The sequence below is a fragment of the Melitaea cinxia genome, chromosome 11 (genome assembly GCF_905220565.1).
Source record: "Melitaea cinxia chromosome 11, ilMelCinx1.1, whole genome shotgun sequence".
NCBI lineage: Eukaryota > Metazoa > Arthropoda > Insecta > Lepidoptera > Nymphalidae > Melitaea > Melitaea cinxia.
This window is the reverse complement of record NC_059404.1, coordinates 4,314,901-4,603,258: the sequence shown is the minus strand read 5'-3', so window position 1 is coordinate 4,603,258 and position 288,358 is coordinate 4,314,901. Positions and strand designations below refer to the sequence as shown.

The window sequence follows — 288,358 nt, the reverse complement described above, 5'->3', positions numbered from 1 at the left end:
TGCCTCCTGCCGTGCCTCGCTCCACCCGAGGCTCAGGCTCGTCTCAGGAGACAAAACTTAATTTGCTTCCAATACACTGTTCGTATGGCCGAACTTGGCTTTATACTAATTGAAGGCAAGTTTAAAAAGTAAGTAAACAGAGAAAAATTAGTCACTCAGATTCAAAACATTCGTACAAACTTAACCTTTTTTTTATTGTATTAGTATTAGTTGTGATTTATAAAAGTACTCTAAGAATTAGATTTTGTTATCTGAAAAAATAATAAGCTTAGAATAAATTCATCTTTCTTATATTCCTCCATTCATATCCACAGTATGTGGTTCGAATTGCCTAGATCTCAATCTCAAGATTGATAATTATGTTAGTGAGTTGTTTTGAAAAATCTATTGATATTAGCCTTGCATGTTTTGTGCCATTAATAAATTGTGAATTTTACATTTAGTTTATATTCATTATACTATTGAATTGGTGTAACAATTGTTAGTAAAGCCATAAATAAAATAAAATCAAATGTGTAATGAAGCGTAAGACACTTCCTGTAACAAACATTGGTAACGTAACGGAAACGCGTTCGAGCAAATGTTTATTTACTTGTTCAAACGCCCAATGTTCAGGATCTACCACTCATTATTAACAATTAATTTCAATTACCCTTTGAGTCGATCTAATCAAATAATATAAAAAGAAATGATTCTCAAACGTTATTGCTGGTGTCCATTGATCAATCAATAACTTCAAACTTCTAATCGAATCTAAGTGCATACTTTTGAATATCATTGCGTATCACACTTTAAGTAGAATCTTAAACAATATAAATTAATCAATGGATAACTACTAGCTGAACCGGAAAATATTTATTTTTTCGTGAATATATTTTCTTTTTGGTTTTAAAAAAATATCCAATTTATATAGTCGTTTGGAAGTTATGTTTGTACATACATTTGAGTAATTCATTTTTATTTTTAAAGATTTTAAAATTGTAAATTGTTTAATCGCGTTTTATTGTATACAATAAACTTGTCAAATTTCATATAATAACAATTTCCCGCGAACCGCTAGACCGTTACGCTCTATTACAGATCTCTGAGGGCGGTCCACTTAAAACTTTCTCTTTTACACCAATTAAATGGTCTCAGAGTAATTTTAACTTATTTCATACACGCACGTACATAGTTCACCGCTGACTGCTTTCCCATGGGCAACAAGAGTATCAACTATTACGTGCTCAAGCTAGTTTATATGTGAAGTAGACGAGTTGACGTTTATAGCTTTTTTCACTCCTATGAGTTATAGCGTTATGCTGTAAAGCCTATGTCATGACTAGTCGATAAAGATTTTTAAATTTGACAAAGTTATTAAAATTATTCTTCTTTATTTGATAGTATCGGGAAAAAAAATTATTTTTCATTTTTTATGTATAAAATCCCTTAATTGATTTCTCTTTCTGAATTAAATTGAAATGCATTTTCGAATAAATTAAACAAAAGAAAATTAATATTCTAAGATTACCAAAAACGATTATCAAATCCTTAAAAATTAAAAACATAACTAAATAAGCAAATTTAATAAGATTTTTTTTAGACTTCGTCACTTGAGCAAAACATTCTCTAAAAAATAACGTTTAAATAAAAATCGTAGAAAATAAGTTTTTAAATTTAGATAAAAATTTTACATATTTTACGAATGCGTACTTTAGGTTTTTACTTTGAAGTATTTTTAAGACACGTAAATGCTGTTTATGAAGAAACGAAGGAAAATTTAATTTTACGACTCACACTAAATCACTAAGTAAAAAAAAACCTTCGAAAACTTTATACAACAGTACTTAAAAAATTCTTTCATAGTAATATCATATTTACAATCACGAGCACGAAAGAAAAATAACAACCGAGATGATCTCTAGACCTTTTATAAATAAATAATGTAAAGTAAAATTACAATTGCGTTTAAATACAATCAGAGAATAAGCAAAGGCAATTGCAGATAGCATGTGCAATGCTTTTAGGCCTTATTGATATAGATTTGCTTGGCTATTTATATCTATATCGTCAGACGATAGTGACGGTAACGCTATAAATGTTCCTATAATGCATCCTTCCCCGTAAGTTATATAAACATGTGGGATGTTCTTCAATAATATTATTATTAATAATTGGCTTAGTAATTGTATTATACTATATGTACAATAAGAAAAAAGCATAATAATAAAATTAAATTAAAGGTTGATACAATCAAATTATTTATTTATTTATTTATGATGAAGACTCAAAAATTGTCGCAGTATAAATAGCGGCAGTGTGAATTTATATCAAAAAATAAATAATAAATAAAACGAAAAAGAATGCCTTATCTACAAATTGGTAGGCTTATATTGTAACACTTATATATGTATATTACTCTGTATAATTGTTATAATGAGTGAAATTCACTTAAACATTAGAAATCTGTATAAATTTATTTTGCTTGCAAACGAAAAAAAAAACCAACTTTAATTACATGGACCAGTAATACATTGCAGGTAGACAACATGATAAGTACCAACTTTTGATTTAAAAAAAATCATCGTAATCGCTACATCAAGTAAAAAGTTATGAGGTATAAATAAAAGGAAGGTCGACGAAAAAAATTGTCAAGTACGTACGCATTATTAGAACTAACTCAAAAGTCACTGCTTAGATCTCGATAAAAAAAAACTTTCAACTTATCAGAGGGTCAAAGTGAGCAATAGGGAGTCATTACTGAGTTGCGTAACTTACATCTATCCCTAAACTATGCTGCTTCCGACGTCTCGATGTAATGACGCGGGAAATGATACCTAACGTGCATGTTATAAACCTTAATGCCTATACCGTGAATGTTAATACCGTACGTGCGTACCTAATTTTATCATTATTGTTTTAATTTAAATTCTTCACAGGCCTCTTTGTTATTTCAAATTAGATTACACAAGGAATTTAAACATATATTCGCTGTAACATTTGCTTTTAAATTAAATTTTAACCAACTCAGCTTAAGTTACTTTTGCAACATTTTGATTTCATATATGTGTGTATTTATTGGCATCCATCATCCATTATTTGGCATCCGCCAACCCGCAGTGGAGCAGTGTTGTGAATTAAGCTTCAATCCTTCTCCCACATAGAGAAATAGGATTATGCCCAGCAGTGGAACTCAACAAAAGCCCATATAATGTTAAACGATAACATTTTATCAAGATGGTACCTAACTTTGACCCTAATCTTAAGTTTTTCCTTAGGAAAGGATCCTTGCTTCTATTGATAATTACTTTTCCTACAGTTTTCAGGAAGCTAGTTTTCCTGCCAGCAACTATTAAAATTTTTATTTACATACAAATTTAATAAAAAGATTACTGTCAAGTACAACGTCAATACAATAACTTCATGTCAGATATTTAAAATGTTATATAGCGTAAAAATTTCCGCTTTTCATATAGATTTTAAAAGCGTATTTTAGTCGGCAGTGACGTATGCGGCTTAATATCCGGAAGGCGTATGACACTTCCGCCGTTTCGGCGAAATGCTGCGAAGCGGCGGCTTCATTGCACCACGGTTTAAAAAGCATATAAAACTTGTATAACGTTTGTTTAAAACATTTTATAAACTTATTAGAAATACGATTTAATTGAATTTCATGATCAACGATATGTAATATGGTCCTTAAGAATCGACATAGACACGCGGTTCAAAAAAACGAGTGTGCTTTAGACCACTCGACTGAAGTAAAACTTTTACGCTTCAGCCTGTAATTTCCCACTACTGGGCATGGGCCTCTTTCATCGTATAGGAGAAGAATCAGAGCTTAATCCACCACGCTGCTCCAATGCGGGTTGGCGGATAATGCCATAAGCCATAAAGTAAAACTTACGAAACGTAAATCTTCTATCGTTCTCTTCTCTTTCTATCTTCACTAACTTAGTCTCCCTCTCAAGGTCCGTTCGCCTCGCCCGATCACACTTTTCGTAACGCCCTCGTCACGAATTCACCAGCTTACTCCCCAAGTCAAGAGTGCGTAAAGAAGTTTTACTTAAAAAAGTAATGACGCTAAGAGTTACGCTGAAAGTGACGCTTTGTATACAAGCAATTTCTCTACTGATACGAATAACAAGCGTCAATGGCAATTTATGTTTTGATTTTAAAGATTTATGATTTCAATTAATGATAGTTTCATATAGTTAAAAGATAATTTTAATTTTTAAATATCAAGGTAATCGCTCCTAAGAAGTAAACTCCGATTGCGAGTCGAGGCAGTTACAGGCACTTTTGTAGATGTGAATAGTAAACTATCGGAAAACAGTTCCCCGCATGATAATGTAAAATACAATTTTAATCTGTTTACATAAAAAAATTAAGTTACATGTTGGCAGTTGTAGTAAAAATATTATGTGAATATATGTATTTTGATTCTCAACTTTACGTCAATTTATGCTATTTTCTTTTTAACCGATTTCTAAAAAACGAGGAGGTTCTCAATTCGATTGTATTTTTTTTATGTGTGTTACTTCAGAACTTTTGACTGGGTTCACCGATTTTGACATAATTTTTTTTAATCGAAAGAAGGTGTGTGTCATTTGGTCCCATTTAAATTAATTTGAGATCTAACAACTACTTTTTGAGTCATATTTAATAATGCGTTTTTATATCTACTATTTTTTCATCAACCTACGTTCTATACCGCATAACTTTTGACTGTGTACCGATTTTGGTGATTTTTAATTTAATCGAAAGCTGATGTTTATCATGTAGTTACATTTAAATTTTATCAAGATCTGATTACAACTTTTTGAGTAATCTTTGATAACGCGTATTTACTTGACTATTTTTTCGTCTACCTACGTTGTATTACTTGTCTATGTAATTGAAGTCAGTTTTTTTTCGTTTGCGAGCAAATACAATTATGTACTGGAGTGAAGACTACGTATTGGCAAACGCAGTATGTGATGTCTTCTGGCCCGTTAGACCGACAATCTACGTAAGACTTTCGGTAGAGGCTGAATGGGGATTGCGAAAAAGCGGGATGCTTAGTGCGTAATTGGGGAGGGCTATGTCCACCAGTGGACTGCGATAAGCTGAAGATGTATATACTTTACAATCTATATATTTTAATAAATATATTTATAATGACTTTTTGTTTTTGCATATAGTAAATAAGTCAATTGTTAAATTTATCCAGCACACAAAGTAATTATTAATTTCACGAAGAAGTAAGTCCCCAAGACCTGTGTATCCTTGATACAAGATCTCCACGACACAAATCATTGATACTTGACAATTGAAATAAATAGTGCGTGAAAAATTCTTACAAGCAAGCCTATACAAGGTCTGTCAAAAAATAAACTTTCCCTATAAAAATTGGATAAAACGTTATTGACCATTGATTTTATTTCCAGTGATCCTAGTCACTGCACCCAAGGACTGTAACACTTTTATTTGTTTTGATTTAGATGATGGAAAGTGAACTTACGTTTATAAGTATTCACATAATTAATAGAAACAAGAAATAAGTAAAACTAATCTCAGGCTCCTTTTATATAAATGACTAGCTGTTCTCGCTACTTCGCTCGAGTTTCGCGAGACCCTCATTATGTTTTTAACGGCGTGATCTTGATCCCGTAGGAATTGTGGGATAAAAAATATACGTTGCCATGTGACATATGTTTGATTATTTCATATGTATCTGGGCAATAAGCACTTGCGTGCGGTAAATGCGTAAACCCTGATTTCGGGAAAGTTCGGTGATAAAAAGTTGCCTATATGTTGCTAAACAACTTCCTCTCCTTCTGTAAAAGTCCCATAAAAATTGGATCAGCCCTTACGGAGATTTATCCCAAACAAACAGAAAGACACACAGATGATAGATATAGATATGAGAATCGTTGTTAGTTTTTTGGTATCACGACGTAAACAACTATATGCACTTGAAAAAGCAATTATTTTGAAATCACAGACAGACACTTCAATTTAATTCATATAAACATAATATATACAGAATACATACTCGTCTATGTATATATTTATTTATTTTCATCGTGAAAAATTAAATATATAATATGACAACTTCTACTCCCACCCACCCCATACGTAAGACGCGATTACTCCGTCTAGTAAGAATGATGAATGTACGAATATGTAAGAGTTCTTCATACATTGGTTATGTTATACAGTTAAACAGTTATTCAATTTAAAGTGAAACGTTCACAATCGCATCAAAGACAAGCTTTTGAATACATTCCCTAATGTTTCCACAAGACATGTCAAGCGTGGACTGTTTAATTATCTCAATTGAAGTGCAGCGAACCAATATTAGACCGAGTTTGTGTAAAGGTGTGATCTCACAACTATGTATACCCAAACAATGTGGAAAAAATAATCATATCTATGCAGTACACAAATATTAAAAAATATATATATATAAGGCTTATAAAAATCCGTGAGTGGATTGGATCCGTCTTTGGATTTTTTTTATCTAGTCTTTTAAATCCTAATTATGAACATAGCCTGCTTTCAACAGATAAAAGAGTTTGAACTTTGTACACCACGCTTGTTCACTGCGGGATGGCGGATATATTCCATACTAAGAGTAACAAACGCTATCAGGTGTCCATGATAACAACCGCGTCCGACAGCTTAACGTGCTCTCCTAGGTACGGTGGTGACCCAAAAGGACAGTAATAGTAAGTAATAAATAAATAACAATAAATCCGCTCGCCCGTATAATGTAAATGAGGTCGAATTACGTCGGTGTGTATGATAAGCGGATAATAGTGTCAAAGCGTGACCAAATATTAATTATGAATCTGTTGTATCTGTACATCTGTGTGTATTGTATTGTAAGTGACATCCACTGAAATTGTTTCGCAAAACATTATTGTTTACAGTAAATGTGAATAGTATTTGAACCGACACAAGTATAATAGTATTGTACGTTATGAAACAAAGGTATGCGTAACATAAATAATGAAAAAAAATGTAAGTTATTTTGTTTGAAAAAAAAATATTAACGTTTAATAGACACAAAAAAGCAGTCAAGTATTTTGTGATTACTATGTAAAGAATTTTCTTTTAATTATTTGTGTATTTTTTAAGTTTTAGTTCACAAATATGTATTTACTATATACACTAGGTCCTTCATAATTATCTAAAATACTAGTTTGAGTAAAAAAAGTGTAACAAATCGACATTTAAATGAAACGCCAAATTCAGACTTTATGAAAAAAAATATAATAACTAGCTGTGCCCGCGACTTCGTCCGAGTGGAATTAAAAAAAAAGTTATTGTTTAGTCCGCAGAGTTATAAATTAAATAATTTTCTAAAATGAAAGTAGCCAGAGTTACTCCTTACTACATCAGCTATCCAGTGAAAGTCTCTTCAAAATCGGTCCAGCCAGTTTCAGAGATTAGCCGATAAAATAACAGACAGGCGGACAGAAAAAAATTGCAAAAAATGTTATTTTGGTATATATACCGTGTAGACATCCATATGCGTATAGCAAAAAGCAGTTATTTTAATATTACAAACAGACACTCCAATTTTATTTATTTGTATAGATAATTTTAGTAAAAAAAAATCATACAGGACTAGGCTCTCATTTAAGTTACAAATTATGAACCAATAATGTTTATGATAAAATAATACTATGTATAAACATTACTTTATATCGCTGTGTCCGCGACTTCGTGCGTGCGTGGAATTTAACAAAAAAGTAATTGTTCAGTTCGCAGAATTATAAAATAAAAATAAAAATCTTAAATGAAAGTAGCCTAAGCTACTCCTTATTGCATCAGCAACCTGACAGTGAAAGTCCCGTGAAAATCGGTCCAGTTGTTTCAGAGATTAGCCGGAACAAACAGACTGACAGACGGACAAAAATTGTAAAAAAATGATATTTTAGTGTATGTACACACCAATTTTATTTATTTGTATATATTTTAAAACAATATAAATGACAACATATCGAATTAATAGGATTTATTTACTACCTTAAGCACAGGTGATCGCGTGTATGTCAAATGTATTTAAAACTAGCCGACCCGTGCCCACTTTGTTCGGCGTTAATTATTGCTTTTGTGATGCAAATATAATTATAGTAAAGTTTTCATCTTGCTCGCATTTCTCCGACTTGATTTACATATACTATTATTTTTCATTGATTGTTTTCTTCAATAACAATAAAATATAGCTTATATCACTCCTGAATAGTGTAGCTTTCTGTTAGTGAAAGAATTTTCATGATCGGATCAGTATTTGCGAAGATCACCCGCTACAAACAAACAAAGTTTTTACCTCTTAATATTAGTATAGATACATTTTTCAATCAACAACAAAGATGCATAAATCTATTTAAAAGGATAAAAATGTAGAAAAAAAAGCATAATACGATTTCCGTTACAAGGGAACATTGTATTAGAAATTGTAGCCTTTATGATACCGTGTTGCTTATAGAGGATTCTAAGACGCTTTCTTGGTTTGTTAGTCTCGACGAAAAAGGATTGCTACTCAGATCTGCCGTAAAAAGATTTATCACAGATAGCGTCTTTGTATTCTTAAACCTATGATGTTATCTTGATAAAGCGTGACGAAAGAAAACGTGTACATACTTTTTTAATGTTATGTTATATTTTCTACCTTAAGAACAGACGAGCGTGTGTGTGCTCTATATATATATATATATATATATATATATATATATATATATATATATATATATATATATATAGAGCACACACACACACATATATATATATATATATATATATATATATATATATATATATATATATATATATATATATATATATATATATATATAAAGAAAATATCGTATTTATTTTAGTGCATCTAGTAGATCCAACTACAGATATACTTTTGGTTTCGGAGCGTTTTGAAAACAATTTATATCAATTACTTATTAATTATTAACTATCTTAATTTAAATTAAAAAAAAATGAAAGACATGTAACCGATTTGGTGACTTTAATGTCTCTGCTTAACTACTACAGTCTTGGGCCCAGCGGATGTCAGGGGGGGCCGACCAGACGCTGAGTTTGCGTCTCTTGCTTATTTCTATGAATCTTATACATTGTAACGTATCCTATGTTCTACCTAATCTAGAGCGGATGGACGAGTCGTAATTATAACTACATTGTGATTATTTATGGCGGATTGTCTGGAACACATAGCTACCTAGCTATAACACCGACTACTGTACATCACAATTTGTAATTTTCATAAACATCCCATCACTCACTTCAGCCTATCGCAGTCCACTGCTGGACATAGGACTGCTGGAAAATGGCGTGAACTCATGTGTTTTGCTGCATAGTCACTACGCTTGGCTGGCGGGTTGGTGAGCGCAGGGCTGGCAAGCCAGCTGACAGCAAGACACATGAGTTCGTGCTATTTTGGCGTGAACTTTTGGAGGCCTGTGTCCAGCAGTGCACTGTGAAAGGCTGAAATGATAGTGATGAGTTCTAAGGTGGTACTGGAACTGTGTTTATCCTTTAGTCGCCTCTTACGACACCCACGGGAAGAGAGGCAGTGGTTATATTCTTTACTGCCGTAATCACAAAGCAAAAAAAACATCACACGTTCGTGTTAAATATAAATAAATGAAATAAACAAATACTAACACAATGGATTCAAACTCCGGTTAAAACCGCCAAATTTTAAAAAACTAATTTATATTTAAGAAAAACTCATTTCGTGCTGAACGATGAAGTAAACTGTCGTGTGAAGACAGGCGTGTTTTGGAAGGTATTTTGTCAAACAGAAAGCGGATTATGCTTGAGATTTGGATGGCGGGTGAGATGTTTACGTTGTTAGTGTACAGGTTAAATATATTAATTAAAAATAATTTTAATATCAAGAGTATTAGGTGCAGTTATATATTTTATAGATTAATGAATCTATATGAATAAAAATTAATCCCAGAAATGTAATTACGTGCTTAACTTCCGAATAATTGCTCCAATTTGGATAATTCTTTTTATTTGTGTTCGTTAGTCTCATGACATTTTTTATAGTATAGAAATTTTTAAACTTTTAACGTATTTACTATTTTAAAAAAAAAACTTATAGCAGTACTTAGTTTTCCGGGTCAGCTAGTGTTTTATTATTAATAATAAATATTACACACGTAATTATTCTTGAATATTTAAATTTTCTACTCGATAAATTAAAGCAACGTGGTTATAACGGTAAATTGGCTTACGACTTACGCACAGAATTAATTACATTCGATCAAACAGTCTTGATCCCTCATATATAATCCCGAAAGCTGTACCTAATTGGTTATAATACCAAATTATTTAAGCAGAAAATACTTACAAATTCTACATACAAATTACTTCCTACTTCCTTATTCAAATAAGAAACATGTTGTTGACAAAACCCCATTTTCCATATTGTCAATGAATTCCATTTTGAAGAGTCTAATACAAGGGGTTTGAACAAATTCTGTTATATTATTAATACGATTAAGACTCATATTTCTGACTACATTCAAATCAATTGTAATTTATAATGAATTGCATCAATATCATATCATATTTTTATTACATTTTCTTTTTGCTGCTTGAAAGCAATATTATTTAGCTATGGTCTTCTGTAAGATTGAGGTACTTTCCAAATCGTTGTACTCTAGACTTAAAGCAGGATATTTCCTGCTGTACACTACGTCAGTTAAATAATAAAGTCGTATTAAACTATATATTATAGTCTAAAAGTTGAAAACATCATTATGATGTAGGTACATTATAAAACGGGTAATTTCTTATGTTTCTTGTTGATCATTTTAAGCTCCCAATATTTCGGCTCCATTGCTATATTTATATTCAACATAAAACAAAAAATATTCCATTTGAAATACATATATTCCAACACATAATTTATATTTATTCCGAAGTTGTTTTAGATGCGGAACAAACTTCAATAGAACTGGCACACATTCATATTTAACTAGAGGTTTCCTCCGTCCTTTTGACTTCAGCCGCCTTGACATTTATGGCTACAATCCCGCTGACCGACTTCCAAAAAAGGAAGAGGTTCTCAATTCGATTGCATTTTTTTAATGTATTTATTACCGATTATGATTTAAAAAATTATAGAAAGGTGGTGCGTGTCATGTGGTCCCACTTAAATTTTATTGAAATCTAACAAGTACTTTTAGAATTATATCTAATAATGCATATTTATCTAATATATAAAATTCTCGTGTCGCGGTGTTTGTATTTAAACTCCTCCGAAACGGCTCGACCGATTCTCAAGAAATTTTGTGTGCATATTGGGTAGGTCTGAGAATCGAACAGCATCTAATTTTTATCCCCCTAAATGTTAAGGGTAATCCCCCCCATTTTTTTTAGATAAATTATTTATTTTTTATTTTATTATGATTTGGGGTTGAAAAATACATACAACCCAAAATTTTCACCCTTCTACCAGCAACCCCTATTTTTAAATAGCGTTTAGCGGCAAGACAACGTTTGCCGAGTCAGCTAGTTTGACTATATTTTTGTCGACCTACGTGTATTATACAACACAACTGTACAACTTTTCACTAGGTATACCGATTTTGATGATTCTTGTTTTATTCGAAAGCTGATACTTGTCTTATAGTCCTATTTAATCGAGATTTGATCGCAATATTTTGAGCAATCTTTTATAACGCGTATTTACTTGACTATTTTTTCGTCTTGATGATGTAATTGAAGTTGTTTTTTTTTTCGTTTGTTAGAAACACAATTATGTCAAAACGAGATGCTCAATCGCTAATTTTTCTTCTATACAATACTGATTCAAAAAACTATTATCAACTATATATTGTAGTCATTGTAGTATTGTAAAAAAAAGAATTTTTCTCTAAATTCTAATATTCACAAAGATTATGTATAGCAAACAAACCTATCTTGATTCTTTCCAAAAAGTAGATTTTTTTTCTTTAGTTGGTTTAATGACCTTTGGTGGCGCGAAACGTGAAAATTATATTGCTGAAATTATTTAGAAATTTAAACAGTTTACTTACATGAATACTATTATAATGTCAATAGACGTGATAAATTATGAGGGAGACGAGACTCATTTTAGGACTACGTATGGAGGGAACCGTACCCAGGGAAGGGTAAAAAATTTAGTAAAAGAAAAGGTCGGGAACCAAAAGTGTCGTATAGATAATTGTAAACATTGTATAGTTTCATGTTAAAAGGGCCTGAGTTACAAGTTCAGTACTTATCAGACCGGATTCATCAAAATTTCTTTTTATTAAGTTGTTACTTTCCAATTGCGTAAGATTAAACGACTATAGTGAAGGTATCAATGAAAAACATGAATTTCGAGTATTTCAAGGTAGTAACATAAAGAAACAAATATTATAATTTTTAATTTAAATGTTTGAATATAGTGATTAAAAAAGGATTATATTGAAGATTTTTTTCCTTTGTTATTGCTAGTATATCGTTTGTATAAATAAATAAAACAAATATTTCTGTGTTTTTACAGGTTTATTTAAAAGAAAACTACAAATAATCGAGCAGAAATTTGCCAGTAAAAATTTTAATGCTTCTAAGTTCACCAGGTCAGGTAGTATGTGATATAAGTATGCAACTAACTGCAAAATTTAAAGTTTTATAAACCTGATAGGAACTCATAATAACGCTTCAACCTGTAATATCCCACTGCTGGGCATAGGCCACTTTCCCCATGTTGGAGAAGGATCAGAGCTTAATCCACCAACAATAACACAACAAACAAAAACAAAACTGCTCCAATGAGGATTGACTCATAATAACATTAATGTTTAAATTAAATATCTTGTTGAGTTTCGTATAGATTCTACTATAACCGAGAAAATAATCAATGCCGTAAAAGTTAAAGACTGATAAAAGTATCACAAGCTTTCACTTAAACAACTTCCGATTTGGTTACAATTATAAAATACAAAGTCAAATTGATAAATCCATTTCAAATTATAAACATCAAAGGCGATATCAAATATATTTATTTATACATTCGATTTAATAAAAAAAAATATTTAGAATTGTACATTTATTACGAAGCTCTAAGCTTCAAAATGAAAATGTTCAAAATGTCACACAACCAACTTAAAAATGAATAACTATATAACCCTAGAGCCCAGGAAGACCAGACGATTGTCAATTCATAAAGCGTATTTTTTAATTTAATCATATTCATTTATAATTAATCATATATTAATAATTCATATATTTAATCGTAATATAAAAATAAAGAGATATATAATTTTTTGCAAGTTTTTAAGATATGTACGGCATACGCGCCTCTAATACCACAACCACAGCGGTGTCATTCTCTTTACATAATTGTATATTCTCGCAAAATTAAAAAAAAATTAACTTGAGTATTTTATTATTTAAAAAAGTATTTTGTTAATGATTGATGATTGACATATAAATACCTAAACATATAATGAGAGTATGGACTAAGAATAGAAATTAATGACTGAGGTAGGGCACAGCAGGCCTGCTCAAAATATGGTTTCAAGCAGTGTTGTGTTCCTTTCGGTGACCAAGGCTCCTGGGGGGAATTGTGGCTAGGGTCGACAACGCGCTTGCAATGCTTCTGGTGCTGTAGGCGTCTATAAAAGCTACGGTAATCACTTACCATCAGGTGAGCCGTACGCCTGTTTGCCGACCTAGTAGTATAAAAAATAATGAGTAACGAAATTAAACGCAAATAAAAAATATCTATTCTTTTTTAAATTTTAAGTATATAAACGATAATATTCACAGAATCCAGGAATACATTTAATACTTTGTAAGTTCTTGAAATACGTAAACAAGGTATCGAATGAATTATCTCGGTTTGTTTACAGTCTTGTTAGATCCAATGCCTTGACAAATATGTGGAGATCAAAGCCAGTGTAACCAAACACTAATCGTTGGGAGTCGTGTTACAGGACTGTATCTGTTTGTTTAATTATTGTGTATAGTTTATATAAGTTACATAATTGTGTATTGCTTTTCAATGTTTATAAGAATTTCTGTAATATTTTAACATTGTTTAAAATTATTTTTTCCTACAAAAGTCAGTAGTTATATATTATAACTAGCTGTGCCCGCGACATCGTCCCGTCCCGTTAAATCGGTCCAGCCGTTTCAGAGATTAGCTAGAACAAACAGACAGACAGAGAAAAATTGTAAAAAATATTATTTTTGTGTATGTACAGTGTATACATATACAGTGTATACAGTGTATACATCCTTAGGTATTTAGTTAAAAGCGGTCATTTTAATATTACAAACATACACTACAATTTTATTTATTTGTATAGAAACAAAGTACAAAGAAAAGTTTATTGAAAATGTTGCAACGATAGCTGCATCCATATTTATCAATTTTCTATGAAATAAAAAATTGTTAGATGTCTAAATAAATTCTGCTTAAAATCTCAAAAGTGCTATGCAAAGTCAAAACAATACAAAAAATTGGTTGAGTATTGGAACCAAAAGCTTAACATTTGAGTCAATATTATTATATTTCTATAAAGAACAACAAATAATTACATGCATAATTAAATTTAGCTTTTAATCTTAGTTCAAGAGCTAAAATCTTAAAGGTGTAACAAAGAACTAATTGAACGATAAAAATTGTCGCATATTTTAACAAAAAATATGTACAAAATATAATATGAAATAAAAACATCCTAATTTCTATATCGCAACTATCGGCAGCTCTCTACGCTAGATATGGTCATCATCGTAGCGTTTCCTTTCGTTTCTCGTCGACGTTAGTTGAGCGAAATCGCGATCAAACATAGGTATTGTTGTATTGTGTTTGTTTTCTTGCACGATTTCATCAAATATAAAAACTCGCAATTGAACTTTGTATTTTAAATATCGTTATCAATTACACACATTTTTACATCTTTATATTTCCAGAATAAAATTGATATTCATTTATTTATATAATTGAATAATTTAATAATTAGACAAAATACTATGTAATGAGTAGTGTTATATATTTGTGAATATTACAATTCTTTAAAATAATAAATTATTCGTTGGGGTCGTAACCCATAGTCGTTTAGACAAAATTGTGCCGTACACAATGGATATACAAGTATGTCCTAAAACAATTTAGTTGTACTACGGAAGTTAGTAGTAATACTTATCTTAAAATTAATGTTCATAGGGAAAACAAAACTCTCTTGTTAGAGTAGAAGTTTTTCCCTATTACTATGGCAATTCAAACACTTATACGCGATGATTTAAGCCTATGGTTATGACGTATAGGATACGTGTCCAGGATTTGAAATTTGATGGGTAATTTCTGTGATGACACCGTCCTAAAATCTTTGCCAATATTAGAACGATGGACTTCTAGGACCTGATGAGTATATTACGCGAAATTTATATTTTAAATACTTTTTCTTGCTTCCTAAAGGGTACTTTATGCATAAAGTTGCGAAAATAAAAATAATCAACGCGAGTTATTAAACCCAGCTAGTGCTTTAGCACTTCTTAAGGTAGTTTTTGCCACTCGTACAGTTTATTTTACGAATTGCAGTCAAAATGTGAAACTTTAATATTTAAAGCAATTCATCGGCTACAACAGTTTTTTAACTAAGCACTTCGTCAAAAACGTAGCAAAAATTATAAAGACCACAAAAATGTTTTCTAGAAAATAATAATTGCTAAATATAATATAAAAACAAAAAAGGCTTAGCGTATGACTTAACAATCTCTTTTCTATGATTAAGTCATGTAAGTTATTTCTATTTTATTATGTAAGCATAATAAAGTGTAATATTTTAACGTCGAATACTATAACATTAACTAGTTTATAGGCGTCGTTAGTCACTACTAACTACAAACTTGACACTAATAGTAAATTGATTGTTATTACTTAACTGTATTGAACATAGGTAAACAAGAAGAAATTATTTTTTAATATATGATTAGAAACATTTTTTATGTAATATATTAATGTATTTTATAAATGTTTTTAATTAGTAAATAGAATATTTAACTAGAATAAATCATACAAACTAGAATTATCGCCCTTATCCCATGTAGGGTCGGCACAACATTTTTCCTCTTCCATACCTCTGTATTATTGGTAACTTCAGCGCTTACTCCTTTATTTCTCATATCCTCACTCACACAATATATCCATCGGTTTTTTGGCTTGCCGATCGCTCTTCATCCTTCGACATTCATCCCTAACCTTCTTTTATCAATAAAGCATTCATCCCTCTTCATTACATGCCCATACCACGCTAACCTACTGCTCCTTATTTTCTTCGACACGGGTGCTACTTTCAAATTTCCCCTTATATACTCATTTCTAATCTTGAATATAATGTGAAAATATTTCCATTAAAAATTCACTATCAATAATATATTCAATTAATAAGTTTAAAATAAATTTCATTGAATATTGCCAAAAATTATTGTGTTCACTTAAATGTGTTACACGTAGATCTAGTTATAACTAAATCACTAAAGATTAACTTTATAATCTGATTTTAGGGAAAATTTTCTGATGATTAAGTCTAAGATTTTATATTCGTCTACTTTTTTTTCCTATTCTAATAATAAATAAAAATTAAAATTTAAGTCATAATTTTAAACACTGCTATCAATTTTATTTTCTAATTTTAATTTTATTTCCTATAGGTGTTACGTAGCTAATATTCGACCGGAAACCGGATAATAAAAAGTAAGACCGGTTCAAACGGATATCCGTTACATCTCTAGATTACCTATTTGATAATGTACATTTAAATAAACAAATATGTAGACTAAATATTAATATAGCTTAAAACCTTGGAGCGGAACAATAAATCTAATCAATTACTTACACATTTAGAAACTTCTGACTAGAAATTATTAATTTAATTATTTGCTTTTGTGAAAAGAAAAACATTTCGTATGCTTTTAATAATACCAACTTAATAAAAATGTTATTGTATTGCTGTTTTATAATACTTTGTTATTAATTCAGACTGTTAATTGATTATTATTAAGTGACTTTAGCCCTCCATTAGTTTAGACGTTGTCATTAAATGGGGCTAAAAATCTAAAGAAAACTCAGTTCCAAGCTGTAGTAAAGGACAGTTGTTCTAACATTAATTTTTGAAATAAATAAGTTAAAAACAATGTAATTATACTTCAGTGCAGACAAATTTATCAATTTAAATTAATTTTAACTTTGTTGAATATTGTATAAAAACAATGAATTTTCAATTTTAAAATCATATAAATTCCATTTCTAGTCCATGCTAGAAAGCTCTCAAAGAGAATAGTTAATCCTGGGCACTTCAAGATGTATTTGTTAGGTCTCTTCAAACTAGAATGTTAATATTATAAGTAGTCAAGATCTACGTAAAGTCTAGAAACAACATTTTAAGGGCCTCTTATTATAGCGCGCAATATGAAGAATGTTAAATAAACAATTCGTTCTAAAACAGACTAGTTTGGCTTTAAATTGAATATACCGACAAATAAATATAAGATAATTAAATAACTGTAAAATGACGATTCAAAAGTGCTTAAGTCGATTGAAATAAAAAGATTTTTAATTTTAATTATTTTGATTTTATTTATCATTCTTTTTACAATAACACAGCAGATTCTAGTTCCGTAAATCAATTTTGTTAGGTTATTATTATAATTATAATTCCTTCCTTCCGTTTTCCCGTCTAGATTTAATCATTTTTAATTTCAATGCTTTAGTTACAATAAGCAGTCCATACGTAGAGTACAATTATATAAACGATCAAGGTTTTGCTACTATTTTGAAGTATTTTTAACACAAATGTAATAAATAATAATAGTCATCCACATCAGTCCAGATTCTTTTTTTAGTTTAAACTTTCCTTAACATTCGTCTCAATGAATACAGTGTTGCTTATAATTAGAGCAACTATTATCTAGTCATAAAACAACTATATTAGTATCTTATTGAATAATTGTTTTATTGTATGCTCTGTTAACCACCTTTATTTTAAATAAGTCAATTACGCACAGGCAAAAAAATAGCAAAAATTAAAATATTTCTACTTATTTTTAACGAGATAAAACATATGATGACACACATTAACCCAAGTAACAATATTCTATAGATTAATATCATTAAGATCATTTACCAACTTACGTTTATCGCTAGTACTGTTATATTCTCTAAAACAGTTAGAGAAGACATTCCGTACTCATACCTGGACTCATCAACGCGTAATTATAAGAAAGGTGAATTACCGTTGCTTCTAAGAAAATGGCAATCCTTCCATTCAAGATTACTTGAACTCAAAAAGTCGACGCGGCACCGTTAAGCGACCTTCAGTACTGTTATGCTACATTCTTAACAGCCAATGCGGAGATCAGTTACAAATTAACACGTACTATACTTGAAGGCTTTTTTTCGATTCGCATCATGCCTAAGTACCTACATGTTATAGTATTTTATATTTACAACTGTTTCAAAGATTTAGTTTAGATGATGCTAGATTTTAACGATTACATACATTTTTAGTGCAGTGGCGAAAAAAATTCCTTAGGTAATAAGTTTAAATATAACTAATATACTTCGAGATTAGCATATTAAAAATAAACAGTTCGGTTTTATCGTACAAGAAATGATTCAGCTCAGCCCAGCCTATTGCAGTACACTGCTGGACATAGGCCTCCCCAAGTTCGCGCCAGACATCCCGGTTTTCCGCAATCCTCATCCAGCCTACACAGGCAATCTTACGTAGATAGAAACGATTATTAGATTAATTTTAAAGTATCTATAAATAAAATGTGTGAATAAAAATAAATAATTGACAATGCCAAGGTTAACGTAATTATCAAATTCTCACATGTCAAAAAAATCTCCATCCTACACACACTAGTACAATTCAATGTCGATTTAAGAATGTCATGCGTCGTATGTTTGAATCAGATAATGAAAAAAAAACTTTTTGGTCTTTGAGGTCAGTCCTAAACAAACTGTAATAGAGAGTTTTATTCAATAAGCTTAACCTACTTAATAAAAAAAAAAAAAACATTTCTATTACCATACATACCAACTCGCGATCATCAATACGAGTAAAAAAAAGATAAATCATGTGTCAAAATCAACCTAGTAAGTGAAATTTAACATACAAAATATGTATGACAGCAAAAAATTGTATGCAAAATGTTGTTAACTAGTGACCATTGAGTGGCTCGATTGTAATTCAGGCTAGTGTAATAACGGTGTAACAGAAACTATTGTTACACTTTATAATGCTCGTTTTATTTACACCAATTTTTTACTGTTCTTTTTTTGTTTAACTTCCGTCAATCGCTTAACTTTGAATTATTAAGGACTTTTTTATTCAAGGTAACTTCTGCCGTACAAACAAGTCAGAACAAAAGCTATATTGTGTGAAAATCACGTAAATGTGCTTTTCTTTTACTAACTTTTCTTCTTTTAGAAATGTACGGATCGTACTTTGTCTAAACCTTATAAAAATTGTCATTTAGGTTTACGCAACAATCTCTTTTACTTCAAAATACCTCAAACGTATAATTTTTTGTTATACCTGTTCACTTTAGGACAGTAAACGGGATATTTTGTGATCGAACTACATGTAATACAATAACTGATAATGTCTGAAAAAAATTTCCTGGTCTAATTAGAAATTCCGTATCATCATCAGAGAAACTGATGTCTAAAAATCTTACTCAACACTTACAATTATACGCGACTTACGCTCTTGACCATGGCGTCCACGATGTCGCTGAAATATCAAGAATTAAAAATAACAGTAGCGGTAAATCCTTTATAAATGAATATGACAATAGTGACCATAAAAGCTTAAAAACGTAAATTGGCGAACGTAATATCGCGGCAAAACTAACGCGCTAATTAATAAAAATAATTTTTAACAAAAAAAAACCGACTTCAAAAAGGAAACTAAAAAGTGAAAAATAAATTTACTTAGTACAAAGTAATTCGTATTTTGATTTAGTTAATCAGAAATGATTAAATAAATATTTTATAATTTTGAAGTCGGTGTCAAGTAAAACAATAACTCCTCTAGTATCTACTCATAAGTTGTATTCAGTTTTCTTTCATTAGTTGTTTCATTAACTATTAGGTTGAATACTGTTATTATTCTGTTATTGTTTTGACATATCTAATAATATTTTTTGTACTTGTTTATTGTGTGTGTGTTGTTTATATTTGTTATTGTAGCCAGGTTGTTGTAGTATTTACTTACGAAATTTCTCATCAATAGAAACGAATTAAGTTCAAACAGCAGGTAATTGCTATAAGTCGTTGAAGAGTACCCTCGACTATCTTTTGTCTCCATCATCAGACTGAAATGGCACTTATAACTCATATATATGCAAAGTTCTCATCAATAGAAACGAATTAAGTTCAAACAGCAGGTAATTGCTATAAATCGTTAAAGAGTTCCCTCGACTAACTTTTGTCTCCATCATCAGACTGTAATGGCACTTATAACTCATACAGGTACAAAGTTCTCATCAATAGAAACGAATTAAGTTCAAAAAGAAGGTAATTGCTACAAATTGTTGAAGAGTTCCCTCGACTATCTTTCTTCTCCATCATCAGATCGACTCCAGACCTTTATTAAATAGTAGTGCTTTATAGTACTTAATGAAAAAATGATTAAATTTACTAGTCACCCTTACGATTTTTGAAAGTTTCCCTCGATTTCTCTGGGATCCCATCATCAGATCCTGGTTTCCTTATCATGGTACCAAACTATGAATATCTCCTTTCCAACAAAAAAAGAATTATCAAAATCGGTTCATAAACGAAGAAGTTATCTCCGAACATACATAAAATATATATATATACGGTCGAATTGAGTAACCTTCTCCTTTTTTGAAGTCGGTTAATAAAAGACAATTAATGTAAAGGTACTTATTGTATTCTCTTTTGTTTTCTAATGTTTACGCGACTTTTACTCATTATAATGAAACAACTTTAAAATGAAAGGCCGGCCATCTAAAAATCTTAATAAACCGCGATAAAATTCGAAATACTTGTTTCATATCTCTTTTTAACCGACTTCCAAAAAAGGAGGAGGTTCTCAATTCGACTGTATTTTTTAACCGACTTCCAAAAAAGGAGGAGGTTCTCAATTCGACTGTATTTTTTTTTTTTTTTTTTTTTTTTTTTTTTTTTTTTTTTTTATGTATGTTACATCAGAACTTTTGCCCGCGTGGACCGATTTCGACAAATTTTGTTTTAATCGAAAGGTGGTGTGTGCCAATTGGTCCCATTTAAATTTATTTGAGATCTAACAACTACTTTTCGAGTTATATCTAATAATGTGTTTTTACTTGACGCTTTTTTGTCGACCTACGTTGTATTATACCGCATAACTTTCTACTGGATGTACCGATTTTGATAATTCTTTTTTTGTTGGAAAGGGGATATCTCTAGTTTGGTACCGTGATAAGGAAACTAGGATCTGATGAAGGAATCCCAGAGGAATCAAGGGAAACTCTCGAAAATCGCTAATAACTTTTTACTGGGTGTACCGATTTTGATAATTTTTAATTTAATCGAAAGCTGATGTTTATCATGTGGTCACATATAAATTTCATCGAGATCTGATAACTACTTTTTGAGTAATCTTTAATAACGCGTAGTTGCTTGACTATTTTTTCGTCGATCTACGTTGTATTACTTGTCGATGTAATTGAAGTCGGTTTTTTTTTTCGTTTGCGAGCAAACATAATTTTTTTTTTTTTTTTTTTTTTAATGTATGTTACATCAGAACTTTTTCCCGTGTGGACCGATTTCGACAAATTTTCTTTTAATCGAAAGGTGGTGTGTGCCAATTGGTCCCATTTAAATTTATTTGAGAACTAACAACTACTTTTCGAGTTATATCTAATAATGTGTTTTTACTTGACGCTTTTTTCGTCGACCTACGTTGTATTATACCGCATTACTTTCTACTGGATATACCGATTTTGATAATTCTTTTTTTGTTGAAAAGGGGATATTCCTAGTTTGGTATCGTGATAAGGAAACTAGGATCTGATGATGGGATCCTAGAGGAATCGAGGGAAACTCTCGAAAATCCGTAATAACTTTTTACTGGGTGTACCGATTTTGATAATTTTTAATTTAATCGAAAGCTGATGTTTATCATGTGGTCACATATAAATTTTATCGAGATCTGATAACTACTTTTTGAGTAATCTTTGATAACGCGTAGTTGCTTGACTATTTTTTCGTCGATCTACGTTGTATTACTTGTCGATGTAATTGAAGTCGGTTTTTTTTCGTTTGCGAGCAAACACAATTATGTCTTATCTCCTCTCATGTTGGATTTAAAAAAGCAGCAGTAAACATAACTACTGGTGAAACCACGCAAGACGTACTAACAGAGTAACTTAACTAGAGTAACCCTCTTCAACAAGTAAGGAGCTCGATATACCAAATGCGGTACATCGTAATATACACCAGCTGGCAACTAATTCTGCGAAGTTCCATCGCGACTTGCATCCACTTACGTCGCGTTTATGGAATATTATTACATAGTTATCCAAATAGATTTGAAATTACCGTCGCTTTAAAAAGTAAAGTTAAATCTTATCAACCTGACATGTATTGAAATGTAATACAGGTAAAATAACAAAAAACGTCTTAGGACAATTTATCTTCTGCAATATTCCAGGTACGCGATAGTAGTATCGAGGTTTCCTTTGATAAACCCCTTTCGATCTATCCGGGCACAGGCCTGTAGGTTGAGTCTCTTTCGGGATCCTTGTGTTTTGGCCGAGTGGGCTAAGAAGCTGATATAGTGATATAGATCCTTATAAATATCATTTATTTATATTGTGTGGGTCACGTCCGAATAAAAACCATACGGTGCACGATAGTCTTACGACTTAGCCAAATTGTCTCACTTGCCATACAATGCACTGCGCCGCAATGCTTTGAATGTGTAAACCTCCTAGGCAATACAATTGAACAAACAAAGTCAGTTTATGTTACCGGTTAGCACCGTAAGAACCACTGCCAGATATCACGTGCCCCGGTTGAGCAACTATAAACTACTTGTATACTATTCCAACAAAGAAGAAGAGCAATATCACGCTCCGAAAATATATTAATATCCAAGTATAAATTGTTCATAAATATATTTTATACAAAACATTATAACAAATTAATTGACAAATGACAATGCCAATGGCATAGCTACATATACATATACCTATCCAATATTATACCAGTTAGAGTGCAGAAATCTATGAAAGATTTTTTAAATATTTTAGTAATAATACCTTCATCTAATCATGTTATGAATTATTGTAATTATGTTAATGCAAGTATACTCAACTAGCCACGATAACTCGTACAGATTATCTCGACCCAGCTAGACAATATCACGCACTCGTATGTCGACCTCATTCTGACTAAACTTATACGAGTACTCTCTTATTTATATTCTTTGTTAAAAATGCGAACGAATTACTTTTCATTTTAATTTATGTTTAACTACAAAAAAGTAGGAGGCTCTCAATTCGATTATATTTTTAATATTTTTTTTTTTTTATTGTACTGTGGTGTACTGGTTTTGATGATTCTTTTTTGCGGTCCCATTTTAACTTGATCAAGATCTTACCTTTTGACTTTTTAAGCTATCGCCCTAATAAATGCGTATACAATTAACACAGCTATTTCGACTGCCTACGTTTTACTACTTGACGATGTAAATAAATCAAAGTCATTTGCGAACACAATTATATTTACACAGTTATAAGTTTTTTTTTTTTAAACACAATATAATTATGTACTTACCATTATTAAAACCACTATTATTACCATTTAAATTGTATCAATAGTAGCAAAATTTTAAGAGGTTTTGGTTTAAATTCAAATTGTTTACGTACAAATAAGTATGTTAAGCTCTGCCACGTAGAATCTTATGGTAACTGTAACACTATAGAAAGATCACATACCTTATTTAATCAATTCGATTCGTCATTAATCCAATGACTTTCCAACCACGTGTCAATGCATTAAAAATTATCCAATTAAAAACTCGCTAAATCAATGTCAACGTTATACCTTGACTGGCTTACGCTTAAAATACACTTCATTTAAGAGTAAACTTAATACATTAGCACATTACAGTGTGTGTATGTGTGTGTGTGTGCGCGCGCGCATACATATAGACAGTGCATTGAAGTTATGATTATAAAATTCTTTTTGCGGTTATACACATGTCCTTCGCCATGAAAGTACATCATACCCACCCAGCTTAAGTTAACAGTAAATAAGTACTATAGTCTGTATTAATAGCATCATAACAGTTCAAATGCGATAACACGGTATGCTTTTGCAATTACTTCTGAAGAAATTACTAGATCTTTAAAAACGCCATTATAATACAAGGTAATGCGACTATAAATAACGAACTCGTTCCTTACCGCAAGTTAACACAACGTTGTTAGTTTAACTCGACATACCCTACGAATTTACTCGCAGTAGATTTAAATAACTACGTTCAAGATTGGTTGGCGTTTGTCGATTACTGGTTTATTTTTTTATTTTTATTTTTTTAATCTATTTTGAGCATATGGCAATTTAATATAAAACTTGCAATAATAATCTTGTTATGACGATATAAAAGTCAATATCAAAGCCTACGTGGATATAGATCAGATAAAGCAATTTTTTTTTAGGTATAGATTTCAATATTGTACATAAGAACTTAAGGGTTAGGTAAAATTAGCTACGCGTATATGTTGCAATAGCAACTGAAATATTACATAAATGTCTGCTATTCAAATACAATATAAACACAAATAAAGTACAATTATTGCGGAAAAAAATAGCAATTCAACTGGATAATAAGCAAACAAAAGTCCAATCGAATGCCCTAAATGTCATAATGATTCAACTACAGAACTAAAATGTTTTGTTGATTGACGTCATTTACTATAAGGGTTAGGCGTTTAAGCCACGTATTCATTACTTCAACGGGTACTTCAACCCGTTGACTGCAACATATCAAAAGCTTATAGGAAAATGATTGTAGCCACCATTTTCTCTTTTATTATATCAATCGCTTTACTTGATGTGTTAGGGAAATGTCAAGTACGAAATAAGTATTTATTGTAAGAATGCTTTTAACAAGATGTTACTATAACTGTATTACGCATTTTCGATATTTCTTTTCGGATTTATAGCTCAAACCGTCGGATTTACAGCTTTGACCGAAATGTTTACCCACAGCATTTTGTTGGCTTTTTATTGGCAATTTGTTACCTTGCGTATCTTTGGGGCTTCGTAACGTCTCACCGAATTGTACTCTTGACATTTCTTTGAATTTCGATTGTAAATACCTTTAAATCTTATTTAATACGATAGATTCAAAACAATAAATACATAGCAAACAAACGATATTCATGTTGCACTTGTTTATGTAATTACACAATTGTTTCATTAGTTTTTAAGTTATATATAAATAAATTAATCGAGGTGGAATATTGTTATACGTATAATTTTAATTACCGTTATTTACTTATAATAATATAATAATATATACAAAAAATATTTAAACAATAAAATAATATATTATTTAAATATTTTTGTAACATATTTTACCGTACCTCATTTTAAATAAAAATTGAAATTTCTATCGAATCATTGAAAATAATTAATCAGCTTAAAACATTACTTGTATTCAAATACGAGTATAGTAATAAAATATGTAGGTATTACAGTATTATTTTTGTATGAACTAGATTGTATGTGAAATATATGCTCTGCTACCTCATCTACCAGTAAAAGAAGTAAAAGAAAAAAGGGTCAATAGTTCCCTAAAAAACTAAAAACACAAATAAAGTGAATAAAAACAAATATTTTTCTCCTTATAACAACTGTAGAATCCCAAAGAAAATACTTGTCCATAAATTATTGAATTTTATAATAACAAAAAGGTAAAGGTTAGTGACATAAAGTATAGATTACTGAAAACTAAAGTTTTTTTTGTCTTTTGAATATTAAGCGTCAGTAGATATTGGCGAGGAATTTATCAGAATTGTTAAAATAATACATTTGTTTAAATCCACCAGATTAACAAAACAATTAAAAGTAGCTCAACTTAGAGTTTTCTTGATTGCTAAGCCTCGAAATTTTAAACTATGCTTAAACTTTCTTAATGTTTAACTTACTAAATTTATAGTAATTGGCACTCTGTTAAATACGAAAATAAAAACTCAAACTCAAGTTAGTAAGTACAGCTGATAAATTTTACTATATAGTAAGATTTCGAGTTCTCTAATTTTCTCGGTCTATTAAATCTTTAATTATAAATTCTTGTATTAATTACAATAAAATAATTTTAAATAATTTAAATACACATAAGTGAAACTTTTACTCATTTAAAAAATACATTGTGTTCATCTCATTGTTCTCTAAACCTTGACATAATTTAAATACTTATATTGTAAAATATTTCAATGTCGGTCAAGTAAGTTATTAATTATATTATTCTATTATTTAGCTTAAATATCAACTTCCTGTGATATAATATTAAATAACTGATTAATCTGATTAATTGATAAGTAATGATAAGTTTTAGTAACATACTAATTAAAAAGAAACTTGTTATTTATAAACAAATAATTGTTTCGCAAATTTTAGCATGAATTCATTTGAAACGTTGTAAAAGAGTTGATTTTGACGCAAGAATATATTTAAACACTAGCTGACCTGGCAAACTTCGTATCGCCTTATTTTTTTTTAATATAATAATTACATATATCAAAACAAAATATACCCTATCTTTCAAGTTGGATCAAACTGCACACGGTGTGCAAATTTGATTAAAATCGGTTAAGTAGTTTAAGAGTTCATCGCGGACAAACATTGTGACACGAGATTTATATATATTAAGATATCACCTATGACAACCACGGTTGATATATCAAGGGTGCCCAACTGAGAACAAAATTTTGAACACTTACAAACCAGGAAAAAAAAAACAAAATATGTTTTAAAATTTGCGCTAAAATTTAAAGCTCAATTTTTTTCATTTTTTACAGAATAGAGCCTACGACGCCTTTTGACATAAATCTGGACTCTAGAGTACCTTTACTTATAAGACCTATCAGAACTTAATACAGTGCAGGGCTGAAGACACACGAAAGTTGTCCAATAGGTATTTTCATAACGTAATCACTATATTTTAACGTATACATGGATTGTCGGAAATTCCAACCCTGTGAATATAAGTTGGACATGAAAGCTTAGGTATAATTCCGGTATTTTTGAAGTTTTAAGTATGAAATTTGTTTTTAGGTTTTTAATTAGAGGTAAAACACGCGTTTTACGTTTTATGAAATCTCATCCGTAATGAATTTAAGTGGATTATGAAAGTTTATTTGGGAGTTTGTCAGTATTGAAGTTGATCATTTATAAACTCTTGCGCTATAATTCAGACTACCGATTTTGAAATGAATTATCCATAAAGGCTAGTTATTATTTGATGATTTTGTTTTAGTTTTAGTTTCTTTTATAACAACTAAAATAAATATATAGTTTGTCTTAAATCGCATTTATATTTCAGTATTAAGCATTTAACCATTAAAATAAGTGCATATGTATCTTTCTTAGGCGTCGTTAAAGTAGTCTACTATTACCTTCATTTTCGAAACGGAAAATTAATAAAAACAAATTTTGTTTAAAAAAAGTTTTTTGGTGACAATTTCAACCTATCACAAACTTGTGCCATAAATTAATATAAGTATAAAAATATTCCCCCATAATATTCATTTTTTATATAAGCCGACATGGCTTCTCTTCATTAATTCAAATTATAATAACAATCCACCTTGGATTTTCACCGTTCAGTATGGATTCTAAATTTTTTATGTTACCCAAACTATAGCATAAATTGTCTGTTTTTAATAGTATCTATATTGTTGAAATCGTGATTGAAATAAATTCATTAATTCGTCATTGTAATATAGTGAATAACATATAATATATACATGTAAAATTTCGTAGCACGATACGATTTACACGATTCAGCCTGTAATATCCCACTACTGGACATAGACCTCTTTCTCCGTGTAGGAGAAGCATGAGTTTGATATCACTCAATAGCATAATTCTAAAAATCAATTCAACATACTTAATGGATTCAATAAATATCTATCGCTGCGTATTTTACACGATTTGAAATCTCACGATATCTGCATGGTAGGTGGATTTACGCTGACATTGATAAAATAAGGCTGGCTGAGGCCGGTGAGATATCTGCACTCGCGTCGGAAATAAAATTCGTGAAGAATACGTAATACTGAAGAATCGCTGCAATTCTTACAGAATAATTTTCATTATTTATTTAAAAATGTACTTCTATAACTTAACTTTATGACTACGATCTTCAAATTAGTATTCAACCGTTCGCTTAAATTTAATGGATTACAACACAAAAGTATACCCAATACAATTTCTAAAAAATGATGCTAAGATAGCTTTTACTCAAAATTAAATACTAGAATTAGACAGTTATATATTTTGGCAAGAGTGTATGTAGAACTTCTCTAGTAGGTTCCTTATTTTTTCTTTTATCTATAAAGTGAAACCAATTATTAAATATAATAATTTCGTGACACAAGTCTGAGTATTATATGTACTAGTTATTATATATTATGCATTTTAAAAATACATATAGAATATCAATAACCGTTTGTCAATACGAATACTTATGTAGGAGACATAACGTAATACTCATATGGCGTAACGTTTTAATAATAAGTTTGGAAAAATAATTTCTAAATACACTTATATAAAATAATTATTTTTGTAACTAAAAAACATTTTTTTACTTGTATATAATCTACCATTATCAATTATCAGCAACGTAACCCCATCCCAAACCGATTACAAAAAAGTTGGACACGCTTAACCAGTTATTTCATTATCGCTAACTTACATTAACTTAAAAAAACAACGAGTGTTGAATGGACGCATAGCATGTACCGCTGCAACTGACTGTAACTATTTCACTGCTGAACAAAGCTCTCTTCTATAAAAATTAAAAGGAGTGTTGAAGCATCTCTTATTCATTAATTTAGGTTCGTGGCATCGAATAGCACCAAAACGGAATGATGATTTCGCCAATGTCACATATAATGGAGAAGACACGAAGACGTAAAATGGGTACGGTCGAGATTACAATGTTGATAGAATTTTTACGGACCTTATTAATATTAGAGAAGCATCTCACAACTGATCTTCTTCTTGATATTTCATAACGGAGATACATTAATTGAATCGTAATTAAATTTGTACATAAAGAAAATTCAAAAGTAGGTAATTGACCTGCACCTTTATGTATGGAAGATCTAGACAATTCGTATAACACTGTTCTACACCACTTACTGCGTTCTCGCTAACAAACCGGCAGACATTTGTAAATGCATCGTTTCGTGACAAACATGATATAGCGTGATAAAACTATTTGGTAAACTACGTTACGCTATTGTTCTATGGAAATAAGATAATGACAAAAAGTAATGCTAATTTACGACGAATTGCCTGCTTTTTTTATAAAATTGAAATAAAACATCGTGACATTACAATATTGATTTCATATAAGTCTAAAATATCTACAATGCGCAAAATAAAACTAAAATTATGTTAAGCTTGTTTATTTAAATGAATAAAAATCAAACTTGCAGTTTTCACACAATCAAAAAAAAATTCAATTCAAATTCAAATTACACGAACAACTTTCATCACATAATTGTACGATACACTAAGAGTAAAATCTTAAGCCGGTCATAGAACAAATTTAAATCTAAATAAAAATTCCTTGCTCACACACAAGGTACACTTTTCGCGAGGTATCGTTATATTTGCCGAGCAGCGTAGGCTTCGTCTGTAAGCCTGTTTACTTCGCCAACAGTGCTTAGTCGCCTTTCTTATTTCTTTTCTGTTTATTCAACGATAAACCTTCTTTGAAATATACACCGAGCTAATTATGTGTACTTTACACGTTTTACATGATTGCCGAGAGAAATTATTATCGGTATACACTTTAAAAGTAACTGAAAAGAAATGACTAGGAATAAACAAACACAGTTACGTTATGTTAATAACTTTCAAACTTAACAAATTATATGTACACCAGAGTGTATATACTTAATATATATTCAAATATATAATACACTCAAGTGTTATGTTGTGTAAGGTGTGGATATTGTCATAATTAAATAAAATCACAAGTAATGAAAGTCTTTAATCCCAAAAGCCATTTTATAACGTTGACAATGTAAGAATTTGTCAAAATAATGAATGCAACACACGAAAGTAAAAATTTATTTAAACTGAGTATGTCAATTTATTACATTATTATAAGGTATTTGAGTTTAAAAAATAATGTTCATAACGAATCATACATACGTATCTGATACATCAGCAGACGTTTACAAATTGGAAATGTTCAGAAACTTTAGCAATCTCATAACGAAAACTCCGACGAAATTTCTTGATAAGCGATTTATAATCATTTCGGAAACTCAATTCTCCTAAGGTATTAACTATAATCTTAAAATAAAATGAGAAAGAAAATTCGGTAGGTTTCCTTTAAGAAATTTTGAAGGAAAATAATAGAGCAATTCAATGAATAATTTCCTTTTACGGTATTCGGATGAAAAATAAGCAAATGAATATCTCGATAGGTACTTCGAATAATGATGTAATTTGGAATCAAAAGGTCCCATACATTAATTATACGAAGCGGATTTGAATACTTATTTAAACGCTCCCTACTAAAAATCATTCTATAATGATTTGCATTTAAAAGACTTTAATATTGGGTCTTATTAATGAGATATATTTCCGCATAACATATCAGATTAACGATATGCATGCATGCATAAGTTATATCATAATAACATATTTTTTATGATAACATGCATAATAATAAACACATAGTTAATGAAATGACATCGACACGCTTAATTTTTCTTTACACATTATTCAAATGTTAATCTTATCCTACAGGCGTCTTTGTTTTATTTGCCTACAGATCAACAATCCTGTGATTACTCAGTAAAGCTAGGTAGGGGTACGATGATCCGGGACGAGGTGGCGAACGCTAGCGCGACCCCATCTCGCCCCACCCAGGCGTACCAATGCTCATACGTGGTGGTTTTTTAGTCAGTACGAGTCTGACATAACCCTCTGGCGCCTCCGCGCCCGGGTTATCCATCATTACGTAAAAAAAGGGAGTACGATGCTAGTTCATTTGTTTCTTTTCTTGTTTTTTTTCTGTACAATTTTAATTATTTTTTCAGGTATAGCGTAGGCAAAGTCAGAGCGTTACAATAAATTTTGATAAACAATGTCGCTAATTATAATTTTATTGAGCTAGGGCATAGCAGGAAACATCCTGCTCAAAATCTGGAGCAACCTGACCGAGGAAGTACCTCGACCATAGAGAAGATCAGAGCTCAATAGTACTGCTTTCAAGTAGTATTGTTTTGGTGTGTAAAGTGACCAGAGCTCCTGAGGAACGTCGAGGGTAAGGTAGGCAACTCGCTTGCAATACTTTTGGTGTTGTAGACAACTATAACTTACGGCAATCGCTTACCATCAAGTGAGCCATGCTCTTATTTGCCGACCTAATTGAATAAAAAGAATCAAGATATTACAGACAACTTATTAAATTTAGCTACAGCTATCAACAGGCATAAAAAATCAGTTAATAATATTTGTAAGACAAATGTAATAAGCGACATTGATGTAAATTAATAAATTATAATAATAATTAAATACTTGAATCAAAATCACTAGACCGTTGAGATATGCCATATTTTTTTTTATTAAATAAATAAAAATTACTTGAGCTTTCAAGGATTATTTAATGATAAAAATAAAAATATGTATTTATATATATACACAAAAGAAATTTAACAAACATCTAAAAATAGGAAGCTGTGGTAGTGAACCCTTTGAGGTACGGACGTATGTTACATTTCGTTGCATATGCGTAATTTTTGCAGATTCTAAGCGAATTGTAAAAAATCTCTTATTAATTAATTGGATTTTATAGCAAACAATATTGTTCAAAGTATTTTTATTAGTTATAACGGAAGTAGGTGTACAGTTTTATTACTATTATAATTATAATTATTTATGGAATATAAATTAGTAGAAAAATAGTAGAAATACGTTATTTTACGTAATTTTAATCACAAATTTTTATTACTTTTTTTAATTTTGAAACAATTTATGAAATTTTGTGAAATATATGAGATAAATTTAATCAAATTTTATAAAATATATTTGATTACAACTTTTATATAATTAAATATTTCACGCTACTATTCATAATTTATATTTTACAAGGTCTGGACAGTCCTCCCGTGACCATTGTTGTTGTAAAATATCCGAAACGTCGGGCATTTAAAAAACTTAATAAACCGCAAAAAAGTTTTTTCATTATAATAAGTAAAATTCGCGTAAACGTTGGAAAAAAATAAAGTCTGTAAGGCATTCATATAAGTTCAAGTATAAATACCACATGATACCTTCACCTACTAATCTCTAAGGAAATGTATAATTTTAAAAAACACTTCTGAAAATAATAAACATTTAAGTACTACAATTATTTATTTATTTTTATGGTTATTAGTTTTTTTTTTTAAGTGATTTAATTGTGTTAAAATAATGTATTAACTATAATATGTATGTGTTACAGTCAGAACTCTTAACCAGTCAAAAGTACTATTGACTAGCGAAATCAGTCAAAAGTACTTTTGACTGGACAAGTTGGTCAAAAGTGGTTTTGACTGAAAATTATTGGTTATTAGTACTTTTGACTGCAAATTCGCGGTTAAAAATACTTTTGACTGACGCTCTCCGTCAAAAGTATTTTTAACTGCAAAAAAGCGTCAGTCAAAAGCACTACTAACTCGTTAGATGTGAATAAATTTAGTCAAATGATCCTGATAAACCATAATAAATTTATGCCCACGATCTTCTTGCGACTGCATGTCAATCAGATCGACTTGGCAGCGGCTGTTCATTTCAGTGTGCAGGATCGGTTTCTAAGCCTGACCCATCCTTTTCTTGCTTTTCTTCCTTTGGCATACTTCACACATTGATAAATATATATTAATCATTTCTTTTGTAATATTAGCGTACTTTTTGCCGTTTCATTCTTAAGTCTATCGCGACCACCATGCCCTATAGAAATATGAGCAGCGTCAATAATGTCGTAGATTTCCTCAGCCGGCGAAAATATTTGACAGGTTCTGTGTTTGTAACTAATTTTTTTATACCACAAACTTCAATGTGTTAAAGCGTTGTAGTCTACTGTACTGTAATGGTGTTTCCTTTTCATTAAATTTCGCGTTTTCCACAGCCATTGCAAACTTTTTAAATTTTTCTTTTGTCATCACATTTAAATGAATATCTTTCATATCTTCCATCGCTAAAATTCTTTGCAAAAAGCCTTCTTTCTTTTCGTAGTCACTCATTTTTGTTCTAATATTAGCACGTTCTCCACTAATAATGAGTAATATAAAAGTTTATATGTGCGTTTGTCGTTATTTTTATCGACCACCTTAACTTTTTAAGAGTTTTGACTGATACAACCAGTCAAAACCACTTTTGACGGAATCATTTAGTCAAAAGTACTTTTAACCAGCTCCATTGGGCAAAAGTACTTTTAACTGTTATTTTAGTCAAAAGTGTTATTGACTAAAGAAAACGGTCAAAAGTACTTCTGACTGATTTTGCTAGTCAATAGTGCTTTTGACTGGTTAAGAGTTTTGACTGCAACATATGCATTAAACTTTGACTGATTCTTTGGCGCAGTTGGCAGTGATCATACTTTCTACTCCAACGTGGGTTTAATTCCCGCGCCGAGTCAGTGTGTGATATTTATTTGTTTATACATTTACGATATGATATGATTGATTGCTTGTAATTGTACATTTACAACATAAAATGTATATGGATTAGATATCACCTTAATATTAAGTTGCCTTAAATAGATAGATATATAATGAACTAAATCTTCCCCTAAAAAGTATCCTTTATCAGACATTTTCACACTCTAAACTTTATTAAAATAATTTTCTATAATAATATAATAACTATTTGATTGGTGATATGTTCTTTATATTGTTAATTAAATACTAGACATACTTACGAATAATATTGCAACTGTAACTCATTATATTTAAATAACAAAAGGAATGAAATTTTTGTATATTTAATTAACTTTTTACAACCCTTAAATAGATAATATTAAAGGTTTTCTTCAGTTGTGCTCTTCACGAATGCTTTTCTAATTTCATTCAATTTTAATTTAATTTCAAATTCTAATATAAATAATCTAATAAATCAAAGAAACTCACTCATTACTACCGCATTAATAAAGCCCTTGAAACACATTTAAGGCGACTTTTTACCGGCAATACGTTCATAACAAAATCTTAGTCAAGCTCAGTTATCGAGGTCGACGCCTACGTAACTCTCTGTAAGAAGCTGCTCGAATAAACTTGTCCTTAATTGGCGGACTTGTCTATATATCGATGCCTAGATTATTATAATAGGTTGGTGTAGTATTTTTAATTAAAGTAAAACTTTAAAATTTAGCGAATTCGGTAATTAGGTACCGTTGGATTCACCCATTTTGGCGGACAAAAAAAACAATGAAAAGTGGCGGGAAACTGTTTTTTAGTTTTTGATTTCAATTTTAAAATGTCGCCCTATGCATGGTATCAAAACCAACCAGTTACAAACAATACATACAAAGACATTGTATGGCAAATTTTTAGTAAAAAATACAAAAAGACGTTCCCGAACAGATATTTTTTTTATAAATAATATATAATACTATTTTAAAATTATAATTACGATTATTTTGTCTATATGCCAATCAACACGTCTTGCCATGTTTATTTGTGCAGATATTTCTAAGTAGGCCACGTCCATTTGTGTGACAGTTTTTTCCCAAACGATCGGAGTTCTTTTATATTATTTGACTTTTTTTTAACTGTAGTAACTCAAAAAATGTGACAGATTTTAAAAATTATTTCATTATATTTAATGGGAGAAAACGTCACAGCCAGACTCGTATTACCAACACAAGGGAAGTCGCCGACAGAAAGCTAATATCAGGAAATGTAGAACTCTAATTGTTTTGCTGTAATTTTAGATCAGTTTTTTTTTTAATATGCAAAAAAAATTAATAGTAAACTAAACTCAACAAAATATTAAAATTATAATTTTATATTCAAACTTGATATCTATTGTCAAAAATTAAAAAGTAATACAAATTGAAAATGTGGATAGTAAAATCTCTTTTAATTTAAGTGGAATAAAACGAGAGCACACAAATAAAGTAGACCCAGTTTCTTTAGCTTGATAGTGAGTACTGTTCAGAGTGATCGATGTAATGGAATAAAAAATGTAATTTATAAAATATAACTTTCACAGACGCGCTTATATGAAAGTATGGTAACTCCAGCTAGCAGAGACGTATCTAAGAAGTTATATTATATATACTACGTATATAAGAAGTTATATAATATAGTAATTTTTTTTTTTGTTATGTCAAAACAGTTTTTCATTTTTATTTTATCAAATGTTTTAACCTCAATAAATTTTAACCTGGCATATAATTAAGAGGACAAATTGACCGTATGCAAAAGGTCTAGGATTCTAATCTGAACTTTGAAAATTAATGCCTTTACTAGTAATCTAATCAAAAATTTACTTCACTTAAGAAGATCACACACATTCATGCCTTAAGAGGAATTCTCATGACGTGGCGCTGTATATTCTTGGCATGTTCTAGGCCCAATAATTCTACTTTATACAACATACAGGCACATATTGTACAATAGAAAAAACTTTTTAACACTACCTCTGGCTAAAATTAGTCTATATAAAAAAAATGAAACTTAGTAAATTAGAAAAATTTTAAAAACATTTTTTCCCACGAACCATTTCCAACTATTCCGAACACTTCACAAAGTTCCAAAAGTTTTCAAGTGGTGCGAAAGTATTTCCGTTTTAGCGCATCACTTCATAAGGGCTAACCCACGCGATTCTATCCATGTTTAACTTTATTACTAGACTTTAACCTTCGTTAACCTCTATCGATAACATTTCTAACGGAGTCATATAAGTAACAACAAATAGAAAATATTATTGCAAATCAAACTTGATATTAGCATGGTTAAATCCCGGTTTCTATATTCAAAAATCGATTCGTTTTACTTACGAACGTACAACTTCGAGCTCTGAATATTTTTAATCGAACTTCTGCAAATGTGTGTGGAACCACCATAAACAATTATTTTTAAGTCTTCCTACTCTTTCTTTATTAGAATTGTTATAGTCTAGTAGCCGACCCGAAAATCTACGTGTATCTTATTTTTTGATAATATGTTATTTTATTTTTCTTTTAATTTTCTTATAATCTTGTCCGAACATTAACGAAAACAAAAATAATAATAACCCAATTTGTTGCAATCGTTCAAAAGTTATGCATTTACATACATTTCGGCCATTCATTTTTATTTATACAAATATTATTCATTTATTTTACGGACTAGACGTTGACGCATGAAACAACGTCGAGACACGCTAACTTAAATAGATTCTCTTATTAATTAATAAAGTCATTGTAGCGTAAACAACTAGCAACAACTTCGTTGATATTAATTAATAAATAATTATGTAGCGAAAATGATTCCTTATACTGCCAATTATGTTTTATTAAATACATTATTTAAATCAGACATAATACATATTAATTTTAACTGGATTAGTACTAATATTTTATTGAAATGATAAAATTAAGTTGTAAATTCGTGTATAAACGATGTACAAATGCAGACGTATAATAAGGTAGGTACTGTTATAAACTAATCCTTAGAGAAAGAGGCCTATGCTCAGCAATTGGATTTCACAGGTTGAATGCGAATGCGAAGTATAAATTTAAGCCTATAATTTACATCAATATAAAGATTCAAATGCTAAACTTTGAAATGATTTAGGTACCTATAAAGTAACAAACTATTCGAAAATGTTAATAAAGATATGTAATGTATTAAATATCAATCAAAATATTTTAACTCTTTTATCAAAATATTAAATGCATGTGTAAAGGTATTAGGTTTAACCCCTATTTTATTTAAACCAAAAATTATAATTAAAAAAGTAGTTTATTATTATTATTTTTTTTTATTTATATCACCAGGTTGGCAAACAAGCATACGGCTCACCTGATGGTAAGAGATTACCGTAGCTTATAGACGCCTACAATACCAGAAGTATCGAAAGCGCGTTGCCGACCCAATCCCCAATCCCCCCCAGGAGCTCTGGTCACCTTACTCACCAACAGGAACACAATACTGCTTGAAAACAGTATTATTTAGCTGTGGTGTTCTGTAAGGTCGAGGTACTACCCTAGTCGGGCTGCTCCATATTTTGAGTAGGAAATTCCTGCTGTACCCTACCTCAGTTAAATATGGGATTGTTAGTCCTACAATTAAGTTTTACAATATATTGTATGAAAGTAAGTGTCACAGTAATTACTCGGCAAGGAAATGACAATATATTATCAAACTATCTTTAAAATATAGAAAGTAGTTACTTTCACGTATTTGTTCGTAGGCAATAATCATTTCCTGAGCTGATAGCTGCCTATTACGCGATAAAAGTATTTAAGCCCGCATAGTCAAAAGTGCTTGTAACGCAAAACTGTTTATCATTCGAGAGCAATGAACTCAATTAGTGTAATTTTTATACTAAAATAAAATTTAATATTTTTACCACAGTGGTGGCAAACAAACGTACGGTGGCTCTTCTTTTGTCCTTACAAAGGTACTTTTGATAATCTTTAGTCAAAAATTGGCTAATAAAGCTGGGTATTAACAGTTTTTGTTGTTTCATATATATAAAAAATTAAGCAATGAAATAAATTTGTTGAGGTTATTTGTAATTGAATCTCGAAAATGTATGGTAATACTAGTTTCTTACCAGATCCAAAATTTGCTATATTTCATTACATAGTATAAATTAAAGTCCCTGTCTATATACTTAGATCTTCAAAACTCTGCAACGGATTTTGGTGCGGTTTTCTTCAGTAAATAGAGTGATTCCAAAGGAAGGTTTATATGTATGATACATGCATAACATAGTAGAGGAACTCTGATAGTTTTAGAGGTTTCTAATGTGATGTAAATAAACATTTTTTTGCGCATATATTATATATCATATTTATTTTATTTTATATTTATATATAATAGAATACCTTATGACAAAGAACTGACAAATCCTAATTTATGTTCGAAACGGATCACGCGTAGCTTCATAGGTAATTCAAATAAAATACAAATGTACTGTGTGGCTACGGCAGTGCTGTGTGGCTACGGCACTAAAGAATTTAGCCACCCCCTCTCTTCCCGTGGGTGTCGTAAGAGGCGACTAAAGGATAACAAGGTTCCACAACCACCTTGGAACTTAAGAAGCCGACCGATGGCGGGATAACCATCCAACTGCTGGCTTTGAAACACACAGGCCGAAGACGGGCAGCAGCGTCTTCGGTGCGACAAAGCCAGTACTGCGGTCACCAACCCGCCTGCCCAGCGTGGTGACTATGAGCAAAACACATGAGTTCACGTTATTTTTGGCGTCAACTTGTGGAGGCCTATGTCCAGCAGTGGACTGTATAGGCTGTAATGATTGATTGATGATTGACAAATGTACAAGTTAGTGTTTATTTTATTGATTTTATATGTATGAGATATATACACTATATACACTATTTGCCTAAAACTCTAGAATATAAATAATTGTATAAAAGTACCTCAAATAATTCCTCTAAGTAGAAATAATCTTTAATTAATCTAATTTACTCCAAACGAATGGTTTTTGTGAGCCTAACAAAGAAAATTCAGGCGCATTGTTCTAATACGCTTTTGTACACTTAAAAAAACTCATTTGAAAAAACGATAAAACTTTTTTTACATAATACAAAATGCGTGCTTTTATTCCTTTATTCTGGTATTTTACAGTTTACCATTTTCAGTTACTTAACAGCCTGGATGGCTTTTTATTTTCCTACGTATTTGTATGTAATTGTGTACGTGTACTTCTATAATTCATATTATTTTTATCATTCTCTATAATATTAAGGTTGTGACAAATTTCAGCATACCCATTAAACTCATCATAATTGTACGTGGAAATAAAGTACAAAGACCATAGTATTTATAATAAAAAATATATATTTTGAAAGACTTTTCAACATAATAGTTGTTTAAACATTAGTATAATATTGTATTAGTATTAAAATAGAGATTTAACATATGTATATTTATATAATAAAATCAATGAAACAATAATTGTGTTTGCAGGCAAACGAAAAAAAGCCGACTTCAATTATATCGTTTCCTTATCATGGTACCAAACTAGGAATATGTATCTCATTTCCAACAAAAAAAGAACTATCAAAATTGGTTCATAAAAGATGAAGTTATCCCCGAACATACATAAAAAAAATATAAATAAATACGGTCGAATTGAGTAACCTCCTCCTTTTTTGAAGTCGGTTAAAAAATTATATATAAAGTTGCAGAAACAATATATAATTAATATAATCCAATATTTATTTTTTATTAAACAATGAACAATTAAATAAATAAAAACATTACAGCAGACGAAATACACCGACATATATACGAGATTTTCCGATCTACTTCGCAAAAAGCTCCGGTACTTAGCGAGATTGTTTTGTATATCTTTAGAGCTCTTAATTTGATGAGCGGAATATGAAAATAGCATTACAGCGTTGCTTTTCTGCAAACATTTTACGTATACACGTAATATAATCAATCATACATGAAAATATTGTACATTTGCTTTATATCTTTTCGTTATTTTCGATTTTAATTCGACTTTTCTGGCCAGTGGTGTATATGCAATCTTTTTGGTTCTAAAAATAGAAAACGGATACAAAATATACGCAGTCAAGTATATTATTTATATTATATGAGAAGCTGATTTTAATAATCCTGGTGGACGAATGAATTGCTAATTTTGTATACTGGTTGGTGTTTATAAATCAATATTCAAATAAATTTAACCTATACCGATATAGTTCAAAACTTTGTTTTTTAATTACATTTCAAGTTATTATTCTTTCAATCATATTTCTTGGACGATGTTTAGGATAATAATAATTGAATGCATAAATAAACAGTGTTGCCAATTTTGATATAAAAATATAAAAAAATCATGGCACTATTCTATATATATGAATACGTAGCAGAATGCTATTTTTTTTTTTTTAATTCATCATTGCAGCCTATACTGTCCACTGCTGGACATAGGCCTCCACAAGTTTACGCCAAAAATAACGTGAACTCATGTGTTTTGCCCATAGTCACCACGCTGGGCAGGCGGGTTGGTGACCGCAGTACTGGCTTTGTCGCACCGAAGACGCTGCTGCCCGTCTTCGGCCTGTGTATTTCAAAGCCAGCAGTTAGATGGTTATCCCGCCACCGGTCGGCTTTTTAAGTTCCAAGGTGGTAGTGAAACTGTGATATCCCTTAGTCGCCTCTTACGACACCCACGGGAAGAGAGGGGGTGGCTAAATTCTTTAGTACCGTAGCCACACAGCACAACTTTTTTTAGAAGTGTCCTATTTAGTAAGCACCCTGTCAACACGTAATTCACAATTTTGCGCATTTATCACCCACTTTCATAACAAATTAGCTTACTGAGATTTATAAAACTCCATTTACTATTTATTTCACTACAAACAAATATCAATTTATCATTTAAACACATGGAAACTATTGAAATACGAATATTGAGAGTAAAGATAGTTAATATGTTTAATAAGTCATTTCAATATCTTTTTTTATACGGCAAAGAGGGATGTGGTCATTATTTGTTTTTGTTGTTGTATTCCTACGAGCTTTCTGGGTCGTTTTGCTTAAACGTAATAACTCGGTCCGACTTATATATTTACATTTTATAAGTATGTATTATACGCAACGTAAAATAGTAATTCGTGACTATTGGAATTTGTTTCTTTAGAAAAAAAAACCTTTTCTATTACGGATAAGTTAGTTGAAATATTAATTCTTCGTAGGATTGATCCATATAATTAAAATATTCTAATTTATGTTCGAAACGGATCACGCGTAGCTTCATAGGTAATTCAAATAAAATACAAATGTACTGTGTGGCTACGGCAGTGCTGTGTGGCTACGGCACTAAAGAATTTAGCCACCCCCTCTCTTCCCGTGGGTGTCGTAAGAGGCGACTAAGGGATAACAAGGTTCCACAACCACCTTGGAACTTAAGAAGCCGACCGATGGCGGGATAACCATCCAACTGCTGGCTTTGAAACACACAGGCCGAAGACGGGCAGCAGCGTCTTCGGTGCGACAAAGCCAGTACTGCGGTCACCAACCCGCCTGCCCAGCGTGGTGACTATGAGCAAAACACATGAGTTCACGTTATTTTTGGCGTCAACTTGTGGAGGCCTATGTCCAGCAGTGGACTGTATAGGCTGTAATGATTGATTGATGATTGACAAATGTACAAGTTAGTGTTTATTTTATTGATTTTATATGTATGAGATATATACACTATATACACTATTTGCCTAAAACTCTAGAATATAAATAATTGTATAAAAGTACCTCAAATAATTCCTCTAAGTAGAAATAATCTTTAATTAATCTAATTTACTCCAAACGAATGGTTTTTGTGAGCCTAACAAAGAAAATTCAGGCGCATTGTTCTAATACGCTTTTGTACACTTAAAAAAACTCATTTGAAAAAACGATAAAACTTTTTTTACATAATACAAAATGCGTGCTTTTATTCCTTTATTCTGGTATTTTACAGTTTACCATTTTCAGTTACTTAACAGCCTGGATGGCTTTTTATTTTCCTACGTATTTGTATGTAATTGTGTACGTGTACTTCTATAATTCATATTATTTTTATCATTCTCTATAATATTAAGGTTGTGACAAATTTCAGCATACCCATTAAACTCATCATAATTGTACGTGGAAATAAAGTACAAAGACCATAGTATTTATAATAAAAAATATATATTTTGAAAGACTTTTCAACATAATAGTTGTTTAAACATTAGTATAATATTGTATTAGTATTAAAATAGAGATTTAACATATGTATATTTATATAATAAAATCAATGAAACAATAATTGTGTTTGCAGGCAAACGAAAAAAAGCCGACTTCAATTATATCGTTTCCTTATCATGGTACCAAACTAGGAATATGTATCTCATTTCCAACAAAAAAAGAACTATCAAAATTGGTTCATAAAAGATGAAGTTATCCCCGAACATACATAAAAAAAATATAAATAAATACGGTCGAATTGAGTAACCTCCTCCTTTTTTGAAGTCGGTTAAAAAATTATATATAAAGTTGCAGAAACAATATATAATTAATATAATCCAATATTTATTTTTTATTAAACAATGAACAATTAAATAAATAAAAACATTACAGCAGACGAAATACACCGACATATATACGAGATTTTCCGATCTACTTCGCAAAAAGCTCCGGTACTTAGCGAGATTGTTTTGTATATCTTTAGAGCTCTTAATTTGATGAGCGGAATATGAAAATAGCATTACAGCGTTGCTTTTCTGCAAACATTTTACGTATACACGTAATATAATCAATCATACATGAAAATATTGTACATTTGCTTTATATCTTTTCGTTATTTTCGATTTTAATTCGACTTTTCTGGCCAGTGGTGTATATGCAATCTTTTTGGTTCTAAAAATAGAAAACGGATACAAAATATACGCAGTCAAGTATATTATTTATATTATATGAGAAGCTGATTTTATTAATCCTGGTGGACGAATGAATTGCTAATTTTGTATACTGGTTGGTGTTTATAAATCAATATTCAAATAAATTTAACCTATACCGATATAGTTCAAAACTTTGTTTTTTAATTACATTTCAAGTTATTATTCTTTCAATCATATTTCTTGGACGATGTTTAGGATAATAATAATTGAATGCATAAATAAACAGTGTTGCCAATTTTGATATAAAAATATAAAAAAATCATGGCACTATTCTATATATATGAATACGTAGCAGAATGCTATTTTTTTTTTTAATTCATCATTGCAGCCTATACTGTCCACTGCTGGACATAGGCCTCCACAAGTTTACGCCAAAAATAACGTGAACTCATGTGTTTTGCCCATAGTCACCACGCTGGGCAGGCGGGTTGGTGACCGCAGTACTGGCTTTGTCGCACCGAAGACGCTGCTGCCCGTCTTCGGCCTGTGTATTTCAAAGCCAGCAGTTAGATGGTTATCCCGCCACCGGTCGGCTTTTTAAGTTCCAAGGTGGTAGTGAAACTGTGATATCCCTTAGTCGCCTCTTACGACACCCACGGGAAGAGAGGGGGTGGCTAAATTCTTTAGTACCGTAGCCACACAGTACATAAGTATATAAAGTAGTATTTATACTCTTTTGTTTATTATTATAAACATATAGTCTTTGACAACTGAACCTTTAAATGTTCAAAGTTATAATTTGAATTAATTACTCGTATTGTCGAATTTTGACTACGGGGCGACCACTAGTAAACTTAAAAATACTAGTTGTCATCAATACTCATGTAAATATTATAAATGACAATTTTAGGTTCTCTCAAATATTATTTGCGTCATCCATTCTGTATTCAGCCAACCTTCATTAATGCAAATAAAACCATAAATCTAATTAATCGTTAATTATCCTTAATTTAATATAGTTTAAATCAAGAAAACTGACTAACTCATTTCAAAACTACCAAGTTATAAGTAAGAGCGCAGTTACTTCGAACTTTTAAGCCAGTCTACACTAACAGGTATTTTAAAGTTATTTACAATTTTAGCATCTTACCTCCGTCATATAAGCCGACTAACTTTTAGTCTGCGAGTCTTGTATATTTTAGTATGTTATTTTTATTGAAAAAGTTTCTCATATAACGTTAGCAGTAACTATAAATTCTACTTTAATTTCATTAATTTTGTGAATATATCACTATGTTGAATTAATACGCCTTTTTTTAAAAGGTTGTAGTATAAGGATTTGTATCAAAATGTAAAAAGCTACAAAACCAAACTGTGACGTTAACTTAAATAAAAAAGCAGTACATATTGACTTTAGTATATGATGCTTATGTAGGCTTAGACATTTCTTCCACGTTGTATCTTTCGTCGTATAAATTTAAAACTACATGTAAGAAAATTTTGCACCGAAATATGTTGTCAATCATATACTATCTGCTCAAAAGGTTAATGACCGCGTGTAACGGGATATTTTCTATTATTTCGGGGTATCAAATTCAAATTAAAAAACCTGTCTTACATAAAATGTAAAAAAATTAAAAATAAATAAATCTTAATATATATAAATCTCGTGTCACAATGTTTGTCCTCAATGGACTCCTAAACTACTTAACCGATTTTAGTCAAATTTGCACACCGTGTGCAGTTTGATCCAACTTAAAAGATAGGCTATATTTTATTTTGATATATTATGTTATTATTATATTTCAGAAAAAAATAAGGTGATACGAAGTTCGCCAGGTCAGCTAGTATATTAATAAATGTTTTAATTTTTGGATATCTTACAAAATGGTATGAAACCTAAAATCTTTATATAAGTATAGATAACCATATCTCAGAATTATTATGTATAAAATACTTTCCTGAAAATATATGAATACGCATTAGGATGAGGATAAACAGCGTTTTGCACTTTGATATCCAGAAATAAACATTATTTCGCTCTTAAATTAAAAGTTTATTTTTGAATTACGTGAAAATATGTTGATCTCAAAACTAACATAGGTATATTTGTTTTTAAACATTTACAAATGAGATATATTTAGATTATAGATTTTTTTATAAATTATTTATGGTCTATGCGAATTCTTGGTTTATAAAATAAAGTATGTATAGATAAATATATATATAAGCAACAATTCATTTCCTTGTTAATATCTATAAATTATTCTGTGATTATCTATAATTAGGAAAAGATAGCATCCACCAGCCCGCCTGCCCAGCGCTAGCGTGGTGACTATGAGCAAAACTATATATATGGGATGCCTATGTCCAGCAATGAGCTGTGATAGGCTGATATGATGATGATGATGAGGAAACGATAGATATTGTAACTTTTTTTTTGTTTTGAATATCAATTACTATCTTATGTTGGTAATGCAAAAACTAAAATCTTAAAAATTAACTTAAATGACAGTTGTAGTAGATAATGGACCGAATTTTAGTTAAAAAAAAAATTGGCATATACCACAAAAAACTAACGAAAAATGTAAACTGTATATATCACTCGTAACTTGGATTAGAACTGCAGTACCATACGTCATCCCAATTTCGGAATCCCTTGCAACGGATAAGACATATGTCAATCTGCAAGCCGCCAGCTGCCACTTAGTGACGTCACTCGTAAGCGTACGGCTTAACGCGTTCTAAGCACTAAACGTCAGTTAGATGGTTTTAGTTTAACACCATTGATTTATTTGCAAAATTACTTAGATACCTATTGTCTGCTATCCGTTTAGTTTTAACCTTAGAAGATGATATGATATGATTTTATTAATGGTACGACAATATGGTAAATTTTTAAAAACCTGTTCTAGTTTTTTTTTCTACTTTAGCTCTTATTTTGGAATAAATATTTTAATTATATGGATCAATCCTACGAAGAATTAATATTTCAACTAACTTATCCGTAATAGAAAAGGTTTTTTTTTCTAAAGAAACAAATTCCAATAGTCACGAATTACTATTTTACGTTGCGTATAATACATACTTATAAAATGTAAATATATAAGTCGGACCGAGTTATTACGTTTAAGCAAAACGACCCAGAAAGCTCGTAGGAATACAACAACAAAAACAAATAATGACCACATCCCTCTTTGCCGTATAAAAAAAGATATTGAAATGACTTATTAAACATATTAACTATCTTTACTCTCAATATTCGTATTTCAATAGTTTCCATGTGTTTAAATGATAAATTGATATTTGTTTGTAGTGAAATAAATAGTAAATGGAGTTTTATAAATCTCAGTAAGCTAATTTGTTATGAAAGTGGGTGATAAATGCGCAAAATTGTGAATTACGTGTTGACAGGGTGCTTACTAAATAGGACACTTCTAAAAAAAGTTGTGCTGTGTGGCTACGGCACTAAAGAATTTAGCCACCCCCTCTCTTCCCGTGGGTGTCGTAAGAGGCGACTAAGGGATAACAAGGTTCCACAACCACCTTGGAACTTAAGAAGCCGACCGATGGCGGGATAACCATCCAACTGCTGGCTTTGAAATACACAGGCCGAAGACGGGCAGCAGCGTCTTCGGTGCGACAAAGCCAGTACTGTGGTCACCAACCCGCCTGCCCAGCGTGGTGACTATGGGCAAAACACATGAGTTCACGTTATTTTTGGCGTATACTTGTGGAGGCCTATGTCCAGCAGTGGACTGTATAGGCTGTAATGATGATGTAATGATGAAAAAAAGTGGACTATAGATACGAAGACGTAACTAAATGCAAACGTAATATTTGTGTTAGTTATGCGGAGTATCCTTCTTTTGTAAATTTAATCATTAAATTATCCTAAAAAGATCTTAAAAATCATATCACAAATAACTAACACAAAACCTCCTCTTTTTTAGTCGGATAAACAGCGAACTAAATCAAAACGAACAATGTTTATATTGTATTTACAAGTAGAGTATTTAAAATATGTCAATCATTTGATTCATTATAAAATACGAGAATAAAACTATTCTAAAACCAAGCATTGGCCGGGTTTAAATATACGAAAACTTAATCCTATTAGGAAAAAAGATAATTATCGATACACATTAGGTATTCCGAAATGTGCCTGCAGATGAAGATCGTATGTTGCAACATTTCTTTGTATGTGAGATCGTTAGTTAATTTAGCACACCAAAACGCTTATAAAGTTAAATGGCACTGTGATGCGGCAAATTTGCGGTGCAGATGTTAATTTAAAACGAAGAAATATTGCGGAAATTTCTTAAATATTTGGTTACATTCGGTAGTCTAGCTAGTGGAGCGTCGAACTAACCTTATGAATAACTTATAGATTTTTTAATAGTAAAAGATTTTTGCCTTTAGGCTGTAATAAAACAGCAATTTAGATTAAAATGTACTTCATATCATAGAGACTTTTCTAATATTCATATCTGTCAGCGTTTGTTAAATAATTTTAATAAAATGAAATAATAAATTTGGATGCTAATGAAATTTTGCGATTTCGACATGTTTCTTATAATTTAACACTCACACGTATTTATTTACGTATGCTGTTTTCAGCTAAAACATATTATAATAAGATGTCGCTACGGCAATGCAGTTGTCGTTTAACTTTTTATCAACTTAAAAAGTTTTACAATCTCACGCTACTGTAGAATTATCGCAATTTGCACGCAGTATACACGCTTTCACTATAGTTTGTATTATACAATAGATTTTGCGGACAAAACACCGTACGGAATTCAAACGCAGTGCGCGTTAGTGCTAAGGACAACCAAGCACTTATTATTCGTGAGCTATCTCGTGTGATTGGGTAATCGTACAAACTTGAACTCTGTATGTGACCAACATTCGCGCGCATTTTATAAATGTATTTCATGTTTGTGTAATATTTGTACAAAAATATTGTAAAGTATTCAAGAAATTTTTTACAATTTCAACATTAAAATGAACGAGAAAAAACACGTTTCTAAATTATAATTTGATGAATAAATACGCCTTATATCTACTTAACTGTAATATCAACAACCGATAATAGAATAGCACATTGTTGTTAATTGTAAAATTTACAGTTTTTTAACTATTTTCAAACAATTACTAAACTAAATCACAATAGGTACTTACAAGTGTACAAATCTTACAAAACAAAATATGAAAATGGTGTTTAGTAATTTCACAGTGAAAGTAGTTGAAGGGTCAAACTGGTATTAAAAGTGGTACTTAACATCTCAGATAGCTCATCTTAACTGCCTTGTTTGTCATAACTCTGCCTCTGTTGAAATGACGACATAATTATAATTAGACTCATTTAGATGTAATCTTTCATTTGTCACGCTTAAAGTTCCTTTGAAGAAAAGTTATTTATGTTGAAGACTTTAATGTTTATATACAAATGTATTTGTATTTACTATTTTTCTGAGACATTAAAATCATAGCCTGATGTCGTACATAAGAGATGTTTCGATCACGATTCAGCTTGTAACATCCTACTAATGGACGTCTTTTTAGAAGAAAGAAATGCTTGTACAAATACAAAAACCCATCCCGATAGGGAATCGAACCTACAAACCGTCAATGTTTTAGGCGACTACACACATCAATACACCAGACCGGTTGTTTGAAATATTGGTTGAAGAGGTTTTTGTGAAAAATGAATTTTGGGAATCTTTATGAGAGCTATATTTAAATAAAAATAATTATTTGTATAACTTTTGTCTGTCTAAGTGTCTATCTATATTTTGGGTCTGGAATCAAGTGAAATCAACTACAAAAATACAGTAAACATACAGTTTAAACAGTTGTGAATAAGAAGGTCACTTAAAAGTTAATTAAATTAAACGAAGTGTATAAAAATTGTCTGCTTCAATTGAGATCTTAAATCTCAAATAATTAATATCTGACAGTATACAAAAAAAAGTTTTCATTTGAACTGTGACCTTTTTAGAGTATGATGAACTCATATAAAAAATAATAGGTATTATATTTTAATAAATATAATCGAAACTAAAAAATGTATTTTTAATTATCTACAAAATAATGTAATAATCTTCATTTCCTACACCGAATAAAGTTCATAAAAAGTCTTATTCCTAATCCCAAATATTTTGTGAGAGTTTCTGATAAAAAAAAATCGGTGATTTATAAAAATGTCGTTCAACCATTATAGTCCACGAATGAAGCTGACGTTGAAGAATCGAAGGAACTACGCTCGGATGTAACTTTACAGGCACAAAGGATTCTGTATTTTGATATATATATACATTACATTATCCGGGAAAAAATTATTTATTTACTCGGATTTAGTATTTTGGAATAATATCGTCGTCTTTGTATTCATCGATAGCTCAATTGACGATCGCTCTGGTGTAATGATGCGTGTGCCGTGTCGACAGCACCTAAACACCGACGGTCGTGGGTTCGTTTCCCTCTCGGTGTGGTTGTCTAGTTGTTTGTCATTGTGGGTTTTCCCACCGTGCCTCGAAGAGCACGTTAACCGGTTTGTCCCTGTTGTTATCACATATATTACCTGTTATTATCACATATAGGTATACACCTGATAGCAATCGTTACTCATAGTACGGAATATATCCGCCACCCCGCAGTGGAGCAGCGTTGTGAATTAAGCTCTGATCCTCCTCCTACATGGGGAAAGAGTTCTATACCCAGTAGTCGGATATTTAGGTTAACCTATTTCAAAATTAATTAACAGTAAACAATGTAATTATTGAAAGAAAAAAAATTGTCTTAGCAAAAACTAAAGTTAATATTTCTAATCCCATGTTAAAGAATTTTTATTTGAAATATTCATAGTAACTTCAATTAGATTTAATTAAAACGATTGAACAGTTTAACTAGGAAATTCGACAATTCCTAAATGCACTGAAAGATTTACTACGAAATATTTTTTTTAATAACGAACAGTTTTAGAGAACATCGAAATTCTAAATAATATAAAGGTTCACCTCGATTACACTTTATTATTTTTTACTATTATTATACAGTAAAACGAGTTGTACAACTGTGTTAAATTTCCAATTGAAATCGATTATAATTACTGACATAATAGACCGTGTCAGACAAGCAGAATACACTTTAATACCTTTTACAAAATGTTTTTAGAAACATAAACCTTGAGATTGTCTAATACTGTTTCAACCTGTCTTTACCTGTATCTTAACATATGTGTTTGTATAAAAATAAATCGCCGAAGTGTATGTACACCTCTTATTAACTTTCAAAAACATGCGCTAAAAATTCACGATGAAATATATGGAAAAATTTTAACTGAGGTAGGGCACAGCAGGAATTTCCTGCTTAAAATCTGGAGAAGCCCGACTGGGGTAGTGGGACAGTACCTCGACCTTACAGAAGATCACAGCAAAATAATACTGTTTTCAAGCAGTATTGTGTTCCTGTTGGTGAGTAAGGTGACCAGAGCTCCTGGGGGGATTGGAGATTGGGTCAGTAACGTGCTTGCGATGCTTCTGGTGTTGCAGGCGTCTACAAGCTACGGTAATCGCTTACCATCAGGTGATCCGTGCGCTTGTTTGCCTACCTAGTAACATAAAAAAAAAATATGGCGGTACAAATTTCGGGGCAGCTAGTATTCCAAAAATATAAGTGATGAAATTACTGCATTTTATTTTTCTTGAAAAATATTGTAATTCTTCATTTTATTATTCATCTGTCAGTCAGTTCAGCCTATTGCAGTCCACCGCTATACATAGGCCTCCTCACGTTCGCGCCAGACATCCCGGTTTTCCGCAATCCTCATCCCCAGCCTACACCGGCAGTCTTACGTAGATCATCGGTCCAGCGGGCCAGAGGTTCTTATTTATTATTCATCTAAACGAATAATTTAAAATAAATTTAAGAAGTAAGATTATATTGATGATTTATAGTCAAACGTTCTTCAAATGACCTACCTTGATAAACAGGTCCAGGCAACAAAAATTAAAATGGAAATAATTGACAAACAAAATATCTATGCAACTTTATACGAGTAGCAGTCACAAAATATTGTTTATTAATATCATATTGTCATCAGTAATATATTTTTATTTTGTAATTAGATTACTTTATTAATATTTTGTAAAAACTAGATAAAATATAGAGACTCCCTGCAGTGCACAAATATTTAAATTAAAATAATAATCACCCACAAATAAAAAATCGAATAAATACACCTTATCGAATAGAAATCAGCTACATGAATGAGTTGAAAATAGTTTGGCGTACGCGCCGAAGTCATGCTCTCATAAATTAGAAAATAGAGTGATTATATTTTTATCCCAGTTTAACCGTGAGGTATTTGGTTTAAATTACAAATACTTTAATTAATTTTTTAACGAAATTAACTACAACATCTAATATGTATTTTAGTATTTTTGTAATTTTTAAATATACAAAACAGATATTTTTCAAAGCGTCTTACATACATACTTAAAGAAAAAACAATTTGACATAATGATAAAGTGTATAAGTTTGTTAAAAAATAATGTAACGCAAAAGTAATACTTTTCATAATTACAGTTCTGCGTAAGCATATTTTAATACTTAAATTAATTATGTGGGCTGGTAGACTTTTCTAAAGTATGACTATATTAATCTCTAAAATATGAGTCAATAAGAAAAATAATAATAAAGAAGAAGTGACTTATCGACTTAGAAATCAGCATACAAGCAATAGCCTATAAAGCAAATGAATTTACATACGTTTAAAAGAAAATCATGTAATAACAATATTATATTACGTGTACTCACGTATACAGGTGTCACAGGCGTAATATTTCAAACTTTCGTCCAAGAAAACTTATCACATTACACTTTTACTCGCTTTCAAGTGAAAATGTGTGTGACAAAGTGTACTGTAACTAAGTTTGAATAATATTAAATAAAATCTATAGACGTTTGAATACAACAACGAAATCTTCGTTATGGTTGAATTACAACAATGGTTTGCTTAACAACGTATGTACGAGATAATCTGTGAAGATTGAATACTTCGTAACAAATAGAAAAGTAATTTTTGTAATCCTATATTATTGGAGCAATTTATTATTCGTTTGAAATCTTATTTATCTGTTCTTCTGTACCAAAAGTAAGAATGGTAAACACCTTTGTTTATCGTGCTTGCTTTTATTTTAGTACATTACATTGTTCTTTAAGTAATATCAAAAATTAAAAAAAATTGCTTAATGCTACCTTAATAAACAATGTGCTTAATTATGTTACAAAATCAATCAGGTTTCTATTCATCATCATCATCATCATCATCATCATCATCATCATCATCATCATCATCATCATCATCATCATCATCATCATTACAGCCTATACAGTCCACTGCTGGACATAGGCCTCCACAAGTTTACGCCAAAAATAACGTGAACTCATGTGTTTTGCCCATGGTCACCACGCTGGGCAGGCGGGTTGGTGACCGCAGTACTGGCTTTGTCGCACCGAAGACGCTGCTGCCCGTCTTCGGCCTGTGTATTTCAAAGACAGCAGTTGGATGGTTATCCCGCCACCGGTCGGCTTCCCAAGTTCCAAGGTTTCTATTAAAAGAAGCAATTTCAAAAAAGTATGACATTATAAGATGAAAATAATAAATTTCAGTCTGAAATAGGTACTTAAAAATTAAACCTACTAATTTATTTAAAAGCAATTACAGTATTGAAAATGAATAGTTATTATTGAATCATTAATAAATTAATGTATCCTCGTTAAATTGTAGGGTTTAAAACAAATAACGTCTTGAATAATGTATTAACCAATTATCAGTTATTAATTGAAATTTGTACCATTGTATGTTGATTAAAATTTTGCTGTAAATCCAATAGTTGGTTTGACGAAGTCAAAAATACACAAAAAATTACATATTACCATAATACAAGAAACAAATATGAGTTATAATATTTTAAATTGCATGAAACCTCTTAACTTTAACCTTAAAATAGAAGCGCTAAAAAATTAAAAGACAACTCTATGGCACTTTGCCTACACCGATATCAAGAGGAATAGTCCATTTTTATTCCGAAAATGTGAATTTTAATTCAACGAAGAAATTTACCAGTTCTAACCAACATTTTAGGCATCTATAAAATTTATCCGAACTAGATATTTGAGATTAGTCATGATATTTCTATGTGCTATAAAAATAAAATGGGTTTAAATAGTTTAAAAAAAATTAAATTAATTAAACACACTGTATATAGTGGCACTCTAAGTATATCGTTGTATATAAACCTAGTTCATACTTTCAGATATTATCAGATGAGAATCATTTTAAATGTCAAATGTACATTTATTACGACACGAATTCCTTAATCGTGAGTTTCAAACATTAAAAAGTCAAGTTCAGCACAACATACTTAAAAATTTTTCTGTACACTTATATTTTTAAAACGAATTTACATATTTTTATCGTTATGTTGTAATGTTTAATATATAGTTGAAATGTTTATTATATAAGATTATTAAATCAAAGTTGTTTTTTTTTTTTATTATTAAATAGTTTTTTTTTTATGTCACTAGGTCGGCAAACAAGCGTACGGCTCACCTGATGGTAAGCGATTACCGTAGCTTATAGACACCTGCAACACCAGAAGCATCGCAAGCGCGTTGCCGAACCAATCCCCAATCCCCCCAGGAGCTCTGGTCACCTTACTCACCAACAGGAACACAATACTGCTTGAAAACAGTATTATTTCGCTGTGATCTTCCGTAAGATCGAGGTACTACCCCAGTCGGGCTGCTTCATATTTTGAGCAGGAAATTCCTGCTGTGCCCTATCTCAGTGAGAGTAAACCGTATCCATACATAATCAAATAATTCTGTTTGTTTTCAAACAAAAATAAACTACTTCGATTTATATCGACACATAATAAAATAAGAACATCTTCAACATAGTCGAAATCAATTACAAACGCATTATTTAGGAATACTCAAAAACTACTCAACAACTCTCCCTCTAATTTCAATGAGCCCACATGAGAAGCACCAGCTTTCTAACATAAAAGGAATTATCCAATTCCATTCCCTCTGTAAAATTCAAAATAAAACTTCAATCGTTTCAATTGATTGGCTTACATGGCTGTTGAATTGAGAACTTCCTCATTTTCGAAGCTGATTAAAAAAGATGTATAAAGAATATAATGCATTTTTATTCAATATTATTTAAGATTATCATTTTACGGATAGTATTCAGCCTCATTGCTTTGTAAATACGTAACGATTGTGACGAAACGATGCTGTAACTTTACTTTTAAAATAAAAACGACGATTGATTTCCTACGGTTTTTGTTACTTATATCTAACTCGTAATTATTTGTATATTATATAATTAGAAAACGAAATTTAATTTATAATTGCTTTTCTTGTCTTTTTACTATTTATTGACATAATATACACATATATTTTTATTGATTTTTTCAAATTTCTATAAGTATCAAAATAAAGTACTTATACAGCCAAACGTAAGTTGTATAAAGGTTATTTTTTACATTGAGATTAAGCTTAGCAAAATTAAGGTAAGGTAATTATGGTATTAGGCAATAAAACAGATGTTTATTTGTTTCTCATAATCTCTAAATTATGATAGTAATATCATGCTAACAAACGTCAGCTTATGTAACGGTAACTTGGAGAAATCAACGACTAAAATAAGATTCTCTCAATAATCTTCGGTACTGATTTTGAATAGTCTAGTGTGATATTATTGTATTTTAAGTGTTTATAAAAATAAATCGCAGAAAATTTTATGTAAGCGTAGAACTTCCGAAGGAGTGCACCAAATCGGGTACTTTTTTGGTGTGTTTGTTATCATCAGGAGAAGGTTTGTGTAAAATGGGGTCTATAAGGGATTTCCCCTAGGTCAACAAAAAAATTTTAGGTTAATAAATTAAAAAAAAAACATCAACGAAAAAAGATATAGCAGTACAATAATCAAAAACATAATTTTTTAAATAATTATTAGTAATTCATCACTTCAACCTATCGCAGTCCACTGCTGGACATAGGCCTCCCCAAATTCGCGCCAGACATCCCGGTCTTCCGCAATCCTCATCCAGCCTACACCGGCAATCTTACGTAGATCGTCAGTCCAACGGGCCGAAGGACGTCCCACACTGCGTTTGCCAAGACGCGGTCTCCACTCTAGGACCCATCAACTCCAACGGTTATTGCCATATTTAAAATGTTCTATGACTTTATTCAAACTATACACACCATTTGCTATTACTTTTAATAAATAGAATTTAAAAATAAGTATTAGTTGTCAGAAAATTATTGAGATAAGATTATAAACGTATCCAATGCGTTACATCTAAAATCAAAACTTTCACCAATGTTAATCAGCGATAGAATTTTATTAATGTCAAAAATGTCTGTAATTACTTTAGTATGCAAGTATGTCTATAATCACTTATCTCCACTTGTTGTCCTTACTGATTAATATTTTTTAGCTATTAATGTGTAACTTAAATTATTACTTCACGATAGAGAAATGTTCATCCAAACTACACTGTAGTATTGTATATCATCGCATTCAAAATAAGTATCTTTTTGTATACGTTTTTGTATTTTAAGGTTGGCGGATATATTTCCTAGTAACAGTAACGACTGCTATCAGGTATTTATGATAACAACCAGGACCGACAGCTTAACGCGCTCTCCAAGGCACGGTGGGGGGACCCACAAGGATAGACATCCAAACCGCAAAGAAATATTTGTACAAATATAAATATCTATCCCGAGCGGGAATCGAACCCACAAACCGTCGGTGTTTTAGGCGACTATACTCGCACCATTACATTAGCACGGTTGTTGTTTTTAATTATTTATTTGTATTCAATTTTTATTTTATTTATACCTATATCATATCGACTGTACAATGAAACAACTTTTTCGGATTTTATCTCGGTTTATTAAGTTTTTTAGATGCCCGACGTTTCGGATACTTTACAGCAACCATGGTCTCGGGAGGAGGGGAGGACCTTAGAAAACAATATATTTATTTATTAATACTTTATTGCACAATACATTAAAAAATTGTACAAAAGGCGGGCTTACTGCAAAAACATTCTCTACCAGCCAACCCTAGGACGTACAAGAGTAGTTTGTAGGTGTGCAAAATCGAGTATTAGTAAAATTCACATTAAGAAGAAAAAAAGGGAGGAAATATAAGGTAACGTTAGTGACAATTGTTATATTATGCACATTATATATCGAGTGTAACTAGAAATACGAATGAAAACTGTTATCTACTTTTAATTATTTTAAGAATGAAACCTAAGGCGTTAGAAAAAATATTAGACTGCGTTGAATCACAAAAATCTACATTTGAAACAAAAAAAAAAAGTGTTTTACTTCAAATCAAACTTTTTCATTTTACAAAAATGATAAATTATTATAAACTCTAAACTAAATGCTGTGTAGAAATTCTTAATTTACACAAATAGTACTCATTTTCCTTTCTATTCGGTGAGTATCTAACAACACAACAGGCGTCGGTGTTGTGTTGTTTCCTTAACTCAGTAGGCCACGTTCAAATAGCTGTGATGCAATTTGTAAATAGTCTGGTACAGTTACATGTTTGCTAGTCTGCTATTTTGAAGTGTTTTTAGGAGTTGGATTCATTTAAAATGCACGCTGCATATTTTTTATTTATCTTTTTTTATTTATACTAGTTCGTACCAGTGTCTGTGTATTCGTTCTTTATACGTACCAATTCTTTGTGTGTAAAAAAATGTCTCTCAAAATAGGCATCGGCCCGTTATAATTTTATTAGATACCTAGTTGTCTTGATAATACATATACGATATTAATAATAAAATGGACGTACTACTATAATTTGAAATTACGATATGATTTTGCGTACTTAAAAATAAAAAAATATATATAAACAAGAGACAAAGAAATGTTTTTAAATAACAGGAAAAGATTTTCATTGTTATTAAAATTAATCAGGAATTTAATTAAATATCGCAGTACAAACACTTTGAAGATTAAAACTAATTACATTCGGAAAAAATGAACAAAAGTTCAACTTTATTGTTGTAAGAGCCTTGACTACTACATTTCTGCGTGTATTTGTATTTTTAAATTTATAATTGTTGTCCATTATGTTGATTTCTTCCATTTAGGCGAAGTTAAAATTATGTTACTGAAAGATAATTATTTAGTTTTTTTTGTCATAGCTCATATGCGTTATTTTAAGTGTCATTTAGAAATATCTTTGCTTGAAAAGGAAGTTTATTTATTTATTTATTTACAGACACATCAACAGCATTACAAACATTACAATACAATGATCTACTCGTATACTCCACGATATTAAGATAGTATGCACGCCAGCTATAGGTATGTACATCTTAATTAAATTTGATCTTTATACAATCAAAAATGGGAAAAAAATCCAAAAAAATTGATGTGAGTTCAAGTTACATACTCTCGTACAGTAGGTAATATAGGGAAAAATTCAGAAATATAATGTAAAATAAAAACTATAACAATAAACTTAACAAGTATGCAGGTTATGCAGAGGGTAATGAACAGAAATGTGCAATAAGTTTTTTTCGAATGGTGGAGACTGAATCATTAAAAATATCTATATCTGATATTGACGCGGTGAGTCGGTTGTACTCAGAACATAATCGCGGTATTGGAGCACCTTTGAGAATGTTAGTCCTACATGCAGGAACGTATAGTAGCCTAGTGATGCGATGTCGTGGATATTTTTGGGGGACGCTCAGCTTTATGTGTTTAAGTAAGTCCGCGCAATCTATATAACCTAACAAGATCTTTTTAAGGAAGATAATGTCGAGCAGAATTCCGCGGTTATAAAGTGATGCCATGCCAAATTGTTTTAGCCGCAGATCATAAGTGTCTTTATGGTATATACCAGAACTGTGAAATGCCATGTGCCTCGTAAAAGATCTTTGAATGCTTTCAATACGCTGTGAGTGAGTTGTATATTGTGGGTTCCAGACCACAGACGCAAATTCAAGCCTGCTTCGCACTAGTGAGTTAAACAAAATTATTTTTGTTTCTTGGTCTAGAAATCCTTTTGTATTCCTTTTAAGGAAGCCTAGCATTCTGGAAGCCTGGTTAACCACGGTATCAACATTTTCCTTGAATTTTAGCTTACTATCCATTATCAAGTTCACAAAGAAAAGAATCTGACACAGCGTAATTACGGACCCAAGGGACAAATCAACTTCTATCCCGTTAGAAACGCATTGGTAAATGATTAGCCATTAATACTTGCTACAGAGCGATGTCCATAGACAGAGGTAATCATTTATCTTGAGATGGCCGATTTACTCGTATAATATATTTAATCTAACGATAAGCTCATCTTCTGCTCATAGTAACGAGATTTTTTCCAAAGATTTATTAAAATATTTTTAATAAATTTACGACGATTTTCGCATTCGCGTAACTTTCTTCTATCCTATAGGTATGGATACTAGTTATTCATAGTTTCTAAATATAACCCAATAAGAATCCTAAAAAATTCAGAATACGTACAAAGATAAAATGAGTTGTGATATTTTATTTTTTTATTAAAACCATGTAAGTACTGTCATATTGTATGTACTACTGTATGTTATACTACAAAAATAATAATACTTTTTACTTGTACATTATTAGGAGAAACCACCAAAAAATAATAGTTACATTAAAAGATGTAAAAATCTCATCGCTAAAAGAATTATCTTTTACAGTCAACCTTTATGTTCTATACATCAGTCATAAAAAGTATAAATACCTAGCAACTAAACAAATAAAATAGATTATGTAACCAGAATAGGTACAGTAATAGCATTATTATAAGAAAGTAAAAAAATTCAAAATTCAAGATGTATATATAATTATTTAAAGTAAATTGTATATAATTCAACTACATATCTCAACCAGCTTTAAATTAAAACAAATATACTCCGCGAAGCAGCTCTGCATCAGTCCGTCTTAACATTTATTCATATAGATAAGAGCGCACTAAAAAGGTAAAATATTTTAACTTGCCTTTGACGCTCCGAACATCCGACTGGCAAAGCTTTTGGTATCCACAAACACTTCGTTGAAGCACTTAAGCCACTACGTACGAACTTTGAAGAAAAATCCGCAACATTTCACGTATTATTATTATCACAAATTATTTCACTATATAATCGATATCAACAAAGTCGCGCGTGTATTTCAAATAGCACTGTTTACAATTGTTTATGTCACTTGAACACAAAATTATGGTTTGAAAATAGCAGTGCGGAATGTCGAAGCGCGCGCGCAGTTGAGCGTGTGAGGGCAGAGACCTAAGAACGTAAGTCCGCCACTTGCGCCAGCCGCGACGTGAGTACCGTTGTTCTGAGAGTGGGAGTGAGGTCGAGATACAGGCTTCTATATTTTTAACTTATTTAATTTCAATCTTATGAGTATGATGGCACGTAGCGCTCAAAACCTCAAGAGCATTCAATGCTATTCTACAACATTCCACTACAGAATATTTTTTTATTCATATTTAGTTCAGATATATTGTTCCGAAAATTAATTTAGCAACTTAATTAGTGTTACTTCAACTGATGACATTATTGTGTATAGACACAATATTAAACTACTGTGTACTATAATAATAACATATTCAAATTATTAAAATCTAATAATATTTTTTTTAATCTACTCCTATATTTTAATAAATGCGTACATTATTTACGTGATTGTGAAGCAATTATGTCAGAGAAGAAATCAGAAAAAAGGAGGAGGTTACTCAATTCGACCGTATATGTTTTTTTTAATGTATGTTCGGGGATAACTCCGTCGTTTATGAACCGATTTTGATAATTCTTTTTTTGTTGGAAAGGAGATATCTCTAGTTTGGTACCATGATAAGAAAACCAGGATCTGATGATGGGATCCCAGAGAAATCGAGGGAAACCCTCGAAAATCCGCATAACTTTTTACTGGGTGCACCGATTTTAATGATTTTTAATTTAATCGAAAGCCAATGTTTATCATGTGGTCACATGTAAATTTCATCGAGATTTGATTACAACTTTTGGAGTAATCTTTGATAATGCGTATTTACTTGACTATTTTTTCGTCTACCTACGAGTACGTTGTATTACTTGTCGATATAATTGAAGTCGGTTTTTCTTCGTTTGCCTGTAAACACAATTATCACATTTATAGGACAACAATACCGCCACTAGATTACAGAATGGCAACTGTCTTCGTCACCATCTTTATGCTCTTCCGTTACTTTAACAAATAACAATTACAGTAAGAACATTAAAATCTTATAAAATTACAATCAATACAATCTCATAAAATTATAAGAAGCATAAATCATAACAGTATTTATTTGGTAACTACCCTGCAAGACAGATACTAAAGATGAAGACTGACTAATCGTAAAATAAGAGTAATATCAATACAAAATCCAATATTTTAATAATTGTCAGAATTACAAATTTATAGGCCAACAAATATTTTTATATATAATATAAGCTGTGTGGCTACGGCATTAAATAATATAGCCACCTTCTCTCTTCCCGTGGATGTCGTAAGAGGCGACTAAGGGATAACACAGTTCCACTACCACCTTGTAACTTATAAAGCCAACCGATGGCGGGATAACCATCCAACTGCTGGCTTTGAAATTCTCAGGCTGAAGACGGGCAGCAGCATCTTCGGTGCGATAAAGCGAACCCTGCGGTCGCCAACCCGCCTACCCAGCGTGGTGACTATGGGCAACACACATGAGTTCATGCCATTTTTGGCGCGAACTTGTGGAGGTATATGTCCAGCAATGGACTGCAATAGGCTGAAATGATGATGATTATGATTATTATTTTTTTTAACTATAATGGCAACAGTGTTAATAAAGACGTTGTTTTATTTACTAACGATAAACCTTAATAATTACAATAACACAGTTAAGCAAGAACAAATTGCTTAATAACATTTTTAACTACTTTATCTTATGTCATCTTTACGTTCTCACCACTTTATTTTGAAACCGTATTTTTCATTTTATTCCTTCTTATACAATACTGAATAATTGAATATCAAACAAATATATATTTCGCTGGTATGGGCACACAGAAGTCATATTGAATGATGTATACATCATTGAGTGTAATAGCACTTTCATTATTGTCATCTTTTTCCCACCTTCATGAAACGAAAGAGTCATATAGAGCTATTCGTGTAAATTCCTTCCAGCACTTAGTAGTCCACGGACAACAGACGAGTCGTGAGAAAATAACCACTAGTATTCATCCATGCGCAAACGTTATAATTAATAATAAGACTTCTACAGCAAACTTGTTACTAACAAAAAGTCCGTGGCCGTTTTTATATAGAAGTTATTAAACGATGTAAGGAATTATAGAAACGTATTTGCGAAGGTTATCGGCCTATCTTATGATATTCTGCGTCATTTTTAGAAGGACTCAACATTCTTTAGAATTCTCTAACGAATTGATATAAAAATTTAATATTTTTAACCGACTTCCAAAAAAGGAGGAGGTTCTCAATTCGACTGTATTTTTTTTTAATGTATGTTACATCAGAACTTTTGACCGGGTGGAGCGATTTCGACAAATTTTCTTTTAATCGAAAGGTGGTGTGTGCCAATCGGTCCCATTTAAATTTATTTGAGATCTAACAACTACTTTTCGAGCTATATCTAATAATGCGTTTTTACTTGACGCTTTTTTCGTCGACCTACGTTGTATTATACCACATAACTTTCTACTGGATGTACCGATTTTGATAATTCTTTTTTTGTTGGAAAGGAGATATTCCAAGTTTAGTACCATGATAAGGGAACCAGGATCTGATGATGGGGTCCCAGAGAAATTGATGGAAATTCTTGAAAATCCGCAATAACTTTTTACTGGGTGTACCGATTTTGATAATTCTTTTTTTGTTGGAAAGAAGATATCCCTAGTTTGGTACCATAATAAGGAAACCAGGATCTGATGATGGAATCCCAGAGAAATCGAGGGAACTTCTTGAAAATCCGCAATAACTTTTTACTGGGTGTACCGATTTTAATAATTTTTAATTTAATCGAAAGCTGATGTTTGTCATATGGTCACATATAAATTTTATTGAGATCTGATAACTACTTTTTGAGTAATCTTTGATAACGCGCAGTTACTTGACTATTTTTTCGTCCATTCTACATTGTACTACTCGTCGATGTAATTGAAGTCGGTTTTTTTTCGTTTGCGAGCAAACACAATTATTTTATTTACTTTTTGTTGTATAAATACCTATTTATTGAAAATTTCTGTATTAAAAATAAATGTCAATTGCCAACTTCTTCCATAGTATTTGTACTAAACTAAGTTCAATTTTGTAATATTAATAGTACATTAGTAGCCAAGGGCTGTAAGGCATCAATTGCAGCCCGAGATATTTAGACGCACGAGCGCAGCGAGGGCGCCTATAGTTCGAGGGTGCAATTGATGCTTACACCTGAGCTAACTATTCTTCTTTACATCTCGATTGTGAGGTAAGTAAAAAAAACCGGCATTACAAGAATAAAACATTTTATCATTAAATTTTTTTAATAAGATCGAAATTGAGCTTCGCCGTTCGATATTTAAAATTGATGACTATTATACTCACATGAAGACAAGGCTGAATAGCAAAGCGACCTCTTTGGTCATTGGGCTGAATTCATGATGTCTGTTGCCATTATGATGGTTAGATGTACGCTAACTTTTTGAAAGAAAGAAGTGTTTTTTTGAATCTCTTACCGCCCTAGGGCTTTTCTAGCTACATTATTACCCTAGAGCGCTAATTAGTCACCTACAAGCCCCATTTTGAGGTAATAAGAACCTACTTACCGAACATGAGAGATGTAAAAAGAATTTATATTAAAATGCTTGAAAAAATATTACAAGCTACAGATTGTCTAAATAAAAACTAAAAAACTTTTTAATTTTTATTTAGATTTCTTTTGATTTGCATTAATTCTATGATAATTCCAGCTATCTTCATATAAATTCTTTCGAATTAGTACCTAATATTTTTGCAAGGAAAATCGCTACAACTATTTTACTTGCCTAAAATGGGATCGCTGACAATCGACTGCATTGCATATTTTACGTCATTCTTAAACGTCATAAATAATAAAAAAATCGGGATTTATAAATTCTGAAAGTTGTTATCACACTTTAACATTTATAACTATTCCATATCACTATACTCTTTATTGCACTTTAAAACATATACATAATTACATTTAAAATTACAATTTTTATTACAAAAGAAGTTGGCAAGGGCGAGCTTATCTCTAAAAGAAATCTCTACCAGCCCACTCACGGTGGTGAGAAATGGTGTTGCCGCGGGGCGCAGTAGTGTCAGAGAAAAAAAAGGCAGTAAAGATATTGTGCAATACATACACCTCAAATTCACATAAAAAATATACAATAGAAGGAAAGAGCGCATTTTCTATAAGATATATTCGATAAAATATTTACCTTCAGTTCGCATATAGAGAAAATCTACTTATAACACAAAAAAGGTACATAGGTGCAATAGATACAAACATATAATAGATAGTCTTTGAGAGGAATGTGGCGTCTTTCAGCGAACATTATTTTGCCATCTCCCACCTTTAACAGAAAATATTTTTGAGGTATCTTAATTTTGTTAAACTGTATTTTTTCGTCATTTAATCTTCACCCGTACCAAAAACCCAATAATTTACTGGATGTAAAAACTAGCTTATTGAATCAGTTTAAAAATATGTACCTACTTGTTTACAGTGACATACAAGTTTTCTCTGACTCTCAATGCTCTACAATTTTTAATATAATCAGTTACCTGTACTTTTTGTGTTATTCGCTTGTCTTCAATGTTTAAGTAAATAAGAACATAGAATGTGAATACAATGAAATTAAAGAAATAAGTAAGCGGTGTTTATTTTATATTTACTGCATAATTGTGTTTATGTTTTATATCTTCATGTAATATATATATATATATATATATATATATATATATATGATGAGATTTACAGTAATGATTCACTATAAACCGATTTTGTGAACAGTAAAGTACTAGAGTTATACCACATTTAATTAATATTCATTATCGAAAATTTATCGTAATATATTACACATTTACGCCCAAATTTACGAGAAAACAATTAGTAACTTGAGCTGGTGAAATGATAATGACTATTAATTACTCAACGTATTTATCACAGCTATTAATTTCAACTATCAAATATAACGTATAAACCATCTAGCTTAATAAGTTTACTACGTTCTAATTCGAACATTACTAAGTTTATAAATCATATTAGTTAGCGTATCGGTCACATCACTGGCCGTTACGCTGGCGGTCGCGGGTTCGATCCCCGCTCACCACAGACATTTGTATTGGCCATATAGATACTGTCATTGTTTAGGTGTTTGTGCTAGTGTATTCTGTTTCCGGACCCCCGACAAAGGAAAAAATCCTACTGGAGCCGTTGAGTATGAAGCATTTTTATTTTATATCAAGGATCATAAACATTAGTATTTGGCGCACTTAATTCATTAGCGGAATATAATAAGTTGAGGAAAAAATCTTTTCGTATTTTCCAGTAAAAAGTTACTATAAAATCTTTATTGTTGTTTTCTTTGTAGCTGGCTGGTTTTGATACCATAAAAAGGTGACATTTTAAAAATGAAAATAAAAAGTAAAAACAGTTTCCCGCCACTTTTCATTTGTTTTTAACTTTTTTTTTTAATTTAATATAAAAAAGCTCGATATATAGGTGCCACATGAACTCACTGAAATAAACCTACTGGAATGTGTATTTGCGATTCTCCCTAAAGACGTAATGATATTGTACCATTTTTAAAGAGATTGATCACTGGTGACGAAAATTGATTACCTTTAATGAGAATGTACGAAAAAAATCATTAAAAAAATATACAGGTAAAAATTGGTCAAGCTGTGTAGGCTATTGCAAAACCTGGGTTGACACGCAATTAAGTGATGAGTATGGTTTCAAGGGCATCATTCATTATGAACCTTTACCGCCGGGAAAAACTATCGATGCGAATTTGTACTGTCAACATCTGATGAGAGTTAAGAAGCCAGAGTTACGTCACATACGTCTTTAGCCCCTATCTATATTAGGACTATCAAAACTACTTGTCGTGGTTTTTAATGAGAAGTCAAAATTCGTATAGTAACGGAATCCTGTCACTATCTACGAGATGGTGGCAAGCTATCGAACAAAATAGTACATATACATTAAAATTAATGTCAATAAATTTCGTAAAATTATACCTTAAATTTCTATACAAAATACGAAAAAACTTCTTTCCAACCTAATAAATTAAAAACAAAATAAAAATAAAATTGTATTTTTACCATATTTTAAAATGAGAAATTGAAAATGTTTAAGATGTTATAAGTGAGTAATAAAGTCTGCTAAAATGTTTTTAATTTTATAGAAAAATATTCAAAAGTAAATACTAAGTAATTTTCCTTGAAGTAATATTTTTGTGTTATGAATTTTTGATACACACTAATTTATAAAGAAAAAGACCAGACCGAAACGCCTAGGCAAATAACTTGTTTCATTGGCACCAGCAGCATGGCATTGGCAGCTTATAATATATTCAGAATTTTTTGAAAATAATGAAGTTTTTTACAATTTCATTCATTACTTTTCGATTCTATTAACAAAACATGAGTTCAGAGTCCAAAATCATCTTTGACACTAGATAAATTATAAAAAATGACACATTAATAGGTTTAACTCTTTATTTTTAATTGATACCAAAACGTTTAAATCGCGACAGTATTTTAGGTGCTATCAGACAGTATTATTATTAGTTACGTCGTTTTGACCCCCTAATACAGTCATATCAGTAGTAAAGTGTACTAATCAATATCACATAAATAAGCAACGGATACATTAAACAAAGCTATCGGGAAAAGCTGCTTTAGTGATACAAATTACTAGTAACATCATTGAATTTCACATTCCAGTTTTAAGAACTGGCTTCACCTTTTAAAGACATCGTCAACATGAACGAGGGCCGACGTTTTTACTATGAAAGCGGTACTGCAAGGGTCCATTTCCTTTAAAGTTTTTCATTGCTAGAAAGTGAAATTCGCTAAGCAGTGATTAAAACATTATTTAAGAGCTAATTATTTTCACTTAACGATCTTTCGGTCCAAGACCATGAAAATGGCGCTAAAGTTGGCCATTGACGATCAGTTTTTCGCGTCAGTTTAACTGATTAGTTTTTGGCGTCAGTTAAACTGATCAGTTTTTCGCGTCAGTTGAAATATTTCCCCACTGACTGGCGTCACTCCGGCTCTTCAGTTTTCGACTGACTGGGATTTTTTAAGGACGTGTAGGTACTACCTATTTTGGTTGAGAAAAAAAATGGATTCTGATTCCGAAGAAGATACAGTAATTCTTAAAGCGGCTACTGCTTGTTGCCATATACTGGTCTACAGTGGTCCATAATTCTATATGAACAGCTTTTATTATTAGTTGTAGCTCATCTCTAATAAGTATGACAATGGTCAATAGATCATGCATGGTGTCGTTAACGCCATTAATTATAAATTTATTTATTTATTTCTAAGTATTATTTATATGTATTTATAAAAAATTATATATCTATATCAGCCGGCAGTTACCTATAGCACAAGCATTACATTAAAAATAACACATAACAGTCCGTTCTGCAGTGTTCAAGTTTATCGCGGACAGACAGACGTTGTGGGTATACTTGTTCATAATGTGTTACGATACTGTTTATAATTTATTAAAAAAAGGTATTGGAAAATTTTATTAAAAGTAGGCTCATATATTTTTAAGTCTACAAGACTTACTATTAAAATACAAAATACATATTTAAATATTAGTACCTGGGTGACCGAGCTTAGCTCGGTATTTTTAGTAAATCGTGTTTTTTTTGGAAATCATATTTAAATACGAATTACAGAATAATAAAATATGAATAATATTTTTACCGACATAATAATAAAACTATGAACTAGCTATTTAATTAAAAAATAACGAGTGCAATTAGAAAAAAAAAGAAAAAATTATAATCGATCTGGGAATTTGAGGATTTGAGCCGTGGTATTTTCGGTCGATCGCGACCGGTCGATTTCTCACCTGACTATTACAACTTTATGACATTTGCGAAATTTACCTTTGTATTCTAACGATATTGTAGCCATTTTTCCATTGCCTAAAAACAGGGATAAAACGACATTTTCTAAAAATGAACTCTAGCTAGATTTATTTATCTCCCCCGAAATCCCCTATATACTAAATTTCATGAAAATCGTTGGAACCGTTTCCGAGATTCAGATTTTATATGTATACAAGAATTGCTCGTTTAATAGTCGAAATAGTAATCATCATATCAAGAATTTCGCTCTGGCGGGTACATCGTTCCATAGGTTAATTGGCTAGAGCGCCGACACGGTCAGTCGGAGACGCGGGTTCGAATCCCGTTGGAGCGGTCAATTTTTGATATGATATTCAAAAATGTTTAGAATTCCTAATGTGTGGGTACACAAAAATAAAATCGTACATATTAAAAATAGCATGGTGTCGTCTCCTGTCAAAGATTTTCATTGTAATATGAAACTTTGAATAGTTACGGGTCTCTGTAAAGAACTCACTATAGACGGCGCCACGGTTCGCTTAAACCGAAAATAGAAATCATCATATCAAGAATTTCGCTCTGGCGGGTACATCGTTCCATAGCTTAATTGGCTAGAGCCCCGACACGGTCAGTCGGAGACGCGGGTTCGAATCCCGCTGGAGCGGTCAATTTTTGATATGATATTCAAAAATCGTTTAATAGTATTGGATTTTATGCGTTTCAAGAGTGAAAAAAATTAAATTATAAAATGACTATTGAACCAGAGTCACTCACAAACAGTGCTTTCATGCACTCACCATTAAGCTAGTAAGCTACCTATAATATCGATGTTCGAAGTAAGGATAGGTAAACGGTTTAAGTACATTGAAGTTAGTAGGTACCTACTTTTTTACCTATATTTTATACCTATTGTTTATTTGATCGCATCGCTTCAGCCTGTAATATCACACCGCTAGGCATAGGACTATTTCTCCATGTAGGAGAAGGATCAGAGCTTAATCCACCACGCTGCTCCAATGCTGGTTGGCGGATATGTTCACTATTATGAGTAACGATCGCCATCAAGTGTACATGCTAACAACTGGGACCAACGGCTTAACGTGCTCTCTGACTCACGGTGGGGAGACCCACAAGAACTGCACAACCACCCATACCACGGCAAACATCGGTATGGCCAATACAAATGTTTGTCATGTACGAGTATCGAACCACCAGTGCAACAGCCACAAACCAGTTCTGTGACCGATGCTCCTGCGCGTTGCCATTCGATCACTTAACCCTAAAATAATATAATTTAATATATTATTGGAGTTATCAGGGAAGTGGGCATAAGGTGCTAATCAAAATACCAATTGTAAATTCATTCATGCATTCATTCAAATCTATTGTAGCGTAAATATGTCAATTAAACACTACATGTAAAGATGCCAAAAGAAGATCTAATATAAGATTGAAACGTCGCATGAATTTACAATCGGTATTTTGATTGGCACCTTATTTCCACTTTTATTTTATTTATTTATTCAAGTAAACTACATTTGCATAGAATATTTGCTAGTGAGACCCAAACTAAGCTACGCTCGTATCTTGGGCCGCAATAATAGCTACAGGTTACCACGGAAGTAGACGCATGCAGGATAAATTTTGTTAAGTAAGTGGATTAAACATACATAAAAGTACAAGTAAAAGAAAGGAATATAAATATCTTAAAGGTAACTAAAATATATCAGAACATAGCAATAATATCCGTCCCAGCACTATGGTATAATCCCAGACGTTAAACATTCAGTCTCGGTGTAATCCAGGCCTAATAGAAAATTAGTCAATTTGGTTTTAGCTCTGAACATGGTGCAGTCCCTGAGAGAGCATTTGGATGATACGTTATTGTATATGAATGGATGATTATAAGAGGGGAATCTTTTGGCGAATGAAGTTTTAATGTATGGTAGAGGTATCTTATGGGAGCGTTTAGACTTACTATCACCATACAGTAGAGAGTTTCTGATTGTTTTAAGTGAGCTTAGACAGACATGGAGAATAAATAATTGCCTTACTCGCAGAACTCTTGCCTCTATGTACAGATCGTTGGTAGAGTAACGATAGGATTTCATTAATATCACTTTTAGTAATGCTCGCTGAGCTCTTTCCAGTACGATTAATGATGTCGGGGCCGCTGCGCCCCACACAACAATACAATACAATATCTTATAAATGATTGGCATAAGGCAAAATAAACCGTTCTTAAAGTCTTCCAACTAGCAGAGTTTCTCAGTAGTCGCATAATGCCAATCAGTTTCCTCACTCTATCTGCGGTGAGGTTTGTGTGAGGACGAAATGTGAAGCGTTCATCCAAGATCACTCCGAGATATTTAACACTTTCAGTGCGATTAAGAACTACACAGTTACATAGTAAATTATATGGTGTATGAGAGTGCAAATAAACGAGGATAAGGTTCTTAGATTCAGAAGCAGCTGTTTTACAGAAGCAGGTGTAGTTGATTTTGTCAGCATTTAGTGTGAGCAGGTTTCTTTCCAGCCAGTTTCTTATTTTAATCATTCCTCTTTCAGCGCAGCTTGTGACACTTTCCCAATTCTGGGCGTAAAAAAAGACAACGGTGTCGTCGGCATAACAAAGAAGTTCTGTTGATGGAATGCATAGGTGTTGTATGTCGTTCATATATATAAGGAAAAGAGTGGGCCCCAATATACTGCCCTGAGGTACTCCGAAATTTACTGGAAGCTCCTTACTCCCAAAAAAGACCCTGTATTTGAACTACTTGTTGCCGTCGTGAGAGATAGCTTCTCAACCAATCCAAGGTGACACCTCGTGTCCCTATATTTTCAAGTTTTCGCAGGAGGATCGGTATGGAAACAGTGTCGAACGCTTTTGCAAGATCGAGAAAGACTACCATACAGCTAAGTCCGCTGTCAAGATGAGATGAGATGGAATCAGTAAGTAATTCAATAGCACCTTTAGTACATTTTTTCCTCCTAAAACCAAATTGCATATCTGACAATAGATTGTTAGATTCCAGAAAGTTGACTAGTCTCTTGTTAACAATTTTTTCAAGAATTTTAACTCCAATAATATATACAACGAATGGACTTAACGACAATGTTTGCATGGAACGTCGAAGAGGTATCGGTAAAATATTGTTATTTAGTGGCGTTATCGGTATCGCTATAATTCTATTTACAGGTAAAACTTAACATTAAAAAGGGTATAATAATAATAATAATAAGCGTTTATTTCAGACGTTTACATCCATAGTTTATTAGTGTGTTAGTTACAATATTTACTTATAATCTATGTTAGTTAGTGTTAGTAGGATGATAATAAAATAAAATAAAATAATCATTTTAGTTGGCCTGTCATTGTTTCTATCCAGTATTTTTGAATAGAACAATCAGGGCGAGCCATGATTGTCCTCAGAATGCTGTTGTTGCTGGCCCTCATGCGCCGCAGCAGAGACGATGCTTTTTTACGCATAATCGCATGAAATCCATCGACCCGTGCATCCGCGAACATTCCTGAAGCGCTGCAAAACCGCGGTAGCCGCAACAGCACTCTGAAGGCATTATTATACTGAACACGTAGTGCGCTGTAGGCTCGACGCGCGTAGCTCACCCACAGACCACCCGAGTAAAAGGACTGACAAAAAGCCCGGAATAGGGTAATTTTGACACCCGCAGTACCACGTGCGAACCTGCGTGCGAGTTCAATTCGTACGTTTATCAGCAAGTCTTTCGTTGAAATATCTAAAGTTCGTGAAAAAACAGAATTGTCAAATATATACTATTATTGATATTATACTGTTTATTAATGATTTTTAGTGTATTATTTATTTAAAAATATTTATTTATTTATTTTATAAGGAACAAAAAAATTTTAGGGGGAATCCTTAGTAATTGTGGAGATTTTAGGGGTTTTTGATTGGGGCACACTACACTGGGGCAACACTGTCATAGCCTCATATTCATAGTCTGTAGTCGAATCCGATTAATGAGCATAAATGAAATTGTCAACAATTACAATACCAAAACATGAAACGGTATTTTCATGTTTTATACTTTTATGATTCTAATTACCTAAGTTATCAAAAGTAAAATATATTGTATGTTTTTCATTATTCTTAAAGTTATGGTTGATAATCAACTAATAAAAAAGCTTACATTATAATAGCTTTCATGTCTATCTGACGATATGGTAATATAAGTAAAACAGTGATAAGGTTTACCTGGAAACATAAAATAATAAAATCGAAAACGATAGTATTATAAATTGTAATTAATATATAACACAACTACGAAAATGTCGGCCTTATTGACGGCAGATTGGTTTCAACTAGATTCCTACTACAGGTTGGTTTCATTGTTAATCGCAATAATTAATTACATCTTTCTCCGTAGAATTTTCAACTAATTCATATCTATCTTTCCCTATAACTCTACTAAAGCCATGAGCTGTAACTAAGTTATGAGTTACAAAACTGTATTAATATTTTGTCTAATATAGTACAATTCTTAATCAATGCTAAATATTTTAGGAAATTTGATCTCTACAATATGATCTGGTCAATGGATGAAGGTTTAGGCAATATGATCGTAAGCGGAGCACCCTACGGTGGACCGATAGCTGTTGTAAGAGATAGGAAACAATTTGTTCGCATCATGTCAAATGCTAAACCAGTCATTACAATTTATAACTGTGTGGGAAATACTATATCTAAAATTTTGGTAAGTTAATTTTGGTAATTGCCAAAAAGAAATCTTTTGTAATTTAAATCACAACATATATAAATATAGCTGACCCACCGAACTTTGTACTGCTATACATGTACAATTTTTTGTGAATATAGTTATTTTTTAAATTTTCCTTTATACAAACCTTTTCTGACAGTAAAGAACATAAATTATTGTATTAATATTGTAGTGTAGTGTGTATCCCGTTTGAGTATTTTGTGAATAATAAAAAATAGTTGCATTATATATATCAGCGATTAATTTTTATTTATATACATAATATACATTTATCTGTTGGGAAGTATGTTAACATGTGATATAATATGTTGAGACACGCAAACTTAAATAGATTTTCTTATTAAATAACTTATAGATAGGTCTGTAAATAATGTTTCATAAAAAGTAAATGATTGATAAATTCCAATTAAGTCATTATACTTTAACATTGTCAATAGTAAAATATATAATTGTAAATTATAAGTCTATGTGCTATTATAATTTTAGTGGAATAGTGGTGTGCTTGTCCACATGGGGTGGTCTGATGGTGAACAACTTCTGTGCGTGCAAGAAAGTGGAGATGTTCTTATTTATGATATGTTTGGTGCCTATCAGAAGACATTTAGTATGGGGCAAGAAGTTAGAGATACAAAGGTAATTAATTATTTTATTTTACTTTAAGAGAACTCATCAATATACAAGTTTTAATTTAAAATTAAATTACCATAACAAAAACTCTTTCACTGAAAAATAATCACATAGCTGATTTTGACTAAAATATATATGTCAATAAATTTTTGAAAATTGCAAGAAATGTTTAAAAATTATGTAAAAAAAGTAGAAAGGATTTATTTACTGAACACTACAAGGACTTACTATCTCATCATAGGACTTATAGCTCATCTATTGTTATTGATTAATAAAATGTAAACACTTGCAACTGAATTTATAAAAAAAAAGTGATACTTTTTCAGGTGTGCAAAGCTCAGTTATTTTCAAACTCCTATGGAATTGGTCTCGCCGTCATGACTACAACCAACCGTATGTTCCTAGTGAGCAATGTCTCCGAACCGAAAATAAGGACTGTGCCAGATGTACCAAGTAAGAATTATATTTTATCACGAGAATAATAACCACACCGTACGTAAATTCTATGCAAATTTTGATATAAAAGCCTGTTTTAATCCTGGTCTTCATTAGTTAGATTTTGTATCATAAAATGGACCAATATTTCAAGCAAAATAACTATAAATTTTGCCCGATATAATATGATGAGGATAAATATAAACCATTAAAAATAAAACATTTTCTCAACTTGGTGATATCAAAAATATTCATGTGATTAAATTAATGAGTTATTTATCAGCATAAAAAAGTTACTGATAATGGTATAAATATATTTCTAACCATTATCACAAACAATACATTTTATATACTATTTTTTTTTTTTATTCTACCACCACCACTAATATATAATTACACCATTTAAATTCGTATTTTCCAGGAGCCAATGAACCAATAGCATCTTGGTGTGTTCTTAGTTCCGGTTTGAGATCTTCAGCAGTTATAGGATTCCTTGTTTGTAGAGACAAAGAAATTTATAGATGTCAACTTGGCGAATCAAGACCCATTCTTATGGTAAGTCTAGTCCAATATTTAACAGATTTTTAACATAAATAATGATTTTTTTAGTGTTTTGTTTGTTGTATGCTTAATTGTTCTTATTAGTGCACCAAATGATTTGTATTTTTACAGAATAGATCATTTTGACACAATTGATTGTCTAGATTTATTAATAATGTTTGCAGCGCCCTGAAATAACAAGTGCATATACCCAAATACTAACAATAGTACCGTCACAAAATGGACTTCATATTGCTCTATTCACTGATTCTGGAATGTTATGGCTCGGATCATCAGACTTTAAAACGAAGTACTGTGAAATTGATACAGGATATATCAAACAACCTAAAGAGTTACTATGGTGAGCTTTACATGTTTAATATTATTTTTTAATCTAAACTGATAAAATATATGTTTATTGTCATGTACTAACCATATCTTTAATCCTATGTTCCATTAAAAGGTGTGGATCAAAAGCAATAATCGGGCACTGGGATGATACAATGTGTATCTATGGCTTTAATGGTACCACAATAACATATCCATATGATGGACCATTCCATCTGATATCAGAGATAGATTGCGTTCGGATTATATCAGAAATGACACATGAACTGATACAAAAAGTGCCAGATGTAGTGGAGAAAATATTCAGAATTAATAGTACTGCTCCAGGATCATATTTAGTTGAAGCTTCAAAACAATTTCAAGTGAGTATCTTATTACAGTTACTATATTTCCCAATATTTCGAAGAAACTTACCTAACCAAAATTTAAGCAGTTTAAAATTTATGAATATAGGTTTTAAGAAAATGTTGGCTATTAGTCACTATTTTCTTAAAACTTCAAAAGCCTGTTTAAATATGTGTATCATAAAATGTACATCTTGCCCGCAGAAGCGCAGCCACCGCGCTGACGAGTACATCCGCCTCGTGAAGCCGGACCTGGCGAGCGCCGTGCAGGACTGCATTGACGCGGCCGCCTTCGAGTTCAACACCGACGTGCAGAAGATGCTGGCGCGCGCCGCGCAGTTCGGCAAGGGCTTCCTCAGCGACACCGTGCTCACCGAGCACTACGTGCGCACGTGCCGCTGGCTGCGCGTGCTCAACGCCGTGCGCGACCCGCGCGTCGCCATCCCGCTCACCTCCCTGCAGTATCCTTTGTGATGTGACATCTAACTGCTCACTGCTCACACTCACTCACCGAGCACTACGTGCGCACGTGCCGCTGGCTGCGCGTGCTCAACGCCGTGCGCGACCCGCGCGTCGCCATCCCGCTCACCTCCCTGCAGTATCCTTTGTGATGTGACATCTAACTGCTCACTGCTCACACTCACTCACCGAGCACTACGTGCGCACGTGCCGCTGGCTGCGCGTGCTCAACGCCGTGCGCGACCCGCGCGTCGCCATCCCGCTCACCTCCCTGCAGTATCCTTTGTGATGTGACATCTAACTGCTCACTGCTCACACTCACTCACCGAGCACTACGTGCGCACGTGCCGCTGGCTGCGCGTGCTCAACGCCGTGCGCGACCCGCGCGTCGCCATCCCGCTCACCTCCCTGCAGTATCCTTTGTGATGTGACATCTAACTGCTCACTGCTCACACTCACTCACCGAGCACTACGTGCGCACGTGCCGCTGGCTGCGCGTGCTCAACGCCGTGCGCGACCCGCACGTCGCCATCCCGCTCACCTCCCTGCAGCATCCTTTGTGATGTGACATCTAACTGCTCACTGCTCACACTTACTCACCGAGCTTACGTGCGCACGTGCCGCTGGCTGCGCGTGCTCAACGCCGTGCGCGACCCGCACGTCGCCATCCCGCTCACCTCCCTGCAGTATCCTTTGTGATGTGACATCTAACTGCTCACTGCTCACTCACCGAGCACTACGTGCGCACGTGCAGTTAATCTCATTTCTAACTCTAAGCATAGCTCATTACATAGCATGTTAAGTGATTTTAAATTTTTAATCTGGTATCAGCGTCCGTTTCCACGTTTTAGTACCATAATTATGCTAACAGAGAGCATGACGCATTACTCGATGACTTTCTTTTAGCATTGCTGAATCTTCGAAGTGAAAACTCGCTAAAACGAGAAATTCTCAAACTTTTTTTTACAGTTCCTTTTGTTACATATTAAATAATTTATATATTAAAAGTTATATTTTACCGTTTTAATTCCTTAACACATTAAAAGAGTTCAAAATTTAGGCGAAAGGATCTTACTAGATAGATTGATATGGCGCCGCTTACACTGTCTAGCTGGTCATATCGCTTCCTATCTACAGCTGAAAGATGGGCAAACGAGAGTATTGTCACATTGGGCCTGTTATAAGGTAACCTCACCTATTTCACCTACGTAACTATGAATGCCCCTTGATAGCTGCAGTAATTAATTATAAATATTACACTGTACAAAATGATGGTCACAATGTTGCAACATGTTGATGATTTAAATAATAATAATAATCGTTATAGTAATTCATTACGATAAGTATTATAAAGGTTTTGTTTTATTTATTAAGGGTACTAAAAATTGAATTTCCACATAAACTCAAGAATTATCATCAACTATGTTGCTTAGTAAAAGTTAAATTTTCAGTTTCTCTTTATTTCAGGTAACACAGCCTCACCTAGACAACGAAAGTGCCGCTCGAGAAATAGGCGAAAAGCTACGAAACATTCCTGGCATTTCGTACTCCACTATTGCTATGAAAGCTGCGGAAAAAGGAAGAAAAACATTAGCCATTAAGGTGAGTCCGTAACTTTGACAAAGTATTGAAAAGCAAGAGGAGACGATTTTCTAAACTAATCAAATCCAGTTTTTCATAATTCGACCTGGGTACCCACTTTTGAATTAGGAACAACTTTAAATATTTTTTTGGGAAGCAATGTTATGTAAGACCAGATTTGAAATGATTTAAGTTGATTCCAATCCTCATCTCATATCTAAACAATTTTGTTTGTTTGAAGATGACCACTTATTCTACTATTTCTTTTCTTATTGAATATTGCAGATATTAGAATATGAAACGCGTAGTAAACTGCAAGTACCTTTGCTGTTGGCTCTCGGAGAAGGTCCTACTGCCCTTTTGAAAGCTACAGCGAGTGGAGACACAGATTTGGTCTACATCGTCCTTTTACATTTAAAGGAAAAGATGGGAAAACATGAGTTTGAAGTAAGTTAGGTGAACAGAACTTTGAACTGGTTAAACCGATTTCTATAATTTGTGGCGTGGCCGCACTTGTCTTGTGGTCACATATAAATTTGATTGAGATCCGACGACTACTTTTTGAGCAATCTTTGAAAACGCGTATTTACATGACTATTTTTTCGTCTACCTACGTCATATTATTTGTTGATGTAATTGAAGTCGGTTTTTTTTTTCATTTGCAAGCAAACACAATTATATTGTACATTTACAGTCTAAATAGTCAATTTCGATATTTATTTTAAAACCTAGGTTATTAATATTGTTTTATACAAACGAAAGCTCTCCTACCTCCCCAGCTAACAATCCGGAGCTTCCCACTAGCGCACGCGCTGTACATCAAGTACTGCGCGACTCACAACCGCGAGGCGCTGAGGCAGGTGTACGTGCAGGAGGACGACTTCGCAGGGCAGGCCGCCTCGCACGTGCGCGAGGCGCTGGAGCTCAGCGAGCCCGGCGCCAGGGAGGCCTCGCTGCTGTCCGCGCGCGAGTGCCACCGCAAGGGCCGCAACGAGCTAGGTGAGTGTGTGCGAGCGTGCGTGTGTGCGTGCGTGCGTTCGTGCGTGCGTGCGTGCGTGCGTGCGTGCGTGCGTGCGTGCGTGCGTGCGTGCGTGCGTGCGTGCGTGCGTGCGTGCGTGCGTGCGTGCGTGCGTGCGTGGGTGCGTGCGTGCGTGCGTGCGTGCGTGCGTGCGTGCGTGCGTGCGTGCGTGCGTGCGTGCGTGCGTGCGTGCGTGCGTGTGTGTGTGTGTGTGTGTGTGTTTGTGTTTTACGTGCGTGCGTGCTTATTATCTTTTCAAATGAAACTTCTTTAGTCGCATGAGGGTAATTTTTTTACGGGTGAAACGGCAACGTTTTTGTCGATTGCGCTGGAACGGAAATCTAAAGCTTTAAATTTTTATAACTATAAATGAGACTTAAAAATTAGTTTGCCAAAGAAGCTTCACTTCTGACGTGTACTTTGTACGCACGCACTTTTTTTATATAACTAGGTCGGTAAACAAGCGTACGGCTCACCTGATTGTTACCGTAGTTTATATTTTATGGTAAGCGATTACCGTACCTTATGGACAACTGTAACACTGGAAGCATCGCAAGCGCGCTACCGATCCTATCCCCAATTCCCCGAGAGCTATGGTCACCTTACTCACCAACGGGAACACAACGCTGCTTGAAAACAGTATCATTTAGCTGTGATCTTCTGTAAGGTCGAGGTACTACCCCAGTTGGTCTGCTCCATATTTTGAGCAGGAAATTTCCTAGCGTGCCCTAACTCAGTTGTAATATTGAACCGAATCCAGAAGCTGACAGAAAAAAAATAATTTAGTCTAACTACTCATTTACCGAGTATATGGATATATAATATATTATTTTTATGAAATTGACACAATCATTTTGATTTATTTGTATTTAAATATATAAAAATAAATATTTTTAATTTTTTAAGGTGTATCTATATGTGAAGAAGCGAGAAAATTATGCAAACAACAGTCAAGTCTACAAGAAACATATGGCGAGAGCTTCGTCGGTCTCTCGTTACATGACACCGTTAAGAAACTTTTAAAACAAGGGGAAATAAAATTTGCTGATAAACTAAGATCTGAATACAAGATGCCTGACAAAAGGTATAAACTTTTTCTAGTGACTAAAACAGTGTCAACACTTGTGACTGCTACTAACAATATACTTTTGAGTACCGCAAAACTCTGAAAATATGCCACCAGTTTTGAAAAGATAATATATATAGTAAAAACGTAATGCTTTTTGTACCAACAAATCTAAATAAAATAATTAAAAAATCACGATTAAATTTTTCTAGTATGTAGTTAATGTCTTAATGACATACTGTTGTTTTTGTAGTACATATTATCTAATGTTACATACATGATTTTTATTAAAAACTTACTACCTAGCATATTATATAGTTATGTAAACAACTTATAAACTTGTCACTTTCTTTATGGTCATTTGTATAAAATCATAAGAAGAAGAAAGAAAGAAAGAACTATAATGTGTGGATGGATAAAGATGTACAAAAGGCTGTGCAAGAAAAGAAGAAAGCGTGGTTGGATTGGTTAGCGACAAAAGCTAACCAAAAAGTTCAAAAGGCAATGGATGACGAGATAAAGGAAGCAAGAACAAAGTATTAAAGATTGAAATTAGCGACGAAAGAAGTTGTGTCTAGAAAGAAAGAAGAACGAAAGGATGATTTTGATAGAAGGCTCACTGAAGATTTTCAGTCAAACATCAAGTTTTTCTGGAAATCCATCAAAACAGCCAGAGAGGAGAAACTTCTACCTCAGAACTGAGTACAATCAGGAGTCAAGATGGTAGCATTATAAAAGGAGAATAATGTGTGTTAAAGAGGATGGAAAGAGTATTTTGAAAGTTTGTTCGAAAGAGAGAAAGTGCAGGTACAACATACGGCACCTTCCATGGAAGCGAGTATAAATGTTGATGAAAGTGAGATAAGCATGGATGAAATAGTGAAAGCGTTGAAAAGTATGAAATTAGGTAAGGCTGCAGGGTATGACAGGATTACCGTCGAAATACTAAAGGCTGGACATGGCATAGTGGCTAGCCAGCTCTACCGCTATTTCAATTTGTGCTGGCGAAACGGGCAAGTACCGGGAGACTGGTGCAAAGCCGTAATCGTCCCATTGTACAAAGGAAAAGGATCACGGCAGCACTGCAGGAATTACCGCGGTGTTAGCCTCCTCAGCGTCGTCGGTAAATTGTATGCAAAAGTGTTGATTGAGAGGGTTGTGAATGAAACAGACGATAAAGTATGGTATATACAAGCGGGTTTAGAAAGGGAATGGAATGTATGGATCAGGTCTTTTCTTTGCGATGCATAGCCGAAAAGTGTTTGGCCAAAAACAAAAAAGTCTATTGCGCGTTCGTAGATTTAGAAAAGGCCTATGATAGAGTGATGAGACATGAATTGTGGTCAGTATTGTCCGTGAATGGTGTGAGCAGTGTCCTCATACGAGCATTGCAATCTCTTTATAGGGATTCTAGTGCTTTTGTGAGGATAAATGGGGCATACACTGAATCGTTTAATGTCGAAAAAGGTGTTAGACAGGGATGTGTAGCGTCACCGTGGCTGTTTAATCTGTTCACGGATAATTGTGTGACAGAATTAAAAGAGAATGAAAATGGGTTGAAAATGAATGAGTCACTCGTCAAATGTCTTCTCTATGCTGATGATCAAGTATTACTTGCGTCTTCGCCCGAGGAGTTCCAGGAGATGGTAACTGATATGAGTGGATCTTTTGTAAGAAAGGGAATGAAGATGAATGTAAAGAAGACGAAAGTGATGGTGTTTGAAAGAGATGAGGCAGTGACAGACTACAATATCGTGATTGGAGATGAACAAATTGAACAGGTGAATGAGTTTGTGTATCTGGGTTCAAGTTTACAAGAGATGGAAAGTGTGAAAGTGATATTGAAAGAAGAGTGAATGCAGGAAACAGGATTAATGGAGCTTTGCACTCATTTATGAGCAGTCGGAAGGCGTCTAACAAGGCTCGTTTGGCTGTGCATGAGGGGGTGATGGTTCCGACACTCAAGTACAGAAGTGAAAGTTGGGTATGGCAGAAGAAACAAAAGCAGAATAAATGCAATTGAGATCAGAGCGTTGAGAAGTATGATAGGAGTTAAACTGAGTGACGGGATAAGAAATGGTGAAATAAGGAAATGTTGTGGTCTGAAAGAAAATGTAGTGACAAAAATTGAGAAAGGTATGCTCAGATGGTTTGGTCATGTCGAGAGAATGAGTGAAGAACCATTGACGAAAAAAGTGTACAAGGCGAGTGTGGATGTTGTGATGGAGGTTTGGAAGGGGTAGACTTAGGCAAACGTTCCGAGACCAAATAAGGGACGTCTTGAAAAAAGGCCAGGTCAAGAGTACCCTAAACCGAAGAGCATGTATGAAGGGAATAATGAAAGTGGACGAAGCGAAAGAAGTATGTAAGGATCGTAGCAAGTGGAAATAAGTGGTCTCTGCCTACCCCTACAGGAAAGAGGCGTGATTATATGTATGTATGTATGTATAAAATCATTAAGTGTGCCGCAAGGAAAAAAGATTACTAAAAACTGCTTTATACAATAAATTACTGGCCTATACAGATAATTAAAAATATAATAATATTTTTATTTTCAAAGGTACTGGTGGCTACGAATCCTCACTTTAGCAGAAAGAGACGAATGGGCGCAGTTAGAAGTATTTTCTAAATCGAAAAAATCTCCAGTTGGCTACGAGCCTTTTGTAGACGCTTGTCTCAAATATGGCAAGAACGACGAAGCTTTGAAATATTTACCAAAATGTCGAGACGATATCAAAGTTAAATACTACGTTAAAGCTGAGTAAGTAAACATTATTTTAATCAAACGATGGTAACACCAGATGTTTAATTGTCATCATTTTATTGATAATTTAAAGTGACCACTATATACTGATTTATAATTGTTTATTTTGTGGAAATTTCTTTCAAATCTGCATTTTCAGTAGATGTGCACTGAATTTTAAGAACAGCTGAAAATTAATGCCTAAATAATTAAAAAGATACTTAGTTGAAAAACTAGTTTTCGTAATCACAATATAATTTCATCATTTAACCATCAAAGATTACAGTTTGTAGTAAAACAATTAACTTTTTCTAAATATTTAAATAATAAATTAGTATTACCTTTCAGATTTTATGAAGAAGCTGCTCAAGTGGCTTTCGAACAAAAGGATGAGAGTGCATTATTTTTCGTCCAAAATAAATGTCCAGTACGGGAGTCCACTAAACACGCTAAAATTAAGGCACTTGTGGAACAATTGTCCACCAAAAAATAATTGTTTATTATTTAAAATAAAAACATAAATACAAAATGACCGCATATAAATGTTTGCACATACGTAGCGATCCCGAATATATGTTCACGTTTATGCTAACAGAACTTTTTTATAATTTAAAGGAAATTATTTCAAAAATTATATTGTTTAAATTTCGAAAATTATTTTGGTATAGAGGCACAGGCATACGACTGAAAATTGGTGTAAAACAGAATATTCCATGAAATTTTCAATAGTCTCAGGACTGAGAATTTATCAATTATTTATTAGTTTGATTAGTCTAAACATTATTGTCATATGATTAAGGCTTAGCTTAATTTAAGTCATTATGTATAAAATATATCTAGAATCTTAACATATGTTGAAAGTATAAGGAGGTAATTATTATTTGTGATATTACTTTAAAAGTATATAACATGTATTCATTATATTGGTAAATAAAACTCATACATGGCGTGATTGCAGTTTGGCTTTATTGAATTAGTCTTACAATCATGACATCGATATTCACAAAATTAGTTTTTATTATTTCGCGATGGTAACACCGATGAGTGGAATCCTTTACTATGCGATATATAAAATTGGTACAAAAATTATAACCATCCTTTTGATAACATTAAAAATTGTTTCATACAAACATCAATTTACATAGATCATTACAATTATTTGAGTGCGTTTTTTTACAAAACAACAAAAATGCCAATTAAAATTTTCAATTGCAAATTTTAATACACCTATAATATGAAGACTCTTAGGTTACATAGTATATAAATAGAGTTTTAAAATAATTTAAATTATAATAAAATTCCTTGCTTAGATACAGAAGGCATTATCACATACTAAAAAAAATCAGGATAACAATAGTACCCAGTTACAATTTAGTACATAAAAGGAACGACGAATGTAAGAACTTGAAGTACAATATAATCAAAACATCATAGGTATATTACTCACAACCATTTATGGATTAATGTATAAGAAGAACGTTTTGTTTAGCATGGAAGAATATCATATTTTCAGTATCATAACGATAAAATTGGAACCATCAATCAGTTGAAATGTCAATCTTTTCCTTTCTTTACAAAATCCATCCTACATTACACTCGAAAATTGGTCATTTTTTTTTGTTTTTAAGTAACATCACTTGTCAATATTAAAAAGTTGCCGTTTTAATTTCGTCACGACTAGCAATTATTCATTAAAGCTCAAAGCATGGCATCGTAGGATACAGAATAAGCGTAATCCTTATTCGGATAATGATCGCTATTATTTACTTTTAAATTTTGTTCACGTTACTCGTTTGCAAAAGAAGTTAGTAAAAAATTAGTGCCAAATTTTCTTTACGCCCCTACAATGCAGTAGTACTAATAGTTATCAAACAGCACACATTTCAGTCACATTTAGAACAAAAAACTAATAAAATGAGCACACCATGTCTTTCTATGGTTAAAGAATTAAATAATAACAAGAAAGAAAAACAATCGTGTAATTTTAACATGGAATCGACTTTTGTATTATTTTTTACAATAAAAAAAAACTAGGTTTAATTTAAAAAAATCCATTCTAAAATTACACGGTATGTTCATAAATATTTATTTAACAATCAGTCTTAATGGAATAATGTACATATATTAATAAATAAAATAAATTATGAAAGAAACAAACTAGTACTACATATATATTATGTACACATAAATTTCAGGTATTTGACTAACGATAAGGTGAGACCAAGATGGCAGACACGATTGGCGACTGTGATCGTTACTTCTATTACGATATTAAAACAAGTTTAGCCTGAAAGACAATGTTTGATACATAGCGTATAAAACTATCTTAATAGGCATTCCAACAGTCTTAACATATGCATTTCACTGTAAAAGTAATTTAGAGGTTAATTGTTATCTGTTAAAACATTTTAGATTAAGCCTCATCGCACAAACTATTATTTCACCTAAAATGTTCCAATGATCACTAGTATAAGGTTAATCCTAGTAATTTTACTTCAAGCGTCTATCAAAATTCTTATAAAAAATTCATGCATTAATATACATCTGACGCCACTTTAAGGTAGGCAAGTCGAATGTAAAAGGCAGGCATGTATATTCAAAAAGTAAACAGTGGACAAATATGTTCGCGTAACAATTTTTCTTAGCGAAAAATCCTTACAATGTGCGTTGAGGCTTAAAAAGAAATTGACGCCATAATCAAATATCCTATAAATATTTATATATTAATTTCTAAGTGTGATCATACTTAAATAAACGCATCAATAATGTTTAGAACATTAAATTAGACATGCAGTTAATATCTTCGAGAACAAAAATTATTTAGGATAAATTTCTAATATCGAGGACGGACAATCATACAATAAAACTTAATGTTATATCACAAGCCCTTTATAAGAACTACCCAAACTGAATTGAAATAAATATATGTACTAAAATTAAAACCGAACAAAAAGGTTTTAACAATTTGCGAACATTTTCATCGCCATTAAAAAGTTTATGATAAAATTTTAAAGCTTCGTCAGTTTTTTTTTTTTTTCGTTTCTTTTTTTGAAACTAATTTCCCATTGTAAAATCATTCAATTTCTATGTATATATTTATATGTAAATAATATATATCCTCTTTTAAAAAGAAATAGCTCAATAATTTAGTTGAATTATTCCAAATTTTTAATAATTTAACCATCTCAATTAAATTATAAGAAATTAGAATATAAGAAAATAATATAAGAAACAAAAAATTTAAACCGACTATATACGAGTATAGCCATGAAGAAAAAATTCTACATACATATTATGTATTTTAAAGGGCTGTCAAGAACTCAAAGAATGTCAATAGACAACAAAAATGAGATATCAATTCTTTTCAACATTCACTTTGCCAGCTTCATTCCAAATATCACACATTTTACCCGTTAAACACCTATTTCTTCAACTACCCTCTATTTAAAAATAAACGTTACTCTTGTAACGTTTTCCAATTCCCTTGTTCCATAGCACCTCTACCCTTTTTAAAAAACAAATGCCATTTCCATCCACAATTATATACAAAAAAAAAATTAATCGTCTTTCTATCATTCGAAACATTTTCGATCAACAACGGTATTAAATATTCGCAAAATGAACATGCAAACGATATTTAAAAAAAAAAAAACACAAAACTAACTAACACATTCCATCCTTATAAAACACGAAACCAACTTTTACCTAATTACATTAAGATTCGTTTAATATTTATGAGTATCTAATACATGACATCATTAGAATAGTTTAATAATGGTAATGAAAACGAAAATAACAAGAAATCCACGTATTTGGCAAGCAAACAAAACTTCATGAAATCTTAAGCGTGAAATTTCCATGAAATATAATAAAGACCGGTTACTGTATTTAAAGAAGGGTTCGTTATGCAAAATAACCGTTTAATAAAAATGTTACGTCATATGTCATTATGTTACAGAAACGTTCAGATAAAACTTACGATTACTTCGTAACTCATTACTATTTACATAGTATTAACATTACAGTTGAGGAAATAGTTAAGCACATTACATCCTGTGACAGGATAAATTATCAGGACTTACAACTATTACCATTAATATAGTATACGCTTACAAGCATTTTTTTTGTATTTTTTCTTCTAAAGTATATTATCACATTTACGAGTATGATTCATTATCCTAGATATTAACAGCAAATGCTATTTATTTATTTTTTCAATTTTTTAATAATTAAATACAAAATCGACGACACGTATGACACGAATTTTTTAAGCGTGAAATACACATTAAGTACACAGAGTGTAAAATATGAGATGGCACGAGAAGTTGCAAACAATGACATTTTTTTTTTTTTTTTAAGAAAAATACTTCCAATATTAAGGAGCTTAAGCTCAAAGGACTTTACCACTCAAATATATATTACCCTGTCGTAATAGATATGAAAATCCTTTGACGCGATAAAAGCAAAACTTAGGGTATATTGCACAGAATAAAAATTATAAAACTATACTCTACACAATCCTTTGGATTTACGCTAAACTAGCGATTTTAGTCACTTTGGTTAAAAATTTACATATAAATTTCAATCACAGCAAACTAATCTTTTAAAAAACTTAACAATAAAATAAACTTCTATAATGAATAAAACATAGATATAAAGGTATTTTGAAAATGAAATATGAATGTGCAGGTTTTGCTCATTTGCATAAGTCTAGTCCATATCACTTTCTTAAATAAACACTAAAAGCACGAGTACTCATTTTTATATCTCCATGCCTAATTATAATTCAGTTAGAAATACACATTTTTTTGTGTTTTCTCGAATTTTTTACAAAAAGATACAATAACACATTCAATTTGAATTTTAAAGCAACACTAACTTTTTTGTCTTCTAAAATTAATCTGTCTTGCTGAAAAAATACAATTAAAATAAACGTAACTTCCCAAGTTAAATCAACACCTTCAACAAAACAAAAAGAAAAAATTAGGACTTTTTAGTTATATAGGAACTGCGTGATTAATCTAAAATTATAAACGCTATCTAGCTAGATTAGCTAGATTTAGCCTCTACGATCACTGGGCATAGACAGACTCGTGACGTCATATGACACTTCCTGAGTAACGGTCACTTTTGGAGATCGGTCGTATTTGATTCTATCGATATTAGTAACTGGAGACGAATTAGGCGTCAACAATACTGAATGTCTTAGACTTTGGCTCTGATTCGCAGCTATTATATTCAGATGAGTGAGGTTATGTTTTGGAATAGTGAATGAAGGAAGATCTTTGGCTTTAATTGTATCATAGATACGGACCAGTTTTGTCGTATCAATGTTGTCTAGTGGGGGGTTATTAGGGCGGGAAGCTGGAGAGGCGGTTACTACAAAGTTTGGTATTTTGGGAATATTGGCCCTCGCCTCACTAGGGGTTGGGACGATGTGCTGCGATATCGAGTGACTTTTAAGCCCTTGCGCTGTTTTGTAGCTTTTGCCGCATTGGCATTTGTATGCCTTTTTTACCCTGGAAATAAAATATTTGAATAGTTAACCAAATGTATACAATTAATAATCATTACTAACAGTACTTACATTGTATAATTGCACACAATTCTAGAGCACTAAGTGATAGGTAAATTATGAATGAGAAACTATTGTATATACCAGTAATTCTAGAAATTATAATAATAATAAACGCTTCACACTCAACAGCCCCCAGTAGGATTATCTCCTATGTCGGGGGTCCGGAAACACAATATACAAGCACAAACGCCCAGACTACCACAAACATCTATATATGGCCAATATAAAAGTTTGTCATGTACGGCGATCGAACGTTAGCGCAACAGCCAGTGCTGTGATCGCTGCGTCAACGTGTCGTCAATTACAATCAAATATAATATAAGAAATTTATCGGTTTACTAATGTTCACTTCTACAAGTTATATAATATCTACTATGAATTTTAAGACATACCTACCACTATTTTACTGTTATCAAATACTTATAACATATAAGTATATTAATTAAAACTAATTATTATACTAATTTTATATCTCGGTCAAAAGACCGTATAGTGTTACGTAAGGAAATTCAAAAAATACCCATTTCTTCCAGAAATATTCTTGGGCTGTGAGACGTTTTTTAGGCCCAGATAACAGTTTTTGCCTAAACGTAGCTGCAGTGGGCACGACTGGATACTTTCTATGTACAAAACTTTAATATGCTATTGATCGACAATAAAATAAAATAAAATATTTCAGTTGAAGATCGAGCCATAAGTTTTTCAGCCAACCCGTTGGATATTTATTTTTTAATATACGAAAGTAAATATAAATTATATTTTTTTTCATCAAACAGATTAGTGAAAGTCGTCAAGTGTGTGTAGTGTCAAGTTCGGATCTTAGACTATTACAACGAAGAATAATTTCCAATCATATGATTTTTTTTAAACAACCAGGTCGGTAAACGAGCGTACGGGGCTCACCTGATAGTAAGCAATTACCGTAGCTTATAGACGCCTGCAATAGCAGAAGCATCGCAAGAACTCTGACCATCTAACTCACCACAAGACCACAACACTGATTTTAAAGCAGTATTATTTAGCATATAATAATCTCCTGTAAGGGCGAGGTACTTCTCCAGATTAAGAGAAATCCTACTCAAAAATATTTCCTGCTGTGCCCTACCTCAGTTACGATGGAGTAATAATAAAATTCACTATGGTAGACCCAACCAATGTGATTTTGATTTATAATTGGTTTCAAAACGTGTATTATCAAAGCTTTAAGCACGCTAACCTAACCTAACGGTCAAGGCTAAATTATACTAAATATTTTATTTAAAAAAAATAATTACAAAAAATTGTATGCCATAATCCAATATACTTACTTGCCGTCTTTCTTGTGTCCATTCTTGGAGTGGTACTTAATGCCATTAACATTTTTATATCGCTTCTTACAACCCGGTACTGGACAAGCGAAGGGCTTCTCTTGGGCAGCGGGACCTAAAATTCCTGATGATGCATTGGCGTTCATTCTGAAATAAACATGAGAAAATCTTAGAAATATAAATAACAAATTGCTCTTATAATAGCTAGAGCATATTTAGTTTATGATCATTGATAAACAAGGTTTCTTTCCAACACTTCACTGTTCACTGACGCATCCCATACCTACTCCATATAGTGCCTAAACATCCAAATTTCTGCAATGTTTTTCTTCACAAGATTTTACTAATATATAAAGCAATCGAAAGTTCAGTGATATGAAAAGCGCGACTAATCGGAACATACGCGCATATCTTACAACGAATTACTAAAACTTATAAATATAATATATACATGGTCCAAGATGTCGAAATAAATCTTTAAAAAAGTATCATTCGTCAACATTTAGTTACCGACAATTATTAAAATCCGGTCCCTATATTAAAAAAATGATGTGGACACAAATTAAATTGTCCGTGAGCAAAACGAATCGTTTAAAAAAAGTCTATCTCCTAAATTCGACTCATATTAACGATTTATATTTAAATCACATAATGAAAGCATTGCAACTTGAGAGCAGTATTATGTGGCTGCGATCCTCTTCTAAGATGAGGTTGCCCAGTCGGCTGCTCCAAAGAAGGAGTCGTCCCTGAATCAATAAAATTGTATTTGGTTACGTGTTAGTTATAAATAACTTACTTGACCCCATACCGCAATATAAACTCGGAGCTGTACTCTTCTACTGTGGTCCAAGAGTCGTTGCTGTCTTCTGAAGGGCTCATGAGCTCGTCCTCATCTACCTCGCTACCTGTAATACGTAATTTTTTATAATAAAACTTCTTTACCTACGCTGGACTTGGGGAGTAAGCTGGTGAATGCGAGACGAGAACGTAACTAAAAGTGTGATAGAGCGAGGCGAAAGGAAGTTGAAAAGGAGATATAAATCAGTGAATATAGAAAGTTTTACTTGAGTGGTGTGGTCTAAAGCACACTCCTTTTTATTTTATACCGCTGGGTTTTCAAATAAGCGAGATGGTAAGCGGTTACCGTAGAATTTAGACGCCTGCAACACTCTGGCCACCTTACTCACCACAGGAATACAACGCTACTTGAGAGCAATGTTATTTAGGTAAAACCTTCCGCAAGGTCGAGTGTTACTTCCCCAGACGGGCTGCTCCAAATTTTTGGAAACGAAATGAACGCTACCCCTGGTACCACTGTCACACCTCAAAACCCCATGGTTATGGAGATATCCATGGTTAAAGTTTTGAGGTTAGAAGAAGAATTTCGTAGCTTTCACACGTTATTTTCAAATTTCACACGCGTTTTTTCAAATTAATCTGCCACCTTTAAAGTTAGAGAAACGCTTGGCTCCGGCGCTGCGGGAAGTGCAGCCCTTCCGCCCTTGCATGCGAAAGCACGCTCACTCATGCTCCGTTCCGCAGCGGAGCCTCAGCCGCTCCTCTACGCATTCGTTCGCGCGCTTTCGAACGGCGGGCGAGGGCTGCCCTCCCTCCGCGCCTCCGCGGCATAAAAAACACTCTAGGGGTAGGACAGACCAAGACCACGTGGACAGTGGGGTGCTCCGATTCGGTTTTGGGTATTTTTCGAATTTCTAAACCTATATTCTAGCACGCAATGTTACTAATTTTATTAGAATATTATGTCTGACGCGTTGTTTTGTTTAAAAGTGTCGATTTGTCACACAATGCAAACAGTACGAGCTCAAAGGTATTATAATAGCTTTAAATTCTTCTTCTAACCTCAAAACTTTAACCATGGATATCTCCATAACCATGGGGTTTTGAGGTGTGACAGTGTTACCTTGTATAGATTCGCCTACACCCTCCGCCCTCCACACCCAAAATCTCATAATTCGGTTTTTCTAATTCGGTTTTTCCTAGTCTAGATCTTAGCTTAAATATGTAACTGTTGTGTTGTTTTTAAACGGTTTTATTTAGCTCACCCCGTTTGTTTTTTTATTTTTTATTATTTATTCTTGGGTCAAATTTAGTAATTCAAATTTCACCCTCTTCCTGTCAACCGATTAATCTGAAATTTTGTATACACTTTGGATTTTGGTGACAATACAATTATGTTTATTCATTATCATTATAAATTCAAGATGGCCGCCGCTACAAAATGGCGGATAATTTATGTTTTATTAATCTCATCAATATGAGTATCAAATGAAAGGGCTCAACAAGCAGAATACAATATACTATAAAAAATTGAAATCCAAGATGGCGGCCGCTACAAAATGGCGGATAACGTAGGTTTTATCAATCCCATCAATATGGGTATCAAATGAAAGGGCTCAACAAGCAGAATACAATATACTATAAAAAAATTGAAATACAAGATGGCGGCCGCTACAAAATAGCGGATAACGTAGGTTTTATCGATCCCATAATCAATGTCAAATGTCAATCAGTATCAAATGAAAGTGCTCAACCAGTATAATCAATGTACTATATAAAATTAAAATCCAAGATGGCGGCCTCTACAAAATGGCGGATAACTTAGGTTTTATCAATCCCATCAACATGGGTATCAAATGAAAGGTCTCAACAAGTAGAATACAATTTACTATGCAAAATTGAAATCTAAGCTGGCCGCCGCTACCAAATGTCTGATAACAATTTTTTATCAATCCCACCAATATGGGTATCAAATAAAAGGGCTTGACAAGAAGAATACAGTGCACTATACAACCTCAATATTTAAGATGGGCCTTGCAATAATGAAGCACTAAATGAATTAAACAGAATGCGAAATAAAAACTAAAAACTAGAAAATAAAAATAGGTAAAAAAACTTTTTAAGTTAAACGGTTTTATGTTAAACATACATTGCAATGTTTAAGATAAATGTACTAAAAACCAAAAAATAATAAAATAGATACAGTCGTGGGAATTATAAACATATGCATAGACTAGACTAAAATAAAACCGTGGGGCACGTCAATTGTCTACAAATTATCGACTTAATTTGCGATAGAAGAATCGTTTAATTCGTCGTTAAAATAGGCAGTTGGCCCGCAGACGGTGAGGAAATTACTTACTATTTTCTTGCTCATGGAAATTCCAATAGTTATACACTCCATGTAAATAAAAGAGATGTTTCAACAAGTTTATCGTTGGACATTCACACTGCTGGCTGGCGAGGAATCGTTTCACTGCTCGTAGTTTGTCTTTAATCGACAAAACATATGATAAAAGTACTACTCGCTCACCACTATGAAACCCTAAAACTCGCTTATAATCGAGCTTGCTAGCTTATTTCCACATTCTAGCCCTACTTATCACACGTCCATCTTTGTCGGTTGAACAACTGCCTAATTATAGTGTAACATTACAAAACAAACATTTTAATCAACGATTGTAGACAATTGACGTGCCCCACGGTTTTATTTTAGTCTAGTCTATGCATATGTTTATAATTCCCACGACTGTATCTATTTTATTATTTTTTGGTTTTTAGTACATTTATCTTAAACATTGCAATGTATGTTTAACATAAAACCGTTTAACTTAAAAAGTTTTTTTACCTATTTTTTTATCTAAAAAGATAAATTATTAAACCTTACGTGTACTTATCTATTTATGTACTCAAGTATCAAATTTTCATATTATAATATTTCTATTTAAAACAGTACAAAATTAAATGATTATTGTGTGATAATAACCATGTAGATTGTATTTGAAAATATAATTACAATCTTAAACAACTAAATAGCAATTATTTAACCTCAACGTACATTAATGTTAAGTCATTAGATTTATCAATAACCTGTAGGTGTACTGCTTCTCACTGAAGGAGTTTTCGGTGCAGAGAGCAAGCGCCTACGCACGTCGGCTGCCGCTGGCATGTTTTGAATTTCCCGCCTCGATGCTTCCGTAAAGAATTTCAACACATAGCTCAGTGGTATACATGCAGGTTGTGAAGCTTCCTTTTGCTCAACGACTGCGGGATCGTAATCTGAAACATTCAAAACGCAAAACCGCGAGTTACATGCTGTATTATATGTTCAATTTTCAACGTTGCCACTTCTGAATCGCATCAGCTGTTCAATGTTTACAATTATAAATAGGGTCGAAAAACATTATTTTGTTAGTGCAGACGTTAATCAACGAAGAATTATTTCTAGCATTCTATATATTAAAATAAATATTCCCGCATTTAATTCGTATTTTACAGCTTGAAGTTAATCAATGTTGGCAACTTTGATATATTGATAAGACGTATTATGGGAGGGTCAACGTAATTTTTGCAAGCATGAGATGAGAATTATGGATGATTAGAATAAAAAATATTTGATACTCACCGATATGGACATCTTCGATGTGTTCAATTAAGTCCGAAAGTCGTGGAAATGTTATGCCACATCCGTTAAATTTACATATGTTCAGCATAAAGACGGCCATGTCGAATGTAGAATAATGGACTAGTCAAACGAAGAACTGTATTCGTCCAAAAATATATACTAAAGTGTAAGTTTTATTTATAAAATAATATTACTGAAAACTATATTTGAACCTATTTAAAAATCAAAAAAATATTTTGTATCTTAAATATAATAGCTTTACTTACCTTTACATCATATTTAAAGTAGTAAGTATTTTACGCCTATGTCATTCGCGCATTCCGATCAATAGTTGGCTGCGCCGTGAGGAAGTTACGCATACTGCGCAAAACAGCCAATACGAGGCACGAGCTCAGAATTTATACTCTGTGTAACTCGACCACTCAGAAATTGAACATTCCAAAGGCCGGTCTCCTCCTTCTCGGTGTTCTTTGGTAAGTGTCACAGAAATTGTGAACTATCTAATCGTGAATAAGTGTACAAATCTTATATCATTGTCTAATACGAAGTGGTAATATCATTAAAGAAAAGCGCATAGTGTGTCCCGGTGCAAATATTTTACAGTGATTTTGTAAGTTATCATTGAAGATAGTCATTGAATTTGAACCTGTATAGCTCGCCGATTCAGCCATTTTCCGCCGCCTTCCGCGTATTTTATATTATAATATATCTGTTCCTAATTTAACTATCTGTGCTTAGTCTTAAAATTTTGTTACTTACGTAAATTCGTAGATATTTAATAAACTTATCTGACTCCGTTACATAGCCCCAGTAAATTACGTAACCCTCTGCGGTCAAACTGTCAAGTCTCTATAGCTAATTTACTACAAATCGCGTTAAGTAAAGTATCTTCTCGTTTACCAGTGCGGTATTTATTTCAGTTCTCGATCGCCGCACCCAAATTAACAAAAAAATGCTGTCTGCTGCTAGATTGATCGCCCCTGCAGCCAGGTCTGCTGTAAGTAACCCTTATCCGTATTATAATTCTAGTTAGAATAACAGAACATTAATTGTATAAGTATTTTCATTAAATTAAGTGAGAAACTTAATGAGAAACAGTTAAACTGTAAACTACTTCAATATACCTACAATTACATTATAATTAATTTGATTGATTAATTTAAAATATTACTTAAAATACCAGTTGATTTAAAGATAACCTGATTATCATAATGTTGATAGATCATTGATTTTCAGTATCAAGTTTAGGTCTTACATAACAACAAGCAGATATCTGAGGCAATGAAGTTTTAACTTATTTTTTCAGATAATACACAAATTTGTGCCAAAGTATAAATAAAATAAGTGTCACCTTAATAATTTTTCTTCTTTTTTAATTAAATTTCACTATTTTTATTTGAATAAAAATGTTTGATGTTCGAATTGGTATGTGTTATAGATCTTCAGCAACACAGCTTCTTTGAGGCCATTAGCGGTGGTGCCTACCCAGACACAGATTGTCCCAGCCGCCCCCACCCAGCTCTCGGCTGTCCGCTCTTTCCAAACCACCTCGGTCACGAAGGACATTGACTCAGCTGCCAAATTCATTGGAGCTGGTGCTGCCACAGTCGGAGTTGCAGGATCTGGTAAGTCTTACACCAAAATCAATTGTCTTGCTTGGTCGCCATGATTATTTGTATAATCTTCATTGCATGCCATTTCTTGTGTTTTGTCAACTAAACTAACATATTATCTAAAAGCACTTGTACATACTAAAATTTTAAAACCATAATTAAAAGATAATCCAAAATGGGTATAATTCGATTGTCAACCAAAAGGAGGAATTTATGTAACCTCTTAGGATTGCATAACAAGTACAATGTACTTCTTAATTTTTCAGGCATTCATAAATTAGTTTACCTTTCTATTTAGAAAGGTTGAAAACCAAGTATCTATATTTATCTCAATACAGTATTACTTTTATATTAATATGTCAAGCCATGTTTTAAAAAAAGGGTAGTTTAGTTTATTATTATTTTCAGTTGCCTTATTTCTGGTTTCACCCAACAGGTATTGGAATTGGTGTGGTGTTTGGATGTTTAATCATTGGCTATGCACGTAATCCTTCACTCAAGCAACAAATCTTTTCATATGCTATCCTCGGATTTGCACTATCTGAAGCTATGGGCCTTTTCTGTTTGATGATTGCCTTCCTAATGCTATTTGCTTTTTAATTAATATTTTTAAGCTTTTTTTTTGTACAGTGTATATTATAATTGTGAGATTTGGGCACCTTAATTATAATGCATGTGTACATTGAAAATATTATTTGTATGAGGTGTTGGTTATACAGGGTGAGTACTTATAAATGATATGGTTTATATAAAACTATTTCTGTTGATACTATAAAAAAATTATAAGTTTCAAGACAATTTTAATGTAACTTTCATAATTAAATCCATTACAGTAGTGTATAATAATGTAATGAAATTGTTTTAGTGTTTATCTAATCCCTTTATAAAAATTTAATTGATTTAGATTATGTAATTCTATTCAACAAACTTGTATTAATTATGTTTCTAATTTTTACGTTTTTATTTTCCAGGTGCTGGTATTGGAACGGTGTTCGGCTCCCTCATCATCGGTTATGCCAGGAATCCCTCCCTCAAGCAGCAACTTTTCTCATACGCCATCTTGGGTTTCGCCCTGTCTGAGGCCATGGGTCTCTTCTGTCTTATGATGGCATTCTTGCTGTTGTTTGCTTTCTAAGCTAATTACTTTTAAGAACACTACTACTGCCATCCTAGATGAGGTTTCAGTGTATACTATCTGGAGTGGACGGCCGTGGAATCGAATGTGTGAAACCTCACCCTCATAGTGGTGCGAGGACTTATGTGTTAAGTGTTACACTTTCAGTGCATCATCAGGAAACGCAATTTATTTAATTATGTAGTATAAAAAAATCTGCAATAAAATATTGTACGTAAACATTTAATTATTCCTATTCCTGATACATTGTAGACTGTTATCCAAATCATGTTATGCGTATATTCTCAGTATAATTGTGTCGAAAGCCGGTGATAATAATTTTTAAAGCCAGTTAATTGCATGTTGCGTGTGAGTATTGTCATCGACTTTACACTTGTTATGCTGTTTGGGAATGTCGGCATCTGTATTGTACATTTTTAGGGCGATTAAATGATACAAACCAATTTCAATGAGAATTTTTTCACAATACACCTTGCTTTTTAAATAAAAACCCAAACAAAAAAAAAATATACTAACTGTACTGCTAATTAAAACTCATCAGTCTTTAAACGTTGATGTCTATTCAAGAACAAAGAAACAAATTTTAAATCATGCTATACTTTACCTAATTTATGCACTGCTGGACATAGGCCTCCCCAAGTTCGCGCCAGTCATCCCGGTCTTCCGCAATCCTCATCCAGACTACACCGGCAATCTTACGTAGATCGTCGGTCCAACGGACCGGAGGACGTTTCACACTGCGTTTGCCAAGACGCGGACTCCACTCCAGGACCCGTCTACTCCAACGGCCATCGGTCCTGCTACACAGATTACCAACCCACTGCCACTTCAACTTGTTAATTCTGTGGGCTACGTCGGTTATTTTCGTTCTCTCGCGGATAGTTTAATTTCTAATCCTATCTTTGAGAGAAACTCCAAGCATAGCCCGTTTCATTGCTAGTTGCGCTCAACTTTAAATTTGTGGACCAGTCCTCTTCGTTACCTCTTCGTCAGTGTCCACGTCTCGACTCCGTATGTTAACATTTTTAATTTACTCAATGGTTTTTATCGTCAGCTATTCTATATTTAGCTGTGCTAGAAATAGTTCAGCTCAATGACTAGTGTCGCAACGTTTTTTTTCAACTTGACTAAATGCTACAATCTTCAAAAATCTTCTGCAACTAATCGATTAAAAAAATTTTTTTTTCATTACTTTGGTTATGGCAATAATTTGAAAACACTACAGATGAGGTCTCTTTTGTTGTAATAAAATTAATTTAATAGTATTTTTAGTAAATTTAATAGTTAAATAATAAAAATTCAAGGAGAAAGCGATAGAGATGAGGAGGAGAGATCGGTGAAGTTCATATCCAGTAAAAAAAGAAGAATTACGACTCTGACTATAGATAAGTAATAAGCCATACATCAAAAACGGATACACAAGACAATATCCCGATAATATTTCAAATGGGAACTTTGTAGTTTACATAGAATATTTAGTTAAGGAAATAAATTTTGGTAACTTAATCCCTTGAACCTCTCCAAATATTTCGGAAATATCAAGGGGGTTCATGAACGAGGAAGAATTAATTAATGCAAATAAAATTACAATATCTTTTAAACAGGCAGCTTTAGCCAACGACTTCCTGAAATCCCGATGCTTATTAGAACATAATTTAAGGGCATATATACCTGGATCCTCGGTGGGAAGGGTAGGTGTTATTAGCTATATTCCTAAAGAAATAGGAAACAAAGAATTATTTGAAAAAATTTGCTGTGATAGAGACGTTGGAATACGTAGATTTATGAAACGCAAAAAAAAACAATTTAACTTTATGTCAACCATAACAATAACATTTTCAGGTACTTCTCTACCTGAATATATTTTATTAGACTGATAGAGATATAAAGTACACACTTATATCCTTCTGGTATTACAATGTTATAAATGCTTAAAATTCAATCACTGCTAAAATGTCTTAGTGAATAGGTTTGTTCTAAATGCCTACGGGTTGTCTGGAAGAAATGGCTAATTAGCCATAAAGGCCGGCGCCCATTGCCGGCACGGCACGGTGCGTCATAGCAAAGGATTTTAACACTAATTAAGTTATTTTGAACCTTATTTCAATGAGTTTAGAATTTATGTTACTTTATTTTGGTACCACGATGCCGCAACGTGCCGCAGGATGCTGCGGCATGACACGACACGCCACAGAATGCGGCGGCATGACGTGTCTTGCTTTTTCATTCCACGGGATGACGCGGCGCGCCATTGCATCCCGCGAGACGTGTGGGTCACTTTGGGGTCGAGGAATTATGATTGCTAGATAGTTGAAATAAGGTTGAAACTTGTGCAGCATTTCGGTGGGGCGCAGTCCGGTCTGTGCGCGGGGGCAAGGGAGGGAGAAAACACACTGGCGCGCGCCATTTTATGTCTGTCTCTCACAACACTGACTGCGCATGAAAAGTGATTAGCACGTGCGTACGCGATATAATAATATTACTTTCACGTAAAATACGGAAAAATGGATGAAGAAAAGCTTATTAATCTGGTTCGTTCGCATGAGTGTATCTACAATGTGTCCTCCCGTTTCTACATGGATCAACATATGAAAAGGAACGCATGGCTGAAAATTGCAGAAGAAATGAATAAAACCCGTAAGTTATTTTTTACTTATTTATTGTCAAAAATAGAAGCTAACATCTATTAACAATTTTATTTTGCCAGTACACGTTACCAACATTAGAAAAATATTCCGTGAAACAATCTCTTACAACCATCCCTTCGAGATTGTTGAACACTGTATCATTGGTTCTATCGATTGCATTATTAGTATTAGAGCTAAGCGCCTCCATAGAATGACCATCAATGATAAAGTTATGCAAACACGTGCTTGCTAGTATGATGTTGTTAATGTACTTTGGTTGAACTTTTATACCTTTTTGAAATAATTCAAATCTTTCTTGTAACATCCCAAAAGCATTTTCTACAATACGCCGTGCTCTACTTAAGCGATAATTGAATATCCTTTTTTTTTCATCATTTAAAAGATGTGAGGGGTATGGTCTCATAATATTTTCTGTTAGTGGAAAGGCTTCATCGGCGACAAATACGTGGGGTAATTTTTGAGTTGAATGTGGTAAAGCCTTTTCCGGTGGTATGCATAAAAACCCATTACGTAGTTTCGAACCAAATTTAGAGCTTTGGAGTATACCGCCATCGCTATTTCGACCATATGCTCCGACATCTACAATCACAAATTTGTATTTTGCATCCACGACAGCTAATAAAACGATGCTAAAAAACTTCTTGTAGTTGATATACATACTTCCACTGTTATTAGGAGCTCTAATCTTGAAATGCTTACCATCTATTGCCCCAATGCAGTTAGGAAAATTCCAAAATTTATCAAAGTCGGTTGCAATTGACTGCCATTGTTGGCTCGTGGGTTTCGGCAATGCAGTCGACCTTAATACAGTAAATATTGCTTTACAGGTTTCGTGGACTATATTACGCACGGTAGTGAATCCCATACGATAGCTAAAAGCTAAAGACTTAAAAGAAGCTCCTGTAATTAAATACCTGTAACAAAACAAAAAAAAATCATTAAGCCGGGTCTAGACATGTATTATTTGCACGATCCGATCACCGTATCCGCGTATCATGATCGCATATGTGGACGGGTAAACGCGTCATTACCCGTCCACATATGCGATCATGATCATGATCATTACATACATACATATGCGATCATGATACGCATCGAGGATACGAATACGGTGATCGGATCGTGCAAATGATACATGTCTGGACCCGGCTTTAGTAAACGACTTAAAAGCGTGTGTTATTTGAAATACTTCATTCTTGTTACAGATGAAGAATGCCAGAAGGCGTGGAGCTGCCTTCGTAACAATTATAGAAAAGCCTTAAAAAACAGGGTGTACAAAAGCGGTGACGCTGCCAAAAAGAGACGACCAATTAAATTTGAAAAGGAACTTGAATTTCTGCAAAAGTTTTTTCAAGATAGACCTCAGCTCTCAAATTTAGACTCTTCTTCCGAAGATACACAGCTTTCCGAAGATACGCAGCATATTGAAAATACACAACCTCCCGAAACAGCATCAACTGTTCCTTTTCCTGGAGCACAATCACCTATATCTCCAATGTCGTTTTTATCACAGGCATCAGATTCTAGACCAGTTAGACATGATCGTCAGCGATCATACATGTCATCGGAAGCACAGCATACGGAAACAACAGCAGAAATATTAAAAAAATACATTGAAAACCAAAAAAAGGAACAACATCCTATGGAGATATTTTTTCAGGCAATGGCGGCAACAGCGAAGACTTTGTCACCAAAATTACAAGCTGAAATAAAACGCGATGTTTTACATATTGTTACTGATGCAGAAATAAAGCATTTGGAAAATGTGGAGTTAACTTCAGTTGTGCAGCCAAGTCGTCCTTCAACATCAAGTTCAGGATTCGATATTTCAAATGAATTACATTCATCTCAGCAATACGTACCAACTTCTGTTGCCAGAACCCATAATACAATAATCGAAAGATCAAATCCTTTACACAATTTTTGTTCATTTAGTAAGGCCGAACAACAATATAACACCGAACCAAACTATGGTGCTACACATATAGAATACATACCTACTGCTATATCCAGACGTCATAATAATAATGATATACATGACAATAACTCCAATAGTGAATTGGCGGACTATGAAAATTCATAAAATTTTATAATACTTTCATTTTTGTCATAATGTACTGTAGGTACACAACTGGATTGATGGTCAAGTGCCACCATGTAGCAGTTGTGGTAGATAGCTGATTATAAAAATAAATAATTACTAAATATATCAAGACTTTTAATTTAATATTAGTAAATGCTCCGTGGTGTCACCTGCCGCTCATGAGCGCATGTCTTGCTTCCATGAGCGCGAACACAGAATACCCTTATACAATTACCTTAATGACAAACAGCTATCCACATACCATAACTTAGATTGTAATATATAATAGCTAGAACAAGTTAGCTGGGAAGCTGTATGTATTACGCGTTGGTATATGAATCATTGTAATGTAATATATACTTACCTTAAACATACAGACAATCTCTCGGTAACAGGTATAGGCGATCGAAAATTAGTTTTGTTTTTCTTTATATGCGATTTTAGCAAATGACTTAACTTTTCAAATTTTTCATAGTCCATTCTGTAATAATCATAGAATTTTCGCATGTCGTATCTCAAATCATTAAACAAGTTGCTGAATTCACCATTTGTAGATCTTGTTCTCCATAAATTATGCACCCAGAATTGTCTTTTCGTCAAATTAGCACTTCTTATTTGTCTCTCTTCATCTTCAGCTAGAAGTGCTATTAAAACTAAATCCCAGTCAACCATAACGACACAACCAAAATCGAACACGCGCGGAGCAAAACTGATGGATGCCAGAGTGACTGGGCTTTCAGAAGGATGCCACGGCATGCCACGGAACGCCACGGGATGCCGCAGCACGCCGCGGGATGTTACAGCACGCCGCGGGTTGCCTCTGCACAACCTGCCGTGCCATGCCGTGCCACGCCGTCAGTGGGCGCCGGCCTTAAGTCCGCCCATTGTACTTCACAGTCTGTACCTATCTTTATGCTTTGTTTGTAATATATTTGTGGTGTACAATAAAGTATAAAATAAAATAGACTTGCGCAAAACAGTACTTCAAAATGTAATGTAATATTACATTACATTTCGTACTGAGTAATATGGCATCACACCATCACACCGAACATTACCCGAAATGTGTACTGTTCGGCGTGAGATATTACTTATGAAATGCTTTATATCACGTAATCGTCATCACACCAAACATTCCATGAGATTTTGTACAAGTATGTTTAAGTGTACGGTGTTCGGTGTACTACGTAGCAGACCAAACATACAGTCACTTTAGCATAAAAATGGTAAATGAGAGGTGGAAACTGGCTAAAAAGATATATATTTGTTTTTTTTTTTTGGTTTGGTTTTCTAAAAGTTTGTTCTAAAATTAGCTTTGATATGTAAAAAAAGTTGGTTTCCCTTCATACTTAAGTAAACCCCAAGGAAAATTGGGATATTTATTCCAGGCTTAGGAGTTAGAGCCTTAGGCTACTTTTTATCCCGGAATCATCAAAGGAACGGGAACTACGCGAGTGAAACCGCAGGACGCAGCTAGTTTATAATATAAGTTAGGAATAAACTAATGACCATGAATACTGGCGTATTTAAAAATCAACTTTATATACATACAATGATTACTTTTTTTATGTCAATACTTCATTTATAATTTTATTTTCACAAGCAACGTAAACAAACAAAACATTTTAATAAATGCAAAAGCAGAAATTTGAACTCGAATTTTAGCGGCAGTCAAGTGCGTAACGCATTATTAAGAAGTATTACGTACAGTGTGGTGCTATAATATGCCTTAGCATTCTTAAATACGATTCATATTTCACTTAAAAAAATGACGGAAACTCGCCACGGCTCAGTAGCTCGCTCTCACTCATACTAACGAAAATAATGTAGAGCTAGAGAGTGAGAGTATGACTGGTTGCAAAAGTGCGCCGCGCATCACCGTGTCTCACTCAGTAAGTGAAGTTAGACAGAGCAAATAGATAAGAAATCCGACATTCCGACCGCACAGAGCGCGTAATGTCAAGTGTGATGTGTAATACTTCATTTCGTCGCGTAATGTGTGATGCCATATTTCATGTTCGGGTAATATCACGCGTAATGTATCAATTGCATTACTTACACATGTCTAAAATAAAATAAATGCTCTGAAAATCATTAATATAAAGATTGTATTTCTGAAACGTTAATTGCTCTGGAAATCATCTAGCTATTTCAAAAGATTGTCCAATAAAATCAACTAGAATATTAAAAAATAGGCAATCTAATGCAATGGCTACTATAAATAGAGATATTGTTAACTTTCCAGCTCTTCCTAAGGGTAGCATACAGAAATACACAGGAAAAGTTGACAATAATAAAAATAAAGAAGTAACTCATGTACCACCAAAAACAGATAACTTTAATATCTCAGATATTTTAAATAATACAAAACTCATGAATTCGATAGTAAAAACATCAGTAGCGTTAGGAAATAAGACCACATATTTAAAATGTCACACTATAATTACAACTATCGACAGATTCGTCGTTAATTTAATATTCTATGTTCCAGTAAATGACATCAATTTTTTTTATTGGAATGGCACCTAAAAGAATAATACGACCTTTCGAATGAGACAGTCAATAGATCAGAAAAAGTGAGAAAGTTGCAAATGCTACAAATAAATCCTTTTCGCCAGGATTATGTTATACGACAAAATTTCCAGTGAAATTCCCTTCGAACGGAACGTTCCATGGGGGTTTGCCCATAAAACATATTTGACAGATGAGGAGAGTACTTTAGAAAAATGGATTCTATAATAGAAATGGTTGCAAAGCACTTTCATATTACTAGATAGTGTCCAACGCATTATTATTGATTAGAAAAAGAATCATTCTCCATTTACTTACAATAGACCGCTAAGGAAATGGTAAAAGTTGTTTCTAAATAGACATCCTACACTGTCTGAGAGAACGCCGCAAAATTTAAAGATAGTACAAGTTAGTACATACAATATTTAATTTTTTAAATTAGATAGTACAAGAAGAACAAATAAAGTGTTGATGGTTTTAAGAAGTGTAATCTTATCTACGCAAAAAAAAAACATTAGCCAGCAAGCCCCAATATTTAACACAGAAAAAGCGTTATTTTTTTATCGCCCAAGATCAGTAAAGTTCTTGCATAAAAAGGTGACAAACATGTCACCAATCCTCCGGAGATGAAAAAGATAACATAATAGTGTTAATTACCGGAAATGCCACATTGGACTGGACAATTAGCGCTTCGTATGGTTGTTTTTGCGAATGTTAGAATTCCGTTTTTAATTTCATCTCAGCTCCTCGAAGACTGGGCAATTGGAAGTTCATAGAGTGGCTAGATGTGTGGTAGCAGATATGATGAATATATCGCAAACATTTTTAAACCATGTTTTGTTATTGCACAATATCCAAAAACATCGATCACATCGATATTCACTTGTTGAATTTTCGTGCTTAAAATTGCTTAGACATCTCAGCATTGCCCTAAATTTTACATAATTTTACAACCAATGGATCGAATCGCTGGCAGCCTCTGAATACAAGCGGCGATCGATATAGATCAATAGATAAGAGCGCAAGGTGGAAGACGTTACAAGAGATATGTCCAGCAGTGGTCGTTCATCGGTTGACAATGATAATGATGAATTCAGTTAGTAAAAAGAAACAAATTGATTGAACATTAAATATGTTTATTTTATAGATTTAACACATTAAATCTTATTTGAAAACTAAGATTAAGTTCTTACAAGCTAATGATACATACATTTCTAGTTCCACAATACATTTCTAGTTCCACAATACATTTCTAGTTCCACAATACTATTCAGTTTTTTTTTTTTTTTTTTTTTTTTTTAACGCTATGTACATTCCGTTATAGTCAAAAAAAAATGATTTTGTTTACATTTTTTAAAGTTTTAAACTACTTACCTATTTTCGTATATCTTCTTTAAGTTAATCTTCGGCACGCAAAACTTTCTTTTAACATACGTTAATGCCAACAGGGGTGATTTAGGCTAGGTATGGCACCTGTAATTTTACTTTTTCTTTTTTGTTACTACGTTGTTTTTCTTTTTCAAATTTTAATCAAATTTGCGCACCTGTGCAGTTTGATCGAACTTGAAAGATAGGCAATATTTTATTTAATAATTATTAAATAAAAAAAAATAAGGCGGTACGAAGTTCGCCAGGTTAGCTATTGTGTATAATATATAGAAGAAAGAATAGTAAGATTCCCTATCATCATAAATGTACATTTTAGGCTTTTAATTACAGATAAACAAAAACCCGTTGTAGAGATTTTTAAAGCTTCAACGTTAATTATTATTCGCTTCAGCCTATAATATCCCACTACTGGGCATAGGCCTCTTTCCCCATGTAGGAGATGGATCAGAGCTTAATCCACCACGCTGCTCCAATGCGGGTAATATATAGAATATATATAATTTAATTAATAATTATAATAATATATAGAATATATATATATATATATTATTAATACTTTATTGCACAATACGTTAAAGAATTGTACAAAAGGCGGCCTTAATTCTAAAAGCATTCTCTACCAGCCAACCTTAGAACAAGATCAGACGTCTGTAGGTATGCAAAATTGAGTATTAGTAAAATTCACATTAAGAGGAAAGGGTACCGGCTCTTTCTCCATACAAACGTAGTCGACTGTTTTCTCTCTGGATAATGACACTAGATCAAATATTTTTGTGACATAGAACTCTTTGCTGCCATGACCATGCCCCTATGTTTTGATTTTTTTCATATTCTTATTATCATAGGAATTAGGAGACTTCAAAAATTCGAAATATTGCATAATTTTTAACCGACTTCCAAAAAAGGAGGAGGTTCTCAATTCGACTGTATTTTTTTTTTTATGTATCATCACTTTTCACATCACATCAGAACTTTTGACCGGGTAGACCGATTTCGACAAATTTTGTTTTAATCGAAAGGTGGTGTGTGCCAATTGGTCCCATTTAAATTTATTTGAGATCTAACAACTACTTTTTGAATTATATCTAATAATGCGTTTTTACTTGACGCTTTTTTCGTCGACCAATGTTGTATTATACCACATAACTTTCTACTGGATGTACCAATTTTGATAATTCTTTTTTTGTTGGAAAAGGGATATCCCTAGTTTGGTACCATGATAAGGAAACCAGGATCTGATGATGGGATCCCAGAGAAATCGAGGGAAACTCTCGAAAATCCGCAATAACTTTTTACTGGGTGTACCGATTTTGATAGTTTTTAATTTAATCGAAAGCTGATGTTTATCATGTGGTCACATATAAATTTTATTGAGTTCTGATAACTACTTTTTGAGTAATCTTTGATAACGCGTAGTTGCTTGACTATTTTTTCGTCGATCTACGTTGTATTACTTGTCGATGTAATTGAAGTCGGTTTTTTTCGTTTTTTGTACATTTTCAGACACTCATTAAAAAAAATATATGCATATTTTTTTTAGGGGCATAGGCGAAGACTTCTTTTTTGTAAAAAAAATATTGACATGTTTTGAGGAGAAAACAGTTGACTACGAAACACTTTTGGTCAAAAATTATCTACCTAAAACGGTCTGAACTGCAGTTGTCCCTTTCTTGCTTTTTGTGGGATAGGTCTGGGGGAGGGAAGGGTCAAAGCAATACGTATATACGCCAGCGAAGTGATGCCTCATAGTCGATAATTATATCGATACACTAGTGATGTAATTTTTAGTCGATATTTTCTAAAATTCATATTAACAAAATTAAATAATTTCTCTTTTCATAACTACAATAAATAAATTACAAGGATTTAAAAAAGTATATTATAATTATTATTACCGTAATACTAAAAAAATACAATAAGAAAGTTTAAAAAATTAGGACTGCTCTTTCCCATGCCTACGCCAAGCAAGCTGCGAGCCGCGCTTCTTCCTCGCCTCCTAGGCGAAAATCAACTTCGGGGTTTACTCTTTCCTATATATATATATATATATATATATATATATATATATATATATATATATATATATATATATATATTATCAATTTCGGAATACTCTAAAAAGTTATGCATGGTCAAACATAAAAAATATAGGTACGTGGCGACTTTAGAACTTCCTCTGTTTTTTTTTTCATCGGTAAAAAATTGCTTAGTTGTTTTCTTGACATTACTGAGGAGCAGATTATTAAATTTGATCGAATCTATGTACCTATGCGATTCGTATTTGGACTTCGCAAATAGAATCATATTTCTGAATTGCGTAAAAAAAAACTCAAGTGGCGCCAGTGGCGTAGCATTCCTTGGAACCCTGGGAACCTTGGGACCTTAGGCCCTGTATCAAAATTAGTGGGAGGGGAGGCAAATTGATGGGTAAAGATTTGTCACAAAAAAATGCTTGCATTAAATTAAAATAAATATTTATTAATTCATTTGTGTTGCCCATAGTCACCACGCTGGGCAGGCGAGTTGGTGACCGCAGGGCTAGCTTTGTCGCACCTAAGACGCTGCTGCCCGTCTTCGGCCTGTGACATGAGTTCACGCATTTTTGGCGCAAACTTGTGGAGGCCTATATCCAGCAGTAGACTGCAATAGATCTTTATTTTTTATTTTATTTTTTTCAATTTTATTCTAAAATGAGCGAATAAATATTTTTTCAACAAATGTTTATGTTTTATTTTCTAGTCACACAATAAACACTCAATTTCCTAAAATGCCTAACCTAAATATCTACAATTTCCCGTAAAAATTACGAATATTGTTACTGTTGTAGTGCAGTTTGGCTACTTACCATCATTCAGCTCATTTTATATAGTAAATATTAGCCATGGTAAATAAGGCTAATTACCACTTTAAAACATATCATACCTATATATAAAGGACGAGAAAGTAGGATATTTTTTTGAAATAAAACTATACATATTTTACTTATCCTCGACAAATAGCATTATAAATATTCATAAAGTACACAAAATACAGTTTGCATCGGTGTATAATATGTATATGTTGCAGTCAAAACTCTTAACCAGTTAAAAGCACTATTGACTAGCAAAATCAGTCAGAAGTACTTTTGACCGTTTGCTTTAGTCAATAATACTTTTGACTAAAATAACAGTTAAAAGTACTTTTGCTTAATGGAGCTGGTTAAAAGTACTTTTGACTAAATGATTCCGTCAAAAGTGGTTTTGACTGGTTGTATCAGTCAAAACTCTTAAAAAGTTAAGGTGGTCGATAAAAATAACGACAAACGGTAATATAAACTTTTATATTACTCATTATTAGTGGAGAACGTGCTGATATTAGAAAAAAATGAGTGACTACGAAAAGAAAGAAGGCTTTTTGCAAAGAATTTTAGCGATGGAAGATATGAAAGATAGTATTTCAATGTGATGACAAAAGAAAAATTTGAAAAGTTTGCAATGGATGTGGAAGACGCGAAATTTAATGAAAAGGAAACATCATTACAGTACAGTAGACTTCAACGCTTTAACACATTGAAGTTTGTGGTATAAAAAAATTAGTTACAACCACAGAACCTGTCAAATATTTTTGCCGGCTGAGAAAATCTACGACATTATTGATGCTGCTCATGTTTCTATAGGGCATGGTGGTCGCGATAGACTTAAGAATGAAACGGCAAAAAAGTACGCTAATGTTACAAAAGAAATGATTAATATATATTTATCAATGTGCGAAGTATGCCAAAGGAAAAAAAGGATGGGTCAGGTTTAGAAACCGATCCTGCACACTGAAATGAACAGCCGCTGCCAAGTCGATCTGATTGACATGCAGTCGCAAGAAGATTGCGGGTATAAATTTATTATGGTTTATCAGGATCATTTGACTAAATTTATTCACATCTAACGAGTTAATAGTGCTTTTGACTGACGCTTTTTTGCAGTTAAAACTACTTTTGACGGAAAGCGTCAGTCAAAAGTATTTTTAACCGCGAATTTGCAGTCAAAAGTACTAATAACCAATAATTTTCAGTCAAAACCACTTTTGACCAACTTGTCCAGTCAAAAGTACTTTTGACTGATTTTGCTAGTCAATAGTACTTTTGACTCGTTAAGAGTTCTGACTGCAACATATACAATTCTTTTATAAAGAAATTAAGAAAACTCGATCCAAATATAAAGCATAACGGTGCAGAAATTGGCGGGTACGGGGAGACATTGACCGGTTGAATCTTACTAAATTTCTATGAAGAGCGAATGAATGTTTGTTCCATTTGGTGTCGAATTTTGTACTAAATGTATTAAAATACGGCTTAAACTATTTTAAGCTCTATGTTTCTCATATATGGTTTCAAAGCGAGTTAGTCATATGAAGTTGAATTTAAACCCGCGGTAAACTGCGGAGACTAAATTTGTGGTGTGGATTCAACCGCGCGGGCGACTACAGACTATGAGACTACTAAACTTTTGAGATCGTGACATATGCGTAGATAAATAATCTGGGGTTGAATTCAACTCCGCGGTAGACAAGTCATTAATATTGTAGCCAGTTAGTTATAATCTTGAGTGTAGGTAAATATCTGTAAACGAATGCATTCTTATAAAATACAACATACGAAAATTGTTTTCACAAGTAACAAGAATAAATATAATCAAAAAGTAGTAGTACTCGAAGTTTTCTTCTATATCTGCATTTCATCTTCGAAGCTATAAAACCTATGCGTTCTCACGGTCCACAAACACAGGCGACAGTAACAAACGTCTGTGTGTGTGGAATTGAACACAAATAGGTTTCCGGTGATTTTGAAGTCTTCATATTGTAGCCACTTATTATCCTGAGTGTAAGTAAATATCTATAAACGACTGCGTTCTTAAAACATACAACATACGAAAATTATTTTCACTAATAACAAGAATAAATATGTATTATCAAAAAGCTGTATAACTTGAAGTTTTCTTCTATATCTACATTTCATCTTCGAAGACACAAAACCTATGCGTTCTCACGGTCTACAAACACAGACGACAGTAACAAACGTCTATGTCTGTGGAATATGGACACAAATAGGTTTCCAGTGATTTTAAAGAGCCTTGACATCGCAGCCAACTATTTCCACAAGTATAATAAAATATCTGCAAACGACTAAGGTTTAATAAAAGACACGATACTTATTTGTTTTCATTGGCAACAATAAATAATTAATATGGTAAAGAACAATATTGCTTGATGTTATCATATCCATATTTTTTCATCTTCGAAGTTAAAACCTACGTGTTCTCACGGTCCACAAACACAGGCGACAGTAACAAACGTCTATGTTTGTGGAATATGGACACAAATAGGTTTCCGGTGATTTTGAAGAGCCTTAACATCGCAGCCAACTATTTCCTCGAGTATAGTTAAATATCTGCAAAACGACTGTTGTATTAAATTAAAGAGCACAAGTACACAAACTGTTTTAATTAACCACAAAAAGTAATGAGTATGATAAATAACAATATTACTTACTCAATATTTTCTTCGGTATATATCATCTTCGAAAATAAAACCTACGCGTTCTTGCGGTCCACAAACACAGGCGACAGTAACAAACGTTTATGTTTGTGGAATATGAACACAAACAGGTTTCCAGTGATTTAGAAGAGCCAGCTTAACATCGCAGCCTACTATTTCCTCAAGTATAATGAAATATCTGCAAACGACTAAGGTTTAATAAAAGACACGATACTTGTTTTCATTGGCAACAATAAATAATTAATATGGTAAATAACAATATTGCTTGATGTTATCATACATATATTTCATCTTCGAAGACAAAACCTACGCGTTCTCACGTTCCACAAACACAGGCGACAGTAACAAACGTCTATGTTTGTGGAATATGGACACAAATAGGTTTCCGATGATTTTGAAGAGGCTTAACATCGTAGCCAACTATTTCCTCAAGTATAATGAAATATCTGCAAACGACTAAGGTTTAATAAAAGACACGATACTTATTTGTGTTCATGGGCAACAATAAATATTAATATGGTAAAGAACAATATTGCTTGATGTTATCATATACATATTTCATCTTCGACGACAAAACCTACGTGTGCTCACGGTCCACAAACACAGGCGACAGTAACAAACGTCTATGTTTGTGGAATATGGACACAAATAGGTTTCCGGTGATTTTGAAGAGCCTTAACATCGCAGCCAACTATTTCTTCAAGTATAATGAAATATCTGCCAACGACTACGGTTTAATAAAAGACACGATACTTATTTGTTTTCATTGGCAACAATAAATAATTAATATGGTAAAAACAATATTGCTTCAGTTATCATATATATATTTTATCTTCGAAGAGAACCTACATGTGCTCACGGTCCACAAACACAGGCGACAGTAACAAACGTCTATGTTTGTGGAATATGGACACAAATAGGCTTCCGGTGATTTTGAAGAGCCTTAACATCGCAGCCAACTATTTTTTCAAGTATAATGAAATATCTGCCAACGACTACGGTTTAATAAAAGACACGATACTTATTTGTTTTCATTGGCAACAATAAATAATTAATATGGTAAAGAACAATAGTCCTTGATGTTATCATACTATATTTCATCTTCGAAGTCAAAACCTACGCGTTCTCACGGTCCACAAACACAGGCGACAGTAACAAACGTCTATGTTTGTGGAATATGGACACAAATAGGTTTCCGGTGATTTTGAAGAGCCTTAACATCGCAGCCAACTATTTCTTCAAGTATAATGAAATATCTGCCAACGACTACGGTTTAATAAAAGACACGATACTTATTTGTTTTCATTGGCAACAATAAATAATTAATATGGTAAAGAACAATAGTCCTTGATGTTATCATACTATATTCCATCTTCGAAGTCAAAACCTACGCGTTCTCACGGTCCACAAACACAGGCGACAGTAACAAACGTCTATGTTTGTGGAATATGGATACAAATAGGTTTCCGGTGATTTTGAAGAGCCTTAACATCGCAGCCAACTATTTCTTCAAGTATAATGAAATATCTGCAAACGACTACGGTTTAATAAAAGACACGATACTTATTTGTTTTCATTGGCAACAATAAATAATTAATATGGTAAAGAACAATAGTCCTTGATGTTATCATACTATATTTCATCTTCGAAGTCAAAACCTACGCGTTCTCACGGTCCACAAACACAGGCGACAGTATCAAACGTCTATGTTTGTGGAATATGGACACAAATAGGTTTCCGGTGATTTTGAAGAGCCTTAACATCGCTGCCAACTATTTCCTCAAGGATAATGAAATATCTGTAAACGACTTAGGTTTAATAAGACACGATACTTATTTGTTTTCATTGGCAACAATAAATAATTAATATGGTAAAAACAATATTGCTTCAGTTATCATATATATATTTTATCTTCGAAGAGAAAACCTACATGTGCTCACGGTCCACAAACACAGGCGACAGTAACAAACGTCTATGTTTGTGGAATATGGGCACAAATAGGTTTGTGGTGATTTTGAAGAGCCTTAATATGGCAGCCAAGTATTTCCTTGAGTATAGTTAAATATCTGCAAATGACTAAGGCTATGATAATCGTAAAAGACAAAATATTTGTTTTCATTGGCAACAATATATAATTAATGTAGTAAAGAACAATATAACTTGATGTTATCTTATATACATTTAATCTTCGAAGACAAAACCTACGCGTTCTCACGGTCCACAAACACAGGCGACAGTAACAAACGTCTATGTTTGTGGAATATGGATACAAATAGGTTTCCGGTGATTTTGAAGAGCCTTAACATCGCAGCCAACTATTTCTTCAAGTATAATGAAATATCTGCAAACGACTACGGTTTAATAAAAGACACGATACTTATTTGTTTTCATTGGCAACAATAAATAATTAATATGGTAAAGAACAATAGTCCTTGATGTTATCATACTATATTTCATCTTCGAAGTCAAAACCTACGCGTTCTCACGGTCCACAAACACAGGCGACAGTATTAAACGTCTATGTTTGTGGAATATGGACACAAATAGGTTTCCGGTGATTTTGAAGAGCCTTAACATCGCAGCCAACTATTTCCTCAAGGATAATGAAATATCTGTAAACGACTTAGGTTTAATAAGACACGATACTTATTTGTTTTCATTGGCAACAATAAATAATTAATATGGTAAAAACAATATTGCTTCAGTTATCACATATATATTTTATCTTCGAAGACAAAACCTACGCGTTCTCACGGTCCACAAACACAAGCGACAGTAACAAACGTCTATGTTTGTGGAATATGGACACAAATAGGTTTCTCTAGTTTTTTGATGATCACTAATTTTTTTTGAATGTCGTTAAATGTTTGCAAACGATTATGATCCATATGTTAAAAAGATACAATATAAAAATTTAATTGACCAAAATAAATATCTACTTCGTAAAATATGACAAATAAGCAACAAAAATTTTGTACTTGTACTTATTATATTTTATTTGCTGTGTGGCTACGGCAGTAATGAATATAGCCACCCCATCTCTTCCCGTGGGTGTCGTACCACCGTGGAAGGATTGATGCCGACCGATGGCGGGATAGCCATCCTACAGCTGGAAACGTTCATGTTTATTTATATACTAGCTGCTGCCCGCGACATCGTCTGCGTGACCGCTATACAGCACCAAAAATACCTACGATTATATCTTTTAAAATAACATTCATTTACCCGTTTCTTCTTTACATTTCATATCTACAGGAAAATCTCATGGATGGCGCTGCTTTAAAATTGTCTTGTCTACTTATATATTAATTTAATTATGTTTATCGGCTTAGTTACTTATATTGCGTGATTTTTATAGTGTGAAGCTAGCTTATATAGCATGGTTATTAATATAATAACAACAACATTCAAATATGCGTCGTTAGATTACACATTGTTACAGAATGCGTTGAGGAAACAAAGGTTCACTGCTCGTTTCCGGTAGGTGATATCATGATAATATGTAGCTTATATGTTGACCCGACTTCTTAATAATATTCGTGCCAAATTTGAAATAAATCCATGCGGTACTTTTTGAGTTTATCCCGGACATACATACAGGCAAACAGACAAAAATTCTAAAAACTATATTTTTGGCTTCGGTATCGATTGTAGATCACACCCCAAGTATTCTTTTAAAAAAATATTCAATGTACAGTTTTGACTTTCCTACCATTAGACCTTATATACTCTTACCATACAGAGCTAAAAATCAACGATCCACGACAAATCTGGAACCTTGACGAAACATCTGTTGCACTCGACCCATCCAAAACCAAAGTCGTAGGTGCAGTTGGCCATCCAAGTACAAGGACTACAGAAGGCCCAGTTAAAGAAAATATCACAAAATTAGCAACTGTTAATGTGGCAGAAGAGAAATTACTTGATTGTATTCAAAGGGAACATTCTCTAAATAAAATTGATTAACTTATCAGGTAGTTTTCATTTCTATTGTAGTAGGTCCTGTTATAATTCCAACAATTATTAATATTTAATGCATCACAAGTTTAAAGTAAAAATATTAAGTCAGTCCTAAGTAGGTAGGTATGTACGTTTTACATATGTACTTTTCTCAGTTTACAACGAAAAATTTTTTTTCGAAATTAAATATGCTCTCAATATTTCAACTAAGTCTATAAATATAAAATAAATTACGTGCGCAATGTGCGTAAGTAATTTTTAATTTTAAAGTTTGTACCTACTATGCAATGACGCTATAATTATATGATCTTAGTTAGGTACTTTTTCATTAATTAAGGATGGATAATAGTTTGAGAAACTTAATTAAGGGAAGACCGGACTATAAAAACGCAAAAAAAAGAAAAAGAATCGTATCTGTCAAATCTTTCGAGGAATTTCCTGACTGTATCATTGATAATGTATGGACATAAGTCCGGGTGTTTTCCCAATGTGTAATTTATTAATAATCGTATAGAAGTGAAGATACTACATAATCCGATCTTTGGCCGAAATGTTATTTTCTTCACTTACCATAGTTGAAAAATGTCTGCTTTTTAAACTCTTAATTTGCTTCGATAGATAGTATTTACGCAAACCTAAAAATTAAGGGTTAAACAATATTTCTTTGTCATCAATTTATAGTATACCGCAACGGAAAAACGACATCGAATCATGAGAAATAAAATAAAAATGCAGTACGTCTAAAATTTTCGGCTAATGCGTCCGATCTTAGGCGACCCAACCTTATGTCCGGGATAAACTCAAAAAGTACTGCATGGATTTACTTCAAATTTGGCACGAATATTATTAAGAAGTCGGGTCAACATATAGTTGTTGTTGTTGCTGTCCTAAGGTACCCCAGTGGTACAAAGGGCCCTCGTGAGACGTCTCCATCCGCTCCTGTCCTGTGCCTCTCGCTCCACATCCCTCCAACTAAGCCCGGCCGCTCGCAGCTCGGCGTCGATAGTCCGCTGCCACGTGTGCGCCGGCCGGCCCCGTCTCCTACTCCCGCGCGGCCTCCACGTGAACGCGACCCTGGCGGCGCTGTCCTCTGGTCTTCGGAGGGTGTGTCCTATCCACTTCCACTTCCGCTGAGCAATTTCTTGCTTGATCGGGATTTGGTGGCATCGATTCCAGAGATCCTCGTTGCTGATAGTGTTCGGCCAGAATTTGCGCAGGATGAACCTAAGGCATTTGTTGACGAACACTTGTAGCTTGTGCGTCAGACCCTTTGTCTCTTTCCATGTCTCGCAGCCGAAGAGCAAGACAGACTTCACTAAGGAATCGAAAAGGGAAATCTTGATCCGCCGGGTGAGCACGTTCGAATCCCAGACCGGTTTTAATTGGGCAAAGGTGGCTTTCGCTTTTTTGATTCGCGCGTCGACGTCGTCATCAGAGCCCCCGCTGTTGGTCACGGTGCTGCCGAGATATACAAATTTCGTGACAGTTTCCAGTGGTGCACCGTTGAGTGTGATGGAGCGATTGTCAACATATAGGTCAACATATAGGCTACATATTATATAAACATAATATATAAAAAACAAATAGGAGAAATTTACTGTTTTAAGTCACTTGCCTGTAAACAAGTCGTCTAAATCATGTAATAAATTGTTTGATATTTAATTATTTGCACTAGTACTTTAGTACTAGTCTAGACTACCTTTGTAGTTTTATTTCTGTTGACAGTTACATTTACTTTTATGCGGCGATGAATTATAGCACGATCTCTTAAAGCCAAATTTATCTATACTAATATTATAAAGAGGAAAGATTTGTTTGTTTGTCTGTTTCGCATAGACTCCGAAACTACTGGACCGATTTGAAAAATTATTTTACCATTGGATGCCGACATTATCCCTGATGAACTTTTTATCGCGTTATTTATTAACCACATTATTTAAGCAACATATTTTAATTTTTCTATCTTTGTAATTCAGTAACTAGCAAACTGTCCGTCGTCGTCGCGCCTCGCTTGTCAATGTCACAAAATAAAGTGCAGACTGCATTGCGGCTCACTCGCGCGGTCAGCTCTCTAAGCAGCGGTTGTGTGCAATATCGAATATTTTTCCTCGAAAATATTTTGAATTTTTTATAATTTTTAATCACTACTTCATATACAGGCTAATTTCTGTTCAACATGTAAGCAAATAACTTAGTATTAGTTGATGTAATATTTCGTTTTTTTTTTTTTTAATTCTTCTTGTAATGTTGATTTTTGTTCATCAACAATAAGAATTGATTACTATACTCATTAAGTTACAAAAAACTGCAAGCATTGCATGTTCCATCGCTCATAGACCAGATCGTGTTGTGACTTCTACATTTCAGGTAGGACTAATGATTGAAAACCGTCTTTAGGGACTGAGTGAACAGGCAACACAAAAATGTTACTCACACAAACTCTTATTACTTGACACACTGAAGTTTAAGGTGGCCATTGACGATCAGTTGAACTGATAACTGATGAACACTTTAACTGATCAGTTTTTCGCGTCAGTTGAAATATTTACCCTTTGACTGGCGTCACTCCGGCCCTTCAGTTTTCGTCCGACCGGGCTGTTTAAAGAACGTGTAGGTACTACCTATTTTTGTCGAGAAAAAAAATGGATTCTGATTAAGAAGAAGAAACATTAATTCTTAAAGCGGCTACTGTTTGTTGCCATATACTTACTGGTCTACAATGATCTATAATTTTATATTAACAGTTTTTATTATTAGTTGTATCTCATCTGTAATAAGTATGTCAATGGGCAATCGATCATGCACGGTGTCGTTAATGCCATTAATTATAAATGTATTTATTTATTTCTAAGTGTTATTTATATGTATTTATAAAAAAAGTATCTATATCAGCCGGCAGTTACCTATACCACAAGCATTACATTGATTACTGTAGAAAGAAACGACCGTGTGTATATGCTATAAATATGTATAAAAAAGAAATAGTAGGTTGTAAAATAACTTTTTTTTTAAAAAATTATAATCACCGCGGACGCTGCGAGCAAAATAACGCGATTGGTTGGAATGACGATTACACACGCAAGTGCACGCACGGGCTGTTGATATTTTTTAAAATAATGATATATCGATATTTTTTCGATTTGATTTAATCGCCTTTGTTTAAAAAAAACACAATCATAAGTCGGCTCACAACCAATTTACACCGTTTATAATTCAGTATATTTGTAAAACATATTAAATTATAAGTATATTAAAATGTAAGCTTATAAGTAATTATTGTTCAATTTTAATAAAACAATAATGTGTATCAATATTCAGTAAGAGTTTTTAAAAATACTCGTTGTTTTATATGCGCAGTTGTTTGACTATTATGATTATTAGGCACTAAAAGATTTATTATAGAAGTAATTCGTTCAAATGCTATAGATGTAGCAAAGGAAATCGAATATTTAGCAGCTTTATTTTTTGTTTTTTGATTAAATAATATTCAACAGCTATTTCCGATAGCACCAAAGTGAAATGTTTACTATTAATCCAAAATTTTTAGTGCATTTAATGACTTTGAAATATTTGGTTGATCTAAATACTGATTTGCTTTAATTCAGCAGGTATTGTAGGTAAGAAAAATTGTGACAAAAAGTCATTAGACAAATTTTTCAAGAGTAATATCATATTTTTATGTCTGTCCCATAAGGATGAAGTTGTTTCTTTTTCTCTGCGTGGAGAAGCGCCTACGAAAATTACATTTCGTTTAAGGACAATTACTTCTAATATTATAAATGTGAATGTGTTTGTTTGTTACTCTTTCACCTAAAAACTACTTAACTGATCATCATGAAACTTTGTACATTTATTCTTGGAGGTATCAGAGCAACATAGAATACTTTATATAAAAATATATATATATATTACGAAAAATAAGATCTCTCTACTTATTTAATGGCTTCAAAGCGAGCGAGACCGCGGATAAAAGCTAATATATAAATAACTAAACTAAAAGAAAATAATTGTATTTGCTCGCAAACGAAAAAAAACCGACTTCAATTACATCGACAAGTAATACAACGTAGGTAGACAAAAAATAGTCAGGTCAAAAAAATACGCGTGATCAAAGATAACTCCAAAAGTTGTGATCAGATCTCGACGAAATTTAAATATAACCGCATGATAAACATCAGTTTCGATTAAATTAAAAATCATCAAAATCGATACCCGCAGTAAAAAGTTATGCGGTATAATACAACTTAGGTCGACGAAAAAGTAGTCAAGTAAAAACGCATTATTAGATATAACTCCAAAAGCAGTTGTTAGATCTCAAATAAATTTTAGTGGGACCAAATGACACGCAACACCTTTCGATTAAAAAAAATTGTCGAAATCGGTCCACCCAGTCAAAAGTTCTAGTCGAATGAGAACCTCCTCCTTTTTTGGAAGTCGGTTAAAAAAATAATGTAGTGTAAATAAAGTTCAGTAGATTAAAGTTAGTGGATTAAACTAGAAGATAATAAACTTATTATTATGTTCTAGTTTAAATAATTGACGAGAAAAAGTAAAATAATAAAAATTTACTTTAAAAAAAAGCGAAGCGTTACGAAACATAAGTTTGTCTCTCTTTCTACTTTCACTAACTAATGTGTCCCTCTCAACTTCCGTTTGCCTCGCCTGATCACACTTTTCGTAACACTCTCAGTACGTATTTACCAGCTTACTTCCCAAGTTAAGTGTGCGTAAAGAAGTTTTACTTCAAAATATCGAGTGTCGATATTTAAATGTCAATATCGAACTATCGATATATCGTCCAAAAAAGTATTAGTAATAAATATCCATATTTCGATATTTCATCAACAATCCTAGTTCGGCGCGACGCGTCGGGATGGATTTACGTCGCGCGTCGTCAGTTAAAACTCTGGAGCGATGGTTCTACACTCACGATCAAATTTTGGAGAGCGCGCAAAACTGATCAGTTAAACTGATCAGTTGAACTGATCAGTTAAACTGATCAGTTGAACTGATCGTCAATGGCCCCCTTTAGACGTTTGAGGTCCTATAGCGGGTAGTAACAAGTGAGCTGACGATATTTCGGGCATCCGATTGGCTTATATCATTCTTTATTGGCATTTTTTCCTAACTGCTAAATACATGATACTCGCCTTGTTACATTTATAAAATCGTGTGTTGTCTATTGCACAGATTTTCTTTAGAACTTATTTTCTTTGCTCTTTGATCGATAGTACTTTTGATCATGGGTCAGGGATCATCACCTGTTATGATGACATATTCTTCTGATACGTACTAGATCGTTAGTAGCGTCATAAATACTATTTTTTAACCTCCATTGGAGGCAGTGCTGACCTTAAGAGTAGATTTCATTGACCGTGTTATGGTATTGAGGTTCATTAATTTATAATAATCCTTAAAAGTCAAATAATAATAATAGCGGTAATATGATTCGCTTGCTCACAAATTCGTCTTTGAAATGTATTATTATACAAGTATTAGTTCCTATGGCATCAGGAAACTTGCCAATACTTGTCTCTGACTTTTTGTAGGCTAAATAAACCAATTCTCGACCCATTAGTACATTTCTACTTTAGTTTCAGTCACTTGTAATTACCGATTATCGCGTAATATAAAACCGCCAACCCGCATTGGAGCAGCGTGGTGAATTAAGCTTTGATCCTTCTCCTACAATGGGGAAAGAGGCATATGCCCAGCGGTGGGATATTACAAGCTGAAGCGACGTAATATAAACACCTCTCACTGCGTCTTTACAGGTGGGTTTAAATTCTTGTCCGGGTAGGCAGCCACTTTTTATAAAAAATAATAATAATAATGCTTTATATATATTATTATAGTCAGATTTTTTTGTTCCTTCTTTTTATTATACAATACTCGTAATAATCCATACTTGAAATGTAAAAGTATTGCCAATTTAAAAATTATCTCAGACCCACAAATATAATTTTTTTATACAAACTATTTTACTATCATAAATTTAAATCTAAGGTACCTGCGGTATATAAGGCCCGAGGTCTAATAAGGCCCACATTTGTAAACTCGCGCTAAAATACTTCTATTCCGATTCAAACTTAACTCACACATGCATAAGACCGATAGGTATACCGCGACATTAGCTTGCGGCCGGTTCGCGCTGCCATCTTGCCAGTAGCAAACGATTTGTGACAGGCTACGCTACAGAACTCGGATTTATAATTATTGGTGACAAATAAATGTAAGTATTTTGATTGAATTTCTATTAATTAATAACGTAAAATAATTTTATTACACTTGAGATATAAGAGTATATAATTTCTATGGTTTTAATCCAAAGTAAGAGCTTTTTTGTCCTAAATCGATGGTTTTATAAAATAATGCTAAGCGGCTAAGGCCCACTGGAGTAGGTCATGGGCCTTATTACCCTACCTTTCTTATATAACTCAACATATTTTTTTCTACTCACAGATTTAATAGATATGCCTCCACGACGGGCTTAGTGGACCCATGAAAACTTGCGTTCTGCTATGGCAGCTGTAGAACGAGGGCTGTTGACGCAGTGTAGTGTAGCAGACCAATATAACATTCCTAGATGTACGCTGAGGATCCACTTGAAAAGTGGAAATATAATAAGACGCTTAGGACGCATTTCAATGATAAATGAAGCTCAAGAACTCGATCTTGTCAAGAGAATCATAAGATTTGCAAACGTTGTGTTGCAACTAATTCCTAAGCTTATTCGAAGACAAGCATCAATGTTTTGCGACAAATATGAGCTAAAACATAACTTCAACAAACACGTTGGCCTTGCTGGCAAAGATTGGCTAAAGATGTTTTTGAAGCGGCATCCAGAAATTTCAAAAAGAAAGGCACAGTTCATGAATGAAAGCCAGGGCACAAAAATTGAACAGACCAATCGTAAGCCAACAATTTGAAGATGTTAAAAAATTATATGACGAACTGGATGTACATATTAACATCACCCGGAAAAACTTTACAACGTAGACAAAAAGGGATGCCGGTGACTTTTCATAATCAGCAGACTGTTTTAGCGCAAAAAGGAGCTCGACGAGTCCATTTAATTGCACCAGAGCATGCTGAAAATGTATCAATCGCTATGTGGATCAATGCTGTCGGGACTCTTATTCCGCCAATGATAATATTTAAAGAGCAGAGGCAGAAGCCTGAATTTAGTGACAATTTACCAACTGGCAGTTTCATAAAAATGTTACCGAAAGGCATGACAACCGAATTATTTCTGGAATTCATAGAAGAATCGCTTTTGCTGGGCTTGCAAAGAAGATCGTGCGTCGGATATGAGACGGTGTGTTAAATGTCACATAATATGGTACCACGAAAAATGCCTAGGATTGACCAAAATTGATAAGAAATTATTTTATTGTCAAAACTGTGATGAATAAGTATCGTTATTATTAGGTAAATTAATAACTGTTTTTTAAATGTTTTTTTTATGTTTGTTTACTCGTAAGTTCTTATTCGTTAAAGGACAATATTTCTAAATGAATATAGTTCCGAAGCTCTTAATTGCAAGTTTGATTTAGAATATGTTATTTAAGTCATAAGAAATTTTGTGATAACTTAAATAGTGGCTTAAGTTAAGTGGAGTTTTAACTCCTAGGGGGTAACCCTAGGAGTTAAAAAAGCCCATTGTCAATATCTCTTAGTTAATGTTAAAAAAAATTGTTGGATTAGCTGAAAATGTCAAATACTTTATTTTGTTGATAATTTCATAAAAAAAGAAACTTTTAATATTGGGCCTTAATTTACAGTGGTAGTTTAATAAGGCCCATGGCAAGAGTTTTTAAAAATGGTTATATTTCTTTTCATGCTGATTTCTATATTACTCTTTATCTTTTATTCTCATCTTAAATAAAAAACTTTTTCCTGAACCCATTTCTTTTTAATATTTTAAAATATTTTTGGAGTTTTTTAGTTTTAAAGTTAGGTGGGCCGTTAGTTATTTGCCGCAGGTACCTTATTTATCGATCGATGGCATACGAAAAGTCGTACAATATTTATAATTATTATTAACTGTCTTTGATATTCTTTATTGGTCCAGTAAATTTATCGTTGGGTTGGTGTATGCCACATTTTATTATAACGGTAATAAATTAGAAAAAATTGGAAAATCCAAATGTCCACGCCTCCAAGTTGTACTTATTACATAGTTAATATACCTGACTACTTTGAATATACCACTCAAGAATACAATTTATGACTTACTTTTCGTATATTTTTTTAAATGAATAATTTTTCAATAGTCTTCAAGTTTCCTGACAATAAAAAAAAAATCGAAATCGAATCGAATTTATCGAAAATTATTTTAACTCAAATTTTAATTAGGTTTATTTTTTTTTTTATTTTATTGACTAAAGCACTTGTGAGTCTAAAATCTCATACATTGTACAGATAAGTGATAAAAAAGGAAATCAAAAATAAAAACGTTATATCAACAAATTTATTGCAAATAAATTTCACCGAAAAGCATCTAAGCGAGTACCCCCGTCGAAATAAGAAAGCTGTTAGTTATTTTTGCAATATTTTCATTGGCAATATTTTTATATATAACGGAGGTATTCCCTTAAACCCGTTGTACAAAAACTTCTAATGTCACTTAAATTAATAAACACTTCCAGGCATTCTCAATGCTCTATTTTGAAGTTTCACATAATTTTGAATTATAAAAAAATAACCAAAATGGATACAATCCGACAACATACAGAATGCATTCAGTTTGGCATTGGAAAAGTAAAATCAGATAACTGTAAGTTTTTCGAGAAAAGTACAAAAACTCATTCACACACCATACACTCGACCACCTTGTATAAACATGTAAATATATTTAAATCTTTTCGTAATAGACATCGTCTGCATGATTTTATTTGGTGTTCTTTTCAGTTATCTCTTAAGACTACTTGTACATAAATTTCTTTTTTACATTCTCTACTATAAATCATAACTGATAATAATCGAGTTTGGAATAAAATAAACTGATATCACAAGGAAGTCTTCGAAATAAAGTATTTTACACATAATTTACATACAGAACGATTTGTTAACATTAATAGTTCTAACAATAACAAAATTTAAGGCAATTAATGATTGTCTACCCTCACTCGAAACATCCATCGAAACAATACAAAGGATGCCGTTATAACTGTGTGTTTTAAATTATTTCTTTAACATGCTTGAACGTTTCAGACAAACTCATGACTTTTCGACACCTTGTGTATTGATTAGAAGTCTCAAAGGCGGACTTTGAGATACGAAATTCTCTATGATGTGCTACGGAGAACTATCACCTGCGCCTTAATATACGCAAAAATTTAAAGGGAATAATCCATTGGTAAATAAAAAGCGGCATACTTTTGTACGAGAAATGCTTAACTTAATGTTAAATTAAATATTTACTAGATTATACAATTGTGTCTAAAACACAATTTCTTTAAAATGTGTTAAAATTGACTTCATAAAAAATACGACATAAAAAATACCAATAGCATTTTTTATGCATATGTTTTGTTACACGAACAATATTTTATTTACCAATGAGAAAGTCCTTTTGATTATTTTAGGTATGATGTAACAATATATGAATATGTCAAGGCGAAAGCTATAAACAATCTAAACATACAATAATTTCACTTAGTACTATAGCAAAACAACTTAAGGCATTTGTCTACACTCCATCAACCAACTGTAATCAAAACTGCACTTTTCCAGCAATCGAGTCCATAGAAACTGCCCTAATCGTAAATTTAAATCCCCTTGGAAATACGTAAAACACAAAAAAAAAACAACACACGCACACATAAATTGCAGGCAGAATTTTCATTTTTAAAACATATTAATCAAAAAGAATACAAAGTCATGCAACATCGAATTAAAAAAAAAAAAAAACATAATTATGTATAATGGTTGCTTTTCATTTACTGAAACATTGGGTCTCTCCGTTACACTGCTTGTTTGATTGATTGGTTTAATGGCTTTCAGTGTGCCAGTGGAGCACGACTGATTCCGCCAATGCCACCTTTACAGTGCGCAACACTGCCAAACATTGACATTGACATGTCTCAGAGCGTTAAATGAACCAATGTATTCTCTAAAAACAACACTAGAGGGCATTTTTATCGATTTTAATCAATATTTATTTATTTGAATAAATTTTAGTACTTCCACAATTCGTAGGAAAATAAATAATAATAATAATAAATTAAGTTTTAAATTAAATGTTTGCGTGCACCGTGAGTGCGATTGCGAGTTCGATTCCCGTTCGGAATGAATATTTGTATTTGTACAAATATTTCTTTTCGGTCTGGTCGTGTTTAGCAATCGGTGCCGGTCGTTAAAATATGACACCTAATAGCGTTACTCATAGTAGAGAATATATTGGTAAACCAGCAATGGAGCAGCGCGTGGTGGATTAAGCTCCGACGAACCGAAGAAAAAGAGGCCTGTGCCCAGCAGTGGCATGTTATAGGCTGAACCGTGGTCGTGAATTTATCAAACATAACCATTAAGTAGCCGAAGCAAATATATTTACTCTCAGAAGACGTTTTATCGAAGTAATAATTCAATTACTGTAACGTTTTCTAACATATGTTATAACATTATTAATCAAATAACATTAATTTATTCAGAGGTTTTTATTTTGGATTTTTTAATACCAATATGGAATATTAAATAATTTAACTGAGGTAGGGCACAGCAGGAATTCCCTGCTCAAAATATGGAGCAGCCCGACTGGGGTAGTACCTCGACCTTACAGAAGATCACAGCTAAATAATACTGTTTTCAAACCGTATTGTGTTCCTGTTGGTGAGTAAGGTGACCAGAGCTCCTGGGGGGGGGGGGGGGGTTGGGGATTGGGTCGGCAACGCGCTTGCGATGCTTCTGGTGTTGCAGGCGTCTATAAGCTACGGTAATCGCTTACCATCAGGTGAGCCGTACGCTTGTTTGTCGACCTAGTGATATAAAAAAAAAAAAAATTGAATATAAAAATCATAGGCAGAGGAAAATTATTTGTTTTTTGCTGGTAGTATCGGGCAAAACACTCTTAAACGCGACTTTTTAACCGACTCCCAAAAACGGAGGAGGTTCTCAATTCGATTGTATTTTGAAGAAGAGTGTACAACAATGTTCGACAGTTTCGTTGATGGAAAGCGCTTTGTGGTTGAGCACTGTCATACACAACGTCGCTTTTTGTATAAATGGAAAGCAACCAATAATCATTGAAATATAATAAGTATAGGGAAAGAGTCGTAAAGAAAATTTATTATTGTATACAATGGAAAGAAGATATAGGTATATGTTAATGCTTGTAAAAATATTTTGTTAGGCAGGTGAATCTTAATAAGTTGGAAATCAAATTGTTAAATTTTAATTAGATTATCCAAAATTATTTTCGAGGCGAATACTTATTATGTTTCGATGACCATTATCATTATGTATACGATTATTTTTAAGGGGAATTTGAATCCTTTTTTAAATTATATATACATTTTTTTAATGCTATCTGATTTTTGAGATCAGCTTGCATGTGAGAATTGGTCCGAAATAAGTTTCTATGAATTCGAATCGGAGTCACTTACACAATACATTTTTTGGCTCAATCTACTACAAGGAAAACTGACCACGAAGAGTCACCACTTTATATTAATATATCTAATTGATATTTTTTTCAGTTTTGTGTAAATAATAACTATCTTAACTAAATCGCCTCCGTTTCGAACTGAGCGCCCTTTGTTATAGTTATAGGTCCGTAAGTCTCGTGTTGTTCTAGTTTTAGCATCTGATGCTTCTTGAGAACTAGCAAACTGTAGAATTTTTGCGCCACCTACAAGGATGTAACAAAAAAAACATACATAAGTGATAAATATATATTGAGAAGCTTACACATTAAATAATCATGCAATATAAGAAAACAAAAAACAACATAAAATACGCAACACACATTCATACATAATACTATTATAGATATATTTATTTTAGTTTTTGAGTGCTATATACGTCGAGATACATCCTAATACAAAATATAATCGCGCAAAAGACTGCATAGCATATAAACGTCCGTAGTCAGAAAGAAACGTTAAATCAGCATTGAGAGGTGTATGTGTTCTTACTCCATTGTTTTTGTTTTATTCAGCAATATTATATCATATGTCACGTATACACGTTTTATACACAAAAATAACCTAGAAGTTACATAGACCAAACTTGTGTGTGGACGGTTCTAACATATTAATGAAGTATTAGAAAATGCCAATATTATTTTATAAATACTTCTATTGCCTTCTTTCGCAGATATGACTAGTAAAAGAGCATAAGAACAGAAATAACACAAAAAAAAAATGTATTTGTGTCTAGTTAGATTCACGTAAGATTTAATAAAAGGATTCATTAAGTGAGGTGTAACCCACTCTTTTAAAAAAAATTATAGCAACATTTCTATTAGTTGATTTTGATAGAGAACTTTTAGGGCGGAACTTTCGTTTTAAATTTCTAAAAAAAAAAATAGACAAAATTAGTTTGACTTAATTATTGTATAATAGCCATAATAAGTGTGGAAACCGGGTGCTACGTTTACAAGTGATCAGTCTCCACCGCAGTCAGATACGACGGCACGCGTTTACTTTATTTTGTACTTTTGTTAGCTCATCTTGTACGCGGACGACGCTTCTCGTATGTCGGTTTCCCAGATTACAATTGACCTAAACACTTCTAAATATACGTATATGTAGGTAGGAAAAGTGTACCGGATCTCGTGTGCGGTCTCGCCGTATAAGAATAGATAGTATCGCCTAGACGGCGGGTGTGCTGTGTGGCTATGGCACTAAAGAATTTAGCCACCCCCTCTCTTCCCGTGGGTGTCGTAAGAGGCGACTAAGGGATAACAAGGTTCCACAACCACCTTGGAACTTAAGAAGCCGACCGATGGCGGGATAACCATCCAAGTGTGCTGGCTTTGAAATACACAGGCCGAAGACGGGCAGCAGCGTCTTCGGTGCGACAAAGCCAGCCCTGCGGTCACCAACCCGCCTGCCCAGCGTGGTGACTATGGGCAAAACACACGAGTTCACGCTATTTCTGGCGTAAACTTGTGGAGGCCTATGTCCAGTAGTGGACTGTACAGGCTGTAATGATGAGACGGCGGGTGGGCGAGGTACCTGCTTGCGGTGGTGGTGCGGCGGCGCCAGGTCGGCGAAGGCCAGCGCGCCGCGCGCCGCCAGCTGCGCGCGCAGCGCCGCGAACAGCTGCGCCGCGCGCCGGTTGAGCACGCGCTCCTCGAACTGCTCGTCCGTCTCGCCCGCCTCGCGCGTCTCGCGCGCGCCCGCCTCCGCCTGCGCACGCACCGCCTTCAGTCTCTCGCTTTCTCTTATAAAACACTAGCCGACCCGGCGAACTTCGTATCGCCTAACACAAACTTTATCGTATGGTATTAAAGTTCAAATTGACTTTTAAGTATTATCACAAATCTTTTGTATGGGAGTATAGAAAAGTGTTGTTTTTAGACTTTTTCAGGAAATTTAAATTTTTTTTTTAGAATTTTTCTCTCCGTAAGAACCATCCTCGTACTTCAAGGAATATTTTAAAAAAAGAATTAGCGAAATCGGTCCAACCGTTCTCGAGTTTTGCGCTTAGCAACACATTCAGCGACTCATTTTTATATTATAGATTTATAATAAAGGGACTCGACGACGAGCGGACACGTACGCGTGCCGCGCCCGCGTGAAGGCACGGCCGCACGCTCGTCCGACCGACCTACCGTATACGTCATCTTAACCCTTTTCCTCCAATGGAGAGAAGGATGTCGGAGCGTAAAATCTCATCTAAATTCTAATCTACATGATGAATTTTTAATAATTCTTCCGATGTTGGTAGTCCATATAAAATACTCACAATTTACAAAAGCTATTACATAAACATTTTTTATATTAGCTATTACATACTATATTACTCCGATAAACTTTAGTGAGAACAAAAAAACTAACACAAATGACAACTATTTTGAATAATAACTCAGGCGAATCTAAGATAGGCTGCCTAAATTTTCTTATAACCATAATATAATAGGCTATCTCATACAAATGTATCGAACACAGTTTGATACTTCAACTAATGGTGCTAAAATGTACGTTTCAGCAGTGCAAAATGTCTACTTACATCTTCTACACTGAGAGGTAAATCGTAATCGTGCTGCGGACTGTGATGACCATGCTGCTCGTCGTATCCCAAATTTGTCATTTGCATAGCATTCTGTAATTAAAATAACAATTATTAAAAAAACTTAAATACATATACTCTGACATCACAAAAGAAGAAAAAAAAAACACGTAAAACGTTCTTCATACGACAAAGCCAAACTACTTCATTTTAATCTATCTTCATTTTATCTTTTTAATGAAATTTACTAAGCAACAGTGTAAAATTATTTATTTACTTTATTCATTATTGTACATCACAAATACATTACTAACAGAACTTAAAGGTATTTAGGAAGGACTTATGGCTAATTAGGCATTTCTAAAATTAGATTGTAGACAAAAATATACAAAAAGAAAAAGTATAGAATGTGCAATTATTCCAGTTAAGTTATTGAGATAGGAAACAGCAAGAAACATCCTGCTCAAATGCTGCTGGTGTTACAGGCGTCTATAAACTATGGTAACAATCAGGTGAGCCGTACGCTTGCTTGCCGACCTAGTTGGAAAAAAAATACCTGGTAGTCTGCCGTGTCGAGAGGCATGGACAGTGGCTCCATGGGCCCCGTGTGCATGTCGTGTGACGTCAGCAGCGGTTCGGCGCCCATCTGAGGCATCATGGGTAGAGGCTCCATGCTGTGCTGCAGTAAGCCGTGCTGCAGACCTGCTTACAACGAAATCGTTACTCTTTGTATTTTCATTTATAGATAAATGCATTTGCGGTAAGTAGATTTTGGACAGACGTTTTCAACAAAATAATGTCGAGTTTCATTTTAGTTCAACAAAAAACTAGAAACAGTAATAATTCCGCGTCACTGTCACACTATTTAAAGAGATGGTAGGCGAGGTTACGCTAGTTATATTAATAGTAGCAAGCCCCCCAGCTTCAAATAGTTGTAATTTACACAAAATAGAGAAAAAAATGTAAATTTGCACCTGCGCAATGGGTTAGTCTTACGACTAAACTTGTGTTTATGTTAGTAATTTTGGATCAGGTTATTTTAAAACAGTTATTATTATTAATTATGTACAGATGACACGACAAAACAGGAGGTAAAATTACGCTCAGCCTGTAATATCCTACTGGGCATAGGCCTCTTTCCCCATAAAGGAGAAGAATCAGAGCTTAATCCACCACGCTGCTCCAATGCTGGTTGGCGGATATATTCCCTACTATGAGTAACGATCGCTATCAGGTGTACGTGATAACAAACGGGACCGTTGGCTTAACGTGCTCTCCGAGGCACGATGGGGAGACCCACAAGGCCTGCACAAATACCCAGACCACAGCAAACACCTGTATGGCCAATCAAATGTTTGTCATGTGCGGGGATCGAACCCGCAACCGCCAGCGCAACAGGTACAATCCATGGCTGTAACCGTTGCGCCAACGCGGCGTCTAAATAAAACAAAAAGCGATAAAATTAATACAATTTAATAATAATTGATTTTTTCACAAATATAAAAACCCCAAAATAGATATTATTTTGATGATTAAATTATTTAGTGATATTAATCTTAAGTTAATAATTAATAATACTAGTAGTCCTTAGTAATACTAACCAGAAGGTGTCATGCCACCATGTTGCAAGCCTCCCGGCGTAAGACCACCATGTTGCAGACCGGCAGGTGTTATACCGCCATGCTGTAGACCAGCGGGTGTCATTCCCCCGTGTTGTAGACCAGCAGGTGTCATTCCACCGTGTTGTAGACCAGCCGGTGTCATGCCACCATGTTGCAGTTCCGCGGGTGTCATACCACCGTGTTGCAGTCCCGCTGGTGTCATACCACCGTGATCCAGCCCACCTATTAATAATAATCTAGATTAGCAATTCTGAATTTCGAATTGTTAAATTTAATAAAAATCACTTCTGGTCGGCCCTAAAAATATTAATTATAAGGAAATACACATGTTTCAAAAGAAATTGTAAAACGTTTATCACCACACACGAAGTGAAAAGATTCCACTTTTCTAGATTACAGCTACACACTATAACAATACAATTAAGTGGTTTTAAGTGAAATAAAAAATAATAGTACCTGTTGTATTTAAATTGAAGAAAGTACCTGGGGTCATAGTACCATGGTGCAGACCAGCTGGTGTCATACCGCCGTCTAGGCCTAGTCCAGGGGTCATTCCACCTGGTGTCATGCCACCTGGAGTCATACCTCCCGGCGTCATACCACCTGGAGTCATACCTATTCATAAAAAAAGTAATTTTAAATTTACATAGCGGCACTTTTTGGTCTAATGCAGAATTTAACTCAGCCATAGGTAATTTACTACCGCTACAGAAAATGCTATTAAATAGCTATTATAGCTACAATTATTTTGCAAGTGACAAAGACCTAAGATGTTGTCCAAAATACTATAACTGTTTCCTTTTTGCCTCATTCTTAAACCAGAAATGAATAGTTTGAGTGCATGCACTTCAAGCGAGCTGCACTGTCGGGCTCTTGTTAACCGACTTCCAAAAAAGAAGGAGGTTCTCAATTCGACTGTATTTTTTTTTTAATCGAAAGGTGGTGTGTGCCAATTGGTCCCATTTAAATTTATTAGAGATCTAACAACTACTTTTCGAGTTATATCTAATAATTCGTTTTTACTTGACGCTTTTTTTCGTCGACCTACATTGCATTATACCGCATAACTTTCTACTGGATGTACCGATTTTGATAATTCTTTTTTTGTTAGAAAGGAGATATCCCTAGTTTGGTACCATGATAAGGAAACCAGGATCTGATGATGGGATCCCAGAGAAATCGAGGGAAACTCTCGAAAATCCGCAATAACTTTTTACTGGGTGTACCGATTTTGAAAATTTTTAATTTTATCGAAAGCGGATGTTTATCATGTGGTCACATTTAACTTTGATCGAGATCTGATAACTACTTTTTGAGTAATCTTTGATAACGCGTAGTTACTTGACTATTTTGTCGTCGATCTACGTTGTTTTACTCGTCGATGTAATTGAAGTCGGTTTCTTTTTCGTTTGCGGGCAAACACAATTATTTCTCGAACAGTTACATTAAGATGAGAGTCATTAACAATTAAATGATACTAACCGCCATGTAATGCACCTGATAACCCTAAATCCACTTGCTGGTCACCATGCTGAAGTCCACCAGGAGTTAATCCACCTGATAATAAAACATATTCTTAAATAACAGATGACAGAAAGGACATGTATATATACATTTAATAACTTGCACATTTATACTTTAGAACATAAAATTGAAAATTAAAAATTGTTGTAAAAAATTAAGATATAGAAGTGCGTTCAAAATTAATCAGTAGATATAGAACACTATATTAAGGTAGCTCAGTTTTTAGTAATGGAATTTTATTATCATACCATTTACTTTTTGTGTAATTAACAGAACCTACTTTTTAATGCAATTTTAAAGTGTAAAAGTAAGTTCTAGCAGCAATAATAGTTGTAGTATACCTGGTGTCATAGAACCATGTTGTAAACTACCCGGCGTGAGTCCGCCTTGAAGTAATGTGCCTGGAGTCAGAGGTCCTAAGACTCCGGGTGTGAGAGGTGCTCCGAGAGAACTTAGCATTCCTAAAAAATACGACAATTTTAGACTATATTTATTAGATGACAATATTTTGTCTGCGTTGATTTTACAGGTCTTCTTTTGATTAAAGTCATAGATTAATGATTTATCATTTAAAGAATATATGTTTTAATCTGATTAATATTATATTGTAGTACACACATTCAAACAAATTTATTAATTTAACGAGACTTCTATAGATTCAAGCTAAATGCTTAACTTTGAGCTTTATCATAATTATAGGATTTATGAATATTTTGAGATTAACTTTTGATGAAATGCATTAATTTTAAAATGGTGATCATACTATATTAAGATATAATACCCCATGTGATTATTGATAAGCAGAGAAATTTTAACAGTTAAGGTGGGATTAGTATATTTTAGCATTAAATGTAGACTGTGGAAACTATATTAGAAAACAGAATCTTGTAAAATAGTGTGTGTAAAATCGTACATTGAGTAAAAATGTGTATTTTTTTAGCAAAATCACGTATTTACAAAGATATAAATTATTATTTGTTTTTTTTTTATAATTATAATTAATATTCAATTTTATAACATAATGTATTCATCTATAATATGAAATAAAACATGTGTGCCTTTGTTCACATGAGTTAACTTGGTCAATAAGGACAAAACCCATCGCGATACAATCACAGTCATATCTTGTACATTTTGTGATTACATTAACAACCTGACTGCTTATGATTTAAGTCTAAAACTATCTTATCTAACTGAGGTAGGGCACAACTCGAAATATCCGGCTCAAAATCTGGAGAAGCCCGACTGGGGAAGTACCTCGACCTTACAGAAGATCACAGCTAAATAATACTGCTTTCAATCAGTGTTGTATTCCTGGGATGAGTAAGGTGACCAGAGCTCCTGGAACACACTTGCTACGGTAATCGCTTACCATCAGATGAACCGTACGTTTATTTGGCGAACTAGTTGTAGAAAAAAAATCGATGAAAGTCAAAGACATAATGTATTGAGCTGGATTTTTTAAACATTTAATTTCTTGTGAAATAACACCAATAGTTTGAACTTATTCGCACAATTTCAGACAACTATTTTGATGAATCTAGCCTTAAAGCAAGACGAAAACCACACGTTACAAACTTTCGTGAACAAAATAAATCTTTTTTTTTTTAAATGTAGAAACTGGGCTTGAATCGTTAATAATGATTATAGTGTAAGCTGTGTTTGCGTACAGGTGGTCGAGAGTCGTGAGTACCTGGCGTGCTGGGCGGCTCGACGTCCTCGTGTCGCGGCGACTGGTAGGGCGCGTCGCGCTCTCGCTCCGACTCTATCACCATGTTAGCGCAGCAAGTGAGATTTAGTGAACGAATGAGCTTGATTTATCCTACCCCTTATACTACTGTTACAAGGCGGACTTTACTACGACTCAGTTTGAACGTGCACCTATCGAGTCTTACTAATTCTAATAATCCATTCATATATTAGTGAAAATACATGGTTACGTTACATTTTTACCCGCCTATCTATGGATTTACGTGTCTACTTATTTTGCTGGAAAGTCGGTTTGAATGGTTATTTACTTAGTTAACTCGATACTATTTCTACTACTGGATTTAAATATGTATCTACACTGTAGATCCGTAAATCTATAAAAATAGAAACGTACGCGTAAATTCTACAATAGAATAAAAAGCATACTTGAATAGATATTTTTTTTTACCGATTTCATAAAATGAGGAGGTTACTCAATTCCACCTTTTGTATACACATAATGTATGTTCGGGGATAACTTCGTCGTTTATGAACCGATTTTGATAATTCTTTTTTTGTTGGAAAGGAGATACAACAAGTGAGGTGCATGATAAAGGAACCAGGATATGTGATGGAATCCTAGAGAAATCGAGGGAAACTCTTGAAAATCGTAGTGAAGATTAGTGCGTTTGTTAATTTTTTTCGCCTACTTACGTTGTATTACTTGTCGATGTAATTGTCGGTTTTGTTTTATTTGCGAGCAAACACAATTACTTACAATTGTATGTTCAAACTAATCACTTTTTCACCTTTTTTTTTGAAGGTATTAAAATGCAATCTCATTCTTGTCACACAGGTTAATATGAAGCATAAGCATGTTTAGTTAGACTATTACATTTTTAGATGTTAATAATAATATTATTTTTATTTACATAATAATATATAATATTAATTATAGTTTAGGCGATTAGTAGGAAATAGAACCTTAAACGTAAATATAAAGATTTATTTACTCACCAACAGACGGCTCGTATTCTTGAGGCATGGGCGTTGGAGGTTCTAAATCTTGTACGGGTGCCGGTGTTTCTGGCTGCTGAATAGACTGAGAAAAATAATATTTTTTAGGATAATATTTTAAAAATACCTTTCATTGAGAGACAACTATATAAATTCGGAAATTTTAAGCTTTTAATACTTCGTACAAGATTCTTATGGAATTGAATTATAGAAAATTAAACAAAAAATCAGCACGATGTGAAAATATGCTGTGTGGCTACGGCACTAAAGAATTTAGCCACCCCCTCTCTTTCCGTGGGTGTCGTTCCACAACCACCTTGGAACTTAAGAAGCCGACCGATGGCGGGATAACCATCCAACTGCTGGCTTTGAAATACACAGGCCGAAGACGGGCAGCAGCGTCTTCGGTGCGACAAAGCCAGTACTGCGGTCACCGACCCGCCTGCCCAGCGTGGTGACTATGGGCAAGACACATGAGTTCACGTTGTTTTTGGCGTAAACTTGTGGAGGCCTATGTCCAGCAGTGGACTGTATAGGCTGTAATGATGATGATGACACAAAAAATTTCAAAATTAAGATAAAGATTATTTAAACAAAACGTGTCTGATAGTTTTCGAGACGTGAGGTCCACCTGATCGGCTATTAATGTAACAACTCGACCCCGCTTCCTGCCTCGGGTCGTGGGTTGGGTTAGGTTAGTATATAGGATTGAGGTGGCGAATGCTAGCGCGACCCCTCTCGCTCCACCCAGGCGGATGACTGCTCACACGTGGTGGTTTTTAGTCAGTAGGAGTCTGACATAACCCTCTGGCGCCCCCGCGCTGGGTATCCATGATGGATTTTAACCACGTAAAAAAAAAAGGTTAGTATATAGGAAGTATGTGTAGGCAAGAGGACCGTACCGGCCAGGCGGGCGGCGCGGCGGCGCGCGCGTCGTCCAGGCGGCGCTTGCGCGCGCGGCGCGCGGGCGGCTCGGGCTCGGGCGAGCGCGCCTCGCCCTCCTCCGCCTCGCCGCGCAGCGTCATGTTGCGCTGGTACTTCTGCAACACGGCGCATTGCTCTCTCAATCTCACTCGTTATAATAATAATAATAATATTCTTTATTGTACACCATTAAAAGAAACAACAGAGAAAAAAAAAAACATAAAATGAAAGATGTACAAAGGCGGTCTTATCGATGAAAGAGCGATCTCTTCCAGACAACCTTTGGGTATAGGACACGAAATAGAAACTGCAGTTAGGAAGTAAACAAACGATTGGTATAACTACTTTGTCGAATTTTATCGCGGTTTATTAAGTCTTGACGTGCTAACATCGTATAAATCGATGAACACCGGCCCGCAAGCGGCACGCAAGCTTCGCGTTGCCGCCGATAGAGGCACGGTCCCGGTTGTTATCGTGAATAGCTGATAGCGATCGTATCCCACAGTAGGTATATACGCCGACCCGCAGTGGAGCACCGCGCTGCTCAAACTTAACATATTAATTTATCCACATTTTTAAACCCCATAACCTACTTAAAAAAAATCCACATAACCCAATTGTTTGTGCACGGTAGCGTAAGTGTGCGTGTAAAATTTATTTGAAAATACATGTCAAATATCATCATATGCAACTTAGCAATGAGGCAAAGATTAACTAAAAACGTTTTTAACTGCATTACAAAAACAGCCACGATCATAAATTAATTGAAATAGTAAATTCAGTTTCCTAATTTATTTTGTAAATCATATTTCTTTTATAACTTTACTACCGAAATTTCGATACATGTAACTATCTATTATACAATATAATATTGTAACTATCTATATATAATACACAAGAAATTACCTTAAACAGTACTCTAGAAGGAATAGGCCTAGCCGGCAAAGTGAACAGTTTCTCCACTCCTCCGGTCTCCTTCCAGTGCATCAATCTTCTAGTCGGAGGTGCCAGATCCAATGTGGTGACAATATCTGACGTGTTACTGAGCTGATTCTTCATTTCCTCTCCAGATATGTTTTTGACTTCATCAACAATGAGCTTGCGCTTCCGTTTAGCTTTTGTTATTCCTGAAAATATTATTTTTCGTTTGATGTTTCTAATTTATATTGTAAAGCTACAAATTTTCACAATGTTTGTGTAAACTACTTATATTTGTTGTCTAGGCTATTTTTAAAACACAAATGAAATTCTTACATACAACGACAGACATGTTGTATTTATTAGTTCATTTACGTAAAAGACTTGACCAAAAACAATTTTAAAGATTTACGACGATTTAAATATATTTTATACTTTACCTTTAAGAACTGTCGCATCAACAGGTGCTAAGGCGAATGATTCTTCATCGTTTTGTAATAGAGTAGTAGAATCCAATGCCGGCGCTGGAGTAGCGGGTGCTTCTATAGGCGGAACTTCCTCTGGGGCTGTGTCTGCTCCATCCACATCCTACAGTTCAAAATCAAAACAAAATAATATTTATAGAATTTATTAACGATAAATTAAACTTAAAATCTGTGAAAATCACAATAAACAAAAATTACCAATCATCCAAAATACATTTAACCAATCTCAATCTCAAATATGAAAAATAAAAATGGAAGGCCTTGATTGTGTAATAGATTGAAATACAATGTTGTCTGTTATTTATCACGACACATTTTTAAAAATTAATTTGACAGTCTTCAAATGCACGTGTCTATATGTCGTATTCAATCAATCTTGGTCATTCAGTCAATTTGGCTCTGGTGAATTTAACTCTGGTTAAAATCATGCAGATAACCACAATAAATAAAAATAATTTGCAGGTTGTAGCTTTATAGGTACATCGTTTGTTGAAGTTTCATTGATCAGTAGACAAGACCTTACACATTTTTTATTTTCTGGAAATACAGTATTGAATAATAAAAAAAATCTAAAAATAGCTATACTAACCATGGGTCTAACAGACGGAGGTCTGGGGGCGGCAGGCGGGGGCATAAGGCCGGCATCGTCTGCTCTAGGAGTCTCACTCTCGTGTGGGGGTGACGCACCCCAGCTGTGACAACAAACGTGATAGTTAAAATTATATATTTTAAATTACTTTAAGTAATTTAGAAGCTCTACTTTTTGTGCTACACAATATTTGTGTGATTGCGGCGAGGCGGGCGAGGGCGGCGCGTCGTAGTGCGGCATCTCGTCGTCGGACTCCTGCTCCTGTGTGTGTGTGTGTGTGTGTGTGTGTGTGTGTGTGCGCGTGTGTGCGCGTGTGTACCTGTGTGCGGGCGAGGCCGGCGAGGCGGGCGAGGGCGGCGCGTCGTAGTGCGGCATCTCGTCGTCGGACTCCTGCTCCTGTGTGTGTGTGTGTGTGTGTGTGTGCGCGTGTGTACCTGTGTGCGGGCGAGGCCGGCGAGGCGGGCGAGGGCGGCGCGTCGTAGTGCGGCATCTCGTCGTCGGACTCCTGCTCCTGTGCGCGTGTGTGCGCGTGTGTACCTGTGTGCGGGCGAGGCCGGCGAGGCGGGCGAGGGCGGCGCGTCGTAGTGCGGCATCTCGTCGTCGGACTCCTGCTCCTGTGTGTGTGTGTGTGTGTGTGTGTGTGTGTGTGTGTGTGTGTGTGTGTGTGTGTGTGTGTGTGTGTGTGTGTGTGTGTGTGTGTGTGTGTGTGTGTGTGTGTGTGTGTGTGTGTGTGTGTGTGTGTGTGTGTGCGCGTGTGTGCGCGTGTGTACCTGTGTGCGGGCGAGGCCGGCGAGGCGGGCGAGGGCGGCGCGTCGTAGTGCGGCATCTCGTCGTCGGACTCCTGCTCCGCCTCGGCCGCAGCCGAGCGGGCGCTGCCTCCCGCCGCCTCGATCTCCGCCTGCTCGAAACAAAAATGGTCACTAAGATAATAAACATTTTATTACATTTAATACCGTAATAGTTATTTATGCAACTGTTATATAACAAGGGATATTTATATCCACACGAATGTGGGTTTATCATATATTTGTGTGATAATAGTATCACACGAGTATAATTATCAACAGTTGCATACAAGATCTACGCCCATTATATGAATCCTACTAATATTATAAACGCGAAAGTTTGTATGTATGGATGATTGTTTCTCTTTCACGCAAAAACTACCAAATGGATTTTAATGAAATTTTACAATAATATAGCTTATACATTAGAATAACACATAGGCTATAATTTTCAAAGATAATGTCAAGATCATAGATGTCAAGTAAGTCGGAAAAAATCTGCCATCTGTGAGCTATTCTGGCGTGCGCTGCAAAAGCTGTAGAGTTTACACGTTTATAATATAATTAGCCCTTTCTTTTAATAAAAAAAAAAATACCTGCAAGGACTGAGGCTGTGCAGATGTCCCTGGCATGCCAGCTCCAGCTCCACCGGCAGAGCTTCCAGCAGTAACGTCTCCGAACAAATCACCCTCAAAGAGACCTCCCGCATCTATTAACATAATTAGAAATTAATGTAAAAATGAATGTAATGCAAAGTATTCAAATATGTGTAATAAAACTGATGAACCACCCCAGTTTATAAATATGCTTTCTTTATTACTTTATGATTTCTTGGCAAACCTTCTTTGACAAACAGATTATATCTTATTTTATTGAGACCTAGAGATTGTTGTAGTCATACTCTTTAATTGTTTTAAATATATGTGTGATCTATATCTATACATACGACCAAAATCCGCAACATCTCCTATAGTCCCTCCAAATCCATCGTCCATGGGCCCATGAGGAGCAGCCTCCATCCTTGGTTCATGTGACGGAGCAACCAAAGTAGGGCCCGTTGTACTTGTACTGGGTACGCCTGGATCTTTACCCGCCAGTTCCAGTGAGGATCCATCAGCAAAAAAGAGATTACTCTAAAAAACGCGCTTTGTTAAAATATTGTACAAATATCTATAAGTATAATGAACTATAGAAGTATAGCATAATACTATCTTTCGCAATTTAATATAAATCTTAAATTCATATTCATTTACATTGCAACTAGTACTAATAATGGGTATAAATATTTGTCTAAATTTTAAATCAAACAAATACATACATATAAATAAATACTGTAGTACAGATAACACCAATTAAATTAATCGAAAATAGTAAAATAAGTGAATGTTTCTCAGCAAAATAGAAACAAATTTTTATTTCATTTATTACAGAATCAGTGGTTGATACCTGTTCGAGGCCACCCTCATTTCCAATGGCCTCTCGCATTATGTCTGGATTGTCAGTATCAAAACCCATGTCTCCAAACCCATCGTCATGCGTCACCAGATTCAAAGAGCCGTAATCTTCGCGCATTGTTATTTCCTCAGCCCGTGACTGATTCAGGGAGTACTGAACCTCAATGTCAACTTCACTATAAAAATAGCAAACTTATTATATTCTATACACCTAGTTTACACAAATAAATTAAATTGAAATCAAATACCTGTATGGGTAATGGGTATGTTATAAAAACAAAACAACTATGCAACATATTTATTTTGAATCAATCAATATCAGATTAACACTTTCTGAGATTTAAAAGGCAAAAGTGCTCTGTACCTTTGACCAGACCCGAATTTGGGGTCTGTTTTTTAAACTAGATCAAGTATTTTTCTTTTAGAGGACTGATGAGCAAAATCAACTTCGGATTTGGGTTCCAATTATTGGCATTTTTGGCTCCAAAATCGAATTCAGCACATCAAAATACATAACCCTAGATGGATCTTGTCAAAGGTAGGAGCATTTATATTTTTGTGGGGCAGTGTTATGATTGGCAACTGAATATAACCACAACTTATCGATATAATTTGTATAATAAACTAGCTAAATCTTGAGGTTTCACTTGCGTTCATTTGAGGAAAAAACATAATAAAATGTTATAAATGTTGCCCACATTTAGCCTTCCTCGGTAATTGAACTATCCAACATGAAAAGAATTTTTGAATGCAAACCAGTAGTTCCTAAGATTCAAACAAACAAACAAACTCTTCAGCTGCATAACATTAGAATAGATGATACACAGGTTTTTAACTGAAACATTTCTTTTCAATTAATGACTTAATACTTACTTCAACTCTGGCATAGCAGTATCGAAGTCATGAAATACTTCAGGTAAGGTAATGGCATTCATTGCTGCTTCTCTATGTTCTTCAGGCAAGTCGACCATACCAGGCCTGAAGGCCATCTAAAATATTTTTAATATATTAAATCATATTTTACTCTCAATTTTTCAATACCTAGTATAACACACTCTTACACCACATCTCACATCGCAAACTCCATACAGTAGCTGACCTGGCGATCTCTGTACTGCAATATTTTTTTAATTTTGCAATTAAAACATCGCAGTAATTAACCAAAACAAAATATAGCCTATATTTAAGCTTGGACAAGTTGAAGTTACACATCTTTACAACATTTCAATAAAATTGGTCCTGTAGTTTTGGAGACTAGCCCAGACAAACATTGTGACACAAGATTTTTTATAAATTTAGATTCACATACATCTTATTCAAATTTTCAATTATTAATAAAATAATTTATATTTATCAAGTCAAGTTTACATGTTGAAGGCACAGTAGTGCAACAGTCACAGTGCTGGGTTGCAACTGTTGCGGTTGCGGATTTGATTCCCACTCGTGGAATACATTTGTATTGGCCATACAGATGTTTGCCGTGATCTGGGTGTTAGTGCTTGTGTATTGTGTATTTTTGCAGACCCCCGACATGAGTAATTCCTATTAGAAGTCATTGAGTGTGAAACATAGACTTTTTTTTTTAATCTGTGATGACACGATCTTAATACTGTATGTTATATCAAGTTGGAATTTACATTTCAATTCTTTTTTGTCATGCACTTGTTTGTTTAGTCTTATATGAGAACCCCTATATTTTGCACTGATGATGATGATGATGATGATGTGATCGATGAATGTGAAATATAATACCATTAATATTACATATTATATTATACATAAAAAAAAATTATCAATATTTTTCATTGGACTGTTGTTACTACTAATAACAAAACTTAGAGCCTATTTCACCATTTTCTGATAAAGCTATCTAATATATAAATATAATCCAGAGCGTAAGTTTCTTATACATTTCTCTTCTCTCTTCTTTTATTTAAAAAAAAATGTATGTTCAATATTCTCATTTGCAAAAACTATCAGTGTTTCTCTACTACATTGATGAACTATACATATAAACCTTTCTCTGGAATAACTCTATTTGCTAAAAAAAACCACATCAAAATCCATTGTGTAGTTTTAAAGATCTAAGCATACAGACAGCGGGAAGTGACTTTGTTTTATATTCTACTAGTACCCGCCCCGGCATCGCACGGTTGCAAAAACTATCAGTGTTCCTCTATTATATTATGCATGTATTATACATATAAACCTTCCTCTTCAATCACTCTATCTATTTAAAAAAACCACATCAAAATCCGTTGCATAGTTTTAAAGATTTAAGCATACATAGGGACAGAGAAAGCGACTTTGTTTTATACTATGTAGTGATATAATGATGTAACCAAAAGTGGTTGTTATCAAATGGGGTGAAACAGTAAAAACTGAGTAAGGGGTAGTGTAAGTAAGAGACTATTTTGCCTCCTGATTTGATTGCTAATAAACTCTATCAGTTGCTTACATGGGAGATATACTTTAAAAGCATCTAATGATGCTTTAAATAGAGTAGTTCATTAAATATAAGATTAGGTTGCAAGATAACACATTTCTAGTACACTATTTATACTTAGTAAATTGATTATTGAATTTGCTACAAATCTTGTTGTTACTTTTTTTAAAATATCGATATTTTATGTTACTTGTGTATAACCTTGTGGCGAAATAATTTTTCAATTTATTTCAATTGAAACAGATCCTTAATTATCAAACAGTATTATTGACATGTTTTAATGATAACTTAAGGTTTGATAGTTGCAGATTATTGTTTAAAAAAATATTAATAAACACAAGTTATATTTTCTGCAAGATTTACATTCATTCAAAACATTCCTTCATTTTTTTTTTACATATATTACTGACTGCTATATGAAAATACAATATAACAACTTTGCACTCTTAGAAGAACACTTTGTAAATAAGAAATGGCTATTAGGAAATGGCTACTACCACAGAATTAAATATCAAGCCATAATTCAATTCGTATAATTTTAACACTCATACTAACTCAAACTAATGGTATAAATATGGAAGAAAACCCTAAACATTAGGAAAAGTAAACCCACTATAGTTAGAAATAAATAAATAACTATTATTGGCTTGCTGTGCTATCAAAAGGACCCTATTCCATACAAGGACCATTAAAATGTAAATATTTTGGTATGGAAATGCTTATTTAATAATAAAGGTAAAAATGTTGTGTATATGATACATAATCTAAATAATATAGACATACCTTAATCTTAACAAAGGCTTCATTACAATCCTGTAGTAAGTATTTAGCCTTCCTTGAGTAGATCCTCACCACACCCAACAGCAGATGACCAGATGTTCGTAAAGCCATCTTTACTTTAGGCTTCAATATTCCGTCGACTGATTTCTCAATATTCGTTTCAAACACATGAGCTTTTGTTAGCTTTTTATCCCAATGAGCCGCCAACCAAATTTTGGCCAACGGGCCCTTTTTGGCCAGCACAAAATGTGCGTAAAACATTGTGCCGAATCACTTAATTAATTCAGTTACATCAAATATGTTCTAAAAATAAAAAATAATTCAAAGTTAACTTGTCTTCACCAAAACAATATAATTGTAATCGATCCAGAACAAATATTCGAGTATAATAACGACACTAATCACTCATCAATTTGGCGCCTATTCTACTTTTCAATTTACTAATGCGTAAAAATTGTTCTTAAAATATATGTTAGTTTATAAAAGTATCAAGAATTTATTTTACTACCATTTTACATTAAAAATACACAATTTCACACCTATTTTAAAAGAAATTAATATTCCAGATTCCACATACAACGTAAACATGACAACAATTACGCTTTCAAGATGGCGCCGTGTATTTTGTGATAATTTACCGAATTGTTCGTTCAGAAACATTAATACTTTCAAGAACACTCATTGTTTGTTTTTAGATGTAAGCATTGATTTCAATATTGTATAAGAAAGTATTTTATTAAAAATTTCAAAACCATTTATTATCCGTTTATCAAAAGTAACGATTTATTTTCCTCTTTGGTACTAAAATAGATAAACTAAAATAGGTATACTTCGAAGAACACTTTTTATAGAGACATATTGTAGACAACTTTACTATTTATTTGTGTTCACTCAAGATCTAGCTTTATTAGCGTCCGTAAAATTATACTAGTGACTCGAATATCGAATGTATCGCAATTGTCCGGGAGGAACTATCGCAAATATTTTAATATATTTATTGCAGTGTTATTTATTTTTGTTTATATTTTTATTAAAATTTCAAATATATTCATGCAATGACTTTAGATAACGGTTACTCAGATATCATCCTCAAAATATATTTGAATTAAACTCAAACTAAACTGTGCATATAATTACTTTATTTTCGAACTCGTGAAGTAAATTTCATAGAAAAAAATGTTACGTACTTACATCACATAATAAGTGATATATTATTTCCAACATATTGCGCAGGGGACGCTTGTTATTTAATCAATATCATGTCCTAGGCACTCATTTGGAACAAAAACCTTTGTTTACAGTATTGGCTATTTCATTTTAACAGTACACACTAAATTAATGACACGAAAATTATCCATCTACATATTGAAATTACTTTGTAAGCAGTATAAAATATGTTTCAGATGTTTAATTTTGACCACTTTAAGCACCAGCCCCAATTTTTGTTCGCCATTTTCACTCTCTAGGACTTGCGCAGTTGTGACTTGTGACTAAGCTCTCGAATTTTAATAAAGCAAAATAAGCGCACTTGTAGAAAATAATCTAAATTAAATACATTTCGTAAGATCAATATCTTGTTTTGATTTAGGTTTTACATGTAATAATATTGCATTTTGTTTGTTTTTATAATATTACTAGTGACCCGCTCCGGCTTCGCACGGGTATAAAATATAATTATATTATATAAACTAAGCACAACACATACACGCAAACGCATTGTTGTTCCTATTGATATGACTATGTCAATTTTTCTTGCTAGAATATTCCGTGTTCAAGACTTATCAACTTTACAATAAGGTGAATAAAATAATGAATATTTACATTATACACGGACACACACACACACACACACACACACACACACACACACAAACACACTTCAGCTTATCGCAGGGCACTGCTAGACATAGGTCTCCATAAGTTCGCGCCAAGAATGGCGTGAACTCATGTGTGTTGCCCATAATCACCACGCTGGGCAGACGGGTTGGTGACCGCAGGGCTGGCTTTGTCGCAACGAAGATGCTGCTGCCCGTCTTCGGCCTGTGTATTTCAAGCCAACCTGCAGTTGGATGGTTATCCCGCTATCGGTTGGCTTTATATATTTTTTTCCTTAGAAGATGCAAGCAATGAACAATTTGAAAACAACATTTTTGATAATTAACTCTGAATTGTTAGTCCATAAACTAAGTATGTTGTGGTATAATCCATACCACAATAAATATTTATTAGGAAAACTGATTATTACATCATGCAAAACAAAATTAATTTCCAAATTGTCAGCATAATTATAATCATATTAAACAAGTATGACGAAATAATAATGTACCGAAATTTAATAGTCACTATCATACTTTGTATAACGAACTAGCCAAACGGGTAATACTGGCTACTGTATGCTTGGAATTTACAAGTACAATGTGGCTAAAATTGTGGAATAATAACTTTACTTCTAGGCACTGTATCAAGGCATCAGCTTTAACAAATTTTAAGTAAGATCTCGAGGATAACAAATGTGAAAATTGGATTAAGATTCGTACAACAAATTTTACTTGGTAACGGAAAAAATGCGACCAGACAGACGGACAAAAATTACAATTTGATTATATGACGATTCTGTATATATTGTCTACGGAAGAAATTGGCAATGTCGCTTTTTCCTTATCTACTTATTTATATCGCGTTATCGCGTAGTATATAGCCTATGTCATTCACTGAAAAAATGATTAAAATCGATCCAGTAGTTTTGATTTATTCATTACTGCCCGTGGCCCGCATGCGTTAACTTAGAGTAAAAGCCAGCCGGAACCGCCGCAAACGCTACGTACCGCGATTTTTAAATCTGTAATATCTTCGAAAATATTCATTTAAATCATATGCTGTAAAGGGCCATATAGATCTATGTTAAATAAAAAACATATTTAAGGTATTTAATTGGATAAGGATTAATGCTGTATTGGTTAAAATCGCTTCGAAAATTAGCCATTATTTGTCGTAAAAAGTAAATGACAAAAAAATGTTATTGTGGGATATCCATAAGAGATAGGTATATACCATCGCGGAGTTTTCTGTAGACCTTTTCAATGTGCATAATACTTAGTACATTATTTTGATAAATCTCGTAGGGTTCAGGCTGCGTTTGCAATGTAAGCGGAAAAAATGTAATTATTTACGACATCCAATTAGAAACCTCAAAAATAACAGTATTTCTCCACTATTTAATTGATGTCGTTATACATATAAATCTTCCTCTTCAATCACTCTATCTATTAAAAAAAAACTGCCTCAAAATCCGTTGCGTAGTTTTAAAGATTTAAGCATACATAGGGACATAGGGACACGATTTTGTTTTATACTATGTAGTGATATAAGTTATTAGGTTTTCTCACCATCAAAATTTGATCGCGGTTTTTACTAATACATATATATATATATTCTGGCTTGAAGGACCATATAAACTCTAGTGTGTTCAGCTTATAGTTTAGTATTGGAACAACTTTCATTATATCATATATTATATATATATATATATATATATATATATTATACTTTCTACCTTAAAAGGTACTTTATTTTGGTAATTATAAATTATCTGCGTTGTAATCGAAAAAAAAATTCAATTAAAATTTTCTTATGTCGACGCTGATTGTAACATAAACATATTAATTTTATTATTAAACGTAAAGAATAATATAATGTGTACAGTTTAAGAGTTGAGTGAGTGGTGACATGTGAGGGAAAGTTAACGTGGTAAACCAAACCCAATGAAAGTTGTTCCAATACTAAACTATAAGCTGAACACACTAGAGTTTATATGGTCCTTCAAGCCAGACACATTGCACACAATCTTTTTTCTTTTCTCTCTTTCCCTCTCCCGAATCTCAACCTTTAATTATATTGCAATTCAATATTGATTTTCAATTGCTATTCCCCTCACCGCTCATAAAAAGCGCATGCGTCCCAAGCGGCTACTGTTACTGTTATAAGCATGTAGGTATTATTCCCATTAACAAAAAAAAACTTATGTGTACTATTTAAATTATAATGGTAGTAAACTACACTATATCACACGATGTAAAATCATGCACATGCTAAAATTAACTTTAAAAAAAAATTAAAACAAATTATGAAACCGTTTATATTATATTAATGTGTACAAACTTATAATTAATTTGAATTAAATCGTCTTATTATATATAAATTACGCGTCACGTTGTTTGTCCGAGATGGACTCCTAAACTACTTAATCGATTTTAATCAAATTTGCACATCGGCTAGTTTAACCATTATACTAGCTAAACTGGCGAACTTCGTACCACCTTATTTTTTTTTCTTGAATATAATGATTATATATGCCGAAAAAAAATACTCCCTATCTTTCAAGTTGGATCAAGCTGTACACGGTGCGGACAAACAACGTGACGCGTAATATATATATTAAGATATATTTAATTCAAATTAGTTATAGGTTTATATATTTTAACAATTACCTTGTTAAATGTTCTCATAAATCGACTTCATTTCTTCTCATTCTACGTAACGTAAAATATTTTGCGCCTTAGCAAAGCCGGTACGAGCCATAAATGAAAACTGAATGGAACTGAATTGAAATTCATTTATAAATTTATAATTTCTTGTTTTTCTACTTTTAATTTTAATTAAACCATTCTAAACACTAGGCGCAATAGCTTTCGGTGCAGATTTATTGCAATAAAGGACGATATTTTTATCGAGATATTTAATGTTGCCAATTTACAATTTTTAAACTCATTTAACAATTTTATTACAAAAAAAAAAAAATTAACACAATAAATAAATGGTATTTTTTAAATATATCAATGTTGTAGTATTAAGCTTGTTAATTGTATATAACAATGTCAATAAAATATGATTTACGTTATATTATTTGTATAAGCTATAATATATTAATATAATTAGTTATATTAATTTAGTAAAAATATATATAGCTTGAAATATATATATAAAGTTTTCATACGGTGAAAATTGTTTTAATTTTTTCAATTTACAATTAAACTCCTTATGATTTTTTTAAAGTGAATATTGTCTGACAAAAACTGAGAATCAAAAACGATTCATTAAAATAAATTTTAGAACATTAATTCATGCTTTCGGGTTTATTTATAAATGGTCATTATTGCAAAAAATCGTTGGCTATATTTTAAAAACTATTTCAAAACAAAATATTTAATAAATGGCTATTAATAAGAATATTGGTTACTAAAGTGAACTGGCAACTTTCACTTCTGATCAAATTTACATTCGACTACTTGTCACTGCCAAGTATCAGTTCTCTTTTCCGGTTTACCTGTGGAGTGCGCGAGACGTATGTGTATTTCTAATCTTAAAACATCTTTTAAATCATAATGTTATTGTTTAAGCATTTAGCTAAATTTTAATGGAGTGAATGTTAAACATAATACCAATGCGTTTATTTAATATATGCGAATGTTTTAAATCGATTACAGATAAACTTCTCGACATGTATAAGCGTGTCGGATCGCCCAATTTGTGGCCAGACCGATGATGTGACTTCTGATCAATATGTATTGATTTTGTTGCTAGGTCTGCCACAGGCTTCCCAAGATGGGTGCTTACAGATATATTCAAGAGTTGTATCGTAAAAAGCTGAGCGATGTTATGCGCTTCCTTTTGCGTGTCAGAGTATGGCAATATCGCCAGTTGACTCGAATGCACCGAGCTCCTAGGCCTACCAGGCCTGACAAAGCTAGGAGACTAGGATACCGTGCTAAACAGGGTAAGCGTTGTATCTTTATTTTCGAAACCGACAGGGATACCTCTTTGTAGTAAACACAATCATCAAGAGTTGTCCCGGTTCATGAATTTCGTGTTAATAATTCGTTTTCTATTTTAGGTTACGTTATCTTCAGAATCCGCGTGCGCCGTGGTGGTCGCAAACGCCCAGTTCCTAAGGGCGCTACATATGGCAAGCCAAAAAGCCATGGAGTCAACCAGTTGAAACCTACACGCAACTTACAATCTATCGCTGAGGTATTTTATTCCAACATTATTGTTTCATGTGTAAAAAAATATGAATTATAAAATGGCAGAACGTGTTGCTGTTATTACACTTAACATTATCTTATGACTGATGATCGTTTGACAATAAAGTATAAAATTTTTTTGAACAGGAACGTGTCGGCCGTCGTTGTGGGGGCCTCCGTGTGCTCAACTCATACTGGGTTGCACAAGATTCTTCATACAAATACTATGAAGTCATCCTAGTCGACCCCTCACACAAGGTAATAATATAAATAAAGAAAATTGTAATGACTCACTACATTTTAGTTTCTTTTTGGTAATTATGTACAATCGAGGAGTGTAATTTAACCCTAACCTATCTAACTTAAGAAGTACAACGTTTAATGACAGTTTCGTTTAACAAAAAAAATAAAAAATAATGCTAACCTATCTAACTTAAAAAGTACAATGTTTAACGACAGTTCTGTTTAACAATAAAAAAACTAATCCTAACCTATCTAATTTAAAAAGTACAATGTTTAACGACAGTTTTGTTATACAAAGAAAAAAAAAACCCTAACCTATCCATACACTCCTCGATTGTACATAATATCCTTCTTTTTTTATGATGAACTTCTATGTCATGCACCAATCTGAAAGGTTTTGCTGAATACTCACCTACCTTTTTATCTGATTAAATTCAATATTAACAAGAAGTTATTATAAAGGTAGAAATATTTTTAACAAAAGTATTTGTGGTCAGGCAATTCGTCGTGATCCCAAGATCAACTGGATAGTGAATGCTGTACACAAGCACCGTGAAATGCGTGGTCTCACCTCGGCTGGAAAGAGCTCCCGTGGTCTCGGCAAGGGTCATCGATACTCACAGACTAAGGGTGGATCCCGTCGTGCCGCCTGGATTAGACGCAACACTCTACAGCTGCGTCGCAAGCGATAAATACACTATTGCTGCTGATTTTCTATTTGTTTATATCCTTCTCAGATGGAGAGACAGCAGTACTCAATAAAAACATAAAAAAACAAGTTTTTTTTTTATTAATATTCTCTAGATATTCATATTTTATACAGATTATTTGCTATTATAATGTAAGTATTAAACTGCACCTACATATTTTTATATTTTATTTGTATGTGAATATAATAATTAATAATAATATTTAATTTTTTTTTTTTTTTTTTTTATAGAAATACCAAAGGAATTGTTGCAAGAGAAAATTTGGAAAAATAACAGGTAATTGTTTCTTTTTTTCAACATTTGTCTTGACAAAAATAGGTGTATCATGAGTCTTGAACTTGTCTTTTTTAACCTATTGTTTGTTACACTTATTTACTACGCTGTTTTAAAACCTAGTTATAGTTTTGAAGAAAATAACACAAATTTAGTAAATCTTTATAATTTATTTTTTGAAATTTAAGTGATGATAAAATGCTTTATGAGATGCGCAACCATGATTACCACGCATTATTAACTTCCTTGGATGGCTGATATTAAAATTCAACCAATATCATATTTTAATAAATTCGAAAACAATTATTTATGTTATTTTAATGTCTTTACAGGTAATGATAGCTTGGAGCTGTGCAAAGATCAACATAGGTAATTATTATTTAAGAATTGTTAAAATGTAGCTTATTTGGTAATTTAAATGGTATAATATCCAAACCATTACATAGTCACAGTCATTGATTATTTGTTAATGTACTAAAAAGTTTGGAAATATTAAAATGTTGTCTAGGTGAGGTTATTGTTAAATAAATTTTCGATAAACCTCAATCCGGCAAGATACATAATCTTCACATATAAAAATGAATTCTTAATTATATCCTTTAATGACTTTAACTCTGAGAACATCTTTACTCATTTATATAATATTTTTGTTAAGTTTTTTAGTATATTGTAGAAATTTCTAACAATAAAAACTAAAATTAAATTATCTGATAAGAGTTCCCAAAGAAGAACAATGAATGTCTGATCAGCTTGTTACACCAAAAGTATATTCTATTTTTTTTGGAATAATCTTAAATAGTAAACAAATATGGCGTACTTCCGACCACAGACAATAGAGTAATATTGTAAGTATAGTAAAGTGACACAAAGAAAAGGAAAAATATTAATAAGTCATAGACGAATATAAAATTCATTTTATGTTCAAATATTTAACGCTAACATATTGGTAAAATTATTTCAAAACCTTATAATATATTGAATATTTTTGCTAAGAATTAGTAGAGGTTCAGAATTACGAAAAAAAAAAAAATAATTAATCTAGCATTGAAATTTATATTTCGTTTATGTGAAATGGTCGGTAAAAAAGAGGTCAAAAATAAAATTTACAACAAAATAGGGCCGCCTGTTTCTAGAAAAAAAAGTCGACCCTATTAATATTATTGTCACATTATTTGTATTTACTATGAATAAAAAACCTTGCGCCGGTGGCACACTAACATCTAAAAAAAAGGACTAATAACATTGTTCTCCACGAAGCTCTCATTGCTATGCTGCCATTGCTATGTGGTATACTTAAATATTATATGGGATAGCGTTAAAAATGTTCAGGGTTAAATTGATATTCAGAAATACTCATAATATAAAATAAAACCGACCGATGGCGAGATAGCCATCCAACTGCTGGCTTTGAAATACACAGGCCGAAGACTATCAGCAGTATCGTCGGTGCGAAAAAGCCAGCCCTGCGGTCACCAACCCACCTGCCCAGTGTGGTGACTATGGGCAGACACATGAGTTAACGCCATTTTTGGCGTGAACTTGTGGAGGCCTGTGCCTTAAACCTTTACAATGAACACCTTACCATAAAAGATTGACATTTGCAATATTTTGTAAGCATTTTATGCGCTCAACAAAAAAAATAAAATAAAAAAACCATTAATAACAAAAAACAAATTAATAAAAAATCGCTTTACGGTACGTTACATTAGTACGGTAAATTATTTAAAAAATTATAATTCGTGACGATTTAAAATATAGGTAAATAACATGGCCTGTTTTATTGCTCATGCTGTTCATTCACTTATTCACCTCTTAAAATATTATGACCACATCTCTATTTGCCTTTTAAAAAAAGATATTGAAATGTCATATTCAAAAATATTATCTGTACTCTCGGAATATTTTAGTAGTTTTTATGTGTTTAAAATGATAAATTGATATTTATTTTTATTGAAATAAATAGTAATTGGAGCTTTACAAATGTCCGTAAGCTAATATGTTGTGAAAGTGACTGATAAATGCGGAAAAAACGTGAATTATGATTGACAGGGGTTTGTTTACCAAATAAGACTTCCAAAAAAATGGAATATACATTTAAATGAAGATGTTCATTAATATGTTTATAGTTTTGGATAAATTAATAAATCCTGTACTGATTGACTTTTATTTTATTTGCAGGTACTACAATAAGTATGGATTTTCAAGACTGATTGTGTATAGCACACTTTTGTATTGAAAAACATATTTAAAGATAGAAGGGAGGACCAAAAGTTCGTGGAGTAGGGATACGGGTGCTCATTTAGTGTCATACTTACTGGGAACTCATTAGCATATAAATTTAGTTTCAGCCCTATAACGTCATTAGCTGACAAACACTCGCCTGCTAAACAAGTCTATCGGAAGAATACTAAAACTATTGAGAAAATTGAATGTGCTGAAAATCGTGCTGTGATAAAATTCCCTACCAAGCAAGGAAAGAACGCTCAGACCATTTTGATTGAAATGGATAATGTTTATGGGGAATAGAACCCTAGTAAATCAATGATTTACAAGTGGCATGGCAAGTGGTGGTTTAAACATGGTTGAGAGTCGATTGAAAACGACCCCTACTCAGGAAGGCTAGTTGAGTGGCCTCACATCAGATATCGTCGAAAAGTGGGAAAAAATTGTATTTTATTTATTTATTCTTAATGTACACCGAAATACAGACACATATAAAAAAGATACAATGCAAGATGTACAAAGGCAATCTTATCGCTAAATAGCAATTTCTTCCAGATAACTTTTGGGTACTGGACACGATACAGTAGCACTGGTTAGAAGTGTGCACAAATTAAGGAGGAAATATCAATACTAACTAGATGAAAACTATGATATGATAGATTTACATAATTATTAAAGAAGAAAAAAAAACAAGTAAATATTTTTATATTGTATTATTATTGTTATATGTTATGTTATTAATATTTATATCTCATATTTTACTACGTGACCACCTTGGTATGACAAAAATCGGTGCAAGATGGGTACCCAGAATGCTCGCGCCGCTTCAGAAACAACAGGGCGTTGATGCCTCAAAAGAATTTTTGGAGTTGTGTGGAGACAAACATGCACACATTTTAGAGCAGATTGTTACCGGAGATAAAACATGCATAAAAGGGGCCATCACTGTCAAAGAAATTCGAAGTGTGGCAGTCTGTTAAAAATTGATGGCTATTACATTTTATGATTATGAAAGGATAATACTGATGGATTAACAAAAAAAAGGGAAGGACCATAACCAGAGAACTACTACGCAACGATACTAGAAAATTTAAAGGAAGCCATTGAAGAAAATGGACTAAGGGTGTTTTGCTCTTGCAAGACAACGCGCCGGTACACAAGAGCAGAGTTGCAATGGTTGCTCCACACACGCCTGGCTTCGAATCCCTAGTCCACCCACCCTTAAGTCCAGATCCCGCCCCAAGTGATTTTTATTTGTTTCTCAATTTAAAAAAATACAGGAAATTTTCCGACGACAGTGGGATATTATGTAATTAATATTTTAATTTTTCAAAGTTAAACCTTAAGTATCACTTAAAATTATAAACTGCTAATAGGAACTTTAGTTTACTTTATTTTAAGGAACAAAATATTGAAATGAAAACATATTTTTATAATAAATTAAAAATAAAAATTAAAGTGATTCACTTTTGGAACATACAAAAACTGGTAATGTCCACTGTGTCCCATACAAGGAATGTCAAACTTAATTTTTTTTTTTTTTTAAATTATACATGAGGAATGCTATGGAACTTCCATGTGGGTTTTTAGATTGATAAGGCCCATATTTTTGTCGCATTTTAAGTATGAATGTCCTCAGATTGGATATGTAATTTTGATGGAATCAAAGTTTCATTTTATGGACAACAAAGTAATAACTTATCACTGTGTAGTTCTTATTCTGTCCTATAGGACTATCTGGGTGATTAGTTAAATAATTAATCAGAAATGAAACCACTTCATCTGATCCCTTGCATCCACAGATTTCAGGATAGGATAAAAGTAGAATTAACTTTAAATTAAAATAAATAAATAGAATGTTTCATTATATTATCAGCTCGGTGAAGATCGAATCGGATCTTCTACCATATGTAAATTGTTACGAGGGGCGGCTGAAAAGTTCTGAGCCTAGGGTACTTGGAGTCGTACTATTTATTTACCCGGTGGGTCACTATTTGAACGACATCTACCCACTATATAAGCGAAGTTACACGTCTTTTTTTTTTTTTAAATATATAGACTAGCGCTTGACTGCGATCTCACCTGAAGTCAAGTAAAGATGCAGCCTAAGGTGGTGCGCGCTTGCCTAGAAGATGCCTATTCACTCTTGATTTAAAGATACCCAAGTTATAGTTCGTTGGAAAAACGGAAGCCGGAAGGGCATTCCAAATTTTAGCGGTGCGTATTAGGAACGAGGAAGCAAATCGTTTAGTGCGAGATCGTGGGATTTCAACCACATAGCGGTGCAAATTCATGCGATGCCTTGCGGTTCGGTGGTAGAAAGGTGATGGTGGAACCAAATTGTATAGTTCTAGAGCACACTCTCCGAAATATAACCTGTAAAATACCGACAAACAGGCAACCTTGCGCCGATGTTCGAGACTTTGAAGTCTAGAGCGAACCAGCGATTTGTCACCGATGAGTCTTCTGGCGCGTCGATCCACAGAATCCAAAGCAGCGAGCTGGTACTTGGCAGAGCCATCCCATAAGTGGCTGCAGTACTCCATACACGATCGAACTTGTGCTTGGTAGAGAGTAAGAAGCTGTTCCGGTGTGAAGTACTGCCTGACTTTATTGAGGATACCAAGTTTCTTACCAGCAATTTTTGCCTTGGATTCTATGCATTGTCCGAAGTTCATATTAGACGAAATATTTATGCCTAGAAGATCAATACTATCGGTGATCGGAACAGATACACCCCGGAAAGTTGGGGCTAATGGGAATGGACTCCGTTTAGCAGTGAAAAGACACGCTTGTGTTTTGGAAGCATTAAATTTGACTAGGCGTCTGACGGCGTTTGACGTCATTAGCTTCATTACGCTTTGAGTAATTGAACCGTAAACATCACCATGTCTGAGTCATCACTGCACTTAACGAAGTTTGAGCATCGCGCCGTCATCAAATTCCTCGTTAAAAAGGGAAAAACAGCAAAAGAAATTTTTGAAGAAACTTCTAGTGTATACGGAGAATCTGGACCGTCGTCAGCCACGGTTAAACGATGGACACGCCTATTCCAACAAGGCAGAGAGACTGGAAGATGACCCCCGCTCGGGTCGGCCGAACACCGCAGTCACCGATGAAAACATCGAAAAAGTAAAAAAAAAATTGTACTGGACGATCGCCGAATAAAATTGTGGCAGATAGCAGAAGAGTTTAGCTTTAGTAAGGAACGAGTTGGAGATATTATGCACAATCATTTGCATATGAATAAAGTTAGTGCGCGTTGGGTACCAAAAATGCTCACGCAACTTGACATGCAACGGCGCGTTAAAACTTCTGAAGAGTTTTTAGACTTGTGCAAGAATAATTTGGAAGAAATTTGCACTGGTATTGTCACCGTTGATAAAACGTGGATCCGACAATATGAACAATCTCAGAATCAAAACAGGAGTCAATGCAGTGGATAGAGAAGGGAGAAAGACCGCCGAAGAAGTTCAAGGTGGAAAAATCGGCTTCCAAACTCATGGCCACCATTTTTTGGGATTGCGAAGAAGTTTTGCTCATATATTACCTTCCAAAAAAACTACAATGAATGCAGAGTATTATGCTGGGCTTTTAAAAAAAGTTCGCGAAGCCATTGTCGAAAAAAGAAAAGGTAAAATCAGCAAAGGAATTTTGTTTTTGCTAGACAACGCGCCGGTTCACACGGCGCGCATTGCGAGGCAAGCCTTGCGAGAAACTGGCTTCGATGAAGTAAATCACCCTCCCTATAGTCCAGATTTGGCACCTATTCGTAGCGATTATTTTTTATTTAAAAATTTGAAAAGAGACTTACGGGGACGAAGATTTGGGGATGATGAAGAGATGAAGGTGGCCGTTAATGGACATTTTCTAGCCAAAGACGCGGGTTACTTTTATCAGGAATACAAGCCCTCTATAAAAGATGTCAAAGGTGCATTGAAGTCCAGGGGGACTATATTGGAAAATAAATTTTATTTAGATTTTTATCTAGACTCTTAATGCCATAGGCTCAGAACTTTTCAGCCGTCCGTCGTAAGAATACTTAACTGATAAGTTCAACAGTATTTCCTTCAGCTCTCAATGCCTTTGCTTTTTTAAATTCATCACAAACACTGCAAGTATCCGTCCTTGGATAGCCAAATGATATATTAAACCGTGTTCAAGATGATTCTGTAAGTTTCATATGATACAAGATTTTGTGACTCATATGCATCCAAGTATAACTTACATATTTTATTTGTTTAGATCTTGGGCAGATATTGTTTTTTGATCATTCTGTAGTGACTTAATACTTAGTTGCATGACATTTTTATTATTGTAAAAAAAAACATGCACGTAAGACCTGTAGGTAATGGAAATAATAATTTAAAAAAAAATCTTTAAAATTTGTGTTATTTTTTTATTAAATTTAAATTTCCATCATTATGCAGAATGAAATGAGCTTAGTACAAACTAAAATAATATGCAAAGTAATTAATAATTTCAATTTTGATGAAAATAACCTATTTTTGTTTTTATTAAGGCATAAGAACCCTACATTTGTTGCAGCTGATTGTGGAGTATCCTTTACAGTTTGGGTTTTTGCATCGCAGTGAAACGCCAACTTGTGGCCAATGGTCACTACCATTCTTCTAATGTCTTAGTGGAGGAACAACTGTAGGCCCTCTCTTCTTTTTTGCTTGGATTTCAATTTCCAAAGAGCTGGAACTTGGACGTCCTCTTTTGACCTCTGTGTTGGATCCTATTGAGCACAAAAGTTGAGCCAAATCATTACGAAATTGCCCATGGAAAATATATTATTTTTTGGCATATTTCGCATCATTGCATTTTTTTTGTAAATGATCACGTATTTATTACCGTAAGATCAAGCAAATGAAAGAAAATACGTAAATACCTTTTTTTGGCCTTACAGTAATATGGAGCCTCCCCAAAAAACTCCATTAAATCCACCCCCCCCCCCCCCCATATGTTTGTTATATTTTTGGACAATTTTTGGACATGAAATTTCTACCTTTTCCTTCTTTGCTTTGTCATATCTAGTGACACTAGATACTGGTGTTGGATATGTGGATAAAATTGTCACCATTTTGTTGTCTTTCCGGGTGACACAAGACATATCAATACCATCAAATGTTGTTTTTTTTTACATGACTTCCTCTAGATATTGACTTTTTCATTAACTCTTTTTTTGTTTAGTAATTTTGATTTTGTTGTACAGTACCCACAGATTGAATACCTTGCTTGGCTAAATGATGAACCAGGGGCATTGATGTGTAGAAATTGTTTAAGTATATTATGTGATTTTGATGTCTTGGCACACCTCTTAGCAAATGAATGACAACATTTCCTGTGGCTCCCAGATCAGGTTCTCCTTCCAGTCTTCCTGTATTTTCCTGTCCTGAATACAATTCGAATGTATGAGCATATCCTGATAAATCACAGAGTACATAAAATTTAAAACCCCATTTGTGGGGTTTATTAGGCCGGTATTGTTTTAAGAAATGTGTCACTTTTGTGGCACACATCTGCTCATCTACTGACAGTCTTTGTTCCATAGGTATGGTAGAAAATTTAGCTTTGAGGTGCTCAATAACTGGTCGTATTTTAAATAACCTGTCGTGATCGCATGGTCTACAAGGCTTGTGATTTTCATTATTTTGAAAGTACAATGAAAACAGGAGACCAATATGATCTGGTATTTTGAAATCTTTGCACAGACATGAATAATAATATCTCAAAAAACTTTTTGATATCTGATGCTGTATAAATTATTTTTTTATTAAGATCTTTCTGCATGACATACAAATTAGTTTGAGTAAAATTTCCTGAATAAAATCATCAAAAAAATATTTGAAACATTGGTAAGGAGTTTCAAGCTGTGAAATTTCTGATGGAAAAGCTGAGCTGCCTAAGAAAGTAATTCGATCCTCATCAAAGTTCATGTCCTTGTTTTTCCAAATAAGTTTTCTTTTGTCCAATAATGTATTGAAAATTTCACCACAAGGAACTCTGCTTTGACTTTCTCGTTCTTCCACCAGTTCTTCAACAAGAGGAGGATCATTTTCATTTTCTTTCTGACTGTCTTCATCACTATTGTTATCATATAATAGACTTAGAAGTTCATCCCTAGTATAGTGGGGATTTGGTGGCTCATCATCTTCAAAATCTTCTGCCTCCAGTCCATCTTCCAGCTGTGCTAGATAGTGTTCTATGTCATTATCATTGATAATATTCTCAAACAGCAGAAAAATACATAAACAAAGTGAAATTACATGAACCTAAATTTCTTCATACTTCAAGGATGACAATACTGCATAATTATCCTATTTCGCATTATTTTAGTTACTATTTACATGTTTTTTTTTTTCCACAAATATCAACAGTTTCCACAATACTTACCCTACTTCTATGCATTATGAATTTTTTCTCAGACTTCTATAGGCAAAAACCTTTAAAAAACTTGATAATTTTATGCAACGTTACAACGAAACCAACGAACTTGAGCTTACCAAATTTTGACTGACGTTTGACAGTTGACGTTTCCTTTTTTTTTTACTAGGTGCGTTCCGTTTCGGTCATACGTGTTTCAAAACGTTGCCAGAGACAAAAATAATCTTGATCAGCAACCGGTATTGGGTGCATTTTTTCCTATTGAATGGTTTGATGGAAATATCTATCACTATGCAAAGATCAGATCTTTAATGTTATTGCCTTCTTTTGTTTGAACTCGAATTGCCTCTTTTGTCACTTGGTGCAGTACCTGCAATTTTCTGTTACTTTAAGATGTTCAAGTTTTCTTTTAGTGAGCCCAAATATGGATAAAAATGCCTTCTAACAAACAGGTAGGTACTTCCTTTGTGTCATCATTTACTATCACCCTCACCTTGTAAGTGAAATGGGTTTGGTGGAAATTAGCATCCATTTCATCTGTCTATCTACTTCGCCTTATTTTTATTGATCACACATTCATCACGTCAATAAGTATAAATTTTGATCATTTGTGTCCTTAATACTGTTGAAGTCTTTAAGTAATTTTACACGTCGCTCTGATGATATTATATTCAAACATTTTTAATCTTTTACACCTACAATTATCTCCAGGCTCGTGCGTAGCAACGCTCATTTTTTTCATCATTTTCCGCGTTCTGTCTGTTTTCTTTTTTTTTTCTTTGTTTTATTCACTAAACTGTAATTATTTTCTTGTCACTATGACTCATTTTACTAATGACAGACCGAAAAAATAACTATCTCTGAAATCATACACAGCTACTCCAAGTAAACACTCGACATAACCTCAAATTTGAAATAAGTATTTTGACAGCTTGGACATTCCTTCTTACGTTTCGTTACACTATGGACCTTCCCTTTCGTTTTGTTCCTGTATACAGTTTTGAGACTGAAGTAATACTGTCTCTATTAATAGTGACTATACTTGTTATGCTTTTGTGTGTAATACCAAATTTAAATACGCGGAAAATGAAAATATTGCCATCAAAAATAAACTTTTTGTATTTTAGTCACATTCCTAGTTTTGCACCTATACTTTTCAAATGTATTCAGCTATGTGTAATAATATTGAAAAGGAAAAATAGATTAAATGTTTTTTTTTTTATATTTAAAAGCCTTTCATTCCATGAACTTTTGGACCTCCCCTCGTACTATTATAACCTTCCAAGAAATATCAAATAGCATTATGATCTAAACTATTGCAAATATATATTTCTAGCAAACATTTTTAATATACGAACAAGATTTAAGAAACAATAGTAAATAGTAATTTCTTCAAAGCTATATGGATATTTTGTTTTAAATGGCCTATTTTGCAACTTTGTGTTAATGGCGCCTACTTTTTTAAGCTCAATCATACTTCACTTTACAACATACATTTTGTTACATAGTCCATTTTGAGCATTAGCGGGAGAGTAATTTTCTTTAAGTCTTTGTAAGTAAAAATATCTTCCTTCTTTTAAATGTACGATTGTTGGCCCTTCAGAAATCGGTCAGCAATCTGCACACAATTTACTATATTGTTTCAAACAATACAAACATACTTGATACAGAACTATCCCTAACATACACGAATTTACAAAAATAATAATAATGTAAAAATGCAATATGATAGTGTGGACACACTTCCACAAAATTTGCTTCGACTTACATAGCATTCGAAAACAAGGCGAGGCATAATTCGACCTACGACAATCAATAAAAACTTGACTTCAAATAAATATATATCTGCGCTAACCTATGTACATGTACATTTTTTATGCCTAGAGGCATTAAAAATGTACCCAGAAAATACAAAGTTACATTTTAATAACGTCTAAGAAAGAAAAAATAAAATCTGATTTGGTGTAAGTTTATTGCATGAACTTAAAATTAACCAACAATAAAGTATCGGCAGAAAAGTACATGTTTCTAACATGTATGTAACGTGATGAGAAACGTCAATTTTAAGCAGGTTTTAAATAACTAAGTGCAGCAATTACCTTGGTTATTTCTTATTAATATTTGTAAAAATTTTAACCTACAATATTTACATTTATAGAGACCTATTATCTAAATATTTTCGCTTCTTACACAAAAACAGTAGAATACCTAAATAGCTAACGTGGATCATATTTGTTTCCATTACACACTAATTCGTACATATTTATATAGGTATGTACAGCCGTATATACGAAACTAATACATTATATTTGTGTTGTTTTATTTGAACCTTTCCTGAAACAAATTTCAAGACTAAACTCTCATTAATTTAACTTTAACCATTCAGTTGAACATATTTACTTCATACGCGTAGAAATAATTTACACCATAAGCAAAGAACAAAAAAAATAAAATAAAAAAGTACAGTAAAATAACAATATGTAGAAAAATATTTTTTTACTACGACTAAATTGATTTTCAAAATATTCTTTATCACTACATAGTATAAAACAGTCGCTACCCGCTGTCTGAATGCTTAAATCTTTAAAACTACAGAACGGATTTGGATGCGGTTTTCTTTAGCAAATAGATTGATTCCAGAGGAAGGTTTATTTGTATAATACAAGCGTAATATAGTCGAGGAACACTGGTAGTTTTAGAGGTTTATAATGTGATGTCGTAAATAAACATATTTTTTGCGCTTACATTGCAAATATTTATTTTATATTTAGTATCAGCATTGCACCCGTGCGAAACCGGGGCGGGTAGCTAGTTGTTAATAATAGCGACAATGATCCGTTGAACGAATAAATAAAACATGAATACAACAATGATTGAGATTATTTGGACGGTACAAAAACAAAAACGCTTTGTACTTTGTAAGTATCTTGTTTTTAGATATAATTAAATTTATTTTTTTAAAACCAACAAATAACAAAAATACACAAATTTCAATCTGCTATCAACATCTTTTATTTATAAATAGTAATGAATGATCTTTTATGACAAAAATGTACCTTAACATATAAAACTGTCGAAGTACAAACAAACAATAGATTAACTGCCTCTTAAAATTAAAATCAAATTTAAATTTCACTTTATGTAACCTTTTTTTTTCGTTTTTTAAAAATATTACAACATTAAAAACTCGTGGATATCCAAGAGCACTCGAATATGTAACATTATCAGGCAAACTATTTTAGATAGTTTATTTCAAGCTAAAATCGTTTAATAATGAGCAGAAATGCTGTGGTAACATATTTTTTGTTTTCAAAAACATCGACATAGTACCATTTCAATCGTCCAAAGGGCTCATTGAATACATTTTAGATATAAAAGGCGGTTTATAAGTAACGTTTACATAGTTTCTAGTTATTAGGTACTGGCTGTGCGGGGCGTCTGTCGAAGTGGAATGTATCTGAGAGATATAGACCGAATATAGCTACGCTATAGAACACAGTCAATCCGAACAAGGCAACGCTTGCACTTGCGGTAAACATATTAGAATATTCACACCTGTAAATAAAAGTTTAACTTTATTACGGTTATAAGTATTATACATTATACTAGCCCAATGGCGTAGTTTCTTGGTTTGTTTTGGGTTCGATTCTGGCGTCGAGTTTGGGTTTTGGGTTCGATTTTGGCGCCTGGGTGAAATATAAACCTAATTATGTATTATTTTTTGTATGTAAATTTATTATAAAAACAAAATGGCAAAAATAAAACAAATTTATTGACCACATATCTAAATAACACTACAATTATGTACTTATATTTTTAGAATAAATATATTACGTCTAATTATTAACATTAAATACTTAGGGTGAGTTGCACCAAAACTCTAGTTATAGTTACAGTTAAATTTCACAATAACGATAACAATAACGAGTAATAGATAAAAATTATGCGGTTGCACCATAAAAAAAAGTTAATGTTGTAGTTAAGTGGGTTACTAGTACAATGAGACGTGTTACTCAAAATTGAACGCGGGTAAATTTTTGTAGCAATACTTGAGATATGCTCGAAAACTTCAGTACAAAGTTTATAAAAATAATTTACTTGTTCGATTTAATTATTCTTGGAGTGATGTAAACAGTGATGATATCAAATATTAATGTATATTAATAAATAATTGTGTTTGCTCGCAAACGAAAAAAAACCGACTTCAATTACATCGACGAGTAAATCGACGAACGTAGATCGACGAAAAAATAGTCAAGTAACGACGCGTTATCAAAGATTACTCAAAAAGTAGTTATCAGATCTCAATAAAATTTATATGTGACCACATGACAAACATCAGCTTTCGATTAAATTAAAAATTATTAAAATCGGTACACCCAGTAAAAAGTTATTGCGGATTTTCAAGAGTTTCCCTCGATTTCTCTGGGATCCCATCATCAGATCCTGGTTTCCTTATCATGGTACTAAACTAGGGATATCTTCTTTCCAACAAAAAAAGAATTATTCAAATCGGTGTATCCAGTAGAAAGTTATGCGGTATAATAAAACGTAGGTCGAATTATCACAATCGGTACATCCAGTAAAAAGTTATTGCGGATTTTCAAGAGTTTCCCTCGATTTCTCTGGGATTCTGTCATCAGATCCTGGTTTCCTTATCATGGTACTAAATCTGGGATATCTTCTTTCTAACAAAAAAAAGAATTATCAAAATCGGTACATTCAATAGAAAGTTATTCGGTATAATACAACGTAGGTCGACGCAAAAAGCGTCAAGTAAAAACGCATTATTAGATATAACTCGAAAAGTAGTTGTTAGATCTCAAATAAATTTAAATGGGAGCAACTGGCACACACCACCTTCCGATTAAAAAAAAATTGTCGAAATCGGTCCACACGGTCAAAAGTTCTGATGTAACATACATAAAAAAAAAAAAATACAGTCGAATTGAGAACTTCCTCCTTTTTTGGAAGTCGGTTAAAAATTAATGTCTAATTATGGTACTCTCATATTAATTTTTTTCCCAAAATGGAGTTTTCGTCGCATTTACTATATCTATCGATTTTTTTCGAGATACACCTTTCTTTTTTAAATATTGGAATATACAAATCTTTTTTGACAAATTTTGATTGTAATAATATACAATTTTACTAACAAAATTTCTTGTAGGAAAGACATACCAAATGGAAATATCAAATATAATATAAGATTCAATATAAATAACAAAGATTCACTAATGACGTAGTGACGGAATTTGACATAAGATTAACGTTAACCGGCCCAGTGTGTCGTTATAGTAATTGTTACATTATGACGTCATTTTAACGATTGTCAGATGGTGCAACGCGTTTTTGTCTTAGCTATCGATTTATCGAACAATATTACGTTAACGTGAGATATTTAACGTTAACGTTAGTAGGTGCAACTCACCCTTAATAGTTTTTCTATAAGTTTAGTTGGTAGAAAAATGTAATGTCATCAATCATACTAATTATATTGGACTATGTTCTATTTGCGTTAAGAAAATAGTGAATTACGCTGTTACTTAGCTTAGTAGGTCCTGACCAATTACATCACAGTAAATTAGAAAGCCGTATTCAAATTGACCAATTCAAATAAAGACTTCAGACTTTTTTAAAGTGAATCGACTATCATCATCATTTCAGCTTAATACAGTCTACTGCTGGACATAGGAATCCACAAGTTCACGCCAAAAATGGCGTTAACTCATGTGTTTTGCCCATAGTCACCATGCTGGGCAGGCGGGTTGGTGACCGCAGGGCTGACTTTGTCGCACCGAAGACGCTGTTGCCCATCTTCGGTCTATGTATTTCAAAGCCAGCAGTTGGATGGTTATCCCGCCATCAGTCGGCTTTTTAAGTTCCAAGGTGGTAGTGGAACTATGTTATCCCTTAGTCGCCTCTTACGACACCCACGGGAAGAGAGGGGGTGGCTATGTTGTTAGTGCCGTAACCACACAGCAAGAATAAACTATAAGTGTATTTAATCACACTTCATCAATTCTAAGAAAAAGGAATCTGTTTCCAAATTAATTATAATTTTGTGCACGATTTAACTTTATAAGCTATCACAGCCACTATCAACGCTTTTATTTATACTACACATACCGCGATTTAAAAATCCCGATTTTTCGAGTTTTTTATATCAAATTTTAAAAAACTAATTACGTTTTAATCAAAATATCCCACGACATATCCAAATTAAAACAAAAACAAAACTCAATCTGCGAACCTCTTTCATTTGAAAAATCGAATTTAGAACTATTTTTGCAATCGTGTAAAAACCGAACTATCGCGGTTCACGCACGTTGCCTAGTTACGAACCTGAAGAACCAGACGACGGTGAGCGCGACGGAGACGAGCGTCATGAGTATGTTCTCGAGGTCCCAGGCGCGCTCGGGCGCCGCCTCCGACACCGCGCGCGCCGGGGCCTCGGCGGGGCCGTGCTGCTGTTGCTGTCGCCGGGAACATTGTCTTGTCAATTACGGGCTAGTATCAGTTTGCGTTAGTGAAAAGTATTAAGTTTCGAATCAATGAAAGGCCTATATTAAAAGTAGTAGAACATTCTAAGACAGCAACTCTATGGACAGTGAGGGGCAGTGTAAGACATCTTGATGGTACCGACAATAGTGTGTGTCTGTGTGTGTGTGTGTGTGTGTGTGTGTGCGTGCGTGCGTGCGTGCGTGCGTGCGTGCGTTCGTGCGTGCGTGCGTGCGTGCGAGCGTGGGTGCGTGGGTGCGTGCGTGCGTGCGTGCGTGCGTGGGTGCGTGCGTGCGTGCGTGCGTGCGTGCGTGGGTGGGTGCGTGCGTGCGTGCGTGCGTGCGTGTGTGTGTGTGTGTTAGTGGGCGTATGTTCATACGCGTACTAGTATTTGTGTGGTTGTACAAGTTCTTCTCCCTTCTCCTGCGCGACGCCTGAGGAGTGCACGACGGCAATGCACGACGTTTATATGTGTATGTGTGTGTGTGTGTGTGATCGCGTGTAGACGAGTGTGATAGTGTATGATCGTGAGTAAGCGTGAGTGATAGTGTATGATCGTGAGTAAACGTGTGTGATCGTGTGTCGTCGTGTGTGACCGTGCGATTATGTGTCATCGTGTATGACCGTGTGATCGTGCGCATTCGCGTGCCATCGTACCTGCCTGGTGACCGCGGCGCACGCGTAGGGTGCACGAGGCAGTGCACGACAGCACGATGGTGTAGGCCGAAAGCGCGCACGCGCGTGTGTGTGTTTGTACGCACTCGTACCTGCTCGGCGGAGCGTGGCGCACGTGAAGGGTGTACAAGGCAGTGCACCACAGCATGATGATGAAGGCCACAGGCACGCAAGGTGGCCGCCTCATCACCTAACACTCGACCGCGGAAGATGAGCCGTACGCGTCGATCCTCACACAGTTCCGCCGAGAAGTGCCGCCTGAAATATTAACAATATTGTAGAAATTTTTTACACCTCATTAGATAGTACCTGGGTGACCGAGCTTAGCTCGGTATTTTTAGTAAATCGTGTTTTTTAGAAATCATATTTTAATACGACGCTTCAGCCTGTAATATCCCACTACTGGGCATAGGCCTCTTTCCCCATGTAGGAGAAGGATCAGAGCTTAATCCACCACGCTGCTCCAATGCGGGTTGGCGGATATATTCCCTTACTATGAATAACGATCGCTATCAGGTGTACATGATAACAACCGGGACTGACGGCTTAACGTGCTCTCCGAGGCACGGTGGGGAGACCCACAAGGACTGCACAAACACCCAGACCACGGCAAACACCTGTATGGCCAATACAAATGTTTGTCATATGCGGGGATCGAACCCGCAACCGCCAGCGCAACGGGTACAATCCATGGCTGCAACCGCCAATCCATGGCTGTAGTCGTTGCGCCAACGCGGCGGCCTTTTAATACGAATTACATATTTATAAAATATGAATAATATTTTTTTACCGACAGTAATAAAAGAAATATAAACAGATAAAAAAAAATCAAGAATAAAAAAATAATTAAAAAATAATAAAGATAAAATAGTCCCTTCGTCAGTGTCTTCGTCACTGACGAAGGGACTGGTCCACAAGTTTAAAGTCGCTCAACGTGCAATGGAACGGGCTATGCTTGGGGGTCTCTGCTGGACAGCGATAGGCTGAAGTGTGTAAAGATAAAATATGAAAATAGTTTTTCGATTTTACCGATATAATAATAAAAAATAAGAACTGGCTATTTAAATAAAAAATAACGAGTGCAATTAGAAAATAAAAGTAAAAATAATAATCTATCTGAAAATTTAATTGAGGATTTGAACCGTGGTCTTTACGGTCGGTCGCGCCGGCCGATTTCCCACCTGAGCTATTACAACTTTATTGGCAAAGGCGAAATTTACCTTCGTATTCTAACGATATTATAGCCAATATTATAGCCAAAAAACTGGGATAAAACGACATTTTCTAAAAATCCAAAGCTAGATTTATTTATCTCCCCCGAAATTCATTATATTATTATTAATTATTGAACAACAATTGCTCGTTTAATAGTATAAAATTAAAGGTGTTCGACTCCTTACTGCGTTCTTTCAAGTGAAAAAAAAAAAATCCTAGCCCCCTTTTAAATTTTACTTTGTCGTAATATGCGAGCTACTGTGACGATGTACTTCTGCATTACCTTCCAATACGATTTTTCGTAGCCCTAAAAAACGTCGATAAAGTGAAATATTTGTACCTACTGCCGCTTACAACGAAAGAACCGCATATGGAAACGAATTCTTTTTCTCGTAGAACAGAGGCAGCTCATTCTAAAGAGCGGTGGTGTAGTGTACTACCATTCCAAATATAGGATTTAAAATTACACAGATAATTTTACATTATTTAATAATTACACAGATAATTTTAAATCCTATATTTCTTAATATTAAATACTATACTACATTAAATTATTTACATTCTACTATGCCTTTAACTTTTACGAGTGATTACATTCAATGAAACGAAGTTTAGTACGATTCCAAACACTGTATTCAATGAGTGTGAAAGAGACAGGCCGACCGTGAAGTAAAAGAATTCATATGAGAAATTAGCCTAATCTGGAGCACCGCTCACACGCGACGTTGCTATACCTACCGCAGATTCGACCGTGCGGCGTGCGGGGTGTGCCACGCGCCGCGGGAATAATTTGCCTAATGCCATTCTTATGTATACAAATAAAAGTGTCGGCTTCGTCAGTTATTTAGCAGTTTTTCTTTTAAATAAGTAATAAATAAAAATAATTTGTGCGCGACATTTTGTTTTAAAAATGGAACAATACACTTTTCACAATCTTTTATTAAAAATTGTGAAAAGACTCAAAATGTGCTTCGAACTGAAATTGTACTTACTACTTACTCAAAAATGTATTACGAATTTACGAAAACTATATCTTTTACGCGTGTTTTTAAATCTGAACAATATTTTAAAACCCTTTGGTTGTGTGGGATGTGAAGAAAGCAATAAATGATTTTAGTTTCCATGTCTGGTGTGTGGAGCTGGCGCATGTGAATCGTGGACGGAATGGATTTTCTATACAAATAAATTAATGTCAAGCTGTACTTTTTCGTTTATTTTTTGTGAACCCCATCAAAAAATGTCACGAGTCGGCTCAGTCGTAGAATGTTTTTTATTTAATGTGGCCATGTTTTTTAATGTAAATCACGCGGAATGAAGTTGATCGTCAATTTAAACAATGTCAAATTTAAAAACGGCTAGGATTTTTTATAACGCGGAACGTAATCTATTACACCTATAGAACCCCCCATTTGAAGGGACGCATTTAGTAATCGAAAACCTGTATATTGGCGCAATAACAATAGTTTGTCAATGAAACTAATTTGTTTGAAAAATATTTTACATTTTTTATACATTATTAAATAATACATTAACATTAAACTACACACTTCTAAAAACTTAACCAAGTTTATTTTAAAGAGGTAAACACAAAACGGAAATGTATGTACAGAACTACAGACTGCTCCGAAACAAATTATTTTAATATGTTAAATTTTCTTTAAATTTTGCTCATAAAGGAAAAAAAAACGACGAACTACATCGACGAGTTAATACAACGTAAGTAGGCGAAAAAATAGTCTAGTAAATACACGTTATCAAAGATTACTCAAAAAGTAGACTTCAGGTCTTGACAAAATTTAAACGGGATTACAAGACAAGCATCAACTTTCGATTAAAACAAGGATCATCAAATTCAGTATACCCAGTAAAAAGTTATGTGGAACAACACAACGTAGGTCGACGAAAAAATAGTCAAGTAAATACGCATAATTCGAAAAGTACGACAATCAGATCCCAATTAAATTTAAAGGGACCAAATGTCACACGCCACCTTTCGATTAAAAAAATCAGCAAAATCGGTCCACCTAGTCAATAGTTCTGAGGTAGCATAAAAAAAATAATACAATCAAATAGTGAATCTCTTTTTTTTCGAAGTCGGTTTAAAAAAAAACGGGTCTTGATGATTTACTAACTTAACCTCTGTCACATAGGTACAAAATTATAAAATATACAAAGTTGGTAAATATAAGAGTATTTTACATAAATTCTTCAAAATTTAATAACATTATTGTAATCAAACATTTGGGTTAATTTTATGTGGAAGCTTGATTGATTTATGTTTTACTTATATTATTGAATAAGTGTTTTAGTAATTGTTTGTTTCCCCTTTAAAAATAGAATTAGTAGAGGTACAGAATTACGAAAAAAATAATAATAATAATATTAATCGAGCATCGAGCATAAAAGGCAACAAATTTATATTTCATTTTATAAGCGAAATGGTGGGTAAAAAAGACGTCACAAATAAAATTGACAACAAAATAGGGCCGCCTGTGTCTAGAAAAAAAAGTCGACCCTATTAGTATTATTGTCACATTATTTGTATTTACTATAAATATAAAACCTTGCGCCGGCGGCACACTCTATAACATCTCAACAAAAAGGTTGATAACACTGTTGCTCACGTAGCTCTCATTGGGTAATCCTAAGTCTCATACAAAAGTCCCACAAAATTTTTTGTGAACTATAATAAACTTTTATGCCAATGCCATGTGCTATATATACTTTTATATTATATGGGATAGCGTTAAAAATTTTCAGGGTGAAATTGATATTCAGAAATATTCATAATATAAAATAAAACCTTTACAATAAACACTTTACTTTAAAAGATTGACATTTATAATATTTTGTCAGCATATTTTACGCTCAACATAAAAAAAAAAAAAAACAAAATCTAAAACATATTAACAAATCGCTTTACGGTAACATTGTTTTGTAACTTACTAACGACCCGCACCGGCTTCGCACGGGTATAAAATATAATTATAGCCTATGTCATTCACTGAAAAAAATGATTAAAATCGATCCAGTAGTTTTGATTTATTCATTACTGCCCGTGGCCCGCACGCGTTAACTTTAGAGTAAAAGCCGGCCGGAACCGCCGCAAACGCTACATACCGCAATTTTTAAATCTGTAATATTTTCGAAAATATTCATTTAAATCATATGCTGTAAAGGGCCATATAGATCTATATTAAATCAACAATGTATTTAAGGTATTTAATTAGATAAGGAATAATGCTGTATTGGTTAAAATCGCTTTGAAAATTAGCCATTATTTTTCGTAAAAAGTAAATGACAAAAAAATGTTATTGTGGGATATCCATAAGAGATAGACATATACCATAGCGAAGTTTTCTGTAGACCTTTTCAATGTGTACAATACTTAGAACATTATTTTGATAAATCTCGTAGGGTTCAGCCTGCGTTTGCAATGTAAGCGGAAAAAATGTAATTATTTACGATATCACATTAGAAACCTTAAAAATAACAGTATTTCTCCACCATTTAATGGATGTTATTATACATATAAACCTTCCTCTTCAATCACTATCTATTAAAAAAACCGCATCAAAATCCGTTGCGTACTTTTAAAGATTTACGCATACATAGGGACATAGGGACAGAGAAAGCGACTTTGTTTTATACTATGTAGTGATTAACAAATTATGATTCGTGAAAATTTAAAATATAAGTGAAAAACACGGCCTATTTTATCGCTCATACTGTTCATTCTCTTATACTCATTCACCTCTAAAAATATTATGACCACATCCCTATTTACGTCATAAAATAAGATATTAAAATGTCATATTCGAAAATATTAATTATATGTACGCTCTAAATCCGTATTTTAATAATTTTTATGTGCTTAAAATGTTAAATTGATATTTGTTTTTAGTGAAATAAATAGTAAATGAGTTTTACAAATTTCCGAAAGCTAATGTGTTGTGAAAGTGAGTGATAAATGCGGAAAAAAGGTGAATTACGATTGACAGGGGTTTGTTTACCAAATAAGACTCTTCCAAAAAAACGGAATATACATTCTTTGTCGTTCAATGTTAACAGCTACAAATATTTGGTGTTTTTTTAACCGACTTCCAAAAAAGGAGGAGGTTCGCAATTCGACTGTATTTTTTTTTAATGTATGTTACATCAGAACTTTTGACCGGTTGGACCGATTTCGACAAATTTTTTTTTTAATCGAAAAGTGGTGTGTGTCAATTGGTCCCATTTAAATTTATTTGAGATCTAACAACTAGTTTTCGAGTTATATCTAATAATGCGTTTTTACTTGACGCTTTTGTCGTCGACCTACGTTTTATTATACCGCATAACTTTCTACTGGATACACCGATTTGAATAATTCTTTTTTTGTTAGAAAGGGGATATCCCTAATTTAGTCCCATGATAAGGAAACCAGGATCTGATGATGGGATCCCAGAGAAATCGAGGGAAACTCTCGAAAATCCGCAATAACTTTTTACTGGGTGTACCGATTTTGATAATTTTTAATTTAATGAAAAGCTGGTGTTATTCATGTGGTCACATTAAAATTTTATCGAGATCTGATAACTACTTTTTGAGTAATCTTTGATAACGCGTAGTTACTTGACTATTTTGTCGTCGATCTACGTTGTATTACTTGTCGATGTAATTGAAGTCGGTTTTTTTTCGTTTGTCTGCAAACACAATTATATGTAAAATAATGAATTACAATAGCTATCGTTGGTGTGAAGTGTCTAGCTGTACAAATACTAGCATTAAAAAAAACTATTATGTCTTAATTTGGCAGTAACATAAGGAATAAAACATAACCTAAACTTTCTAACATTATTTTTTAAATTAAGTATACCTACATAAAAAGAACAGTATAATATAACAAGTAATACTTACAAAGATGTTTTAACATTCCGAAATTCGGCAGAACAAAAGTCTGGGTTACATACAAAAAACTTTGCAACCATAATTGAATCAATTTTTGGCAGATTCGTACTATCTGCTTTTACAAAACATTTTTTGCATTTTAATAAATAAATAGGTACAAATGAAATGCACGAACTAAAGAGCACAAGTGTTACTCCTTGAAGTTAAAGTTCATAGATATGTACCTAGCTGTTTACAGCTCTGACAGAACTTTGTTTTTGTTATTGTTCGTGTGACGTTATATCATGGCGGGTCGATTTTAGGTCACGTGATATATATAGATTAAAATATACGACTTTTACTTTCAATATAATAAAACAATAACCTACTGTTACGATTCCGAATCAGAATATTTAATTGTGTTTTTATAAATTTAAATTTTTATCAAATTTTATAATTTAATTTTCACTACCGAAAGTACCCTATTTTAAATTTGAGTTAAAATTTTAAACTAAAGAATTTTTAACACAATCAAGTATCAACTAGAAAAAGTGATAATATAATATGTTCGCACCTTTTGAAATCCTTTAAAAGTTCATCAAGACTGCCTTCTACCTCTTTTAAAGTATCATTAAGATATTTAAGTTTAATAAGTATTTTTCTTTCATCCCCATTATTGTCTGTTTCATCACTGGACGTTCCACTGACGTTTTCTCTTTCCATATCTCCAATTTCTTGCTCCGTCGATGCTTCCTTTTTTTGATTAGGTTTTGTCTGGGGTTTTAATGTAGAATGGGATTCTAAAAATACAGAATATTTTACAAAGAAATAAGTGATTACTTTAAACAGGAACAATATTATAATAAACTAACGACCCACACAGTGTTCCTCTACTATATTGTACATGTATTATATAAACCTTCCTCTGGAATCACACTATTTACTAAAGAAAACTGCAGCAAAACCCGTTGCGTAATTATAAAGATCTAAGCATATAGACAGCAGGAAGCGACTAGCGATATTCATATCTAATTTTTTTAACCAATAAATTTAATGTACCCTAATTATTTGTTCACTACCTTACTGCAGTTTCTGTTTCGTGTCCTATACCCAGGGTTCCGCCCCAGGAGGCTTCTGAGCTTCTGGAAGGAGCTGGGCTGGCTGAACTAGTCAGCCCAGCAATGGACCAGCATTGAGTCTAAATGCGGAAAATCGAGCCCACAACTAACTAACTAACTATACACAAAGGTTCTCTGGAAGATATTGATCTTTCAGCGATAAGACTGCCTTTGTACATATCATAAAGAATATTATTATTAAATTTAAATATATTTAACAACTGCTTTGTCTCCCAGCCGTGTCTCAGAGAATATTAAAGCTTTCCCGTTTATTATCATAGACACTTGATAGGGATTGTTTCTCATAGTAGGTAACATACGAGTATCTGCCAACCCCCAGTGGAGCAATATAGGATATTGAGCTCTGACACACAAAATTTTGACAAGCATAACAAAAAACTTACCACTTGATCTTGTAAAGAAATCACATCCAGTTGTGACATCAGCTTCCATTGCGCTAACTATACTATCCATTTCTCTTATCTGAGCATTACTGGCTGGTTCTTGTTCCTCTGTGTTATCTGCTTCTTCACTTTGAGTTTCAGATACTGTTTGATTATTCGGAGGAGCTGAAAAAGTATAAGAAATTGGTATAAGAACTCGTATTATGATTTTCTATATTGTGGAAGAAAAAGCACTTGAAATCTAAACAACTACTGCATGTACTCGTACATATATTTTCAGAATTACCAATGATTTCTTTAGTTTTAAAATTTTTGAATGTTAATAGATTAATCCCACAAACAATTTTGGAACTGTCTCAACATAAATTTAAAGTTTTTTATTAAAAAAAAAAATTAATAGATAAAGCTTATTACTCGGTGCAGGATTACATAGTTGATAAAGATGTGTAGACTTGGTGACGCTGTATTTAATGCAACATGTTACTAATTTTGTACTAAAACACAGTTTATATATTATTTTTACCAACGGGCTAGTATATTATTTTTTAAACATCCCTTGTTATAATTGAAATAAATAGTAAAAACTTTTAATGGCTAAGCAATTTAACTAACAGTAGGATCAAACAAACTAACAAAAGGTTGTTCAAGGTAGACAATGGTGGAAATCATTGGAGAAGACCTTTACTAAAAGGCATTTTGTATTTCTAAAATAAATGGTTATCTATAATAATATTCTAAAGATAAAAAGTTTGGTTGTTTGTTTCAACATGGCAATCTCAGGAAGAAAAATTCTTTTTATGATGGATAGTTCATTTATCGAGGAAGGCTATAAACTACATTATATTTTTACCATATAATTTTTCTCAAATTAAAGGATGTAACCACAGGGTACAGCTAGCTTCCAAATAAAAAGCTTTATTATTACTGACTAAGACACAGGACAAAGTAATGCTATATATAGTCTTACAGTCAATCCTTCGGTAAAAATGTAAGCGATTGTTGTCCAACATTGCCATATCTGCATCAACAATGCTATCCATTTCCTGTAAAGGTATTACTCTACTGTCTCTGCTATTTTCATTATCGGAACTCGTTGTACTTGTAGCTATCAATCAATATTACATATTAGTAACAAATAGTAACTTTAAAGTATGTAATTAATGATATATCAAATAATGCATTTTCTTAATTTTAATATAAAATTATTTACCCATTGATTCAGATGTCGATGGCGGACTAGTATTAAACTGAGTGTTTGTTATATTTGACCCTGAAAATACCACAAATACAAAATTTTAAATTTAATGCCACAATTAAAATAAGATAAATTACGTTAAATACTTTTTAACTATGCAATAAATGATTGCATCATAAAACATAGATACTGTAAAGTTGTTGAAATTCTATAAAATATTTGTACAGAAGTTATGATAGAAGGTTACTTTTTTTTTACAACTACTATATGGGCCTTTATCTTTACTTATATTACTACTTCGTGGATCTTTATATTTCCTGTAGAATGAATGAATTTTTTTTAAGCACTCACTAGTTAGTATGCTGACAGTGACAGGGTGATGAGGACGAGATCGCATAACCAGTACAGTTCTGTATCTATCAGGTCTTGCATTAGTGGACCACCACGCTAAAGACGCAATCACCACAACTAGTAAAACAACCACAAATTGCACCACTTCATCACCAACACCCTCTATTAAAGACATTATTCTAAAACAATAAAAATATATCACTGGTATTGTTGATATAAGGAAAGATTCTTCGAGTTCGGGGCTATTATAATTTATGGGGTTTGAGGGGGAGGGGGTGAACGGGGGGGGGGGGTTGTGAGCTAGAATATAGGTATAGAAATTCGAGAAATACCCAAAACCGAATTGAAGCACCCCACTGTCCACGTGGTCTTGGTCTGCCCTACCCCTAGTGTTTTTTTGAAGCTGGAGGTGTGGAGGAAGGGCTGCTCTTCCCACAGCGCCGGAACCAAGCGTTATTCTATCCTCAAAGGTGGTAAGTTAATTTTTTCTTGTAACGAAAATATAATTAGATCCCGATTGTCTTTAGGCTTACCGAGTTCATATAGCTGGATTTTTCAAAACCCCAAAATTAAATAAAATTACATATGTGCACTTTTCAACATAAATTAAGAATTAAAAATTCCAACTGTCATACTTTATAACTACATTTTTATGTTAGACATGTTTACGTTTAAAGGGCTTTTTTATACATATTATATGTATAATTCTCTACAAGGTCATACATATGACAACGAAGATACAACGAAAAAATAACATCTGCACTCACCTTGTTTTCTATTACGTATTTATGCAGAAATTAGTGAATAAATTTACAAATGTGATGGTTCAGACTCCGCGTTATTATCGAAAGGCATTTCGGAATAAACTGAAAATAACTACTTCAATAAAAAAAAGTTTTGTAAGGTGTTATTCGTGTTTTTTTGCAAAAATGTCAAAATCTATAAAACACTGGCTGCTTTTACAGCCACGATTTAAGAGTATGAAAAAAATCAAGTTAAATCACCTCACAAAATATCAATGACTGCACTGTTATAAAACAACTTAAGATTATCCTTCTTTTTCTTTGCTTCCCTAAGATTTGCTTCTTTTAATCAAAATAGCAAAGCAAAGCATTCGGATTTATGACGGAAAAACGACATAACGTCAATTACGATTTTACAGACTATAAATAGTGATTTATCAACTCGACTTAGTCACTTGAGTTGGGCGTAGCTCGAATTAACCTTAGCGTTCCGATGGATACGTCGCGACGAAGGGAGAAGGAGACGCCAGTATGCGCTCCTTTACCCTCCATAATAGAGTGAGGGTAGGGCACCATCCCTCTCACTCTCCACCCGTACCCGTTAGAGCTCATCGGAGCATCACGGTTGCATACGTTAGTGATCTAGTGGGCCCCGATTATGACGACGAGGGTGACGACGAGGGACATGAGGGGTTTCAGTGGGTAGTCTGGCACCTTTTGACCATGTCGAAAACTTGTCGCCGGTGGGGTTAATTAGAATTGTGATAGACACAATCAATTCTTTCAGAGCGCTTATTTTCAAATGCCAAAGTTATTTGTAATGATAAATGAAATCCTTTAGCACCAAAGAAATAGCCAAAGAAAGTTGTCCAATTAGGAATTATGTTTTATATTTATTGAGGTAGGACATTGCAGAAAATATCTTACTCAAATTCAGAACTATAGAACCATCGCGCTTCTGAGTCACGTCTATAAGCTGTTTTGAGGGTCTTAACTCACATTCTTCTTTCATCTTAACATTGCTCGCAGGATAAACAACACAACACATTCGATTTGGCGATGATATTGTGGTCCTGCCGGAATCCCTGGAGGAACTCAATACTATGCTAGGCACTGACCTCCATAGCGCCTTACAATAAGTAGTTCTTAAGATGAACATGGGTAACGTATATTTTTATTCTGCGTTCATTCTCTTATCAATTATTTCGTTTCGTCGAATTATTATTCTTCATTGCTAGGCGTTTCGCTATTAGCGTTTTTCGTGTGACGTAGGGCTGCGTAAGTAGTCGTTGGTGGGGTTCGCGGTGTAGATAAGGTTCAACACTATATAAGTGCTGGTGCTGTGCGGCTCCTTCCTTTTCCTAGGTCTTCATTTGTATTAAGCTTAAAATTGTGTTTCCTTGTATTATATTACTTTCTACGTTAGTCTAATTTAATTTTGTTCTCCAATCCAAACGGATCGCTAACTTTAAATATACAACATTTACCTCTCTGTGATTTAGTTCGTCGCGTTAAGAAAGAATTAATATTCTCTTATTCTATGCTCTTTTAATTTAATTACATTTACATATATTTATTACATATTTTTTTAACGCGCGACACATGGACAAGATAACCCATACCCATCATTGTTGACTGCTAACTGCTAAGTTCAACTTCGAGAAAGAGGTAACTCGTAGAATCCAACTCGGTTTGACAGCATTCGGAAAATTACAAAGTATCTTCTCGTTCAGTATACTTCGGTGTCGGAAGTCAAAAGTATTTTACCACTGTGTGATGCCCAGCATTGCGAGCGATGGAGAGACTTATGCTTAATATATCTCTACGTGACAGAATCCGAAACGATGAAATCCGAAGACAAACAAGACTCACCGACATAGCTCTCAAAATCTACGAGCAAAAGTGGCAATGGGTAGGCCATATTGTTAGAAGAACCGACACCCAATAGGGAAAGAACGTTCTCAGATGGTGACCACGTATCGGCAAAAGGAGCACAGGCTACTCTCCAACCAGGTCGACTGAAGACCTAAAGAAGACAGTGGGAAGCCACTAGATTCAGAGGACACAGGACCGGACGAAGTGGCGAACATTAAAAGAGGCCTACGTCCAGCAGTAGACTTCTAAAAGCTAATTGATGGATAGATTAAATAAACAATTTTCGAAATTTTTACGGATGAAATGGCAACGTTTTGATGAAACGGCAACGTTTTTCTCGACGGCGCTGGAACTGAAATCTAAAGTTTTAGATTTGTATAAATATAAATGAGACTTAAAAATTAGTTTGCCAAAGAAGTTTCACTTCTGACATGTGTACTTTGCACACACGAACTTTTTTATTATTTCGTTCTCATCTATTCAGTACGTAATTTGAGGGTCTGAAAAGATAGAGAAAAGTATATTAGTAACAAAAAATATTGTGGTTATTGTATATAATACTTGTGGGTACTTTCGGTAGTGAAAAATAAATTATAAAACTTGATAAAAATTAAAATTTATGTAGAAATATACTTAAATATTCTGATTTGTAATCATAATAGCACATTATTGTTTTAATATACTGAAATTAAAAGTCGTATATTTTAATCTGTATATCACGTGACCTAAAACACGACCCGCCATGGTATGACGTTGTAGCGTGCGGAAAAGGGAGGATCCTCGGACCAGACGGAAGTTGTGTCCGGCGGGCTACTGCGCCCCCAACGGTTGTTTTTTTTTTTCTTTTTTTTTTTTTTTTTTCGAAATGTCAGTTGCTGTTGGCCCTACTGGCCTTTACAGCGTCAACGGTGAGAGAGGCCGGGCACTTAGGCAACCGGCCGCGAAGGAAGATGTGGGCCCTTTTCGGCGGGCACGGGGGTGACGTTCGTCCTAAGGGTGTCTCCTAGCGAGATCGCACCTCGGCTTAGAACGTCGTCGGGATGGAGGAGGCGCTATGCGGAGCGCTGCGGCGAGTTGTGGACGGTCGATGCGCCTAAGCGTATCCGAGCCGTCCTAACCCGGGGGACCTCGTCTTCGCCGGCGAAGGCGGTGCGTGAGTGTTCTGTGTGTGGGTGTGTTACCTACGAGAGGGGCGTTGGCTACGGTTATTCTGTCGTCGGGGTCTGTCAAGACGTGTTTAGGACGTCTAAGGCTAAGCGCGCACTGGCGGCCAGGCCACAGCGGCCAGTATTGCGACCAGGCCGCGAGTGTCGCGACCAGCCGCAAGCGTCGCTCCCAAGCCATAGCCCATAAAGATATAATTTGAACACTCCGTAAAGAGTAAAATATCTATCCGCGGCGACCAGTGCGCGCACGCTAGCGCACGATCGTACAATTCTTCGAATCTCGATGGCCGCGGCGGCCGGCTGGCCGCAGGTACGCCGCAATGATCTCGGCCAAGTGCGCGCTTAATGATACGATGTACATACATTTCGCTGGCCGCCGCGGCTGCGCGCTTAGGCTAAGTCTCGTCTGTACGTTTCCTCTACCTACGTAGGAGCAGGCCTCTGCTACAAGAGGGTTGGAACCCCCAACGGTTGTTGTCGGGTTTTTGTATATATACTTAATTACTTTGAAAACTCTGATAGCGCGATGTAGCATACGTCAGTTTTTCTTTAATTACGTAGTTTCGTAGTTGTTCGTATTTCGCGTGACAGATGTCGCCACAACGTCATACGGACAATAACAAAATTCTGTCAGTGCTGTAAACAGCTAGGTACTTATCTATGAACTTTATCTTCAATGAGTAACACTTGTGCTCTTTCGTTAGTGCATTTCATTTGTATCTATTTATTTATTAAAATACCTTGACTTCTGTTCTGCCGAATTTAGGAATTTTAAAACATCTTTGTAAGTATTACTTGTTATATTATACTTACATTTTTTTTTTTATGTAAGTGCAAGGTATACCTAATTTGAAAAATAATGTTAGAAAGTGTTAGGTTATGTTTTATTCCTTATGTTACTGCCAAATTAAGACTTAATAGTTTTTTTTTTTTTTTTAATTCTAGTATTTGCTAGACACTACACACCAACGATAGCTATTGTAATTCATTATTTTACTCAAAAACACCAAATATTTGTAGCTGTTAACGTTGAACGATAAAGAGTATATGTATGATGTATTGAACTTTTGAGGTATTGAACGAGTTCGGTCTTACATACGTCATACACTGCTTTGTTAATAACCATATTACGTCATCAAAATGACTGATAACGTTTTCGCGGAAATAGAAAACGCTTAAAATATAATTTAATTTTATGGCATGAAAGCGTGTTTATTTTGCTAAAATATTTTTCCCAAACATCGGGGAATACCCTATTATGTTGTTTATTTAAACATTATATACCTACATATGCATACGCCATCCCGAATTGGAGCAGCGTAGTGGGTTAAATGTCTCTCTCTCTCTAATCCTTCTACTACATGGGGAAATAAGCCTTTGCCCAGCAGTGAGACAGGCTCAAGCGTATTTATTTAAAGGTATATTACCTACGAATCTCAAAGGTATGTTATCTATCGAACACCGAGATAAATTTTAAAAACAATTTTTATGAAAACAAGTATTTGATAAAGTTGTACAGTGTGGCTACGGTACTGAAGAATATAGCCACCCCCTCTCTTCCCGTGGTTGTCGTAAGAGGCGACTAAGGGATAAGACAGTTCTGCTACCACCTTGGAACTTAAAAAGCCGACCGGTGGCGGGATAACCATCCAACTGCTGGCTTTGAAATACACAGGCCGAAGACGGGCAGCAACGTCTTCGGTGCGACAAAGCCAGTAAGTACTGCGGTCACCAACCCGCCTGCCCAGCGTGGTGACTAAGGGCAAAACACACGAGTTCACGTTATTTTTGGCGTTAACTTGTGGAGGCCTATGTCCAGCAGTGGACTGTATAGGCTGTAATGATGAAACAATGAAGCAATTCATAGGTATACATTATTACTGTATTATTAAATCATACTCAATAAAAAAAGTTACTTATTAATTATATTATGCTTCAGCATAAAAAATAAAAATGAAACTAATAGAAAAAATATAACAGCTACCTAGTCTGTTTTTAGCTTTATACAAAACAGTAGGTATTGATTTTGCCGTATCTTGTTATTTTTCAGAAAATTGCATCATTCTGAGAGTGGCCGAAAAACTAGTAATCAGTCAATATACGCAGAAATTATTCAGCATAATTTTTTACGATAACAACTTCAACATTATTTCATAATAAGACAACAACGTAAAATTATCATACAAAGCACAAATAATATAAGTTATCGATGTGTAGTGTGACATAAAAAAAGAAAAAGTATATTTACTGCTGTTTTCGACTTGCACAAGTAAAAATTTATTGGTAAAATGGAATAGCGTGACACAGCATCATTTTTGACAACACGCGTACGGCGTAAGGAAGTCGATCCTGCTCACACTTATGCACCAGTCTTTTAACTCTTATATCTCTCTCTTTCATCTTATGAAGATTTTAAAAACGATTTACGATCTTAAGCGTCATAAAAATTTTAAAATTGGCACGAACTGTACTTGATCTGAAGTTTTTAATAAATATTATAGTATCTTTGGAGTTAAATGAATTTTCTGTGTAACTTGTAATTAATATAGTTTCATTATTTTATTAGAAAAATATAAGTTACGTGGTGTGTCTCATTTTATTTTTGGTCTTATTAGCTGAAAGGTTATTAAGACCTCTGAAAGGAATAATTGCAAATATTACTAGAGATAGAAACAAATTCATAATAAGTCTACGAGGTGATTATCATGAGCTACAGTTATAGCGAACAAGAAAATAACAAGTATTCCAACAATATATTGAGTGCAAATTACAATTCAATAAAGCAGTTACATAGTAACAACATTAAACATCAAACAAATTGTTGTTTTATGAGAAAGGACAAGATTAGAAAGTTTAAGCGAATTGGTTTTAGAAGACACGTCAAAATGTAAGTATTCTAAAAATAGAAATGTATTAATGGCTAAGATCTAGACTAGGAAAAACCGAATTAGAAAAACAGAATTATGGGGTTTTTGGGTGTGGAGGGCGGAGGGTGTAGGGGAATCTATACAAGGTAACACTGTCACACCTCAAAACCCCATGGTTATGGAGATATCCATGGTCAAAGTTTTGAGGTATTACCAAAATTTTAATATATTTATCGACACGGTGATGATTCTAGACGCTGTAGGAAGTCGGAATTAGCCAATTGCTTCTTTCCAAAGTTCAATGTGCATTGTTTTTTTGCTGAGTAATGAAACTGCTTAATTTATTTACTTTATTAATTAATTAATCTTGTAGTAGTCAGGCATATGTCAAAATTATTTTGCATATGTACTGGATCATTATCCTTAAAACCATGTGCTTTATATGATTTCTAATCTAGGGTACATATTATTTCTTAAGCTGGATTTTAGACTGTACAAAAGTTAATATAATTATGTAGGCACGGGTCGGCTAGTTTATAGTAATTAATTAATTTCAAAGACTTGAGTGACAATTTGCATATTATTCCATAAAATGTTTGCCTATTACATAACAACTGTAATTTTTTAGTCCTAAAACCTTAATAATAAAAAAAATTAAAAATAGCAATTTCTCATAATTGTAGTTTTGTATTTTTTTTTTTTTACCTTGATGCACATAATTATATAAATACTGTTATAATTAAAAATAAACAAAATATTACATTTAAATTAGAATCTGTCATTTTTATATTATTGCTCACTGTTTTCTCATTTTCACATTAATACATTGTAAACATTTTTTTGGTATTAAAATCAAGTGTGTGGGTGATAAAGAGAAGAGTGAAATATAATATTTAAAACTCCATATGCTTGGTATTAGTCAAATATTTGTGTACCGGGTTATTGATAGGTACAATGAAACCTTCTCTGTTTGTGATAGAAAAGATATGGCCGTCCACGTAGTGTATGAAAAAGGCGATCAAGCAGTAAGGGAAAGAATTCAAAGAAATCCTGTCAGAAAGTAAAAGATTTTATCTCGGGAGATGAAGATAGCACCTAGAACCATGTCGCGTATTTCAGATCTCAATGAAATTTAAATTTGACCACATGATAAACATTGGATTTCCATTAAATTAAAAATCATCAAAATCGGTACACCCAGTAAAAAGTTATGCGGATTTCGAGAGTTTTCCTTGATTTCTCTGAGATCCCATTATCAGATCCTGGTTTCCTTATCATAGTACCAAACTAGGGATATCTCCTTTCCAACAAAAAAAGAATTATCATGATCGACATTCATAAACAACAGATTTGTCCCTGAACATACATAAAAAAAATATATATATACGGTCGAATTGAGTAAACTCCTCCTATTTTTGAAGTCGGCTAAAAATATGAAATTATCTCTTACAACAGGAGCTTTCAAAAATACACCTTTACAAGGAAAAAAAGAAATCTATAGTTCTATTGACGTCTTAATGACGAGAAAGTTGTTTTACAACATATGCAAAGACATTCTAGTGCTTAAAAATATTACAAAACAGCTATTTTTGGAAAAACGTAAACGTGAAAAAAAAATTTTTTTGAAAAATTTTCTTTTTCTGATATTCGATTATTACTTAAATTGGGGTTATTATTATGACAAAAAAAAAAACATGCAATCCAGGAAATAATTTTGTGTTAAACGTAATTTATAAAGATAAGAATATGGCGATCTCATGCCAATCATGGCGACAAGCCTATAGTTATGTGGATAATTAAGTTCACAATCAGCAAGTGAAGTAATGTTATCATAGTGACTGCAAAATGTCGATGGCGTTGAGTCGTCACGTCGTCAGAGGCCACGATGGGTGAATTTGTCAAATGTCTGCCGTCCGTGTCGGCTTAGTTGTCGCATTTTTACGGTATCTTTGTAGCTTAGGACTTTTTAGTTAAAATTCTTACATTGTCATAGTTGTAGTTTGGTTTTCCTGCTCTGTAAAGTTAAATCACTGATAAAAATTTTTACATTAGCAGAAATCCACCTGGAGTTAAAATAAATGCAGGACTCCGATACCATACTTCCAATAAAAATAAATGTAAACAAATCACAGTTTAACAGTTGTATAGAAAGATTTATCGCCAAATTTTAAAAAACCAGAAATAATAAACACTTCACGCTTCAAAATTATATTTGTTAACCGACTTCCAAAAAAGGTTTCCAAAAAGGTTCTCAATTCGACTGTATTTTTTTTTTTTTTAATGTATGTTACATCAGAACTTTTGACCGGGTAGACCGATTTCGACAAATTTTATTTTAATCAAAAGGTGGTGTGTGCCAATTGGTCCCATTTAAATTTATTTGAGATTAACAATTACTTTTCGAGTTATATCTAATAATGCGTTTTTACTTGACGCTTTTTTCGTCGACCTACGTTGTATTATACCGCATAACTTTCTACTGGATGTACCGATTTTGATAATTCATTTTTTGTTGGAAAGAAGATATCTCTAGTTTAGTACTATGATAAGAAAACCAGGATCTGATGATGGGATCCCAGAGAAATCGAGGGAAACTCTTGAAAATCCGCAATAACTTTTTACTGGGTGTTCCGATTTTGATAATTCTTTCTTTGTTGGAAAGAAGATATCCCTAGTTTAGTACCATAATAAGGAAACCAGGATCTGATGATGGGATCCCAGAGAAATCGAGGGAAACTCTTGAAAATCCGCAATAACTTTTTACTGGGTGTACCGATTTTGATAATTTTTAATTTAATCGAAAGCTGATGTTTGTCATGTGGTCACATATAAATTTTATTGAGATCCGATAACTACTTTTTGAGTAATCTTTGATAACGCGTAGTTACTTGACTATTTTTTCGTCGATATACGTTGTATTACTACTCGTCGATGTAATTGAAGTCGGTTTTTTTTTTTCGTTTGCGAGCAAACACAATTATTTTTAATTAATTAGTTAGGTAAATTAGTGGGGCTACCACCAATTCGGAGTCTAGAATCTGCAGAGTAGAATCGATTTTCAGAGATTTTTTAACATTTTCTTGATGTTATTTTTAGTTTTAGGTACCAGTACTGTAATTGTGTATTCCGTGAATTTTAAATAATCTGCACGTTTTATTATTGGTGGTGGTTTTTTACTATAGGTAGGTACGTCAAGGACATTTATGACGTAACAGTTGTTAGACATAATTATTAGATTGTACACTGGCGTTATTACATCGTCATTTATATAATCAACAAATGTCATCATACAATACGTTAGCAGTAGGTAAATACCTACCTATCAAAAGTTTTAATTTTTATCATGTTTTATCACGTTTATTAATTTATGCTCTTTTTTCTATATACAAATAAAATTGTATTATTTTGTATATGCACATAGACGTGTACGCTTTAGATTTAGAATATTTAAAGGTCAATCAACTACAAGCATGAATCATTAGATATACATCAATAGTAAAGTACATTGATCACATTTAAAGAATTAATTGTTATATATTACAAAAATACTTTTTACTTAAAAAAAAAAAAAAACGCTCATCTTGCAATAGTTGTATTCAAAATTTTAGACTACACAGGAATGGTTGAATGTATTCTAGAAAATAAGGGTATTTTTATGTGTTAAGCTCTTTAGATAAGAACTAGTAATTCATGTTAGATTGATCCGTCCATTAATCCCACAAATAAATGAATTAATTATCTCGTTTTTGGGAAAAGTGACATATAGTACACTAGCTTCTGCGCGCAACTTCGTCCGCGTGGAACAGAGGCGCGCGCATACTTGATCATTATTTTGCAGCAAAGAGCAACACGGAGTGTGCTCCGTGTTGCTCTATGTTTTGCAGCGATGTTATTTTAAAACTGAGATATCTCCTGAGATACTAATTGAAAACGAATTATGTAAAAGGCTATTTTGTTTTAAATTAAATACTTGTGACGAATAGCGCATTTATTTAGATAAGGATTAATATCATGTTTATAAAAACATCTTCGCAAATAATGCATTATTTTAGAACAAACTTGGTTAGCATAAAAAAGGTTATAGTGAGCCAACCTTAAAAGATAGATATACCTATGCTGTCGCGGACTTTTTTTTTAGAACTTTTAAAGAAGATCAAATCTGTCATACATGATTTTTGCGAAACTAACTGTTTTTACAGCGCATGCAGCGGAAGCTCTCAAAAGGAAAAAAGAACCCCCGATTTTGAAACATTTTTCATTGGTGCTCCGCTCCTTTTGGTCTTAGCGTGATGATATATAGCCTATAACCTTCCTCGAGAAATGGGCTATCTAACAGGAAATCGGACCAGTAGTTTCTGAGATTAGCGCGTTCAAACAAATAAACAAACAAACTCTTCAGCTTTATAATATTAGTATAGATTATATAATACAATTATCGAAGAATATAGAATTGCTTTATTTCCATTAGCCGATGGCTCGTTTATCTAATCGTACGTCCTTCACATGTTTTTTATGACGTTGTATACGTATGTAGTTTTATCTTTTCAAAACTACAAGTTGGCGTAAATCCCTTTATAAATAAAAACATATTTATACTTAAATTTTTTATTTACGAAATTCCAAGGCTTTAAAATCGAGATAGAAATAATTCTTGCTCTAATAAAAGTAGAACATGTTTTAGTCTTGAGAGTAGATAGAGTAGACATACAGCGTTGCTTACAATTAGATATTAAACACAATATACAAGATAAAGTTCGTGCCTCTAGGTCTAGAGTACCTAGGTATTACTAATAAATCATTAAGTGTCAGCAAATTACAGTGTATTTTATTTGTCACTAGCGACCGGCCCCAGTTTCGCATGGGTGAAATTCTGATAATAAATTAATGTACTCCAGAATGTCTTTATTATACAACGTTTACAGCTTTATTGTCATTAGACAATACAAACATGTTTTCTTTAGAGGTTACTCTTGAATTGATAAATTATGCTTTTAGTCTAATATTATCCAACCTAATGTACTTACTAAAAATAAATGCAGTTTAAAAATTAACCCGAAAACCGCGCTAATAGTAATAATACTAAAGTACGAACAAAAAATCGCCGAGCTTTTTGGCTAAATAATTACATTGATTGGACCTGATCTTACTCCACCTACTTAAACTTGAAACTTTTTTATGATTCTCAACTTTTAGAACTTTTTCGAGATATGATACTTCTTCCTTTTTAACTAAGGTTTTTCTTTTTACAACAACATCAAACAGAAGTTTTTTTCTGAGGAAACAACGTTTTAATATATAATTTATTACTTACTAACTACTTGGTTTGAAGATACCCCAGTTATAATTAGTTGAAAAACGGAAGCTGGAAAGGCATTCCTAATTTTTGCGGTGCGTATTAAGAACGAGGAAGCAAAAGCTGCAGACTCATGCGATGCCTTGCATTTCGGTGGTAGAAAAGTGATCGTGGAACTAAATTGTATAGTTCTTGAGCGCACTCTCCGAAATACATCCTGTAAAATATCGACAGACAGGCAACCTTACGCCGATGTTCCAAACTTTGAAGTCTAGAGTTAACCATCAAGTTTTCTGGCGCGTCGATCCACAGAATCCAAAGCAACAAGCTTACTACTTACTTAGCAGAGCCATCCCATAAGTGGCTGCAGTACTCCATGCACGATCGAACTTGTGCTTGGTACAGAGTAAGAAGCTGTGCCGGTGTAAAGTACTGCCTGACTTTATTGAGGATACCTAGTTTCTTACTAGTAATTTTTGCTTTGAATTCTATGCATTGTCCGAAGTTCATATTAGATGAGATATTTATGCTTAGAAGATCAGTACTATCGGTGATCGGTACAGATACACCTCGGAAAGTCGGAGTTAATGAGAATGGGCCGTTTAGCGGCAAAAAGACACGCTTGCGTTTTGGAAGCATTAAAATTGACTAATAAACAACTAATTTTAATACAATTATCTGAAAATATTTAAAATGATTGTATCAGGTTTTAACCAGATATTATAATATAAATAAAAACATTTTATACAATCCTTACTAATATTATAAATGCAAAAGTAACTCTGTCTGGACAATAAACGTAAATAAATATCTGAACGCAAATAAAACTTTGCTTTGTAAAAGAGTCAATTTAATTAAAAAAATATCATTCCAAAAGTGGTACTTAGTGGCACCTAAATTTTATGTAATTCTCTTCACAACTCATTAGGTTAATAGTAGAAAAAAAAAAATACAAGCTGGGACCATTCGGGAAACATATTTAAAAAACTTAAGTATTTAATATTTGAATAAAATAAATAATATGTTGAAGGTAGTTAGAAAAAAACTTGTTTCTAAAGATACTAAGGAATATAATACCAAGTTACTAATAAACATTAATTACACATACCTGGTGCATAAACGTCCATTGTATAAAAAAGTTCAGTTTCACTTAATCTTGTTTCAAATAAAATATGAATTTCAATTGTTTTTCGCAGCAAACCGTATAGAACAAAGACGATCTAAACTAGACGGTAAAATGACGATTGATTGATATGTTTAACGAAGCAAGAGTGAATGAAAGTTTACGGTATATCATTCATTATGTCCTTATCTATGACTATGTAGCAAAATTTTCTAATATTTATACATTTTGAATTTTTGAATATTGACCAGCTTTTTGGGTCAAATCACCCTCTGTGCATCGGTCGGGTTTTTAAGTTCCAAGGTGGCAGTGGAACTGTGTTATCCCTTAGTCGCCTCTTACGACACCCACGGGAAGAGAGGAGGTGGCTATATTCTTTACTGCTGTAGCCACACAGCTTAATAATGTTAAGTAAATGTTACAAGTATTTATTTATTATTATTATGGCGTAAATTATAACCAACAATCAAAATAGGAGTAACAAATTGAAATAAATATATACAAAAATCGGGTGAAACCCTAATATGAACCGAAGCTGTCTTGATATTGATATAATGTAGACATAATAACAAAATACCGAAAGTTAAACGCCTGCGAAAATATGCGCGCAGTGATTCATCAAGAAGCATAGTCTATACTCGCTTAGTTTCATATGTATGTAGACGATAGATTTGACCAGTGTAAAACCCCAGTGAGAAAGAATCCTCACCGACCCACTTGATGAAACTCGTTTGCGAGAACGATAAAAAACTACACATACTTATGTATAGCTTTGTATATTCATTCGGAAACGCCATGGTCTCGTGATTCATTCTCTATTGGTTAATGTAATTGACGTCATACAACAAGACCAATCGCAAGCCAGTCGCGATATTTTTAGAATGGGAATGCGGTAGCGGGGATCGAGGAAAATTGTATGCGGAGTTTCTGGCCTCAAGTTGCACAATATTTTCTCAGCTCTCGTGAAGCGCACGTGCGTTGTCCCAAGTGGCGAAAGTTGCTTAAAAGTTTACTTTATTAATTTATTTTTGCTTTTAAGTTTTCTAAGCTCACATCTTTTACAAGCGTTAAGGGTTACATCTTTTTCTATTTTATTTTTTAAAGAGTAACCAGCGATCTCAGCGTCTTGTGCCTGCAAAAATATATTTTTTGTTAGGTAAGTTGTACTTCTAAGGACATTCTTAGTAATTTCTACGTATTCTATTATTCCTTATAAATTAGTACGTTGCTTTAGTATTTATTTATCATTAAAATAAGAAAAAAAAAAAGCAAATTCGTGTCGCACACGTGAGCATGTTGTAAATGTCGAATAGGACGTTAATGCGTGTATGTTACTAGTACTTGCTGCTTCTGAAGTGTTCTAGAATATTTTTAAATTTATTATGTTATCGTTTTCAAGTGTATCCTTGAACAGTGAATATATAATTGGCTAGATGAAAACAACACACGTTTTCGATTTTTTAATACCTATTGCGTCATATTTTTTTATAACTTAATTAAAGATGTATTAAATTGTCATTAGGAAAATAGCTAACTAACTGAATGTTATGTAGATATAGTAATTATTACCCGAGTATATTAAAGAATAACAAAATATATCAATCTTAGATAAATGAATTACTGTTACAAACTACTCTTTAGTCGAAACTATGCTAATCTTGTCGTAACCATATTTTGATTCAATGTGAAAGCATAAAACGATTCTAAGTTGCTAATAATAAATAGTAGATACATACCTACGCTAAGTGTAATGTTGTTTCTCTATAATTGTGTATAATAATGTTTTATCCATAAAAAAATATTTACATACAAACAAAAATGAGCTCCTGGTTCTTGAGATAGGCATAAGCCTGAGCCACATGTGCTCTCTCTCTTTATTTTATGCATTAAAGCAAATTAATTATACAATACTTTAAATGTATCTACGCGCGTCTGAGTTGATATTATATACTTATTAGAGTTCTCACTGTTAACTCGTATATCAGTGGCGTAGCGAGCTTAACACGCGCCCAGGGCACTATACCTTTTTATCCCCCCCCCATTCGAAAACCATGTAATATGTCCAACAATTTTTTGTTTTACGGACCATTTGGTGCCCTGTCCTGTATAGGCAAGTTATTTTACTCTCTGGGTGCCCCTTTGTGAGTGAGCCCACCATTCGCTACGGCATCGGCACTGCGTATTATGATTGTGTTTATATACTTTGTTCTAAAACAAAAAACTACATGCTATGGTATGTAGATATTAGTTTTCTAAAAACGAAAAGTTATAGGTGTGAATAATAATTGAATTGGAATTATGAGCGTACGATTTAATAACATTACCTATGTAAAACGTGATACGAGATAACGCTTCAAGTAACTTTGATCGATGTGTGTACTTAATAGGCGGTGTTCATGGCGATTCAAGGACAGAACTCAACTTGATAAAAATCGATAATTTATTTAAACGGTCATGATAAAGAAATACCATAGTTGTATATTTGCGCAAGTTTATATATATATATTCACACACACATACATACATATATCTATATATTACGCAAAGAATGTCACTAAACTTGAAAATTAATTGTATATATAATATGTAGGTAACAATTTTTGTCGAACCATTTAATAATTTTTATTCTCGTTATCTCCACGTATACGCTGTTTTATCGCTTTTCTATTAACATAATATATAAGAATCATTTAATTAACATATAAAAAACATTTGTGTAAGGTAATTTTTGGACGTCTTATTTTAATTAATGCATCTATAAATATTTATTTTACTTATTTTACTTTTCTATTGTTTCAGGCCTACTACAGCTGTGACAATTTCGTATTTAGGAGCCTAGAGGGTTACAATTTCTTTAGGAACTCAAGAAGAGTTCAAAAAAGTAAGTAATACCGCTGCGGCGGTTTTGTTCCCCTAATGACTTTTCTGTTTCAGGACTACAAGATACGTCGCGTCAGCTTTGAAGAGGAAATAACTGGAAGAACGCTCGAAATTATCTACCCAACGATTTATTAAATCTAGTTCGGTCATTTTAAATATTTGCTCATAGCTAAAATTAAACGTATATTAAAAATAATTGGAATTAGTACAGATCTTTGAAATAATATTTAAAATATATCATTACTCGGAATTAAAATGTACTTGGATTTATATACACGTTTTTGTTTCATATTATTGCAGCAATTTAGACGGTTTATAAGTCATCGATTTCCTTTCGATAATCTCATAATTATTCGTTTCGCTGGTTCATTTGTACCTAAATCAAGAATTCGATTCGTAGCAAAACAAACGTTTAATTGTAACATAACCTCAGTTTCCTTATGACATTGTCATACACGTAATATGGAGTACTAACTCCACATTTAAGGCAAGATTCAATTTAATTTTTAGTTGGTATTCAATTAATATTTAAGATAATATATCCGTAGACATTGTAAATATAAAAATTAGAGTCAAACATTACATTTATACTGTTTTTTTTTTTTTTTTGTATTAAATCAATTTCATCATAACAATTTTCTCGATAGTTCATTAAAATATTCGTCAAAGGTGATATAGTTCAGCTAAAAAGGCGGTTGAACACAAAATATATATATGTATGTATATATATATATATGAAAGAAATATAGCAACCATAGTTAGATTTTTCTGTCGGTTACATGACTTAAACAAAGCTTATTTGTTTTTGCAAGCGAAAAAGTTTAAATAATGCATTTACATTACATACATTTGTTTAAAATAATAACGTAAATCGCGTGGCGGTTCATGAATTCGTTTCACAGATTTATGCATTTGAAATCATATTTATGCTTTTTTAGTGTAGTAAACGTCTATTTATATATCTTTTTATGTGACCTTTACATACACCGAAGTATGCACTTGGAACTTTCAAATTTATATAATGCCTAGTGAAATAAATCATATAAAATGCTATCATACCTCACACTTGAAACTTTCCACAATTTCCTCTCATGGTTCTATGTCCGCATCTCTTCCTAACCGCTGCTTCATATGAAGAAACATTATGTTACGTCGTATCATTTCTGTTTGTAGTTCTATTCAAAATGGTTGCTCAAAAGATCACCGTCTGTCCGTATCAAGGAGACGATATCGGAAAACAACATAAATTCAAACCAAACGAAAGACATGGTTTTTTCACAAACGAATGTCAGTACTTCGAATCTTTTGAAAGTGGTAGACATAGATCGCTTAAAGTCCGAAAAGAATCAACAGGTGAAGCCTGCCCACGGAGAAAATACCGGCGGAACGACCGTATCAACCCCATCATCGCCCGTGGCCACAACCAGCTTTTCCGAGGTAAGGTGTCGTCGAGTCCGTGAGTACACATTACGTTCTTCTACTGTTAAGTTATTTAAGTTTGATTTTATTGACAACGTCTAGTTAGTTAATAAAATCTTAACATTTTATTTCAATGATTTCAGGAATATTTGAAACCGGAGCCGTTATTCCTGGAAACAATGTTTCACGAAACCGACTGCGAATTCTTCCAAGACCTGGTAGGCTGGTGCGCACCACCAGTCGAGGAAAAAATAGTACCGTTCACTGGTATGTCACGCTTTCACAATGATTCAATGAGTACATTATATATTACTTTCGTATTTTTACGTAACTAACTTAAAATTTTCATTACACAGATTCTCCACATAAACCGGAAGTAAGGGCATCCCAAAACAATACACTATACAATCAATTCTCACCGCAAGGTTGGGACGTAGTCGACGCTAACTCGCCGTTTGCCCAAACAATTAATCAAATACCTAGCTACCCCGTGTCACCTAGTGTGGACGGATTGGCAGATTTTAATTCTAATTTTTTTAATAATGTAAATAGAATAGGGGACAATAAAGTCCCATTCCAAGAGCAATTTGTCGATATCAATACTTTACCGGTGGTAATATGCGACTTAGCGTCTGAAGTTGTGACTGATACGAATCCGTGGCAAGCGACAGACACTGTCTGGCAGAATGTCCACGACATAGATTACACTAAACAAATCTCTCATACACATAACACAATGCCAATGCCCTTTATTCACCAAGATGACTCCCTGGACATGAAATTTGTTTCGGTCACGCCCCGGGAGGTGGAAAATAATGATGTTGTAGTTTCCGAGTGCATTATCGACAAAGAAGAGGAAACCAAGGAATTTGAGCTACTAGCGCGGCCGGAGAGGCGTGGCGGTCTGCTCTCAGTAAATACACAGATATGGCAAAACAACATTGATATTTTAAACACGCCAGACGTCCTCAGTGTTGTTGAACAATTGGAGAAAGAGAAATGCTTATCTCCAAGTTCAGTAAGTATATATTTCACTAATATGGGGGGGGAGGAGCTCTGCCTACTTATCACCGATTTTGCCGAAATTTATATCACATGATTGGGCTTGGCTATAAATGAAAGTACCAGCAGGCCTAGCATGCACGCCACGACAAAATTTTGTCTACCCCTTTTCTCGTATTATCTCTCTATGTCTACAGTAGCTAACATGCGTGCACGCGATACTCTTCTCGTTACGTCAATAGAAGAGATAATCATTAAATTTTAGTGATCTGTGATATTTATCTCTACGGAAGCTAACATGACATCGTAATTTTGTCGAATTTTGTCGTTTTAGGAAGAGAAACTTCTCGTCTTCAATATTATCGACGAGAAAGACGATAAATAAAACCGGGTGCCTATTTTTTGTATACCATGGCGTTTCCCTATTATAATTATATAATTTCGGTATACGAAGAGCGGGAAATGCGAAAATTCGAGTGAAGTGTGCCATATAATGACACAAAAAACGTATTTGCGCCCTGTTGCTTCTTATTCTAAATAATAATAATAATAATACTTTATTTCAGACCAAAGTATAAGTCCATATTGGGTTAGTACAACAAGACAAGACAACATTCAGAATAAAAAACAAAACAAAATTATATTAAAAAAATCAATAAGTAATAATAATTGTGTTTGCTCGCAAACGAAAAAAAAACCGACTTCAATTACATCGACGACTAATACAACGTAGATCGACGAAAAAATAGTCAAGTAACAACGCATTATCAAAGATTACTCAAAAAGTAGTGATCAGATCTCGATGAAATTTAAATGTGACCACATGATAAACATCGGCTTTCGATTAAATTAAAAATCATTAAAATCGGTACACCTAGTAAAAATTTATTGGGGATTTTCAAGAGTTTCCCTCGATTTCTCTAGGATCCCATCATCAGATCCTGGTTTCCTTATCATGGTACTAAACTTGGGATATCTCCTTTCCAAAAAAAAAAAGAATTATCAAAATCGGTACATCCAGTAGAAAGTTATGCGGTATAATACAACGTAGGTCGACGAAAAAAGCGTCAAGTAAAAACGCATTATTAGATATAGCTCGAAAAGTAGTTGTTAGATCTCAAATAAATTTAAATGGGACCAATTGGCACACACCACCTTTCGATTAAAAGAAAATTTGTCGAAATCGCTCCACCCAGTCAAAAGTTCTGATGTAACATACATTAAAAAAAAAAAAAAATACAGTCGAATTGAGAACCTCCTCCTTTTTTGGAAGTCGGTTAAAAATAAAATTAAATAGAATAAAAGTAAAATCAATAATAATAAAAAAAAACAATGCGTGATAGAATTACAATTATCTAATGTGCGACAAGATATAAAGCACAACACGAGCATATTGTTTTACATATATAATTAAATTCATTTACTTACGCCGTTTTATTTTCCATATTAGATTTTTTAAATTAGATATACACATTTTATCTTAGCCAAAAGGCCAAGAACATTGTTAAATAAAACATGTGTCACTCGTTTGAAATTATACAAACGTTGGCTCATCCCGATTTGGCACGATTGGTCAATAACCTTGTAAATTCAACTTTACGACATAAGAAATAAGAATTATATTCAGTTGTGATTATGGTTGATAATGTTTCTCTACTCGACAAGGCGAAGTCTTCGGAAGAGAATTTTGTCTCTCGTAGTGCGCATGTTAGGGTAATCGAGAAAATACTCGATGTAGACATTATCTCTCTCTCTCGTCAAGAGATATCTCGTTGTACGCATGCTAGGCCTGCAGAAGTGGGAAAACCATGTTGCCAAGTGCTTAGATTTGTTTTTAAGTTTAAAATTAATTTGTTGTATGATTTAATTTTATGTTTTCACTTAATGTTAACTAATATTTATATAAACTTAAATACTTATTATATCGTTTATATATTTTTTTTATGAATGCAATTTTGAATGTAAATTTTTTAAAATCAATTTTAAAAGCTATAAACATTTTATCGCAATTATGATTTAAATTTAATTTATAGAGATATTTTTTCTTTTAGTAAATTGGCTTAACTTATTATTATAATGAAAGAAATTATATGATAATTTATTTGTCAATGAAAATGTATGCTATATGAAATGAGAAATAAAAAGGCTTATTTATTTATTTATTTATTTATTATTTAATATTTATATTATGTTGTTAACAGAGCACAGTAGTGGTGCCTGAGCATGAAAAAAGAACCGAAAATACAAAAACAGAAGAATCTGCAATACCAGAAGACTATGAACCTATTACTCCAAAAACTGAATCTACAGTGGATTCTGAAGAGGAAATCATTAAACCTACTCTTAGGAAAAGGAGACGCAATGATAGTGAAGATTCAGATGAAACTTACTCACCTTATACTGAAAATTCACCTCGGAAGTACAGAAGGCGTAAGCCTAGCATACCTATCAAGGAAATGATAAAAGCACTAGAGGGTGCACAGCAGCCAACAAAGACTCGAAGGGGTAGACCTCCTAAAAGAAGAGACAGTATAGTATCAACAGTGAGTAATAATTCATCTATATCTACACATGAAATGAAATACAGAGAATTAAGGGACAAGAATAATGAAGCTTCAAAAAGATCTAGAATGAACAGAAAAATAAAAGAGCTACAAATGGAACAGCTGGCTGATGAATTGGAAGAGAGAAATAAGATCTTGAAAGTACGAGCAGACTTACTTGAAGATATGACAAAGAAATTGCGAGATGCACTTATGTCTGCCGTGTCTCAGAAAAAAACTGGATAACGACATTAAAATTAGTGTTTAGCACTTTTTAATTTATTATAATCTAAATCTAAAGATTTAGTAAATGTTTGAAGGGCTTTACGTAATAGTTACTTTATGTAAAAATATAATGTAGAGCACAAATGGCGATGACGATATGAGCAAGTATACTATATATTGCTCTTATTTTTTTTTACAGACTTGATGACAAGTCTTCACGGATTGACTTCATTGATGTATTAGATATTAGATTCTTTATTACTAAATACTATGATATGAATTTTCAATTATATTTTACAGAATTCTTAAGTTTTACATATTTCTGTCATATTAACTTTCGAAGTTATAAGTATGTTGAGCAAAAAAAATAATTATACGATTAATCTTGTATTCCATGGAGAATTTATTTGTTAGTTTCTTAACTTTTACATGTTAACTGCTTGAAATAGATTTATTGTTTCTGAATAAAATTATGTCATCTTGTTAAAACTTTTTCCTTTTTTTTTACACTCTGCACGACTGATGTCTAAACCATGTCTGATATAAATAAAATACGAGTAATGGATAGGCTCTAAATGAAAAAAAAATTCGAGTTGAGACTCTCCTTTTTCGAGTTCGGTTAAAAATTGTGATGTGGAAACAACTATGATACCATATTTTTTATAACTAGGTGTACCCGCGACTTCGTTCGCGTGGATTCTATTTGGATAATTATTTCTTTATTTTTAACGGTATGAACCCGATCTTGTGGGAAATGTAGGATAAAAAGTAATATGTGTCGAGACCTTCCAGAGACATGTACAGATATAGACAAACATTTTATATGTAAAAAAAAAAAAAAAATTACAAAACAGTAAATATTTGGTACGCAGAATCTAGATTTTTTTTTAAATTCATTATTTTTATATTTCATTTTATAATTTAAACCTTTGTGGATTTTAGTAGGTTTTGCTCGATACATTCCAAGTACCTAGTCTTTGTATCGATACTTTAAAACAGTATCGAGTAGGTTGATGTATAGGTCAAAAGTACTAGTATCGTATACAGTGGCGTAGCGTAGGAGGGAAGGGGGTAAAACATTTCACCGGGTGGCGCATGACCAAAAACAACCCACGTGTGAGCAGTCATCCGCCTGGTGCAGCATTCGCCATCTCGCCTCTGTAGACAATCTTCACCTGACCTAGCTTAACCCATTCCCTGCGGCGATAAAAATTACGCTTATTAGCCAGGTGCGGGAAGGTTTTCGTCGCGAACGCCGATGGGCGTCCTCCGCACCTCATTAGGATAATATGGGACGCCGATCGGCGTTTTCAGCATTGTGCAATAAAAATGATCATTTTAGCGCTAAAATCTTAGAAAAAACTACAAATACTCCAAACGTGTGGTACTTTCACGATCGTGTTTGGTGTAAAAAATAAATTAACATTAATTAGGATTTTTTTGTGAAGTTTTTGTTCTTTAATAGTTGGATTTTGAAATTTTGGAGACTATGGCGATAAATAGTAATTAAATTATTTTAATTATATAATTATACTTCACTTTTAAACTACAGTCTCATATATTTTAGTTTCAACTGATAACAACGGCTAAATTATCATTATAAATTAATATCAGAGGTTGCAAACCTTTTGATTACTTTTATAATTTTATTATTATTTATTTACAGACCTTTTTTTATAGAGATCTTCGTTAACATTAAAATTAGTATCAAAATGAACTTTTGTTGAAATAATTGATCCAATTCGTCGACATTATATAGAACGGACAAGTTTCAAGTCGTTAAAATTTTAACTTCGTAAATATTTATCTAATAATTTATATAAAAATGAGTAGATGAATTGATACATGTTTATTTGTTTCCAAACACGTTAAATTTTGTTGACTAGTGTTGTCAAAGGATAACTAATTAAGTGATTGATACAATAGACTGAGTAATTTATTCTCATTAAAACGGGAATGATTCTATAATTGATCTAATTTATCCTTTATATTGTAGAATAAGCTTTAACTTATCTAAATATGTGTAAGTTAAATTAATAAAGTTCATAATTAGTTAAGTTAATAAATAAAACGTCCAAGGATTTCGGCTTATAGTAAAATCGCGAATAAAGTAAGACTCACGGTCTTCACGAACGTCCGAAGTTTCGAACTGAGTTTAAAATCATTTTTATCATTATTATTTCTTTTGCCAGGTCTCTTTTCATTTCGTTAAAGAATGTCACAATATGAATAACCGTACGCGTTTGAGCGCTTAAGCGGCGGAGGAGAAGCAGTACTAATACTCTACTAATACTACCTCTATTATAGAAAAAATAATATTAACTAAATACATTAAGGAAATATTGCAAAAAAAAAAAAAACATAATAGGTATTTATTTAGAATCAAAGGTTGTTAACTCCTGGAAGACGCCGTTAGGCGTCTTTCGCACCTAGGATGGAATACGCATTTTTCAAAAAGTTATTTTTCAAACAAATATTCGGAAACGGCGAGCAGTACCTTGTTGTATTTTTAAAGAAATGTGCCTATATTGCAAGTATAATTTTTTGTGACTTGTTTTCGCCAAAATAAAAGGAATTGAAAAAAAACGCCGATGGGCGTCCTTCGCACCTCAATGTTAAATCAAAAAACGCCGATAGGCGTCCGCCGCAGCGAATGGGTTAATGAAATAAAAACTACGCATTCAATCTTTAACATTCCCCTGCTGGGCACAGGTTTTTTCTCCTAGTAGGAGAAGGATTGGAGCTTAACCTTTTGACCGCCGTAGTCACCTATACTTGACAAGGGCTCGCGAGTCCTGTGCGCCAGCGACGTCTATAGGTGACAAAAAACCCGGACCACAAAAATATTAAATAAAATTATTAAAAAAATATTTCTAGTATTTTAATTCAAAATTTATGAAAATAGAATATCCCGCAACATTTGAGTATAAAAAACAAGTCTTTTAGAGCTACACGTACTGAGAAACATTGAAATAAAAACATGCATTCTTATTCCACGTAAATGATATGTCCAGAACGCCGAAGTCGTCTATAGTTGACCGCTAGGGATGTGACGCAAGAGGTATAAATAAATAATAAAAAAATAAATATTTACAACATACACACACGGTCATCTGTTCCTAAAGTAAGCTAACTTAATGCTTGTGTTATAGGTAACAGCTGACTGGTATAGCTATATTTTTTTTTGATAAGCATACATATAATACACATATAAATAAATATATATTATACCCAGACTCGGGGTGGGAATCAAACCCATAACCTCTGGAGCAGAAAGCACCTGCTGACCTGTAGTCACTACAAACTGCGCCAACGGGCTAGTCAAAATGGTATAGATGATTTATATATTCTTTATTGCACTTTAAAAAAATCATAATTACAAGTCATTTTTGCAATTAGCTCTTCAAAATTCAACACAAACGTGTTATATTTTCTATAAATAATTTGATATTTGAATAAAACAAAAGGTAAAAAACATAAAACTATCATCAGCTAACACAAAAATAGCAAATGAATAAAAAATCAAATCAACTAAAATCAATCAAATCGCCATAATAAATCTGATATCTCAAATCTGGCGCATCTCTAGCGCGTAGTCATTAATCCGTTCTCTACACGCCGTTGTCAAGTATAGACGACACGCTGATGACGTCATAAGCGAATAGCGAGAAAACTAGTGAAGTGCAAGACGAGCGATACCTTAGAACATCGTCGCATTTTGAAAGGCGTCGATAATTTTAATAATATACAATTACCAATTAAAAAAATATTTTTTTTTTCATTTTTTTTTTATCTAAGGTTAAGAGCGAAATTACGATTTTCTTTCTCATTCTCAAAATCATCTGGCAGCATCAATATCATCTCTAACCCCCACTCTCATAAAAGCTTTTTTTTCTAAGACCCATGTCGTGTCGTGTATCGTGAAATATTTGATTTGAAATATTGCTACTTACTCAGTACTGTTTTAGTACTATTTGCTACCTAAGCAAAAAAACACTTAACGCATGTAAATATTTCTTTTAAACTAAGCCTGGCATTGACCGCACCGATTATATTAATTTGCTTCATCGGATCAACTACTGAGTTGGGGAACAATGGAACACGGGACACTATGGAACAGTGTCGATAAAATTTGAATTCTAAAGTAATTCGTGTGGTAACGCTTCGACCAATTACAGCGCGTCCTGCGTCAAACGAGGACGTAGTGAAATATGGCGGCGTGACAACGATGGAACTGTGAATAGAAAAATATTCCATTTTTAACCGACTTCCAAAAAAGGAGGAGGTTCTCAATTCGACTGTATTTTTTTTATGTATGTTACTTCAGAACTTTTGACTGGGTGGACCGATTTCGACAATTTTTTTTAATCGAAAGGTGGTGAGTCATTTGGTCCCATTTAAATTTATTTGAGATCTAACAACTGCTTTTCGAGTTATATCTAATAATACGTTTTTACTTGACGCTTTTTTCGTCGACCTACGTTTTATTATACCGCATAACTTTCTACTGGATGTACCGATTTTGATAATTCTTTTTTTATTGGAAAGAAGATATCCCTAGTTTGGTACGAACCAGGAAACCAGGATCTGATGATGGGATCCCAGAGAAATCGAGGGACTCTTGAAAATCCGTAATTACTTTTTACTGGGTGTACCGATTTTGATAATTTTTATTTAATCAAAAGCTGACGTTTATCATGTGGTCACATATAAATTTCATTGAGATCTGATATCTACTTTTTGAGTAATCTTTGATAACGCGTAGTTACCTGACTATTTTTTCGTCGATCTACGTTGTTTTCGTCGATGTAATTGAAGTCGGTTTTTTTTTCGTTTGCGAGCAAACACAATTATTCTTGTTCAAAAGTTGAGATTTCTTTTCAAAGTACTTTCTTTTTAGTAAAAAAGTTTAAAGAATAGGTAAATGATATTTTTTTTTCATTAATTTTAATCATTTTGTCTATTTGAGACAATTGTGTGGAAAGTTCAAAAAATAACCTAACTTTTTATAAAACTCGTTTAAAACGTTGGCCTTATGGGGAACTATGGAACGGGGCACAGTGGAATACTGTTCTAATGAACCTTAGATAATAAACTATTATCTAATAAGATAATAATTGTGTTTGCAGGCAAACGAAAAAAAACTAACTTCAATTATATCGACAAGTAATACAACGTAGGTAGACGAAAAAATAGTCAAGTAAATACGCATTATCAAAGATCAATCAAAAAGTTGTCGGTCGGGTTCGGATGAAATTTAAATGTGACTACATGATAAACATCGGCTTTCGATTAAATTAAAAATCATCAAAATCGGTGCACCCAGTAAAAGTTATGCAGATTTTCGAGATCTCATTATAAAATCCTGGTTTCCTTAGCATGGTACTATACCGGGGTTATCTCCTTTCCAACAAAAAAGAATTATCAAATCGTTTCATAAACGACAAAGTTATCCCCGAACATAAATAAAAAAATATAAAATATATATCGAATCGGTCGAATTGAGTAACCTCCTCCTTTTTTGATGTCGGTTAAAAAATTACAAATTTGAATTCGGTTAATTTTTTTCTAAATTACTTTTCATGTATATATCGATTCGATTCGAAATCGATATATAGCCTGCGGCTTCCTTGCGTGCGACAGCACGTCTCTAAAGAGAGTTTCATAACCGTAGGTCAGCTGCGCCGTAGTCGTCCAGTCGTGACAATGACGTCATGGCGATGGAAAATAGTGTTGTGCTTTACTACTATTATTTTTGTAATGTTTGTTTTTTATTTATGTTGTTGTAAGTATATATAACGAGTGCAAGATAACACAAGAAAAATATTAAAAAATAAACCTTCCTAGATTATATAAGTGGTCATTTATTGCATAAAAACCAGCAAAAACAAGTCACTGTGTGGTACTCGATAAAGACTCTTGGCAGCACCATTTTTTTCGTAGGTATTTTTGTTTATTTTATGCCTTGGCGTACAGGGCACGGTAATGGTTTTGAGGCGTGGCGGTCAAAAGGTTAATCCACATCGCTGCTCCACTGCGGGTTGGCGTATAACTTGCTACTATGAGTAACGATCGCTATCAGGTATTTATGATAACAATCGGGACCGACGGCTTAACGTGTTCTCCGAAGCATGGTAGGGAAACTCACAAGGACAGACATTCAAACCGGAAAGAAGTATTTGTACAAGTACAAATATCCATCTCGAGTGGCAATCGAACCCGCAAACCGTCGGTGTTTTAGACGACCACTCGCACCACTACACCAGAGCGGCTAAATTAAGTAATATTTGAATGTCACTTCACTCACTTCAGCCTATCGCAGTCCACTGCTGGACATAGGACCCCACAAGTTTTGCCCATAGTCACCACGCTCTGCAGGGCTGGCTTTGTCGTACCGAAGACGCTACTGCCCGTCTTCGGCCTGTGTATTTCAAAGCCAGCAGTTCGATGGTTATCCCGCCATCGGTATGCTTTTAAGTTTCAAGGTGGTAGTGGATCTGTGTTATCCCTTAGTCGCCTCTTACGACACCCAAGGGAAGAGTGGGTGACAGTGGGTGGATCAACACACTGATTTCGCCAATTTCACGTAGAATCTTATCAAATTAGTGTCGGTCGGAATACTCGGTCCTCGATAAGTCTACTAAGTTTAAATTAAATCTAAACGTTTGAATTGGGTCAAAATGAAGTCCAAAGGAGTGTGTTACAAACATACAGGTGAAACTAATAAAAAGAGTTTAAAAATGATTCGCCATGTTATAACACTTATAACATGTATTCGACATGTATAAGACAGAACTTACCAGGTATAGATAGGATAGTAGAAAAAAAAAATTGACTGTAAAAAGAGTAATTTATTTATAATTCACAAATGAAGAATATTTACCAAAAATCTTGAACATAGATAATACAAACATAATATATTTTCGTCATAGGCTATTTCAACATTCTTGTGACCAGGTCCATTATCATTACTTCTTTCTATGACTCGCTTATTCAACGCAGGCTAAAAATGTAAATATGCGTCAAATTAAGACTTGACAACTGCTTCACAAATTTTGAGTGTAAAGATAAATAATACAATTAATATTCTAATAATAATTCTAAATCGACTAAATATTTAGTCTAGACATACTCTAAAATAAGGAAACAAAATTCCTAGTAGTTGTATGTTAAAAACGTTTCTCAATGAAATTACCATAAAACAAACAAAAACAATGCTTAAACAAATTATTCACAAAGGAATTGAATTTGAGAGCACCTGTAAGCTTATCAGTTCATTGCAAAATAGTAGAAATAATTGCTCGGCCGATATTGTAATGTAACCCGGCTTATAATATTACAATTTAACAAACCCATAGAAAAATTTACACCAATCAGTTCACGGTTACAAAGTAGCTGCCCCAGCCTGTGCTGTGATCGATTCATAAGCTGCGTTCAAGACGTTAAAGCAAAATTTAGGAATCGGAATGAATAGTGATTTACACTAGAATTGAATAAAACGTGGAAGGATTACAGCTTTATTTGTAAGATCACATTACAGGCTGGGGCCGGCCTCGAAGCAGTGTGAGCATCAGCGATCCTAATATACACGTATACCACCACACCGCACTAACGACTAATGAGTTCTATATAATAGCACAATGGATGATCGTCCGAACACCGCGAACACGCGCCGACACTTCTTTACTCGTAAATTTACACTTTACACTCGAGTCAGTATAAACGGAAACTTTTAAATAAAGCACGTGTTAGTCGGAACTGCCGTCGTCTGCGTCTTCGAGGAAACTAAATTTATTTGAAGCTACGAAGTTCTGAAAAAGAATAAAAAAGCAGTCATAGTCAAAGAATTTCAATCAAGTATATATTTTCCATTTCCGCTTATGGCAGATGGCAGATGGTAGATATTTGAATTTGTATATATATTTATTTCTGGTCTGGGTGTCATTACGACATTGTGGGTCTCCCCATCGTGAGTGACTAAGGAGAGCACGTAAAGTTGTCGCTCTCGATTGTTATCACAAACTATATAGCGATCGTTACTCACGTTATTCCTACTGTCTTCAAATTAATTCTTAGACTTTCCATTGCGAATATTTCTACAGAAATATTAAAAAAAATGCTCTATATAAAAAAAAATTGCAGCTGGAACTATTGTGTGACATGTCAAGAAATCACAAATAATTATTACTACAAGCCCATGCATATTACAATTTTCCTCCCAGTTCCAAAGATAATCGGATTTTCTTTATGGAGCTTCATACAAAATTTTCGCAAAAAATTATAATTCATTAATTTACGTCTTAAAATAACCTTTTCGGCATATTTGAGTATAGTCACGGTTAACCGAAACTGTATTCAGAAAAAAAAAAACGACTAACATTTTTATTTCTATGTCCATGGAAGTCGATTTTTAGCCCACCGTGTGCAGAAGAAAAAGAGCCCTTTACCTAGTTAAGAAACGTTACAGGGTAATATAGTTCAGCTTATTGAACTAAATCATATATATTTTTTAAATACGACATAAATAGAACACAGAATTAGACGAAGTCTGTTTAATAAGAACCTTAATCTTTTATACTCCCAAAAGAGTAGAGCCTACATTCTAGTAAAGGTCTTTCAAAAACCAACCCTGGAGTTCTCTCTAGCAATTGCAGTATACTCAAATGGATCATCTATAACATACACTCAGCTGTCTCACCCTAAGGTCAGGTCAGGATATGGCTTCCAATTTTTATTTTCGATACATACATATACATATTTTATTCTTTTATAAACAAATATATGTATCACACCCAGATTCAAGGCGGAATCGAACCTACAACCCCCGGAGGAGAAAACAGGGTGTCATTGCAAACTGCGCCCGCGGGCACTTTACAACAGTCAGTGAGGACAAGGAGCGCGACTCACCGGTTTCTCCTGCTCCCTCAGCTGGGGCAGGGCCCGCTCGGGCGCGTCGCGGCGGTCTCGGCTGCGGCTCTGGCGGCCGTTCTGCTCGGGCGACGCGGGCCGCTCTCTCCGCTCCCCTGACCCTTCGCGCCGGTCACGATCCTCTCTAACGTCCCTGTCGTCCCTGTTATCGCGGTCCTTATCGTCTCTGTAGTCGCGATCTCTATCGTCTCTGTAGTTGCGGTCTTTGTCGTCTCTGTACTCACGGTCTTTATCGTCTCTGTGGTCGCGATCTCTGTTGTCGCGGCGGTCCCTATCGTCCTTGGAATAGTCGCGCCTGTCTCTATCGTCTCTCGAGTAGTCGCGCCTGTCTCTACTGTCTTTAGAGTAGTCTCTGTTGTCGCGGGAGTAGTCGCGCCTGTCTCTGTTGTAACTGCGTGAATCTCTACCGCGATCACGATCATCTGTAAATTTAATATTAAAATTAATAGATTTAAAACGGAATTACTTATTATTGTTTAGGTATAGAAGTAACAATTACCACGTCTAGCACCACCGCGTCGATCGCCGGAATGGTCGTTCTGTGAATGTGAATGATATTTAAATATTAGTAGACAAATAAAAAGTTTTATATGATACACCTAAAGTTATTAAAAATGTAATTATTGCTTACCCTGCGACCCCAACGATCTTTTTCCTCGGCGGCGCGTCTCGCTTCTTCCTCTTGTTTTCGTAAGCGTTCTTCTATTTCACGTTCCCTACGAAAATAGACAAAACAGGGTAAAATATATAATTATATACTAAGTGTTAGAATATGTAGAAGAAAAGTTATGACCATAAAAGTGAGAGAAACGTGAGGGTTGTCTTTTACGAATTTTAGAACACACAAAGGTGTCAATACATTTTTTCATTTTTTACATTTTAGTGTACAAATACATAGGTATAATGTGGGTGTAGAGCGACCGAGACGCGCACATAGCATGGCACGGTGTCTAGTTAACCCTCTCTTTAATGTAGCGCATAGACACAAAAATGTCACTTAACAACCAAAATATCAAGATTATTATGATTATTAATATATGCGCAAGAATATCTAATGGTCATATGTAAAATTATTATAAAATTGCCTTAGCCATAGACTACAAAACCAATATTTATCTAATACTGTTAAATGAGCAATTCTTGTATATATATATATATATATATTCTGAATCTCGGAAACGGCTCCAACGATTTTCATGAAATTTAGTATACAGGGGATTTCGGGCGCGAAAAATCGAGGGTTAGAATTTGTCGTTTTATCCCTGTTTTAGGCAATGAAAAACTGGCTACAATATCGTTAGAATATTTGCAGGCAGACCAAGGAAGCTCTTCCGACGATCAACCCAGGATTGTCCCGCAAACTTCGCGGTTATGGAAGAGCCCAGCTCCGACTACTGGTCGGGGCGCTTACGGGACATGCCTTGCTTAACAAGCACTTACACAATCTAGGTGTTACAGACAGCCCCCTGTGCAGAGCGTGCCTGGAGGCAGAGGAAACGGCCTCACATATCCTGCTGGAATGCGGTGGTGTGGCGAACTACAGGGCACTACACCTTGGGACACCGAGGTTGCTCCAGGAAGTCGTCGGCAACGTGAAGGGTCTGCTAGGCTTCCTCAAGGAGCTTGGCTGGCACGAATAGTGCCCACCAGCCGATCACGCAAAAAAGGCGCATCAAGACGTCGAGTTGCGGAAAATAGCCCGTGTACAACAACAACATCGTTAGAATACGAAGGTAAATTTCGCAATTATCAATAAAGTTGTAATAGCTCAGGTGGAAATCCACAAGAAGACCACGGTTCAAAACCCAATTTCTCTAAAGTCTGATCAACGAGAAGAGATACCAAACGTAAACAAAGCCCATCATTTTTTCGTAGCGACGACGTAACAAACAAAATATAGTCTATCTTGTTCTTTCGCTATCTTCTGCACGTCTCTTTGCAAGGTCGTACGATATTTTAACTGGCTTTGAATACATTCGGATCGCGGACGGCCCTTTGATTTTCTATTATTTATTTTTATTTCATTCCATGTCCTGAAGCGCTCGGGGTGATTTTTATATTTTAATAATTATTATTTAAGAAGTAGAAAATCTCATACAAATAATTTATTAATTATATTAAATTAAGTAATTATACGCTTCAGCCTGTAATATCCCACTACTGGGCATAGGCCTCTTTCCCCATGTAGGAGAAGGATCAGAGCTTAATCCACTACGCTGCTCCAATGCGGGTTGGCGGATGACTACTATGAGTGATGATTCTACTATGAGTAACCATCGCTATCAGGTGTACATGACAACAACCTGGACCAACGGCTTAACGTGCTCTCCGAGGCACGGTGGGGAGACCCACAAGAACTGCACAAACACCCAGACCACGGCAAACACTTGTATGGCCAATACAAATGTTTGTCATGTGCAGGGATCAAACCCGCAACCGCCAGCGCAACAGGTACAATCTATGGCTGTGACCGTTGCGCCAACGCGGCGTCATTAATTAAGTAATTATCAAAATATAAATATATTTTACGTTTTTAAAAATTTGTGTAAGTAAAAAAAGGTTACAAAAGCCTGCATAGTTGAATTACCTCGCATTTGGTTTGTTTACGTTTGGTATCTCTTCTCATTGAACAGACTTTAGATTGATTATTTTTTTCCTTTTTTAATCTAATTACACTCATGATTTTTTTTGTTTATGTAACCAATTATTCACATTTTATCAATATGTAATTCGTATGTAAATATGATTTCCAAAAAACACGATTTATATATAACCAACAGGACTGTTTCGATTAGTAAAAAAAAGGAATTTGACAGTTGGGGTCTGCTAGTGATAGAATATATCTATAAATATCTAATATATAATCTAAAACTGTCACAGATAAACTTGTACTTTTCATATACACAGTACTTTGCTCAAAGGTTGCCTGAAACAAATCACCCTTTTAGCAATAAGGCCGCCTTTGTACACCTTCCTATAATTGTACTATTTTTTTGTGTCTTTTAAAGGTTTGCAATAAAGAATATTACTATTATTATCACTTTGGCTATTATGGCACACACCAACAAAAATAACATTAATCTGTCTGTATAACAGCTTACTTTGCCGCAGTATCGACAGGTTTTGCAGCTCCAAATACTTTCTCTGCGGGGACAGGTTTAGGCACACTCTTCTCCGGCACTTTTTCTTCGAGAGGCGCTCCATCCGCGGGTTTTGTAGGCGTCTCAGTTTCCCGGGGCACAGTTCTCGGGAGTAAATTTAACTTGGGACGTTCACGAGGCTTGCTTTCTAAATATTAACAGAAATAAATGAATAAGTTTCACAATAAACACTTTCAATGTTAATTTTTTAAATATTTTACAAATCAAGTGACACGTACCTTCCCTCGGTGGATCGCGATCTCTGTCTCCAAAACCTCGTCCACCAAATCCTCTACTTTCGCGACTTCTAAAAAAAATAATTTTAACTTCAAAAATGCTTTCTCATAATTATACTAACTCTAAAAGATATTATCACGGTATGATAAGATATTTGTTACCTTGGGTCTACTACAACTTATCATTTAGTTTACTTATAATATAACTAGCTGTGCCCGCGGCTTCGCCCGCGTAGAAATCAGTGTGTCACAAAGTTTTTCCGGCAAACTTCCAGTGAAACTATAATCAAGATCGGCTTAGCCGTTCCGTAAACCTTACTCTTGAAGCCCTCTCTCTATTGGTGAAACCGCATGAAAATCCGTTCAGTAGATTTTGAAGGATTCGATCACATATACTTTTAGGGACTTTGTTTTATAATACACTAACTGTCGCCCGCGTCTACGTCCGCGTGGTTATGAAGATATGCATTACTATTAAGATGTTTAACGCAAATTATTCTTTATTTCAGCCACTCGAAATGTTTATCACACTGAGTAATTTTTTAAAAGTCACAATTTAGTATAATTTAATAGTTATTTTTATAAAACCTCTCTATATACCACATTTTTAGTGTTATATTCAGGCTGCAGTATAAATAACCTATCAGGGGAACTTATAGCTGCTGTATATGTTTTATACAAACTATCGACCCCAATCAAACCCCCTTAGTGGTGGAATATCGCAAAATCCGTTCTTAGCGGACATTTACTAACTATAATCTACCTCCCTGCCAAATTTCAGCTTTGTCTATCCTGGATGGATGGACCATTCAGCGGTTTTGAGTTCTCGTGATGAGTGAGTCAGTAACCTTTCTCTTTTATATATATATTACGATGCATTATTTGGATACCTCCTCACCATAGTTAATTTCTAAAGATACATTTTTTGGACACCTTTTCGCTATCTATAGAGCATACATTTTAAATTTCAAGTCTCTTACTTCAAAAACATAGGGCTTTCATACAAACTTCCAACCCCCGTTTTATCTACTTAGGGGTCGAGTTTTGTAAAATCCGTTCTTAACGGATGTCTACGCCTTATAAGGAAACTACCTGCCTAATTTCAAGTTTTTAGCTGTTATAGTTTCGGAGATTTCGCGATGAGTGAGTCAACCTACCATCCCCCGTTTTGACCCCAAAATGGAGTTAATTTCTAAACATATATTATTTGGACACCTTCTCGCCATCTATAGAGCATACGTTTTAAATTTCAAGTCTCTTACTTCAAAAACATAGGACTTTCATACAAACTTCCAACCCCGTTTTACCCCCTTAGGGATCGAGTTTCGTAAAATCCATTCTTAGCGGTAGTGTACGCCCTATAAAAAGCCTACCTGCTAAATTTCAAGTTTGTAGGTATTATAGTTTCGGATATCTCGTGATCAGTGAGTCAACCTACGATCCCCCGTTTTAACCCCAAAAAGGAGTTGATTTCTAAAGATACATTATTTGGACACCTTTTCACTATCTATAGAGCTTACATTTTAAATTTCAAGTATCGTACTTCAAAAACATAGGACTTTCATACAAACTTCCAACCCCCGTTTTACCCCCTTAGGGGTCGAGTTTCGTTAAATCCATTCTTAGCAATAGATTACGCCCTATAAGGAGCCTACCTCCTAAATTTCAAGTTTGTAGGTGTTATAGTTTCGGAGATTTCGTGATGAATGACCTTTCGCGTTTATATATATTATAGATAGTCGAATGCAATGTTGAAACCAATACGCCTAAATGTTTGACAAATTAAAATGTAAATTACAAAAAAGGCATGGTCACTTAAGAGTCTATGGATTTTCTAGACGGAAGGAGCGATTTTGATGAATTTTTTTGTGTGAGTTCAAGGGGATTCGAGGATGGTTTAGATCAATTTGGTCCAGTGGAAAATGTTTATGTAACAAATATTTATTAATAAGTAGTTGTTAATTTTGAATGTTTTACATTGGATCTGGTAGACTGCGCTACCATCGAAGCATCAAATATTAAATCTTTTTCTATTTTAATTTCAGTTTGTCCCGACAGTTGGTGCTGCGATTAAATTGAGAAAAATATTTGAAATTTTGTGTTATGGCAAAACAACGTCAATCTATTGAATCTGATAAACTGTCACATCATTAATCTCTACATTAATAGACATACCCATATCCATCTCTATCTGCTGTTCTAAAACCATCACGTCCACCATAACCACGGTCTCGTCCCCTATAAAAGAAAAGTGTGTCATTAACATTACTAAATAACAACTGGCTGTACGAAAGTATCAGCAAAATTTTGTCTAAGTTTTTTTTCTCTTTACCAGTGAGTTTGCTATGGTGCCCCAGGACAACATTTTACTCATGCTTTTCCAGTGATAGTCATTGCAGTTTTATTTTTCAAGACATTTAAATGTTTTATTTATTTATTTATTCATATGTCAACACCAACAAGTAGTACAACAACAAACGTTACGGCCGTCACTTGCCAATAAATAGAATGATCACTAATTATAATAGCATGTAGAGACATGTGAATTCTTCAAATTGTAAAAATAAAAAATTGAAAGATAGTTCAGCAAACGGTGTCCTCGACATTTTTGGTGATAATTTAAGGTACTTTAAGAAAAAGCAACAGTGTATTTTATTAATAACAATAACATTTAACATTTTGAGATGTATTTGTATAAAATTACTTCTTTTTATGTACTCAGACTTGTGATAATCATATCATCATATTCCATATTACTAAAATCTGAATATTTGCAAAATTATAACTTGACAATTTTATAGCTTACTAGCTTAATTTGAATTAATTTATTTTGTAAAAATGTCATTTGTATTTATACACTCACACTAAATGTTAACAAACTTTGGATATTTTTGACTTTTTTTTAAATATTGCTCTCTGACATTAATGTAAGATTTTATTTTGTATATTTATATTGATGAAGTGTATTTTGAATTGTTACTGTTTGTTACATGATCGGTTGTTTGATTGGTTTATTTTACGTTTTTAATATTGTAAGTAATTTACGAACACCTGTAAATAAAATTGGATGATCTTCTAAATTCCATTGATGCTCACTTTTAATATATTTTTGTTAAATGTTTTTGACGTCAGTTTTTTTTTTTTTTTATTTACTTTTCATAATTTAAGTTTCTGACAATAATTTCTGAATTTAATCTCGAATATTCATTACTGTATGCTATATGGACAATTTTTAATTTGACTTATTTCGATATGTTTAACGTCACTTAGGGACACCTGTAAAAAAGTAGGCAATTATCTAGATACCGATGTTTAATTTATTCATTTTGTATTTATTGTTGTACTACTTATTGGTGTTGACTTATGAATAAATATTTGTTGTTGTTTTAAAACAATAAATAATTTTAATTCTACAATTTTTGTTTGTATTTTCTTAGCTTGGTCCAATGCAGGTGCTGATAGTATTAGTACCAATCTACACTACAATGCCTAAAGCTCCTCATCTTCTCTCTCTCGTTTTTGATCTTGTAAATTATTCTAAATTGCTAAAAGGCGGGTTTTGAGATTATTGATTCAATCTGTGATTTATGTATTTAAATGTTTGTAATTGCATGCTGTGATGACCTGTAATTGGAAGTGCATTTAATGTGTTCATTTCTTTTTTTTTTCTCTTTATAACGATAGTATTTTAAATTTTTTTGGCTGTCTATAATAAATAAATAATGTTGAGAAGTATTGCTGTTGTATATTGAGGTAGGGCATAGCAGAATACGTCATGCTCAAAATATGGAGCAGCCCGACTGGGAAAGTACCTCAACCTTACAGAAGATCACAGTTAAATAATACATTAAATAGTGCTGTGTTCCTATGTAAGGTGTCTATAGCTCCTGGGTAGGGTCGGCGATGCTTCTGATGTTGCAGGTCTTTAGGCTACAGTGACCACTTATCATTATTTGGGCTGTACGCTTGTTTGCTGACCATGTTGTGTAAAAAAATAATAATAAAGACACTCACCCATCCCGGTCGCGTCCGTAAGAGTCTCTTCCACCGTAGGGCGCGCGCGGCGGCTCACTGCGCTCCGCGTCCCGCCAAGCTCCCGGTCGGTTATCCGCGCTCGCTACACAAACACGTGGTTAGAACGACAACATACTATATCTTAACGTGTTAGTGTTCGGTCCACTTAGATATAGGTATCGTCCATTAATCATGTAAGGTCCGAAATGGGGGAAGAGGTCCAGTAAAATCACAAAATATCGCAGGAGAGGGGGGGGGGGGATGTCGAGATATGACGTGTATTTAGTTTTTGTTGAATCAATTTCTTAACCTTTAGTAACCAAAAAGCAGCCTGCTTAATGTTTGTATAGAAATATATATCACGATGCTTAATTTTACAGAATTTCGATACCAGAAGATCACTTAGTGTAAGGGACATTTTGCCGTAATTGAGTTATATATATAATTGGATTCATAATTTTGCGCTATATCGACTGGTATATACACAAGATATCGATATCTTTCAAAAAAAAAAAAACCAAAAATGTCCCTTACAGTACACATTTTCAGACATGCTGGAGCAATTGTTGCTAGAAAATTTAATTTAACGGACTTTAGTCTTATTTTTTAAATAAAAATTAAAGTAAATCGTATTCATAAATTTATTTGACTCCAACATTAAACTTCAGTCAACAAAATTATAATAACATGTACCTTACTTTACTTCACAGTTAAAACTTTTACAGAACTAGTTCCCTTACATTATTATGTTACGAAATAAGGTAAAGAATGCGCTCTTTACCCTAATGATATACGTAAACATTATTCTAATTAATAGGTCCCTCCACTTATTCTAGTTTCAGACAAACAAAAAGTAAATTAATAGTTGATTGATTATCAAATTAAAATGTTCTTTAATTCAATAAAAATTAGTCCGTTTTAATCAACATTACAACTATCCTGGTATACACATTTTGTTTACCTGCCAGGACAGTTGGTATGTTGATAAGTAGCTATTTAAACGAGCAACGCATCTTTTTAGATATCTAAAAGAAGTTGATGCCAGATGAGTAAATACGTTGTTATTTTACTGTGATAACTGCAGGGTCAGAATAAAAATAAAGTGATACTCTCAATGTTCAAACATTTCTTGGAACAATCTAAAAATCTACAAGTTACACAAATAAACTACCTCCTGACTGGACATAAGTATGCCATGCATGCTATAATAGAGAAGAAAACGGACTCAGCCATACCATGTAAATGTTTATACTGATTTTATTTATTTCAATAAATTGGCCGATATAGTATTTACTCCAGCGATTTTTAAAAATAAAATCTGCATATGAAAAAAATAAGAGTTTGCACATTCAGAAAAAATGACTTGGCCAAAATAGACGTGAAATATACTATGTTGGATAATTGTCCTACTGATGCTATAGAATTTTCCAGAGAAATGCAAGAAAAAGGAAAGAGAAATAGAAAAGACTTCTTCTAGAGGCAAAGCGAAAAAGAGCTACGACGATAGAAATCAAGTGGGTAGTCGTAGTTGTGAAGAAATTATGAGAAAGGCATTACGATCACTTTATAAAGAAAGTCTATCGATATCAGTAGCATTATTATTCCAAAAAGGTTTCATCACGAATATATATTGATTAGTGATATATTGAACGAAACAGACAATGACAGCGTAGAGTTCACTCCATTTTTGGCGCGAACTTGTGGAGGCCTATGTCCAGCAGTGGACTATATTAGGCTGAAGTGAGTGAGTGATAGTGTTATTTTACTAGTTACTCTTGATTGAATCTTAATTTTTTTTTTTTTTTTTAGTGCCGAAATATCATTTCTACTATAATTTATTTCCTGGCTTAGCCGTAAAAATCTTACAAAAATAGACATAATTATTTCCTTGGTATTATAAATATTGGTGTGAATTAAACATATACTTTAACTCCATCTTAATAAGGTTCTAAATACCATTAATTTAAGTAGGTATAAGTATCTTTACATCAAATTGCAACACTAAAAGAGTCCTTTACCATATCTTGCTGATTACATTATTTCCCATTGAATTTTCATAAAATTTGAGTAGGATAAGGGACAACACAACTTTTTTTTATGTAAGGGACATGGTATCTTCTAAGCTACTAAGTTTTCTTAAATTTTGAAATTATGATATTAGAGAACGGAAAAATTTAAGAATCTTTACATAATCACAAAAGATAGAGAAAGATTACGAAAAAAAAAAGTTATTTGGCTCTCCTGAAAAACAGTGGTTTGTCCCTTACGCTAAGTGATACTTCTGGTGTCGATTTAATAAGATTACACCTCTCTTAAAGATAACATTCTAAAAATTTCAATATAATTATTAATAAAATTTACTTGATTATAGTTTATGAGGGTTGGGGGTAGGCTAAAACTTCAATACATATCACCATGGTAGGGGGGTTAAAGCTGTGATGTCAACTTAAGGGTTTTCCCCCTAAATTTAGGAGAAAAAAGTGGGATGGGGTTTTTTTAGGGGTATTTTGAGGGTTTTTTATAACTTTAAATATTTTTTTTTATTTCAAAATAAGTAAAATAAAGGTGTAATAGAATAGGCCCTGGGATAATCCAATCTAGTGAGTAGCGACTCATATTCATTTTTATACATACAGCCTTAGCGACATCTAGTGCGATTGCTTGTTACTAAGAAAGCAGAGTTAAATAAAACGCGAGGTAAAACTGCGTTTATGTTTACTACAAATACGTCGATTATTATTTGTTATTTCGTTCAATTCATACGTTTATCAGCAAGTCATTTGTAAAATATCTGATGTTAGAGAAAAAAAAGTATTGTCAAAAAATAAGCTATTATTTGTTTAACTAGCGACCCGCCCCGGCTTCGCTCGGGTGCAATGCTGATACTAAATATACCACAGAATGTCTTTATTTATAGTGTGAAGCTAGCTTATAGCATGGTTATTATTAACATAATAACAACATTCAAATATGCGTCGTTAGATTACGCGTTGTTACAGAATGCGTTGAAGAAATAAAGGTTCACTGCTCGTGCCACATAGGTAGCGTGATAATATGTAGTCTATATGTTGACCCGACTTCTTAATAATAATCGTGCCAAATTTGAAGTAAATGCATGGAGTACTTTTTGAGTTTATTCCAGACATACATACAGACAAACAGACAAAAATTCTAACAACCACATTTTTGGCTTCGGTATCGATTGTAGATCACACCCCAAGTATTCTTTTAAAAAAATATTCAATGTACAATTTTGACTTTCCTACCATTTAATTATATGTATAGATGATATTATACTATTTATTATTTTAAATGTATTATTTATTTAAAAAAAATTATTATTTATTTTATAAGTAATAAAAAAAATAGAGGGAATCCTTAGTAATTGTGGGGATTTTAGGGGTTTTAGGAGGATAAATTTTTGGGAGTTGGCAACACTGGGTTAAAGGTTGCTAAAAACATCACATGATTAATGGTCTCGAGCCCATGGTAATCACTCAGGAGAGAGTCAGAGCGAGCTGAAAATAGTCTGAATTGAGTTACGAACGAGTCGTGTCACAGATTAAGCTAAAACTGCCGGTCACAGGAACTTTCATCGACGACGGGGTTATGTCTCATCTAGTAAGAATCCTCGACTAGCCATTGCCGGAGTTTCTGGTTTCCCTGCCATCGCTGTGGGCGACGTCTCTCGCTGAAAGGTTTATCGTGACCAGGGCACACCCGACCTCTACTCAGACCTTCCCGAGATGTATGAAGTAACTGATTATAAACTACATGTGTGGTAGAAAGATCTCTTCAATAGGGGCAAGGCACTATGGAAAATAGACATAAAAATTGTAGTTGTTTTTTTCCCACTTTAGGCAAGATCTTTCAACATCAATTATTTAATGAAAAGATTGCTAACCACACTATGTAATGGCAAATCTCGTACTTTGCATGTGCATCCCAAGTGTGACCTTACAGCTCACTCCAAACAACAATCTCTTCTACATCATAGTGATACCATATTGTCCATCGTTTTTGTACAGGGTCAAATGGATACAATTAATGAAAAGTAGTTATTCCATGTACATGTAAGAGTCGCGTAAAATAAAAGTGAACTGTAATTTAACAACAATTGATACTAGGGGTACTATATCTACGAATAAAGTCTTGTTCAACGACGGAACAAACAAAATATAGACTATCTCTTTCTATCTTCTTTGTTTTTATCTGCTGCCCGTCTCTCTGCAAGGTCGAACGATATTTTAACTGGCCTTGAAAACAATCGGACCTCGGACGGCCCTTTTTGATTTTGTATTATTCATTTTTATTTCATTCCGTGTCTTAAAGCGCTCGGAGTGATTTTTATATTTCGATAATTATTATTTAAGATGTATCAAATCTTATATACATAATTATATTAAATTCAGTAATTATCAAAATATAAACATATTTTACATTTTTAAAATTTGTGTAAGTAAAAAAAAGGTAACAAAACCCTGCATAGTTGAATGACCTTGCATTTGGTTTGTTTACATTTGGTATCTCGGGTCGTTGATCGCACTATAGTTAGTAATGAATTTGCTTGTTATAGATGAAGACATTGAACATGAACAATTTGTATAAAAGAAATTTTCGTAACTATTTTCTCTTGCTTAATTTTGTTTGCAAGCTTTTATTTAAGCTAGCATTATATCTCCATCAACTTTGAGGTTAAGCATTTTTACAATAAGCGGTAACTACCATGCAGTTGGTTATCCACATTTTTAGCTATCTTTACCAAACTGTATATGCCTAACGAGATCATCAGAAAGGACAAGACTAAGTGCAGGTGTATGACTAGGTGTAGGTGTAGGTGCAGGTGCAGGTGGTCTTACAGTCCCGCTCGCGCTCCCGGTCGCGGTCGCGCGGCGCGTCTCCGCGGCGCGCTGGCTCGGGCACGGCGCGGGGTCCGGAGCGCCAGTCGCCCATCGTGCGCTCTGGGTCGTACTCCCTGCGTACCCATTCTTAATTAACTAACTGGAGATCAGTGCTTCTTCAGCGCTTAGCAGACCACTGCTCTACAGTAGGTTTTTTTTTATGGCTTTATGCGAGTTCAATAATTTACTTATTAATGGCATTACTTTTATATCAGTTCCAAGATGTATAATGCTGACACATTTTATTCAATTAGTAAATTTTCTAGTATTTTTTTATTACAAGTACATATATATATTGCTTAAGAGCTGTTTTTTATTCACCTGTCTCTATCAGATCTACCGCTTCTCCCCATGCGGCGGTCGTTATCTTGGGTTGAAACTTCTATTCTGATTCTCCTACCTCCGATCATCTATTTAAATAAGTAAAATTTAAAATATTTAATAAAATTCATTCATTAAACAGAAACATATATGTAAAACTTAACTCACCAAATCAGGCATATTCATTGCATCGACAAGACTCTCTCTATCTTCAAAGTCTACATCTCCAAAACCTTTAAGACGACCCCCTTCTTTCGGTAGTCTTAAGTTGTTTATCTGTTAAAAATTTTCATTATGTATATGTTCATTATGGATTAAAATACTTTTTTTAAAACAATCTGATTAATAAAAGTACCACAGATTGTGATTTCTAAAGAGTAGTTTAATAAATTATTTGATAAAGAAAAGTTATTGTCAAATGTCAATTAAATGGAGAATTTTGAAATTATTTTGGTCGTTCAGAATCTACTGCCAGATTTCTATATAAATCCTTTTTCATACAAATTTTGATATAGCACAATTAGATAGGATACTACATTAGGTAACAATAAATTTTAATCTACTTAATAAATAATTATTATAATATAGCAATAAAGGCTGTCGACAATATTGTTACAGGATCGACAGGAAAGACAAAAGAGAATAAATGAAAATATATACACAGCAGTATAGTTAAGCGGATTTCTAGAGTTGCTCATTAAAACTGGAATATTATATTAAAATTGTTATATGCCTCATTGTCTCGAAACAGTAAGATGATGGTACATACCATCCCTTAAAATAGTGGTTATGCTGTGTTTATATTCATTTGTTCATAAAAGATTTGTGTACTTTTGAAACATCTACGTCCTAACAGGTCTACAACCTAACGTTTCTAAGTTCAAAGACTATTTGGAAATTAGACAAAGTTTCAATGATGATTCACGTTTTGACACATGTCTCATAAATCGATGAACACCGGCTGCACGCACTAAAGCGTCACGTTCCGCCTCAGCCTGAACGTGCAAGCGAGAGTGCGGAACAAGCGATAGAGGCATTATTTTATCTCTCTTCTCGTGTGACATCAGAGCTAGCAATTCGAAATAAATCAGTGATAATAATTCAATTCATAAAAGTATGCAATTTTTTATAAGCCGACTTTGCAGACAACCAATTTTTTTTTTTTTGTTGAACTATTAGTTTTTATATACTTCGTAACATATATTATTAATTGTATCAAAAAAATAATATATGTAGGTTTTTCTGTGTCAGCATGTCGGTATCTACGTAACAAAAAAGGAGTGACGTTGGTTAAAGGTTAAATCTCATTTATTTGTGCTTTTTAGGTTGCTTTTAGACATCTATTTTTATATTCTAAACTTTATCCTGTATTGTGTCTAATTATATTAAATAAATACCTTAAGCCCCGCAAAGAGGTCCATGATCGCACTCTCCTCAACATCATAAGGCAAATTGGAGATGTGAGCAATGTAGGGAGGGCGACGTGGTATAGACTCATCATCAACCGCAAGACCCCCTCGTGCAGCTCGTGACGCTGATGGCAACACCACGGGTGCTCGATGACGTGATACATATGTATCTGAGAACAATTATTACTTTGTATTAATAAATAAATTAGATATTTTTAAGATACACACTTTCTCATCTGCTCCTAGGGTAAGCAAATTAATGCTTGAGTTATAGCTAACACCCGACCTATATAGCTAATTTTTTTTTCGATAATTGTTAAATTATAACACATATATTAATTACACCTAGATTTGAAGCGGGAATCTAACCCACAAACCTCGAAGTAGACAGCAGTGTCACTGCACACTGCGGCATGGGGCTATCTAAATAATTCTAATATCAAAATATGTCATTAGAAATATGTTGCTAAATTTATTTTTGAGGTTAAGTAATTTAAAAAATATTTAGTAGTAATACTGTACATAATATGTAGTTTGAATAATTCATTTTCATACTTTATTATTTGTGCTATCAGTCATTTTTCTTTTGATAGGGGTTGCCTGCAGGAGATCACTATTTGTAGTGAGACCACCTTTGTACTTTTTTAGGTCGTAATATTGTAATGTAATGTATGTTTATTTTGTTATTCTGAATGTGTAATAAAATATTAAAGAAACAAATTAATAAATAATTAATTATAGAGATGTAATTTATCACACAATCAAATTAAGACAAATTTAAGACACATGGCTTTTATCTATTGACAGGAATTTACGTTATATAAATATAATAAAGTGTCTTTATTAAAACATACTCATTTAGATATCAATTATGAATCTCCAAACTAACTAGTAACAATCTTTCTCAATAAACATTAAAAAAGGTAGACTATGTCAATGGAAGTGTGTTGGATAAAATTGTTAAAATTGCAAAACTGTCAACATCAATGCAACCAAAATGGTACAACCATTTGCACCTGTTAATCCTCGAGAATATTGTGAATTAATAGTAAATGTTTGTTAGTTTTAGTTTCAAGAGACATAGTTAGATATAGACAATGAAAAATACCACCCTCAGAAGTGTTAGGGAGCAGGCCAATGAAAGACTAGTCTGAATTGAGGTGTGACCTAAGTCATCTCATAGATTGTGCTAAAAATGCTGGTCATGAGGGTTTCCAACAACACCAAACCTTCACCTCCGCCTTAACCCACATCGGGCCTTTAGGCATCCTAAGCTCAATATGGCATTGTGATTTCTGGTTCCCTCACCTTCCTTGTAAGGGAATCATCCGGCTAGAATGTATAAAAAACACAAAGACCTTTACTCAGACCTTCCCGGGGCGAGGAGAGTGACGAGCACTCAGTTTGTGCGCCCCAAGTATGAGATTAACATTGGCTTGCCATTACCCTTTATATATCATCATTGGGTGGTAATAATTGTGAAGTTATTAAATAAATGACAATACAATGTTGTACTCACGTCCATCATCTACGGAGTCTGCCCAATCGTTAGCTGCAGGGACCGTAGTGGACTCTGCAATGAAGTTTGTGGCGTCGGCTTTGATCCATTTTATTTTCTTTGATTTCTTGCCTGGAAATGGATAAATCAAAATGAATATATTCCTGCCTACCGTATGATGTTTTAAACATATCTGAAAAGAGTATTTTGATGACACATTGTAAATGAACGACCTACACCGAATTTGGAAAGTGGTTATTGGCAGCACGTTAGTTAAGGGAGTTTTTGATCATTTTACAACAGCTGGGATAGTTTACTAATTTAACCAAAAGTATGAAATATTACTAGCATTAGAAAATTTTGATGGAGAGGAAAAATTGTTAGAAATTAAAAGTTAAAAATGCGGCCACGCGGTGAGTGCAATCGTTCGCAAAGGTGAATTGATGACACGTTAGCATTACCTAATTAGACTTGATACATACAAAAACTTTACTCTTGATTAAATAAATGATTGTTAACGCAATACATACAATACCATTGCTATTAATGGTTGGATAAAAAGAAAATTTATATTTTTCAGATGACTAAATTAATAAAACTAACCTGTAGCGGCCATATTACAAGGCTTAGGCAAGTGCTGCCACTGACTTTACAGATTATAGCTTAGACCTATGTTGCCAGCCCTAAGAAACTAAAAAACAGAAGCTCACCAATAAAATAACAGGACAAAACAGTAGTTAAAGTAAAAAAAGGCAGATTTTATACTTTCCTCGTATAATTAAAACATTTTTTTTAGTTATCGGGACTTCTATTGGTTATCAGGACTCACACACATTGTTATATTTTATTGATCACGATATAATAAAAACCAAAAATCAAAGTAATATTATTTTCAACTTTCATCCTCAATAGGGGATCGGACAGTAATCAGATTAAAATGTACTTACATAAAATAAATATACTGTTTTACGATTATTCATCGAAAAATAATTTAATATATGATTCATTTTAATATTTTTAAATGAAGAAATAAAATGTTGTCATTAACAATATTTTTAATCGGTACTGAAACACCAACTACAATAGGCGACGTCGTTTGTTGGATCAAGCATTGGCCGCGTTCCACTAAGCATCTGCAACGTCCGCATCATGTTTTCACCATGCCGCCACATTGCGAGCACACAGCTGACGCCTGACACTTAACAGCGCCAAAATATGCGTTCCACTTATAAAATTCACTCACAACGTTTGCGGCGTTTTTTACGTCAGTGGAACGACAATTTTAGCGGTCATGATCGATGGCGTTGTGACCCTTAGGTGGAACGTACCCATTGTTATTACCCCAAATGACGTCACGCGCTCTCAGATGACATAATGTGGCGTTTTGGCAGGATTTTTAAACAAACAATATCACAAGAAGATTTTGAGTAGGTACCTAAAAGGCTATAAGTAAATAATATAAAATATTTTATTTTTAATGGAAATGTTTTAAAATATTCGAAAAATATGTTTTGGAGAATTTTGTATATGGTAAATTTTGTACACGATTTCCCCATGTATAAAATATGAATGTCAATCACATAAGACCGATCGGGGAATAGGCATGTATCCACTAAAAACAAATGGGATGGATTAAAATGTCTAAAAATTAATTATGATATGTAGATACAGAAAAATCAGTTTATTCAATAAAATAATGTAATATTGTTGATATTTTCACAAAAAAAGTTAAGAAAATATAGGAATTATGTCACGTGACAGTGAACACCAATTACAAAGCGTGACGTAACCCCGTGCTTCTGTTTCCTTCTGTTTCTGTGCCTAGCCGTTTGTAATCGTAATTTTCCATGTTTTAGGTACTTCTGAATTTAATCTGTAAGGAAATTATTAAATTTAAACTTCTCCGAAAATATAATTACAAAATCAAATCAATTTTCATGACTGAAGATGAGCGACCTGATCCTTTATCTTCATTTTTCATTAGATTAGTATGTGTCGATATTAAAACCGCTACTTGTAGGAAGATATCTATACGTTTTATTTGCTAACGATAAGATGTCTTGGTATAATTTTTATAATAATTTGACGACGCGTTGGCGCAACGGTTACAGCATTGGTTTGTGCCTGTTGCGCTGGCGTTTGTGGGTTTGTTCCCCGCACATAGCAAACGTTGTGTTAATAATATATAAATATTAAAAAAGTAGTAACTATTGAAGACATTAATATGTATAATAATAATTATTAATCTATAATAATATATATAAAAGCGACAGGTCACTCACTCATCACGAAATCTCGGAAACTATAACACCTACAAACTTAAATTTTGGCAGGTAGGCTCCTTATAGGACATAGACATCCGCTAAGAACGGATTTTACGAAACTCGACCCCTAAGGGGGTAAAACGGGGATTGCAAGTTTGTATGAAAGTCCTATGTTTTTGAAGTAAGAGACTTTAAATTTAAAATATATGCTCTATAGATGGTGAAAAGGTGTTCAAATAATGTATCTTTAGAAATTAACTCTCTTTTGGGATTAAAACGGGGGATGGTAGGTTGACTTACTCATCACGAAATCTCCGAAACTATAACACCTACAAACTTGAAATTTGGCAGAAAGGCTCCTTATATGACATAGACATCCGCTAAGAACAGATTTTACGAAATTCGATCCCTAAGGGGGTAAAACGGGGGTTGGAAGTTTGTGTGAAAGTCCCATGTTTTTGAAGTAAGAGACTTGAAATTTAAAATGTATGCTCTATTAATGATGAGAAGGTGTCCAAATAATGTATCTTTAGAAATCAACTCTTTTTTGGTGTTAAAACGGTGGGTGGTAGGTTGACTCACTCGTCACGAAATCTCCGAAACTATAACGGCTAAAAACTTGAAATTTGGCAGATAGGTTCCTTATAGGGCGTAAACATTCGCTAAGAGCTGATTTTACGAAACTCAAGCTTTAACGGGATAAATCGGGGGTTGGAAGTTTGTATGAGTGTCCTATGTTTTTGAAGTAAGAGACTTGAAACTCAAAAATGTATGCTCTATAGATGGTGAGGAGGTGTCCAAATAATGCATCGTAATCTATATATATAAAGGAGAAAGGTCACTGACTCACTCATCACGAGAACTCAAAAACCGCTGCGTGGTCCATACATCCAGGATGGGCAAAAATGAAATTTGGCAGGGAGGTAGATTATAGTTAGTAGACGTCCGCTAAGAACGGGTTAAGGGGGTTTAATTGGGATTAATAGTTTGTATGAAACATATACAGCAGCTATAAGCTCGCCTGATAGGTTATTTATACTGCAGCCTGAAAATAAAACTAAAAATGTGGTGTATAGAGAGGTTTTATAAAAATAACTATTAAATTATATTAAATTGCGCCCTTTAAAAAGTTACTCAGCGTGATAAGCATTTCAAGTGACTGAAATAAAAAAATAATTTGCGTTAAACATCTTAATAGTAATGCATATCTTCATAACCACGCGAACGTAGTCGCGGGCGACAGTTAGTGTATTATAAAACAGTCCCCAAAAGTGTATGTGATCCATTCCCTCAAAATCTACTGAACGGATTTTCATGCGGTTTCACCAGTGGAGAGTGGGCTTCAGCTAACGGAACGGCTAAGCCGATTTTGGTGAGAGTTTCAATGGAAATTTGCCGGGAAAACTTTGTGACTCACTGATTTAAACGCGGGCGAAGCCGCGGGCACAGCTAGTAATATATATAATTAATAATGTATTTTTTGAACTGATGTATTCTTTTTACATTTTTATAATCTATATCTTTTTATACATATGGTTTTGTACTAGCTGCGCTGTTTAATATATTTTTAGTGTCTTTAATGTTTTTCTTATATTATTTTTATTTTCCTAATAAATGCATTTTGTTTTGATTTTATACATGAAATTTAATGTAAACTGAGCAGTATAGCATATAGTGACTGTCTATAAACCGATTATGTATTAAAACATTTAGGTAAGGATATTGTATCTTCTGTTGGTTGTCCTAAATAAATAAATAAATAGTATTTGTATTTATATATCTATATATGTATTATTTCTCTTTATGTTTATAAAAATAAAAAAATATTTATCTACTACAGTCGGCTCTTATCTATAACACGAGTATTAAGTTGCTTACCATAGGAACAGACGACCGTGTGCGAATGTTATATTTATTTATTTAGTTAATAGGAATTACGTTGCAGTTATGTTTTAGGTATAGTCGTATTTATTAAATAATAATTGAAATTTGCCCCTAAAACAACTACTTATTATGCTTTCTTAAAATATATTTCAAAAAGCAGCACCCGGTAAAAGAGAACCAGGTAAAAGCAGGGCTAGAAAAGCTATTGTAATGCACCGGCGGTTTGATTACGCTAAAATTAAAAAACTAGACTTAAGTAGTCTAGACTTAATTTTAGAATAAAAATATCTCGCGATAAAGAAAAAGCTACCAAGCATTGACTGACAAAATTCTTGTATTGAAATATAGAGAAATAACTGACGTTACACCATCGAGTTTAAGCTTCATCTTCTAAGACTAATTAATAAGTGGTTTACTTGTTTAAGTGTTGTTTGACAAATGATATTTCAGGAATAGTGATGTGCCGGATCGTCAAAAATGTATATCCGCGGATACGGATCCGGATACGGATATTTAGTGTCAAGATCAGCGGATACGGTTACAGATACGAATCTTTATTTACTCTCAATCGGTGTCGGCACGTGCCCTTGAAACGATAGTTGACGTCACGCCCACTGCAACGATGGGCAGGACCGGTTTCGACTACCATTTAGGGTTGTAAGATGGTTTGGCGGGATTTTCCGGAATTTTCGTATTATACCGACTCCCGACAAAGTAAAAAAATCACTTCCCGATAACAATTTAATTTTTTTAGAAATTAATAACTTTAAGTTCCGAATTTTTGTTAACACACAACAGACTAATAAAGAGAATAATCGGTGTACTGTCCTCGACATAGATGTTGTAATGAGAAAGCTAACACAAAATCCGAATGCAAGCAATAAATTCTATGGCAGTAAGAACAGACCCATATTAAATAGAGTATCAGATGCTGAAAAGGAATAATTTTATAAAGAAACAGATCAGTTTTTCAAACGAGCTATTAAGTACTTAGAAAAACGATTTGTATTCAGTGAGAACTCTTTATATTAGAGGCTTATGAAAGGCTCTCGAAATTTTCACTAAAAAAATTAGACTTTGTTGTCATGGAATGAGCTCTTGGATCTAGTAGAAGATATGAATTGTATTATAATTACTATTTTTCTTTAAAAGAAACATTTAATTTAAATCGCCTCCCAAAAGGAAAAATTAATATGTCCAATGACAAAATATTGGCATATTTTATTAGTAATTGTAATGAGGTAAAAAAAAATGTGTATCATGCTATCCATTCCAGTAAGCAATGCTTATTGGGAAAGACTGTTTGGTTTACTGAATAATTTTCACACAAAAGAAAGGAACTGAATGTGCATGGAATTAAAAAAAGTTGGGTTAATAATTTGACTCAATTTTGAAGAAAACTGATTGAATTTCAATTCATATTTAAATAGTGAAATGGGACAAAAGAGGATTAAAAAGTCTGTGAAAAATAAATTACTTTATTGAATTTTTTTGATTATTCATAATAATTCTGATAATATAGGTAAAGAGAAAACCGAGTTCCAAAAAAGGAGGAGGTTCTCAATTCGACTGTATTTTTTTATGTATGTTACCTCAGAACTTTTGACTGGGTGGAACGATTTCGGTGATTTTTTATTAATCGAAAGATGGTGCGTGCATGTGATCCCATTTAAATTTACTTGACTATTATAATAATGCGTATTTACTTGACTATTTTTTCGTTGACCTACGTTGTATTATACAGCAGAACTTTTTATTGGGCGTACCAATTTTGATGATTCTAGTTTTAATTGAAAGTTGATGCTTGTCATGTAGTCCCGTTTAAATTTGATCAACATCTGATGAATTTTTGAGTAATCTTTGATAACGCGTATTTACTTGATTATTTTTCGTGTACCTACGTTATATTACTTGTGGATGTACTGAAGTCAATTTTTTTTTCGTTTGTGATCAAACACAATTATTATTAGTTTTTATTTATGTAAACTCTCCTATAAGCAGCGGAAGATGTTATATTAATGTTAGTTGTCGTTGTTTTTAGTATATTTATTTTAATTTTATTTTAATTTTGTTTTATTGCGCGCGTAATACTTTTCTTTAGTAACCAGGTCCAGGAATTGTTGGGTATGTAAAAAACTTAATAAGCCGCGATAAAATCCGAAAAAGTTAAAAAAGTTTTTTGCAATAGTGATCTCATAAGATTTAGTATCTTTGAGTTATATACTATTAGTATGGTTACTTACCATATATATATTTTTGCAATTAAAGGTGCCAAATATTTGATTTTAAGAAATAAAAAATACTTTGAATGATTTTTTTTTACGTTATACTACTTAATAACATAATCTAAGTTATTATGCAGCTTTTATCCTATCATTTGAACTTGAAAATTAATAAAAGATCCGTAAAACATCCGTGAGAAAGGTGGCAGTTACGGATCCGTATCCGGATACGGACCTCATTTTTACCGCGGATATCCGTGGATACGGATACGGATATCCGGAACATTACTATTCAGGAAATGTTTACCATGAATGATGAATTATAGGTCTACCAGGATCTGATGGGAAAATTTTTTTTAAAAAAATTGCGATTTTCATATGGCAACAAACAAAATGTCATCTGTCAACTGAAATTTCGAGGAATTATTTTTCGTTTGGCTTCAAATTTCCTTTAAAAAGTGGTGAAAGTGTTGAAGAAACCTCTTCGATCGCAAGCAAGAATTATTGTTTTCAATGTTTATCAAAGAATACTTGATGAACAAGGTGCAGAACAAACACAATCATCGTTATTGAGCCGTGTGCAAGCGTTGACTGGTTAGTAGGAATGACACGTCTTGATACTTTGGTTTATTGCATTTTTCGTGTGTATTATATTATGTATACTAAACTTTGGTTTATTTCAGGGGTTTCTAATACTACCATAAGACGAATTGTTGCTGAAGGCAGATCTAACAAAGGCGTATTTAGTACGCCCGGTAAAAAGAGGAAAGGTGGCAAAAAAAAATAAACTTACGATATTACGATAGTTTTGATTTAGAATTGATTAGAAACAAGATAAATGAGTTTTACACTGTACGAAAAGAAATACCCACTGTCATGAAATTGCTACAAATTCTTCGGGAGGAAATCAATTTCAATGGAGGAAGAGAATCATTAAGGTAACAAAAATGAATTTCATTTTCTCTGAGTTTGAATATAATCCAAAAACATAGTAATCTAAACAAAAAATTTTTATTTTGTCTTCAGACTTATTTTGAAAGACATTGGATTCGAATTCGTGAAGTGCCAATTAAAAAGGACTATTTTAAAGGAGCGACATGACATAAAGATACACAGATTCAAGTATTTGGAGCGTATGCAAAAGAATCGAGAAGCCGACGATAAGCTAGATGTGGTTTATTTAGATGAAACCTACATACACGGTTCATGTTCAGTGAACAAATGCTGGCAAAATAAAGACGTGCAGGCCCATCTAAAAGTATTTCGGCAGGGCCTAGATGGATCATTGTACATGCTGGTGGAGAAAATGGTTTTGTGCCAAACTGTTGTTTGGTGTATAGATCGAAGAGTACATCTGCTTAGTATCACCATGATATGAATAAAGATAATTTTACAAAATGGGTTACGGAGAAGTTGATTCCTAATCTTACAAAACCTTCTCTAATTGTCATGGACAACGCCAAGTACCATTCTGTACAACTAAACAAACCACCTACACAAGCCGACCGTATTGCTGTTATAAAAGAATGGCTTCAATCAAACAATATCCCTTACGACAATAATTGTCGTAAATGTAAATTACTGGAAGCAGTGAAAAATTATAAGTCTGAACCTAAATATCAGATAGATGAGATTTTAAAATCACACGGCCACGAAGTCTTGAGGCTCCCACCATATCATTGTACGTTAAACCCCATAGAATTAATCTGGGGAATAATGAAACAAAAAGTTGCGGGTAAAAACGTCAATAGACCTGCAAGTGATATAAAATCTTTAACAGAAGAAGCTTTTTCTCAAATAGGGATCGATAAATGGCGAAAATCTTGTGAACATGTAATAAAAATTGAAAATCAGCTCATAGAACAGGATCGATTAATTGAGATGCAGGAGGAATTTTATAATCAACACTTACAAAACATTGACCCTTTTGGCTGCTCAATAAGTATTTATAAGAGGAGTGTACGACAGCAGCTGATGGAAATATTATAATTTTTTTCTGTCTTTTTTATATACATGCTAGCCTTTTTTTATAAATATTGAATTGGCTAATCGAAATTTTTAATATATAGTGTATTTGTTTTGATTCTTTTATATTTTTAAAATACCTTAAAATTTTTGTTATTTCTCTCAAAATTATTTTGCTAAATGTAGGTATTATTGTTATAATTATTTTGAAAACTTGTTTGAAAAATGTGTTAGTGGTATGTTGTGTATGAATGTACTATTGATTTTGTTTGTTCCCAATAAAAATAAAATAAAATGTAATAATTAATTAATAAACTCATAAATAGAGTAATTGGAGTTTTCATCTAAATTTAGTACCCCACATTCGCCTCAGTAAGATTTCAAAAAATTATTTTTATCAATAAATTATAAATAAGGAAAAAAAGTATCAAAACGTTTTATTCCAATTTCCCCAGTATTGCTAGCGTCAATTTTGTTTTCCCCTTTTTGCCATCAGATCCTGGTAGATCTATATAATGATTGAATTTGGTTGTAATCTTACAAACTCTTCAAAAATATCTATAGTTTTAAGATTTCAAAATACGCATGACATTTGACAAAAGTTATCATTTTACAGGAGAGCAAAATGAAAATTTAAAAAAATCTAGTTCTTAAACTATATAGGTCAGTTCAACTGAAGTATCTTCTTTTGTAGAGTAAAACATTTTTTTTCAATATATATTTTTTTGGTACATATTCAATTTTAAAAGTTCTTTACAAACAAACTTTTGAGTTATAAGAAACCTTACCCGAACTTTTTTTTCACATTTATTAGGTGCTACAATTATGTGATATATGAGTTTAATTAAATTACACCTATAAATTATCTTTGTCTAAGTTCTAAAATAACGATCCTTATGCAATGTTTCTCAAACAAAAGATAAAGATATCTCTTAAATTTATTTTTTGTTTTCGCTCGCCGTTTCTAATAATTTACCTGAATTTTAGCAGATAACCAACATTTTTATGTTCAAACGCATATAACTCTAGATACATCCATATTCGGAAAAAATGTAAAAATAAATGTGCAATTAAATACAATCACATTTCAACCACAAAGCACGTAAAATAATATTGAATATTTAGAATTATACTGACAAAACTTGACACTTGGGGTGCAACTTGACAAATATCGATATTGACGATTTTTTTAATACTTAGTATAAAAAGTATTACGGTAAATATAGCAGTGTTAGACAAAAAAAAAATCGATATTTTTTGATAATGCGCATGATCTGATCATGAAAAGGATACTCGACTTCAATCACTTGTCACAGGGGGAACAGAGTTTAAGACTTTGAAACATTTTGTAGAGCAATCTTTTAAATATCTCAAAGGTGGCAAAAAATATACGATCCGCCTGATAGGTAACCGGTTCCCGTAGCCTATAGACGCCTGCAACACCAGAAGCATCACATGGGCTTTGCCGACCCTACCCCTGATACACACAACACTATTTGAGAGCATTAATATTTAGCTTTGATCTTCTGTAAAGTTGAGATATTTCCCCAGACTCCCTACCTTAATAGTCTAGGGGTAAAACCCTACGTCTTAGTCCATAGTACGAAGCTGAATTGTAATCGGGATATCTTTTAATCCATTCAGAAAATTTTGACATGATATGCGGCTAAAACGTAGATCTGTTTATATAGATTACAGACATTCAAAAACTAAAGACATTATATTTAAATCAAAATCAAAATTATATTAATACTTTTAATACTCATTAATTTTAACGAAAAAAAAACTGAATTTTTTTAATATTATAAAATTAGGTCGGCAAACTAGCGTACGGCTCACCTGATGGTAAGCGATTACCATAGCTTATGGACGCTTGCAACATCAGAAGCACCGCAAGCGTGTTGCCGACCCTATCTCCCCCGGGAGCTCTGGTCAACTTACTCACCAACAGGAACAGAATACTGCTTGAAAACAGTATTATTTAGCTGTGGTCATCTGTAAGGTCGAGGTAATATCCCAGTCGGGCTGCTCCATATTTTGAGCAGGAAATTTTCTGCTGTGCCCTACCTTAGTTAATAAGTAGTAATCAAAAGCTTAAACTTTGAGTCGTTATTAATTGATTATAGTTAATATTTTAATATTTAAGTATAGTTATTAATTGATTTATACTAAAAGGTGAAGCTACCACTGATTCGGCACTCATCATTTTACGGCTTCAGTATTAACTACAAAATTAAAAAAAAAAATCTTCGACAAGCTGTCCTGCTGACTGACCTATGTCCGATTTACTGGGCGAAATTTTTTTCTACTTAATAATAAATAATAATAATAATCATTATTCCTTCAAACATTAGTACATCACATAAACATATATTACATCAATCATACTTAGTCACTAAAAAAAAAACAATATATATCTGGTTCCCATACTAAAATTCCCTGTGTCGTGGGGTCCAGTCCCTTCCGTTAGTTGAAAACAACTGTGAAAAGGAATGCATTATGGTTTACATTTTGTATTTTATTATTCCTTAATTTGTATTGGAACATACAAGTAAAGTAAGAAATGGTGAGTGTGTGTGTGTGTGTGTGTGTACATCAATGTTATTGTATATGAATCATAAATAAATAAATCAATTCTTTATTTTAGCCAAACATTTACAAACTATAGCATACAGATCTCAGAAACATATGCATTACAGTTAACTTGTGATGAAATAAAATGAATAAATTTTACAGAACTAAAGTTTAGTTTAGTTACTTCAAGAAAACGTTGCGAATTTCTAAAAATTACCAAACTGGAAAAATTTGCAGTTTATCGACAACCGCTACAGTTTTTAACCGTAAAATTTTTATTGCCCAACAATAGCGTAACCCATGTTTATGATAATTTTCCCGTATCTCTTATACTAGGTGCTTTTACAACCTACTGTTACAAATATTGTGATTGGTGAATTAAATAATTGTGTTTGCTCGCAAACGAAAAAAAAACCGACTTCAATTACGTCGACGAGTAATACAACGTAGATCGACGAAAAAATAGTCAAGTAACTACGCGTTATCAAAGATTACTCAAAAAGTAGTCATCAGATCTCAATAAAATTTATATGTGACCACATGACATACATCAGCTTTTGATTAAATTAAAAATTATTAAAATCGGTACACCCAGTAAAAAGTTATTGCGGATTTTCAAGAATTTCCCTCGATTTCTCTGGGATCCCATCATCAAATCCTGGTTTCCTTATCATGGTACTAAACTAGGGATATCTCCTTTCCAAAAAAAAGAATTATCAAAATCGGTACACCCAGTAGAAAGTTATGCGGTATAATACAACGTAGTTCGACGAAAAAAGCGTCAAGTAAAAACGCATTATTAGATATAACTCGAAAAGTGGTTGCTAGATCTCAAATAAATTTAAATGGGACCAATTGACACACACCACCTTTCGATTAAAAAAAAAAATGTCGAAATCGGTCCGCACGGTCAAAAGTTCTGATGTAACATACATAAAAAAAAAATATATACAGTCGAATTGAGAACCTCCTCCTTTTTTGGAAGTCGGTTAAAAATAGTACCGTAAAATGGAGCAGAAATCTTACATTATCATAAAAAAAATTTCAGTTATATGATTTTTTCTGTAATATTCTAAATGTCTTAAAGACCTGATGGACAAAATACACAATAGTGTAAGTATATCGATACACGACTGTCTGAGGTTAAATAACGGGTATTTAAGCAAGGAATTGACTTTCAAAATTCATCGCATGTTCGGATGTAAAGGAAACCATTCTTATATTTTTTGGAAGTTATACGAAAAGTCTAAAAAAGATAGTCTAAGATCTCGCTGCAAAATCACATCACGTAGACAACCAAACTAATCATGATGTCTCCGCTATAGCCTTCTTTATAAACAGGTTGTCTTATATGTAGGTATAAAGATAATGTCTAAAACTGGTCTATTAGATTCTGATCAGTTCGTCCAAAAATACAAATAATATTTCTCTTGAGCATTTGTCATATATTTAATGTATTATTTGCAGTACTGTCACGTATCCGAAACACAATAGATATATTTTCTTTATAAATTAGCCTAATTATTATTAATAAAAAGTTACAATTTGTCGATACTTTCATCATCATAATTATCTGTAATAAAGATTCTTCTTCTTCTTCTTGATTAATGGCTTTCAATAGTGCCAAATGAGCACAGATGTATTAAAGATTGCAATTGTCTCAATCGCCAAAAGCGTAACTTGATCTCGCGAAGGCTTCGTAGACTGGTTCATTTTCTTTCTCGTAATAAACTGAACATAAATGGGGAGGAGGGTACTAAAAACTTGTTCCGTATTCTAGAGTAGCCTGCGTCTGGATCCTTGCGACCGGTGACTGGGCCAGACGCGCACACGGACACGTTCCCCGGACCCCGATATTGCGATAGATGGCATTCACGTCGTGCGCCGTTACCGAATAGACGTGTGACTCGCGCCTCGCTTTATTCGACGCAAACATTTTTATCGGACCGTTTTTTGCTCGTTGCGTTCTAATTCGTTTCGTCGGCTCGGTGCTAACTATAAAATAAAAAGCTCCATTCGCTTACGTTACATATTTCGATTATACGTCGTCGGTTTGTAATCTTTTGTTACGGAGTGACGTAAAGCACGGTGTAGTGATAACGGAAAGTGATGTGATTTGTGCTGTGTTTACATTATGATGTGCGTGGTAGTGTAGGAGGCTGCATCATGGGGTATGCGACTAACAGCACGGGGCGGGCGGCGCACGAGGCATTACTGGCCCGACAGGATGCCGAGTTGCGTCTGATGGAGACTATGAAGCGAAGTTTGCAGGCTAAAATGAAAAGCGATAGAGAGTATGCTCTCGCGTTGTCCGCCGCAGCCGCACAAGGACAAAAGATGGATAAATGCGAGGAACTGAACGGTACGACATGCGGAAAGGCAGAAACAACTTTCCATATGTGATGATATCATATGATTTTATTATTCTTTGTTATGAAATAAATTATCTCTTTTTGTAACCGATGAATATTACACAAACTCCATTTATATAAATATTGTTCTACCCTCGCGTTCGGGTATGCTCCGCTAATAAAAACGAATTATTTTAATTGTCATTCCTGTTTTAATAGATAAGAGTAGGACATGACTGTGATGTTACGCATTAATAATAGTTATAATTCAAACGGTCATGACGCACCAGCTTTGTAAAACTTGTTTTATTAATCTAAGACAAACTAATTTGTTAAAAATGTTATGCGTACAAAGGACAATGTCATTAGAGCCAAAAAAACTGTACATATTGTACGCTTCAGTAATGATTAGAACTTTTTTATAAGCAAATTTGTCTCCGTCACAAAATTAACAACTTTCATTAAAGTAATTTTTTAACATAAGCAAAATATTTGAATTAACGGACAATTTTCGTTACGTCGTTGTGCCTACCATGTTCCTCAGTTAATTTATTTAAGATTTGTTTAAGGTTCTTTTTTTATTCGTAAAAAATACGTTATCGTTAACGTATCGTAACTTTGATTATGGAATTTCTGTGAATTTAAGTTCTCTTGTTTGTTTGTTGTTAATATTTTGGATGAGCATACAACTTTTTTTCTCTTGAATAATATTTTAATTTTCCTTAGGTTCAGTCATAGCCTTGGCATGGCGGACGATGACCGAAGAGTGGGAGAACACCAGTCGTTTGATAAAGGCTAATGCTGAGGCTTTGGACTCCAAAGCCTTGGACCGGCTCAATACACTCATGACAGACAGGCGGAAGGCTCGCAAAGTGTATCAGGAAGATCATAGTAAAATTTCTTCGCAATTCACACAGGTGAGTTGAGTTTAGAGTAGTAAGACCCTATAAAGGAAGAAGTGCCCTATATTATAAACAGTATTGTAAATATATCGTATTTTAAAGTTAGCACGGTCTCAAAAATCTGCCTTTTTCCTGGATGGTCCACACTCGAGGGCAATAATACACAAATTATTATTAAAAGATCTGTCAAAAAATAAAAATGTTTTAAGCATTGCATTATTATTAAATAATACTGAACTAAATTGTTCATAGGTCTTGTTCTATGTTTGTTTATTCAGCATAACCGCATAGTCTCAGTAGTTTATCAGCTCCCGATATCAGCGTATCCGATCACGTTCCGTTGTCGATAGCACTGCTGCGCTGACTCATTACCATTTCCACTTTTTCCCCGATCAAATATAAGTCACGTATTTCATCATTTTTTTTGCTTATAAATATTTTTCATTCAAAGTTTTATTAAAACTTACTTAGATCTCTACCATCTTCTCTTTCTTACAATATTATTCCTTCTCGTCTTATTAAGAACATTATTATATTTTTTACGCTCCAGTGTAATAAGATTGTAAAATATTACTTGTTTGAAAATATTCTGAGTTTCTAGCGTTTGATTCGAAGTCAATTAAATTGAAGTACGACGAGCCCAGGTGTTTTCCGTTACTGACCGGTTTCGCACATTTCCTTGTTCAATCGTCCGTTTCCTATCACTGATCTACTCTTATTACTTGCTACACGTAATTAGGTCTGAGAGAACGGTGCAAGAAAGATCTGTGTCAGGGTCAGAATGCAACTGCTAGCTTTTCTAATCTCGTCGATGTCGGCCACTTATCACATACGGAATAACTTACGGTATAAAACAATACACAAAATACTGTCAATTTATGCGGTACTATGTTTACAAAAACTTAATCGTTAAGTATGGACAGTTGATAAGTTGGTTCGATTGATTGTGTTTCAACTATAATAACCAATGGAAATATTAACTCGTATTAAACTATCGTTATATTGTACTAGCTGTTCCACGCGGTTTCGCACCCGTTAACTTGGAAAAAATAGACTTCCTCGATAAATGGGCAATCTAACAGTGAAAGAATTTTTTAAATCGAACCTGATCCTGAGATTAGCGCGTTCAAGCAAACAAACAAACTCAGCTTCAACTTCAGTTTTATTATATTAGTATAGAATTTTTTTTTGAATTGCAAGACGTAGCACCTACCTAAATGTAATTTTCAGTCACTACTCAATAAAATCTATTCAAGTATATAATCGTAAGAAATGCAAAAAAAAACTTATCCATATTGAATAAAAGACAAACAATAATTCAGATTAAAACACATTTTTTTTGTACATAACGAAATCATAACATTAGCTTATAAAAGATTAGGCGAGCAGTCACATTCGGTTGGGCGTTTTGCCAATTTTTTGTCGGCGTGTAAATGAAACAAGCAATATTGGTGCCGCATGCGACTAACACGCAGCAACTAGAAATTGTAACTGGAGTATAAAATTGGGATGTTGCCCTGGTATTTATTTCAAATATTTATGTTATTAGCTGTTACTCAATATGTAAAATTAATTTAACTGGAACAAAAAGTTTGTAAATAAACAAAGGAACAGGACAGGAGGTTAAAGATTTCTAACGATCTCTAACGATCTCTGACGTAAATCACATTAGCTTAATTAGACAATATAATATTTAATCAAATTTCGAATCAAATTGGAGAATATATTATAGTACATAGGTATACATACATGTAAGTAGTTATTCGTTTGACAAACATTTCAGTAATTTAGTCATTTAAAGCGATAATTCAATCGACCGGTAGATAAAACATCGTAATCATATAGTCATGTCAGTCATATTATACTTTTAATAACATCTAGCTTTCGGCGAAAAGCTGATGGAGCCATAGTCTTTAAAGAAGAAGAAGAAGAACATCTAGCTTTACTAGCTGTTACCTGGGTGTTTGCGTTAATACTTAAACCTAGGCAATGCGCAACAACAGCAGGTCAATATAGGCCTACAGATTAAGTTGCTCAACACTTACTTATATTATTTGTTGTAAAACTTTATAGCAAGGAGGACGTGCATTTTATTTATTGTTTAAATAATTTCAAAAAGTTTATTATAAGTTAACTTAGAACTTACAAATTGACGTCATTTTGTTTTGTTCGCTAGAAATTTAACAAAAAAGAAATCATAAAATACATTCTGAATCAATCGCGTAAGATGTTCCACGTTGAGATTGGTTTCGCGTCACCTGTTACCATTCATTGGCCCTATGCCCGGGTCTACAGCGCGCGAGATTACTTCTTCTTCTACACTTTATTGTTAGGTACTATTTCACATTAATATTCACTTCCGCTTCACTTTTAAATTTTCTCTATTCAACTGTCTCGTTTGATGTAACATTTCTAGGTAAAAATAGAACTCAATAGCAAACTTCTTATTCAACATCGTGTAGAGTAAACGTTTATACTCGTCAAGAATAATAAAGACTTCATGTAAGTTATAGACAAATGAAGGTAATTTCGCTTCGTCTATCTCATCTATCTCAACTTGTTCTTATTACATACCGGGTCCGACCCAGTTTCTGCTCTCCTATTCGATGCAGATTGAAAATCGAGAATCCCGTTCATGTCTGTGTTACCAAGCGTTATAAATGCAGGAACTAGGTCAAAAGAATCGCAAACAACGTGTTGTCTACTTGGGTCTTTACAGCTGTTAATAATAACGACCTAGTTTGTTGATACATTTGCTCTTTTTAAACTGTTTTCAATACTGTGTTTGATAAAAATTTAATAATTTTTCTCTTGTTTCTTATGTAGGCTTAGGATAGGCTAGAATTTATTTGGTAAATTATGTATTTATTAAAATTCAAATAAAAAATTACATATTGTTTTTTTTTATAAGGATCAGTGTTTAAAGCATAAATAATTCTTTAATTGTATTAAATTTAATTAAAATGCAATAAAACATAATAACATTTGATAACAATCTTCTTGATATCATCAATTGCCGTGTAATACTGATATGATAACACTTTTGTTAAGTGTTTTATGACAGCCACGTCTATGTTTTACCATCGGTTTTTAAGTAATAAAAAATAAGCTACCGTGACGAATGCATAACACGACGTTTTGAACGTTTATTTTAATTATACTCGTACAAAAATATTCTAGCTAAAGACCATGGGAATAAGCTCGTTCTTCTTTATAAGCTTTTTTGTTTTACGTCTCCTATTCAGCTAGGCTCTAACAATAAAAATAAATTATTGTAAACTTTAACGTAAGTACACTAAGAAAAAACCATTTCAGTTTATTCCTAATTTGTATTTTAAGTATTACAAGAAATATATTATATTCAACTTTGTTAATGACGATTGAAGCTGTGTCAATAATGTTCTTGTAATATGGATTTAATGTAGGTACTTACTTACTTGTAGATGCATAAAGAAATTTTATTTCTTTTCGATGTTCTCATTTATATTTCATACAAATTAATATGTCTGTATCATCAATGTTATTAGACGAGTGCTTAGGAGAAATTGTCGTCTAGTGACGCGGCTTAAATTCAATGTAACATCAATAACATCAAATGTATACAATACCTAAATAAAAGAAAAACGAAACTAAATAAATATCTTATAACTACTTTAAATGAGAAATGATAAAATATCGACATATGGTGGCAAGTATCGAATCATCTCATTAGTTCGTCAGGGAAAGTGAAATCTACCGCCGATGAGTGAAAGTACCGGTCGAGACAGTTACCTAAATTCGATAATCTAACAGGTTGGATTATGACTTCATAATTGCGGACAGTAGACCAGTCTGTAAACAAAATACCGGTGGTTCATTTAAAGTCGTGACCACTCGATGAATAACAATGGAACAGCTACAAAGGGTCCTTTATCAAACTTGTGTTCTATCCCTGACTCAATAAGTGTCTTTTCTTTATACGTTACTGGGGGACACTTATCTTTGGAATTTCCTTTTACCGATAACGTTATTATCTGTGGTATGACTCTAACAATGCAAATACCAAGGTCAGCCGATGGCTACTTTCAATTAGGATTACAAAGGACGCTACTGAACATTTTTGTATTTTGATAAGACTTACTACTTTTAGGAACAAATCAAGATATGAGCATTGTTCTATTAAAGACAAGATTTAAATTAGTGTCTGACGATGTGACATATATTTTTAACATAACTTTTAGTTTAAACTACTTTATTTCATTAATAAAAACTAGTTTTCCTTAATAATATTTTCAAGCCGCTGTGACAGCAATTTTGATTATCTACTTTATTTTGGAGTAAACATCAATATATTTTCTTTTATTGCTGAGATGAGAAGATATGAGAAGCTTTTAATTCTCGTTGTGTAGACTGTTTTATACGTTGAGGCAGTGTACAAGCCACCATCGTAGCTATATCAGGTTACATTAAAATCAATCCACTGGTTTTCGTACCCGTTAAAATACTCCCACGATCATTCTGTTCATTAGATATTTTATTGAATCTTAAGAAATTAGTAAAAAGTATAGGATTTAGCTTAATAGCTACTTTCGGATCGCCAATTTGCATATCGTTTGTTATTAGTTTCTAAAGACTTTCTATTGGTTCACTTGTGTTTCGTGTTTATTAAAAGAAAATTTGTAGATATTTTATTGGTCTTGGTAAAATTTTACTAATTGTAATTACAAAAGGAGTTTTCTTATATTTCTATCAACTGTACAATGTCAATGCAAAATGGGCGTTATATATTTATAGTTACAGAATACAGACGTGTACTAGCAAAAGAACCGAAAATAACTATGCGAGCAGTTTTAAAATAGCGTCTTTTACAACAGATAGTATATAGTTCATTAGGTATGAAGATTGAATTTAAATAAAAAGTACCATCCAAAAGTGTGAACTTAAACGAAAAATTTGTATTGAAACCGTGTTGTTTAAAAAGGCTTATTAAATTTAGCTTAAAAAAGAACAGCGGACAAACTAAAAAAATACTAGTCCTGACAAAAACCTCAAAACGAACTTGCAGTATTTAATCTTTTTATTTTTTGTAATCCAATTATGAATACGTTATATTTTATATTAAATGTTATAGGTATATTATAAATGTATGTAAAAAAAATCTGAATCTTTAAAGTAAAATCACTAAGAATCTGATTTGTGAGTATGCCATTGTTGCACTGAAGCAAATTAAGAGCAATCTAATATTACGTAACGACATAATTCTAAATTTGATAACTAATTAATGCAACGGGTGTTTTGTTACTAATGTATGAATGATGTAGTTATGACGTAAAATGCATTACCGTAGTCACTTGACCCCTGCCAATTTGTGCTGCTGTTCCCACGATACCATTGTTACGTTTTCATTGTATTCCTATAGTTCACGTTTCACAATAGGTCATTTACGTGCAGTTTCTTTTTATAGAACAAAATCATGAGCAATTCTTGTCATTGCTAATAATAAAATTTATTTGTTTTTATTTTAAATTTCTAAATAATTAATTTTGATATTTGAGATTATAAAAATAATTTTTGGGCTATAGTGTGGCTGTAGTAAATATAATATTCAAGATTATAAACTTTTAATTTAATATAGTGGTTCACAACCTTTTAGTGGTGAGGGACTATTTGTAGAGATGTATTTTTTGCTACGGAATACCAAATATTTGGGGAAAATATGGTGTACTTATTTAATCCTAATTAGTTAATCCTAGTCGTAGTTGTAGTACGTAGCTATAGCCTAGTTATATTCACTCACTTTGCACCCCGCTTTTGCGGACTACTTGGGGTGCTTTCAGGGATCTCCAGTGGTCCGCGGATCAGTGATTCGGTTAACTGAACCACTGATTTAAACTAAGCTAATTCATAGTATCATTAATAGTAGAATAATGAATCTGTAGTGCAGTTAGTCCTTAATAATTTTAACACTCCTAACTGTAAATCGTATGGGTCATGAATTCTGAAAGATCAGAATATCAGACTACTAATTCCGATCAAACAATTCCGTCGCATTCGATAATTACGTAGCACTGCAAGACGCAACTTGTACAAGATCAGAAGTCATCAATAATTTTATTTTTGCCTGTATTTTCTTTTATGCCTTCCGTGATTATATCGCGTTCTTTTTCTTTTTGTACATTAGAACGATTTGTTTATTTTATGACACATTAGTTTCACGTGTAGTTAGTTACTTTGCTAATGACAAATCTCGTTACTGGTGAAACTTCAACTCCAATGTCAAGTTAAATGTTTAAGGTTACTGAGAGTGTAGTAAAATAAATAATTTATCATTAGGAATTTTTTATTTTGCTATTATGTTTGTGCTCGTTACGAATAAAACTTGTTATATTTTTTATATGTACGCTTACTTCACAGCCCATTTTAGAATCTATTAGTTATGCTGTATTAGGTGTGCATATATTAATTGACTGACCATCAAAACGATAAAATATAGCTAATTGGCGCAACAACATTCACATTGAGAGGTTGGCTCTCATCCCAACTTCTTGGAATTAGATGTCGCACTGCTCTAAATAGTTCATTGCACTATAATCTTGATTTCTCAACGAAGTAATACGTTATATTTTTGTACTACAAACTATACAATGACTACTATTTGTTTGCCAAGGTTGATATTACAAACAAAACAGCGTTGATAGTTAAAATCTTTCTATGGAAAAATACCTAGATAATTGTTATTTTTTCCTTTTTCAGTAAATTTATAACTTAACAAAAACATACATTACATTCATATTATGATACTAAAGAATGATCAAGATAATTTAAAGATTTATCAATTCGATTTCAAAGATGCTTTTTTTGCGTTAGAAAACCCGTATCGAGAGAGGTTATAGGGGAGGTACCGCGCCTATGATAAATATATAAATATTATATCGATCCATTCAATTCTTCTTCTAATAACTTGTAGTCTTAGAGTTATATGATTGTTATGCTAAAACATTAATGTTTGATTGTTACCGTCAACACGTTCATGTTAAGGTTAAAATCAAAGGATGATTGAGTAACAACAAAATACAATTGCACAAATCAAGTTACGAAAATATATGTTGGTATGTAGGTGTCATGTCGGCGACAGATAAAATAGTGAACAGTTACAATGGTCGTGACATGATCGATTTTACATACATACATACATACATATAATCACGCCTCTTTCCCGTAGGGGTAGACGGAGACCACTTCTTTCCACTTGCTACGATCCTTACATACTTCTTTTGCTTCGTCCACTTTCATTATTCCCTTCATACATGCTCTTCGGTTTAGGGTACTCTTGACCTGGCCTTTTTTCAAGACGTCCCTTCGTTGGTCTCGGAATGTCCGCCTCGGACAACGTCGATTTTGAACTTGGATAATTCGTAATACTGAAATGAATTATACTGATATCGAAACTTACGGTATCATGGCACAGATAATGAACCCCAATTTGTATTGTAATAGAAACTAATTTGCTCATTATTCAGAAGTAAAAAGTAGTCATCTCAATTAATTCAACTGAGGTGGTTCATAGAAGGTAATATCCTGTTCAAAATCTGGAGCAGCCCGTCTAGGCAAGTACCTCATCCTTACAGATGATCACTGTTAAAAAATACTGCTTTTAAGAAGTGTTGTGTTTCTGTAATTGAGTAAGTTGACCAGAGATCCTGGCGGGGTTGCAGGTAGAGTCGAGAACACGTTTCGCAGCAGGAGTTGCAGGCGTCTATAAGCTACGATATTCGTAAAAAAAATATATCGTTAAATAACGATACGAATTACAAATTAATGCGATGGAAGATGTTTTGTAAAATTAATCTTTTGAAATGTTCGAGTTTAATTGCGTCATATGCGACAAAAAGAACAGTAGTGTATCTTAACATCGCTATGTAAAACGATTGTTATCGTGCACTTGAAAGGTAATTAACCAAGTATTATTATAGAACAAAGTTGCGAATATTTCAACTATTACGTGTGATGGTATAATAGTTTTGAAATGAGTAGGTCTTGGAAGCGTGAGAATGTGAAATGATGTCCTTAATACTTAGGTTAGTAATAATTTTTTATTGTACACCACATAGAAATACATAATTGTATAGAAAAAAAGTATAATGCACAATGGGTTAATAATTTGATTTATTATGCTGTAGTAATTATTTACGTTTTTAATAATTGTGTTTTGGTATACCTAATCTTCCTATCAGATTAAAAATATTATATGATATGATTTCTTTTGGTCTTGTATTAAACGACCTAAACGACGACGCAAATATATTTGAAGATTTCAGCAGAGGTTCCGTTCATTGCAACTACTAGCTCCAAGCCAGACCTGAGTTTGTCAATTGAAATGTCAAATGGTAGGTCAATTGCCAATTTCCTTCGAGATTGTTTCCGCCTAATTGCTGAGTTGATGCTCCACTCGTGATCTATAACACGCGCTGAGACTATTAGAATATGCACATTACTATCTACATAAGATACAGTTATTGTGCAATCTATTCTTTAGTTTAACATTTGTCACTTGTAAATTGAGTTCTGTTAGAAAAAAGAGTGTCGCTAAAATACCAATTTCCAAAGTCTTTTTTGATGTCTGTACGTAGTGGGTTACTTGACAGACATGACATATGCGTAATACAAGTTAATGCGAAAGGTCTGTAGGATGGTACTTTGTACTCGTTCTCTTGTTCACTATTTAGAATGCGGTACGTAAGGTTAAGGATTTCCATTGTTTCCTCACCGCAAATCGTTAGCCTTGACAGAGAAGCAAGCGACTTTTCAATATAATTGATTTACATTTGACGATTTACTTGAATAAATCACCGCCAGTAAACTCCTCTCAAACTAATATTTCGCAGTACACGTTACACAGGTTTCGCGTAGGCGTATGGCGCAAATATGTGCAGTTAATATTTAATTGCTGCATAAAGTATAAACTAAAACACGATTTTGTAATTATGGAATTATGTTGACACGGTGAAGTGATATCTAATTCTAGCATATTCGAAAAAATGACAACGATACTCCAACCTAATATTTGAACGTTGGGATAAAAAATAGATTTCGAACGTTAAAAGGCGGCACGTTCAAGCAACTGTGCCGGATTTTTTGTTTGAGTTTTTGGAAAAGGAAACGAAATCTTGAGGTTCTTTTCTTCTATTTTCCTCTGACCTCGACTCTTATTGACAATGGCTGCCAGAATGAAATATGGCGCATCGCTAACGAAAAAGAGATTAGTTGGACGATATTATTCCACGTCTATTGTTGTCGATCGTTTCGTCGGCACTGTTTGCTGTTCTGAACCCGTCTATTATTTTTTTAAACCACCTATTTATCTATGACGAAGGTTCAATGTTTTCCTAAGATCACAACTGGTGTACCTATCTTCGAGAGTGTGTGGTTATTTTTTGTATTTTGTTACGCTTTTCTGTAGGTATAACGGAATAAGAATATATTAATACCTTTTTATTTATTTTACCAATCAAAAATATTCCATGTCAATATATTTACTAGGTAAGGTATACAGTATTTTGTTTCACGTTATATCTCAAGCAGACTCAAAATCCTGTTTAATGAATCGTATGTGTTGATACGTAGAAGACGCTCGGTAATAAAGCGCCGTGCTAGTCAGACAATAGCCGCCGCCGAGCCTTCGGAGAACCGGTCCTGAGGCCAGCGCTCCGCCGAATTTTGCGTCGACCACCCATAGCTCGTGCCGTCCCGGGCGATACTTATCGCGCCCGTATTTATGACTAGAAACACCATTACCGATTCATCAGGGAAGGGAATCGCGTAGTGAGACCACCCGTTGAAGGCAATAAGTAACGAGTAGGTTTAGTATATCAAACGAATAGCCGGCCTTATCGTCCCGCAAATTACAAAACACAATGAGATTATGATTAAACTAAATTTATTTTGAAATGTTTGTTTGCCTATTTTGTTTTTACGCTGTATGTAATAAAATAGCAGCGCGCAAGGCGGCGTGTGTGAGAGAGGGAGGCTGCACCGCTAGTCGGTGCAGCAGTCCCGCCTACTTAACGCTCTAATCTAAAGGGCAGTGTTGTGTCTATCAACCTTTTATAATTCGTCGACTTTAACCGTAAAGGAATCGAAGAACTACAAGTGCTAATGAAGATGTTCTAAATAGACGATAGTCGTTTTCAAACAGAATATTATTTACACAAAGAAAACCCTAAAATTATTTTATTTATTTGCTTTAGTTCTATTTAATAGTACCTAATCTTAACTTTATCGTATATTGGTGTGTGAAAGTGAATAACGTTCATACTGATCGTTAATAATCGGGTATATTGATCTAATCTTTCTACGTTTAATTTTATCACATCTAATAATAATCATATTATATAGTTTTACCTAATAAAAACTATATACCTACTTATAAAAAATTACAAAAATCATAAGCCCGTCTTTTCATGAATAAAATTTTAATAATAAGAGCTCGGAACTCAACGCTTGTTATAAACATGACACTACCGAGCAATGATTGTGTTTAAACGTCGATAAATCCCGAGGCAATAAGCCCAGCCCTGACCACAGTTCATTGAGTAAACCTGTGTCCGGGCGGCGAGCACGACCGCGCGCTTGTGTGCGTCTGTGTGTCGGGCGTTTGTTTGTTGTGAACATTCGTAAGTTTAGAAGCTCACCAAGAAAGACTCTGGCGCCCGCTTCTACGTGTTTCGTTAAATTTATTCGTTTATTTGTTGCTGCCGATAATTTTTCACGGTTCAATCCGGTAACCCTCAACATGATTTTACTATTCCCGATTTTTGATGTACTCAATGACTAAAATATATAATTTTTTTTTGTTCGCGAAGGCTGTTTAAAGTTCATAACTACGTACACTTTCCTCTATACTTAAAAGCTATAAAAACTGTTTTTGTTGCAAATGTATTCAACGAACGTCGATCGATGGGCTGGTCGATGTTCAACATCACGAGGGAAAGTCAAACTTTCTGAATACTAATCAATAAAAAGTAAAAGTAAGAATGCTTATGTTGTATTTTAGGAATAGCTGATTTAGTAGCGATTTTATAATAATGCAAACATGAATAACGTTGCGTGATAGGATTTAATTATTTAGAAGAGTAAAACAAAATCTTCAGTTGTCTGGAGATGCAATGACAGTAAAAAAAGTGTGTGTACGCACGTAAGAAGTTCCACTTCATTGGCTTGGAAGTTAAGCTTCACGTTGCTAAATTTTTCTTCGTTAACTAGCTGACTTCAAGGGTGTCGGTTATTTCGTGACGGTGTGCGTGCGCATCGTAAAAATTTACCCTCATAATTTTTCCCTAACGTGCCAAAAAGAACTTCAAAAATTTGAAAAAAGAAATAAACGTGTATAGGTGTATATTTTCTATAAGACTCGATCCTATTTCAATTTAAGCAAAGGTTTTGTGTAAGCATTTTAAAGCTATAAGGCAAATAATCCGACCTACTTCGTAGTGGTATCATTGTCAAAAATGGTATTTATTTTACAATTTTCTTCAGACTGGCGCAACTTCGTCACTACACTTTGATACAAATGAACCATGTAAACGGAAACCTCTGTAGTACAACAACAGTCCGTGATTGTACCAGAATGAGGTTTCAATATACACTGGTTCGTGATAATAACGAACGCTTAAAGTTTGCTTAGCTGTGTAAATAACGTCGGTTTGATAGTAACACGCGCCGATACTAGGAACTTTTCATTTACTTAACACTCCTAAACAGAAAATTGTGTATATTTGATATTATTGATAACTTTCTGATTGATGATATTATTGTGTAGGAAATGACTATTTTATTGCGATCCGATAATATCGTTAGTCAAAAATGAGATTATTGTCACATAGTATATGATAAGCTCGTAGAGGCTAACGTAAAAGAATTGAGTTAAATATTTCACTCATAAGATTACTGCCACGTTAATTATCAACTTAACAATAATTACTTTTTAATAGTAATAATAATATTAAGTAGTGGTCATCCAGTGGTCAAAATTCGACCATAATTAATTTAAATTATAAGTTTGAACATGATTTAGGTTCCATTGTCACTATACTTTTATATTAATAAACAAAAGTGTATACTCGTATATGCGTGTGTGTGTCAAATACATGGTAGTGTAATGTTTTTTTTTTTGATTTAATGTATTTTTATGCATAATTTTAAAAAATATTAGCATTCTGTGCTCTTTCTCTACACAAACTACACAAACTATAAGTGTCCGAAATTTCATATTCCTAGGTTCACGCAGTTTTCGCAAATAGGGGTACAAAGTTTTTGCTTCAAGTAGATGATTGTAAATGTTCCTAGCGACGATTTTGTCATTTTTCTGCCATTTTACACACATACATGCAAATTTATCTATACCGTTACAAATAAAAATAAAATTGAAGTGTCTGTCTGTGGTTTCAAAATAACTGAGTTTCTTTAAAGTGCATATAGTTATTATTTACACGATGCTAAAACACAAACAAAGGGTTTTAAAATTTTTGTCTGTCTGTCGGTCTATCTGTCCTTCTGTTTGTCCGAGCTAATCTTTGGAACGGCTCAACCGATTTTATGGAACTTTCACTAGAAGATACAGGAAGCTGTGGAGTAAACATATAGGTGAATTTTTATCATGGAATTCTCAGATAGATATACCCAGATATATTTGACATAACCAAGCGTTTTCTATTAAACAAAACAATTTTTGCAAGCATATTTAAACATCTATTCTAATATTATAAAAGTGAAAAGTTATTTGATTGTTTAAACGCGCTAATCTGAGAAATTACAGGTTCGAGACGAAAAATTATTTTTTAATGGATAGCTCATTTACCGATGAAGGCTAACGCAGCAGAAACCGCGGGGCATAGTTAGTTGAACAATAAAATATACAATAGAAAACATCTCTCTAAAGGTCCCTGATGAATATAAGATTTCTTTAACCGTTTCCAGGTAGCTTTGGCTGACGCCAGATTTATTCTGTCACCACCTACCGTTAACTGTCAAACCTATTTATAAAGAAAGATCATTTGTAAAGATACAATAAAAATAAATTGTAAACAATTGACTACCACCTACAAACTGTGGGAAGTCAAAAGAGAGCTTACAAGTAATTAGACACACCTTCAACATAGACAACTCTGTTCAAATCTTAGAGCAACAGCAAGTAAAATAGAAACAAGAACAAAAGTTTTAATTGTTACCACTTCACCAGTCGTTTTTCAGATAAAGTCATAAATGTGAGAGTGGTAATAAAATAACAAAGCTTTACCTAACCTATTTAACAAAAAAAAAAATTAAAGGCAATGGAAAAATTAAAACTAGGAATACGCTCAGTAGGTATCTATTACCTATTGTTATAATATGTTAGTAATCTCACTAATAAAATAAAAAAGAAGTAATTTTCCAACCACACATTAAAACCCTCTTCAACAATATAATCCGCTAGAAGAGGGTTTCCAAACTAAAACGAAAGTATAAAAAATTACCACCCCATATAACAATAGAATAGTTTATACAAAAATTTCGAGGTTAATGGAGCATAAAAGTCTTGTTTAACTGGTTTCTGATAAAGTTTATCTGACACATAAGTAACTGGTAGAAATTACCAGCGAGAAGTAATGCCTGCGTAGAGGCCTTATTTAAGGCAACTAATAAAATACAATTGTAACAGGTAATGATCACTGGTTTCTGATAAAGTTTATCTGACATATAAGTAACTGGTAGACATTACCAGCGGGACATAAGGCCTTCAGTCAGAAACACAGAAAGAAGTATTTAAACATATAATTGAAATGTAGATAAAACATCAAAATTTAGACGCAATTAAAAACGATTCCTGGATGTTCTCTATCATACTTAGGATTAAAGTGGATATGGGCAGGATTGTAATAAGATTGCAAGAATTTATTTAATAGGATTTCTTATTTGAATAAGTTAAACATAAATAAATAAATCTCATATTTTATCACCATATGATATATAATTGAGAAACGAATTCGGTGAAATTATGATATATTACTATATCAGCTCTTAAAAAATACCGCCGTAATTCATTGATGTCATATAACATACACAGTAAAAGCCTATATTAATTATTATCAGTAGCAGTCCTGGATTAGCTATTTAGGGCATCCCGTCTAGGGACCACCGAGAGACGACCGAGAAAAAAAAACGAGCCCACGAAAGTTAAAGCAATTTCAATGAATTCTTTGCAGTTCACATAAGGATAGGGAGGCCCACAGGGGAAGATTGCTTAGGGCATCAATTAACCTTAATCTGGTACTGATCAGTAGGTAAACAGGTTAGTTTTTTTTTGTATGTAAACAGCGAAAATTGCGTTTGTCGATAATTTCATTTTCGCATATTCAAATGAAGTCATTAGTTTTTTATATGAATTTTTATTTGTTACTGATTTTCCTCAAACCTTGAGGTAACTAAACTCTAATAATTTGGTGCGTAGTTTTTGGCTAAGGGTCGAATAAAATCAGTCTCCTTTGAAGCACATGATCAGATAGAGACATTTACCTCCTACGTGCTGGCACGCCGTGTCAACGTCCTGTCATGGTGTTTACATATTTCACCCGCGACAGCCATGCGACAACAAAGCAAAATAATATCTACTTTGTATCCTGTCTGCGCTTTACATACAAAACAGTTACTAGTATCACCTCAAGAAACGATAATTTTGTTCTATTGTTTAAAATGTTTTTGGTGTTTTGTAGCCTTTTAAGCGAATATTGATTTCGAGTTTTGGTTGTCGGTTTCTTTTAAAAATTGTAGAGACAGCATATTTTTGTGAATTGGAAATGTAATTTCCAGAAACAATATATTTTAATATTTTGAATTGTTTATCCACGTGTCAGTAAGCAGTTACTGTAGCCTTATGTAGCATGAAAAATCTGGAGCATGACAACCGCATTGCAGAATCTACCTTCGCTATTAAACAAAGTTCACCTCTCGTAGTTCTTACTACCTTGGTCATAAGGAATATAGCATTATTTGATAGCACTTTTATTTGACTGCTATTTTCTGTTGTGTTGAAGTACTTCCTCAGTCGTGCTACTCTTTTCAACAAGATGTTTTCGGCCTTAAAAATCTCTTTTTAAAGATAAAAGTATACCTGCAAAATATTGTAGTCACTGTTTAGAAGTAGTAAACATAAATATCGACTAATCTGTCACAATACGGTCAGTGTCTGTCACGTATCGAATTTCAATGTGCGTAAAACCCTGACGTCTATTTTTGTATTATTTTCAATATTTGCCTAAGTAAAGATTTATAAGTACATATATGAAATATTTAGTCATTTGTTAAATAGAAATTGAGTCGCTTGCTCATGTTGTCAACTTTTGATTGCAGTCAAACATTTCAAAGATTAGGTATAGCTATAGTATAAGTACAAGACTACAAGTGTTAGTTACTGTGGCGTGTATTTGGTCGCTGCAGAAAAAAAAAATGAGTATGCTTAACACCACATGACAGGAAGTAAACTTCTTTAGTTCCATCAAAATTATTTCTCCCTCTTAACTTCCGTTCGCTTTGCCCGATAACATTTTCGTAACGCTCTTGTGACGCATTCACCAGCTTACTCCCCAAGTCAAGCGTGCGTAAGATTTACTTCAAAACCTATCCTAAAACGTTAGCTAGCAAAGTCTAAAAAGATGAGGCGTAATGCCTCAAGATGTGTCTCTCATCTTTTACTTATGATTGCTGCAATCGATGTTTTAATCGTGTACTTTATTTTAATAGTTACTTAATTTTCAGAATTATCAATGAAATAAAGAATTTAAAAAAACAGTGTTAGTTTAGTTAATATTACTTATACTTACGACACTATTTTTTAATATGCTTTGTTTTAACATTAACTTGCCTGACTCACTAGACTTTATTCATTTATTTTCTTGAATCGATTCGTCTCTACTTAACGTGAATCACAAACTTTTGTTTGTTTTGTTAAACTCGATTACTTGCTTGACGAACATTGACGTAAATTGTCAAGTAAATGAACATAAAACAAAGGTAATTCTTTGAATTGCGTTTTATTTTCATCGTCATAATTTGATTTATTTGCTTCTATTAATTTTATTTACGATCACTGTAACCACAGCCGGTAACCTAGATATTGCTTCTTGGTTTAGCAATCTTGAATACTATAGATACAATAATATTAAAATATACTATACTTATAGACGGACAATTCAAAAGTATGTACTTCTTTAGCCAATTTGAATACAAAAAAAATGGAAATGTAATATTCTATATTTATAATTATATTACAAATGCATGTAAACAAGTTTGGTTATCTTATCAAAAGGATGCCTAGATACCATAAAGGGTCCGTAAGAAAAATTACTTAGTTATTGATCTGTAAGTAGGTATTTTTAAATATTATAGGATTTTTATTAGCTAGAGTGCTATAAACTGGCTTATAAGCGAGTGCATTTAATTGGCACATTTGCGAACCGTGGGAAGTGCCGACGGCGAAATGAATACATTCTGAAGAACGATATGAGGAAAACCTTCTAATAAACTAATTTTATATATCGCATCTAATAAAAAATACAAAACAATTGTAACAGGTAATGAATAAAACTTTAAATTAGTGAATAATTGATATCATCTTTATTGGCAAAACTTACATTGAACGTTAAATGATTTGGTATTTGTCGGTACTTCAAGCACACTTGTTAATATTGAGGTCAAAGTATTAGCATTGGCCAATCAACAATCTAAGTTCATGGAGCAGAATAAGAGATTTTATCTGATATATTATTATAGAGTTGTCATTTGCGTTAGGCAACTGCACGTGTCTGGGTGAAAGCGTCGGCCACACCTTACGATCGGATTTTCTGTTCATTCACATGTTCACTGTGTTTGAACCTACAACTGGAGAAACGACATTTACGAGTTAGCGTTAAACTGTATAATTTTCCTTTTCTTGATTTCCTGTATTTTATATAATTGTCATACGTATACACAAGTACTTATTAGTTACTTAATAATAAATAATAAAATGTCTCACACTCAACGACCCCTACTAGGATTCACCCCTGTTTTGGGTCCGGACACAAACTAAACAGGCACAAAAGCCCGGACCACGGCAAACATCTGTATGGCTAATACAAATGTGTGCCAGTGCGGGGAACAAACCTGCGAAAGTCACTAGTCAGGCTATCATCAATTAAATGTAGCTTGTGAAGTTGTGATATAACTACAACTGCCAATCGAAATTCTCACCCATATAGGTATTTCACCCATATATCGGTATGGGCTACAGTTTGTTGTTTATAAATACTTTAATAGGTTTCTTCATGTATATGTTGTATTGGAGAAAATAGCTATATATATTTTTTAATGTTTACGTATATTTTAAACTTTCGCCATAAATATTAGGCTAATTTTTTATGTATTAAGATTTGTTTCGCGGTAAATAATGAACTCTTTTGACCTAGAAGTTTCTCTTGATAAATTACTGCTGCCAGCAGGTACCTACTGGTAGCGATTGAGAAAAAAAAAACAACATGAAATAATATCAATTTCGATGACTGATTTAAATTGTCTTTTACGTGGGACACTGCAATCATTAAAATAAATAAAAGTGAAGAGCTTCAAACAATGTTCACGTCGTTATTGTATTAGGTAAAATAGTATTCGCACAGCATTACAACGATACTAGTTGTAGCCTGCGACGTCGTTTGCCATCTAATCTATAAAGATGTTTGTAGAAGGAGATCACCAGTGAAAAACTCGTAATACAAACACGAATATGTAGTAGTAAATATCTACATATGTATTGAAGTTGTTTCAAGATTTCCTGTAATGAGAGATTCTAATTTTTACAATTTTTAACATAATAAACAAATTTATACCTAGTTAAAACTGTTGAATATTATAAAACTAAATTTGACGTCAACAAATTATACTTTAAAACATTTAAATACTTTCACGTAATTTGTCCTCAGTACTTAGGTACTGAGGACAGTACCTGTAGTATACATTTCCTTTGCTGCATTTAAAATTGAATTACCTACTAATGTCATGCGTCAGGCAATATTCAATTAATTTATACTTGAGGCACAGGTTTCAACTACTATTAAAACGATCAAGATTCCTGTACGTACAACTGATGATGATTTTTCCTGTTAGCTATGTGATACCCCGCGATGTGGCTGTTTTATTGCATGTTTTTAATTTACATTGCACGTAAGTGCATGTTCCATACATGTATCTAATAAAACGAACAATTCTTGTATACTTAAGTATATATAAATATCTGAATCTTGGAAACGGCTCCAATGATTTTCATGAAATTTAGTATGCAGGAGATTTTGGGGGCGCTAAATCGATATAGCTAGGATTCATTTTTAGAAAATGTCGTTTTATCCCTGTTTTTAGGCGACGAAAAAATGGCTACAATATCGTTAGAATTCGCAGGTAGATTTCGCAACTGTCAATAAAGTTGTACTCATAATAGCTCAGGCGGGAAATTGGTCGGTCGGGGACGACCGAGAAGACTACGGTTTAAATCCATATGTCTCCAGAGATTGATTATTTTTTTCCATTTGTTTCTAATTACACTCATGGTATTTTATTTAGCAAACCAGTTCATATTTTTTATTATTACATCGGTAAAATCGGAAAATATTATTCATATTTTTAACCGACTTCAAAAAAACAGGAGGAGGTTACTCAATTCGACCGTATATATATATATATATATATTATATATTTTTATGTATGTTCGGGGATAACTTCGTCGTTTATCAACCGATTTTGATAATTCTTTTTTTGTTTGAAAGGGGATATCCCTGTTGTGGTACCAAGATAAGGAAACCAGGATCTGATAATGGGATCCTCGAGAAATCGAGGGAAACTCTCGAAAATTCGCATAACTTTTTACTGGGTGTACTGATGTTGATGATTTTTAAGTTAATCGAAAGCTGATGTTTATCATAAGGCCACATTTAAATTTCATCGAGATCTGATTACAACTTTTGGAGTAATCTTTGATAATGCGTATTTACTTGACTATTTTTACGTCTACTTACGTTGTATTACTTGTCGATATAATTGAAGTCGGTTTTTTTCGTTTGCTTGCAAACACAATTATATCAATATCTTATTCGTATTTAAATATGATTTCCAAAAAACATGATTTTATAATTAAATTTAAAATATTAAATAATGGCTTTATGATTAAACATATTTGAATAAATTATTAACTTTAAATTATTATTTAAGTTGTGTGGCTACGGCAGTAATGAATATAGCCACCCCCTCTCTTTCTCATGGGTTTCGTAAGAGGCGACTAAGTGATAACGCAGTTCCACTACCCCCTTGGAACTGTTAAAGCCGACCGATGGTGGGATAACCATCCAACTGCTGGCTTCCAAATACACAGACCGAAGACAAAGTCAGCCCTGCGGTCACCAACCCGCCTACCCAGCGTGGTGACTATCTGCAACACACATGAGTTTAAGCCATTTTTGGCACGAAATTGTGGAAAACTATGTCCAGCAGTGGTCTGCGATAGGCTGAAGTTATAATGATGATGATGATGATTTACTTTAAATTGTTCACTAAATTTGTTTATTTTTGTTTTAAATATTTATATTTTATGATGATGTGATGTGATGAATTACAATGATAATAACGTAAATTAAAAATACGGCATTAGTAGCACCATTTTTGTTGGTAGGCACTACGTTTCTATCTTAATCTTAAGCTCATATTATCTTATATCTTAATATCTCTCTTGTGTGCGTTTAATTGCACTTCAATTGTAAAATCCTTGAAAGAACCTTGGACTCTACGAGTAATAAAGGAGAAAGCTTTCATAAACAAAACGTTAGTAAATAGTTCTAATATTTTAGACTTAGCAGTTTGAAAGTTTTTTTGTATTACTCTATACTCACTATTTAGAAGAAGAAAGTAGTCGTATCAACTAATTTAACTGGGGTAGGGCATAGCAGGAAATTTCCTGCTCAAAATGGAACAGCCCGACTGAGGTAGTACCTTGACCTTACAGAAGATCACAGCTAAGTAATATTGTTTTCAAGCAGTATTGTATTCCTGTTGGTGGCTAAAGGGAATTAAAGAGAGGGCAACGCGCTTGCGATGCTTTTGGTGTTGCAGATGTCTATAAGCTACGGTAATCGCTTACCATCAGGTGAGCCGTATGCTTGTTGCCGATCTAGTTATATATTTAAAAAAATCGAATACAAAAAACATTTTATCAAGATAGATTGAGACATACTATGACTCATACAAAAGCAAGTACAAACGACAGCCAGTCTGCAAGCGTCGTAAATGAAACCGAGCGAAACCACGTTGCACACTTAATTTTGTTAGTCATCTTACATTTTTTTTGTAAATTATTCCAATTTTTTATTATAAGATATATTAATCATTCCCTGTTTATATTATACTCGAGTTATTTAAAAATTCCATTAAGAATTAACACGAAAAATTTATATTCGACTGTCTCTCTTATCTCTGTATAATATTATGTTAAATAAAAACATATTTTAAAGCACGGTGTAATTAGTTTAATCGTGAGAAAAATTTAAGTATAAGTTTGTTTATGCAAAATAGTAGTTGATAAAAATAATTATATCTTTTGTGAATGATCGATCAAATCTATCAAACTTTACATAAATGAATACTTAAATCATCAATTTTGGACTGACAAAACGTGTAATGATAACAACTCCAGTAATCTAATAATATAATATATGCAGTATACATTTTAATGTGATAGACTGAAGAAGGAAGTTGATTCATTGTTTCAGTCTGTAACATCTCACTGCTGGACATCGGCCTTATTCTCTATATGTATATAAGAGAAGGGTCGGAGGGTGAGGTCGGTCGCGATCATTTTACGCCTTCAGGGGCCAAAATTGTATAAATATCCATCGAATCTAAAATGCACTAAAAACATCTAAATAAGTTATTCAATTTATACAAATGCTCTAAAATGACACATGAAGTCATAATTGTTTTTAAAAATAGGTTAACGGTTATTTTTACGGTGGACAATTCTCTACGGTCGTTCTTATATGTATTTGACGGGTTTTCTTAGAAAATAGCTTTCTCCTCAGGTGGTTGCTGTAATATATAGCTGTACACTATTATATTGCTCTGTCAACATAATTATGGTTACAGTAAAGTTATACTAGATAGAATAAATAACAAATCTCTTATCGTTGTCATAGGCTAAATATAAACACACTCAAACACGCTTCCTAATCTATTGTTATTGAAGATAAATTTCTTAATTTTATTTAGGTTTTTCTCGTATTTGTTGTACTCGTTATTTATTATCACTTAGTATTTTAATAATTGTTTTCTTATAATATGAAGTAGAAATTATAGTTTTAGATTGGAAAGAAAAAAAGTGTTTCAATTATGTAATTATTATCCAACACTTTTAAATTTATAAAAGTTGATTAACTTTTTGTGAATCAAGATTTATTTTTACAAAAGGACCAAGCAATCGACCCACAAAAGTAACGACACAGTTGCAACAAATTCGCAAATTTTTTGTCCCGCTAAGAGGTCATCGACACGACCGCTTGTCAACTAAAGACTATTGAAAGTGTACACTTGTTATTCATAACGGGGTTAAATTTTAATACTCGTAGGACCGATGGCTGTTGGAGCAGACTTGTCCTGAGGTGTATAATACGTTCTCCGGCCTGCTGGACCGAAGATCTACGTAAGATTACCGGTGTATGCTGGGTGAGGATTACGGAAAACTAGGATGTCTGGCGCGAACTTGGGAAGTTTTATGTCCAGCATACTATGGACTGCAATAGGCTGAACTGACTGACCGACTGATATATATTTATTTACACTTTAAATGAGCAATTCTTTTATGTATATATAATCTAAATCTCGGAAACGGCTCCAACGGTTTTCATGAAATTTAGTATGCAGGTGGTTATGGGGGCGATAAATCGATCTAGCTAGGATTCAATTTTAGAAAATGTTGTTTTCACCGTATTTTCAGGCAATGGAAATCTGCTACAATATCATTAGAATAAGAAGGTAAATTTCGCCGCCATCTATAAACTTATACTAGCTCAGGTGGGAAATCGGGCTGTGCTGAAATCAGAAGACCCGGTTCAAATCCAGATTTTTCCAGTCCGATTACTTTTTTCCCTTTTTTCAAGGTCCCTCTTTTGTGAGTAAAACTATTAATAGGAGCCCTTTATCAACGGATCTTATTCGTATCTAAGTATACTTAAAAAAACACTAATACTACTTGAGTAGTTGTTAAGCAACACTAAGCCAATGAGTGTTTGGTTTATGTTATTCATATTTAAATATAATTTCCAAAAAACACGATTATATATATATCCCGAGCAAAGCTCGATACCCAGGTCTTATATATAAAATCGTTAGGCCATTCACTCATCACAAAGTCTCTATAACCGCTGGACGCATAAAGATGAAATTTGGCAGGCAGGTAATTTATAGTTAGCAGACGTCCGCTAAAAGCAGATTTTTAGATAGAGCTGAATTAAAAGGATTCAAGGGTCAGCCGTTCTCGAGTTTTGCGCTCAGGATTAATTTTTATTACGAGTATACGCGCTACACTATATTGTTTCAATGTATTGTATATTGTTTTCAATTCACCTTTCTATTAAACCTACAGATGTCAACGTTCACATTGTTACTACAATGAAATTAAAATTGTAATATAAGTAAAATTTTTTTACAAAAAATATATGACGTTTAGGTTCCTAATCCATAATACCTTTACATAGTATAACTTTATCTGATACGTTACTTTTACATAGTATAACTTTATCTGATACGTTAAAATGAAGAATTTTAGGTAATACTAAATTAAAAATTATTAATTTGGATTATCTGTAATGTGATATTCGACAGTGAAATTTAATAAAAATACATTTTTATAAAATAAATTGAAATTATTTGAATTTTGATGTTATTAATAAATAAAATAAATTAAATTTATAACAAAATTCTACGTTCATGAGTGAAATCAAAACCGGACATCCCTATAATAAGAAATATGGTATGGTTTTCTAAATTTAAATACTATATGGCATTATTAAAAACTAAATCGAAAATCGAAATCACTAGAAACCGGAATAACTAAACGTCTAATAATAGGTACATAGGTGTGATGCAAAACATGACGATCAATGACATGTACCGACCGATGAGCAGCCGCATACCATCGACAAATATTTAGGTCGCAAACGATAATTTCAGCTATTAAAGCCTACCTACCTATGTATGCATAAATAACAATAGTATCATTTTATTGTTACTGATCATTTTATACTTTTTATTATCGCTATAGCAATAAGAGATCGCTATAGCAATCGTAAGAGGCGACTAAGGAATAACATAGTTCCACTACCACCTTAGAACTTAAAAAGACGACCGATAGCGGGATAACCATTAAACTGCTGGTTTTGAAATACACATGCCGAAGACGGACAGCAGCGTCTTCGGTGCGACAACTGGATGGACCGATTTCGATGATTGTGTATTTAATCGAAAGGTGGTGCTTGTCATGTAGTCCCATTTAAAAATTAATCATGATCTGACTAGTACTTTTCGAGTTATATCTAATAATGCGTATTTACTTGACTATTTTTTCGTCGATCTACGTTGTATTACTTTTCGAAGTTGTTTTTTTTTCGTTTGCGAGTAGACACAATTATTTAAAAAACATTTGATAATGTACTGTGATCGAGTGTAAGTGACGAGTGTTAGTTTTAAGTATACTACAATATTAGCGACCCGCCTCGGCTTCGCACATTTGTAAAAACTATCGGTGTTCCTCTACTATATTATACTTACATGAATCACTCAATTTACAAAAAAAAACCGCATCAAAATCCGTTGCGTAGTTTTAAAGGTCTAAGCATACAGACAGCGGGAAGCGACTTTGTTTTATACTATGTAATGATATACCAATTAATGTTGAATGTTTTCAATTCATGTAATTTTTTTAGGTATCCTACTACTGTTATACCAATACAAAATTTTGTAAGGATAAATGGATAGATGTTTAATGTTACTCTTTCATGAAAAATAAAAACTAGTGAACTGAATAGTGCATACGTAGATAGCTGGAGAACTGGAGTAAGACATAGGTTAGTTTTTTTCTCGACATTCTCATCGAATCGGATATTATTACGTGGTTAAAACCGCAAGACTACCTGTGTAGTTATAATAATACTTAAATATAATATTTTTTAATAAGTTCAATATTTTAAAAACATATGTAATATATCAATATATGGCATAGAAAGTAAGATAATCTTTTCGTTATAAGTTTCAATGTAGCGAAAGTGATCGTAGCAGTCTTTAACCGTTTTAAATTTTATCAAAATAAATCTTACTTCAAGAAAGATTAATGCGTGCGAAATACGTTTTCTTACGTAGTTATTTGATATAGATTTATTAAAATATAGTTAACTAACTAATTACCAGATCAGCCCTTCTTTCGCTAATATGCACAGATAATAAAATAAAGATGGTAACTTAAGATATGTATTATTACAGTTACTTAGCTTCCCTACACGTAGGTCTATATGTCTTAATTTGCATACTTTACACCTTTTTTTTTACTTTCACAAAATGTTGTTAGGTATAGATTGCTAATAGCAGTAGGACGCCTTCGCGCACTTAACTTGTGAATGTTTTGTAATTTCCTTTTTTATTATATATACAGGGTTATTTGTAAAACACCAGCATCCTTGCAGGACAAGATAGCTAACATCATAAGTAACAACATTTGTTCTATGACTTTTGATAATTTGTTAGATTTTACTTTCATACAAAAAAAAATATTAATTTAATTTCCCGTTTGAATGTTATAAACTCTACGCGCATCCCAAATATTAGGTAAACAGTTACTACTTGCGGGCGTGAATGTGAGGGGGGAAGGAAGGGCCGGAGCGGCGCTAGTGCCCTTGAACTTGAACTATTTCGCTAGCCGAAGCAGTCGGTGCGGCGACTTTGATGCGCCCGCGTCATATGATTTTGTGTGCCACTCGTATTTATTTTACTCGTATCGATCGATGTATTGTATCTGTACTAAAGTAATTTTATAACCATGGCGTACTGCTATTCTAATGTCGAATACACGGAAATGGTGAGGAATGAGGATGATTATTATCAAATGAAAACGAATTCGGAAGTGTTAGCACGTGTTTGTGAACAGCTGATTTTTAGGTGTGGTCTGTGTGTTGGTTGTGATGGTGACTATTTTGAACGCTATGTGCGCGATGTAGAGGTAATAGGAATTTAGTTTGTAAATATTATTTTATTGTCAATTATTTTTTTATTTTTAATTATTGTAAATACGCTGATTCCACTTTTTTAATTCGCCTGCATTAAACAATGAAAAGTGAATAATACCCAGCTACCAATATTTAATATTAATTTGGTTTAATTAAACTTTAGTAAACGGTAAAGAATAATAATAAGCTAAGTTAATAATTTTCACATATTTTGGATGTTCAGAATTCAGATAGCTAACTTACATACACATTTACCTAAGTCACTGCGACATACATACTGTGATACTGCCTACAAACCCACCAAGCAATTTATATTATTAACTTGAATTATTTTATTAACTAGAATTATCGGGCAGAGAAAGTGTTATTTATTATTATTATTAGCAGTGCATGCGCGCGCGAGCGTCGCGTCGTCCTTTCGATAATGAACGAATCAATGAAACATAGACTTACAAATGTTAGGACAGTACAGTAAAAGCTTAAAAAATTATTTTTAATTAATGTATTGAGTTATGTCAAAAGTCGTAGAACAAATGTTGTTGTACATAATGTTAGCTATCTTGTCCTGCAAGGATGCTGGTGTTTTACAAGTAACCCTGTATAAATGAATGTTTGTCTTTATGTCCTTTATAGAATCGTAAACTATGCATTTGATCATGTCATGATCATCAGCAGTTGTGCATGAGCCCACAAAGGTTTCTAAGTTGGTACAGCTAGTTAATTATAAAGGTAATGACTTCAGTAAAGTTCTATCTATCTATGTTACTGGGGTTTTTTATAAATCAATGATCTATTTACTTATCTACTAGTATTCAGTCGGTCTTGTGTGACAGAGGTCAGTTTTATTGTTGTTTTTATAGTAACTGGTAATTTAAGAAGTTGGTATAGTTATTTCAAATGATTATATAATATGGGCTAGCAAAATTTTTTTCAGTACTTTGTCGTTTTTAGTGAGTTTTAGTCGAGCCTGTTTAAAAACATCTTACAAAAAAAAATGTTGTAAAGTGATTATGTGATTATAAATATTACAAATATGTTTATATATATATATATATATATATATATATATATATATATATATATATATATATTATAGTAGTGAAAAAACTTACATAAATTTTAATAGTTTATTAACCTATTTTATTTCTATTATTATTTTTTACAAGGTCTCTTTGCCCAATCCACAAATGTACGATACCATAAGAAGAAACATAAATAAAAAGTGCATATGCGTAAGCCGATGAATTTTAAGTCGTTTGCGGTTTACCACTGGACGCTGGCAAAAAAGTTAAAAATATTGCCTCTTTTGTATCCTGACATTTTGAAACTCCTATAAAAAAGAATTTCAATTTCTTTTCAATTGACTCCACGGACTTAAAGAACTTTTGCATTTTGTTCTCTAAAAAGCATCGTGTAATTTTCATTATTCAAATAGAAGTTTTTTTTCTATTAACTTAGTATTTATTTCACTAAAAAAAGTTATTAAATGGATTAATTTAAAATAAATTATATTATATTATATCTATAATATATATAAACGCGAAAGGTCATTCATCACGAAATCTCCGAAACTATAACATATACAAACTTGAAATTTGGCAGGTAGGCTCCTTATAAGACGTAGGCATCCGCTAAGAACGGATTTTACGAAACTCGACCCCTAAGGGGGTGAAATGGGGGTTGCAAGTTTGTATGAACGTCCTATGATTTTGAAGTAAGAGACTTGAAATTTAAAATGTATGATCTATAGATGATGAGAAGGTGTTCAAATAATATATCTTTAGAAATCAACTCCCTTTTGGGGTTGAATCGGGGGATGGTACATTGACTCATTCATCACGAAATCCCCGAAACTATAACAGCTACAAATTTAACGTTTGATAGGTAGGTTCCTTATAGAGCGTAAACATCCGCTAAGAACAAATTTCACGAAACTCGACCCCTAAGGGGATAAAACGGGGGTTGGAAATTTGTATGAAAGTTCTATGTCTTTGAAGTAAGAGACTTGAAATTTAAAATATATGGTCTATAGATGGTGAGGAGGTGTCCAAATAATACATCGTAATCTATATATAAAAGAGAAAGGTCACTGACTCACTCATCACGAGAACCCAAAAACAGCTGGAAGGTCCATCCATCTAGGATGGATAAAGATGAAATTTGGCAGGGAGGTAGATTATAGTTAGTAGATAATAGTAGTAGAGTAGAGAGATTTAGCGATATTCCACCGCTAAGGGGGTTTAATTGGGGTTGATAGTTTGTATGAAACATATACAGCCTGAAAATAAAACTAAAAATGTGGTGTATAGAGAGGTTTTATAAAAACAAGTATTAAATTATACTAAATTGTGCCTTTTAAAAAGTTACTCAGTGTGATGAGCATTTCAAGTGACTGAAATAAAAAAAATGCGTTAAACATCTTAATAGTAATACATATGTTCATAACCACGCGGATGTAATCGCGGGCAACAGTTAGTGTATTATAAAACAAAGTCCCCAAAAGTGTATGTGATCGACTTCCTCAAAATCTACTGAACGGATTTTCATGCGGTTCAAGAGGAAGGTTTACGGAACGGCTAAGCCGATTATAATGAGAGTTTAACTGGAAGTGTGCCGGAAAAACTTTGTGACACACTGATTTCAACGCGGGCGAAGCCGCGGGCACAGCTAGTTATATATATATCTTACTATGTATTTCACAATTTTTAACAGATAAATTACATTAAATTAAAAAAAATCCTTAAGTATATTATATATACATAATATAATAACTAAATAATTGTGTTTGCTCGCAAAAGAAAAAAAAACCGACTTCAATTACATCAACAGTAATACAACGTAGATCGACAAAAAAATAGTCAAGCAACTACGCGTTATCAAAGATTACTCAAAAAGTAGTTATCAGATCTCGATAAAATTTATATGTGACCACATGATAAACATCAGCTTTCGATTAAATTAAAAATTATCAAAATCGGTACACCCAGTAAAAAGTTATTGCGGATTTTCGAGAGTTTCCCTCGATTTGTCTAGGATCCCATCATCAGATCCTGGTTTCCTTATCATGGTACCAAATTAAGGATATCCCCTTTCCAACAAAAAAAGAATTATAGAAATCGGTACATCCAGTAGAAAGTTATGTGGTATAATACAACGTAGGTCGACGAAAAAAGCGTCAAGTAAAAACGCATTATTAGATATAGCTCGAAAAGTAGTTGTTAGATCTCAAATAAATTTAAATGGGACCAATTGGCACACAAAACCTTTCGATTAAAACAAAATTTGTCGAAATCGGTCTACCCGGTCAAAAGTTCTGATGTAACATACATAAAAAAAAAACAGTCGAATTGAGAACCTCCTCCTTTTTTGGAAGTCGGTTAAAAATATTATTAAAAGGAGTCCCTTTAGGCAAGGTTCCGAAGATACTGGCAGCGTTCCCCCTTTGAATAGCTAGACTAATTCTTTGTCCGAAGTAGCTGCCAGCTCTTCGGTCTCCTGTGACGGCGACTAAAATATCAATATAATATAATAATCGACTAAATAGAAGTTGATTTTTTATGATTAGAAAATATTTGTGTCAGTGATAATAGCTTCTCGACATAGCTTTCCAATGAATTGCCATTTTGAATTGTCCTAAAAAAAGTTGAGAATTTAAATGATTTCTTTTGTAATTGTTATTCGCCTTCACTTTCTGCGAGCGATGTCAATGTAATTATTATTAGAGATGTGCCGTTTATGACTGGCCGAATAGCCGAGAAGCCGATTCGTCGTAGTCGTTGTAAAAAGCCGACTAGTCGGGCTTGCAGATCACGGTTTCAGGGATTTCGGTAGTGCCGAACGGATTGCCGTAAGGTTCAGAGGTGTTTTTTTTTTGTAAGATGATATACAGAGCACCTCCATCGATGAAGACAATACAGTAACGTAGAGGAATATTTGGCAATATTGCCAAAAGTTTGCATCAGAAAAATAGAAGATTTTCAAGTTGACAGGTCAAAGGTACTGCATGAACTGCGGTCCTAGAGTGAGTTACCGGTGATAAAGCGTAATGACGACCCATTTCAGTGTGTTTTATTTCAATGAGAAAAAAGAATTATAAATGGTTGATGAAGATAAGAAGGTATTATGTTGTTAATTAAGATACTAGTTTTGTTTAATAAATGTCGTAGATATGCTTTCTTTACAAGCAAGTAAATTTAAAAATTGATTACCATAGGAAAGGTTGCTTTGTTTTACATTTCAAAATGTGTAAGACTGACTATAAAATAGAAATACTGATAAATAATCAAGGTTTATGAAGTGAAACTTCTTCAAGCGCATGAGGGTAAAATTTTTACGGATGAAACGGCAACGTTTTGATGAAACGGCAACATTTTTGTCGAAGGTACTGGAACGGAAATCTAAAGCTTTAGATTTGTTTACTTAAATATAAACGAGACTCAAAAATTAGTTTGCCAAAGAAGTTTTACTTCTGACATGTTTACTTTGCACACGCACTTTTTTATTATATAAAAATAATCGCGAAAAGATTGACTGAAAAATCCTGGCCACGGTATGTCGCTCGCTCGCTTCTATAGTAAACATATATAAACAGGTATATTAATATATATCGTTCTAGTTACTTTAATCCATATGTTTAATAAATAAATCTCACATCAAAATAACCGCTGTTTTAGTGCGAATACGATGACATAGGGCTGCCTGCTAAAAGTCTGGTTTGAATAGCGGTTACCAAATACATATAATATATTGGCCATGAATTTTCCAACCAACTTTATCGCAATTTATCTTTACCGTACTAAAGAAAATAATTATTTAATACTTATTATCCATTAAGCAGATGAGTGAAGATCACGACTAGTTCGTAACTTAGACTAATACAAAGTAAGACGCCGGATAGTCGGCGCTATTTGCCTAATAGTCGCCGACTAGTCGCCGACTATAGTAATAGCCGCACAGTCGCGAACTAGTCGTCACATCTCTTATCTATTATACTACGATTGACACACTCACGTTTGTACGGGTGCTATTGTTGTAACTGGTAGTGTCACGTGCCAGTGGAGATTCGGAGTATCATAACGGTTAAATTATCGACATAAAGCCATTATGTAGTAGATACTGGTAATAAATCTGTTCACAGAGTCCTATTATAATAAAATATCCTATCGGGGGTCATTATAAAAATAAATAACGTCAGTCAAGTTCGGGTCGGGGTTGCTTACGAAGTTTCTCTATGTAATGTTCTACGAAATTTGTTTTGTTTGGCTTTTACTTTTATCTTTGAATGAGGAACTCTTAAAAGAAAATAGTAACGATATTAAAGAGTGTTTTCATTAAAGATTCATAAATAAAATTTTATGTAATTACATATTATGTGTTTTAAGTAGTGTAATATGTAAAGATATTCAATTCAACGTATGTACGAAAATATATACATTAAAAGCTAACTATGAAATATCATTTTATTACAATATAACTTGTAATACAATGGTAATATATATTAAACGAAGATAAATTCATCATGTAAATTATGTATGTAAATTTTAAATAGTATATAGAAATACCTCGTTTACTTTTAAGGAAAAAAAAAACTAAAAAAGTTGTATTAGGTACACATAAAAAAACATTTAAATTTAAACAAAAAAATATTACTCACTAAATAGTTCATACCTACTTAATTCATATATATTTTTGATATGATATAACAATTATACTGTTCTGATAATGTGAAGTTACATATTTTGTTTATTTTTAACCGAATTCCAAAAAAGGAAGAGGTTCTCAATTCGATTGTATTTTTTTAAATCGAAACATTGTGTGTTTTATGTGGTCCTGTTAAAATTTAATTGAGATCTAAGAAGTACACCGACTGACGGGGCAGGATGATCATCCAACTGCTGGCTTTGAAATACACAGGCCGAAGACGGGCAGCAGCGTCTTCGGGGCGACAAAGCCAGCCTTGCGGACACCAACCCTGCCCAGCGTGGTGACTATGGGCAACACACATGAGTTCACGCCATTTTTGGCCCGAACTTGTGCAGGCCTATGTCCAGCAGTGGACTGCAATAGGCTGAAATGATGATGATGATAACAAATACTTTTCGAGTTATATTCAATAATGCGTATTTATTTAACTACTTTTCGTCGACCTACATTGTATGATACCGCGTAGCTTTCCACTGGGTTTACTGATATTGATGATTCGTGTTTTTATCGAAACCTGATGCTTGTCTTAGAGTTCTATTTAAATTTCATCGAGCGTAACGTGTTGTTACTTGACTATTTTTTCGTATTCTTACGTTGCATTACTTGTCGATGCGATGTAATTGAAGTCGATTTTTTTTCATTTGCGAGCAAACTTAATTATTTAAAACGAGATTTCTTAGAAGTATTGCTAGCTGGACGACTATGAAAATTTTTTGAGAGCCAAACAAATTGTTAAGTTAGGTTACTCTATAAAACATTAAACTAAACTATGATTTGTAGGAGTACCTCAGTTAATTTACTATAAATTCATATACGCTATGAGTCACAATAGAAAGGAACCACTTATTTATTTAATACTATGTGACCCTGCGCGTTATTTACTCTCATTTACATTAATGGAACTGTTGTTTCACTTATGTGATTCATGGCGTGCCTTTTTAACTACATGTAAATAATCAACAAGCCCCAATGGCGTAGTGTTGGGGGTGCCGGGGGGACCATGGCTTGGGCGGCCCACGAAACATTACCATGATTTTTTTAATTGACAAAATAATTCCAAATCGCGTTTGAAACACACGAAAATTCAATAGAATTGAGAAATTCCTCCTTTTTTAATTTGGTTAATGAACTTAATTAAAATTGTGCTTGCAATGAGTGTGGTGGTAAAAAACAATTAATTGCTTGAAAGGATTGGCAAATTTTAGGTGGGCCCCGAGCGACAATAAAACCATGTTACGAGTGGCGTAAGTTCACCTACCTATGCTAATTCCGCAAGTAATTAGTAAAATTACACTAGGTAAAGCTTTTCTACCTTAGTTAATTTGTACCTTATTGCATTAAAAAATATTTAGTTTGCAAAATTGGCATCGCTGTAAATGATTATATTATATACGTATGTACCTATATTGTAAGAAATTATGTTAATGAATATGTTTTGCTGACATCTGGTGATTTCACAAAAGTATTACTAATAATAATAATAACAATGAAACATTTTCACCTTTGATCTTTAGGTATTGTATGCACAAATAAAATTAATATTAATGTTTATTCGAATTCAAATAATTTTATGCTGACATAACACACAATTCCTAAAATGTTTATGTTATTTTCATGTGTTCGTGGGATATTAGATGTTACACTACGTAATTCTAACCAGTTTACTTTTAATTTGATAATTAGTTCAAATTAGTGACAGTCAAATAATATTATTTAAGCGATGCTTAAATTAAAATTTATAAAGTTTCTAGTCTAGTTAATACGTTAATATAAAATTAGCATCACCCGCGGATTTACCCTTTTTTACTGATATTGGAACAGAGATACAATATAATATAACAGTGATTATGCGTGGTATTATTATTTAATTTCTTAGCCGTAGTTTATGTTTCATAGTTCGCCCTTGCCAACATTTTTATAACCATGATGTATAATTATGATTTTAAAGTGCAATAAAGAGAATATATAATATGTTACTTTTATGTAATGCAGATTTTTCGCATAATTTTTATACTGTGGTGACAGTGGTAGTAGAGTCGGCAAAATGCTTGTCATACTCCTGATGTTTGAAGGTGTTCATATGCCATAAATCAGCTGCTTAACATCAGGTGTGCCAGACACTTGTTTTAAAAATAATTTTTCAATAGTAATAACCGTAATAAAAGTAGTAAATATTGAGAATTTGTTATAAAAAGTTGCATATTTATTCATTTCGTTTAACACTGACATTAAGAATAATAAATGTGGTGTCATGCGAATATTTTTGAAAATAAAATGAAGCGAGTTTGACAAAATATCTCAGTTTAATGCTACAGAAACAGAGATATTTTGTCAAAACGCGTTAAATCTACTTAAAACTAGTTTTAACCTAAACCCATTAAACAGTGTAAATTAAATTTACAATGATTTATATTTATAAAGTGATGAAGGTTAACAATCCTATTAAAATTTGGCAAAAATAATTCTCAGGAACTTAATGGAATAAATTAACAACAAACTTCTGAAATTACATCAATAATATTTATCGTACATCTAGAAAGGAAGTGACTGTGATTACATTGCAATGACAGCGCATAGCCATACACGTAAACAGTTAATTGCTGATAATATTTGAAAATATTTTATATATTAATTTATCGAAGTTACTGACAAGTGGTTGACGAGTCATCGATAGTGACGTAATTTGAGCTTGAGAATGTAATTCGAAGTATTTCCGGATCCACTCGAAGGCAGTATGACAGCGTTAACTTATTCTCATTATTATATAAAAAATAATATAATAACAAGTGCGCTTAACTATATAAAAAATTGAAAAATAATTAACTTGCATTAAACGTTCTCTATACATATTTAATAACTTAAAAAAAATGTTATAAATTATGAATCTATATAATATTAATACTTGAAACGTTAGTATGTTTTTAAAATTAAATAGGTACGTACGTACGTAGGTACATATTGTTTATAGATTACTTTTACTGAGGTAGGGCACAGCAGGAAATTTCCTGCTCAAAATAGGGAGTAGCCCGACTGGGGGGTAGTAACTCGACCTTATAGAAGATTATGGCTAAATAATAATGTTTTCAAGCAGTGTTGTGTTTCTGTTTGTGAGTAAGGTGACCAGAACTCCTGGGGAGATTGGGGATAGGGTCGGCAACGCGCTTGTGATGCTTCTGGTGTTGCAGACGTCTATAACCCGAGTAGAAAGTTTTTCGTCTTCCTTAGAAGGACCGGACCAGGCATGCCTGATTAGGGCTAGATAAGGCATGTAACGCAGATGATTGGTCTGGACCTGATCAGGATGAGATGAGATTTCCTGATCGGGTCCAGATCAGGAAATCTCATCTCATCCTGATCAGCCGTTTCGGTCCGGTCCTTTTAAAAAACACGAATGTATATTCTTAAGAAAATTGTTTAACAAAATAAAAAAAGCGAATTAATACTATAAATATGTTACTTAACATAATTATTATGATATTTATTTCCGTTTATTTTTTCCAATGTATTATTTATTTATGTTTTTACTAGAAATATTATTTTTATTTATTTTTATGTTATAATTAATTATTATTATTACTTAAATTTTATTTATTAATTTCTAATAATTAACTACTAATTAACTACTTCCTACTACTTACGACTGCTCATAGATATAGTAAAAAAAAGTAGATAATGCGCGGCCTTTGTTGTTAGTGAAGCCACAAAACTCGGCTCCTTCAAGTAAATACACGCGCTCACGCACACATATGCATCAAACTACGCTCATTTTCGTTAGTATGTCACGAGGCTTCATACAGTAACTTTGCTTATAAAATGCCGTCTTGTGTGATTAAATGGTGCAAAAACAATACCAAAGGTAACAAAAAATCTGAAGGAATATCGTTTCACACGTAAGTACATATAAAACTTTAAATTTATTGTTATTTCAAAATAATATTGAGGTTATTCGGAACTTATAATTTCAATGTCACGAAATGACGTACCACGGGAGTGTTGCCAGTAGTTCTTTTTTTCAATACCCCAAAATGTGGGTAAGTAAATTGTACGCAATCAGAAAAATAATTAAGTAAAAAGTAGACGAAAGAAAAGTTATTTTATGTTACATAAATTAAAAATAAAAAAATCAAAATATATTTATGAATTATTAACTCGTTTGTTTTATGTTTTAACTTTTTACAATTTTTGAGTAAACTAGGTATAGTTCGCGTCATGTAAAAAGAACGCTGAAAGAATCTGGAGGGGGTGCGTTTGCGCATGGGTATACTCGAGCACAAGTACTACTGTTTTATTTTTTAATTAGGCTTTCACTCGCGGCTTCGTATAGTGGTTATTGGTAGGTACATTAAAAAATACTAGAAATACAAGTGTGAATAATTCGGACTAAATAAGTATAATAATTATCACTTTACAAAATCACAATTTTTTTTTTAAACAAAAGCAATAACAAATTTTTTAGTTATTGAAATATCGTATTCAAAAATAATAATTATCTGTACTCTCGATATTCGTATCTTAATAGTTTTTATGTGTTTAAAATGATAAATTGATATTTGTTTTTTAGTGAAATAAATAGTAAATGGAGAATTTTGTAATTTAAAACTTTTGTGCGCGATAATATTTTGAGTCGACGTCGAACTGTCAACCACTGTCAACCAATAGCACACCGGCAAGCATGCGACACGTGATAAACACTCCTGTCCCCCTACCCCGTACCACCAAATAGACCGATAAATCGCTTCTGCGCAGCTTCAAGGCCAGCGTTCTTTTTACATGACGCGAACTATACCCATATTTTACTATCAAATTTCATGGTTTTAGGTTTCCAACGAATATTTTAATAAGAGGTGAATGGGTAGCGGCTGTAAGACTGAGAAAATGACCACGATTATGCTGGCCATGCGCATAAAGTCAATTTCATACGATTAGTGATTGAAAAATATTTGAACATAAGACTACATCATATTAGTAAAATGCAAACAATGACGATGACTCTGAGTTCTAAGCGACAAAAATTTAAAAAACTTATACAACATAAAGGATTCTAGGTTTAAGAAAAATAGTTAAAAAACAACCGACTGCAAACTGAAAAGAGATAAACAGAGGGGATAGGAAGTGTCCATTCATACGATTATCTTACGAATATATTTTTTTATTATTCTACCGATTTTTTTGTTTTATTTTTAGTAAATTTATTTAAAACTATAAACAGGTTTTTATTTTCACATACCCATTTTACCTATATTAAATTAATTGTTTAATAAAAAATTTAGGGACTTTTTTTAAAAGGTGTCAACACTTCACTCACTCACACATCTTTAAAAAAGTGGCTTCACTTTTCTGTTCTAGGTGCGTTATCTACCTTTTTTTACTTGATCTATGCGACTGCTCCACTGTGTAGAAATGGACTCCCTGCTAGACCGTTCTGATAACTGTATATAATATACTAAGTGCGCTTAAAAAAATTAATAGCGTGATTCAGGCTCAGTTCGCGTAATTTATTTCAGGCTATCCTGATCTGGACCGGACTAGGTCCTGATCCAGTATGCCTTACCATATTTGATTATATTTTACATCAGGCTGTCCTTATCTGGACCGGACCGGGTCCTGATTCAGTATGCCTTACCATACTTGATTATATTTTACATCAGGCTATCCTTATCCTAGACCTGGTCCTGATAGAGCTTGCCGGATCTGGCATGCCTCATTCTATCCTGATCCGGCATGCCTCATTCTATCCTGATCCGGTCCAGATACATGATCTGGTTGAACCTGACCTTTTTTCTAGTCGGGAAGATACGGTAATCGCTTACCATCAGGTGAGTTTGTTGAGCTTGTTTGCCGACTTAGTCGATAATATTATAAATGCGAAAGTAACTCTGTCTGCTTGTCTGTGTGTCGCGCTTTCACGCCAAAACTACTGAACCGATTTAAATGACATTTTGTACACATAGTCTTGCGCCTGAGAAATTTTTCAATGCAAAAAAGGAGCACAAGGGGTTAAAAGGTGGGGATGAAAAGTTGTATGGAAGTATCGTCATTTTTAGAGCTAGTAGCATGAAACTTATTTTTTGGGCTGTTGATTCGATATAAATAAATACGACATTCAAAGTTTGTAAAAGTTTTACCCTCAGTAATGTAAAATAACAGGATGGTAGTTTGTATGGAAACGTGTAAGGTCTATGTGAGTGTTTTATGACTGCGACAAGATACAAAATATTAGAGCTATCCCGATATCTAGAATAAACCAAAAAATTTATCCAAAAAATGCTGCCCAAAGTCGCTATTCCACGCGGACGAAGTCGCGGGCACAGCAGCACACATTTTCATCATTATATGTATTATACATTTCACTGGCAAGGTAAACTATAAAAGCACGTTATAACTTACACTAGTTCTTTTTAACAACAATTCAAAATAAAATTATTTGTTAGTTACCATATATTTTTAGCTGCAGCCGTCTATGATTTACGGTTATTCGTTCGTTCAGCTAGGACGTGGTACTAATAAGCGAATTAATATTAAAAGCAATAGACAATGTTTATAGGAACTCAATTTATGTGAATTGTGTCAACCGGACATGGTCGAATTTACGAAGTAATCCGCTCACGTAATAATTGCGTAATACATATTATTAATAACGGTGATTTTCGTCTCTCCAGATAAAATCGATACACTAAAATAGCCTTCTATTACCTACGCTTCGTTGTTTCGATGACTGGTTTTGTAAAATCAAGTAAAAACTGTACAGGGCGTAGGTTCGCTTTATGTATTTTTAAGCCATATGTATTTTTTATGTAGGTTTATGTATTAAATACTGTTGATTTGTTACTATTTCCGTTACTCAGTTTATCATTCTGTCTCACTACTAAGTATTAGGAATATAAAAAGGAAATAACCGATATATTTGTTATTATCATATTCTTAAAGATAAAGTTAAAATATAATAACTAGGAAGTTTCTATGACATATACTTGAAAATTGTCATTAAATTATATCGTAGGTACTTGACGCATTTACATTACAATCATTTCTACAATATGCTGGCCGGTTATCGCTTTCAATCGGAAAATAATTATTATTGTCGTTAACAGTGTTCAACTAACACTTACATATACCTAATGCATGAGAATGATAGATGCATTTTAAATAGTTTGTAGCAAAAAATATTACGGAAATTATAGAAAGCTCTTATGAAGGTTGGTTGGGTTAGATGACTATCGTCATATCATTACGTAATAAAAGAATAATTCAAATCAGAGTACAAAGCGTGGGGTGCTTGATATATTAAATGTAACAATTATTCTACTTGCAACTATCTATGTGCGGATAGTTATAAAACATGGTAAAAATTTATGAAAATATAGTAAAATGCACCCCACGTTTTTTACTCTGAATTGAATTATTCTCTTAATAACTTAAATTTTATTATAATGTTATTTTGAAGTAATTAATTATGGTTGATTGTTCGTTCTTCTACTACTGTAATATAAACTCTTTGTAATTAAAAATTATTTTCTACTTTTTAGTTCGATTAGCTATAAAAGCGTAGTTTTTTAGTTTTTTTAAACTATAATCGATTGTTCAATTAATTATTTGCGAACATGGCATGCGCAGATCGCGCGCTAGCTTTATCTCTCTTACTTAATTACAGAGGATCCACAAAATAATTTATTAATCCTGGCCGTCCTAATAAGGATATTGGAAAACTGTTATTGAATTATTGCATTGTCGTCGGTCCTTGATATGTGTGCAAAGTTTCAAATTAATCAAACTTCTGAAAATTGGTGAAAATATGCTCAAAGATTCCATTACATTACATACAACCCAAGCTAATAAAAGCGTGGTAAAAAAAAAGGTTAATTCAATATGCATTTTCCGTATAAATATAACTATAAGAAACAAATTCTCTAACAAATTGTTTTTTTTTGTCGATAGCTCTCAGAAGAGGTCCAGAGGAAACAGAGCGAGTATCAGAAGTGCCTCGAGTCTTACAAACAGATGAGGGCGAAATTTGAGGAGAATTACCTTAAATGTGAGTGACCATATGCTATATTTTATGTTACCTATGTACCTACTATTTACTTTTTTATACATATAGATAGAAAATCTATAGTTATGAATTTTCGTTAGTTCTTAAGAAAACTTTGTGCCACTAAAAAGAAATCGTAATAAGTATTTCATATGTTCGTCTTGACCGATTTGTTTCCGTTTTAATCCATTATCCACTCATACTTCATTATCATTCAACGTACGCTAGTAAACAAATAATACATTACGCCGCGCACCGAACCGATTATCGGGCATTTGTTAAATTAAACTCCAACAGCCGGCACCGTGCGCGCTCGACGCAACTGTTTACGTCTATAAGCCATATTCCATAGCGCACGCAAGTCGCAACGTTCTCTGCGAATCGACTAATCTCCGGACATTAACTCCCGATATCGACCAGATCGCCGTTTACCGGCGCCAACGGAGCGTAATTTAGCAAAAGTAGACCTATTATTTATATGAACGCATGCAGACTCGAGTAGTATTGTCGTTATTCAGGTTATTTTAAGCGTTTCACATTTTCCCTACATTTCGAATTGGTGTGCACGTCAATGGTGATACTTAAAAAGCATTCATACAGATTGCGTGCGTGCTGCGTATCATTAATGATTTCGATGTCAATGCACTCGAATGCCGTTCGTACGCAGGTTCTGACTAGCTGTTAAACGGTTAAACTCAAAATGCAAACCATAACGTATTACACGATAGATAAAAGTGAACTGTATACCTATAACTATCTAATTAAAACTTATTCAGTTGTTCTGTCTCAGTCAGTCAGTTTTTAAAAAAGCATTTTGCATTCTACTGCTGGACATAGGCCTCCCCAAGTTTGCGTCAGACATTTTTATCTACCTATAGTATAATTTAAAAAGTGGTAGAGACTGTTTGTTTAACATGCTAATCATTAAATGTACTGGTCTGATTTCGGAATAACTCGTTGCGTCATTGACTCGGTTATATTAAAAATTAAAAATGGATCTCTGGCTTAATTTATCGCTGAAAGTATTGGCTATAAAATATCACAGCAGGATATAAAAACCACATGTATCGTAAAAAAATGTCACGCTTAATAAAATTATTTATTATTTTACTAGATATTGTACGTCATAAAAGTAATTAGACAAATATTTTTAAATGAATACTTGAATATAGTTACATATGTTTATGGAAAAAATTTAACACTTTTACTTATACGGAAATAACCGCGATTGTCATTTGAATCTCCCGATATTTCGATGTTGCAGCCGCCATGGTCATGGGCGCAGTAGGTGTTAATACTGACCATGAAGGTTTTAAAACTTATGTAAAAAAATATTTTGTACAGTTAAAAATGTTTATTTCAAAGCTTCTTTAAAAAATGAGTGTCCTTTAGACCACACGATTGAACTAAAACTTCTTTAGCTCCTATAGTACTTATACAAAACGTAACTCTCTCTTTTTCTATCTTTACTAACTTATATCTCCCTCTCAACTTTCGTTCGCGTCACCGTATCACACTTTTCGTAACTCTCTCGTCACACATTCATCAGCTTACTCCCCAAGTCAAGCGTCTGTAAAGAAATTTTACTTAAAAAATAGCCAAATTTTAATTTTTTCCTAATAATCATTATCTCCACATCATTGTTATAGGTCCGACCAGCCGAGGCGGTCGCAAATTGGACGAGACCCGTGACAAGTACGGCAAAGCTTGTCGCAGACTGCACAGAGCTCACAATGAATATGTGTTGTTACTGGCGGAGGCGACGGAGTGCGAACGAGCGCTACGCACTGCTGCTCTCCCTGCGCTGTTGGACCAGCAACGGCGGTTGGGAGAGGCTATGGCTTCTTCGTGGTATGTTGAAAAACGAATCGATTTTAGTGTAAGAAAAATATTCAATAGTATTCCTAGCTGACCTGACAGTCTTTACATTTTACGTACGTATGATACGTAATCGTTACATTTTTTTTAACCTTTCAACTTTGTGCACAATTTTCTTAAAATTTCATTCCATAAGAACCAAAGTTAGGAGATAGCAGGAAAAAAAATTAGAATAAAGAATAGAAAACTTAAAAAAAAATACGTCCAGCCGTTCTCGAGTTTAGCGCGCGCTTGACAACATATTTGAGATTATTTTTTGTGTTAATTTACACTACTACTTCTGACACTGCCTTTTGTGAAACTTAGAAGTCTCTTAACCTTAAACTATAAGTACTCTTTGGATTTGCAAAGGTGACCTTTTTAAGATTACTTGTTAATTCCTCGTCTGACAAAGAGCCACTTGTCTCTATTACTTGTAACTTGACTTGCGGATATAAATCCATACAGCATAGCTAATATAATAATCTTGTTGTTTATTTATGGGCTAGTTTTCAAATCTTATGGAAATTACATAGCAATCTCATCATAGCATCTGTCTTTAATTGGTTTTGCGTACTAGCGATAGCTTTTTGACAATTTGTATGGATCTTACGTCAAAATTCGTTCCTAGTAAGCAAATTCCAAAATAGGTAGAATATTCAAACAGGCCACTAGAGATCAATAACATTTCACATCCAGAATTTTAAACAAACCACACTACAAAACGCTCACTGTAAAAATTTAATGTAATATAAGTGTTTTTATGTCCATCGTTTTATTATAATTATTAACATGTATGTTTAGAGTTGCAAAATATTTCGTTCAGATCATGTTCATATGCGTTAATAAATGAATTATGTAATGTTGTATGCAGAAATTAAACGGAATAACAAAGTGATGCAAGTGTAATTAGAATTTGTTGTCGCGACAAAGTCGTGACTGAAGGAACCATGTATTACGAAATTTGAAAACTCGTTTCACCGTTTGAATTTTGAGTTCATCTAGTCTTTATGTTGCTGATAGGGTTTATCAGCAGAAGAAAAAGCAAGCTATAAGAGACTATTTCACCTCAACTATAGCTACAAACTTAGGATTCACACGTTTATAAAAATTTCGGAAAATAAAATTGGAATTTGATGGCGAAAAACACAGTATAAACTTTTATTTAATGAAAATTACCAGATTGCACAAAAGGATAAAACCTCCATTGACAAGTCCTAAAACGTATCATGTCAACCATCTCAACTTTCGTTGCGAAATAACTTATTCATTTCTACAAAAAAAGTCGTTGAAACAAATTCTAACTTTAGCGGTATAAATGGGGACCTTCTGTTGTGTATTTATATTTAATTTAAAGATCGCACCAACCCGGATCCGAATCAAAAAGATTAAGAATCTCATATAATAAAAAAAAATACATTTATAAATAAACAGGTCAGGTTAGACACTTTCTGAGGCGTGGCTATGCTAATCATATGGAAAAGTAAAACTGGTTAAGCGCGTGTCACAACAACACACGAAATAATGATTCTGTTGCTACTCATATCTGCACCCGCTTAAATGTTTTCTGTGACGTTAGATCTTATTTGTAGTTATATATTTTAAACTTAATTTTTGAAGTTATACTTTTTTTGACGTGTTAGGGAAGAATTATGAGAGTAAATTTTTACGATGCGCGCGCATACCGTCACGTAAGTAACCGACACCCTGAAGTTAGCTAGTCAACGAAGAAGTTAGAAACGTCAAGTTAGCTAGCCAATGAATGCGCGTGCATACCGTTACCTGAAGTTAGCTAGTCAATGATGAAAAAATTAGCAATGTGAAGTTAGCTAGCCAATGAACCTTTTTACGTGCGTACATAAATACACACACAGTTTTTTATACTATATACTTTATATAAAGTTTACAATATATTAAGATACATTTTTGTGAAACCATGAAATAAAAGTGTTGCAATAAATGTTTTAAAAAATTAGGCGGTGCAAGTGAACTTTAAAGAACCTGTTTAGATATGTCATGATTAAAAGTAGATAATTAGGTCATGAAAATATTTATGAAATTACTTAATTGATAGCGGTATGAAATATTTTTCTTATTAGTCACTGATAATAATCTAAATCTGATCGATTACTTACGTAATAATTAGTTTTTTTTAAAGTAAATTATATGTAATTAGCTAGCTACATACTGTGATAAAAATAACATTGCTATGGCTGAAATCTATATAAATAAAAATGAATTGTTAAATGTGTTGCTAAGCGCAAAACTCGAGGTCTAACAGCTGGACTAATTCTGATATTTTTTTGGTTAAAAAATTATAAAATTTCAGAAAAGTAACGATTATTTTAACCTCTCTCGTTTTGATAGTTTGCAAGACACGACGTCTGCCATGTCTTCTAGTTACATGTATTTTTAATATCTCTTAAATTCATATGGTTTTTTCACCACACAGCATAGGTTTTACTATTTTGGAAGGAAAAATACATCTCGATCGGATCAATAGTAATTTCATAAATCCGGATGACAACACGACAAAGTTTTTTTTTTATAATACGAGTATACTTACATAAGCATAAATTATTATAAATTAAAATGATGTATGGCATAATTTTATTTGAAACAATAGGAAAGGAATTCTGGTGGAGGTGGCGCAGAGGTCGGATTTCGGGACCGAGAAGTTTAAAGAAATACAAAACAAGATTGACTCAACCGTACAGAACTTGAGGCCGCAGGAAGAATACAAAGAGTTTATAGACAAGTACAGGTATGCATTATAAAATGTACTTGACATGTTCGAAATTTAACGGATCGTGAGCAAAACTAATCGAGTTTTGAATAGGTATGTGAGATAATGGAGTGTGACGAGTAATAAGGTTTAATTACTATTTCTGTTTAGTTTCGCCTCGCAAAAAGAATATTTTATTTTCGTTACAATTAGTTTTTCGTATCGCTTATATTTTGGGAGGCAGTAGGTGGTTTTCTTCTGACATTTAATTTTTCCTTGTATTTTATCGATGTCCACAACCAAAAGTATGTAAGAAAATTTATTAATTTTGTATATATCGAAATATCCTTTTTTGTTTCCTCGTAAACTGGTCGATGATGTATCCGCTGATGATATATCCGCTATTAAAGCGAAAGCCAAACGTTCAAACTTAGAAAGTAATTATTAAAAATTAAAATGTATTTAGTATTTACATGTAAAATATTGATAAAAAAATGTACGTAATACGATTTACCATTTCAAAAATTAACGTGATTTTAAATGATCTTAATTGTTCGGATTTTTTTGATAAAGTTAATATAGAAATTAGCAGTGATTTGAGAAACCAATTCGATCATACATACATTCATATATACATTGAACAATTTAGATTGTATAAATATTAACTTTTTCATAACTATTATATTATGATGCAGTTTACCTACTTCTTATGGCTTCTCTAAAGTAACACAGCGAAGATATTTGTGCATTTGTTTTGATAGCTTTGATTTAAATAATTTGAACCGTTTAGATTGAAATGATGCCTGAACAAACTTCTATACTTCTCCAAGCTTAACCAAACACTATTGGTATCCTCCTTAGTCAGTTAACATTTAATTTATCACTGTATCTATAATTACCTCAAAAATATAAAAATTGAGCAATGCATTATATCTCGTTAAAATTTCAGGTCACCGCCCTCAACCCCAGTTTCATTTAACTTTGACGAAAGCTTAGTGGAAGATACGAGCGGTAAGCTACAACCAAACCAATTGACAGTCGACAATTTAACTGTTGAGTGGCTCAAGGAGAAGTTAACGGAATTGGAGACGTTATTGCAAGACAATCGGGAGAAACAGACGGCGCTACAGGGACCAGAGATTATAGGGAATGGCGTTTGTAAAAATAACAATACTGGGATGACAAATGGAGTGAATGGTATCGATAGGTAATTTATTTGATGCACTTCATTGTTTAAAGCACATTCAATTTTGGATTTCAAAATATCTCAAGTCTACTTAAATTATATTATTTACGTATGTTATAATATAATAATAATTGGAAATGATTTATAGAAAGCAAATCCATCGAAACACTGTTATTGTTCAAGTAGCATTAATATTGAGATTCATTTAATTCATATTCAATTGAAGTTATTTCTCAACCTCAATGCTGCTAACTAACATTGCAATACTTCAATTTAAACCAGATTAAAATCAAGAAAAATTATCAGCCATAATTTTCCGCGTTTATTTAGTGCGACATAAAATACCTCAATAACGCATAATTTTTAAGCAAATGAGAATGAGACATATATGCGCTCAGTACACCCCAAAAAAGTAGCTTCGTGTATTTTTAGTATAAACATCCATCTCTATAAAATCCATTAGACAAATGTCTCTTTTATTGTAAACTAGCTGACCCGGCGAACTTCGTATCGCCTAACACAAACTTTATCGTATGGTATTAAAGTTCAAATTGACTTTTAAGTATTATCACAAATCTTTTGTATGGAAGTATAGAAAAGTGTTGTTTTTAGACTTTTTCAGGAAATTTAAAATTTTTTTTTTTAGAATTTTTCTCTCCGTAAGAACCATCCTCGTACTTCAAGGAATATTTTAAAAAAAGAATTAGCGAAATCGGTCCAACCGTTCTCGAGTTTTGCGCTTAGCAACACATTCAGCGACTCATTTTTATATTATAGAAGTGCAGACTAATCTAGTTCAATCCGCCCAGGCACTCCCCACCCCCGATCCCGGTGACGACGGCGGAGCCGGTGAAGCTCCTGGAGCTGCGCGTGTCGGAGCGCAAGTGCGCGCGGCAGGCGGAGATGATCCGCGCGGCGCTCGCCGAGCTCGGCTGCGAGGAGGCGCCCAGCGGCTGCCCCGACCTGTCCGCGGAGGCCGTGGGCGTCGACAGCCTGGACGGCAGCTCGCCCGACCACCAGGTACGAGCGACGCTTGTTTTTTTTTTATGTCACTAGGTCGGCAAACAAGCGTACGGCTCACCTGATGGTAAGCGATTACCGTAGCTTATAGACGCCTGCAACACCAGAAGCATCGCAAGCGCGTTGCCGACCCAATCCCCAATCCCCCCAGGAGCTCTGGTCACCTTACTCACCAACAGGAACACAATACTGCTTGAAAACAGTATTATTTTGCTGTGATCTTCTGTAAGGTCGAGGTACTACCCCAGTCGGGCTGCTCCATATTTTGAGCAGGAAATTCCTGCTGTGCCCTACCTCAGAGTAAGCTTGTGTGCCTACTACTAAACATTATTAGGTACTTACACTTCTAGTACAGCTAGTGCAAATCAATCATCTCGGCCTGCAGGTGGGCAAGTTGTTGTTGACACGAAACTATGATCTTTGTATGACAATCGTTGTGTATACACAATAATGGGATAAAGGCCTCATATTATACAGAAAAAAAAACTGAACATTGTGATGAAGATATTTTGTATTATTTTAAATTGGCTAAAATATGAAATTGAAGTTTTGGGACGAATATATACCGAAGGTAGATTATTAGTCGCTAAATAAATAAGCTGACATATGCATTTTTTTGAATATCTTTTAATGTATTTAATTCTCGTTCCGTACTTCTTGTTATGCAGATATAGTATTTGTATCAGCCTCGTCCACATAGGTACGACTGTCAGGATGATTTGAACCCTCTGTACTTTGTTACTTGCGTTACTTGGGAAAATACTTGTGTACTACAACTATACATGAACTTTTCAACACCACCAGAGCCGCTAGGTTTCTATATAATCTTACAATGGTCAGCCTTTGACATCTAAATGGTGGGTTTTAACAATTTCGGTATCACTAATTCAATTATCATAATAATGCCCTAATTACACCATAATGATGTAATAGTGGTCCATTGAATTATGAGATTAACAAAACGAGAGCGTGGGAGTTTTAGCTATTTAGGTAAAAGTCTTATATTGTACAATAATTTAAAAAAAAAACATGTTTACATAACTAATATATGTATAATACCTTAACTTAAATAGGCCATAATATTTTACAATTTCAGTTACAGGTTAATTTTTTTTATTCAATTTTTTTTATTCTCTTATTAATTTTAGGGACTTTTGTCCTACATGGACACGCCAGTCCCATATTTATTAGATATAATATTTATAATTATAATTACATTTATAGAATACAAAATTAGTAAGAAGGACTCGAGAGCCACTAACGTTACTTTATATTTCCTCTTTTTATTTATTTATCTGAATTTTCAACCTCTGCTCTCGTACGTCCTAAGGTTGGCTGGTAGAGAATGCTTTTAACATTAAGCCCGCCTTTTGTAAAAAAAATTAATGTATTGTGCAATAAAGTATTAACAAATAAATAAATAAATAAGAACTTTGTAAATGCTCCATTTTTCAGTTTTTTAACTTAGCATTTAAATTGTAATTACTAGGTCAACTTTTCACGTAAGTACCTACATAGTACACACGTTTAACCGAATTATTGAATCGTCAGGACCGATCGTCACTTGGATCGAAAGCATCAATAGACGCTTTCCGATTGCACCTACACTCTATCGTACCACCAAAGCCGTTCTTCAGATTATTTACGCGTCCTTTCCGACGCAAGTCAGTACCGTCCAGCCCCGCATTACCACCAAAGACGTACAGAAGCAGCAGCGAGGGACCTTCCGACTCGGTAAAGCTTATGTGGACCCTCCGCAAAAAGAGAGTGGTCCTAAAGCGACGTTTCCGCAAGCGCTTGGATGTCTATGTGCAATGTAGAGTACAAAACGAAGTGTTTAGGAAGCGAAGAAAAATTCGCTGTACATGCCCTAACCGTGTGGTGAGTGACACTAATAAGACGCATGACATTCTTCGACACTGCATGAAGAAAAGCTCGAGAGTCCACAGCTACAGCGTTCAAAATAATTTTAGACAACGCAAGCGCCAGCACCGCGCGAACTTCACACCGATATACACTTTCATATAAAATTAAAATAGCACCAGTTCACACTAAAACTCAAATTCAAAATCAAGGTGACGCCGCTTGAGACGTTCCAGAAATGTTACGCTGTTTACCCGATGTCCGCGTCGCTCGTGGGTTTACTTCAAGTTCATGCAGTTATTATAAAATTTCCGCTATTAAATTGAAAGTAAATCATGTAATAATTCGGTTTATGACACGAGTGCTACCGAGTAATGGATCCTTTTGCGATGTATATAACGAACGCGGACATATTACCGCCCGTGGCATTCCCTCGTCGCAAGAAGAGGCTGAAACAACTTCAGCTGGAACTTGAGAGAGATGTATGTTTTGCTTGGTTTTGTGAATTTGTTGTGAAATCGTTGCTTAACAGTTCGAGGTAACATTTAATGAGCATGTTCTACGCCTGTTTATTATAACACTAATTGGAGTTAACGTGTGCTTGTGTCACATTTGTCGTGTTAAACTAGTTTTATGATCTATTGCGACAGCGCATATATAGCATAGGATTTTGTATTTGAGGTAGAATTGTTTGAAAAATAAACCTGTTTACTATAACTGCGATCAAGGTTTTAATGATGTTATAGTTAAAAACATTTTAATATTTTTAAATATTTACTAAGTTCCGTTATAAAAACCATTTGTTAATTAGTACTTACAGGAAATGGAATTTTAATTAATTAACCTTATAGTATCTGGACATATTTAGTTCTTCTCACGTAATTAAAGCTTAATAAAGTCGCTTTGAGTTCGTGCAGAACCAAGATTCTCAGAAATAAAACGATATACTTATCGGCATTAGCCGACACACGTGAAATGTGTCATACAATTTATAAATGTAACATATAGTCATCCTTTTCATCTCGACGTTGACAGGTGAGCGTCAGTGAGACGGAGCGATCATTGGTGGACCAAGAATGGTTCCACGGAGTACTGCCCAGGGAGGAAGTGGTGCGATTGTTGAGGGCCGATGGAGATTACTTAGTTCGAGAAACAACCAGGAACCACGCGAGACAACTCGTTTTGTCTGTCTGTTGGGGGCAACATAAACATTTTATTGTGCAGACCACACCAGAGGTGAGTTACAAAATATAGAGTAATTACTAACATCTAATCTGTAGTATATATATATTCTAAAATGCGAGAATTTTTTAAGAAATAATGACAAATAATCACTGTTTTAAGAATTTTCTTAAAGGTTGCTAGTTTTAACCGACTTTAAAAAGGAGGAGGTTCTTAATACGTCTGTATTTTTATAAATGCGATTCTCGAATTAATAAAGCATTCAATAAAAAAGAAACTATACAGTTAGTGAATAGGATACTCAAGGAAAAGGATAGCTACCACTCGTCATATATATAAATAATAGCAAATATTTAACCAAGGTCTTTAAACATTATCAATAGTTATCACTCGTGGAAACACTTGTATGACTTAAGTCCATAGGTATCAAAAACATCAACGTTTTTGCGTAGTTTTAATGCTCTGACGCTCACGGCAGGAAATGTTCCGACGTTTCCCCAGGGACACTACAGGTTCGAAGGCGCCGCGTTCCCATCGGTCGCGGAACTGATCGCGTGGCAGCGCACCAGCGGCGTGCCCGTGACGGCGCGCTCGGGGGCGCTGCTGCGGCGCGCCGTGCCGCGCGAGACCTGGGAGCTGAACAACGACCGCGTGCAGCTGCTGGACAAGATCGGCCGGGTGAGGCGCTGAAACATATGGCTAGGTCGGCGAACAAGCGCACGGCTCAGAGAGTTCAGCGATTGCCGTGGCTTATAGACGCCTGCAACACCAGAAGCATCGCAAACGCATTGCCGACCCCATCCCTAATTCCCCCCAGGAGCTCTGGTCACCTTACTCACCAACAGGAACACAACACTGTTTGAAAAGTGTATTATTTTGCTGTGATTTTCTGTAAGGTCGAGGTACTACCCCATTCGGGCTGCTCCATATTTTGAGCTGGATTTCCTGCTGTGCCCTACCTCAGTTAAAAGCTATGTAACCTTTGCATGCAAGAATTCAGCCTGTATCATTACACTGCAAAGGCCTCTTTCATCACGTGGGAGAAGGGTTGTAACATAATCTATCACGCTGCTCCACTGCGCGTTGACGGATATGTCTGTATCCCCTTCTATGATTAACGATCGCTATCAGGCATTTATGATACCGGAACCAACGGCTTAACGTACTCTCCAAGGCACGATGGGGTAACCTACAAGGACAGACATCCAAACCGAAAAGGAACATTTCTTCAAATATTCTTTCCGATAAATTCCATCCTGAGCGGCATTCGAACCAGGAAACTATTTTAGGCGACTACTCACACCACTACACCAGAACAGTTGTATGTAACTATTGTTCTCTTCTAAAGTCAATGTAATAAACAAGGAAAAATCATAATTTTCTTACAAGGAACCCCAACATTGTTTGAGTTAAGTTATCTGTCCTATATCATTTTGGTGACAAAAAAAAAAGAACAGCACATAATTACGTAGATAACGTATATAGGTATTATATTGTAGTGGTGTTTAAAGTTCCATTAACGCCAATGAGGTTTTTATTCTCGTGTACAGCTCTAAAGCCGTTTTTATCATAAGCACCTATTATTTTTATTTGGGAGAGAAATTATCTGTGAGTGTATCTTTACATCTATATACATATAATAAAATGGTAGGAACGTCAAAACTGTACATTGAATATTTTTTAAAAATAATACTTGGGGTGTGATCTACAATCGATACCGAAGCCAAAAACATAGTTTTTAGAATTTTTATCTTTTTGTCTGTATGTATGTCCGGGAAAAACTCAAAAATTACCGCATGAATTTACTTCAAATTTGGCACGAATATTATTAAGAAGTCGGGTCAATATATAGGCTATATATTATCATGCTATCACCTACCGGGAACGAGCAGTGAACCTTTATTTCCTCAACGCATTCTGTAACAACGTGTAATCTAACGACGCATATTTGAATGTTGTTGTTATTAAGTTAATAATAACCATGCTATATAAGCTAGCTTCACACTATAAAAATTATGCAATATAAGTAACTAACGCCGAGTTGCACGAAAAGAAATTAAAATTTAAGTAGTGATTAAACTAATTTAATCGCAAGAATTGTATGAAATTCTTGTGATTAAATTATTTTAATCTCTACTTAAATTTTAATTTTGTTTCGTGCAACTCGGCGTAAGCCGATAAAAGTAATTAAATGAATATAAGTAGACAAGACAATTTTAAAGCAGCGCCATCTATGAGATTTTTCTGTAGATATGAAATGTAAAGAAGAAACGGGTAAATGAATGTTATTTTAAAAGGTATAATCGTAGGTATTTTTGGTGCTGTATAGCGTTCACGCAGACGACGTCGCGGGCCGCAGCTAGTAGCTAAGTTAATCAAATTCAGATATGATTGTTATAAAAACGCAAAAGTAAATTCGAAAAAAGAATGTTCCGTTTTCTTACCCCAGGAAAAATAAACTTTATTTTATTGTTTCGATGATTGTCTAACGTGTATGTCCCATACATGTGTGTGCGTGTGCGTGTGTGCCTGTGCGTATATGTGTGTGTGTAACACTACATCAAAAAGAAATGTTCCGTTATAGTTCTTATTCCAAGAGGAAAACTTTATTTTATTCACACATTGGTCGTCTATCTTGTGACTTGGTGTTCAGGGCAATATCTTGATTCAATGTTAGTCTAACGTGTATATTATGTGTTGTATTCAGGGTAACTTCGGTGACGTATACAAGGCGCGCCTGCTGCCCACAGGGCAGGAGGTGGCGGTGAAGACGTGCCGCGTGGCGTTGCCGGAGGACCAGAAGCGCACATTTCTGCAGGAGGGCCGCATCCTTAAGCAGTACTCGCACCCCAACATTGTGCGCCTCATTGGCATTGCGGTGCAAAAACAACCAATTATGATAGTCATGGAACTCGTGCCGGGTAACGATTCTTCTTTTTTGTACAAGATCGGCAAACAAGTGATAACCGTAGCTTATAGACGCCTGCAACACCAGATGAATTGCAAACGCATTGCTGACCCTATTCCCGACCATCCCCGTGAGCTCTAGCCCCCTTAATCACCACAGGAACACGATATTGATTATGTAAATTTGACCTTCTGTAAGGTTGAGGTACTTCCCCATTTAGGCTACTCTAGATTTTGGGCAGAACATTTACTGCTGAGGCCAGCCATAATAAAAAATTATTCTTTTATATAATAAATTTCTCAATTTCTTTATGTATAAATGTTTCTCTTTTTATGTTTATTCGTCTTGAAAAGTCCTAAACGGCTTTTGATACAGCCTTATGCCAACATATGAAATTTTTTGTCTTATATACATATCTGGTCATAACTTAACATAACGTTGTGATAGTTGTGAGCGGACTAGTAACAATAATGTCGATCAAAAAGACTGCGCCCATATCAATAAAAAAATATGCAAGAGGCACATTTCACTTTCCACTTTAAAAAAAATTAGGTTACGTTCGGAAAAAAATGAGTATCAGCCACATATCGAGTTACAAAAACATGCGGTAAAAATTTTCAAACTGGAAATTTTCTGTTTTATTCAGTATAATTTCCGAAAATTCTTTTGCTTATAATTCATGTTCTAATAAAACAAACACAGCTAAATGCTTCTATAAAATACACATTTAAAAGGGCTCCTTTATAGCAGTTACTTACTACGTTGATTCTTTTCTATTATTAAAAAAAAATATGAAATGAAAACATTAATTTCGCCATAAGGTCATACACACACTTAACGAAAGTCGAAAATAATATCATTAAAAAAAAAAAAAAAAAAACGACAATAATTAAGAAAGAAGAATAAGGACTTAAGGCAGCAAAACATAAAGCAATGGAATAAAAATTTACTTGGTGTATTATTGTACGTACCACGTTTATTTAAAAATAAACTTACTCAAAATATTTCCAGGTGGATCTCTCTTAACCTTCCTACGGACAAGGTCGTCGAACCTCACATCCCGAACTCTGTTAGCGATGTGTAGAGACGCTGCAGCGGGAATGAGATACTTGGAATCTAAGAACTGCATACATCGCGACCTCGCAGCCAGGAACTGTCTTGTTGGAGATGATAATATCGTGAAGATATCGGACTTCGGCATGTCTAGGGAAGAGGAAGAGTACATCGTATCAGGTGGCATGAAGCAGATACCCATAAAGTGGACCGCTCCAGAGGCTCTAAATTTCGGTAAGTAATTAATTTACACTGTAATACACTTTTTTGATTGTATAACGAGAGTGAAATAAACTAGGGCAATATTATTGTTTATTAATGAGTTTATTATAGTTATGACTGACTTTTGATCGACTGTTTTGTTAATTATTAATCTTCAATCATTTTATAATATTAATAAATGTTAGAAGAAGTGCCTGCTCAGAAGGATTTCAATTCTGTTTTGAGGGCCCAGAAACGCCCAGACCAAGACATTTGTATGGTCAACACAAACATTTTTAACGTGGGGAGACCAAATCCGTGACCGCTAATTTATCAGTTAATTTCTGTGACCACATCGCCAACTTTTCCTCATAAAAAAAAGATTTTTTAAGACTATGTATATTTTTGGTGTTTTATAGGTAAGTATACGTCCCTGTGCGACGTGTGGAGCTACGGCGTGCTCATGTGGGAGATCTTCTCCAAGGGCGACACTCCGTACGCTGGCATGAGCAACTCTCGCGCCAGGGAAAAGATTGATAACGGTAACTTGCATTTTATGTTATTTACCTTTATATTGTCTATTTATTTTTACTAAAAATATTCGTGTTCAATATTTCAAATAAACAGTCAGTTCAGTCTGATGACTTTAGGATTTGGTTATTTTATTATAAATCTTGGGGCCTTTTTACCGGTTGCTGAGTATGTTAATAAAAATATTAGTTGATATTCCTCTCCTTTGCCCTCATATTTCTCATTTATTTTATTTCTTCTTTGGTGTAAAATAAAGTGTAAATAAATAAATGAATAATACTTGCTGGCTCTAAGCGGAATATGTTACTCTTTAGGTTTTCAAGCGTAAAAGGCTGTGACGAAAACCTTTTTCTAAAACTCTGTTGTCTATGTGTTCGTCTATTTGTAACAGCCTTCATAATAAACAAATTATCGACAACCAACTGATTAAATAATTAACGACAAACAACAGAGGTAAGCACAGCAGGAAATATCCTGCTTAAAACCTGGAGCAGTCCGACTGGGGAAGTACCTCGACCTTACAGAAGATCACAGCGAAATGATACTGCTTTCAAGCAGTGTTGTGTTCCTGTGGTAAGTAAGGTAACCAGAGCTCCTGGGGGTATTGGGAGTAAGGTCGATAACACGCTTACGATGCTATTGGTGTAGCAGGCGTCTTTAAGTTAATGTAATCGTTTACCATCAGGTGAGCCGTGCACTTGTTTGCCGACCTAGTCTAGTAGACCTAGTATACATATATATATATATATATATATATACACTAGGTATATTAGTTTTGATCTATATTTTTCTCAAAATGTGCTCAGGATACCGCATGCCGGCGCCCGAAGGCTGTATCGAGGATGTGTATGCACTCATGTTGCGTTGTTGGGAGTACGAGCCCGAGAAGCGACCGCACTTTCACCAAATATATACCATTATTGACAACATTTACAACAGATAACAGATACACAGATACGCAAGTCACATTCAAAATTGCGCCTAACTGACAGATGTGACTTAAGGGAATGAGATAAGCGAAATATTTCTTTAATATTAATATGTACTCATATTATTATGTAAAATAATTTTATTTTTAGCTACAAAATTTTGAATCGAATGGCAAATTGACTTTGTAAAATACCTAAAGATATAAGTGAAATTGTTATTAGGTGTCTTATGTTCAACTTAATTTCGAATTTCAAGTCATACGAATTTTCGACGAAATTTTATTAATTTTACTTAAGTATAAAATAAGTTTTTTTTAATAAAACGAGATATAGTTTGTAAACCTGTCAATCTATTATTGAAAGAAAATTGTAGGGAACATGCTTATTGCTATA

At 33.4% G+C, this 288,358-nt stretch overlaps 12 protein-coding genes and 2 long non-coding RNA genes across 17 annotated transcripts; 7 read left to right on the top strand and 7 right to left on the bottom strand.

The window, feature by feature from the left end:
- Positions 1-57,421: 57,421 nt before the first annotated feature.
- LOC123658011 lies at positions 57,422-58,042 on the bottom strand. The gene has a single exon (XM_045593491.1). It carries the CDS (start codon positions 58,040-58,042, stop codon positions 57,422-57,424), a length of 621 nt encoding a protein of 206 aa, XP_045449447.1.
- Positions 58,043-71,357: 13,315 nt separating this feature from the next.
- LOC123657548 (vacuolar protein sorting-associated protein 16 homolog) lies at positions 71,358-81,916 on the top strand. The gene is made up of 15 exons (XM_045593075.1): positions 71,358-71,407; positions 71,593-71,782; positions 72,293-72,439; positions 72,760-72,886; positions 73,290-73,423; positions 73,594-73,769; positions 73,872-74,118; positions 74,305-74,561; positions 75,606-75,744; positions 76,027-76,161; positions 76,426-76,587; positions 76,920-77,139; positions 78,065-78,242; positions 80,785-80,985; positions 81,316-81,916. The coding sequence occupies exons 1-15, from the start codon at positions 71,358-71,360 to the stop codon at positions 81,458-81,460; spliced, it is 2,508 nt and encodes an 835-aa protein (XP_045449031.1). The 3' UTR covers positions 81,461-81,916.
- Positions 81,917-84,866: 2,950 nt separating this feature from the next.
- LOC123657566 (juxtaposed with another zinc finger protein 1) lies at positions 84,867-92,399 on the bottom strand. Its single transcript, XM_045593091.1, has 5 exons — positions 92,276-92,399; positions 91,741-91,929; positions 88,649-88,757; positions 87,853-87,999; positions 84,867-86,486 (listed from the first exon to the last, which is right to left on the bottom strand). Exons 1-5 carry the CDS (start codon positions 92,373-92,375, stop codon positions 86,027-86,029), a joined length of 1,005 nt encoding a protein of 334 aa, XP_045449047.1. The 5' UTR covers positions 92,376-92,399; the 3' UTR covers positions 84,867-86,026.
- A 240-nt stretch (positions 92,400-92,639) lies between these two features.
- Positions 92,640-95,472, top strand: LOC123657565 (ATP synthase lipid-binding protein, mitochondrial). 2 transcript variants are annotated; one of them, XM_045593088.1, is made up of 4 exons: positions 92,640-92,748; positions 93,196-93,272; positions 93,714-93,900; positions 94,860-95,472. In XM_045593088.1, exons 2-4 carry the CDS (start codon positions 93,228-93,230, stop codon positions 95,021-95,023), a joined length of 396 nt encoding a protein of 131 aa, XP_045449044.1. In that variant the 5' UTR covers positions 92,640-92,748; positions 93,196-93,227; the 3' UTR covers positions 95,024-95,472. The 2 variants fall into 2 exon arrangements, with proteins under 2 accessions (XP_045449044.1, XP_045449046.1); XM_045593090.1 differs by lacking the exon at positions 92,640-92,748 and adding an exon at positions 92,862-92,885.
- Positions 95,473-97,665: 2,193 nt separating this feature from the next.
- On the bottom strand, positions 97,666-98,676 carry LOC123657775. Its single transcript, XM_045593288.1, has 2 exons — positions 98,371-98,676; positions 97,666-98,250 (listed from the first exon to the last, which is right to left on the bottom strand). Exons 1-2 carry the CDS (start codon positions 98,534-98,536, stop codon positions 97,700-97,702), a joined length of 717 nt encoding a protein of 238 aa, XP_045449244.1. The 5' UTR covers positions 98,537-98,676; the 3' UTR covers positions 97,666-97,699.
- Positions 98,677-102,401: 3,725 nt separating this feature from the next.
- LOC123658032 lies at positions 102,402-102,746 on the top strand. The gene is made up of 2 exons (XR_006743812.1): positions 102,402-102,677; positions 102,708-102,746. It is a non-coding gene; the product is annotated as an uncharacterized LOC123658032 (long non-coding RNA).
- A 22,051-nt stretch (positions 102,747-124,797) lies between these two features.
- Positions 124,798-141,812, bottom strand: LOC123658010. The gene is made up of 21 exons (XM_045593490.1): positions 141,555-141,812; positions 139,199-139,314; positions 138,318-138,501; positions 137,818-138,004; positions 137,468-137,580; positions 136,847-136,984; positions 136,521-136,597; positions 136,087-136,189; positions 135,453-135,600; positions 135,001-135,221; positions 134,103-134,210; positions 133,175-133,255; positions 132,158-132,227; positions 130,796-130,925; positions 130,438-130,502; positions 129,424-129,555; positions 128,920-129,162; positions 127,875-128,020; positions 127,319-127,411; positions 126,322-126,495; positions 124,798-124,991 (listed from the first exon to the last, which is right to left on the bottom strand). The coding sequence occupies exons 1-21, from the start codon at positions 141,810-141,812 to the stop codon at positions 124,866-124,868; spliced, it is 2,913 nt and encodes a 970-aa protein (XP_045449446.1). The 3' UTR covers positions 124,798-124,865.
- Positions 141,813-146,812: 5,000 nt separating this feature from the next.
- On the top strand, positions 146,813-149,360 carry LOC123657574 (60S ribosomal protein L15). 2 transcript variants are annotated; one of them, XM_045593099.1, is made up of 5 exons: positions 146,813-146,892; positions 147,132-147,324; positions 147,442-147,578; positions 147,719-147,829; positions 148,312-148,725. In XM_045593099.1, exons 2-5 carry the CDS (start codon positions 147,153-147,155, stop codon positions 148,504-148,506), a joined length of 615 nt encoding a protein of 204 aa, XP_045449055.1. In that variant the 5' UTR covers positions 146,813-146,892; positions 147,132-147,152; the 3' UTR covers positions 148,507-148,725. The 2 variants fall into 2 exon arrangements, 1 of the variants encoding a protein (XP_045449055.1); XR_006743727.1 differs by lacking the exon at positions 146,813-146,892 and adding an exon at positions 149,130-149,360 and having other exon boundaries at positions 147,138-147,324; positions 148,312-148,800.
- A 6,045-nt stretch (positions 149,361-155,405) lies between these two features.
- LOC123657575 lies at positions 155,406-157,708 on the bottom strand. The gene is made up of 2 exons (XR_006743728.1): positions 155,735-157,708; positions 155,406-155,698 (listed from the first exon to the last, which is right to left on the bottom strand). It is a non-coding gene; the product is annotated as an uncharacterized LOC123657575 (long non-coding RNA).
- A 2,690-nt stretch (positions 157,709-160,398) lies between these two features.
- LOC123657573 (transmembrane and ubiquitin-like domain-containing protein 1) lies at positions 160,399-174,897 on the bottom strand. Its single transcript, XM_045593098.1, has 9 exons — positions 174,506-174,897; positions 173,739-173,917; positions 173,403-173,462; positions 173,160-173,297; positions 172,193-172,357; positions 171,245-171,470; positions 164,679-164,844; positions 163,756-163,886; positions 160,399-160,965 (listed from the first exon to the last, which is right to left on the bottom strand). The coding sequence occupies exons 2-9, from the start codon at positions 173,911-173,913 to the stop codon at positions 160,818-160,820; spliced, it is 1,209 nt and encodes a 402-aa protein (XP_045449054.1). The 5' UTR covers positions 173,914-173,917; positions 174,506-174,897; the 3' UTR covers positions 160,399-160,817.
- Positions 174,898-187,729: 12,832 nt separating this feature from the next.
- Positions 187,730-195,363, top strand: LOC123657802. Of its 2 annotated transcripts, XM_045593311.1 has the most exons (6): positions 187,730-187,961; positions 189,605-189,686; positions 190,859-191,122; positions 191,248-191,371; positions 191,461-192,122; positions 194,308-195,363. In XM_045593311.1, exons 3-6 carry the CDS (start codon positions 190,952-190,954, stop codon positions 194,893-194,895), a joined length of 1,545 nt encoding a protein of 514 aa, XP_045449267.1. In that variant the 5' UTR covers positions 187,730-187,961; positions 189,605-189,686; positions 190,859-190,951; the 3' UTR covers positions 194,896-195,363. The 2 variants fall into 2 exon arrangements, with proteins under 2 accessions (XP_045449267.1, XP_045449268.1); XM_045593312.1 differs by lacking the exon at positions 187,730-187,961 and having other exon boundaries at positions 189,594-189,686.
- Positions 195,364-201,801: 6,438 nt separating this feature from the next.
- LOC123657567 (eukaryotic translation initiation factor 4B) lies at positions 201,802-220,008 on the bottom strand. The gene is made up of 14 exons (XM_045593092.1): positions 219,925-220,008; positions 219,343-219,453; positions 217,812-217,993; positions 216,583-216,690; positions 216,415-216,503; positions 216,052-216,167; positions 211,193-211,295; positions 209,354-209,416; positions 207,182-207,249; positions 206,904-207,090; positions 204,434-204,518; positions 204,302-204,341; positions 203,782-204,224; positions 201,802-202,685 (listed from the first exon to the last, which is right to left on the bottom strand). The coding sequence occupies exons 1-14, from the start codon at positions 219,935-219,937 to the stop codon at positions 202,623-202,625; spliced, it is 1,671 nt and encodes a 556-aa protein (XP_045449048.1). The 5' UTR covers positions 219,938-220,008; the 3' UTR covers positions 201,802-202,622.
- A 7,057-nt stretch (positions 220,009-227,065) lies between these two features.
- Positions 227,066-227,680, top strand: LOC123658009. Its single transcript, XM_045593489.1, has one exon. The coding sequence runs from the start codon at positions 227,066-227,068 to the stop codon at positions 227,678-227,680; it is 615 nt and encodes a 204-aa protein (XP_045449445.1).
- Positions 227,681-232,105: 4,425 nt separating this feature from the next.
- On the top strand, positions 232,106-288,118 carry LOC123657536 (tyrosine-protein kinase Fer). The gene is made up of 14 exons (XM_045593063.1): positions 232,106-232,592; positions 233,308-233,498; positions 272,417-272,513; positions 274,160-274,361; positions 276,994-277,131; positions 278,042-278,299; positions 279,088-279,298; positions 280,850-281,032; positions 282,197-282,397; positions 282,845-283,021; positions 285,051-285,264; positions 286,263-286,538; positions 286,925-287,047; positions 287,843-288,118. Exons 1-14 carry the CDS (start codon positions 232,397-232,399, stop codon positions 287,977-287,979), a joined length of 2,604 nt encoding a protein of 867 aa, XP_045449019.1. The 5' UTR covers positions 232,106-232,396; the 3' UTR covers positions 287,980-288,118.
- Positions 288,119-288,358: the final 240 nt, after the last annotated feature.

Coding starts and splice junctions, on each gene's coding strand:
- LOC123658011 (XM_045593491.1), bottom strand. CDS start 58,042: ATGGATAGTAAGCTAAAATTCAAGGAAAATGTTGATACCGTGGTTAAC.
- LOC123658009 (XM_045593489.1), top strand. CDS start 227,066: ATGAATAAAGATAATTTTACAAAATGGGTTACGGAGAAGTTGATTCCT.
- LOC123657802 (XM_045593311.1), top strand. CDS start 190,952: ATGGTTTTTTCACAAACGAATGTCAGTACTTCGAATCTTTTGAAAGTG. Junction 191,123..191,247: donor CCACAACCAGCTTTTCCGAG/GTAAGGTGTCGT, acceptor CAATGATTTCAG/GAATATTTGAAACCGGAGCC. Junction 191,372..191,460: donor AAAAATAGTACCGTTCACTG/GTATGTCACGCT, acceptor TTCATTACACAG/ATTCTCCACATAAACCGGAA.
- LOC123657565 (XM_045593088.1), top strand. CDS start 93,228: ATGCTGTCTGCTGCTAGATTGATCGCCCCTGCAGCCAGGTCTGCT. Junction 93,273..93,713: donor CCCCTGCAGCCAGGTCTGCT/GTAAGTAACCCT, acceptor TATGTGTTATAG/ATCTTCAGCAACACAGCTTC. Junction 93,901..94,859: donor AGTCGGAGTTGCAGGATCTG/GTAAGTCTTACA, acceptor TTTATTTTCCAG/GTGCTGGTATTGGAACGGTG.
- LOC123657567 (XM_045593092.1), bottom strand. Junction 204,342..204,433: donor AAGATCGTTGGGGTCGCAGG/GTAAGCAATAAT, acceptor TCACATTCACAG/AACGACCATTCCGGCGATCG. Junction 204,225..204,301: donor ACGCGGTGGTGCTAGACGTG/GTAATTGTTACT, acceptor TTAAATTTACAG/ATGATCGTGATCGCGGTAGA.
- LOC123657775 (XM_045593288.1), bottom strand. CDS start 98,536: ATGGGATTCACTACCGTGCGTAATATAGTCCACGAAACCTGTAAAGCA. Junction 98,251..98,370: donor CTGCATTGGGGCAATAGATG/GTAAGCATTTCA, acceptor TTGTGATTGTAG/ATGTCGGAGCATATGGTCGA.
- LOC123658010 (XM_045593490.1), bottom strand. CDS start 141,812: ATGTTTTACGCACATTTTGTGCTGGCCAAAAAGGGCCCGTTGGCCAAA. Junction 126,496..127,318: donor TACCTCTCAGTGTAGAAGAT/GTAAGTAGACAT, acceptor GTGCGTGCGCAG/GCGGAGGCGGGCGCGCGCGA. Junction 124,992..126,321: donor CGCACCACCACCGCAAGCAG/GTACCTCGCCCA, acceptor ACATCCTTGTAG/GTGGCGCAAAAATTCTACAG.
- LOC123657536 (XM_045593063.1), top strand. CDS start 232,397: ATGGGGTATGCGACTAACAGCACGGGGCGGGCGGCGCACGAGGCATTA. Junction 282,398..282,844: donor TTGTGCAGACCACACCAGAG/GTGAGTTACAAA, acceptor ACGTTTCCCCAG/GGACACTACAGGTTCGAAGG. Junction 283,022..285,050: donor TGCTGGACAAGATCGGCCGG/GTGAGGCGCTGA, acceptor TGTTGTATTCAG/GGTAACTTCGGTGACGTATA.
- LOC123657548 (XM_045593075.1), top strand. CDS start 71,358: ATGTCGGCCTTATTGACGGCAGATTGGTTTCAACTAGATTCCTACTAC. Junction 71,408..71,592: donor CAACTAGATTCCTACTACAG/GTTGGTTTCATT, acceptor TAAATATTTTAG/GAAATTTGATCTCTACAATA. Junction 73,424..73,593: donor AATCAAGACCCATTCTTATG/GTAAGTCTAGTC, acceptor TAATGTTTGCAG/CGCCCTGAAATAACAAGTGC.
- LOC123657574 (XM_045593099.1), top strand. CDS start 147,153: ATGGGTGCTTACAGATATATTCAAGAGTTGTATCGTAAAAAGCTGAGC. Junction 147,325..147,441: donor AGGATACCGTGCTAAACAGG/GTAAGCGTTGTA, acceptor TTTCTATTTTAG/GTTACGTTATCTTCAGAATC. Junction 147,830..148,311: donor TAGTCGACCCCTCACACAAG/GTAATAATATAA, acceptor ATTTGTGGTCAG/GCAATTCGTCGTGATCCCAA.
- LOC123657566 (XM_045593091.1), bottom strand. CDS start 92,375: ATGGCCGTCTTTATGCTGAACATATGTAAATTTAACGGATGTGGCATA. Junction 91,930..92,275: donor CATCGAAGATGTCCATATCG/GTGAGTATCAAA, acceptor TGAATGTTTCAG/ATTACGATCCCGCAGTCGTT. Junction 88,000..88,648: donor ATATTGCGGTATGGGGTCAA/GTAAGTTATTTA, acceptor TGTTTATTTCAG/AATGAACGCCAATGCATCAT.
- LOC123657573 (XM_045593098.1), bottom strand. CDS start 173,913: ATGTCTTTAATAGAGGGTGTTGGTGATGAAGTGGTGCAATTTGTGGTT. Junction 164,845..171,244: donor CTTTTAAAGGATTTCAAAAG/GTGCGAACATAT, acceptor TTAATATTTCAG/GCGGCACTTCTCGGCGGAAC. Junction 163,887..164,678: donor CGCCACGCTCCGCCGAGCAG/GTACGAGTGCGT, acceptor TCCCGGCGACAG/CAACAGCAGCACGGCCCCGC.